Genomic DNA, 288358 nt, shown 5'->3' on the forward strand with positions numbered 1-288358 from the left:
TCCTGAAACAACCGGTTTTAGTAAACTAGGCATTACCACTAGTTTTCTGCTGATTCCTACAGATGACCTGTCTTCAGTCTCTCAATTTCACTTTGCAGTTTCTTCTTTTTTCTTTTTATTTATTTAAATTCAAGTGAATTAACATACAGTGTAGGTTTCAAGAGTAGAACCTAAATCCAGTGATTCATGATGTACATATCATACCCAGTGCTCATTCTACCAAGTGTGCTTCTTAATGCCCATCACCCTCTTAGCCCCTCCCTCCAGCAACCATCAGTTTGTTCTCTGTATTTAAGAGTCTCTTAGGGTTTGCCTCCCTCTCTGTTTCATCTTATTTTTTCTTCCCTTCCCCTGCGTTCATCGTTGTTTCTTAAATTTCACATATGAGTGAAATCGTATGATATTTGCCTTTGACTGACTTATTTTGCTTACCATAATACACTCTAATTTCATCCATGTTGTTGAAAATGCAAGGTTTCATACATGGAATATTTCTTCTCTTTCCAAGTTAAGTGTTTATGTCAATTACTTGAAGCTTGTAATCATGGAATTGTTTATCTTTCATAGAGTTCCATAATTACACTTTATTTTTCATATTTCCATAGCTTTCTGGGAGACTTCATAAAAGTTTAGGAAATGCATTAGTCAATTGCATTATTTCTGAATGTGAAAGTCATCAAACAGCCTTATTCACATATAGTCTAGTTTTCCAAGTGTTGTGTTTGGAACTTAAGTTGGTTATAAAGTTACCAGTCTTTTCTCATCACACTGTAGATATTCAACAATGAATATTTATCAGCTGTTACCTAAAACCTTTCAAAGACCTCACAAAAGATAAGGAGGCTATATTTAAGAAAAATGGATATGCTTAAAATTTTAAAAACTATTATTTTCAGTGTTTTTTTGATGAAAAGGAATATCTGTTCAGATAAGTACTAAAGAAATCTCAATAAATAAAATTCAACTACTATTTTCTTTTGACAATTTCTTATTGATTTATGTGTGAGTATATGTGTATATCATATAGCAATGATACTAGCTCTAAGGTATTTTATCTCGAAATCCTTTCCTGTTACTTATGATAAGATCTGGTGCATATTATCAACATTTTCCCATCTGGCTGTTCTTATGATGAGCACTTTCCAGCTAGTTGTTCATATTTAAAGTTGGAGTTCATATTTTGGTAGAGATTGCATTAAATGTGCAGATTGCTTTGGATAGTACAGACGTTTTAACAATATTTGTTCTCCCTATCCATGAGCATGAAATGTGTTTCTATTTCTTTCTGTCATCTTCAATTTCTTTCATCAATGTTTTATGTATAGATCTTTCACCTTTTCAGTTAGGTTTATTCATATGTATCTTGTTTTTGGTTCAATTGTAAACAGAATTTTTTTCTTAATTTCTCTTTCTGCTGTTTTATTATTAGTGTATAAAAATGCAACAGATTTCAACACATTGATTTTGTATTTTGTATCCTGTGACTTTATTGACTTCATTTATCAGTCCAAGTGTTTTTTGATGGTATCTTTCAGGTTTTCTATATATAGCATCGTGTCATCTACAAATAGTGAAATATAGTATCATGCCATCTACAGATAATTCTTCCTTACCAATTTACATGCCTTTTATTTCTTTTGTTTTCTGACTATTGTGGCTAGACTTCTAGTACTATGATGAATAAGAGTGGTAAGGGTGGACATCCTTGTCTTGTTCATGACTTTAGGGAAAAGCTCTCAGTTTTTTCCCATTAAGGATGCTGTTAGCTGTGGGGTTTCCCACATGGCCTTTATTATGTTGAAGTATATTCCCTCTAAATTTACCTTGTTAAGGGATTTTATGATGAAAAATACTAAGAAAGAGTACAGACAGTAATGTCTCTGACATTGGCCATGGCAACATTTTTCTAGACATGTCTCCTGAGGCAAGAGAAATAAAAGCAAAAATGAACTATTGAGACTACATCAAAATAAAAAGCTTCTGCTCAGTGAAGGAAACAATCAAAAAAACTAAAAGATGACCTACTGAATGGGAGAAGATATTTGCAAATAGTATTTCCAGTAAAGGATTAATATCCAAAATATATAAAGAATTTATACAATTCAACACATACACAGGAAAAAAACAAATAATCCAATTAAAATGGGCAGAAGACATGAGCAGATACTTCCCTAAAGAAGATATCCAGATGACCAACAGACATGAAAAAATGCTCAATATCACTCATTGTCAGGGAAATGCATATCAAAATCACACCTCTCAGCATGGCTAACTAAAATCAAGAATCATCTCCGTGATAAGGGTTTGGAGGAGGAGGAACCTTTCTGCACTATTGGTGGGAACGCAAATTGTCCAGTCATTGTGGAAAACAGTATGAAATTTCCTTAAAAAGTTAAAAATAGAGCTATCCAGGGGCGCCTGGGTGGCTTAGTCGGTTAAGCGTCCGACTTTCGCTTAGGTCATGATCTGACGGATCGTGGGTTCGAGCCCCGCGTCGGGCTCTGTGCTGACTGCCAGCTCAGAGCCTGGAGCCTGTTTCAGTCTGTGACTCCCTCTCTCTCTGACCCTCCCCTGCTCACGCTGTCTCTCTCTCTCCTAAAAATAAATAAAACATTAAAAAAAATAAAATAAAATAAAAATAGAGCTTTCCTACTATCCATACTACTGGGTATTTCCCCCAAATACAAAAACACTAAATCAAAGGAATAAATGCACTCCAATGTTTATAGCAGCTTTATTTATAATAACCAAACTATAGAAGCAAATAAGCACATGAAAAATATACATCAGGGAAATGCGAATTAATACCACAATAAGATTATAATATACACCTATTAGAATAGCTAAAATTAAGGAGATTGTCTGTATCAAGTGTTGGCAAGAGAAATTGGAACTCCCATATACTTCTGGTGGGAATTTAAAATAGTAGAAGTACTTTGGAGTATTGTTTGGCAGTTTCCCAAAACATTAACCATATACTTTCTGTGTGGTCCTGTAATTCCACTCCAACATAAAATCCCGGAGAAAGAAAAGCAGACAAAAATGCACACTGTATGATTCAACTTATATAAAAGTCTAGAAAATAAGATTATCTAGAGTAACACAGAGTAGATCAGTAGTTGCTTGGAGACTGTTCTCAGCAGAAATCTCTATAAAGCAAAATTTCTCAAAGTTAGGGCTTTGGACCTTACACATCAGAATGAATTAGGAAACCTTATTTGGAACTGAGGACTCAAGTTCAATGTGCTCAAAGCTAAATGCTACTTATGCAGAGGACAGTTAGAAAAAGCTGAAATCAGGTAGTACAGAATCAGCACAGTTGGGAAAACAAATTTGTTTCCTATGCCCAAGTATGGACATGTGGCAAGTTGATTGTGATGGCCTGATCTAAGAGTAAAAGGTAAAAAAAGTTACAGAAACTAGTTGAGTCTCACTTTTTCATATAAAACTGGAGATGATGATAAAACTTCAGAATTTTTATTTATTTAAAAAATTTTTAACATTTATTTTTGAGAGATGGAGACAGAGTGTGAGTGGAGGAGGGGCAGTGGAGGGTCCAGAGAATCTGAACCAGGCTCCAAGCTTTGACCTGTCAGCACAGAGAATGATCTGGGTCACAAACTCAGGAACCATGAGATCATAACCTGAGCTGAAGTTAGATGCTTCACTGAGTGAGCCACCCAGGTGCCCCAAACTCCAGAATTTTTAAAGGATTAAATACTGTGTGAAAGTACATACTACTCTGCCTTTTCAGTTTACAGAAAGTGTTTGGATAGGATTAATATTTATATTATTTGTTTATGATTAAATCCTTATGTTGGAGTTTAACATTTTTTATTTTCATATATTTTAAATCTTATTTTTATTTGTATTGTTGTTTTAATTTATATTTTATTAATAATTCTTTACATTTTATCTTTAAATATATTTGCATGTGTCATTTGAAAGACTCTGTACTTTACCAGAGAGATATGCTAGACTTTTTGTGTATACTAACCAAAACTAATTTATTTTCTCTCCTTTGGTTCAATAATAATAATGAAAAAAGGGCAGAGTTTTTAAGTTAGCAGTCTTTAAAAAGACCTTTAGCTCATTCCTATTGTCATGGATTACCATGTTCAAAGTCCAGGTGTGGAACACCTGGTGCATCATCAGATGAAAACCCTGAAGGGGACTAAATGAATGAGCCGACCTACTATTTATTCTATGCAATGTCTTGTGATCTTCTAGAGGATCGTGAACAACATGTTGTCTGTTTGGAACAGTCATCTTTGTTGATGATAGTTTAGTATACTCTACCAGTACTACCTTAAATATCCACTTCCTCTGAATCATTTTGGGACCATCATGGCCACACTCTGTCCAGTTGAGTTTGTAGTCCCAAGATTCTCTACATGAATACGGAGTTGGTAGGGCATTTTGATTCCTGGCAAGGGCTCTAAATGCTATACACAAATCTTACCACTATCCTGGCCTAGAAAGCATTCTGGAAAACCAAGGCTATTGAACACTTCCTCAGTGTCACTACCATATTTTTATATTTTACTTCCTCATCCCAATTGCTTCCCAAAGAACCAATGCTTTCACCTACTCGACAAAATTTTTAGATCCTTTAGCGGTATGATTAGTAGTGAGCCTCCAATCCAAGCTGGATGTCTGTGATCAAGACTGGTATCTTGAGTTTGACCTTCCTCAGTTCTACATGTATGATACAGTTTTATTACATAATCACCACTTACTTTCTCATGAGTATGGATTCTGTTCCCTGATTGCTCGCATTCACAAGGATGACACTTGTTGAGTCTAAGTAGATCAACTGATATCTTCTCCGAAAACAATATTTTCTTCTTTTTTACCATACAATGGATTCCTCTGTTACTTCAGTCTCAGTTAAGGGAATCTTTGTGACTTTTCCTATATCTAGCAAAATCCTAGGAAAAATTGATTGCTGTATTTGTGTCTGTGCAGTACTGTTTATTCTTCTACTACAGCTCATGGTGCATTGTGAATTATTGGTGATTTGCCTCTTTACTTGTTGAAGACAGTAACTGATTCACAACCTAGCATGCCTCTGGGGTTGTATTAGGTATTCAGTTGATGCTGAATGATTGCTTCATTGTGTAATGATTCTTTATATAATTTAATAGTATAAAAATTCAAGAAACACGAAATTCATTCAATTTCCTTTATTGAGTATTTGTTATAAAAAAAAAAGAGGTATAAAGTCTTGTTCCCAAGTCCAAACCACTTATTAATTTAAACCTTGAGTTTTCTGAATTTGACGTAATTCTTTTTATAACTGAAAAAAATGGTTTAGTTGAAATGTTTGAGATAAAAATATGTATTGAAAAAAAGCACATGACAAACATTTCAAAAGTACAAAATTAGTTGTAGAAATAACGTAATTTACTGGTAATTCCACATTGTATTAGAAATGTATGAAGTTTTTTGACATAAAAGTTTTGTTTGTCTGTTTAACACTGAGCACCCAGTTTTATAACTTAGCTTCCCATGGAGAGGTACCTGCTTGCATACATTTTATCTGTCTTTTAGATTCAAGGCTTAATCTTCTCAATGGAATGTGAGATTTGGATTTTAATAAATCCAATGACAAGTCTTTTCTTTGATGGATTCCAAAGTTAGCCAGAATTTTTAATGTCAAGATGTAAAAGCCTGTATGTAAGGTGTTCTATGTCTGTCAGTTCCTATCCCACAGGAGGCTAACCCCCACAATTTCCATTATGTTTCTCACTCAGAGGGAAAAAAGATGAAATTTGTATTCAGAATTGTTCTGTGATTGCTTTTTCTGTGATGGTGGTTCATTTCCTGAAGTCAATGTGTATCTCATAAATTTCCCTTAACATCAGGTTATTGATTTAGGATGGTATAAACTTTGTTGTCTGGTTGCTGGATTTTCACTGAGAACGACCTTCTCTTGATCGTCTTCTAGATCCTAATAGGAAGAAGGGAGAATGCATAGATTGTAAATGTGATGCAACTTTAGAATTTAACGATATGATATTCCATGCATAACTATATCTATAAAGACCATAACTTCTTACTGTCTTAAACATTAGATTATGTTTTATTAATAATATCTTCTATTCAAGGTGATGGAATCAAGGTTATCTTTTGATTAAAAGTATATGAAAATGATAATTCGAAGTTTGATTTTAATTCTTTAGAAAATTTGGATGAATTAGTATGTTTAGAAGAAATCTCTGATAGAACCTTCAGTTAAAACGTATTTGTATAATTGATTCTTTAATTTCAAATGTCTATATTGGATTGATTTCAAATCAGATATACCTATAATGCATATAGGTATTATACAAGCCTTGAAATTTCTTTTGACTATCAATATGTAAGTATTTTAGAAAGTCCAATCTTGTCATTTATTCTAAGTTCCACATGAAAAATCTTTGGTTGTTTAATGTATCAGAATGCAAGGGAACCTAGGTGAAAGATTAGAAAATGCACATAAGTGTAGTTATGAAGAAATTATAGTGCATGGGTGATTTATACACATGTATAATCTATACATTACATCAACATTTTGTACAAGGTTATATTAATAACTTTCTATATGTGTATAGTATTATTTTTTAGTGTTTATTTTTGAGAGAGAGACAGAGACAGGGTGTGAGTGGGGGAGGGGCAGAGAGCGAGGGAGACACAGAATCCAAAGCAGGCTCCAGGCTCTGAGTTGTCTGCACGGAGCCCAACGTGGGGCTTAAACCCACAAACCCTAAGATCATGACCTGAGCCTAAGTCAGCTGCTTAATGGACTGAGTCACCCAGACACCCCTATATGTTTATAGTTTTTAATATACTAATGTTTCAAAATTTGGCCAGATTTCTAACATTTTTAGAAGGTTTAGGTTCACCAGCAACCAACTTTTGCTTGGCTTATTTTTAAGGATTCCTTTTCAACTTAACTCTACTTGAATCTACTTCAGTGGTTTCAAAAATCTAGCACTTTATATGAATATAATTATCTTTCCTTTAACATTTGTTATCCTTACATCTTACTAACACTGCGGAAATGATAATTTATTTTCTGATATTTATAAGCAAAATACTTGGCCTCAAGTTTTGCTACCTGGTCTTCCTGAAAGACAACAAGATCCAATAAAAATATTAAAACATTATCCTGTGGCTTCTTTTAACATAATAAAACATGCATCTCCTATGCACAGTTCTATGAATACATTTACCTTGAACTCTTTTGTTGGCTTGTACCTTCTTCACAGGTGTGTCTAAAATTAAATAGTTGTAGTTAGAAATACTTTCACATTATGGCTAACACAGACAGAAGACCATAATTAAAGAAAAGTATAAAGTTTAAAATAAGCATCACTTAAATGTGTAGATTTTCTTTTGGAATGGTGAGACTTTTTCATTGGCTACAGACAGGAGATTGTTTTCCAGCGATCAGAATGAATGTTCACTATTTGCAAAACATTGTTTCATTATGTCATTTGAAGCCCCTACAAATGTGTCATTTTTGCATAGGGTAAGTGACTTACATGATTTTTTCACCTTTTTTATAAAAAAGCATTGCTTTATTATGAAGGAATATTTAACATTATGTACAGTTTAACAGATGTGTCTTCCCAGAGATACCGAGTCATTTTTTCCAGTCATTCCTATTTGTGATGTATCAGACTTCTGCCTCTGCAATTCTCATTGTAAATCAATTCGTGATCACCTTATTGAACATGAAGATAACAAGATAGCATTGCCAAATAACTCTAGAAATATAATATTAAGCAACTTAGGAAATGCGTGCCAACATTTAATTTTTAATTTAATTTAATTTAATTTAATCCCAAATTTAATTCAAATCCTAGAAGACTTAAAATTAACTAGTTAAGAATAATAAAAGCTTTCATATTTATGATTTTTAAAGCACTTCATAACTCTGCAGTTTTTTGTTGTTATAGTTGCATAATATTTCCCAATTCTTTGTTTTTCTTCAACTCATCAACAAGAACATATTCACTCTGTTTTTGGATGCTTAAGATCAAGATTAAATGTGGTTCCTACAGTGACTTCATTTTTCTGCTTACTTTGTAAACATTTTTTTCCATACACTTCTTGCTTTTATATATTATTTAGACCCAACAATCAGGTCAACATCTTTCTATTATATGTATTTTTTCAATTCTATGAAATTCCATTAAAAAGTAAAGCAAGAAATTATCACCACCAGTTATCTTGGTGGCATGACACGAAGTAAAAAAGACACATTTTAAAAATGTTTGAATAATTTTCTTTCTTGTGGCACATTTCCAACATGGTCCTCCCCCCCAGAATATAAGATATATAACCACTTATGATACCATATTAATAGAATAATAATAGAATACAGAACTGTAGAAAACCTCATTAGATTGGATACTAAGGCAAAGTTTATTTGAGATAGGAAAGTCTGAATTATGGAATATGTTCCAGTTGATATATTTCCATTAACTTCATGTTTATTTGGTAACAAAATAAGGGCTTATAAAATATAGTCAAGAAAAGATTGATCCAGTGTTTAATTAGTGAATAAGACCATTGTTTACAATGGACTTGTTAAACTCCAAATAACAGTTACTGTATAATTTAAAACAAGATCACAGAAGTATTCACAACATTACATTTCAAACCAAGCACTTACACTCAGATTTTCTTTCATACACTTGGCAGCACCCAATTAAGTAATTCATTAATTTATTACTATTTTGCCATGATAATATTAAAATAAGAAGTATTGATTGTGGCAAAAATATCTTTAGAAGAATGTCTAATGAAGTGTAGAAAACCAGATTTGTTCCCAGTGGCTCTCTGCTATCACAATATGAATAAGAGTTGAATAAAGTCATGCTTAGAGAAGAAAATGTGGGAAGATAAACCAATTATATGAACAATCCCACATAAAGGCCTCTCTATCATGTTTCATGAAACACACAAAGTGCTTCAGCCAAATTATTTACAAGATTTTTGCATACTTACATGGGTATGGCTCTCAGAAATTTAAATTAGGTGTAAAATATTACTTCATATTTATATGAATATACTTTATATTATATAATTTATTGTGTTAATATAATTAGCCATGATACTGAATATAGCTAGCATTACTGGGAGCTTGTGTTTGCTGAGTATTATTCCAAGTGCTTTTCATACTTTAACTCATTTAGATGTAAGTAACATTACTATCCTCATTTTCAGATGAAGAATTAACTTACTTAAGTTAGTGTGAGTTTGAGCCCAGATCAAAAGCCTGACCTAGAAGCTGACCCCTATTCTCTACACAGGCTTTATGAGTTATATTGGCAGATTTGTCAAAACCATCCAAAATGACTTCTTTTTTGTTCCTTCTTCTATAGCTTGATATTCTCCCTTCATTACTTTAGTAGTTTTAGTACATGTAATTTCACCTGAGATAAGTGTGAAACTTCTATGCATTTCATGAGGACATTTTTTAGTTGAGGGCTCAGAAATACTTCAATGATAAATCACAATATTGGTACCAAAAGAACCACTGAGCCATGTTACTAGTCATGACTAACATAATTGAGGAATATACTCAATTCATCAAAATGTACTACATGTACCACTATAAGCAGTCTAGATAGAAAACCCCAAGCTTTAATATGAAGACTACAGTTTGGATAGAGATCAGTTACCTATACTATGAAAGAACAAAAGCAAGCCTTGAATGATGTAATCGTTATTCACAGCAGCATCTTTGGATATAATAGTTATCTCAGGATCTGGACACTTAGAACTCAGTGATGACCCATTAGTTTTACAGGGCTAGAAAAAAAATACTAGCATGTCCAATTAGTGTCCAGATACTAGTAACTATATAGCTTATATTGTCTTTCTTATGAGAAGAAAAGCCTTAGAAATGTTTTTAAAAATTTATGATGTGGCATTGTGGAAACTAATGCTTTATAGATATGTAGAGAAACTAAATATTGAGAACTAAAAGAATCAACCTCTGGGATAAAAGAAAGAGGAGTTAAAGATTCCCTTAACTAAAATTAGAATATCATATTCTTGTAGCAGGTATATTTTCTTTTGCCTGAAGTTATTGTTATGTACTTAGTTCATTGTTCATAATTGACTTGTTAACTGGGGCTTATTAAAAGAGAAGAAAACACACTTACCTGAAGTTTAAGTCTAAATAAAGTAAAAACAATGTACATATAGGTGCAGCTACTAATTGATTCATTCTCTAAAAAGCACTGCCATTCTACAAAGCTGGTCACTATGGCAAGGACTAAAAAAAAGAATTCAATTTACCCTTCATTATCTTCACCAGTTCCCTCAAATCCTTGATTTCCTAGCAGACAGTTAAACATTTGTGGGTAGATGAGTGAATTCTGTACTAGATCATACAGAAAACTTTGATCCTATTATGACTCTGGCTGTGTCACACTCTCCCTGAAGTCTGAAAGGAAATCTTGGAGTTTTCAGACACGTATTTTTCTATTGAGGGGAAATTTAATCATTGGTTGAATAAAAATTATTTATTTTTACTATCGTTGAAGAGTGTTAACACTATATAAGAGATTTTACCTATATAAAATAAAGAAACGATTGCTTAAAATATGTATGGTCTCAAGAGAATTTACGTCTTCTTGGACATGGTGATAACAATTTAAGCAGAAAAACCATCTTGAACAATATTTTGGAGAAATACCAAGTTTCAGCTGTGTTTCTCAATTCATAGTATATTTTGAGAAGTATGTTTGATTTTTGTAAATACTTCAAATACTTCTTTCTCTAAAACAATTTGTCATCTAAATACTTTTGTTTTTAATAAAATGAACTAGAAATTCATTTGTTCAAATGCCAATTACCCAAATTATATTTCATTAGCATTTACTATTTCTTTGAATAATTACCACTTAGAGTTTATGTAAGATTTTGAATTCTTTTTTTTCTCCTTTGATTTTTAAAGTAGGTTTTTTAATGCCATAGACAGAGAACATTCCATACTTTAAAGATTAATTTCATATGCAAAATAATTTACAGCTCCAGGTAGATAGATTATAACTTAAACTGTTAGAAGAAACAGATATTCATTCTCAAGAATGTAGTTTGGAAAAGAAAATTGCTAAATGCACTGTTTTTGTTTTTTTGGGTTTTTTTGCTATATCTATGCACTTAAAAAATCTGTAAACATGCTTTTTATTATTGTTGTGGGAGCAGTGAATACATTGTTTTAAATATAAAAAGTATGTCAATTTGGCCTTCTTTAAACAACTACCAATTTAAAAAGCATTGTTTCAGATACTTAAAATATCCTTACAATTATCTGTATCAAAGAAAAAAATATTCATTGCTCCCCAACTTTTTTACCATAGAACTTTTTAAAGACTGTTTAAACTAGTAATCATTTCTTCATTATTATTACTTAAACTACTATTGAACCAATCAATCTCTTAAGACAACTCATGATGTTGTCTTTTTCAACCTTGTTAAAAGAAAAACCTGAATGCTCAGTCTTTAAAAAGTTCTTTAAAAAATAACTCAGCCACCAGAACCTGTTAGGCGGGTTAGTTGATTCCCTTTTACTAACCTCCCTGAAGCAGTCTTTTAATTTCTTCATCTTCAAATAAATGACCATCACCACCTTCAATGAATTTGGTGACCTTGGTGACCTCTGAGAGGATACATGTTTATAGCAGAAGTTGGTTTATGTAATAGAAACACAGGAGCCTTGATGTGATACATGATAGCATCTGGCTAACAATGAATTCCAGACCAACACTTGGTTCTTTTTCTATCTTTAAGTGCTGTTTTTGATAAGCCAATTTTCTTATAAAGCTATTGAACGTATATCGCAGAACAATCAATATGACTGTCATTTAGGTTTCATTCTTTATCTTTGGGCTTTTTTCCATATGTTGGCATGGAACTTGAACAAAAGAATGAGTTAGAGTGAAAACCTGTAAAAGCCCTCAAAGATTGTTTTAGACTTGGAAACAGCTAGCTTAGGTAAAGTCACATTTTAATTTTTCTAGGCATGCTGACCTTCTTGCAATAATTTCTTCAGTGTTTCTTCCGTTTCTCCACCACCAGTAGAAATCCTAGTGTATTTTATTTCAGGACCTAAAAGAAAGGCGATTTATTATTTTTTTAATTAAAAAAAATTTTTTTAATGTTTTTATTTCTTTCTGAGAGAAAGAAACAGTGTGAATAGGGGAGGGTCAGAGAGAGAGGGAGACACAGAATCCAAAACAGGCTCCAGGCTCTGAGCTGGCTGTCAGCACAGAGCCCGACAGGGGCTCAAAACCACAAACCGTGAGATCGTGACCTGAGCCGACGTCGGACGCCTAACCGACTAAGCCACCCAGGTGCCCCTGATTTATTTAGTTTTTAAACAGGTCTAAAACAGCGGTAGGCAAACTTCCTACAGAAAGGGCCAGATAGGAAGTATTTTAGACTTTGTAGGCCACATGACTTGTGTTGCAGTTATTCACATTGTCATTGTAGTGTGAAAACAGTTATACACATTGTATGAAGGGCTGATCACACCTGTTCAAAACGGAACTTTACATAAGTAGGTGCGCAAGCCATAGCTGCTGACTGCTCATTTAAACAATACTTACAAAATAGCTGAATTCAGAATTTTAGGATAACTCATTGGTGGGAGACTGACATAGAGGTTTGCTAAACTGACCAGTTGTCTTATGCAAACTTGTGTATATTTCAGCATGTAGATATGTAGTAGACCTGAAGCTAAATGGAAAATCAAAGGAGGGAATGGCTTTTCTTCTAAAATGTATTAACTCATTAACAAATAGCAAGGGGAAATATTCTATAACATGAATGAATCTGTATAATAAAAACATGCTTATAGACTTGTCCACAAATTCCAATTCAGAGAAAAACATAGATTAAATATTTAGGATAGTATTATTGCTGTCCAAAAATGATGTATCTTCAGTAACCACCATGAAAATGACTTAGTCAATTTCTCTAGTGATTCTTATAGAGACAGATTTTTAAGATTTACTATGGTTTTATCTTTATAATTCAAGCATAGTTCCATGTATGGAATCAAAGTTTACCTGTAATGATTCGTTCTTCCCTTGTCTCTTTTTCGGTTATTTCCACAGGCACTCCATCAATGATTTTGGTGTATTTTTTAATAATTGGCTCTAAAAGTAGGGGAAGAAAAATGCAAATGGTGTATCCCCTTATGATGCCTACACTTCCAAACATAGACATTTTCATTATTAAGTATATTTCTCAAAGCCATACCATTTAAAATTCAATCATAATCATTTGGGGGGCATATCTCAAATAGATAGAGATCAACAAATGTCTACAAAGCACAGTAGTTATATATTGAATCTTGGGTGAGGGAGAGAGCCAACCAGCAAGCTAACTCTCCCTGCCGTACTTATTTTCTGACTGTGGAATGAGTATTAAGTAAGGACTCAGGGAATTACACATCGTTAGAGTGGGAACCCTGCTGAAGAGTCTCAGCAGTGACTTATGAGTCCACCTTTTACAATGGTCATATTTTCTTCTAAGTCCAATAGATCACTTTGTATTGACATTATTGTTATCATTATATATCATAATCATCACTTGCATATTCATGATATGCATATGCTGGACCTGGTGACTTAGTGGTTAAATTAATTCCAATATGTTACATCAGTTTAATTCCATTAAAGGTAAATTGTATTTTATTTGTAAGTGAGAAAAATATTCCCACAATTTAAATAAAACAAAAGCCAAGAGAAAATGTCAGATGTTCAATACATTTAACCAACACTGTTTCAAAATAATCCCAGTGATCCTAACTAGGCTTTAGGAAATACACATAACGCACCTCCATGGATCACTTCAGTTACTGTTTCACCTTCTTTAATCAGCCTGAGCTCAGGTTCACCTTCAATTTTGACCTTTGTTATTGTGGGTCCTGAGGCATTGTTTTAGGAGACAAATTATCATGTTAAGGCAGTTCTTTAACTTTGACAGAACAGGAAATTTGTTTTAACATTGGTGTTATTCAAACATCAAAGTGGTTTCAGGTTCTATGAAATCAATTTTAAACATTTCCCATTGTCTTCAAATTAGGCAGTATGTATGAGAACAAATGACTGAGTCTATTGGTGTGCTATTAAAATTACTTTCATGATTCATGTTTTAGCATTTAGCATAAGTTCACTCATTCAGTCGTAGTTGAAAAGTAGAATCACACAAGGTTTTATATGTGGCTATACTTTGTGAATCATACAGTATGTACAAATTTGAGTTGCTCTAATGATAAGTAATTTAGATCTTACTTTAGTATACTGATATCATTTATAAGTTTAAATTTTTAAATGTAATTTTTAATTATACAGTACTGTACGGTCTTTGTGAAATGGGCATAAGACTGAACATTAAAAAAATCTCAACTTTGGTGCATACATTTAAGGCTTTCAGATCTTATGGGAACATGGATTTGAGTACTTACCTTATATATTAAAATGATTATTAATAATTACTAATTAATTTACTAATTAGTAATTAATTTACTATTTATTAATTAAACAGTCCTTCAAATGCAAAAGTTAAACAAATGCTGCATTTGACTTACAAAATGATTTTGCTCCCAGAGAAAATCATTTTGAATGTTAGAAAGCTGATTACTACTACATTAGTTAACCAAGACTATTTGATAGAGAAGAAAAGTAAAGTTCAGTACATTTAACTCATACTGTAACACCCTTCAACAGTTGAATGTCACTATATTTGCTTATTTTTGAGAGGATTTATTTGTCCAGAAATTGTCAATGTTACACCATTACCCAGAATTAGTCTAGTACAATCTAAGAAAATGAAGATAATTATTAATTCAAATAATAAATGACAGATATCATAATATTTGACCTATGGGACCAAGGTATATTAAGTCCAGGTTTTTAAGGTGTAGACATTTCAAAAGGAAAATACATCTATGGAGTTTAAGAACAGGAAATGAGTTAATAAAACATCCAAGTCAACATTTCTTTTGGAAGACCCTAAACTAAAATTTCAGAAACACCCTGTATCATGATGCTCTATAAAGGTAGGGATTTTTATCAAATCTTTTTTCACATTTACTGCCAGCACTTAGGAGAATGCCTAGCACAATAGTAAGATGCTCAATAAGTGTTTGTTGAAATGAATTTCAGTTGATTTATTCTTAATTCCATAATTTGGTTAAGTACTCTTTATAAGAAACACTTTAAAATTGTATTTTGGTGTCTAGTATAGTTAATAAGAATTCAAGATTCATCAACGAACCAGCAATTGTTCAGTGATAATGTAATTCCAGTAGCAATTTTAGAGCTGGGCAACTGTGAATGGCTGTCAAGATAATTATATGTTTCCTTCAGTGTATTACACAGAAGTAAAACTTCTGAATCTATGAACTTAAGAATTTTTAATACATTAGTGATATGACCCCATTTTCATCCTTGTTCCCTTTCTAGGAAAAACTCAGGTAGAATTGATGCTCCACTGTGTTCCTAATGCAAGAAAGATTAATATAATAAAATCCCACTGACAAAAATTGGGAAGATAAATGGGTTGAATGAAGAAGCTTGAAAGAAAAGATAGGAATCTTTGGAAATAAGAAAAACACATATGAATGATGTTGATTATAGGAGCTGTGTATAAGTGATCATACAAATTTTTAGACAATCTAAATTTAAAAACAGTAAAAGAATGCTAAAATCAAATGTATTACCAAGGATTATTTGATCATTTTTCATTAAAATGATCAAGAAACATTTTGTCACAAAAATTTCTGTGATTTATTTTCTTAAGACAGCAAATTCCCAACAAAATTTAAAAGAAATCAAATGACCATAGGTATAGTATTTTTTAAAATAAGCACAGATTTCAAAGACTACATTAATTATCAATTTTAGGTGTCAAGAATAAACATATAGATAACTAGCTAGGAAATAAACTTCTATATATATGTTTCCAATATCTAGGTAAATCATGGCTTACCTTTAAAGGAATAGACAAACATATTCATGAAATTGCCATCTCAATTCACAGAATGAGAGGAAATATCAAAATCAAAGATAATTGAAGTCATAGGTTTTTTTTTTTAACATTCATTGACAACATGATTTACTCTTTGATTTTGCAAGATTGTTTCTATCCTTCTTACAGAAAAAAGGAGAAAATCTGGTCTTTTCACTGTGGTAAATCACCACATTAAGATGCTTAGACATAAAAAGAAGACATTCTTATGGTCTGGCCCTTGGTAATAATTAAAATACATGAAATAAAGGTGGCATCAAAGATGCTGGAGTTGGCTATCATAGACAGTGAGGGTAGAAAGATAATGATTTAATGTTCTAGTCTGAAATACCAGGAGGAAAATATATATACCTATTTGATATACATTATATATGTGTATATAAGGATATGTGTATTCTCATATACAGTAAGTTCAGGACTGCAATTAAGAATACTAAGGCTTGACTTACTGCACCAGCTGCTTATTCCTTAATTTGTTTCTGGTGGTCTGATTTAAAAATATATCATATGTGGTTATAATTTTAAAAGCTTTCGTCAATGTACAGCCTCAGTACTCTCTTAGGTTGTTGAATGAAAAATGCCTGTATTTTTACATAACAAGGCATCCATGCGGGGAAATTGGAGATAAAGCTACAAAAAAAGTACTCTGAAGGTGTCTAATTATAGTATAAAAAAAAAGCTTAGGATTAATTTGTTTATTTGTTTGTTTACCTATGTATTTATCTGGGTACTAGTGCTAATGCAATGGCCAATTAGGTTCAAATGAAATCAAGTACAAGCAAATGTACTGAAAGTATTAGGAATGCACCATCTACTCTGCTAAATAATTTGCATTCCACATTCTGCAATTACATGAGCATGCCATTGATATAGAAATATTTAGCATGTTAGTTTCAAAAAGAATGTAGATACATTCATAGAAATCAGTCTATTATTTGGATTTTTTTTTTCACGATAGAAGGAACCATGTATAACATTGATTTTACCTTCAGTTTTGATAATAGGCTGAAGACTGCCTTCAATCACTTTAATTTTTGGTTCCACAACTTTGGTTATAATTTTAGTTGCTGAAAGTATAGAAAGTGGAACATAAATGATGTTTATAAAAAAGCAACCTGAATGAACTTGTCCTCTCTTTCTCTTTTTTTAAAATCTTTGCTGGGTACTGAGGTATAAGTTGTAGTAATATGTTCAGGCAGTCAGATACAGTAAATATTCATGGTACATTATCTATTATCTTCTCATGTCCAGATGGTGTACTCTGAAGTCCAGTGACTTGGGTTTGTTCCAGTGAAATATATACACACTAAGTGAGGAATTCTATCTAGAGATCTGTAATTTTGAACTGCACCACTAAAGCTCTTTACCTTCTTTAGTACTTCTTGAAAATACTGGCTGCATAGCAACAGAAGACAAATAAACATGATTAATTTCATGCAATTCATAATATATTAAATTGCATTGTTGTTTTTTTACAAGAAAAAATTGAAAGACAAAGACAAAATATTTTTCATGCATTTGATAACAGTGATATAGAAAGGAAAATATGAAAAATAGTTCAGAATCATTAAAAGTAAAAATAAGTCTCAACCAGTCATATATGAGCTCTATGCAACAAATATGATATGATCACTATTTAAATTATAGGCTAAAATATCTTCAATTTTCAGCCTTAATATCATCATCATTTTTTTTAGATTTAAAAGTGTGTATTTTAAATGTGTCATCTCCCCAACTCAGAAAATAATATGCAAAATATATTTAAAATACCAGCAAACTATTTGGTTGGCTTTTTTTTTTTTTTTTTTTGGTACAGATTAACTGGAAATGTGCTTCTGGAGCCATACAACCAGAGTTACTGGCTTTTTGTCTTTTCTAATTAGAAACCTTAAAAGTTAGCTCCATTAGGGGCCCCTGGGTGACTCAGTCAATTAAGTGTCAGACTTCTGCTCAGGTCATGGTCTCACAGCTTGGGGGTTCAAGCCATGCGCTGGGCTCTGTGCTGACAGCTAGCTCAGAGCCTGGAGTCTGCTTAGGATTCTGTGTCTCCTTCTCTCTCTGCCCCTCCTCACTCATGGTCTCTCAAAAATAAATAAACATTAATTTTTTTTAATGATAGCTCCATTAAATAGTGGGCCACACTAAAGCTAACTGTGCAATGCTAACAGATTGTGTTGACATATTAGAGATGAGATATTAGCACAATTTGGGTTTCTGCCACATTCTCACCTTTGGTTTCTGAAATATTTAGCTGTGTCAACTTTTTAAAATTCATATGAATTCTAGACCTTGATTGTGACTATGTTTAAGTCATGTAAAATTTATATCTTGAAATCTTAAATTATGAAGCTCTAAAATATATCAAATCTATGTATCTAATTGCTGACCCCACAAGTGACCTTGCCACAGAGAAATCTTTCCATGAAGGCCAAATCCACAGAGGTCTCTGCTGCTACTATCAAAATGGGTTAATTACTTATAGCATAAATTTTCACTTGGAACTTGAAGTAGGGGATGTTGGTATAGCTTGGTAACTTTGTCTCAATCTTGCTTGACTGAAGACTTAAATAGTTTTGACAGGTCCTGGGCTGGGAATCAAATACTAATTTTATTCTACTATACCTCAAATGTTATACGTTTGGCAACATATACTAAAGAGAACTTTATCCCCATACAATTGAAAACTATGATATTTTGGGGATGACAATAATATATAGCAAGGAAATTCAAGAAATTTTAAAGACAAGTCAATGAAGGAACATAAAAATGGAATCTTTGTTTTAATTACTCTCTACCTCTATTTGAGGAACACTTCTAAATAGCAGCAAACCAATCTAAGGAGGAGTTAAAGAAAAACATCTGGAATCAGAATGTAAATCTCTGAGCAGTTTCAAGAGCTTTGAGTGGGTGGACAAGGTTTATTAGACTTACATATTTGCATAAATTGTAAAGTATTTTCTGTGAGTGAAGATCCAATTTTAATAGAGGAAAATAAAGGGATTATACAATTTTGGCTAATTATTAAGCAAAATATTACATTGGCATATGTAGAAAGCAGTGGTCCTTTATAGATAAAGTAGGAAAAGTAAAGAAATGTGGTAGTTATACATCTTTAGTGAGAAAGATGACATAACATTTCTGATGAATAGAGCCCATAATGATTCGTTAATTTGTTATAAAATATATTCAAGATTGTATACTTCCATACTGGAATTTATACCATGTTGAATCATAGCTATTCCCACTAAATCTTTAAAACAGTGCTGAGCTGGCCTGATACTGGATTTGCATATGTCATTATTACATAACTGAAATCAGCAGACATTTTGTTTTGCTCCTTACATTTTTAAAATTCTCTTTCCATATCTAGTGTAAATCATAAGGAAAAATTTTAAATTAAATAACAGAATGCTCATAGTATAAAATGGAATTATTTTCTAGCCAGGATAATTGTGGGAATTGAAGTAACGCTTTAGCTACTGGTGTATTTGGAGTGTTTAATTGTAGAGTCAAAACAAAATGAAAAGAATTTCTGCTTTGAAAGCTACAACAAAAGAAAGAAAAAAGACAAAGGAAGAAAAAACCACATTGATAAAGGAACACGACAAGTTACATTTATTTGAAGGAAATGCCCTTTACCGTTGTTAAGTAGTAGAGGTTTAATTTTGATAATCTGGTAAAGTCAGGGATAAAAGAACCTTGGAATCTAGAAACTTCAGCTTTATTGCCTGGCAAAGTCCAATTTGGGGATTTGGATTTCTCCCCATCCACTTTTGGATGGGGAGAGTTTTTGAACTGCCAATTCATAAACATTAGGATTCTTTGGCACACCACCTCCCACCGTGCCATTAGAAAGCTGATGGCTTGAGGGTAGAATGAGCCACAAATCCTTCAGCAGTGTTATTTCTGGGTCCATACATCTGAATTTTCAGATAGCTCTGGAATGCCTTTTAGCTGTCTCTCCTCTTTATATGTTTGTATGTCATTTTTTCCATCTTAGCAATTATATTTTACTGCTATTCTCATATCTTATCATTCTTCTTTCTCAGATGAATGAGAAAGTGGTCCATAGGAGCCTAACAGCAATGGCCCTGGTGGAGAGGTCTCATCCAGACCTTAAACCTGTGTCAGGTGGGATGAAATTTGACATTGTTTGGAATTCTAAATACCAGATTATCAATAATTTCCATTCCCAAGTACAAAGTATATTATTGTGTTTTCTTTTTTTTACATCTTGCCACTTGTATGTGACAAATACTCATTATGTACTTACTGTAGACAGTCATGGGGATTTCTTTGAATGTGCTACCACGAACAAACTGAAAATAAATACTTGTATTTAGTAACATGAAATTACTAGTTTTTTTTAAATGAAATTACATTTCATTGCATTTAATAGAAATGAAGTCTTCATACGAATTATTTTTCAGTCTCCTGCTATGGGCCAGGTGGCAGAAAAATTATTGAAGGTGTTACTCAAGAGTCTTAAAATTATAGAATAGTTAATTCAAAGTAAATGTTTATTACATAAGATTTCATATGCTTTTTGATACTTTGATGTTATAAAGATAAAGGAGGAAAATACTTTTTTGGCTTTAACTACAGTGATTAGTGTAAAATTTTTTTTAAAGGCATACTTTATCTTTCCCTTATATTCTGTAGCAAAGGCATTTGGTGATAGAAAGATTATAGTTTTTATTTATCTGCATTTCTTTTCTTTCCAGTTGGACTGTAACTTTTTAAATAAAGGACATCTCTGATTCCACTTAATGTTTCCCATTAGACTTAATACAGTCCTTGAGCCCAAGTGGGTTTTAATAGATATTTGTTGAATAAACCATAAAGAAATTATCTCATTTATTCACAGGTAAGCCAGTGGTACATAATCAACAAAGAGCAGTCCAAGTCCAGTGTACATCTAAGCTACTAAGGTATACATTTCTAGTCTTTTAGGTAAAACTTGCAATATCTGTTGAGGAACAAATCCAGTAATGTTTCTGTACCTTAATTTGGATGTATTTGATCAGTTTATTAAGTATTTCCAGCAGCTGATCATTTCCAACAGGTGTGTCTATGAAGAGGAATATTAAATGAATATTGATGAGAGCATTTGAAATAAAAATATAAGCTTCTATTGAAAAAGATTTAGTCCATTAATGAGTTCAATAATTACCAACCTGCTGGGTAGAGGAGTTTATCTACAACGTGAATCACACCATTTGTTGTCATGATGTCAGATTCTTTTGATTTCACTTCATTCACCAGAAGTGTATCATTCACCTATCAAAGCAGGGGATAATATCAATGAGAAATTTAATGAAAAATGAACATCAAGAGAATTGAACAGTGGATGAATGCTATCATAAATCCATTCTAGAGAACTCACTCCTTTCAGATAGATTTTGCTTCCTTGTGTGGTCTTCAGAATGTTAGTAACACCAGGTTCGAATCCCTTTCCAATGAAAACGCCTGGCGTCAGGTGGTAAAGAATGATATTTTGAAGGGCATTTTTGTCTCCTGGAGGGAAAAATATATATTTATTTATAAGATGTTATTTTTTTGATACTTTGATACTAGAAAAACTAAGGATAAAAATATTTCTTTGTCTTTAGTTTTTCCACACTGTGGTTTCTCATCATATCATTGTCCCAAGCTTCTATCAACGAATCCAATGTCAAAACAGTCACTTCAGTCTGTTCAATCAAAATATTAGCCAACTTACTGGGAAGAAAAAAAATCAAATTAGTTTTGGAATTGTAATTGTTTCTTTCCTTGTCGCCTAATTGTGTGGACTTTAATAGAAATAGCATAAGTGAACATCTAGGTCAACAACATGACAGCAAGCAACTAATTAAGAACATTAAGAGTGACTCTCCACATATTCCACGTGGAATTAAAGGAAACTAAGGCTGGGCATGTATATCAAAAAGGGGATATTTTTAAGGCTGATTTCCAGGCAGGAATGCTTGAGGAAGAAATGAGATCCCAGATGCAAAAGACAAATATCTGGTATTCATTTTTACTCACGAATCAAAATGTCCTTTTCTTCATTTGTCATTCCCTTAAAGGCATCATTGGTTGGGACAAATAAGGTCCAGTCTCCAGGTTGTGTCAGGAGTTCTTTCAAGTCTGCGGCTTCAAGTAGGCTGAGGAAGATGCTAAGCAGGAAAGATATATGTTTATTCTGTTAGATTTAGATTTAGGTAGGCTCACCTACAATGCATGGAACAAAATAGAATCCACATATGGTGGAAAGCATGAGAAAGTGTTCATACCATGGTTCAAATGCAGTTTACCTGTTAAGAAAATTTTATCAGATGAAAATTATTTAAGTATACATATGGTTTTTACAATTTCCTAGACTTGTGGAGTGCCTGGGTGGCTCAGTCAGTTATATGTTCAACTTCAGCTCAGGTCGTGATCTCACAGTTCGTTGGTTTGAGCCCCATGTTGGGCTCTATGATGACAGCATGAAGCCTGGAGTCTGCTTCGAGTTCTGTGTCTCCCTCTCTCTCTGGCCCTCCCCTCCTCACTCTCTATCTCTCAAAAATGAATACACATTAAAAAAATTATTTTTAATTTCCTAAACTCGGTTTTTATCCTATAAAACTTGAAAGGTCACACTTTATAACATTGAAGCGTGTAGTTTTCATTTAAAAGTCTACAAAATAGTCTTTAATAGTATATACTATCATTTAAATTTTTTAAATATTTAAATTATTTTAATTATTAATAATTATTAATGATTTTAATATTTAAAAACTTAAATAGAAAAATTTTGCAGGGAGTAAGACAATCTATTAGATTGTTTCACTCACCAAATCATATTATGGTGAACTAGGAAGCAAAATAGTGTTATCATATTTTAGTTTTGAAAAACATTTGCATGGACTTCTTATTATAAAATCTATGTTCAGTATTATTGAATACCGAAAGCCTTTTGGAATACTATGAAACAAAACTATGTCAATAGTTCTTGCACTCTCTCTCTCTCTCGTGTATATGTGTGTGAGTATGTGTGTGCCTGCGTGGAAATGATACGAATAGGCTTACCTAAAGCGTTTATCTTGTTTTAGTTTTTCATGGAGAGATTTCTCTGCTGGTTTTATGATCTCTCGGAATATGTGAATGGCACCATTTCTTCCTTGTTTGCTTCCTCTTACCATGCATGAATTTTCAATGCAGACAGCCTAACAAAGAAAAGAAAAGACACAGCTGTACATTTCCTTAATTGAAATGTCCTAAGTGGAAGTAGTTGCATAGTTGAGTTTCTGGAATGACTCTTTTAAGAGGTTTCCTGACCTCTCTTGCTGGAGGAAATAACATCTCAGTTCTGTTTTTAAGGTTTGGCACAATCTGACCTCACACTTCTTATTCAGTTAGTTACTAGTTAGGCTATTCTATGTATCAGGTAGATAGTTTCAACAGGGAATGACAAAAATTTCATAGAATTCCATGTCTACATTTTTCATCATTCTTCTCCAGGTTCTAACCATTCTTCCATATCCCCTTTGAGAAACGTTCACCCTTTAACCCTTTAACTCTTTAGGACCCTCTTTAACCATAAAGTTACCTGACTTCAGTGCCTGTTGTGATCTTCACAAATATTTATTATATTTATCTGACTGTAAGTCCCTATCAATTTCTTTTGCAGTGTTTTTGAACACACACACACACATATATACATATATTTATATTTTTTGAACACACACATATATATATATATATATATATATATATATATATATATATATGCAGCCCATTTTCTGCAGCCTGTAAAATGGGTGTCTCGGAATTGTGGAGCCATAGTGAGGAGCTGCTGTGTGTCCTTTTAGGTAATACTTGACTTCCTGTGAAATCTTTGAGCTGTAGATGCATTTGTTACCTGTGCAGAAATTGAACAGCACCACTAGGTGAATTGTAATTTCATAAGCAATACTTTCTAGAAATTTTCTCTCAGAAAAAATATGTCAGAGCCATTTCATAGAGGTCAGAGATCTTTATGTGTCTATAAAAAATTGCCTTGTAAACTGCACAGGACTTCATAAGTCAAAAGCTTATTTTAGAATAGAAGGCTTTCAGTGATTTCTCAAATGAAATAATCAGTGCTTTAGCACATAAAGTTATTTATAATAAAACAAACTCAAATTATCTGAATTATTAATACATTGCACTTTTTGTGTCCTTTCCTCATGGTCTTTTCATACATTACTAGTTCCTTGATCTTCTTCTGAATATTTACTATTATTAAAACCACATTAATAGAATTCTGGAAACATTTATTATAACAACATTCTCAGACAAGGACATGCCATTTGACATTTAGGCCACTGTGGATATTTTATCTTTTCCTGATTCACTTACTGTACGATAGACGAAGACTCTGAGCTGTTTGCCTCCAATGGTCTCAAGTTTCTGTCCATTGTAAAGCTCATTAAGGCCAACTTTTACTTTCAATATGTGATTTTGCAGAATTAATTTAAGAAGCCGCTGATCCATGCTCAGAGTATCATCTATAATAAATTCATAAGGACAAAAGATTAATTAGAAAGCATTAAAATTCCTCCTGGTAAGAGAAAATCATGAAAATGGATAATCCCTAAAACAATGGATATCGTGGATTCTGCACTCAAAAAGTATATGAGTCAATGATATGCTCAAGGCTATAAATTCTAGGCACCAGTTAGAAACTCTGTGAGATATTCCATTAAATGAGTATAACATAATTTGAAGGAGTCCAAACAATGGATTCCATCTCTTTAAAAGCTACATAATGTTATGTGGTCATTGGCAAAAGTTAAACTCTAATATTGGCCAAGATTTTTTCTGAAAATTTGATATATTAATCAGATGAAAGACTATTGATGAATCATTTATAAATTTATCTTTACCTCTGAAGAGAAAATCAAAACACACACACTCTCTTAAAGGTGGGTTAATGTCAACACATATGGACATAGTTATTACGAAGAGGAATAATAGCATGTCTAGATATTTGAATTTTTATTAATAACTTTATGTGCCACAATTTAGCATTTTGAATGCTTATTTTTTAATTACTCAATAATGCTTATTTTTTAATTACTCAATTTTGGCTTATAATTTTTTTTTAAATGTTTTATTTATTTCTAGGGGAGAGAGAGAAAGGCAGCGTGAGGAGGGGAGGGTCAGAGAGAGAGGGAGTCACAGACTGAAACAGGCTCCAGGCTCTGAGCTGGCAGTCAGCACAGAGCCCGACGCGGGGCTCGAACCCACGAACCGCGAGATCATGACCTAAGCGAAAGTCGGACGCTTCACCGACTCAGCCACCCAGGCGCCCCGATTTTGGCTTATAATTTAAATACATGTTTATGAAATCACTTTTCTGGAAAAAGTGGCAGGTTGCATTAATCTAAACACCACCCTTGATTAGCAGCTTCTAGATAAAATACTTATAATAATAGTTTACATCATAATATGAAAGTGATAATAGTCTCTTGTTTTTACTTATTTATAATGTGACACCTTACATCAAATTTTGAAATGAAAAATAATTGTTTTTAAATATTACGTTGGTGTTAAATGAATCAGATTTATTTTTCTTATGATCTATTAATACATCCCTTATGTGTGCTGGAAACATGACTCGAGTCATAGAATAACTGAATACCCTTTATTACAAAATTTCACTCCCTGTAGGCTGTTATCTATTATAATGATATGTTTTGACATGAAGGACATTTTAATAGAGACAACATAGTGCTAATGATGTTTAGCCAGTAAAGTAATAATCAGCACCTTGTAAAATGTCTGTTATTCCTTAATACAGACAATCATGGTGAAGAAAAAAAGGTGTGTGAGGGTTGCTTGGGGGAAGGAGAGTAGGAATGACAGTATCCAGGACCTACCTGAAAATGCATTATTCACAGGTGCCAACAAAGTGTATTCTCCATCTGGCCGCAGAGCGGATGCCAAGCCTAGTTGGGCCACGAGGTCTGTGAAAGTGGTTTGCTGATTTCCAGCCAACTCGATAACTTGTTTAGCTGTAAAGTAAACCATCGCCATCCCAGCAATGTCATCATTGTTATCATCATTCTGAAATCAGTAAATCAAGTCTTGGCTGTTTTCTATAAGCTATTTACTGCAACGACAATGTGATAAGATAGCCTGCCCTTCCCTAGTAAGAGTTCCAGATTCCCTTTTTGGGGGTTGATAACCACAGAAATTTTTAAAAAGAAAATATCTTTCTGGCTTCTTATTTTTCATTGTCTTTAATTCTCTATCCCTCAACTTCCTCCTCTCTCTGCTATCATGAGTGCAGTAGCTCTTTCATTTATCCAAAGCTGACCATTTTGTTATATCTTTCCCTCTGTTTTCAAGAAAAACCATGGCACTTTGAGAACCTTTATAAAATATTGTGTTAGAAAGCCTGTAAAACCAAAGCTCCATGCGTGGAATGCCTGTGATTAACAAGCTACTTATTTTAGTACTCAGTTCACTACTTTGTATCTCTGCTTCACATACCATTCCTTATACTACACATTCATTTTTCATAGACTTACTCTTGAGGCATTATAATTGGTAATCAGTAGTAGGTAGAAGAAAATGAAACTGTTGCTCACCAGAATCAGGAATTAAGACCTGATCAATCAAATGGATAACACCATTATTTGTCACAATATCTTTCTTGTTCACCATTTTGATTCCATTTACTGTAATGCTGTCACCGTCACATCCTATCTCAATGGTGTTCCCTTCCATAGTCTCAAAGACTGCTCCTCCCATAATCGCCTCCGAACACTGGAGGGTGTTCAAAAGGTGGTACTTCATGAGAGCTGAAGAATAGATTAAAAACAGCAAGTTTTTACATCAAGGGACACTGCACTTAACCCTTAAAAGATGTGTTTCACCATAGAACTAAATATCTCTAAGAAATAAAATACATATAAGACCCAAGTATTGACTGAAGGTTTTTGAATTCTGTTTATGTTCTAGGAAAGCTTTTCGCATTAGTTATACAATAGAAATAGCTCGGCTTAGAAGGAAGTAAGAAGAGAAGATCAGTTGCACGAAATGAATTGTGTAGTGCTGGAAAATGTGTTAGAGCAAGTTTTCGGTATCATAAGAAAGCAATTTCTGATGTGAAAACAAGAAGAGTTGCTCCTTTTAAAAGGCCTGTACTTATTTGTGATACCTGTTCCTAAGTGTCCAAGCAACATCTTGCATTAGCCACTCATAACAAAATGGCTACATATAATTTGTAAAGAGATTAGTAGCGTAAGATTAGGATAAGACAAATCATTCCCTAAAGAAAACATCTGGAGAGTAGATAAAATGAAGATGATTTCTTGGAAGATATCTGAAGGAATCTTAATGTCTCAACTATACCATATCCATATCTGCATCATCCCATTTTAAATCCGTTAAAATATATATTGAGAGAAGCTGAGTAAGTTAAATGTACTACTCACAATGTAAAATCTTTTTGAAAATAGAAAGGGAGACTAGAAAGAAGCCAAATTCTGTGTATCAAATAAGTAATGGCCCAAGAGAACCATGCAGTTTTCTCAACTCAATAATATCTTTTAAATTTAAAATGATAAATTTAAAATGAAAAGCATTGCATAATACATATGTGATATTAAAATTTGATGATCTAATATTTCTTTTCAACAATGGCTAAAAACTTTTTGATGCCTGCCACTTATTTACTTGAAAGCAGTAAAAAAGGAATGTGAACTTTAGAATATTCTTCTTTTAAATTAATTAATAATTATTAAATTACTCTGCCTACTCTTTTAAGGGCTTTGTTTTCTTTTAAGATTTTTAGAGTCCACCTTAAGAACAAAAGTTTTTCTTTGCCTTTGCTTATAAAAGCTGATAATCTTGCCAAGACTTAATCTTTTTTTTTTTAATTTTCTTTTCTTCTTGAAATTCTGGGAGGCTTCTCATAGAGGAGGACATTTTTAGTACCTTCAGAAGCCACTTTGTCTCCCATGATCCTTTCTAGGACACCTCGTGGAAGTTTCTCAAAAGCCTCATTGGTGGGAGCAAAGAGTGTGAAGTGACCATCTCTTCCAAGGGCCTCCAGTATATCAGATGTGATAGCAGCTGCCTGAAACACAAATGTGCATTTTAGCGGCTTGCACACTGCAAAGCCAAAAGCAAATGACAACACACTTCACCTAGGCTGATGCAAGAGAGTTGATTCTATAGAAAACTATAAAAGTTTGTTCCTGTTAGACCTTTAAAACATTTTTTGGCACAACCAACTATGTCCTTTCCAGCTTGTTTTAAGAATGGGAATTCTGCCCATATTTGTGTGACTGTAGCAATATTCAGCAGTACATGTAACTGAGATGGACACACACTAAATACACCAAATACACAATGGGCACATAACTAACCATGCTTTATCTGTCATGTCCTCATAAATATGATTATGTCATAGGACATGATTTCTTCTGTGTAAAATAGAAGTCTTTTCATTTCAAGAAACATATTTGTTGCATTTATGCCAGAGTTTGTAAATAACATTTTATTGTTAGATTCTGAGAGAAAAAGGAAAAATTTCAATGATCCAAGGCAATCTGCTGTTATTTCTTGTACTTACTCTAAAAGATGAGAGTTCATCTTCTGCTTCAATGAAGTCTTGAATGGAAGTACCAATTTGTGTAAGGACACGATCAATGACATGTACAACACCATTTGTTGCAATCTGGTTCCCATGGATGATTCGAGCGCAGTTAACAGTGACAACCTATAATTATTTGGGAAAATCCAAGAGCAGAAATCAGAGCCATCCATTGACCACTGAGACTACAAGGCCATTATTTTTCATTTCTGTTAGTAAATGTAACTTGAAGGAGCCAACATTCTAAACGTAAATATTGAGGATGAAGACATATATTGCTCTGTCTAAAAAAGAAACTAAGAGGAAACAGGACCAGTTGAAAACCCAATTCAGCTACACTCAACAGATCTAGAAACTAAGACAAAATAGCATTTTTTCATTTGAGTTATTGCTGTTTTTCCTTCTCTTCCCTTTATAGAGATAGTCATAAACTATTTCAAATGCAGGTCAATGAATTACATTAAAAAAGTCCTTCAGTCCTAAAATAAGTTCTGAGAGGGAGAAATAATTACTGCACAATATCATCAGTTCTATTGCAGTGATTTCCTAATTATTGCCTCATTACTGACCCTCTTCATCCCTGGATATTTGTTGAAAGAACCGTTTGACCCTGTTGGAAGTTTCCCACAAAGACTCTTATCTAAACACAAAAGAACATAAGTCAGTGTAGAGGATGAATAAAGGAATACTCATTGTGTGATTATTCTTTGATAAATTCTTATTTACTATTTTTTATTTGGTCATCATTTTTAAAACACATCAACTACTAGAATTTCCTTTATTAAGAATATCTAAGTCTACTGTAAGTCAACTGTGAATTTAATTTCTTCCTCACAATCACTCTCTAATAGAAATTGGCTGCAGAATTAGATATTTACATGCTATAAATATGGGGAAAAGGCATAATATCATATTTACATTCACTAACATTGTACTATTTCTGTGAACATTATATAAAGGGTATAGAAAAATTAAGGACACTATTACTTAGAAATGTACTTTTTATTAATGAAACTTACCCCATTAGGATAATGGTTAATGAAGAGCCCCAAATTGTTATACATTGAAGGGATAATCATGCCATTTTTTAAGTCCTTGGTCAACATTCTGTTATTAACCATATGGCTATGTAAAGCATTCAATAATTCAACATTTACATTGCTCTCCAGACCTCTACGGATATCCTAGAAAAAATTGAAATGATAGAAGTTTATTTTATATAGGTTCATCATTAAAATACTTGTAATAACACTATTTCTTACTCTCTTGTTACTTCCTTATTGCATTTCCCGGGGGGGGGGGGTCAAACCAAATTAATATAATTAAAATTATATTATTTCAATTGATTAAAGAATTTTAAATTCAAGTACTGATTTAAGGCTCCTGAATCTGATAGAGTGCTTGGATATTCATAGTGACAATTTTTTTTAAGTAAAGACATTGATGAAGAGATAAACTTGATGTAAATTAAAGGCTTAGGGAAATATAAAATTATCATATACTTAAAATACTTTGAAAGGTAAACAAAACAAAACAGAAATGGCATTATATTTATATATAACATTTGAAGATTTTGATTATTTTGTAGCAAATTCAAGAATTCAATCATACTGTACCTTTTTATTTTCCTATACATATCCTATATACATATATATTAAATATATATAATGTGTTATATATATATTACATGATACTATATATGGTGCTATGGGAAATACAATAAGTAAGGCAAAGTCTCTATCTTTAATGCACTTATCATATAGGAACAGCTAAAAACAAACATAATAATATAAATAACAGAAGGAGAAAAATGGCTTCTAGGGTCAAATGAGGAAGGGCAGCTATTCAAGGCTTGTAATAGGCCTTGAAAGGTAGATAGGGTAGGAATGGTAGTGATTATTCAAACTCCAATTGCTGACACAGGGTGAATGTTGGGATAGCAGAGGTTGTCCTGTTTGGTTAGCACATACTTTTACCTTCCTTAGTTAATATTAAGAAAGAATTTTAGAAAAGCATGTGGGACAATAATGTGGAAGACTTTAATGCCTGAGTAAAGCATAAACTAAACTGGCAACAAGGAGCCACTGAAGATTTTGTGGCTTTGGAATATAATGTTTAAACTGGGATTTAGGAAGGTTAATATAGTGATTAACATATAATGACTAACAATTTTCAAGTCTGAATATTAAGATTGGTACTGCCAATTATGGGGGGGAGGGAGGCAGCAGAAAAGCAATTGTTTATGTGGAGAAAGAAAATGGCAAATGTCTTAGATAACTTGTTGTTTAAAGATGCTATAGTGTTTCTAAGGGGAAATATTAAAATGAACATTAAAAATACTCTCCTGGGTTTCCAAGGAGAACAACTATGGAAACAGATTTAATGGTTATGTGCACTAAAGTCATGGTTGAAGTCATCAGAAGTCTATATAAAAAGCAAAGTCTAATTCCTAGTAGAGACTTAAGACCCATTCTTAAGTGAAGGAAGAGGAGTCAGCAAAAAGAACCAGACGGTGGTTGAGAGATGAGGTCAAAGACAACCAGAAGAGAGAGTTCCATACTGCAAGCAATTAAACATACAGTTAATGTAGCAAGATAATATCTAGAGGAATTGCCTAAGTTTTACTAAATATTTGACTCTAGTAGTAAATATCAATTTGTCTTCATATCAAGTAGAAAGTAGAAATATATTTCTATACCAATTTTACGTTTTGGAAATTTAGTGTGTTATAAGGCATATTATGCACAAAAAGTGTGAAAATCAAATGCATTTATAATATTTCGTTTAAATATTCCTACACATTTATACATATGTTAGTATCCAAGCAACCATATTTACATATAATTAAAAGTAATTAATTACATCTCTATAATATGCCTTTATATTAATTTTAAATTCCACTAGGCTTCTTAACTTACCTTTCTACTAGATATGTCATCTAAAACTCAGTAAAGTTCTTCCCAATCAAAAAAGAAAGAGGATAGGAGTAAAATAAAATAATGACAAACACCATTTCAGTCCACTCTTGGTTTCCTTTCTTAACTGGTCTATGAACGTGCCGGGGAAGTTATTCCACTTATGGATGTATTCAACTACTTTACTCCTTACATTTAATAACTCATCCATTTATGTATCCTCATATATGTATAATAAAGAGATATAAAATTTCTATTAATTTCTAAGTTAATAAGTCAATTCAAGTGGAATAACAACAATAAAAGCAATTGTATTAATAAAAATAATGAATTACAGAATCCAAGTTGTCCCAAGCCTCGTTGCTCGGTGCAAAGTAAGTAAACGATCCCTTTCCTTCAATCTCTTCCCTCAGTCTTGAGACATCAGAGTAGCGCTGTGTTGTGGTGGCTCCCACAATGCCCAGAGTGCCGTAAACATGGTCAATAGGCATAACTGCAATAATCAAGAAATAAAGGTCTTAGAAGAATATTTCAAAAACATTATTTCACAGTAATTTTAACTTTATACTAAGTTCCTCAATACATTTAACTGAAAGTTGTAGCAATAAAATTCTATGTATGAATTATTAGTTTGATACAAAGGTTGTCACTTGGGTGCTAGATAATAAAATACCACTGAAAGCTATTATTTCATATATCTTGTGTGTTGAGGGAAAATGAGTGTTAAATTATCATCTTGGTATAACATTTACTCTGTGTAGGTTTGACTCCTGCTATGTCAATAATAGTGCAATTATAAGTATCAGTAAATATTTCTGGTTCACTGAATAAAAGAATATGCTCTTCACTTCTTCTCACTGAGAATGGCAAAAGGTAATATTTTCTTTCATGTTGGTTTAAAGCTCTTAAATGGTATAATATTGTTAGGTATTGGATATTAATTTTTATAGATTTGGGTTTTAAAAGAAATATGTAGACCAGCTTCTTTTCAATTTAATTTCAGGAAGGAAATAGATTGAAGTATCTAACACTTCCAGAATATTTTTTCTGAACTTCAGAAGAAATATTAATATATGAATATCAACCTGAAAGTTGGTACAGCCAATTTATTCATTTTTTGACCCTATCTTATAAATTACTATGATTTGGATAATACCATCGGAGAAATGGCTGTTACGTTTGTGAATATATCAAGATTGGGTGACACAATTAATAAATTTAAAAAGTCAGAATTTTAAAAACCCCAAAAGGATGAGGAAAATGCATCAAAATTAACAAGTTAAATGTAACAGAGTTCCATGTATTGTCCTTATGCTCAAGCTGAAAAAATAAATCCTAGAAAAAGACCTGACTCGATAGAATTCATAGTCAGATAGGCCAGACTTGAAGTTGAAAAAAAATCCTAGATAAACACCTGACTTGTCAGAAAGAAATGTGATCATTTTTAACCGATCATAAATTCATCATGAGGTAATGATAGGATATGGTTACCAATGACAGTAACCATAGTTCAAAGTTCAGGGGCCCCCAAAAGTGAAGTATTTGTCTTGATTTTATTCCGACAGATGCTGGGACCCACATAGATTGCAGACACCAGTCTAGGATCACATTCAGAAAAAAGATAACTGGAATAGAGGCTTTTTATGTGTTGGTGTCCATGATGGTGACATGATGGTAACTCTAAAGTTTACGTTATATTAGAAGTTTACGTTATATTAGATTAGCCCAGAGAAGAGAAGAGTCTGTCGGAGAAATGAGGGTAGTGGAGGAAGTATGTGATGATTGGTGTTAAATATCTGAATGGTTTTTCAAAGTTATTTCAAAGAGGAAATAAACTTTTTCTCTCTAGCTTGCAGTTTTAGGAAACCAGTGTTCAGCATGAGGGATGTTATAAGATCAGAGCTGTTCAATTAGAGATTATGCCTTTCCGACTAGTCCACTCCATGTTTGTAGACAAATTCAAAGATGGGGATTTTGTAGAGGGGATTTTCATTCTTGAAGGAAAGTTGAAGTAATTTAAAGTTATGACCAAGCTCCTGTTGTCTGCTCCAACATTCAGTGCATGAACAGTATGCTTTTTTTTAAATGTTTATTTATTATTGAGACAAAACACAGCATGAGTGGGAGAGAGGCAGAGAAAGAGGGAGACACAGAATCTGAAGTAGGCTTCAGGCTCTGAGCTGTCAGCACAGACCCTGATGCGGGGCTCAAACCCATGAGCCGTGATATCGTGACCTGAGCCCAAGTCAGATGCTCATCTGACTGAGCCACCCAGGCGCCCCATGAGCAGTATGTTTTAATACTTTATCACCATGACAAATTCATGATTAACACAAAGATATTGGTGATATATCTTGGATTTATCATGGTGCTAAACACACACACACACACACACACATAGACACACAGACACACACATGCACGCACACATACACTCACACAAAATTGGCTTCTCTACAAGCTGAGCTACCTCAAATCTTTTTCTTCACACAAGACAAGCACCTCACTTATTTCAGCAAAGGAAATTATACCTGCTGGGCAGCCTTTCATTCCTTCCATCCTCATGTAACCAGGGCAACATTCATATAACACAGTCCTGTATGTTAAAAGAAAATTAATATTAAAATGGGGAACTACATAGAATTCATTTTGTTATAATCTCAGCAGAAACATACCACTTATTGTGATGATTTATGAGACTCTAGAATTTTTTTTTTCATGATATCAAGTTATTTACACTACTTTGATTTCTCAATAGTGTCATGGCATTGTAGAAAAGTTCCAGGATCTTGAGGCAGAAGAATGGGGTTCATGGTTCCCAGTTCTATACTAAGTGGATGTGTGACTTTGAGCAAGTAATTTAACAAATTTGAATCTCAGTGTCTCCAACTATTGAACGTGGGTATAGTAGCCCTGACACCTACCCACAAGCTAGTTGTGAGTCTCAAAAAAAAAAAAAATGATGCTTTGGGAACAATTTTGTAAACTATAAATAGAAATATTTATTAGTATAAGGTTATTAGAAACTAGAAACATCAGGAAATACATTAACCCATTTCAATCAATAAAAACTATTCTACTGCTAACTAAAATAATGCTATTTTAGGTTTGAATTGCTAGTAATTAGTTTGATCATATTAAATGCAATCTTTAATGTATTTAATCCAATATACTGTATTATGTTCATATAAATACAAATTTCAAGAAAATGCTATTCTGTTCATAGTTAACAAAGTCAATTAAGTTATGTAAGGCATAATTAAAGCAATAAACCAGAATATTCAGTAAACATGTATCCAAACCACCTTTTCTAAATTACTGTATTTTATGGGAAAACAATAACCTGAAATCATCTACATAACTGTTTATATTTTTTTACTTTATTAAAAATATAATCCTGATCTTCATTTTATCAAATTCCATTTGACATTTTCTGGACTTCTTCAGTTTCTAGCATAGGTAATAAATTTTTTAATGTTTTTATTTATTTTTATTTTTGGAAGAGAGAGAAACAGAGTGGGTGGAGGAGGGGCAGAGAGAGAGAAGACAGAATCTGAAGCAGGCTCCAGACTCTCTGAGCTGTGAGCACAGAACCGACATTGAGCTTGAACTCATGAACTGCGAGATCATGACCTGAGCCGAAGTCGGACGCTCCACCGACTGAGCCACCCAGGCGCCCAATAATATTTTTAATTAAAATTTTACATAATGCTCTGTTTCCTCTCAATAGATATATGAAGGTGAATGCACAAAACAAAAATTGGAAATGGGGGAATATTATCACTAAAGAGGAAATATAGACCATTTTGTAATTTTTAATTGATAAATTCCATGTCATGCAATTTAAGATAATTACTTATAAGCTGATTATCTGCAATTTAGTAATTATGCATTCGTTAACTAGTTCAGGTATTTATTTCTGGCTTTTTTTTCTAGTTGTGATAATTGTACTCAAAAAGTATGAATTAATGAAAGAACATATTTAAGAGTAAAATCACTATAAGAATAAAAAAACTTTTCTTAGTATGATAAAAATTACAATAAAAGCAAGTTTTAAAAAAGTAGAATATTAGTGATGTGAGAAATTATTGTATGGATGCCTAGGTGGCTCAGTCGGTTAAGCATCACTTCAGCTCAGGTCATGATCGCATGGTTCATGGGTTCCAGCCCCGTGTTGGTCTCTGTGCTGACAGTTCAGAGCCTGAGGCCTGTTTTGGATTCTGTGTCTCCCTCTCTGTCTGTCCCTCACCCCCTCACACTCTGTCTCTCTCTGTCAAAAATAAAAAAAAAACATAAAAAAAAGTTTAAAAAAAAGAAATTATCTTATAATGCTTAAAAAGTAAATAAGTTTTTCAAATTGAAGTCAGGTCCATTAAGTAATTATCTATGATTTGTGGTCCTGTTTGTGATCTTAGAATCCTATTTCTCTATTTTCTTGATGTCAGTTTAAAAAGTACAATGTAACATTATTTATGCATACACAAATTGCAGTAAAATATGAAACATGAATGAGAAAAAAGTTCCTGGCATGAATATTGACTTGAAGATAGTTGATAGATAAGAAGGCATGGACAAATTTAAGTGGGAAATGCCAATTTCATATTGTCTTCAATTTTAAAATAATTTCAAGAACAGTTGGTATTAGGAACAAATGGAAACTATATGGGAGCCTTAGGCAAATCCCCGTATGGCCTCTGAAATAATTTATTCACTTACATCCCCATATAAATAAATTTGAATATTTGGATGTCTAAGGATTGATTCAGAATGCTTACCCACCTGCTTTAGCATATATTTTAAATGGTTAATAAAATGAGACACATATTTATTGGCCCAATATTGATAGTACTGACTTGAAGTAAAATAGTGACTAGAAGAAGAAATTGTTATTGTAACAAAATCTCCTTAACACTTGCTAATATGAACCAAAGATTGGCCTTAACATAGACAATTAGTATACCGGATGGAATAAAATTGCAAAATAATCAGTTGCAGTTTCAGCTGATAGCTGAACAATATGGTTATGGGAGTTGATATTTTAAGTTTAAAGCATACGTGAGTTGATATTTTAAAAACAAAAAAGTAGGTTTTTTCAGGAGAACATTTATTTGACACAAAACTTAAATTTCTCACAAGGTTGGTAGAAACAAGAGTAAAAAAATCATAACTGTGCACATCTCTGAACGTGGAAAATTTGTTCTCATTTTCTGAATACTATCTAAAATCTCAGGAAAATGGAAGCTGAAAGGAAGTCTACAAAACAGTGTATTATTCAGCCAACATATATTGTGGAAAATATCTTAAACTTGGGAAATTCATGTTTATCATTAAACCCACCCAATTACTTCCTTCAAATCTGCAAAGCAACTGTTCAACGAGAAGACAAGCATTTCTGTCAACAGATACAAAGAGTCCTAAAGATGTCTCTGGAAATTTTAGCAGTTGCAAGCATATGGCAAAACAGACATTCCTCTTGTCAATGTTATTGATTTATTTGATTATTTGAAACTAGCAGCTTGCATTTACATTTATTTCAGAGCACAAATGTAAATGTGGTTGTGAAAATGAAGTTACTTGGGGGAAATAAGCTAATACAACTTAACAAAGGAGATACTGTTATGTTTCTGCTGAAAAGTCAGGCTTCAAAGCAGGATTTTTTTTTTTTTTAATGGAGAGCAAGAAAGAATGTTGGCATTATCTTTGCAAAAGCCTTGGCATCTCTCATATGTTTAGATGGTTAAAGTGAGATTATATCTTGCTTTCTTAACTTTCAGGAAGAATATAATAAAGATATCCCATGAATATCTCGGACAGCAAGTCCTTTCTTATGTAGTTGGTGTACGTTCCAAATATGCTTCATGGTAACCAAGAATATGAACAAAGGGAGGAGAATCCAGAGTTTTGGGCTCTCAACTAGGGCCCAGCCTGCATTATAGTCAAGATCATTGCAATCACTGACTTACATTGTAATTGTGTGAATGACTCACAAATCTAGCAGATGTCTGCAGACTAGTAGGAAGTAGATCCAGGTCAAAAAGTAACTCTTTCAAATCATTTGAAACTCTATTAAGCAAAAGAATAAGAAGAGGGAGCAAACCCCTGTGGTGTCCTAGACTTAGTTACCGTGGGGAAGTAGAGTCCAGATGAGGTTATATATATTGAATATGTGATTTTTATCTGGAAATAAAGATAATCTTATGCATTTTAGGTAGGCATCTGATCACAACCCCTTTTCCCACCCAGGTATATCCATTTGTTAAAGTACTTTACACTTCAGGACAATTGATATTGTGAGTTACTTAGCAATTTCACAACCATCAAATCATTCTATCCCTCACCCCTAGAAACTCTGTAAATATAAAGTTGACATTTCATAGGCAAAGAAACAAAGGCTCCAAGAAGTTAAATGATGCCATATTTAGTATTTGTACCTATATTATTAAGTTAGGAAGAAGTTTTTAACAATCCCCAATCCTTCCACCTAAAGTTTAATGATGATGTACTAATTAGGCTCTCATTCAGATACTTAATTCTCAAGGCATCTTTCATCAAGAGTGGAGTCCAAATGAATAGGAAGCACTGTTCTCTTAATCAGGAATGGTATCACTCATCTTTTTGATATAGTAACTTATTCTTTCTATGACTCAGCTCCTTCATTTTAAAATGAAGAATTAGACCGCACGAGTAATTCTCAACTTGTATATGCTCAGGATTGTATTTTCCTAGCAAGGTTTATTGATAGATTAAACCACTATGCATGTCTATCAAGTAATAAAATATATTTTCTGCTAAGTAAAGAGTGATTGTCTTGTTGGTTATTGAAATAATAAATACAGTGATGGGCTTTGTATTGAAATACTAAATACAATGATGGGTCCACCTTTGTGGGCTTCTCAGGACCCCGCAGTTTGGGATGGAATATCTGGATTAAATGAAGGGTTGAAACTTAAGTTCTTTCCAATTTCAAGCATTGATGAAAACTTTGAGGTAAACGGGGGTACTTCAGATAATTTCCAAGTGATTGTAGGGAAACATTAATCAGTGCTTCAAAAACCCTGATATTTTAGATCAATTTGTTTTTCTGTCCCATTTTTTATTTTGTAAAATGAGAAATCTGTTTTTATAAAGTGAGGCATAGAGGTAGGTGTCTTGCCTAAAAAAGAGGTCCAAACCAGGGATAGAAATGTCATACATAGTGTTACACCGATTGCATATGAAATCACATGACACTGGATTGCCATGGACCTCCTTTGGACCTCTGTGACACATAGATTCAAGGCTTATAAGTGGTGCGCTAGCCGAGAGAGAAATGCAGGGAGAATTCCTTTATTCATGTTTATGATCCTTTCCTATTTTTAAAGCTTGCAATTGGGGAGAATATTTTCAAGAAAAATGGTGCATGTGTCCAAGGAAAGGCATAGCGTCGCTTTGGGGACTGGGACATTAAGAAAAAGATGAGACTTACGTTTTCTTTCCACAGATGGCACCTTGGTACCAGTTCCTACAAGTGCTGAAGTATTTCTTTTTGGTGCCTAAAATCTGTTGAAGGGCGCAGACATTTGGGCTGGAAGACACGGAAAGAAAAGACAGTTAGAGTCCTAATGAAAAAAAAGTGTTTCCTATCTTCAGGTCAGACGATTACGTCAGCATGTGGACCGAATTTTCAGAGATGTGATTCCAGTCTTGCACAAATCTACTTCTTGATCCAATCATACTGAATCGTTAGAAAAACTAAAGTCTAAGGGAGAGAAAAGAGAGAGGCAGTTTTACATCCTTGAAAGGAAAACACCAGCGTTTCTAAAGTTAATCCGGTAGGAATATTCAAGCAGCATTAAGTTCAACTTAGTTTTGTTGTCATGTGTGTCTTATTACTTCTAATAGGAAGATAATCTACTGACCCTTCATAAATCAAACGTGCTCATTTGGGACTCCACTCACTGAACAGTGAGGAATCAGAGAACAAAAGAGACAAGTTTTCCTATGTCAAAAAACACTACATGCTGTCATTTTCTAGGTAAGTAATCACAGATGTAAATAGTGCTAAGATTAACTTGAATAATATGGCTGCACAAAGGACAATCTATTTCCTCGAGTGGAAATAGTGGATCAGAACATCCTGCGCCAGAATTTTAGGTGTTTTTCTCTCTTAAAGAGATGAAAGTCTTATTTACACTGTAAAGCAAAGGAACATTTGAGCATGATGAAAATCTCTCTGAGACATTAGAAGAAGTGCCAAGATCCATTTCAAAATAAAATTATAAATGGTTGGTTAAGTTACTAAATTATGCCTGGTAACTTCAAAAATGCTAAGTTGCAGTTGGATTTATTCCAAGAAATATGTTACTTTTGCAAATGTTACAGAATGCAGAATTTAAAGTTTCTTAGAGGCTTTAAAATATTCAAAGAACTAGCTATATTATTCATTATTTTATTTTCAAGCATAATTTAAATGAAAATTTCCCTGACATTATGTAAGGTATTTCAAAGCCAACTTACTTACTGAGAGCCCTAACCATATAGTTTTAATTTTGAAAACCTCGTTTCAGGTTTTTGGAAGGAAATAAAAACACAAATAAATGGAATAATAAAGAAATGCCCCATTAAATGTTGTCAATGAGATTAAAATTATATAATGCTTCAGAAAAAGCAATTACATGAAAATTACTTTGACAGAAATTTTTTAAGTTGGAAACACGTTTATAAATCACAGAATAGTCATTTTTTCTTATTACTTTTTAATAAGTAGAAAAAACCCTGAGGCGTATATAAGGAACTTTATGTATACTTATACAGAAAACAAGCTAAGGAAAAAAAAATTATAAAACCAAACTACTGACTTACCCCTGATCCCGGCCCCTGATTCGGCTATGAGCCAAGATCTTGTCATAATGGCCATTGGCATTTGCAGGGTTAATAGCAACCAGCAAGACTAGAGAAAATATGGGTAAGAAAGGAATCATCTTTAGTCTCTCCGTTACAGTTAGTCACGAAGAGAACTGGCAGTGGGCTTTGGAGAGCTCAGAGTTTATATACATGTCAGAGTCGTGGGAGGGAGCACTGTATAACCTGGGAATCTGAGCTCTTTCCAAAAAACATCAGCAACTTCAATTTGGCAGCTAAAATCCACTTTTGTTGTGTTTACTTGAATGCATCAAGCCTCTTTTACTTCTCATTCTGAAGAAGAGAACTTATTTTTACTTTTAAATTATTTATATTTCCCTTTAATAGCTGACTCCTGGCAGGTTCATATTTCAGTTTTATTCTTTTGCAATTTGGAGGGGTTTATGGAAAATGTTTTTGTTTGGGTTTTAAGGAATATTCTGCCATCCATTCCTTTCAGAGTATATGTCCCTGTGTTCAATGAAATCATTGTTTGATAATATCACATCTTATCACATTTGGTTCACATCAGAACTGAAAGGTTATTATTTTTCACCAGAAGCAAATGTAGATGTAAGTTTGATAATCATAAGGCAGTAATGGCTGTTGATCAAAACCAGATATTGGATAGATTTCAAACTTGTACAAAATATGAAATGAGAATTCTAATTGCTGACGAAACATGGAGGAGAGACCACCTTTTCCTTGCAATCCTACTAAACTGGGAGATACCTTCCACTTCACTTCTTTTTTCAAATATCAAGGAATAGATAGAGTTAACATAAATCTACTTCTGGCAAGGTTTCCTAACTCTTGAAACGAAGTGGAAAAGAAAAACATGTGTGCTTTATTGTTTCTTCGTTACATGCTTCACACGGTGATGAATTTGTCTAGGTGGAACATCTGATAGACACTGGACGAAAGCAGCCCCTATTGGAAACAAGTATTACTAATCTAGCTGCAATAGATTAAAGACATATTAAGAAACAAGAGTATTGCCAGAATTCTTCTTCTGATTTTACCAAGAGTAACTAAAGTCTCTTAATGTTACACTAGGCGATTCCTATCCAAGAGAATATGCGTTCTTATCCCTCCAAACATGATATATCAATGTTCAGAACACCCATAAAAGAAACCTGAATGTCAGATGTTAGCAATAAGCTGAAATGGTAACCTACAATGAGTCTTCTTAAATAAGCAGGTTGCACACTTTCCTAGCTTCTCCCAATGCGTCGTGTTGAAAATGCTCACTGTGGAATGGCACATCAGTATTGTTTCCCCACAGGCAATATGGAGAAATTTTGTACTGACTCACCATGTTTTCCAATTGGAAGGGCTTTTAGGGGAGGTTGGATGGGTCTGAGATGATTCCAGGTATCAAGAGAGTTGCATTAAGCTTGCTGTAGAGTTTTGCTTTGAGGCACTAAAATAATTCTGTAACTGGCTGCTAGTTTACTAAGAAAGCACGCGATTAGATAATACATTCTGAAATATGATGAGACATATTGTCAACTTGAAAATTTTAGGATTAAGGTATAATAAATGAAAGAGCAATTCAAAAGGAGAACTGGAGAGAAGAGGGCATCAAAAGGTAAATTAAGTTCTGTCCCTGGTCGGGGCGCCTGGGTGGCTCATTCGGTTAAGTATCCGACTTCGGCTCAGGTCATGATCTCACGGTTCATGGGTTTGAGCCCCATGTCAGGCTCTGTGCTGACAGCTAGCTCAGACCCTGGAGCCTGTTTCGGTCTCTGTGTCTCCCTCTCTCTCTGACCCTCCCCTGCGCATGCTGTCTCTCTCTCCCTCTCTCTGTCTCTCAGAGCTCAGAAATAAAAATATTTTTCAAAAAAATTCTGTCCCTGGTCTCTCATAGGAAGAAAATTAATCTAACATTTATGTTTCACTGAATGGAATTATCCTAACTTCATCTGTATGTTATTGGTTTGCTTTACGTAATAGATTTCTATTATTCTCACGTTGTGTAAATTGGTAGGTGGTCAGTAATTTTTTATTAAGTAAGACAGGAAGACTGTTTTATGGAAATAAGTTCTTCTTAATGCTAGTAAATTAGCTGTTAAAATATTCTTGGTAACATAGTTATATAAAAATCTTCAATTCTAGACTGGCTAGACATAATGTAGATTACTCATCTTCTAAAGCATAGTAATGGAATGTGGGATTATAGAGGGATAAGTCTAACTTAAAAACAGAAATCTCTCCAACATCGCCATGATAAGTTGTCATTCATTCTGTACTGGGATGCTCACTTCTGTTAATGCAACCCTTTTCCTCTTAGATAGCTGCAGTGATTTATAAGCTTTTGGGTAATGAAGCTGAAATCTGCTTAAATCCAACGGCGGTCGATTGGAGAGGAAAGAATGAGGTCGTGAGAGAAAGAGCTATAGACTTGGATAATATGTATCAGGGCTAAAAGAGCTCTTTACACACAGTCCAGAATGACAACAAACAGATTTGATTATGAGAATGGGGTGAAGGCAGAAGAAAAGTTTCCTGTCATGTTACCTCCTTTCTTTGTAGTGCCTGCGATACAATGAAAAAATATTGATCATTTTTAAGAACGGTTTTGACCTAGTTCTTCCTTGTTACCACAATTTATCAGTTGGAATCAATGACTTCCATTCACCTGGATTCCTTCTGTGGTCTAAATGGACCAAGAATTGCATTCATATTTCAAAAGAAGACTGTACCTTTCTGACTGGAGATTTACTTTTTATAAAACACATGATATACGCTCATATGCTAAAAAGGTTCTTAAATCTTTCTTTTCAGAGTTTCAAGTAATATACTCTTGAACCGACCCATCCTGGGCATCATACTGGCACTTGTATAAGTTCCATGGAAGTCAACAGTGCTACCCCTCAGCAAATATTTACACTCAGTATGAGTAATGCCATCAAGGAGGATCTTGAAAATGTGGGCCAGATTGCACATAAACTACATGTAAATTTAGAGGCTAGAGAGCATTCAAGAGAAGGAAAACCTTAGTGTAAATATAAAAACATGAGAGTACTGCAACCAAAAACTCCAAGCTTAGCTCTGAAGTGTGATTCTATACGATATTATGGCACAGGAGGAAGCCCAAGCAACGGTTTTCGCCAGGATGCTGGCTTCTGGGAGACTAACTGAACCACAGTCCATATCTGACAGTACTGGGTAGGAAAACAGTTTCAGAGAATGGGAGACAAGACAGTCTAAGGTGTGGAAAAGAGAGAAAAATCTCTTTTCTGAGTGCGAGGAGGGGTCAATCTCTCATTCTTTCTCTTCACACAAGGCCCTTATTCTTCTGTTGCATGAAAGGATCCTGCCCCTGGGGCGGCTACGTAATGTTATTAGCCGTTTGGAGGATGACCGAGGTCTTGGCAATTGAATCTAATTTTCAGGGTTGTAAAGTCTGACCTGGAAATGTAAGTCATTAATGGAAAGGAAGTGGCTTATTATGCAACCGAAGAAAAATAATGTGTCTGAAAGACGGAGACGTTTGTTTCTAGCTATCAAGATGCTAATTTATGGGCAGTTTGCAAATTATCCAGTGGATCTTTGTAGCAAGGCTTGTAGCCTCTGGAGACTGTGAAGTCACTGTGGTAGCATGCTTACCCTCGCTAGCGTGTAAGCAATATGACCGACACACTGTAGAATTGGAGATTGCCTATGGATTCAACAAACCTGATTACCAAGCCAAGAGTAGATTTTTTAGAAGACATTTCCATGGTTTAGAATGATCCAGAGTAGTTCTTTGCCTCAAATTATGTATAAACTCCTGCTGTTTACCGTATGTCCTGGGGGATATTGAAAACATTTCTTGAGTACCACGTTGCTTTCTCTCTGGCCTAGTCATAAACTACAGATAATAGAACTTAATTATGAAACATGAGAATGCCTTGACATTAATGCCACACATTCTTGGGGGCACCATGACTCAGTATCCAAGTGCTTGGTTAGTGGTCTTAGCCTTTTTTGGTACCTGGGTTTGCAGCCCTGTAAACTGAAGTTCTGACAAAGACCCAGTGATCTTTGTTTCCTTTGAGTGGGGGACAGTCACCAGTAAAAGGAATTCAAATTAAGCAAACGTTAAATTTTGTGAGTTTTTTAACTCTTTAAAATATTAGCTAAAATATAGCTAAAATAAAATTGAATGTCAATGCCTGACTTAAAGAACTCAAAAAAGCAATGTATAGGCTCAAATACACACTATGTAAAGCCTGTAAGAACTGGAACTTCCCAAGCCAATGGATTTCTTCCTCTACTTCCATAGATCTCCCAGGCATGGTCAGGCCTAACATAACTAACGTAATGAAATCATATTCAGAGAAAACGGTGATGAATTTGGCCCCAAAGTAAATGATGTTCTCTCTAATGTTCATTCTTTCGGAAACATACAGAAGGTTTTCTGTGATAAATGTGAGTAGTATGCATCTTTCTTATTTAAATTTAGACACTCTTTTCCTTTAAAAGCTTGTCAAGTAACAGATCTCATCTTAATACTTCGTAATTAACATAACCGTTGTCCCTAATTGAACTGAGCACTTCTGAAATTTTTAAACTGGGTGCTTATTAGCAGTATTTCTTATTAACAGTGTTTACTCGTATTTCTCTGGAGACATCTAGTGGAGAAAGTATGGTATATGTTTCTAGAAGCACAGATAGTATTACATTTTGATTTAGATAAGAATTTATGTGAAATTAATACGAAAAAATCTTAAACATGTTATGTACATTTCAAAATGTTGTTACTGAATATTAATAATAATCTCTTAAATAAAGTATTTTAGAGCTGATTTAGATTAACCATATGAATGATGCCAAATCTAGATTTTAAAAAAGTGAAAAATCTAGAGGGACAAAACATAAGAAAACAAACTAAGGGTTGCTGGAGGGATTTTGGGTGGGGGTGTGAGCTAAATGGGCAAGGGGCATTAAGGTGGACACTTTCTGGGATGAGCACTGGGTGTCATATGTAGGGGATAAATCACTGGATTCTACTCCTGTAAACATTGCACTATATGCTAACTAACTTGGATATAAATTAAAAAAAAGAAAAGAAAGAAAATCTAGGGGCATCTGGGTGGCTCAGTTGGTTAAGTGTCTGACTTCAGCCAGGTCATGATTTCATGGTTCGTGGGTTCTGGCCTCACATTGGGCTCTGTGCTGACAGCTCAGAACCTGGAGCCTGTTTTGGATTCTGTGTCTCCTTCTCTCTCTGCCCTTCCACACTCAGGCTCTGTCTCTCAAAAATAAATAATCTTAAAAAAATTTTTTAAGTGAAAAATCTAGGGGCGCCTGAGTGACTCAGTCGGTTAAGTGTCCGACTTCAGCTCAGGTCATGATCTTGCGGACTGTGAGTTCGAGCCCGGTGTCAGGCTCTGTGCTGACAGCTCGGAACCTGGAGCCTGCTTTGGATTCTGTGTCTCCCTCTCTCTATTTGCTCCTCTCCTGCTCATATAGTCTCTCTCTTTCTCAAAAATAAACATTAAAAACATTTTTTTAAGAGTGAAAAATCTAGTCTTATTTTTTTAAATGTTGCTGAACAATGAATTGCTTTACTTTTTATCTGAGATTTTTGTTGTTGTTCTACACTGACATTGACTATTGACAAGAATAAGAAGTTGTGACAGATTTTTCAACTTCATATAAATGATTGAAAATAATCATTTTCATAGTCTGATTTTACTCACTGGTTCCCTTCACATTTACAAACCCTTTCTTTCTCATCCTGGGTACTGTTGACATTGTGTCTTTCATCTTTTGTCTCATTTAGATCTGGACTACTTTGTTTCAGAGACCATTAAGACCCTAGTCATCATCTGTCTCCCACTCACAAATAACTTCTAGTATTCTTTCATATCAGACTGTAAGATGAAGGGGTGCATAATTACTGTAATTAGGAGAAATCTGTAGATGGCCAGAGCTTATAGGAGGAGAATTTCATCATCCTACCTGGCATATTTAGTCTGATGAAAGAATGATTTGAATTATGATAACTTTATAATTGATAATCACTCATTTATCACCTTTTTGGGCCTCTCCTCTCTGAAATAGAAATATTCTCAGGTCCCATACTTAGATCACCATCTGCTGATATCCCCTCTGTTTCTTTGTCCATGTCAACATTGACCTCAAATTCTCTTCATCTTCTATTTCCAGTGTTTGTAATACATGGTGTATGTTATCTCTCTCCCTCCACTTCTGAAAAGCTTCTTGTACTTCTTTTGGGTAAAAAAAACAAAAAAACCCAAAACAACAGAAATAATACTTCTCGTTTCTAACCATAATGTATCTGGTATTCCCAAAGACATTGAATATATTCCGTTTGAAAATAAACTGTCTGCTTTTCCAGATACTAATCTTACATGATTGATTTCCAATTGCAGTGACTCAGTATTGTTACTGATAGAGATGGTTTCTTCTTACTCTACCCATAAATCACGAAGTTTCCTGCTTTCTTATGCAAATTTCCTAAAAAATGCCAATTCTCTAAATATGTGGATCTGGTAAAGGATTTTATTCACTATAATTTTCTTATATGCAAACCAATCTGGGATGCTGTGGGGGAACAAAAATGGGGAAACAAACCCATGATTTGTTTCATGCTAACAAATGTGCAACATTCTTTACATTTTTATTCTTTTTCCCAGTGATATCCATACTTGTGGAAAAAGTGGAATTAGACAAATTGCAGGACCTCAAGTTATGTGCAGATGCCTGACCTGTACAGAGGTTTGGACATCTCAGTTTCGCAAGAAGAAAGGTGACATTTTTAGAAACAGTTCTGGGGAGGAAAATTATTCAAGTAGATGTAAAGATTAATTCTATGGTTCTTATTCAGAAAAAAAAAATAAGCCTATAATAGTGAAAGTTTTGGCCTTTACAGGAGGAAAAAAATCTTTGATTTTTTTTTTTTTTAATGTTTTATTTATTTCTAGGAGAGAGAGACAGAGACAGCACGAGCAGGGGAGGGTCAGAGAGAGAGGGAGTCACAGATTGAAACAGGCTCCAGGCTCTGAGCCGGCAGTCAGCACAGAGCCCGACGCGGGGCTCAAACCCACGAACCGCGAGATCATGACCTAAGCGAAAGTCGGACACTCAACCGACTAAGCCACCCAGGCGCCCCAAAAAAATCTTTGATTTTTTAAGACTGCCTTTAAGTTCCATAGACAGAAACACAGACAGTTGTACATTTTTGGCCTTTAGCAAATCATTTTCAGTTAAATAGAATAAACTCTCAAATATGCAGAGATAGGTTAAAATAATACCAATGACAGATACTGATTACAATGGATATCATCATATGCATTTGCACTGTTGGGAGTTCAAAGACAAAGTAAATGTGGCAGGAAAACCATTGTTTTGGGTGGAAGCTGGTAGTGCTGATACAACAAGAAATTTTAATAGCCAAACACTGTAAAGCCATAGAGCTTGAAAATTAATAATTATTTGGTCTGAAAGACTATTTTGGGAACTTCAGTTTTGGAACATATTATGTCCAATTTTCAGATATATTTAAACATTTATCAGCACATATTTTTACAAGCAACAGCCTTCTCCCCAATTTTTTTCCTCGGTCCCTACTCTTACAAGATTAATAGCCAGGGGGTGGTTGAGAAGAGCAACCAAATCATTTGCCCATGTTGACCCCTGTGTTGGATAATTCTGCTTTGACAAAAGCCCAGTTGAAGGGGGGGAGCTCAGTTAATTTCTCTGGGTGTTGTAGTTATCTATTTCTGCCTAACACATCACTCCAGACTTAGTGGCATAAAGTAGCAATCAACTTCTTGCACTTAGGTTTCAGGGGGTCAGGGATTCTAACAGCGTGCAAAGGGGCTTGCTTATAAGCCAACTTGTTCCGTGATATCTGTGGCTTCGGCTGCAAAGACAAGAAAGGCCAGGGTGGTTCCAGTGACTGCTCGCTGTGGCTGGAACACCCTGGATTGGAGGCTCCACTTCCAAGACTGTGTCTTCACTCACACGTCCTGCACATTGGCAAGGGTGGCTGGAAGACCTAGCTCAGAGGGGACTGTCAGGGGACTGTCATCTCCATGTGGTCTTTCCAACATGGTGGCCTCAGAGTAGTTGGACTTCATACCTGTCAGCTCAACTATCCGCTTAAAAAGCAGAATATGCATAGTCTTTTTTAAAAAGGTTTATTTATTTTTGAAAGAGAGAGAGGTGCACGCACACGCACATGTGCACTAGCAGGGCAGAGGCAGAGAGAGGGAGACCGAGGATCCAAAGCAGGCTCTATGCTGACAGCAGAGCAGAGAGCCTGACCCAGAGCTTGAATTCATGAACTGCAAGATCATGACCTGAGCTGAAGTCAGACACTTAACCGAAGGAGCCACCCGGCTGCCCCTGCATGGTCTTTTCTGAGCTGGCCATGGAGATCTTCTGCCAAGTTTGCTAATGGTTGAAGGTGTTACAAGTCAGCCCAAATATAAAAGGAGAGCATATAGACTCCACCCCTCAAATGCAGGAGGATCCAAATATTTGTAGCCACAAGAGAGTGGCATTTAGGCTCTTGGGACTCCTCATAGACCCAGAAATGCCTACAGCCTTCTAACTTATGGTTAAATCGGATAAGGTATATGGAAGTAATATATATCTAGTAGTTACTTTCTTTTCATAAGTCATCACAGAATCACTGTGTTGTTAGTGCATCATCTTTCTGTGTTTCTGAATTACATTCCTCTTGGGATTTTGTACCCTGTCTAAAATACAGTATAAAACACCTGTCCATCAGGCAGGGAATGCATTGGGCTTTTTGAAAGGAAAGGGCTTTAAATAATGGAAGAAAGTTTAGCAAATAGTTTGAAAACCAGGTACAGAATTCTGAACTAGATGACTTTAGTATCTGAGCATTATACTGCAAATTTAAATATCTGGCCTTTCCTCGTTGCAACTAATTTTTGCAACTGTAAATCGGTATGCATTTTTTTTTTTTTGAGACGAGTCTTCACAAAGTACTTTATGTTGTTTGATGCTATTACAAACGATAGATTTTTTTTCCCTTTAATTTTTCAATTGTCTATAGTTAGTGTTTTTTCCTGCTATGTTGTCTTCTGGGAATTTTACCTGTCTGTTTTTATGTTTAAGTGTTTTAATCCATTTTGAGTTAATTTTTGTGAATTAATTTTTTCAAGTTAATTTTTGTAATATAGGGATCCTTTTTCATTTTATTTTGTAGGTGAGTATCAGTTTTCCCTGATGATCTTCAATCATTTATTGAAGAAACTATCCTTTACCCATTTAGTAGTCTTGACTTCCTTATCAGATATTAGTTGACTATATATGTGTGGGTTTATTTCTGGACTTTCAACTCATGTGAGTCTGTGTGTCTGTTTTTATGCCAATACCATACTGTTTTATAATATACTTTGAAATTTGAAAATGTGATCCCTACAGCTTTGTTCGTTCACAAGGTAATTTTGGCTACTCAGGATCTTTCGTGGTTTCATAGAAATTTTAAGATTGTTTTTTCTATTTCTGTAAAAAATGCCCTTGGAATCTTGATCAGGATTGCATTAAATCTATAAATGGCTTTGGGTATTGTTGATATTTATCCTGAGCTTTACAAAAGATAAGTCTTAATATTCTGGATACTTGTCTGATTGCACTCAGACTTGCTCTTACAGAGATGACAGTCTTTAACACAACATGGCATTTTCTCCAAGGGCTCTCAAAATTTCGATCTGCTGAAAAATTTTATACCAGACTTAGGGCTTTTTTGCTAAAATGAATTCTTGGACAACTCAACCCATATTTACACTAATTAAAAAGCTAATATTTTCTGATTACCACATTTCCAACTAAGTTCCTTGTTGCTAACTTTATGCTAGTGGTCAGGAACATACTCGGAACACTTATATTTTATTTAAGTAGTGTATACATGATCATGTAGCTTAAAATTCTGATACATTCAAAAATAAAAATATCCTTGTTTCTATTTTGCTTTTAGCAGCAGTTCTTGATTTCAACTCATCCAAATTATTAATTTCATTCTAATAGCTCTTCATCAATGTGTTAATAAAGCAAAAATGAGTGATTTATTTTTCTTTCAAAACTTCAAGAAGTATTTTCTTTATAGCTTACTCAGATATAACTAACCTAAGTCCTTTGAAATTTTATTGGTAAAGTAACAAATCCAGGATGCAGCAGATGAAAATATTTTTGATAAACTGTCAGTAACTAAAGCCTTTAAAAATATTTTTAACATTTTTATTCATTTTCTGAGAGACAGAGGGAAACAGGGTGTGAGCTGGGCAGAGGCAGAGAAAGAGGGAGACACAGAATCTGAAGCAGGCTCCAAGCTTGAGCTGTCAGTGCAGAGTCTGATACAGGGCTCAAACCCATGAACCATGAAATCATGATCTGAGCCAAAGTCAAATGCTCAACCAACTGAGCCACCCAGGCACCTTAGTAACTATGGGCTTAAAAGCTGACTTTTAACTTATCTATATATCTAGTTTTAAATCTTTAAAAAAATGTCAGGCTTTATAGTTATGTAGGGAAGAAAATATTTTGACTATCAAACAGCTAATTTGAACTCTAAGGCACTATTATATAAAATGTTGAAATCAGTGTTGGTTGACCCTTACTTACATATTAGAATGACCTGAAGAACTTTCAGAAAATACAGATAACCAGACATCACCCCAGAAAACAATAAATCAGTACTTCCCTGAGAAACAAAAAGAAGCAGCCAGGACTGGGAACCACTAAATATATCAGATGGATTTTGTTGTTCCTTTTAAGTTTTTCAAACAAATGCTTTAAGCTTCTAATAAATTAAGCATGTAAAAATCACTGAACAAATAAAATATTCAGAACTCAATATAAAGATTGTGGGTTTTGATGAGCTCAAAATAAAGCAAGTAGATTAGTTGAGTCTTAGGGTCACTTTTGATTCAAATAGTGTTCTGTAACTTCACACAGTTGAAGATGTGAAGATGAGATGGATGGTGTTTGGAGTTAGCCCAGAGGCTGTAGTGACCCTAACCGTCCAATCTTAAGGCTGAGCAGTAAACCTCTTACTGGGTATGGTCTTGGAGATCAGCAGAGGCATTCTTTATTCCCTTCCAAATTCTTCATCCTTTTAAGGTTCTCCACCATTTGAGGTAGCCTGAAATTCTACTGTATGGAATTCTTTATTTTTAAAAAAATTTGATCTGTTAAGGTACTCCTCTGAGAAGCAGGAGTAAAACTTTAATCTGTTCTCAGTTACTTATTTTTTAAGGTAAAAATGAGTTTATGATCTTTCTGTTTGAACTCAGATTCTGAGAAGAAAAATTTGAAAAAACTCTAAGTTTTTTGAAACCGGTATATGTCTATCATTTAACAAAGGTTATCTTTTTTTTATTTCTCTTCTTTCCTTCCAATTTGTATTGGATCATTCTTTCCCAGAAACTTCTGTATTACTGTTAAAATTCAAAAAGATATTTGAATATCAATAAAAATAAAAAGACTTAGAGTAAAGAAATTAAAACTTAATGACTTGAGGCAAAGACAGAGGCCATGCTGTAGATTTTGGGAGGTCAGATGGCCTGGGTTGAACCCTTGATCACATCAGCTGAGAACACTGGGAAAATCTCGTACATCCCTATTCCTCGATCTCCTTAGCTGAGTAATCAACTAACAATATCTGTCCTTTGAAACCCTCAGAAATGTTTTAGTAGTCATTTCTAAAGAAGGAGGAAGATTTTAAGTAAATGTCCAAATTGAGTAAGTTCAAAAGTGCCTTTTGAAGCTTAAGAAGTGTGTATCACTCAAAATTGCCAATACTATATTTATGTCAGGAGCGGCACTCAGGATGCCTACTGTTTAGCCTTGACAGGCATGGTGATGGACCTCAAGAAACTATTGAACAATAGCACCAGAAACAGCAGTGAAAATACCCAGAGTTATCTTTTGTTGAAGATAGAGTGAACTGGGTGTAAAAGTGCTTTTTAAAATGTAAAGTGGGTGAAGGAAGATTTGGAGTTTTAGGATTAAGACACCTCTGGGGAAGGAACATATGTAGAGGTACCTACTCAAACCTATTCAGGAAATCAATGCTGGGGAGACACAGAGAGAGCCCAGCTCTCTTCTAGTAGGAGAGAAAAGACAGGCTGAATGAACAAAGACAAAGTACTTGCAGAATAATTTTTACTGTGAGGGTTGTATGGTTAGGTCACAGTGACACTGAGATGCTAAACTGAGAAGTTCTCAAATTAGAACGCATCCAAATTAAAGAGAAAAAAAATATATATATACACACATAAGAATATTATTCAAATGTAATAACTCTCCACATTTGTTTGTAAATAAATGTAAATTGACCTTTAAAAATCCCTTTTGAGCATTTTGTCTAGAAAGGTTTAAGGTATTTCGTTGTTGTGTTGTTTGGTTTTTGATTTTGGTCTGCCAGAAGACAGGATGGTTGCCAGTGCTTTAGTAAGGAGTATCTGCCCCCTGACTGATGTGCGCTAAAAAAACAACTATGCATTGTGTCTCTTAACATGTGAAATACACAATCTAAAAAGGGGTTTCTGATGATTTTGCATGGTGACTTTGAGGGTAAAGCTTTATATAACCTCCCCATAAGGTTACACTAAATCGTAGCTTAGGTGTTCAGCTGGCGGTCTTCGCAAGGCCTCCCCTCTCTGCCATGTGGTGTATCAGGAGAAGACTAATCCCATTAACCTGTCAAGATCAGTGTTGCTATATCTGTTGGGGATCACATTACCATAGTATTATCTTCCCTGTGGCTTTTATAAGACTTTTATAGTCTTCTAAAACGACTTTTATAAAGACTTTTTTTTAAAAAAAATAAGTCTTTCATAAAGACTTATTTTAAGTGCTCTTTTTATTTTATTCAGAATGACATAGAGATAAAATTATATATATTTTGCTTCAGCCTAAATAGTAATTTCAGGTAGAAGAACAAAGGTAGTCCATACCTATCTCTTTTTTGCAACTTTCTTTTACTTACTGTGTGCTGGCTCCTCAGGCCAACACCTCATATGAATGACTATGCGAATGAGTTAGTACCGGTGTATATTTTATTTTCCTTTTAGATTTGTGGCTGCCCTGAGCGCAAGGACAGGATTGATTCCACAACTCATATTTGGTCTGGATGTCAGGCCTAGTGATGCCACACACCCACACGGAGGGTATAAAGAAATGTATTACTTATGTAAGAAGGCTTTCTCTGGGAAGCAGGGTAGACTCTGGAGAAGGTTCAAAAGTGGTTTGGGAGATTTGGAAGGAAGACCTGCCTTTAACTTTTATTGGAGTTAAGCTGCGAGGCCAGAACGAGTGGTCTCTTCCAGACACTGGGTTTGCTTGGCTCAATTTCCTACCAGCATCAAGGGAGAGAGTGTTGTGGGCTCTCTCATTGGCTTGTCTGGATGCGAGTCAAGAGGAGAAAAAGGAGGGGTGGGGCTTGAAGCTGTTAGTCATCAAACATCAAAAATGGAGTCAGACATGTATAGTCTCTTCAGTATATCTTTATTCTCTAAGCAGACAGTAAAGACATGAGTGGAAATTGTGTGTCTGAATATCATTATCAATAAACGAAAATGACAGTTTGCACTTCTTAAAGATTACACGTGTTTCTGGGATTGTTGCTGTGGAACTATCATAGGGACACTTTTCTGTACCAGCAGTGAAGACAGGTGAGGCTCAGCCTAATGAGCCTAATATTAAGTGGTGCTCCCTATTTTCCTAACTCCTCTTCATCTTCCTGATCCCCCTTTCTTATTCTTCATGGCATTGGTGGATTGAAGATAATGATTTTCATGAAACATTACCAGAGTAGGGAAGTTTAAGCCTCCTTCCTTGTTCTGTTTTATTATTTTCTTTTTTCAAAACTCTCCCCACATGGCATTCCTCTTATTCCCATAGAAACTCAGTGATTGTAAATATATGTTTGTGGCAGGAAAAAATGTACAATGTTTTATTTTGTGTGCACATTATAAATTTATACCATCGTATTTTGCTATATATATGCATATTTTTTACTCAGTACTATGTTTTAAACATCATTCCATGTAGTTATATGTAGATTTCGTTTGTTACTTCTCACTGTTGTGTAATATGTAATATTACACTTATGAAACATTGTAGATATCCATTCCCTTGGTGATAGACATCTAGAAATCACTTCATTAACCTATGCTTTTTAAATAATGCCCTAGGCTAACATTCTGTCTCCAGTAACATGAAAACATATTTTCTTCTCTGGGGATGTGTGTGTGTATGTGTGTGTGTGTGTGTGTGTGTTAGATTTTGGCATCTTTCAACCTGACTCTTGCTTTTGTGGCATCTATAAGTTGAGTTCAGGCAAGATAGCTAGCTATCAGCCTATGTTTGTTTACTACTTTCTTGTACCTCAAAGAACTTTCAAACACTTCACTTCATTTGGTTCTTACTAGTAGTAAGTCAAATGCTATGATTAACTCCATTGTATTGCTAAGGAAACTAGCTTTTGGTGAAGACAAGTTGGAATAAGACCTAAATGATGGATTCTGGTGTAATTTTAAGTCTTTTGATTTTTTACACTGCTTTAGATTAGTCAGAATAAGCTACTATCAACCAAATTGTGATAAATAGACCCCAGACTGTGGTAAACTTTTTAGTGCTGGTGCTTAGCATTACCCAGGAGGAAAAATTCTACAGGGAGATAAAATACTATAAATTATTACAGGATAAAAATTCATTCATAAACTTCTTGAATTTGACTTGGTAGAGATGCCATGCCTATCATACATACTACAACCTAGTCTCTAAGCATAGTTTAATTCTAGCTATGAGATATTAGCCTGCTATAAGTTCATGAAGGCTCTGAGCAACCCCAATCAGATTTCATACAGTGTGAGAGATTTATATAGGAAGCTCTAAAAATACAGCACTTAATCAGTGTTATATGCCACTCAGTATAAGATTCAAGATGCTGGCTTAGGAATCTGGGAACTTGGATTTCAGTGTTGCTTCCTTCTCTAACTTGCTGTGTGAACTTGGAAGTATAATTTCACTTCATAAGACCTCAGTTAAAATTAGAGTGTTAGAGTAGATGATTTTAAAGAGTTCCTCCAACTTGAAATTCTGTAGCTATAGTATATTGTTAATTTAAATGAGATAACAACTCTTAAATATTCCTCTGAATAATGAATTTAAAAAATCTGTAGCTTCATACCTTTTGGCGCAAGATATAAGTGTCAATGATTCTCTACTGTTTTGACAAATAATTTTTATAAAATTTGCACATTTTATAAAAGAATATATAAATTAGAATACTACTGTACAACAATGTGTTATGTGAGATAGTCGATTAGTATAGAAGAATTTTTAGAGGCACCCAGGTGGCTCGGTTGGTTAAATGCCCAACTCTTGGTTTTGGCCTAGGTCATGATCTCATGGTTAGTGGGTTGGAGCCCCACGTCAGGCTCAGTGCTGATTGTGTGGAGCCTGCTTAGGATTCTCTCCTTCTCTCTGCCCCTCCCCTGCTGGCTCTCTCCCTCCCTCTCTCTCTCTCCCTCTCAAAATAAATAAATAAACTGATTTTTTTTAAAAAAAAGGATGATAGAAGTTTTAGAAATAGTATGTTACTCTTATACTGGTCAAAGCAACAATTTCTGATATTCAGAGAATGGTATACAAACTATGCACTCAAGGATAGTTTTATCATAACAGGAAACAAACAGAAAGTTAACAGCTATACAGTTTCACAAAAGTCTCCATCCTGGAAAAGAAAAAAAAAGAGTGATATGATTCACTACTTATTAGGTAAGATTCCTCGTGAACTAGTTTTATGACTCAGACTGGCGCGTCTCTACTGCAGCTACACAGGAAGAAAGATCATCTGCAGCTTCATACATTTCTGAGATTCTTTTTACTAGCAGCGCTCTCAGTTTTAGACTCTGGATTCCCATTAGCAAGCCCAGACAGAGGAAAGCAAGACCAAGAAGCTCAAAGCATGCAGTGTGTAAAGGGAAAGTGGGAGAGAGTTTATTTCTAACAGCACACAGTGGGTGATGTGTTTTCTATAATACTCAAGCAACTAGTACACGAGACAGAAAGAATTTGAATTCTGGCACAGTTCTACTGGTTTTGGGGGGTGTTGGCAACTTTTTAAACATTATGACCCTCAGTTTCATCATATTTACAATGGGAATAACAGCACATATTATTTGGAAAGATTTAGAGTAAATATTTTTAAACGATCTGCAGTGCCTGCATCGTGTTTTGTAGGTTTTTCTAATTATATTTAATATTAATATCTCACAGGGAATTTCATGGTACTAATAAACAGAGAGAATGGAAAACTCTCCTAAGTTCACAATGGTAAGCTTATACAGCACTTGAGATTGTTGCCACTGCCTACGCTTTCTCTGGTAGGAAGAACTACCTTCCACAGTTTCCTCTGAACCGGGAACCAGGCTGTGTGGTAACTCCCTGCCTATGACACAGACACACATGTGCCAGTGTACAAACTCACACTCAAACATACATCCAAAGGTCCAACCCAGCTTGCAGTCACCTTGTACCACTCTCTCTCTGACTGGAGTTTGCAATTCTCCCTGCCATACCCACAAGCAAACGATTTGAGACCTGGAACACATCCCATTGTGTGCCTTTTGCAAAAGGATTCCCTCAGAGATGTCACCTGCTCCTTTACAGCGAGTAAAAGGTTGAAAATAAAGAGATTGCTATTACCATAACCTGTGTCAGAAAAGTTAAAACTGAGGAGTGCATGGGTGGCTCAGCGGGTTAAGCATCCAACTTCAGCGGCTCCGATCATGACCTCACGGTTTGTCCTGCATAGGGCTCTCTGCTGTCAGAGCCTGTCCCCTGCCCCCCTCTCTCTGCCCCTCCCCTGTTCATGCTCTCTTTCTCTCTCTCAAACATAAACAACAATTAATTTAGAAAATAATTAAAACTGAAACATTTGTCATTATTTCTCTGCTTGAGTCAAGTCAGGAGAGTATTCTGATATGAGCAAAAAGCCATCACTGATCTTGAGAACTAGTCATCCAGCAGATGACAGGATGAAGGACAAACACAGAGAGAAATAGATACAGAGCATTTGTGTTCCCATCCGTTCTCTTCCAACCAGTCAATAGTCAACTCTGTTCAATAGCTGAAGTTATCCCACGCAGGGGATGGGAAGCATATGATATTTATTTTATTTTAGGGTCAGACAAAGACTGGGTATCAAAAATTTTACAGCAGAGATCTTAAAAATATGGTAAAAACTACAAACAAAAGCAGCATTTGTTACCTTCGATCTCATGTCAAACGTATTTAGTAAACCTTCGTTAAACATCGTGTTACGACAATAGAATCTGTCTTGACTGTATGTTGATGCGATTGTTTCTCTTTTTCTCTGCACATAACACTGATTTTGACTTTGGTAGCTTGTGATTTTTCATCTCCTGTTATTATATGCTTCACTTACTCAATAATCAGCTCAGAGAAGCTTTTAACAGAGTCTACAATGACTATTGTTGGTGATAACATGAGTCAATGAAATGGCATGGAAGCCCAGAAAAGGGAACAGATGTGAAAAGTTAGAGTTGGCACAGCCCATTAAAATTGCTCTGCCTTTATTAACTGAAAATACAGTAATTCAAATGCATCTGAAGTGAAAAATGCACTTAATGTCACACCACACTCTATTTTTCATTGCGTAGTTCACTCCTGGGGCTAATTTCAGATTGTGTTTGAGACTCACATGGGGACTCCAGATGCATATGTTCTATAGAGGTAGAAAGAAAGGGGGAAAAGTCTTTTTCTGTTTGTACAGTGGTTCTCTGACAGGCTTTCTGATGTCATAGAAAACAATTACCCATGTTGGTAATTATATGTGTAAGGGACAGTAGCTTGTCCCTTAATTAATAATGATTAATATTATTCCTTCGTATTTTAATTTTTGGTGTGTAAATGTTATACACTAAAGAGTAAATATTAATGTGTAAATGTAAACAATGTAACTCCAGCTAACTGAAACATGGGGATTTGTGAAAAAGAAGGAATACCATATCTCTCAATTTACTGTGACTGTAAGAACCAGCCCAAATACAACTTTCTGAAAATCAATATGAGTTCTAAAATAAACTGAATATACTCTGCCTTTATTTTCTCTTCATGTCAAAGACAGTGATATAATCAGAAGAGCCTTTAAAATACCCTAGTTCAAATCCTGGCTCCGCAACCTTTTAGCTATGAATCACTTAAAAAACATCACAAAACCTCTAGATCATCAATATTGAGTGATATGGGAATGGAGTTTATGACATCTAATTCTTGTGAAAGTCTGAGGTAAAATGCTTATCCCAAGAAATGCTAATTTTTCTTCTATCTTCTTTCTCTTCCTTCCCTATCTCCTCCCCTTGTACCTGCTCTTCCTCCTTCTTGCTTTGTTTTCCTCTTTGAAGTGAGGTGTATATGTAAAATCCATCTTATTCCACAAACATGTCATTTGACACAGGGAAAAGTACTAAGCTTTTCTCACTCTCTTTTTCTTTCAGCTATGAAGCTTTTATTTACAACCTTTATGAGCTAAATCAAATAAAATACATGTGAAAGTTCCTCGTATAAGTAAATATTAAAAAAATAGATTTCTTTCTTTCATTTGTTAAATTTTCTATAAACACTGTGATTTTAGAAAACCATTGAGTTTATATACATTTTACTATTCCTACTTCTTTGACTTATTGACAGAGAAATCTGGGATGGTACAGGAACTTGGTAATATAAGGGAACATTTCAAAACTTTATTAAAAAATACTTATTAGGTATGCCTTAAGACCCAAGCACTGTTCTCGAAACTAGAAACATAAGAGTGAGCAACATGGGCAAAACCACTTCATTATGGAGAGCATTTTAGAGAGGAAGAGATAGAAAAAAAAGAAAAAACACAAGAGACACAATGAATAAACAAGTTTCTGGCTAAGAACTAATTTAGGTAGCCTAGTGATTTTTGAAAACCATCATAAAAATTGAGAGCTAGAAATTAAGTTATTTAACCTCCTATAAAAATCGCACTGGATTTATTAATCTCTTTTGAAGAATTCTATGTCACCATCTTAAGCAATCTCTTTTTTCTTTCCTGATTTTCAGCAACAATTCTCAAGGTTTGGAAAATGTTGATTTCAGTTAATGCCTTCATTCAACAAATAAATAAATCCACCTCTATTTAGGACTTCTGGTTAGACTCTTAATGTCTAACTGAACCCATTACACACCTCCTAACCTGGGCTAAGTTTCTCTCAAAAACACAATTAATCAAAGATGAGGCTGATTTATCCTAGAAAGGTTAGTAAAGTAAGTAAGGCTTTCACTTTTTTTCCAGCTCCACCAGGAACTTGGGAAATCAGTTGTTTTAGGAAATCTTGCAACACAGTACAGCCACCCTGGTTTATATCTTTGTTATATTGTTAACTATCCTTAATGTTATTCTCCCTAGTCATCTATTCTCTTCCATGATTTCTTTTTGAAACTCTTTTATTTTAAACCCTGGGACAATTATTTTCTTTACTTATTTTTTGTTGAATAAATGAGTTTTAAATAATCTCCCACTACTTTTGAAAATAATTTTCATCCATTTTCCCTTTGTGAATCCTTGATGTTCATCCGAAGGGGCCACCTCCCAGGTTGCCCATCTGATGGATGTGATTAATTCTTCACTCCCATCTAATTTGAGAGCAGAAAGTTGCAAGTCCAAATCTTTTTTTTTAATTTTTAATGCATCATACGTCTACCAAGTGAACCTCATGTGAACTTGCTATAATCCACTCTGTTCTCCATTCTTATTCCCAGAGAAATTCCATCTTTATGATTTGGCTTCTTGAAGCTCTTGACATTGTAAACCACTTTTTCCTAAAAATGCTTCCCTTTCTTACATCTCCCAATTTTCTGTCATCTTTTTTGGTGATGGCTGTTTAGGTTGTTTGGTCATTTCCTTTGATTCTGTCCATCCTTTGCACTGTTCATTGGTCCAGGCCAGAGATGTAAGCATGCTTCTTGACTTCTCCATCTTTGTGGTCTTGAGTTAAGTTGGTCTTTTTTTTTTTTTTTTTTAATTTTTTTAATATTTTATTTATTTCTAGGAGAGAGAGAGAGAGAGACAGCGTGAGCAGGGGAGGGTCAGAGAGAGAGGGAGATACAGACTCTGAAACAGGCTCCAGGCTCTGAGCTGGCAATCAGCACAGAGCCCGACGCGGGGCTCGAACCCACGAACCGCGAGATCATGACCTAAGCGAAAGTCGGACGCTTAACCGACTAAGCCACCCAGGCGCCCCAAGTTAAGTTGGTCTTTAAAGTCAGATCTTAGGGTGTGCATAGATTGTGTTTGCATATAAATTATGTTTTATTTATTTCTTTTTTAAAGCTTATTTATTTATTCTGGAGGAGAGAGTGTGTGTGCCAGCATGCACATGAGTGGGGGAAGGAGAAAGGGAGAGAGAGAATCCCTAGCAGGCTCTGCACTGTCAGCACAGAGTCCAAAATGGGGCTTGCACTTAGAAACCATGAGATCATGACCTGAGCCAATTTCAAGAGTTGGACACTTAGCTGACTGAGCCATCCAGGTGCCCTGCATTATGTTTTATTTCTGTAAATTTCAGAATTTGATCTAAGCCAAAGTAGATAGCATCTGTGATCCTTTTACTTTTTTGTTGTTTAGTCAGTATGCCTAGGGATGTACACGTGTGTGCACCTTGGGAAAGACAATCTGGTTGTCCCCTAGGAGATCTCACAAGCTGGCCTCACTTTAATTAATAGGCTTTAAGTCCATGTCTGGTTTTTTGCCTGCAGGCTCTGACAACTTTGTAACATGCTCTCATCTCTCACAGACTCAAGTTACTTAAGTTGAACTTAAGTTCAAGACTTGCTTTCTGGAAACAAGATGCCTCTTCCCTGTTCCATGGTTGTGGCTGTCACAAAAACTGGAACACATGATTTGACAGTAGCAGTGCATTTGCTCTGTGACTAAATCTATAATGTGGGATCTCATGAGAATTAGAAAGTCAAATTTTAGGCATAGTGTCAGAGGCATGAGCTAACATACCTTCATTCACTTCTCTTCCCACTGGGTCAGCTTTATCCATGGAAACTGAGTGATCCAAATCCATGGATTCCTTCTTTTCCGGGACACTATGTAACTGAAAATGCCCAAATTGGCTGCTCTGACACTTCTTTATCTTTTGTCTATAGCATTTCTCTAGTTGATGGCTGTCACCCCCGTTCTGACAGACTTCTCTGTTTAGCCACATTAATATATTAGATTGGCCTGCGGCTCATTCTGCTTTCTAAGGTGATCTCCATGGGTTTTCTTTGATCCAAGTTAGATGAGAGGAATTTACATACCTTTTAATCCTAAATTCTTTGGAATTCCTTAGTGTTATTCTCACGTAATACAAAGAAAATCATGCACATATAGTTCCTTACCTTTGACAAAGTGATTTTCATTTCTTTTTCGATTTTATTTTATCATAATGATAACTGAGCTCCTTGGTCTAGAGTGGTAGGTTGCTACTTTCTTATTTTACAAATGAGCCAATAAAGACGTTAGGATAAAACTGAAATGTGAACTTCTTGTTACCAAGTCCAATAGCTAAAGCAGAGGATTCTGGCCAACAAATTTGGATTGGGTAGCTTTGGCTATTTTCATTCACTAAACATGATTATAAACAAATTCCCACTGAGTTTAATGCCACATAGACATATATTTATATCTCTATCTATCTATCTATCTATCTATATCTATAGGTCTATCTATAGGTATAAACTATCCATAAATATAAACTAGATATATAACTACCTATGGGTAGATATAGAGATAATTATATATGTCAGAATATTTATATCCATGAAAATTGGCTTATTTTATTTTCTCAAAACATTTTTTCATCTTTAAATTGCCTTTGATAGAGACAGAAAGAGCAGATGAAGGCCAATGAGTGGAGCGTTGTTACTGTCAGGAGCATCGATTCTAATCCTTCTACTAAGGGTTCTGGATGTAGCTGTACTTGTTGCCATCATTCTTCTTTTTTTCCCATCCATAGTGGAATCTTAATCTTCAGATCTTATGGATCTGGTTTTCTTTTTTTTTTTTTTTATACGAACCAAAACAAGTAAGGTATAATTTTTACACCCAAAAGTAAACATGCAAAAAGCATAAAATGTGCAAGAAACATGAAAGCACATAATAGATGCAATATATAAAAAACTCACACATTTGAACAATGTCAAGACTGGACATGAGATATGGACATAAGATACGAGAATGGGCAATTCTGATGGAAAATAACACACCATCTCTCCACAGTCCATGGATAGCACAGGGAGAAGCTAGCCGCACATAAGACATTAAACATGTCAAAGGCACACAGATTCAGTGTAGAAAACATGGCCCCCCACAAAGCATCTGTGTGTCAGTAGAATCTAGCCCAATGTGGATGCCCACTGAGAAAGGTCCTGTGCCTAGATGGAAACAGAGGTGTCTGAGAGGGCATTCCTAGGAAGCAAATTCTGCTGGGGGAAGGAGGGCAATAAACCGCCTTCTCCCGGCCACAACCCCTCGAGAGTCATGTGGGGCCAAGATCTGGTTTTCTGATAGCCACCTCTCTCTTTCTTTTCCTCTCACTTTTCCGACTAACATAACCAATGAGTCTGGTTATGACTAGAGTGGATAGCTATATTCTTCTTTTTGTCCTCTACATAAGATTAATGGAATATCTTTATACTATACACTGATAACATTGTGCACATACTTTCTGTATTTGTCAGAAACACATTACTAAACACAGCAAAATTGCACATATGTATTTATATATAAGTATATAAAAGTGTATATTTTATATATAAATATATAACTTTTATTGATCAATACATTATAATTACATATTAATTCATAAATGAGGTCTCCAATAATGCTTAGTGTATATTAGCATCAACAAATTACAGTGTATGCATACATAAAATTCAATTCAGTTTATTTTTTAAAATGTTTTAATTTATTTAATTTATTAATTGTTTGTTTGTCTGTTTATTTATGTATTTAGAGAAAGTGAGCAGGGGAGGGTCAGAGAAAGGGAGACACAGAATCTGAAGACAGGCTCCAGGCTCCGAGCCAGCTGTCAACACAAACCCCCACAAGGGGCCCAAACCCATGAACCGTGAGAGCATGACCTGAGCCGAAGTCGGGTGCCCAATCGACTGAGCCACCCAGGCATCCCTCAATTCAGTTTAAAAGTTCCTTCTTAAAAAGGAACGATGGGAGGTTTGTGTTCACATTATTGTATGCTGAGATGGATAATAATGCTAGTTTTAGGTGTAAGTACAAACACGTTATTAACACATATAACCATAATGCAATTTACACTGACAAAAGTCATATAGATGCTACATAAGATAATTAAAATGAGACCGTTAAGTAGAAATCAGAACAAAAATGGAAAATTCTATGCTTATATAGATAATTGTTCTTGAGTTTTATATGTACCACCTTCAAAACAATTGAGAAGTTCAGTGGCTTTATCAACAGAGAAGATTGGATCCTCAGAGATTACATCATTATTTAGCAAAAGTTTCTATGGCAACGAGAGAAATTTTACTTTATCCAGTTTTTTTATTGATGTAATTATAGCATTGACAAATTTCTTTTTATGTATTTGTGTATCAATTTCCAGCTTTTGAGAATCTTAAAAGATAATTACATTTTCATTAATAATAGCATCAGAAAAGAATAAAACACTTGAGGATAAATTTAACAAATGAAATGCAAAACGTATACTCTGGAGATTGTTAAACGGTGTTGAAAGAAATTAAAGAAGATTTAAATAAATGGGAGGGGCACCTGGGTGGCTTAGTTGGTTAAGCCTCCTATTTAAGCTCAGGTTATGATCTCACAGCTTGTAGGTCCAAGCCCCACATAGGACTCAGAGCCTGGAGGCTGATTCAGATTCTGTGTCTCTAGGTCTCTCTCTACCCCTCCCTGCTCACAATCTCTCTCTCTCTGTTTTTCTCTAAAAAATAAATAAACATTTAAAAAATTTAATAAATAAATGGGAAGGCATCCCATGTTCATGAAATCAGAAGATATCACATTCTTAAAATGGCAATACTCTCTGACTGACCTATAGATTTGATGAAATTGGTATCAGAAGCCTAGCTAATTCCTTTTTGAAACTGAAAAGTTGATTCTAAAATTCATATGCCTCTGCAAGGGACCCAGAGTAACCAAAACAATGTTGAAAAAAAAGAATAAAGTAAGAAGAGTCATACTCTTTGATTCCAAAACTACTACAAAGCAATAATAATCAAGATAGTGTGGTAATAGTAAAAAGATAAACATATGTCTCAATGAAAAGGAACTGAGAGTCAAGAAATAAATCCATAAACACATCTGTGGTCAACTGACATTTGACAAGGGTGTCAAGACCTTCCAATGAGGAAAGAATTGTCTTTTCAACAAACCATGTACAGGCAAGTGGATTGTCACTTGCAAAAGAATGAAGTTGAACCTACTTCATTGCATATCCAAAATGAAAATGGATCAAAGACCTAAATATGAAAGTTAACTTATAAAACTTTCACAAAAAAACATTTGGCTAAATATTCATGACATTGACAAAGCATTCTTAGATATGACAGTAAAAGCATAAGTAACAAAAGAAGAATAGATTAAATTGGACTTCATCAAAATTAAAAGCTTTTGTGCCTCACGAAAGATCATGAAGAATCCACAGGGAGACAAATTGCAACTATATATGTGATAAAGGATTTGCATCAATGATACATAAAGAACTCTTAAAATATAATGATAAAATATAAATAACCCAATTAAGAATGGACAAAGATCCGAATAGATATTTCTCTAAGGAAATTATACAAGTAGCCAATAAGCACATGAAAAGATGCTCAACACCATTAGTTATCAGGGAAATGCAAATCAAAACCACATGAGATACCGCTTCACACCTGCTAAGATGGCTAGAATAAAAAACTCAAAAAAAAAAGTGTTAGTGAGGATGTGGAAAAATTGGGATTCTCATACACTGCTAATGGGAATGTAAAATGGGGCAGCAGTCATGGAAAACAGTCTGGCAGTTCCTCAAAAGATTAAACACAGATTCACCATACGACCAGTAATTCCACCTCTAGGTATTTACTCAAGAGAAATGAAAATGTATGTCCACAGAAAACCTTGAATCTGAAAGTTTATGGCAGCATTATTCATAATAGCTGAAAGGTGGAAACAAACCAAATGTCAATCAACAGACAAATGGACACAGTAAATATGTTATTTACATGCTGTGGATTTTAACTTGGCCATACAAAGAAATGAAGTTCTGATACACATTACAACATGGATGAACCTTGAAAATACACCAACTGAAAAAAGTCACAAAATACCACATAGATGATCCAATTCATATGAAAATCCAGACTAGGAAATCGTTAGTCATAGAAAGGAAATTAGTGGGGGCGCCTGGGTGGCTTAGTCGGTTAAGCGTCCGACTTTCGCTTAAGTCATGATCTCGCGGTTCGTGGGTTCGAGCCCCGTGTCGGGGTCTGTGCTGACTGCCAGCTCAGAGCCTGGAGCCTATTTCGGAGTCTGTGTCTCCCTCTCTCTCTGACCCTCCCCTGTTCACGCTGTCTCTCTCTCTCCTAGAAATAAATAAATAAATAAATAAATAAATAAATAAATAAAAAGGAAATTAGTGGTCAGGTGGGAAGATCGGATGGTGATGGCTAAAGGTTACGGGGTTTCTTAGGGGATGAAAACATTCTAAAATTGCCATGATTTTTGCACTTATCTGTGAACGTACTAAAAACCTTTGGACTTTACACTTTAAATGAGTGAATTTAAATGGAGTATATTTCAATGAACTATTAAAAAATATAATTACTTTTCAGATGACTAAAAATGGCTAGAAGATTCATTATGCTTGAACATAAAACATATTCACCTTTTTAAAAGACAAAATATAAAATGAATTATAATTATATTGACTTGTTTGCTTTAGAAAGATTTACTACCCATTTATCATCTGCAGATTAAAGGTTAGTCTATTTAAAACCATTGAGCAAAATCCTAAAAAGCTTCATTTTCAAAATTGAAAGGACTCACTTTTCTCATTTTAGTACAAATGTGATGATTTCCACATCGGTTTCTATCTCTACTGGAAGAGAACTTTGTTATGACAAACTCCTACATGAAATTCCTTAATGACTCTTAGTTGTGCTCAGGATAAAGATCAACTTCTGAACAACTATTGCTCATCTTCAGGAATTGACAGACATCTCTTGTTCTCTGTACACAGCTGGGTTAAGAGCATCTCCTAGATGCTCCCACAGGGACATCATGCTTATCACACTGTATTATTTTCCAAAAATCTACCTTTTTTACATTCAGTGATTTTTTGTTTTATTATTTTATTCTCAGCATGTATCACAATGCCTATCACAAAGTATGTGCTTAATCAATGCTTGTGAACAAAGGAATAATTGTTGCAAAAAGCAACTTATCAGGTAGCTGGATAAAAATATGAAGATGCTAATTGATCAATGTATTACCAATTAAATTTATTCTAGGCATGACATTAAAAACTGTGTCTTTTCTTGATTTCTTATTACATTTCTATCTCAAAGAAAATGGAAACACATGCTTCATTTAACAAAATAGTCTTTTGTCAATGGTTTGATGGATGACGAAGAAAAAGAAATCCAGTCTATAAACCCTGACTGCCAACCACCAACTGAATGGAGAACGATACTATTTCTAATCTCTCACAATGCAAAACATAAGTGCAATTTTCCAGTCTTGACTTTGTGAACCCCTCTCAAATGCATACTTCATGTTTTTATCCCTGTGTTTACTGTAAGGCCCGATCTCTAATGGGTATGGTTGGTGGTGGGAGAGAATGATAGAAAGTGAATGCAAAATTTAAGATCTAGATCATCTTATGAATTCACTTACACTTTCCAGTTTGGTGCTTTGTAAAATAGTAACTTTGAATTTTATTGGGGAAGAATTCCAATTGTATCTATTGATTAAGCAATTCACTTAACTGCCATAATTGCATTAGAGAATCAAAAGATTGTGATTATCATGATAAGTTGGCCAAAAGTTAGTCCCTAGTTTCTGTAGATATTGGTGATAATTTTCCTTTCTAATGTAAACCTCAAAAGTGATTTTAATTAACACGGGAATTTTATTCAACTCTCTTTATCATTTGGTCAATTTTTTCTGTGAACCATAAATTACTTTGTGGTTCATATATATTCTCGTATAGTTAGAATTTCATTATTTTAGCTTTACTGTTCACATCAATGAATTACATTACTTTTATACCCCAATTATATTTATTATTATTATGTTATTATTATTATGCTGTTATTTTGCACAGGTAAAGCCAAAAGGAAGCATTTAAACAATTGGTCATTTTAATGGTACCAACATACTAGCTTCAAATGTAGTGATTACTCTTCAGGAAATGGAAGGTGAGATTATATTCAGCAATCTTAGGCTTTTTAAAATAGCAATTGGATTTCATGAAGAAGGGTGCATTTGACATTTTTTTTTTTTTTTTGTATTTCTGTCTTTTAGTCTCATCATAGCAGGTTTTCTCATTTTTTGTTGCTTCTCCATCTGACTCAGGAAGTTGGGAGAAATGTATGGAATTGAAATATTATTTGAGCTTTTTTTCCCCCAAGAGTCAAAAGATCCTAGCTATAGTTTCCGAGTGACTAAGTCAGCATAATCTCCTAAAAAAGATTTATCTTCCTTGTCACCCAGTTTCACCACTACCTGCATGTTTGCTCGTCAACAATCCTCCTCCTCATCTCTCTCAAGATGACTTTTCCCCTGTAGATCCGTATATATGCTAAAGGACTTGGAAGGAAAGATCGGAAAAATAATACAGTTAAATATAAAACATAATATAAAACAGTATTGCACAAAGCTTTTAGAAGGGAAAAAGGGGAAAATCTTTATGATCTATGCCTAGATAAAGAATTCTTAGAATTACAGTAAAACATAAACTTGAAAACATTGGACTTAATCAACATTTAAAAGTTTTGCTCTGCAAAAAGGCCGAAGTATTAAGAGAATGAAAAGATGGGAGAAATTATTTGCAGAGCATATCTGATGAAAGACTAGTGTCTGGATAATAATAATTTAAAAAAAAAACCCTCTCAAACTCAACATTAAAAAAACATAAGAATAATCTAGAAAATGTACAAAAGACACAAACAGAAATTTCATCAAGATATACAGATGGCAAATAAGCACAAAAAAAAAGTTCAATAGCATTAGCCATCAAGGAAATGCAAATTAAAACCACAGTGAGGTATTACATGTTGGATCAAATAAAAATTGGTGACAACACCAAATGCTAGCAAAAATACAGAGAAACTGACTCATTTGTACATTGCTGGTGAGGATATGAAGTGGTACAGATTGGCTGTTATGTTTATAAAATATGGCATGCACCTACCATACTGCTCAACAATTACAGTCCTGGTCACAGAAAAACCCGTATATGAATGTTCACCGCAGCTTTATTTGTAATGACCAAAGAACGAAGCAACAAAAATACCCTTCTGTGGGCCTAAATTTAACTTATGCTACATTTGTATCATGGCATAGGATAGACATAACAACTTGGATCAATCTTCAGAGAGTTATATTGAGTGAAAAACACTAATCCCCAAATGTTACATACCGAATGATTCTACTTACATAGCAATCTTAAAATGACGCAATTATAAAAATTTAGAACAAACTAATGTTTTTCAGGAATTTGCGATGGGAGTATTATGAGATGTATGTGCTTTAAAGAGAGGGCAATATCAGGAATATTTGTAGCAATAGAAATATTCTGTATCTTGACTATGATTGTAGATACACAAATGTATACATGTGATAAAATTGTATAGAACTCAATATGCCCACAAGCCCACCCACACAAGTATAGGGAAAACTGCAGAAATCTGAATAAGATACGTGGATTCTACATCAATATTCTGTAATGTTGTACTGTGGTTTCGGAAGATGTTTCCATTGGGGGAAAATGGGTAAATGGTATGTGAGAAAGCCCTGTTATTTCTTACCTCTGTATGTGAACCTCTAATGATCTAAAAACTAAAAAATAACTCAATTACAAAAAACAGAATAACCATTCACTTAATATTTTATGGTGCCTTTATTTGTCCTACGTTTCTACTTTCCTGTTTGTTTGATGCTTCTGACTTTAGAAAGGTGATATAACATAGGTCTGTATTTTAGAGATAGATAAGACATTTCCATAAAGAAGGGTCAAATATCAGCAGATGAGGTCTAAAAAACTGAAATGCCCAGTTTGCAGTCACTCCACAGCACGTGTGAAAAGATACGTTTCCTGCCTTCCCTCAGACCGCCAGCACATTTTGCATTCTGAATGCTGAAGCAACACATTGAGCTATTTCCTGGGAATAAATTAAACCTCTAAGTATATTGATGCCCTGAAAGGAAGTCAATGCAGATAACCTCTTATTCCCAGAGTGGGAAAACCTGGCTTGTTATCTGCAGGCTCAGGAAAAGAAAATCTTAAAGGAAGAAAGCTATTGGGTAAAACAATTAGACCTAAGGAGAACCATAAAAACAGATCAATTAGAATTAATTAAAAGTCTGGATTAAAAACAATTCTTTAAAGTAATAACGTTTTGGTCTAGTTATGGTCCAAGCCTAGAGGAATTTGCTAATGTTGGGAAAGAGAAATATTAAGTCTTAAAGAGCTAAAGAAATCCAGAATGGCTGAGGTCGTGTGTGTATGAGATAATGATGTTGGCCCCTTGAGTGGGGGGGCACATTATGAAGGTCATACTATGGAATCTTTACTTAATCACGAGAAAAAGAGCTCTGCAAGATAGTGAACAGAGGAGAGAAATGAGCATATTTGCCTTTCAGAAACACCTTGTTTTCTCTCCACAAAACCTCATGTTTGATCCAATAGATAGCTCTTTCACAGCTGTCTTAACAATACTGTATGAATGTATTTCGATAGGTAAAAGCAATTAATGAAGATTTTTTGAATAGGTTCAAACAGCTCTGCTATTTTAAATAGCTCTAGAAAAGTCTTCCGTGATGCCCCGATAGATAAAAAACAAACAAGTCATTAAATTATAGGTATAGTATAAATTCCATTTTTGATAAAAACAATAAAAACCATAAGCTATACATATATTTACATATTTATTTATATTATAAATTTATATTAATGTATTATTATATGTATATATTTTAATATATATTAATATATTTGCAAAGGCAAGTAAAAACATGTAAAACAACAAATTAATAGCAATGATTCCATTAGAGATTGGGAATCAAGGAGAGACAGCAAATTTTAGTTGAACAAAACCAGTACTTTTTCAGTGGTTGAATACGTAAAGTTTTCCGTCAGTGAAATGCAAATGGTGGATATACATGAATTGAATGAAACAAATAGGGATGCTTCAGAGCATCACTGCCCAACAGAAATGTACTACAAGTTACAAATGCGAATCACAAATGTATTTTTAAAATTTTCTAGCAGGTATATTAAAAAGTAACAAGAAGCGTGGAGCTTTTTTAATTCATATATTTTAGCCCAATGCATCCAAAATACTATCATTTCAACATGTAACCAATGTAAACATTAATCAGATATTTTACATTGTTCTCATAGTAATTCGTTTAAATCTTATGTGTGTTTTACCCTTCTAGACACATTCCAGGTTCTTAGTAGCCATACATCAATAGTAGCTACCATATTGGACAGTGCAGCTCTAGAGGAAACTGATGGTTTTGATACTGGAAAGTTTCACTGGCAGAGCTAACTTCACTCTTTGTCAACCCACTGGAAGCATGGCCATATTTGGCCCAGGTCTCATGGTATCAATCTTGGGTCAGCTTTATATTTTCCAGCTCTATCATTTTTCAGTAGGGAAGGTTTAATTTTATTGTATATATTTTATTGTTGCTAGTGTGTATGTAGCATTATCACAAAATCTATAGTAGAACTGAAAATGATGAAGTGTATTTTTTAGAAAATGGTAAGAAATCAGTTTTTTAAAAAAAATCTGTGGACATAATTTTGTTGGGAGAAAAAAGTAATATTCCAAATTTTGGATGTGTAAAGGTTGGACAACTATAAAAATTTTCTACTGAAGGAAAGGGCAAATTCATTAGTCAAGCCATTTAGAACCTGATATCTCATCTAAATACCGAGATGAAGAATTTTTCTTTAAGCTCCAACTCAACCACTCAATGGGTAAATCTGAATAATTGCCATAAATGCCCTTAACCTTTGTTTCTCCAGTTACTTACGGCGAACTTATTTAATATGTTCCATTTTTTAAAAAGTCATGTGATAACACTATATAAACAAAGTTTGTTGTAATATATTGTGAAATAATTAGAATAATATATTTGAAGTTGAATTGAAAGAGACTTCCAGAGATTAACCTTTAAATGTGAATTACTGGGAAATATAAGGCAAGGAAAAAATGTAATAAAGCTAAACGGAAGAAATAATTTTCAAAATGGTGAAATATATTCATAAATTGGGCTTTTTAAAAACTTGCATCATTGTAAACATATTGATAGAGACACACAGGTGGTTTTTGCTCAGTTGATTTTTAGGGATTCAGTCTGAACTGTATCAACTGCTCTGCTACAAACACAATGCACAAAAACTAATAATGGGCAAAAGTCATGGAACTGAACAGTCATTCACTCAACTAAATCCCAAAATTAGGTAAGATTATTGAATATTAGAAAAGTGACTTTTTAAATCACTGGCTACCCATATTCCTTCTACATTGGCTGGAAAATTGACTGCTTCTCGGAGAATAATATGCTAAGTTTCTTTCTTTAAATCCTAACAGTTATCCAAGATATTTGTTTGGATTTGTGTGTTCAATTACTAAGGTATGTCAGTATTACTAACGTTGCTATCTAGGTCAAGGCAAGAAAGTGGGTATGCTTTTGCAGTAGTTTAATTGCCAGCCAATAAATAAAATATCTAATTTAAGAAAGCTTGATATACAAATATTCAGCTTATGAAACAGTTACACTAGAGCGTGATTATCACTTTGAAAAATTATTCATCATTTTACAAAATATTTCACTACCATGTTTTCCTTTTTTTACATAGCCAGTTTCCCTACTGAAGTTAATACAGAATTATTAACACTGATATTTTCAGGAATACACCTATAACAAACAATGAGGTCCATCTTCATAGCATTTTTTCTGGTAAATGGGTTTTCCAAAATATATGATAAATGAAGTGCTGTGAATATGACCTAATTCTATTAACGTTAACTGAATTTTCTAGACACTATTCCACCTAACCCTGCAATAAATAAGTGAAGGTAAGCAACAAATACCAAGGTCAACAGGACACAAAACATAAGAAACATTATTTATACAAAGGTGTGATATGAAACCTCTCTTTGGTGTTTAGGAGTTTACATTCATAGAAATATGAATGGAAATGAAAAGAAACCCCAAATTACTCATTTAAAGACTTCAAAAACATATTTGCAATCCTGCTGTTTTATGTTTTCTTATTCTTTCCCTACTGTTCATCTCCATTAATGCTACTTAACATCATGACATATTCAGAATAATGTTCACTTCTAGGACATATTATACTAACAGTATTCAATATTTTGTTTAAGCCCATAAATGCATCATCTGTCAGTGACATCTGACAGAGGGTTGTTAAAAGCCATCATTTTTGGAACCCTCGAAAGCATGGAGTTACTGGCTCCAAGTGAATCCCTCTGCTGTCACCATGTTTATCTGTAAAATATCAGCACCCTAGCCCTTGATATAAACAAACTCCTGGGAATTTTTCTTGTTTTGTTTTGCTCTTATCGTTGTTGGGGTCATTTGAAGAAACAGAGGACATTTGAGATTAAATTCTGGTTAAGTATGTATAATGGTGATGTATACGATTTTTACTTTGGAAAAAAACATTAACAACAGAAGCAGCATACCCCAAATACTGAGAATAGGCCTATGTTTCTCTACATGTCTGTCTGACTTAGAACAATTTGGGTGTTTCTCTATCCCCACTGCTTATGGTGAGTTCTATCATCCTTGTTCTGACATAAAGGTGTGCTTGAGGCAATGAGAACATTCATTAGCCTTTTTGTGCTTCTCCAAACCTATTCCTATATCCTTCGGACAAAACTAGATTTAGGAAAGAGCAGAATGTCAGTGCCTCCAGATTGTGGCTTATTTCGAAACTAAAATCTAATATTTCAAGTTGAATTCTGATATCCCATACCTAATATGTTTCTAAACCTACTAACTTCTGTACTATAATTCAGTCTTTAATTTGGTGCATTCCTCTTGCTTTACAAGAAGGAACACATTTATGGAGTTTACCACACTCATTCTCTCACAAGATGCACCATTTCAGAAGTAGCAATCAATAGTAGCCCCGATAGGTGTACTTTTTTTGCTTGGTGTGTTTATGTTCTGAGAGGCAGTACGTATAGTGGTTAAGGGGCACGGCCTTGAAGGACCCATCATAGCTCCATCACCAGCTGTGAACTTTAGCCTGGTTAGTGCTTGTCTCAGTTCCTTCACATATAAAGTAGGGTAAGAACAGTAACTACTTCCCACCATTTTTGTGAGTAGTACTTACACATTAATACACGGATCGCACATAGAACAGTGGCTGGCATGGTTACTGGTGTTATTCTTTATTTTTGATGTGTGGTAATCAGAAACTGGGTTTTGTAATACTATGTAATTTTGGGTCAATGCTAAATCATGTACAATTTGTCTAGTCCATGGAGGCAATTTCTGAAGTAAAATGAACTCATCATTTTTCTATTGATTTGAAATAAATGCTTATTGCATGTGGTGAAGTTCTTTCTATGGCGGTTTAGAAAGACACAAATTACATAATTTAAACTTTAAGAAGTTGCCAGTGCCCTTTTGCATCAGGTGAAAACATTTTCTTTTTAGTGGTTCAGTGAATGAGTATAATATAAGATAAATTACTTTGAAAACAACAGAAGAAACAAGTAATTAAGAATGTTGTTCCTATGGGGAAAGCTTTATATCTATATCCACTGCTAAAATTAATAATGATTTTGGGAAATTTTAATTTTGAAGAAATATATACCAGTCACTGGAGGAAAGAAGAGGAAACCGTTGGGTTTTTGTACTTCTCTTGAATTGGCAATAATATTGCACTGATTAAGAGTAGAATTCAACTTTGCTTAGATGTAGAGTTTAGAATGTATTTATGGATATTATGAGTATGTAACATCTTGCTTTGTTTAAGGAGCATTACGTACTCTAATTTATTGTTATTCTTTTTCTAGCCCTGAGAACTTTTGCCACATTTTAAAATTGTCTTATTCATAAAGCCTCATATTTATACTGTCTAGCAACTGAACCTGAAAAGGGTCATATAAAAAAAAAACACTGTAGTAAAACTTTCTCCTTGACAAAAATCTCATTAAAAATCATCAATCATCAATATTTATTAGGACAAACATTTATTTTACTTACTGAAAGGAAAACTGGGCATCCCACAACTCCCAAGTACACCTGCTTCTCAATTTAAGAGGGGGTTTGATCATGACTCCATGAAAAGAAGGCTTGCTTGCTTTAATTTGTGCTCTATTTACATGTTCAGAAATAATTTGATAATATTTGTGTTTTAAAGCCAAACTGTAGGGCAGACTGAAAAGTCCTTGATGAGTAATCATCTCTCGAGATCCTAAAAAATTATGAAAAGCTCTAATATTTCAGCTACAGTTTTTTGCATATAAAAATATCTATTATAGGAGTCAACTACCACATGAAATAAGTTGATTTTGTTTTAGTTGAAAAAGAGAGCTAAAAATTTCCTGTGGGTTATTGCAACAGTACAAGAATACAAGGTGCGTTTATTTATTAACAAAAAAAAAAAAAGGTAGAACAAATTGTGAAAGCAAAAGCTGGCTACAAAACCAGGGTTTTTGATAGCCTTTGCCTTATTTAAACAGGTTACACGTTAATATGCGACAGTTGATAAATGCTATAAAGTGTAAGTTAGCATTTGCTAATTTAAACATCTCCCCTTACCCAGGGCACTATGGAAAATATGTATATGTGTGACCAACGCTCTCTCAAGTATCACAATCTTGTGGTCACATAATCTTCGTGGGTGACTGTGTCCGTGAGGTTCACATCATAGTCTATACAGGAGTCCTCTTCCTTCGCATGCTTCTCCTTTGGTATTATTGGAACGGTGTCCTCCACCACCACTTTCTCCGACTTGAAGGAACACACTCTCTTGCTCACCTGTAAACCCAGGGTGTCCGTATTCCTTTCTCGATGATCTACTAATATACATTGTTCACTGAGACCAGGGATGTTCAAGTCACCCCGCGAAGCTAACCCTCGAGATTCCAGTTGAATATTTCTCTCCAGTGGTCTTTCTGCCTGTTGACGAGCAACTTCTTCTGAAACAGAGAAGATTGGGTTTGCATTTTGCTCAGCAGCATTTTGTTTTGACCGTCTGTGAAACAGCCCAAAGTTTTTGATATCGGTCACAAAATTCACTTTTCTCTGCTTCTCTCTTGGGGGCTCTTGCACCACTAAGGCAGAGCCATTACTGATATTGTGTCTTTCGCAGGCAATCGCTGCTGATCGCGGGTGAATCAGAGTGGTTAGATCGAAGAGGCTGAAGTTCTTTTTCTTGTCCTTGCTACTGCCTTCGTTGTCACTCTTTTCATCTGAGTCCGCTGAGTTGGAGGATTCCTTTGTGGCCTGAGCCGACTGCACCGTAGACAGTTTGCTTCCTCTTAGTAACCCCAGGACTTCAAAGCGGAAACTAGAAATGTCTTGCTTTAGTTCCTAAGTGATATGTAAAATGAAGACATTAGTTTGTGACTTTTAAACAAATAAACAGGAGGGCACATCGTGAGTGCATTTCATATATGGCTCTGATGTGTTTTCACTCATTTTTTTAAAAGTTTGCTTATTTATTTTTTGTGGGGGGAAGGAGGGAGAGAGAATGAGTGGGAAAAGGATAGAAACAGAGCGGGAGACCGAGAACCCCAAGCAGGCGCTGTGGTGTCAGCGCAGAGCCCAGCAAGGGGCTCAATCTCATGAACCATGAGATCATGACCTGAGCTGAAATCGAGAGTCTCAGGCTAAACCAACTGAATCACCCCGGCGCTCTGACTCATTTTTAAGAGCCAGGATTCCATTCTGCAGCGGTTCTGTTGAGAACTGCCCATTCAGTCCCTGGCACTGGAGTCATTTTGATGCCTGCTAATTTCCCTGTTGGGGTTATGTAGTAACAAGGAGACTTCCTGGGGTCGATGCAAAAAAGGAAACAAGAGTATATCGGATTCCTATGGGACTACAGTTTCAAATGCTTCCTCTCCAAAACATTCATCTGCTTTCAAGTCCCCTCTCCTTCTCTCAGGGATGCATTTTGAAAAGAGTTTTAATGTTAGCACAATTTGCCGTCCAAAGGGATATCTCAAACAAAATAATTAATGTGGCGTCTACGGTTCCAATAGTTGGCAGTTCCTCTCAATTGTTTACTACCTTGAGGTTGGATTTACCTCAGCATCTGGGGCAGCTACTAAATCTCAAGAATTGCTTGGGATCAGACAACATTTCTCAGATGCATCCTTTACTCTTATCTTTTTGGACAACTGAATTCTCCATCCTAATATTTTTGGACAGCTGAGTTCACAGTCCTAACCTGATGGTGGCCTTCCTGGTGGCCTCCTCCCTCCAACCCATCTCCTAGAGCACCAGGACTCTTTAGCTACAAAAATTGGATGTGTGGCTGTGAAGAACATTTGGGATCCCTCCCAACTTTCAATCTGTGCTTTGCATTTTGGAATTCATCTGTCTTCTTACCTAACCAGCTGCTTATCTTTACTCTTTTGTCAAATCTGCTGTTCTCTGTTAAAGAGTCTTCTTTAGGGTTTTTTAATTTGTTTGTTTTTGTCTATAAGATCTTGTTGACTTTACTCATTCTGTCAAAACCTCTAAGAACTCAGGCAGAATAACAAAGGCATTTTATACACATGATATGAGCATATATATTTCATGTATTCTGCCTATCTCCTCTGATGGAATAAAAAAACTCAGGGAGAAAGACTAAGTTTGTAAGTTACAATTAAGCACAAACTTTCAATTCCCTGCTACGAAAGCTGTGCAGAGCACAGCTCTGTTGTTGTTTTTAACATGTTGGTTACTACATGTTTCAGGCTTAGAAATCAGACTGGAATTTCAAAAACTAAAGCTCACCTATTCAAATGTTGCTACGATCAGCAAGTTAAAATGCCACAGGGCACTAGGATTTTCTTTCTCTAAGTCCTCTCCACATTTCAGATTTAATGTGCTTTAAAATAATGCAGTTTGAAAGGAGATTTCACCACTTTTAAAAAAATAATTAAATAAACCTTGGATTTTTCAAAGTAAGAAGGCAGACAGGCTTGCTGAAACACATGGCTGAGTTGCCGGCTCTGATTACAAATGTGCTGTATCTGGTTCCCTGCTCCTCGGAATCTGCCTCCTGGTGATGAGGATGGAAACGGTTACCTTAAAGTTCTCTTCAGTCAGACCTTCTTCAGTTTTGGCATCTCTGATCATTGCAGCAACATACCGCTTCACCAGGTTCCGCATGACATCCTGAGGCACGTCGAAAACAACGGAATTGGTATTCAGCGCATAAATATGATTTCTCTCCTGAGTCAGTTCTAAAGAGGGACTGCACTTCATTTTAATGCAAATTTCAAGACAGAATGGAATAACTTACTTGATATTGGTGATGTCTTCTCAAATTATCGGCCGCTCGCCTCTAAAAAGGAAAAAGGCATTTACTTTTCAGTTACAGTGATATATTACCATTTTGGAAAATAATTCATTGTTCTTTTTTTTTTAAATTAACTTGTTAATTTTGAGAGAAAGAGAGAGAGTGGTGGAGGGGCAGAGAGTGACGGAGAGAGAGAATCCCAAGAAGCTCCATGTTGTCAGCACACAATCCGATGTAGGGCTCCATCTCACAAACCATGAGACCATGACCTGAGCCAAAAATCAAGAGTCAGACGCTTAGCTGACTGAGCCACCCAGGTGCCCAATTCATTGTTCTTTTAATCGAGAATATATTTTTCCTCACTTCACCTGAGTAAAAATTTTACTAGACAATGAACAATAGCTAGAGAGTGCTTCACATGAATCAAAATAATGAATGAACCAAAATAACATCGTGCAAGGTTATAATCCCTATGACATTAACATATGGATCAAGTCAACAATGTTGGGAATGTTGTTCTTTTAAATGTTTTTTAATATGTATTTATTAATTTTTGAGAGACAGAGAGACAGAGAGAGAGACAGACAGACAGACAGAAACTGAAGCAGGCTCCAGGCTCTCTGAACTGTGAGCACAGAGCCCAACATGGGTTCAAACCCACGAACCATCAGATACTTAACCGACTGAGCCAACCAGGCGTCCCAGGAAGGTTGTTCTTTTAATAAGAGGTGATAGAAAATTAGATAATCATAGCTAATACTACCCCAAATCACTTACAATAATTCTAAGAGACCCAGATGGGACATATCAACTACAAACTAAAAGAAATATCAAATAAAAATAAAAATTCAAAAGAATAAAAAGCTTACATTATAATAATATATAGAGGTCTCCATAAATATCAACATAGCAACTCTGAGAATTTAGCTATCACATGCAATGTGTAATCAGAAACAATGTTAGACCACTAAACCTCCAACACTAATTTCAATCCCATGTACATTATGAAGGGATTGCTGCTTTAATTAGATAGTTAATGAAAAACTGGAAGATTTTGTTCAGACACAGGGTTCATAAATTCATCATTTTAAAAAATAATGTGAGTCCTAGCTATCATTATAAAAATATCAAAATGGTTTGGGGGTACAGCTGGGCTTAGCACAGAGCAGTGACTCGAGTGCAGAATAGAGATGATGTCCAAAGACTAAAAATAAAGTCCATTATAAATTGAATAAAATAATAAATGACACTAAAATGATGTATTTGCAGATTTCACAAATATTTTAAAGATACTAGGAAAAAGCTATCATAACTTTTATTTAACACATGTTGAATAAATATCAATATTGACTATTAAGGAAACTGAACACACTTATCTAAAATAAAAATATTTCTGTCATAAAGGAATGAATCTGGTAGACTGTAAGAAAGCAAAGACATAATGTATCTAGGATTTGAACAAATCTTTTGGTCTTGTTCCTTACTAAATACTTAATCATAGGCTGATAAAATGGAATTTTAAAAAGAGTTATGAATACATCACTGTGAAATGATATTAGGAAAAAAATCAAACAATGGAAAAGAAACTCTCTTTTTCTCTTTAGGGGAATAAGAAGAAATGGCATTTTCGCTGGCCAGGAGAATAGATTTGCTTTTCATGATTTTCAGTGACTTTCAGGAACAGTTAAGACAGAGCTTAACTTCCTAAAAGCCACTAATTTATTTAAATACCATTCATTTTCAAATGACTCTTAAACAGGTTTTCAGTATGATTATGGTATTCATTAAAGACTGGGAAGCTTGAAATTTACTACAAAATTAGAATATCTTGGAAAAAAAACACAGCATGAGAAGGAAATTTATGACTGGGCCACAAGATGGAGGTATATGACTCCTAATGTGACATAGTCTAACAGAAATCCAAGACAGAAAGCACTTGTATAAGGAAACAAGCCTTCCAGATCTCCTTAAGTTTGCTTCAAGTGGACACAAATACTAAAGCTAGCTATATGTCAACGTCTTTAAAACTCTCACTATAAATATTGTATAAGAGATCGGCATTCCATGATTTTAATAGACAGAAACTCTGAATTTAGTATAGAATTTAGTCAACTCAATTCTGATTATTTTGGGTTTCTATTGTATTTTTCTATTCTGTTTTGAGAAAAAAAAATCAATAAAAAGTCAGCAGAAAGCAATTTGAAGCCATGATCTAACTTTAAATTTCCTTAATGAAAAATCAAAACTAAGTACTGTGACAGAATCATAAAATTGTGGGTAATAAGTAATAAAATTAAAGAATAATACTATAATGCATTGTAGTATTCAAAAGAGTACAAACTATCTTTCCTTCAACAGAACCTAATTCATAAACAGGTTTAAAAATTTTAATATAAATGTAAGAAGATCAAATATTACACTTTATTTATTTATTTACTTATTTATTTGTTGGTTTGTTTATTTTTTGAGAGAGTGAGCTCACTTGCACAGTGGGGAAGAGGGGCAGAGGGAGGAGAGAATCTTAAGCTCAGAGCAAAGCCCAATGCAAGACTCGATCCCATGACCCTGGGATCAAAGATTACACTTTAAAAACTAATTCCAGATTTATTTTTTTAAGGAAAAGCTTTTTAAAAGCAAAATAGTCTGGCAGAAAGAGAGTACATAGAAAAAGTTTTCAATGATGAATTTTAGGAGCTATTCAATATCCATAGACCATATCCGTATAAATCAATACAGTTAATTATTTTTGCCAACCACTTTTCTTTGTCCTACAACCACCTACACTGTCGTACAAGTCAATTGAACTTCAGTATCCTAGGAAACTAAGAATGGATGAAGCTACACATCTTCTGAATATGGAAAACAAATAAATGTGGTTCACCAATGATGACCACTACATAATGCAGCTCAGATCTCTCTCATGTCTATTTATTTATTTACTTTCAAACGTTTTTATTGAATCTTTTTTTTTTTTTTTTTTTGAGAGAGAGAGCGTGCGTAAGTAGGGAGAGGCAGAGAGAGAGGAGACAGAGAATCCCAAGAAGGCTCTGTCCTGTTAGCACAGAGCCCAATGCGGGGCTCAAACTCACGAACTGTGAGATTATGACCTGAGCAGAAATCAAGAGTTGGATGCTTAATGGACTGAGCCACACAGGCACGCCTCTCATGTCTATTTAATCTCTCCTTTTCTGGCTAGCACCACAGACATTGATTCTTATAGACTATCACTATTATACCTCTCTATTTCTACTTTCATTTTTTCTGGGAAGTGGTGGGGTATCACTTTAAGAACATGTGCTCAGGGGTCACACCTGGGTTTGAAGTTGACTGAGCCTAGACAACGAATTTATCTCTGAGGTCTTTTCCCATCCCCATATTTTTTATTCTGTGAGGTAAAGATAAACTCACTGGATGTTTTTGAAGATTAAAGTAGATAAGAGATTTATTTATTTATTTTTTTTAAAGTAGATAAGAGATTTAAAACATCTGTCACTGACTAATGCTAACTAATTCCCACCCTTTTCCCATTTTTCACCTTTCAGATTAATAACATGATTTATTGCAGTTTAAAAAAATATTATTGGTTCACAAAACTTATGGATGATTTGACACATAGCAGGATTACCCCAGAGGAAGTAAAAGAAGATGTAATTGTCTCTCTTTGTGTGATTTGCATCGCATTTCATGCTTGAGGACAGCATTTTATTTGGGTAAAGAGTTGAATGCTTTTAACCTAGGCAATAGAGGTTTGAAAGGAAGAAATCTGCATTTAAGTAAGAGGGTGAGGAGATAGTTTTAGTAAATATGGATAGATGTGACACAAATTCTGTAGGCAGTAATTTTTGTTTTATTAAGACTCTTTTTTAGAGCAATTTAAGCTTCACAGAAAAATTGAGAGGAAGGAACAGAGATTTCCCGTCCACCCTCCTGTCCTCATATGCATAGCCTTCTCCAATATCAACATCCCCAAAGAGAGTGGTACATTGTTACTGTTGATTAACCCACATGGATACATCACCACGATCACTTAGAGTCCATGGTTTGCATTACTGTTTACTCTGGGTATTGTACATTTTACAGGTTTGGACAAATGTTTAACGACATGTATCCATCATTATAATTTCACAGAGAGTATTTTAACTACCCTAAAAATCTTCTGTTCTTTGCCTCTTTATCCCTCCCTCCCTGACCCCACCCCCTCAGCTTTGGCAACCACTAATTTTTTGCTGTCTCCATAATTTTGCTTCTTCCAGAATATCATATAGTTGGAATCAGACTGTAGATAGCCTTTTAAGATTGGCTGTTTCATTTGGTAATATTTAAGGTTTCTCTAACTCCTTGCCTCTAATGCCTTGATAGCCCATTTCTATTATCACTGAATAAATAGTATTCAAATGTCTAGATGTACCATAACTTATTTATCCATTCACTTACTGAGGGACAGCTGAATTAGGGAAATTATGAATAAAGTTGCTATAAATATTTTTGTGTGGGATTTGGTATGGACATAAGTTTTCTTTTTTTTTTTAAATAAAAAAAAATTAATGTTTGTTGTTGAGAGACAGAGAGAGAGTGACAGAGCCTGAGAGGGGAGGGGCAGAGAGAGAGGGACACCCAGAATCCAAAGCAGCCTCCAGGCTCTGAGCTGTCAGCATAGGGCCTGATGAGGGGCTTGAACCATGAACCATGAGATCATGACCTAAGTGGAAGTGAGCGCTTAACTGACTGAGCCACTCAGGTGCCCTTGGACATGAATTTTCAACTCCTTGGTATAAAAGTCAAGGAGTGAGATTGCTGGATTGTATGGTAAGAATATGTTGAGTTTTGTAAGAAACCATCAAACTGTCTTCCACAGTAACCTACCCTTTTGCATTCTTACCAGCAACGGATGAGCTTTCCTGTTGCTTCACATTCTTACTAGCATTTGCTGCTGTCAGTGTTCTAGTTTTTAGACAATCTAATAGGTGTGTAGTGAGTCATCTTTTTCGAGGTTCCGAAAGTCTTATGAACATCTCTGCATGATGTTGGATTTTTGGCGTGGCTTCTGTGAATTTTCCTTTGTGGGTTTCTATTTCATGAATCTTAGCTTCTAGGGCCAATATAAGATATATTTATTAAGTGGTTGCACGAATGTGCAGAGGCTGTAGAAACCAGGGATGAATAAAACACACTTTTTGCCCTTAAGTGGCTTATCATCTACTAGGTGGAATGCCAAGAACGTCTAGAGATGAAGGCAAAATATAAGCAACAACAAGGGGAGTGTCTTAAGAAGGTTATTTGAGTACAGGGAAGGAAAAAGTAATATTGGGCGAAGGAAAGAACGAGTAGCACCCTTCAAACAGGGAAGGGGATTTCAGACTGGATGAGAAAGAATCATGGGACTTTAACAGTCAGATGCACAGACCTTCAGGTGTGCAGAAGATTGGAATACGGTGAGCAAATATGCTGGCACTGGACGGTGAGAGACACGTCAAGATGACTTCCACCAGCCCAGCTGCAATGTGCTCTGATAATAGGAATATATGAATTAGATCATGTTGGAAAGCTAGCATGGGGTTTTTATGCAGACTCTTAGACGGCACAGCAAATTCAGTGGTTGGCAGGCACCTGGGATATTGACTAGTTGAGTTACATGTGATGAAAGTTGAACTTCTATGCTAATTACCTGGCAGCAGTATATATTTTTTTAATTTTTAAATGTTTGTTTACTTTTGAGAGTGAGACAGACAGATAGACAGAGACAGGGTGTGAGCAGGTGAGGGTAAGAGAGAGGAGACACAGAATCTGAGTTGTCAGCACAGAGCCCCACTAGGGGCTTGAACCCACCAACTGTGAGATCACGACCTGAGCCACAGCTGGAGGCTTAACCTACTGAGCCACCCAGGTGCCCCTTGGCAGCAGTATGAAGTAGGAAAGATGAGTATAAGAGAATCAGTAGATGAGATATTAATGGGGATGCTATTACTAGAATGTAAGTGAAGAGTAACTGGGTGTGAGCTAAAATGGTTAGCAGTGTGAATGGAAAGAAAGGGGTAGCAAGGGTCACAGGGGACAGAGAAAGTTGAGAGCGAACGGAAGTGGAGGTGGGGGGTGGGAGCATGATGACAAAGATTTTTAGCCTAGTTTCTGAGATGTTGGTGCTATTAAAAAATAACAGTGGAGTAACCTGGGTGGCTTAGTTGGTTAAGCATAGACTCTTGGATTCAGCTCAGGTCCTGATCTCATGATCTCATGATTTGTGAGTTTGAGCCCTGCATTGGACTCCGTGCTGACATTATGGAGCCTTCTTGGGATTCTCTCTCTCTCTCTCTCTCTCTCTCTCTCCCCTCCCCTGCTTATGTTCTCTCATTCTCTTAAAATAAATAAACTTAAAAAAATAAATTTCAATACATGACAATTAACACATAGGTATTAGGAACAGACACACTGTTTCTTAGAACCCAAATGTTGCTCTAGTTTCATGGCCTTATTTATAAGGAAGGAGACCAAGGCCCATAGAGTTGAGTGAGTGACTAAATACCACAGTGTTCTCCTGGTGGAGCCAGTTCTAGAATCCTGAGGGAGAACTCGTTCTCCACACTCTGCTCTCTATCAACTAGACACAAAGAGACACTTGAACACATCTGCTATGTATTTTATGATTTTGCCTCCCTCTTCCAAAACATCTTAATTTGAGGGCCAGCACCATTAACACACTGGATCCATATTTACTTGAATAAAACTTAATAACCACAGAATGTATGGTATGTGTTGTATGAACTTCTTAGGGCCGCCATACAAAGTGGCTTAAACCAACAGAAATCTATGGTTTTGCCATTCTGGAGACAAGATGTCACAAGTCAGGATGTTGGCAGGGAAATGTTCCCTCTGAGGCAGAGCAGAAGAAAGGAAGTTTCTTCTTCCTAGCTTTTCCTGGTGACTATCAATCCTTGGTGCTCCTTGGTTTGCAGCTGAATAATCCCAATCTCTGCCTCTGTCTTCACAAGGTGTTCTGCCTGTGTCTCTGTCTTCACACGGTCATGCTCTTATAAGGACTCTACTCCAATATGACATCATCTTAATCTGACTAATTACGTCAGCAATGGCACTATTTCCAAATAAAGTCACATTCTGAGGGAGCGGAGTTTAGGACTTCAACGTACCTGTTTTGGGGGGACACAATTCAACCCATAGTATATGAATATATGCACTCTTTGCAATAAACATAATGATAATTTGGGCAACTGGTGATATTATTAAGTATGATACAGTAGAACTACCATCAACAACACCTAGCACGTTTGTTAGGTTTCTGTTGGGTGAAGATCAGCTGAGTTTCAAAGGAATTTACTCTCACAGGGGAAGGCATCATATCTTTTTTTTTTTTTAAACTGGATTTTTAAAAAATTTATTTATAGGAGAGAGAGAGAGAGAGAGAGCGTGAGCAGGGGAGGGTCAGAGAGAGAGAGTCACAGACTCTGAAACAGGCTCCAGGCTCTGAGCTGGCAGTCAGCACAGAGCCCGACGCGGGGCTCGAACCCACGAACCGCGAGATCGTGACCTAAGCGAAAGTCAGACGCTTAACCAACTAAGCCACCCAGGCGCCCCTGAAGGCGTCACATCTTATAATTATCACTGGAAATGACCCAGGACAGAACTGACCAATTTGTGTTCATCAAAACAATGTAACCTGTTGGAGGAAGATGTGCACTTTAAGTGAGCAGCTTTCTCTGCCAATTATGTCAGGAATCTACTGCCACGTACGGAATGTTCCTTGGCGGGGTGGGGTGGCTTTCCACGCGGGTGCCCAAGGCACACCTGTGCGCCTCATCAGCATAACTCACAGTCTGCAGGTTCCCCTTGATTTGTTAGGACAAGAGAAAGGCAGGGTGTGGATAGCAGAGCTAATGATAAAGGAAAAGACCACAGAAACCGCTGCTGCTGGGAGAGCAACCCTCGTGTGTGTGAACAAGTGTCAGGCTGCCTCCGAGCAGGAAGGGTTTGCAGGGCTCTGGGGAATCGGCTGTGGCACTTTCTCACTCTCTGTCCCTCGTCGTCTCCACGTCCACCGTGTGGAGTGCCAGGCTCACTTCGTGTTGCTGCTTCCCTGCAGTCAATTGTCACTGCCGGTCTCGCATTTCCAGCCTGGTTTTGGTCTAGCACTGATTTCGAGCCCATGAATTATGCCTTTTATTCTTTGCTTTGCTTCGTGACTCCCTCAGGGGACGCAGCCCGCTGTGCTCTTATCCTTTTAAAACTGAGTGAAGGGGCGCCTGGGTGGCTTAGTCGGTGAAGCGTCCGACTTTCGCTTAGGTCGTGATCTCGCGGTTCGTGGGTTCGGGCCCCGCGTCGGGCTCTGTGCTGACGGCCAGCTCAGAGCCTGGAGGCTATTTCAGAGTCTGCGTCTCCCTCTCTCTCTGACCCTCCCCTGTTCACGCTGTCTCTCTCTATCCTAGAAATAAAATAAAAATATTAAAAATAAAAAAACTGAGTGAAAAGGCAAGGGGCCATTCCGAGATGTGATCCCTTTTTTAAAAATTGCAGTTTGGCTCATTTACGGGGGGAGCTACGTATTATTCTCCCTAAGCACCCTTTCTGAGCATATAATAATAAACAATACAACGTGCTTGAATGTCACCTTGTGAAGCCGAACAGTCAGAGTTTTACTCTTCAAATATCAAGAATATCAAGCAATTCATTCTTCTACATCCCTGCCTGGGAAAGAAAACGTAATTAAAGGGTCCTAACAGCAGATTTTACCACAGTGAATTAGGGGTTGAGAGGGACTCACGGATGATACTATCTGATCTGTAAGATTTGTAGTTAGGCCTACGAAAAATCATGAAGATGAAAAGACAATACCTTCTGACAAATCACCACTAGAAATACAGTCTGAAAAGCATGCACTCTTAGCATTTGTCTTTTTGTGGTGAGAACTGCTGCTATTCCATTCACTGTTTCTAATTCTTCTTGTAGCCACATGACTGAGTGTATTTCTGTGGCTACTGGTCAAGCGTGAGTATTCCATCTGTGGTTCTGGAGCTGAGTGATGCTAACTGACCATACCAGACATGGTGTCTCATCTTTTCCTCACTATGTCGTGCTCAAGAGAAAACCAGAAAGTGGAAAACATAAATCAAAGCAAGTTAAAATCACTCTTTCTAATTTTGTCAAAAGGCTTCACATGTCTTAGTCCGGCATCTTGACCTATTAACGTAAGCATTCCATTTTAGAAACATGGTCTATGGCATTGAAATGTTTTGTATTAATTAAACCCTTTGGCGCTAACATCTTTTCAGTTAAAATTTTTTAAAAATGTTTATTTATTTTGAGAGAGAGAGAGAGAGAGAGAGAGAGAGAGAGTGGGGGAGGGGTAGAGAGAAAGGGAAACAACCCAAAGCAGGCTCCAGGCTCTGAGCTGTCAGCACAGAGCCCGATGTGGGGCTCAAACCCATGAACCGGGAGAACCTGAGCTGAAGTTGGATGCTTAACCGAAGGAGCCACCCAGGCGCCCCAACATTTTTTTACCTTAGTTAAATGATCTGGACCTCTTTAGCAATGAGTACAAAAGTTGATTCTGGTTTTGTTTACGGAGCTGTGATAGATACCAATCCTTTCTGTAACAGGAGTTTCTATTTAAAGTTACAAGGAAATGCTTGTTAAAACAGAGATTCTTGATGATTCTAGCACTCACTAAAGTCTAAGAACTGGCGTTTTAATATGGAGAAGGGCATTTGCTGATAGAATGGAGTTAAGCTAAAACTTAGATAAGTGGTAATATCAAAAACCAAAAGCTACAGCATGTTTCATATTTTATTGACTCCTGAATAGGCTGCCCCTTTGATAAGATTTCATAATTTCCCAGAGACAAGCCATTTTCAATAATGGGTTTTCTTCCTACAATGAAGGTTTTACTCAATGAAGTATATCTGCTTCATTTATGTTTCCCCCATAAAGCATTCCAAATGAAAGGTTAATTTATCTGGAACTCCTAATCACCCATAAAAGGAAGTCCAAAGTTAAAAAAAAAAAGTTAATGAGTTTTCAGTGCTACTCTATCAGTATTACCCAGAAGCCATAAATAGCAAGATAAGATCATCAGTGATGAGCTCCTGGAGAGTGGCCAGTGCAGCCAGCCTGCAGAGTGCTGGCTTCAGGCTCTGCCTCAACATGTGAAAGGAATGAATACCGGTGTGACATTCAGGCAGCTGCTGGGTGACAAGAGTAGGTAAATGAATCACAAGTTGGGAAGTTTCGAGAACGTGCCTCAAAGAATGTATAAACTCTACCTCCAGTTTAGCTTCAAATTGCTGTCCCAAAAATGTGGCCTAAATATAAGCAAGTTGAGATGCAAACAGAAGGTAAGCCAGCCTGTGAAACAAGGACTTTGAGATACAGGAATCTTAGGGGCAGCCAGAAACAATGACATGATTGTAAAAGCTGTTGAGAAAAATGAAAATGAAAAGATGAATACACAACATGGAAGGTGTCATTGTATTATCATTAGATTCTTCAGGGAATCAAGAGAGTGAGTGAAAGCACATTGCTTTGCGAAACAAAAGACCCAGGTCTCCCCCCAGCTTTAACCAAGGGGCCCTAAAACACCTGGCAAGGTAATAAGTTCTATTTGAAAGGAAATGGCTGAGCTGAATGATTTCTAAGGTCCCTTTGAAGTGTAATTGATATTCTAACCCGTGTCTTAATTATACAGACTGACTGTTATTGATACATCAATTTAATTAATTTTACTTAATGGAAATATGTATATCTTCTTGTCTTCATTTGTCTGTACTAATGAATGGTCAGGGGGATTAACCAAACTGAAACAAATTCACAGCAAAATCAATTACTTTTTGACATTATTTTGTCATTTAACTCTCTATTAATGTTGCCCAACCTTCTTAGTTTACTTTTTCTTTATCTTATATTTTTCTTCATAAATGATACATTTTTATTTCCAGCTAAAATCTAAATGTATAAAATTCAACTAGAAGTATGCAGACCAAAATATTATGTCCTTCCCGTTCTGGAAATGCAGTCTAGATAAAGAATAAATTTATAGCATTGAGTTTGATTAGGCTGATGCTTGCCCAAAGCCATAGCTTGGTGAAGAAGAGGCAGGATTGAGAGTGGGATGAAGGTGGAAAAGAGAGATATGACTCACAATATTTATTTAGTTTGTCATAAATTCCCAAAGCATAGAAATGTCTATTACCAAAGGTTTGTAAGATCTATATGGTAAAGGAAACAGGTATGGCTTGAGGTCACACAATTACTTGTGAATTCTCTTTCTGTGCATCAACTTGGATCAAAATAGTCAAATTTATAGAGACATAAAAAGAAATTTCTGTTTTTTTTGAAACCACCAATGTATAGAAAGGAACGCATTTTAACTTACGCCATTTGCCCTCTCCCTCTGAAAGGTGTGAATCACTGCTTTATTAGGAAATCCCAAATGAATGTTAAGCTCCCCTTTGCATCTAAGAAATGATGGTAACATATTCCAAACAATGCGTCAACAGACGGAGGATTCTAGAGAGTTGGGGGAGGGGGGGCGGTTTGGAAGTCAAGTTCTTAAGGCGGTTTTCTATTATTTTGGTTGCAGCACAGCTGGATCTCTCTGTTAAAATATTAGAGCAGGGCCCCATATCTTGTTACAAGTTTTGTGGCATCTTAAAACCCAAGACTCTCTCTGTAATTGCCTAAAATTGAACTATTAAAAACAAATTTCTCTTGTGTGTGAACTTTATTTTGGGGCCCAGAAACTCTTTCTAAATGTACATACTCCTGCTACAGACAATATAAGGCAATATTAATCATTCATATAATTCAAGGGATTGATTAAATAAACTCCTGAAGAATATGATGTGAAGAAAGAACAAGTATATTTTGTGTGGAAAAGAGTAAGCTGGACTTTGGCTTCCCTGAAACCTTTTTCTGTTTATCTCAAGGAAAACGTTATTTCTTACAATGTTGTCACAGCATCTTGCATGTGACATATTGTAATGTTAAATATATAACACACACGATAGTAATACGTTTTCATAGTTGTACCTCCCATATTAGAAATGATGGACTCAAGGACGGAATGTGTGCTTTTGAACCTACCCCTCTCCCCCAATCTCTAGCTCAGTTAATGGCTGGCACATGAAATGTGTGCAATAATTGCTTATTAAACCTCAGGCATTATGTTTATTTTACAACCATTTTTAAATAATGTAAACCTATTTTTTAACATAAGTCAAGCATTTGGAGTAAAATAACTTCAGTCTTTCTAAGGTCAGTGGTAAAATTTATCAGTATGAGTATTGCAGTCTCAGACTTCATCATAATTGGACTTTTAAGATCAGATTTGGTTTCTAAGATCAGATATATGTTCAAACTTTAGTTCTCCAAGTTTATGGGGTAGGAATTTATATAAAAAAAAAAAAAGAATATGACTACTTCCCCAAACCACGTTTCTGCTATACGCTCTTGCCAGTCAATTTTATCCTTAGAATTAGAAATGTGACTGGCGCACCTGGGTGGCTCAGTTGGTTTAGCGTCCGACTTCACCTCGGTCATGATCTCGTGGATGGTGGTTCGAGCCCTTCATCTGGCTCTGTACTCACGGCTCAGAGCCTGGAGTCTGCTTCGGATTCTGTGCCTCCCTCTCTATGCCCCTCCCTCCCTCATGCTCTGTCTCTCCAAAAATGAATAAATGTTAAAAATTTTAAAGAAAAAAAGAAATGTGACTGACATGGCAGCAAAATCAATGCCACTGTCAGTAGAGGAAGCCCCATTTGATGCTGAGAACAATGCTTATTAGGCAATGAAGTTAATGAGTGAGAAGGATCACTTAGGGCATAACTAGCAGTCATAAACCACTTGAAATAAAATTATAGGCAAACTTAAAAATGTTAGTAACTAGGATTACTTGGTGATTCTAATATAAAGACACATTAAAATACTTCCAAAACAATTTCTCTGAGCAAGTCAAAATAACTAATGAACATTAGAGTAGGAATTCTCAAAACAACACTATGAGAACTTTGAAAATTGGGAAATTAAGTGAGAAAGAAATGAAGAATCACTTGTCCCATGTCAGTGGTTTGGCTGGGACCAAGTCCTAAGTCCCCATCTCTTCTGATGGAATCACTTGAGCTCTTACTTTCCAGCACAAAAGGAACTTTAATCCTACACTGTACCAGGAGTATGGCTCTGAGGAGTCCTAACAGTTTTAAGCAGCACAACGTCTTGGTATTTAAAAAGATTGGGAGTAGAAGCAAAACGTTGAGCAATTCAACGTATTCTGAAGTCCCTGTGCTGGCACATGGCACAGCATTTTCAAGTTTATAATGTCCGTCTCATCATTTAGTTGAGACATTTTTGTCAAGCATTAAACGCTGTGTGCCAGAGCCCATGTTTGGCGCTAGGAACACGAGATGACCAAAATACCCCCCGCCCTTGTAATCCAGAGACAGTAGACCACGAGAAGTAAGGCCACAAATAACCAACGAATGCAGTTCTGAAAAGAGCCGAAATTAGGGTAGCAAGAGACGGCGTGTTAGTTCCCCAAACCTCGGCTGGTGGGTCCAGGAGAGGTGTGTGTGGGTGCGGCTCTTACTAAAGTGATGAGGACGCCCTCACTGGAGGAAAAGCTCTTAGTTACTCAAACAGCGTCTTAGACATGATGCAGCAAAAGGACACCAAATGCAACCAGCAAGAACAAAAGGCTAAAAATGCAAAAATATCCAACAAGAAATACAAATATATTCAAATACACAGTTTAAAAAAAGGACTAATACTAACATGCTGTGTTCTTACCCCTATCGTTCCAAAACTTTCAGGCTTTCTTCTCATCTTTTTCTTGCACAGGTGCGTCCATATCCATTTGATCAGGTACCAGAGGGACTTGGGGCTCGGGATGACATTGAAGGGAGTGGGCAGAGTGCCTCCTTCTTCGAAATAACTCATCCAAAGCTTTGTGCGTGCGAATTTCCATTCTATATCTGCATGGTCCTGAACGGGAGAATATGACAACTGCTGATGGGCTTCTTAATTACTAAGGTGAGCTAAACCTCCCAGAGAACCTATAACCTGGCTTGCAGCTGTTCTTGTAATACTAAATTGCTTATGAAAACAAGACTGACTCCTGGAGGTAGCCATCTAAACATTTCAGATGATGGCTTACCATGGTAAAGAGTCACAGCAATCTTGTCAGTTTTTATCCTTCCTTCTTCAGTGAAACAGACGCCCAAAGTAACTCCATGTTAAAGAGCCTGCAATGATCAGTTACGACTTCATGATTTTCATTTCCTGCACTGTAGGCTTACATTAGCCCAAGTGCACTTGATTCTGGCCCCAAACAGGCCTTTATGTCTTCCCCGAGGCCTTGAATCCCTGTCTAGGTGAGTGACACCTTCATGGATGCTCATTGCTTAGGCTTCTGGTGTTTCCAGGAAAAGTCTTAGCTGGTATGTTTCTATGTGAATAATTCTTGTCTGCCTTTAGGCCACAGGCACAAATTCAGAGAGAAGCTCCTGTAACAAATGTAGAATGGGGCCTCTCACAGCACCGAACACTAACATAACCTTGTCCAAATGGCACCAGACAGGAGTATGGTCAGTGGCTGCCTGCAACCCTTCATAATTTATTAATCACTCCACTTTATTAATCTCCTAGAAAAAAATTAAGAACATGTGTGGCAATTAGAGATAGGGCAGCCAGTCCCCTCTTAAATTAGCCACAAATCTGATTGAAGCAGAAAATCTGGGAAGTAGGAGGTGGTAGAAACTAGGCATATCAAAATAGTTTATTTTAACACATTGATATTATAAGGAAGCACTCAGATTTTAGAGTAAGAGTCACATTAGACCATGCTTCATTCTAATATTCCTAAATGGCTGTGTGCTAATGAATGTATGCATTGCATATACATTCTACCCTGAGAAGTGGAGAGTTTCGTCTAGACACTGGACAGCCTGTGCTTTCAACAGGAATCGGCGTATCTAAAAAATGTGTGGCGTTCACTGTGTGCTTTGCAAATGTCTGACTGGATGGACTGATCAATAGACAGAAGCCCAGAAGCTCCGGTTTCACCCCCCAATCCTCTCCCCTTCCTCTCCTCGAGTTCTCTCTTCTTCTGTTTCTTTCTAAACAAGCGTATAGATCCTGCATTAATGAAGACAAGTATAAATGTTTGCTGTAGTCATGGAGGCTGGGCGTCAGTAGAATTAGCTTAAGCTAATAAAAAGGCAGTCACTTTGATAAAGAGTTGGCCTGTGAGTAGATTCTGCTCTTCCTGATTCTTAAGGAGTCACAAATTAAGGATGATCCTGACCTCATTATGTTCTCTTCTTGGTATTACAAAGCAGACTCTTCCTGGGGCGACTGTGTGGCTCAGTCAGTTAAGTGCAATTCTTGGTTTTGGCTCAGGTCATGATCTCACGGTTCGTGAGTTCAGGCCCCGAATCTGGCTCCATGCTGACAGTGCAGAGCCTGCTTGGGATTCTGTCTCCCTCTTTCCCTGCCTCTCCCCTGCTCACTCTCTATCTCACTCTCAAAAATAAGTAAATAAACTTAAAAAGAAAAGCAAACTCTTTCTTTGTTCTTGATTTGGGATTCTGAGAGTCTCCAACAAAATCTACAGGAGAAAACCTGGCAGTGAGATGTTCTATGTTGGTGATGACCAAAACCATCTCTGTTATCCTGGTGAAAATTAAATAGTTGGCATATTCATGCACCAAGAAGGCTCCCACCAAGATGTGAGCTACACTTCTCTCAGGTTCTCAAAGCCTCCTCTCTTCTCAAGTAGTTTTAGAGTTTAAGCTGAACAAAACCAGAGCTTTGAAGATCATTCTCACTTCTTTAAGAAATCATCTAGAAAGGTAAACCCTAAAAGAAGTAAAAGAAAAAAGTCATACTATCCTTAAGTAATGCTCTCTTCTTGATGAAATCAATACATTTGATATTTTAGAGAATACAGATTGTATATACAGCTTCTCTGTATGTAGTTCGATAATTGGAGTCTTTCTAATTTTTTTTGGAAGGATGGTCAGGAAAATAGAATCCGTGTTTCGCAAATGCACTGACCAGAAGATTACAGAACTTCTAAGCAAATACACAGAGACTATCTTAAAAAAAAAAACACACTTGCAAGATGCTTAAACGAAGCCCCATAAATCGGATATTCACCTGTAAATCCTGGGACTCTAGGTATACTCAGCACGAATACTTTGTGAATCAGAAAATAAAAATCATCTATTCTTATGTTTTATGTAGTTTTCCATCTGTGACAGGTATCTTGTCTTACAGAAACAGTTTAAGTAAAATTCAGAATGCTGTTTCTTAAAATAACAATAACAACACTCCAGCAGTGTAGCAACAGATTCAAAGATGCAATATAATTGTAGTTATTTAAGGAGAAAATTATGGTTATAAATTATGCTTATAAAATGCTACTTGCCTCAGGTATAAATATGAAAAACTTAAGTGTATTTCATTCTAGTATGGGTTTGTTTAGCTGCTATTGCTAGTGGCCACTGGTATGTATGTAAGTTTGAGGGGATAAAGAACTTTGTCTTTCTCATTCATTGCTGTATTTCTAGTTTCTAGAATAGTACTTGGTGATAGAATAAGTTCTCAATAACAGTTTGTTGAATGGATGAATGAATGAGTGAATGAATAAGTAAAGTAACTGGTTTACATTCTAGAGTTTCAAATAAACATATGGCATTGTGTACTCTACTGTAGAATTCAGGGTTACTCTTACCTTGCTTTTTCTGGATTTAAGAAACTGAAAATACTGTGGCGTTTCCCCTCAGACTCCCCTCTAGGCTAGCTTTTGTATCTTGTCAGGCTGGCATAAGTTTGTTTATACCAAGATTGGAGGTTAAATGGACAGAGACAATGCAAAATCCAAAGGGCGCTACATAAAGATGAGCCACTTGTATGTAATTCATACTTCCTCTACTGCTTCCATAGCCACTGACTGCCTGGCAAGACAGATTTATTTTACTTTATAATCATCCATAATATGACAAAAATAGATTAGTATGTAGCCAAATATGGTATAATACTGTTTAGAAACTTGCAATTAACCATTTATATTATAATTCTCTTCTGTCCCATCAACAGCCAATTACAGGCTGTATTTCCTATGGTAAATAAGATAGAGTATGGCCAGGAACAACACATTCTAGGGGGAAATATTGAATTAAAACAATGTTATTCAACTTACAGCAATGAGTTGGTAAGAATTATTCATCATAGCTATTAACATGTTGAGTAGGACCACCAGAGAGATGACATTGTACGTTCCAAACATCGTGGCACCAACAAACTCAGTGAATTCATGCTGTGCTTTGACATTGGTCACATATAAATTGATGAGCCCAAATATTGACCAAAATAGGGACTGGAGTGTCTCAAATAATCTGTAATAAAGATAAAATGACACTAAGAGCTATATTAATAGAACTATTATACAATAAGATAGAACAATAGAACTTGATTACTGTTATGTATATTTGCTTAATTTAAAAAAAAACAAACTTAATAAAAAGTATTTAAGAATCACAAAACTAAACTTAATAAAAGTTAAAGAAAACTGCCTCCATCATACAGCACAAATAGTATACTTAATTTTCTTAGTTGTACGTAATTTTCCCAAGATCTTTGAAAGCTGTTTAGTTTCCTAGAGCGAGGACAACACATCTGACCCTCAGACTGTTTCTGTATGGCTCAGGAGTTAAGAATGGCTTTTGCTTTATCAAGTGGCGGGGGAAAAGAAATTCAAAAGAGCTACTTTGTGACGTGAAAATTTTATAAATTCACATTTCAATGTCCAATGATCGTTAAAGTTTTATTGATATACAGCCATACTCATTTACTGATGGATTGTCTATGGTTTCTTTTGTGTTGAAATGACAGAGGTGAGTAGTTGCAACAGAGAACATATGGCCCACATAGTCTAAAATATTTGCTATCTTTTTCATAGAAAGCTTGCTAACCAGGATCCTAGGGCATTAAGTGAGGTTAATAAATGATATATATTCAAGCTGAGTCTTTGAAAAATGTCAATTCTGATTTTGCTTCTGGGTTGTAGAAGGATTGAAAGTAAAGTTATTCCTGGATTTCCACAATTACAATTGTTGTGGAAATATATATTTATTGTGAAAATAAAGATAGTGAATCCTGTAAGATGTCAAATATCAGCATGCTCAGATAATGAAATTTGCTAATTTTTGTTCAATTTCAGGGAACATTTAATTCATCCCTGCCAATTAATGAGCTCTGATGTCTTACTGAAAGTACAGTTTCCTTGACTTAGTCCAAGGAGCAGAGTAAGATGAAAGGTGTCTGAACCCAGATGAGGAACTGTTGGTTTCAGTAGGATGGTGGTAACATCTTAGTATAGTGTAATGAAAGGTAACAGAACTATTAAACTCTTTGACACATGGCTAAAATAAGACTCTAGTCACATTATGTTGTAAAAATAAAAACAAAAACTATTCTCATATCTGGCCTGGTGACTAAAAAGGTAGGATGTCAGGGGTCAAGTGACCCAAGGAAAGCCAGAGGTTAATGGCCCAGACTGACATGAAAAATCTGGCCCAGATTTTCTCTCTATGAAAATTTATCTTAGAAATATCAAGAGAATGAGGTAGTTGCCAAAAGGGGCCCAAATGACAGAACTTATGATGGAGAGTCAGGGTCATTGGAATGATGAGAAGCCAAAGGTGGAGACAGCACAAACTAAGGAACAAAGAGCTGAAGATAAATAAATAAGCCATGTAATAATTAAACACTGAAGAAAATATGCACGGAATAGATGACTCACGTTAATATTGGTTCTCGGAGTCAATGAACTCGTGGTCCAGTGCTATGTCATCTCCTGCCCTTCCTGAAGCCAGGGCTTGCTCTACGTTTTGCCCTTTCTAAGATCAATCCTTGTTCAGAGGATCAAAGGGCTCTAATCCTGTACAGGGTTCTTGGACCAAATTCCCGTACTTGCAACAATCCATGAGTTTCTGGTCTGTATAACTAGGAGAAGCTAAGGATATCTCAAGTGACATTCAGGGTTTCTTTTCTCAAATTTATTTTCTGGTGTTTTTTTTTTTTTTAAAGGAAACAATTTCACATTTTTAATTGTATACAATTAAATTTTAATTATAGGATATGTAATTATATATTGATTTGTTTTGCTGTAGCTATTCAACAATGGAGCAAATTATCATAAAATGAGAAGGGGGCTGATCTGATCTGCCTGTCAGACTTTGTCTTTCTAGCAGGGATGGGCACGTGAGGAGTTGGCCATGTATTCTTAAAGGGCAAGCCAGAATATGTCAGGTCCTAACACTATCAGGACAAGTTTCATCTAATTCATTGGCCCTAGGCAAAAGCTCTTCTTAAGTTATTCTTTGAAAACTATCTTAGGAAATAAGTACATTTGACCCAAGGCCATACTTTTCTTATTTTTAGTAGCTTTAAGGACACTTTCTAAAATTAATGACTGTGTCATTAGGGTTCAATGTGAAATAACTTTGTCCTTTCTTTCTAAATGGTGTATATTTTCACTGTGAATATACAAATGTAATTCAGATGGCTTTCCTCTGACATCAGCAGCAGTTCGGAGACAGAACTAGAAATTACATAATGTCAGTGCTATAATCAATTATATAAAATGTCACATAAATCCCATAACAGTTGCTTTTTTAAATGTTCAAGAAGAAACAGTGATGTAGAATAAATGGATTGTTATTATTGTATAATACTGATTTGCTTCTGTCTAAATAAAAACTGATTATTAGAGAATATTAGCAAACCCTTTGGCAAAACATTTATTGAGATTTTTAATTAGACTTTGAAAAGGAAGAAGATTCAAAATAAGATGACATTTTGAGATTAATTCTGGATTTTGTTCCTATTTTTAATTTTCTTTTCCTTTCTTCAGTGAAATGAATCAGAAGTGAGATTTACAGTATAGTTCCACTTATCCAAAACATATACACATTGATCAATTAAGACCGTAGTATATTTAGAAAAACTAAAAAAAAAAAAATATAAAGGGGGACCTGGGTGGCTTAGTCAGTTAAGCATCCGACTTCAGCTCAGGTCATATTTCACAGTTCATGGGTTCGACCCCCGCGTCAGGCTTTGTGCTGACAGCTAGCTCAGAGCCTGGAGCCTGTTTCAGATTCTGTGTCTCCCTTTCTCTCTGAAACAAATGCTGTCTCTCTCTCTCTCTCTCAGAAACAAATAAAACATTAAAAAAAATTTTTAAAAACCCATAGTATCAAGAACTTGGTGTTTCTTATTTATATTATTATGTTAATTATTCTTTTGTTATATACATTAAAAAAATCTGTTAACATTTAAAGCCACTGCTTCTAGAAATGTTTCCACAATTAGTTATTCCCAAGACTATTGACAGCAAGATTGCCCATTGAATGAAAAAGTCATTCGCTGCATTACATCTCAGACTGCTTTTATATAGCAACTATTTTCCTAATTCTTTGGTGAGAAAAGAGCAGAGTGCAATGCCACACTTAATAAAATAATACTTAGCCTAAAATCATAGTTGACTAAAGCCTGGAAATTTCTATGGTTGATGCTATAGCACTGCTTTCCTAAAGATAACATTTTTGTCTCTTGCTCTTTAAAGATACTTCTCAATTGCTACTTTAAAGAAGTAGCTTGTTCCCCAGTTAAACACTTACAACTAGAGAAAAAGAACAAGTAAAAAGGTAATGTACTCCACAGTTGAGGTTTCCTTCTATCCTTTGAAATAAAAACAATGAGGAAACATAAATTATCATAAGACACATCTGCATATTTTAGTCTTAGTTTATAAGGAATAACGTAATACTTAAACAAATAAATGAGCTCAGTTGGCCAGTTCCAATTTTGAAGAATTTACCTCCAATAAAGGTAAAAGGGTTTTTCTTAATGAGACAGTATCTGTCACAAAGCCCATGCCCCTCTCCTCATGTCCCTCTTCCCTTAGCCAGAAACTATTAATTTAAAAATGTATGTAGAATAATTTCAGTGACTAAATGTTTTATTTTCTTTGGATCATGCAGGTCTTACCATGTTAAAGAGAAAACAGCCAGGAAGCATGGAAAGAGCAGAAAAAAGTGTCTATTTGCTGGTGGGGAAATGAACAGAGAGACATAGAAGACACAGAGTAGTCTGTCCAAAGGGCAGTTGGACTTACAGATCTTGAGAAGAGAGATCTCTGCTGATGATAGGAATATAGGAGTCATCCCTCTGAGATATAGGGCTGCATCCATAAGCACAGATGAGTTTTCACAAAGATACTGTAATATGGCCTGAGGACAGTCACTAAAGCAAGAATACTATTTATTTATTTATTTATTCATTCATTCATTTAAATTTCTTTTTAATGTTTATTCATTTTTGAAAAACAGAGAGAGACAGAGCATAAGCTGGGGGGGGGAGGGGCAGGGGGTGCAGCACAGAGAGAAAGGGAAAAACAGAATCTGAACCAGGCTCCAGGCTCTGAGCTGTCAGTGCAGAGCCCAACTCAGATCTCGAACTCATGGACTGGGAGATCATGACCTGGGCCAAAGTCAGACTCTTAACTGACTGAGCCATCCAAGCTTTATGGCAAGTGACTATTTAAAAGCAGTAACTGCAATATAATTATCAGAGAACAGTGAGAAAAATCAGAGGAGTAAAAGATGAAGTATAAAGACAGAGCAGTGTTGACATTGAAGGAGGGCAAGATTTCAAAAGCAAAAGTGTTACCAGGGTATAGGATGCAGAAACATTAAATAACCTTTAAGGAGATAAGTATCCCTTGACAGTGGGGATAAGGAGGCTCTAGACATTTTCTAGAGTAGTGTTAGTGGACTGATGGAGGGAGCAGCCAAATTGCAATTGGATGAAGAATGAATAAGAAGAAAACAAGGTGTCTTTTTCAGGCTTCTTTGAAGGGTTGTTTGGATAAAGGGAAGGAGAGAGACAGGGCTGGGAACTAATGGGAAACAAGGCTCAGAGTCTCAGCATACAGTTGTACCCTGAATGGAAGGAGATGTGGAGAGGAGCCCTGTGACCTATAGGTGGGAGATCATGCCCCACCACTCCTGATAATGACAAACAGATGTAACACAGCTAGCATTTTAAAAATTGGATTCTACAGAGGGCACTGTATTACGTACTTTACATGAGGTATTATATTTTTTAATCCTCAAATGGAATAAGATCTCTGAGATAGTGGACAGTAAAAAAAAAAAACACGTTGAAATTTATGGAGTATTATAAATTATAGACATAAATTTATAGAAAGAAATTATAAAAATAAAATTGAAGACCAACAAAAGCAAAGAAATAAGATACAGAACAGGAGCCCCAGGGCATCACTAGACATCCTCTCACAGTGACTGACACCCTTTTTGGGTGTCAAAACCAAAACGGGAGGCATCACCATCCCAGACTTTAGCCTCTCCTATAAAGCTGTCATCATCAAGACAATATGGTATTGGCACAAAAACAGGCACATAGACCAATGGAATAGAATAGAGAACTCAGAATTGGACCCACAAATGTATGGCCAACTAATCTTTGACAAAGCGGGAAAGAATATCTAATGGAAAAAGATAGCCTCTTTAACAGATGGACAGCAACATGCAGAAGAATTAAACTAGATCATTTGCTCACACCATACACCAAAATAAACTGAAAATGGATAAAGGACCTGAATGTGAGACAGGAAACCATCAAAACCCTAGAAGAGAGAAAGCAGGAAACAACCTCCTTGACCATAACCGCAGCAATTTCTTTCTTGACACATCTCCAAAGGCAAGGGAATCAAGAGAAAAAATGAATTACTGGAACCTCATCAAAATAAAGAGCTTCTGCATGGCAAAGGAAACAATCAATAAAACTAATAGACAACTGACGGAATTGGAAAAGATGGTTGCAAATGACATATCAGATAAAGGGCTAGTATCCAAAATCCATAAGGAACTCACCAAACTCCACACCAAAAAACAAACAATCCAGTGAAGAAATGGGCAGAAGACATGAACAGACACTTCTCCAAAGAGGACATCCAGATGGCCAGTAGACACATGAAACGATGCTCAGCATCCCTCCTCATCAGGGAAATACAAATCAAAACCACACTGAGATTCCACAGTGATCACGCCGGTCAGAGTGGCTAAAATGAACCAATCAGGAGACTCTAGATGCTGGTGAGGATGTGGAGAAATGGGCACCCTCCTACACTATTGGTGGGAATGTAAGCTGGTGCAACCTTTCTAGAAAACAGCGTGGAGGTTCCTCAAAAAATTAACACTAGAAGTCCCCTATGACCCAGCAGTAGCACTGCTAGGAATTTACCCAAGGGATACAGAAATGCTGATGCATAGGAGCACATGTACCCCAATGTTCATAGCAGCACTCTCAACAATAGCCAAAACATGGAAAGAGCCTAAGTGTCCATGAACTGATGAATGGATCAAGAAGATGTGGTTTGTCTATACGATGGAATACTACATGGCAAAGAGAAAGAATGAAATCTGGCCACGTGTAGCAACATGGATGGAACTAGAGGGTGTTATGCTGAGCGAAATAAGTCAGGCAGAGAAGGACAGATACCATATGTTTGCACATATAGGTGGATTAGGAGGAAGCTAATGGAAGACCATGAAGGAGAAGAAGGGGAAAAATAGTTGGGGAGAGGGAGGGAGGCAAACCATGAGAGAGAGAGACTCTTGAATGCTGGAAACAAACTGAGGGCTGGTGGGGGTGGGAGAGAGGGGAAGGGGGGGTGATCGGCATGGGGAGGGCACTTGTTGGGATGAACACTGGGTATTATATGTAAACCAACTTGACAATAAACTATTAAGAAAAAATAAAAATAAAAAAAATACTAAGTTATTGCTGTATTTTTTAGTTTTTGAATAATTTGTTGCCTGTAGGTTTTCATTCCATTATCTGGAAAAAAATCAGGTAGAATACCTGATTTGCTTGGGCTGAATGATTAGGGCCTATAATGTGCAATTATCTATTGTTTTTCATGATAATAGAGGACACGATTGTTATGGGCACACTAAAATAATACACAATCCAAGTAATTCAATACATTTGCTTCTAGAATACAATTTATACTAGATACTTTCGATGGACCTGCTTTGACAGATCTTAAAATTCGTTTATGATATGTAAAATCATTTAGCATGAAACCAGTAACGGGGCAGTGTGATTCTTAGGAATTTAGGGATCAGAAATTAGGATGGGGCTAACTTCAGATTAATCAGATGTCTGAAAAGGAGCTGGATCTTGGAATAAAAGCTGTTCCCTGAAGTAGACACAACCCGCGAGGTAACTCAGTTCTAAGTGCTGTGTGGAAGTTCTTCCTGGAAGACAAAGCTTGGAATCAAAGGATATGGCAACCCAGGGAGATGGGTGGTCTTGGCAAGTGATGCATATACTGGCTTGTACCAGGGCACACAGTACAAAATAACAATGGACTTGTGAAAGCCAAGGTGAGCAGAAGAGCTCTTCATCAGAAATCCAGAGACAGACAGCAGACAGTATCTAGGACATTTGTTAGAGGCTGAATTCTAGTCTTTGAAGGGGGAGGTTGGTGCAATCTGATCCTTGTAAATACCTATTCTGTTGCCCGGAGCAAACTACCAAGTCAAGGGGCACAAAGGAGTGGGGAAAGATCTCAGAAAAATTGAGACACAATTCAGGGCCATGCTAGTCACAGACATTGCTACAAGGGGTTTCATCAAATTCCTCCCATCCAGGGTCAGAAAAGGGCCTGAGGAAGATGACAAGGCTGAATTAGCTGGCCAGGCTGGACTGCTGCTGTCAAAGAACAAAAGAATCAAGGCTGAGAGCAAGGGAAGCTGGGATGACCTTTTGTTTTCTCTGTGACTCACGGTTTGTATCAAATCTATTTCGGAAAGGATCTGAGGAAGTTAACGCTGAGATTAAACTTTTATGTGCAAAGAAGCAGATGTTGATTAATTAAAATGGAGCTTTAAATATTGGGATCAAAGAGAAAACAGATACAGAATTGAATCGACACGAATATTTTAGCCATCAGGGACTTAGTTTATATGGAAGTTGTTGAGTTCTTTTCCTACTTGAGAAATGACTGTACTCTCTTATTTTACATAAGATGCTATAATGGCCCGAGAATAGGGTATGATTTTTAGTCCCCTACAAAATAACCATGTATTCACTTGCCATTCCTGTGTAGAGGGAAAGGACCTAGACCTCTTCATTCCTCTGCTAATGAACTCTTTATCACAGTTGTGTGGTGATCACGGTGGGAAGGAAATGGACACAGGCATGGAGAGGGGTATTTTGTGAGGACTGTGTGAGTCTCAGACATGGGGACATGGGTCTCTGCTGTCAGCAAACCTGCGTGGGATCAACAAGAGACTGACACTGAACGAGCCTGTGGCTCATCAGGTGTAAGGGCACAGAGAATTTTGTGTGCCTAAGTATAGCGGCTCAGGCTAGCCTGGGTTCGTAGTTTGGATCATTTCTATAAGCTTACATTTTTTATGTAGGAAAATAAAGAATGAAAGAACAAGCAAAGGGACTTTCACATCTGGAAAACACAGAGGAATCCCCAAAAAGTAGTTGGATCTTCTCACATGATTGGTTTACATATATTCTGTCTTGTAATGTGCTTGTAAGCTGCCAATAGGGCAGAGGTTCCCTCTTTATTATACATTTTATTTTAATTTTTTAAAATTTATTTCTAGGAGAGAGAGAGAGAGACAGCACGAGCAGGGGAGGGTCAGAGAGAGGGGGAGACACAGACTCTGAAATAGGCTCCAGGCTCCGAGCTGGCAGTCAGCACAGAGCCCGACGCGGGGCTCGAACCCACGAACCGCGAGATCATGACCTAAGCGAAAGTCGGCCGCCCAACCGACTAAGCCACCCAGGCGCCCCATATTATACATTTTAAAACCCAATATATAGCTTTCCTTTATATGAGGTCACTTAAAAAGCCATTTTACTAAGACTTAAAATAAATCTACGGGATATATATATTTTTTAATGCCAGAGGGATCCATTTGTATAGAAAGCCATGTTAATTCTGTTTTCTGCATTAAGCACAATTTCCTTTGCAACGACTTGTCATGGTTCAAATTCATAATGTGATACACTCTAAATTCCGCACAGCATTGCCAATAAAAGTGTCTGTCCGACTTACGTTGAAAATGCATTGTTCTGCTTTTCACATCGTATGCCTTTACAGCTTAACCCTTTTGTTTCTTCATAATAGAAATACAATTGATTTAGGCCATTTGCAAATGCTAGCAACACAAGGCAGTATATGAACAGGAACTTCAAAATGTCCAGGAGCATTCTTCCCAGAGATATTTGCAGAGGCCCCAGATGAGAATTTGCAGTAAACAATGAGATCAGGCGCAGGGAACTGAAGATGTTTGCGATGGCAAATAAAGCTTCAGCCACCAGAGTGGGATGCCACATGTCCCAAGATTCTCGTGGATTAAGAGCACTGTACTGGAGAGAAAAGAGAAAATAATACAAACACATACGTATATGACTATGTCAAGTTCAGGCCAGAACGCTTTTTCAGGTAGATCTAGCATCGTGGCCTACTGCCCTTCACAGTGCCTCACACCCTCCTCGATGGCGGCAGCAATACTCACCTACACAAAAATAAGAGATTATTAAAGCAATTTATAATTTACAAGCTTTAATCAAAGTGACCTTCCTGGCCTGTCCTTGTCATTTGTAGTATTTGTTACTATGTGAATTACATCTGACCTTGACTTTTCTGATGGAACTTTAAAAAAAGGAAAATGTTACATAGAAAAAAAATCTGATTTTATATGAGGAAAAGCAGCAGCACAATAACAAAGAAAGCTACATTATAAAGGAAAACTACAAAATTTTGAACAAAATTACCAGTGGCTTTACTTACTGTATTGGACACATTTGCTAAGTCTAGATATACATGCCTGTAGTATACAAATTACATATAAAAGAGTGGAAGTACTGGTCCAATTTCATTGGAAATAGGAAAGACCAATATGGGTATAAATGTTGGTGTTTTGTATCTGTTATATCCTAAATGCAGATAAAACCCAACTTGGAAGTCATCCTGGAAGTCAATGAATTGTTAATTTTTTTATATTTAATATGTAGGACATGTGATATTTACTTGAAGATTCCTTAATTAGATACGGTATGTGATTTGAGAAAAAATATTTGCTACATTAAACTGTGGCCAGTGATAATTTAAAAAGTAAGACTTAGTCAATTGAAATGTCAGCTTTAAATTATCTTGACATTGCGCTGCATACAACGCAAGATGAAATTTATCCCTTGTATTATTGAGGTAAATTTATAGCCTTTTTATTTTATTTATTTTATTTTATTTATTTTATTTTTTTTACAAATAGTTTATTGTCAAATTAGTTTCCACATAACACCCAGTGCTCATCCCCACAAGTGTCCTCCTCCATGCCCATCCCCCCCCCCATCCATCAGTCCTCAGTTTTTGTCAGCATTCAAGAGTCTCTCATGGTTTGCCTCTCTCCCTTTCCCCCATTTCCCCCCTTCTTCTCCCCCTTGTTCCTCAGTTAAGTTCCTCCTAATCTTCCTATACGTGCAAACATATGATATTTGTCCTTCTCTGCCTGACTTATTTCGCTCAGCATAACACCCTCAAGGTCCATCCATGTTGCTACGCATGGCCAGATTTCATTGTTTCTCATTGCCATGTAGTATTCCATGGTATAGATAAACCACATCTTCTTGATCCATTCGTCAGTTGATGGACACTTAGGCTCTTTCCATGTTTTAGCTATTGTTGAGAGTGCTGCTATGAACAATTTATATACTTTTTAAACAAGGGGGTCAAATATGCTCTTTGAAATGCTGTGTCACAAAAATCTATAATTAAACTTGTGTAGGAATAAAACAATAAGTTGATTTCTCTTCTTCATACACACCCCTAAAAAATATGTCTAAACAACAGGTCTTTTTCTGAATAATCATGTTAGCCAAAACAGTTCTACTTCTGTTCCATCAGAATATCAGAATACTTCTATTCTTTTTTATTGCATTTTCTACCAAAGACCTTTACAAATGTTAATTAATTCTATTGAAACCAATAGATAGTATTCTTTTAATCGCCCTGGGGACAAAATACATCACAAGCTCCTGATTTTGTTCAACATTCAGACTCTTGCTTGAATGACAGTTTAAAACAATACAATTTGAGCTCAAGGGAAAGTATTTTCTATTTTTAAATGCTGATAACTGCTCTTGAACATTCTTAACTTCAGCATAAAATAGCTAATCACTGAAGATTCATAAAGAATTAAAAACTTCATATTTTTTATTCATTATAACAAGTATCAGAGTGAGGGTTTATGGTATCAACCACTACCAATTTCTTTTTTTGTCCCATATATGATGTCACCTCTTCCTTCAAAGACTAAAATCACCTTCACATTCTTTTTTTTTTAACTTCTCCCGAAAGACACAGGACCCCCACTGATGGTGAATTCTATATTCCTCTTTCTCTCTCTTTAAGCTAATATGGCTCAGGACCATATCTCAAAATGTACAAACTATGACACAGTAAGCATTCTTAAGGATGTGATCTTTTCACTTGAAATTCCTCATAACATTTAACACAATGTCCTGCACATAACGGGCTCAAAAATTTTCTCCCATCGGGTACTTATTATCCAGTGAGGTTGAGAGGGAAGCCTAATGATAAAAATGCTCTAAGAGATTAAGACAGAGTGCTGTGGTAATAGAGAAGAGAAAGTGATAAATTCTGTTTGGGGCTGTTGGGATCAGCCATGAGTAGAGCCTATATGTTGTTCAAGCAGTAAGGGTCCTTAGATGTTATGGAATCTACTGGAGATGCTATTCCTTGGTCTAGATTTCACAGGCAGTTGGAGGCAGTTGGAGGCAGAATCCATCATCACATGGTGAGATGATACTTCAGATCCCTTCTTAGCAAATTGTCTCAGCTGGGACTTGCAAAATCATGAGGAAGGTTTTCATTTTACAAATCATGAGATGCTAGATTCTGCCCCAGTATAAATACCCAAGTCTGCTTCAAAGTCTAGCACTTCTGGTGATTGTTGGGAAACAATGCTATGTGAATCTGTTCACATTTATGCCTGGTCAGGGCTTCCTGAGCAAAACATTGCATGGCTGTTAAAAGATGTCTGAATGGCAAATAAGCCTTGGAAGTTAAATATAGTGACTTTCTGAGAGATTTGGAAACATCTCCCCTGGAGCCATCTGCTTAGATTCTAAGGATAATAAAACTAGGGACCTTTGCCTCCCTTGAGAGAATTTGTTTACTTTAGAAAGCTAAGGTCTTTCTCTCTCTTTCTCAAGGGGGAAGATGGGCAGCTGGTCCAGCTGCACTCTATAGCTCTGAGATTCACAATTTCCCTGTTCCCTCCTGTGGTACCAACTCCTGCATGCGAAGGGTACATCTGGCTCTCATCTGTCGCCCTGTGGGGAACTGGAGCATAGGGGACCAATGTGAAGATTGTTATGTAAGTAAATAATTTGTCTGTTCTCTGATCCAGAAAGCTTGTTTCCTGTCAGGATTAAATAGAGATATAAACATTTAGTAATTAGCTCTTGATTTCATTCTTTTAAGTTCTGCTTTTTAATTTCTCTCCTGTCATTCATGCATACATTTAACTTTGGTTTTCTTTTGATCCTTCTTTCTCACTTGCTCCTTAAATAACTGAGTTTGCTTTACAAGCCTCTTCTCATTCTATCTACTGTCCCTGGTTGTTTTCAATGATCTCAACTATCAGTTATGTGCTGATGACTCCCAGTCCTACATCTCCAGCCTGGATGTCTCCTCTCACAGTCATATTTTATATTCCACTGCCTCGTTGACTTTTCCACATGGTTATCTCACAGGCATCTCAGGTGCACAGGTCAGAATTGGAATTCATGCTCTGTTGCTCCTCAAGCTCTCTCTCCATTTATATTCTCTGATCTTTTTTTAAAAAAAAATTTTTTTTTAATGTTTTTTATTTATTTCTAGGAGAGAGAGAGAGAGACAGCGTGAGCAGGGGAGGGTCAGAGAGAGAGGGAGTCACAGACTGAAACAGGCTCCAGGCTCTGAGCTGGCAGTCAGCACAGAGCCCGACGCGGGGCTCGAACCCACGAACCGCGAGATCATGACCTAAGCGAAAGTTGGACGCTTAACCGACTAAGCCACCCAAGCGCCCCTATATTCTCTGATCTTAATGAGTGGCAGCAAATCACTCACAGCAGAATTGGAGGTTGATCCTAGATTCTTCCTCTCCCAACCTGCAGGCTCTAAACTGAAATCTCATAGATACCACTTACTCCTCTTCATTGGTATCCTCACTGTCTTAAAAGGGTTCCTCTATTTCCCACAGAAGTTATTAAAATAGCCTCCAAACATCTCTCCCTGCCTTGTTCCTTATTTCCACGATGGCCTATTTCCTCCAGAATTGTGTTTTAAAAGGGCCAGTCAGACCACCTCATATCTTTCTTAATGGTCTTTCTTCAATGATTCTGCAATGTCTTTGAGATGAAATTCCAGTTTTTCAACGTGTCATTCAAAGCCTCTGGAATCTAGGTCTTGACTCTCTTCTGAGATTGACCCATTTGTATTCAGTTTGGTACTTGATGCTCTGATTCAAGCCTTTGGTACTGGTCATTCCACAGATTGCCCTCACCTACTCACCAAAATATCAGGCCTTATGTCCAGAGTGGATTTAAATTTTAATTTTTCTGATTCTTCAGCTGTTATGTATTCATTAAATATGTTTTGAGTGCCTACTCTGCACCAGACACCATCACAGCGGTGAGCAAATGAAATGCAGTTTATGTCATATGAGCTTACAATACAGTGAAGAAAACAGACATTAAATAAGAAAAGCTAATCTTTTCCTTGACAGATGAATGGACGCTAGGATCCTGCTGACCTGAGCTGGTAGTTCCATGTGATAGAATGATCCTTGAAAGAGAAAGATCAAGCCTGTTAATTATACTTGAATTTAAAAAATAATTAATTGATTTAAAAAAAAGGAAAAAGAAAGACCAAGAGCTACTCTACACATTGAAGCTCTTCTAGGGCCATCGATTCCTGATTTCCTCTTTCTCTCAAGTATTTGATTTTTAGTATAAATGTACGGTAGTTTGGCTTTGTTTGAAGCCTTCGTTTTTACTCAGATTCTTTTTAAGAGACTGGCTCCTTTGCAGACCTATATAATAGTATACTCAACCTTGGATTACCTGTCAGTTTTCCATGTAGGGAGCTTTGTCTAATGCATTTTCAGAACTGAACATCTAATAGAGTGCTTTATATATGATGGGAGGTCAAAAAGTATTCTAGGGTGAAGAATCATAGACACATTCATGGTTGTTAGAAAAGATGAATCATTTGTAGAAATGTGAGTCTCTTAATAGCTGGAATATGGAGAATTTGGAGATAGTGATGGATCTAAGAGGAAGTTGGATCCAGGTCATGAACATCTTAGCAGAGCATTAGGAGAGGAAGATGAGCTGAATCATAATACTGGGATATATATATGTATGCATATATATATATATATGTATGTATAGTCTTTGATGCATACTTTAAAAACTCAAGTAATCTATAAAAAAGTGAATAAAAAATTAAATTGATACAAAATGTAACTATTTGTCCTATGAGAGTAAACAGAAAATGTATACTGGTTTTAATGTTTGATTTATAATGTGAAAATCTTTCCCTTTCCACAAATTGGTTAGATGATGGGGTAGTGAAAGACAATAAGAAGGCATATGATTTTCTCCTGTAACAGATAATACTAGATTAAACAATTAGGATTTAAATCTCTACAGAACTCTGTGCCATAAAACTAAAGAATATCTAGAAAATTCCATAATTTGGAGAGTATACTGTAGTTATAGCATTTGTGAAATAGAAACGTTTGCCTCTTTTCTAGCTGATAAGAACAGGAGAGACAATGAGCTATATGCTTACAACTATTTAAAAGAATGGTGATGAAAAATTCCATCATGACTGTTAAAGTAAATGCTCTTATCCATAATAAATTGAATTTTTGAAAGTATTACTTCTATTACACAGTGTAATAGGCATAGGAATTTAGTCATTTCTACCACATGACTGAAGATAAATATGGGACAAATTGTTCATATAGAAAAGGACTGGGTAATATTTAAGAGAAAACCAATCCTAATGAAGATAAAGTAATATTTTTGAAGACTGCCCAGGCATCAACAAGCTCTGGATTAACTAATATTTCAAACAGAGTGAGACAAGGAAATGGTTGACAAACCTTCTCCTTCGATTAACTCAAGAATTAAGAGCAAATGAAAAAAAAAAAAACTAAAAGCTTATAATCCATCAACTGTGAAATGTGCAAGAATCAAGGTATTTAAGGAACCACCACAAAGCCTTGCATGTGAGGAGAAGACTGAAGTCATACACTTTTGTACTGTCTATGTCTGTACGATATAATGCCATTGCACTGTACATAAAAATGAAAGACAACTACTGAGTGCTCATATTAAGCTCTGTTCTATGACATTAAATGTGTTTATTAATGTAATCCTCACAAACATTCTATAGGATTTGATTATTAGTGTCATTTTATACATAAGAAAATTGGGGTATATATTAAGTTTCCTGCCCCAAATCACACAGGTCGGAAGTGGTATCAGTGATATTCAGATCAAGTATGGATCAGAGCTCAAACCACGACCTTACATAGCGGGACCCTTTGGGGTGTGTGTGTGTGTGTGTGTGTGTGCGTGTGTTAAAATCCCCTCTAGATGAATGAATTACAAAATGATAAGTCAATTAAGCAAGTGTGGCCCTAAAAGTTTCTCCTTCTTGATAGACCAGTTACAGACAGGTTTCCATTTTTGTAGACTAACAGCTGTTTTGTCTGGATCCATGGCTTGGCCAAAAAGACCTAGCGTTGAATACTTTCTCCCATTTATGACCTTCAGCCTGGATGTAGACCTTGTACAATCCTGCAGGTATCCTAGCTTGGTAATCTTGCCTGCCCATAATAGGCAAACTATTTACCAGAAAACAGCATCAGGCAAGTCCATCTGCCTTGTAGTTCATAATTAATAAATCACCTATTTTGTGGCTTTTCTCTATTTTTTTTTTTTTTTTGAAATCTAGCTCTCTATCAGCTTCCCCTATGTTCCTTTCTCTACCTCAGGCATTCATTATCATTTGACTCATTCTCTGCTTAAATCTCATTAATGGCTACTCTTTATTAACAGAGTACAACCCAAATTCTATAGCAGGATGTGAAAAGTCCTTCCTATCCTAGCCCTGTCCCCATTTATTGGATCATTTCTCTTAGATATTGACCTCCTTTATACACTCAGACTTTTTTGCACATTGTGTCTTTTCTCTCTGGAATGCTTACGCACGTTCATGAACCCAGTGGATGCCTCCTGGCTCTGCTTTCCAGGACACTTCCAGTAGAGTTTAGTTCCTTCCTTGATGCGACCATAGCCCCTGCTGGAGACCTTATCATATGAGAAGTTCTTATTTACATGCATTTTCTTTCCGTCACCTGATTGTGGACTGCTTGAAGGCAGGGGATGTACCCCAAGCATCTTTGCATTCTCAGCAAACAGGTGAAAACATGGTCTCTTAGTGTGCTCATGGAAATTCTTATTGGTTGATTCACATATTGGCTGTTTGCATTATATCTAGCAGAGTCCATTTTTGTACACAAATACGGCACCTTTTCCTAAAATAGTAACTTACAAATTATTTAAAAATTAGCATGAAAAATTGAACGATAAAATAAAAGAAAGGAAAAGTAAATCAACAAGCCAGCATCACAAAGTAAGTGCTCTTTTGATTACTATCATCATTCAACAGGTAATAATATTGAGACCTACATTAAAACTTGCCCCAAATCATGCAGTTTTCATGTGGTAAAGGCGAGTGTGAATCCAGAGCTCAAACTTTTTTTCAACTAGCATAGAGTAAATGAAGAGGCATAATAAAGACATTTAAAAAGATAAGTCCAATGGACTCATAATATATGAAGAAGAGGGAGGACACAGGAGTAAAAGAGAAAGAAGAAAAATTAACAATGCATGCGTATTCTATAACAGGCACTTAGATTATATCAACTCATTTACTTCTCATACCAACAGCAAAAAACAAAACTTGCTAGTCTCCTTATTTTATAGATGAGGCATAGAGAGGTGAATAGGTCCAAGTTCACATAACTAGTAAGTGTTGGAGGAAGTGAGCCCAGAAAGCATTACCCATCAAACTCTACCCATGCAATTCAAGTCTTAGTCACACAAACTAACCATTCAGAAGGAGCATTTCGTACTTTACTTTTGCAATCACAGCTGGACTCCTGTGACCATAGTGTGTAAACAAATTATATTTCTCGAAGATTCCATGTTATTTACATCATTGTCATCTGAGGTAATTTCTGTGCACTTTTCCATCTCCTTTTTACTCCTTTTCTCCTTCTTCATCATATGGGCTGAGTGAGTTGAATTTTAACCATAATTTTTTCTTTGGTGTAGTATAAGGAACAATGTTTATATTTTAATATTAAGATAGAGATGTTGCATGTATATGTACTATAAATAAACACTATACAATGTAATATATAGAATGTATTCTGTATCTTAGTATAGATTGTATATGTACTATATATAATGTATAGGTACTATATATAAACACTATACAAATGTAATATATAAAAGTACTCTGTATCTTAGTACAAATATTGCATATAAGAAATAACTGAAAGAAGTTCTTTTTGGAATCAGTCTCATACCTCTCTTAGCTGTTGAACTGAATTATATAGTTCAGCGGCATTCTATCTTCCTTAGACCAGTTACCTCAGCATCATCTGATGAATTTGCTACAAATGCAAATTTAGACCCTCTCTAATACTCTTAATTTAGAATCTCTGGGGATGGAGAAAAGGAATCTGTGTTTTAGAAAGCTTTCCAGGTGATTTTTCTGTACCTGAAAGGTTGAGAAGAATTGCTATAGTTCTATCTACCAGAGTTTTATATCTGTATTGGGCCACACACACACACACACACAAAATCCCAGATATATTATTTTCTAGTAGAGAGATGGCCAAAACAACTTTATAGGCATACTTCAGGATCATTACAAAGAAAATAGAAATTGGACAGATATTCACTGAACAATAGACTGCCCATCTCCTACATAGATGCATAACCTCCTTGGTTAAGATAGTACTTTCTGCCTCTTAAGGACTTCAAGAGCATTAACCCAATGCAGATAGGAAAACTTACCAAATTATGATTCTATTCTTAAAATATAGCTTGGTTTCCACGAAACTGGTAGGCATGAAATTTGGTGAGTGGCAACATTTTAATTGAACAAATTCTGGAAACTAAAGCCTTTCCAACTATGGGCATGTTTGGCCTTGACAGAGCTGAGCACTGTACAAAGGGGACTCAGGCCTCTATTTTAGGAACTAGACTAAATGAATATGAATTCACCTACACGTTAGCATTTTCTAGGTCAGATCACTAAATTGCATGAATTATTCATGTAAAGCCCAATTAGACACTCTTTATTTTTTACTAATACACAATCATTTTGAAATAAATTTTTTATTATTTAATTATTTTTTTTAATGTTTTATTTATTTCTAGGAGAGAGAGAGAGACAGCGTGAGCAGGGGAGGGTCAGAGAGAGGGAGTCACAGACTGAAACAGGCTCCAGGCTCTGAGCTGGCAGTCAGCACAGAGCCCGACGCTGGGCTCGAACCCATGAACCGCGAGATCATGACCTAAGCGAAAGTCGGACGCTTAACCGACTAAGCCACCCAGGCGCCCCTTGAAATAAATTTTTTAAAAAGAAGAGAGACAAAAGAAAGAGAGTAAAAGAAAGGCAGGAAGGAGATAAGACTTTGATTTGAGAAATATCCCCAAAGTACAAAATAATCCCAATTGTCATTGCGGAACAAAATCTTTTACAGAAATTATGTGGTTTGGAGAAGACTGATATTGTACAAAATCTGGGGGAGTGACTGGTGTATTCCCAGATTTCAGGCACTGTCATGCTGAATGGAATGAGGAGAAGGAAATTATATTCTGCTCTAATTATATCAAACTATATTAGTTTGAACTGAAATAATAATTTCAATGCTTTGAAAGAGTAATATTTTGATCAGTCTAGGTAATGTTATTGGTTAGTTATAACTGGTAAAAATAGATTTTGGTTGCCAAAATTTAAACAGTGTTTGAAGTAGAATTTTATGAGAAATGGAAAGGATTCAAAACTTGAGCAAACTCTTGTAATTTTGAGGTATCATTCAAATTAGATGGAACAAAATTAGGTGATGACTTCAAATTGTGAAATTTCTTTCAGGACTATTATTGGGTATTAAGAATGTATTCGAGACCTATCTATTATCATAAAAAGATAATGCTCTAGGTAACATTATTAGTAAAATTAATAGCAATCAAAGGTATATAAGTATTTATCAGAACTTAATGCTTTACCAAAAATATAAATGATAGTTACCTTTACAAACGCAACAATTTTCAAAGAGATCGTTGCCAGATATAAGGAATTCATCACAAAATCCATTAGATTCCACCAATCATGGATGTAATCTTGAAGTCCACCATCCCACATTTGTTTAATTTCTCCCCATATAAAACCTGCAATTACAGAGAAATTCATTGTAAGTGTGATTTTCAATCAACTTACTAACAACAGAGACAACTTAAAAATTATTGAATCTTGGAGCAGCAAGAGACTGTATTGTTCCACTACATGAGGCATCTATTTTTAACCACAGTGATATTCAGTCTCAGCCAGACTGTAAAATTTTGAGGACACTGAGCTAATTGTAGAGAATGCTTTTAGGGTAGGTTCACTTTCTTTTATTCATCTGATACATTCATAAGAGTGTCCAATATTTTAATCAACTGCAATTTCTCTGTAACTATACATTTTTCTCATGGATAATATCATAGCATTTACTTGTAAACAAATACTAAAAGCAATGTTTCTTCTCAAGTTGAGATGACTCAGAGTCATGAAAAAGTGTCGCTGGTGAACATAACTCTCTTAATCCCACTAAGCAGGATACTTTGTTTTGCTTTCCTAAGCAATTAGTACCTTCGGAGATCTGATTTCAATTCTGGACAAAGATGGTTATAACATGCATGACATTTCATTATCAAGCCTTATATCTAGCAATAGCTTTGAAACTACCTCCAGAGAAAATAAAAAATCCCTTTCCTTTATAATGGTCATATTTTTAATAGGAAATGTTTTATTTTTAAATTCTAGGAAGTACACGTAAAATATCACTATGTATCATTTTACTTCAATCTCTTGTTAAAACTTTATGAATCTAGTTTTAGGGCCCAATGATGAAAGACAGAGATATCAAAGGGTGTAGAATCAGCAAATATAAAAGGATAACTACGATGTCATAACTACATTAATACGAGAAAACAGGACAACTCGATTAAGATGACAGTCTGTATTGTCAAACGTGTAGCCCAATATTTCACATCTGTCTTGCACTAAAAGCCAGAAAAAGTCAGATTAACTATAAAAGCATGGCTTTTCATGAACCTATCAGAGAGATGAGAAACCAGAGAGAGCCCCAGTATGAACATCAACTCACCCATGGCAGAGTGCAGAGGCCAGAAACAAAATCATCATATCTGAGAGTACAACGATTTCAGAAAAACTTTCAAATGAACTTCTGAAGACTGAGTCTGAACCCAAGAGGTTAGAACCCCTGGGACACAGACACAAGGGCGTCTCCACCTACTTGCTTGCTCTTTTGCATAGAGCAGGCTCCTCTCCCCTAAGGAACAAAACACATAAGCCCTATGGGAGAAGCAGGAAACAGAGCTTCCTAGGGTTTACACCAGTATCATTAGAGGTTTCCTACCACAGGACAAAGGTCAGGAAAGTCTTCTGCACATGACCTGCAAAGTGTCACTGCCATAGGTAGTAAGTATGGATCATTGAGAACCTTCACCGCCAATTCCCAGGCATAGCCCTACCTAAGTCTTCCATAGCCCAGGACAACAGAGAATCTGCCTGTTTCACATCACCAGGTAACGATCAGAAGCTAATAACCACTGGAGGCATGGTGATAGCATGAACAGAGAGCTCTGGGAGCCACAGGTGCATGGAGGGGGGGGGGGGCTGGCAGGGGGCAAACGGTGCGGGTGGAGCCGGAATCCTGAGAATAATCCTCCTTAGTCGTCAAAGACATGATAACAAAGTATCACAGACTGGCTGTCTTATAACCACAAAAATTTATTTCTCATATTTTTGGAGGCTTCGAGTTTATGATCAAGGTATCAGCATGGTCAAGCTTGGGTGAGAACCCTCTTCCATGTTCTAGACGCTAACACCTCTTTCTGTCCTTACATGGCAGCAAGGGAGCAAGCTAGCTCTCTGACCTCTATTCTTTTTAAAAATTTTATTTATTTATTTATTTATTTATTTATTTATTTATTTATTCATTCATTCTGGTGGGGAGATGCAGAGAGAGGAGGAGGAGGAGAGAGAATCCCAAGCACACTCCATGCTGTCAGCACCAAGCTGATTGGGGCTCGAACTCACAAACCTGTGAGATCATGACCTGAGCTAAAACTGAGAATAGGATGTTTAATGGATGGAGCCGCCCAGGAGCCTTTTTGGCCTCTTTCTTTGAGTGCATTTATCTCATTCATGAGGATCTTCATGATGTAATTGCATTCCAAAGGCCCCACCTCCAAATGCAACCAATGAGGGTTAGGATTTCAATATATGAATTTGGAGGGGACACAGACATGTAGTCCATAATATGAACCAAAGCAGAGTGAATGGTGCTCTGAAACTGACTGTGGCAACGAAAGCAAAACCCACCTCAGCTCCTGACTATAATGCCTCAAATTCCTGCATTACGTTCTAGCAGAAAAAAATAACATGTCCATTTTCTGGCATCAATGCTATGTATCTTTGCCTAGCCTCTACACAGGCAGAATAAATCCCCTCACCAAATACACACATGCATGCCCTTATATGATGTATAAGAGACCTTTATTCATTAAAAAAAATTTTTTTAAATGTTTTATTTATTTCTGAGAGAGAGATACAGGGTGAGCAGAGGAGGGTCAGAGAGAGAGGGAGACACAGAATCCGAAGCAGGCTCCAGGCTCTGAGCTGGCTGTCAGCACAGAGCCCGATGCGGGGCTCGAACCCATGAACCGTGAGATCGTGACCTGAGCTGAAGTCAGACGCTTAACCGACTGAGCCACTCAGGCGCCCCAAGAGACCTTTATTCATTTTTAATAAAGCCTTTAAACCTATAAATTCCACTCTATGTACTTTATAAGCTGCAACACATATTTTTAGATGTATTTTTATTTTCAATCATTTCAAAATATTTTCTAATTATTCTGCAAATTCCTTTTAAAAGTCCTTTTAGAAAAAATAAAAAATACTGAAGGCATCAGGAGTGTGGGTGCAGTGGAAATAAAAGACATATTACATTCAAAGGAAGAAACAGAAAACTGATTATCAAACTTGTTGTCTGAAACCATGTAAGACAGAGTGACATTATTATAGTGCTGAAAGAATTAAAGTATCCAGAACTCTCCATATGGCACAAATAGAAGGCGTCTGAAAGACCTTTATTCAGACAACCAAAAACTCAGACACTTTATTGCCATGAGACCCATGCTACAAGAAATGCTGACGGGATATATGTTAGGCAGAAGGTTTATGATACTGACCAAAAATTAGTTTATAGAAGGAAATGAAAAAAGATATCCAGGAATGGTTAAAAAAATAAACATAAAAGATACTTTTTCTGGGGCCCCTGGGTGGCTTAGTTGATTAAGTTCTGACTCTTGGTTTGGGCTCAGGTCATGATCTCATGATTTGTGAGTTTGAGCCCTGCATCGGAGCCTGCTTGGGATTCTCTCTTCCCCTCTCTCTCCTTCTCTCTCCCTCTCTTTTTCCGGCCCTCCCCCCAAAATGAATAAATAAACTTAAAAAAAAAAGATATTTTCTTTTTGAATTGCTCTAACAGATCATTGATGGCCTAAAGGAAAAAGAGTAGCAATGTATTATGGTTTATCACACATATAACATACGTAAAAGTAAAATGTATGATGACATTAGCACAGAAAATGAGAGGAATTAGAAATAACATTATCATAAGATTCTTACACATTTAAAACAGAATAAATATTATTTGAAGTTAGACTATGATAGATTAAAATTTTATATTGTAAATTCTAGGGCATTCTCTTAAGATATTTTTATTTATTTATTAAAATTTTTAAAAATTTTATTTTTAAGTAATCTTTACACCCTGTGTAGGGCTCGGACTCACAGTCCTGAGATCAAGATCTCGCACTCCACTAACTGAGCCAGCCAGATGCCCCAAAATATTTTTAAATGTATAAATGAAGAGCCAGAAAAGGAAATAAACATAAAATTATTAAAGACACTGAATTTGGCAACAGGCAGAAAAAAAGGGAAAAATGCAACAAAGAATAGATAGAGTCAATAGGAAAAAAATGGGGTGGATTTCAAATCCATCAATATTAATAATTACATTGAATGAAGTGTATGGTCTAAACACACCAATTAAAAGACAAAGATTGTCATATATAAAAATGCAAAACACATCTGTATTACAATTTATCAACAGGTTAAAAGTAAAAGATAATAAAGACACCATGAAATACTAATGAAAAGAAAACTAAGAAAAAAGGAAGCTCAGTTGTCTATATTAATATGGCTAGATATATTTCAGAAGAAAGAATGTTACCAGGTACGTAGTAGGATATAACTAACATAAGGATGAAAAGGTGAACTCACTGAGAAGACACAACAATCCTAAAATAACCTTATAATGCAAGATGCCCTAATCAGAATTGTAACAAAAAAGAGAGAAAGGTACAAATATAGCTAGATAGAGACCTTAGTATTCCTCTGTGTAGAACCGGTAGGCAGAAGTTTGGTAGGAATATAGAAATTCTGAACAACACTATCAACAACCTGAAAGCAGCAAATACATGTTTTTTTCAAGTGCATGTGTAATGTTTATCAAGAGAGACTATCTCATGGGCTATATTAACATGAAGCATATATATTTATAAAGGCTAAAATCACACAAAATGTGTTCTATGCAATATAATAAACAACAAATCAATAACGAAGTGTATTTTGAAAATCTCCAAATATTTTGCAATTCAACAACGTCATTCTAGGAACTCTTGATCAAAGAGGAATTTACAGAATAATTAGAGAATATTTTGAAATGACTGAAATTAAAAATACATCTAAAAATATCTGTGATGCAGCTTATAAAGTACATAGAGTGGAATTTATAGGTTTAAAGTCTTTATTAAAAAAGAATGAATGTCTCAGTGATTTCAGCTTCCATTATGACACAATGAAAAGAAAAGTCCATCAAGCCCCAAAGAAGCAGAAGAAAATAAACAAGATAAGGGCAGAAGTCAGATTTTAAAACATAAACCCTGAGAAAAATCCATGAAGATGGAAGATAGTTCTCTGAAATGGTCAGTACAATTGATAAAGCTCTAGCCAGACTGTTCAAGAAAAAAAAAAATGGAGAAGATATAAATAATCAATGTCAGAAATAGAAGTGGCATCACTACGGATCTTATGACATTATAAGGATAAGTGAATGAAAGGAACAACTTGATACCCATAAATGTCACAACACAAAATGAATTGGATATTTTCCCTGAAAGACACAAACTTCTAATCTCACTCAAGAACAAACAAAGTAAAACAAAAACAAAAACAAAAAATTAGTACACTGAGTAACCTGTACTGTCCTATACTTACTGTTAAAGTATGAATTCATAGTTAAAAACCTTCCAACAAAGAAAAATTCAGGTCCAGTTTCTTTACGGTGAATTCTACCAAACGTTGAAAGAAGAAATAATAAAAGTGCTAAAAACACGGGTAATAAACACGTAAAATACAAGAGGAAGAAACATTTAAGAGGTTAGCATTATCCTGATAAAAAGTCTGGCAAAAAGAATGCAATCCAAGAACTACACACTAATAACCTATATGAAAATGCACAAAAATCCTCAAGAAATATTAGTAAATTAGAGCAATATGTACAATTGATAATAAATCATGCAGTTTTTCCCAGAATGCAAGACTATTTCAACATTTAAGGGCCAATAAGTGCAATTTATGCCATCAACAATTATTGGGGAAAAGGAGATCCCATTAGATGTAGGAAATGCATTTGACCAAATTCAGGATAGAACTTTCAGTATGAATAGAAGGGTAATTTCTTGATTTGATAAAGAACATCTGTAGAAGTGTACAACTACAGCCATGATTATTTTGTAGAGGGCCAGAGAATAAACAAGTTAGGCTTTGCAGTAAATGAATGGGTGTGGTTGTGTTATAAAAAAAAAAAAAAAAAACAACTATAAAAACTGTCACAGGGTTATATTTGTCTTCCAGTGCTTGTTCAGTATTCTGATTGTGACGTTCTTACGTGATTGTGTCCTTTATATCTCTGTGCCCTGAAATCACAAACAAACGAACAAACATACAAAAAAATGTGCTACAACTTGAAAGTAGCAAAAATGATGAGAGCCCGATGTTGACGAGTGGAATAGATAAAAATTAAAGAAATATAATCAATATATACCATATAGTATATAGTAATTATAAATAAACATAATAAAATATCAGTGATATGTTTGCTGATAGGTATGTTTGAAAATTCTCATAATAAAACTTCAGAAGAAATGAAAATGAATTAGACATAATGGTCTATCGTCACTTAGTGAAAACTAGCAAGGGCTATTTAATATTATTTTAGAAGTTTTATTTTAAATTTTAAGGTACATTTAAATTAATAACCTAAGTAAGGACTAATATCAGTCAAAATGATTATAGGGTGGAGTTTTAGAGTTTTTACTAAAATTCAGTTAGTTAACATACAGTGTAATATTAGTTTCAGGGGCACAATATAGTGATTCAACACTTACATCACCCTGTGCTCATCATAACAAGTGCATTCTTTGTCTCACCACCCATTTCACCTATGCTGCTACCCACCTCCCCTCCGATAACCATCATGTTCTCAATGGTTAAAAGGCTGTTCTAACTATAGATTCTTAACTATAATGTGCATTTTATGTATGTATGTATGTATGTATGTTTGTATGGATGTGTTTATTGTTTGAGGGAGAGAGGGTGCAAGTGAGCAAAGGGCAGAGAGAGACCCAATCCCAGGAGGAGTAGAGAGATTGGGAGAGAGAAGTGGGCCTCGCTCACCAGATGCAGGGTTCATGCTCACCAGATGCGGGGTTTGAGCTCATCCTCCGCGGGGCTGGAACTCATGAACCATGAGATCATGACCTGAGCTGAAGTCAGATGCTTAAAGACTGAGCCACCCGGGTGCGCTCTATACTGTAGACCACTGCTTTGTTCTAGATTTTACATCTTATATTAGCCTTTTAGATTTCTTTCAGATTAAAACGTCTCTTGAGAGCTCAGATAAGATTGGGGCATAATTACAGAGATGATAATGTTCATTCCTCCACATTGAAGAAAGAAACATATCAGACCTGAGTAAGGTATGACACATGCTCTAATGTTGTGGGAAACTTACAGTCTGTATTATCCAATGAGGAAAAATGCCAGGTACTCTGGAAACAACCCTCTCTCCCCTTTCCCCGTCTCCCCCCACCCCACTGCCGCCGTCTTCCACATCTATGGTGCTTTTTCCTACTGAGCCTAGGGACAGTCTCAGAATCAACCACAACTTCCATTAAGAAAGGTAAGGCCAAAACAGGCAACATAAGTAGTGCTTCACTACCAGTTCCTAAAGAAAACAGAACTCAATCTCCGTAGTCAGTGCTCTTAGACCACGTTTTCTCATTTTTGAAATTTCACAATGTGACTCATTTCTTATGTTTTATTTGAAACTTTGCCAATATCCAGACATGAGAATATGTGTACACTGTAGTTATTAATCGAACAAACGCATTTCAAGTTAACTTTCATCAGAAGGCCCAGAGATAAGACTTTGATTACACCGGGTAAGTGAAGTGCCAGGCTCAGTCGAACTGGTAATCAGCGTTGTAATCTTAGATAATAGTCTCATCTCTCTAGGTGTCTGTTGCCTCATTTCAATAAAAAGAGACTTGGATTATACGCAGAATTCTATATACAGAATCATACAAGAAGTATAATTCTACCCCAGTGGTGTAAATAGCCAGACATTACTTTTTCCTGTCTGGATCATTAAATTTTACTAAAATCAGTCATTACAATAGCTGCCATGAAGATTAAAAACTGTCTTGTACCAGAGGACACAGACTTGCTTTGGTTTGCCCCAAAATGAACAAACTAAATCTTTGATATGAAAATTATAGAAAGAAACTGTCTTGCCCAATATTAGGGAGAATTCTCCAGCAATCAGAGTTGTTCCAAAACTGGAGTGAATCACCCTGTGCAGTCAAGGTTCCTATCCAGAGCCTGGAATGTCTCGCATCACTCAGGCTCCAGAGAAATGCTAGAAGTAAGTGCAAACCTGTTCTATCTGATTTCTAAAGGGCGTTCCAATTCTATGTGATCGTGAATCTGTTGTTTTCAAATTTGTATATATTTTAGGGTCAAATATAGTTTTCAAATTTGTATGTATTATAAAACAAAATGTATTTTAAATACCTGCTAACCAACCAGTGTGTTTATATCTTATGTCCATTTAGTGATAAATTGTTAGCTCTCTCCTTGCTTCTACCAAACTGAAAAGCCCAATATGATTATCAACAGCCACCAAAACAGCTAACTTCAAATATTTTGTGGGTAATCACACAGGGGAATACTAGGGTTAATGGCATCAGAGGAAGATGGGGAAGTAGTTATAAAGAACTAGTTATGGGGTGCCTGGGTGGCTTAGTAGGTTAAGCGTCCGACTTTCGCTTAGGTCATGATCTCGCGGTTCGTGGGTTCGAGCCCCGCGTCGGGCTCTGTGCTGACTGCCAGCTCGGAGCCTGGAGCCTATTTCAGAGTCTGTGTCTCCCTCTCTCTCTGCCCCTCCCCTGCTCACGCTGTCTCTCTCTCTCTCTCCCCTAGAAATAAATAAAAATATTAAAAAAAAAAAAGAGAGAACTAGTTATGAGCTCAGTACAAACCAATATTTTAACTCGGAGCTTCTTAATACCTAAGCAGACTCTGTTCCTGTTAGATGCGTTCAAGGAGATGGCACTTTCACTGGAAGCTTGGACTAAGTGACCTCTAAGATTTTCTAAGAAGGGTAAGAGCAAACACAATTTGGAGATATTACAGTTCCTTTGGAGTTCAAAGAGCATACATTTAATCTGACTTTCTGGATCACACACACACACACACACACACACACACACACACACACAATTCTTTCACTTCTGACCTTTGCGAGTCACAGTTCAATAGAGAAAGCTGAGATCCTGATGAAATTGAGGGCTCACACCATCATATTTTATCGTGAGCTGCAAATGAGACTGTCAGTCAAAGCTTGTTGGCTAATGGGGTTTGGGATCTTGTGTTTTTAGAGCACCAGAATGGAGTATCACTTCATATAGCTCTAGTCACCACATATCTGTTTGATAACTCTCTATTTCTATTTCTATGAGCACCATGGTGAAAATACCAAGTTTCCTTTTTTTCTGGTAATGGTTCACTGAAATTTTTGCAGGAAACAGCCTTTAGAGAAGCTAGAGGGTGCTATTAACTGGCTGATACATGCATCCAGATAAACTATTCGTGATAACTAGTCCGAAGAGAACAAAGCTTCAGGGAGCTTCTGTCACAAAATGTTTGTCCTGTTCCCACAATGGGAACATTTCAAAATTGCTCTCTGCTGTTTATAAACAGATGACATGATTTCTCAGAGTCACGGTGGAGGTCTGATTACAAGCATGGATGTCAAGACTGTGGGGACCAGCAGAGGAAAGATCATAGTGCAAATGAGTCAGAGAACTTCCTTTGAAAGATATTTATGGATGCCTGGAATTTTTTTCCCATTTTTTTTCTACCTTTCCCATAACAGTTTTCATCAGGGGCTCCTCGAATGTCCGATGATATCCTATCGTGCGAAGCCGGCTGTGGGGACGAGACGAGGTCGGCAGACCTCAGACACCACAGTTAATGGCCCTGATCTCAGGTGAGAAATATGTAATTCTGTGAACAGGCCTCTCGTCTCACCTTCTCTTGCTGTCAGTATTTACACCGAGACTAAATAACCTCAAACAAAGAGCAAGTTGCCTTTTCACCGATGGCCACCTAACAGGGCTTGTTAGGGCAGCCCAGGAGCTAGTTGAGGGATCTGACCTTGGAAGTCTCTTAACAGAACACTGACTTCTACATTGTGGCACCAAATCAATGTAGATAAAAGGAACAAAAAGAATTCTTCCCTGCTGGATATATTTTTTTCCCCAAACCAGGGAACAAAAAAGTAGTCTCTAGTCAAAATTTTGCTTTTGCTTGGAGAAATCTAAATGTAGTTATTTTGCTCTGTGGAGGATCATGTTATGCTGGACCCAAAAAGGCAATGAGTTAGGAGGCAGCTTCTATTGTCTCAGTGTTATATTTAAAACCCAAACAAAGATGAAGACAAGAGTTCCCACCACCCACTTTCTGAAGAGAGCTTACAGAAAATTATAGCAACCCCTGCCTTCTAGGACTTACTAAGAGGTATTAGGACCATATCTGTTACCAACCACTTGGGGCTCTAACCCCATGGCCTATACAGAAAGAACATTAGGAATAGGTGGTGAAAAAGCCATGAAGTCAGGGCAGTACAGTTTTTGTGCTAATTAGGAATACCAGAGGGAGAGATGAAGGATTGCTTACCAGCACTACCACCTCCCTAAGTCAAGTGAAGGAGATGCTGAGAAAATCCCTTGTAAAATGGGTGGTGGGGGGGGGGGCGGTTCTACAAGGAAAAACTGGCATCTCAATCTCTCCTGGAGTGTCTACTCAGGCAATGGCTTGCTCGTCTCTCCCTGGGTCTAGCTCGCCGGGGGAAATAGAAAGCCAGTGTGTTTCGGCAGTAGCACAGCTGGCCGCAGCCTGACCTCCTGCCATTAGTTGTGGTAAGGTTTTGTGGTGCCCTTGGGGAGTGAGTGCTTATCACAGGAAGAAGCTGCGCCCTCCTGTCCTTGCCAGGGTCCCAGGACCCCAGAAGGAGCCAACTACAGATTATAAGGAGTTGAGAGACTGGAAGATATCAGGCAGGGCTGAGTCAGGGATCCAGAGGACGATGCAATGTGGAGGCGCACCAGACCCTTTATAGGACAGCCACACACACATCATGAGAGTCATCAGTCAAGGACTGTCATATAGGCTTCATGGTATTAGCCAGAGATGCACAAAACCAACAGGAAAGATCTGTGACCAGGGGCCCAGTGAGGTAATGAAGACTGGTAACTTTTCATGTCCTTCCTCTCCCCTACAGCCACCAAGAAGGAGAACACAGACCGTTTATGCCCTTCTTTCCACTCTAGTGTTGGGGATGAAGGATGAACAAAAGATGGGCAATTCTGGCCTCTAAGCCCTGACTCAGGCCTTTGTAAAGAAGAGGAAAGGTTAAAACTGGTAAGATTCAAGTTTTAAGCTGACCTGGGACTACTTTTTAATAATTCAAGGCTTCAGGAACTTGATATCTACTAGACATATCATTAAGGTACAGGAAAAGGATATTTGGTATATGGTGGTTGGGGAGAGGGATCAGAAAAAGGAAAAACCATTTCATGTTTAGATTCTAGGGAGTGGAGACTCCTTAATAAAGCTTTTACATGAATACAGAATTTGTATGAAACTGTGCTTCCAGAATTGTTTCTCAATCTTTAATATTCAAAGACCTCTGGATTTTCTTATTTTTAATTAAAAAAAATTTTTTTAAACTTTTATTTATTATTGAGAGACAGAGAGACAGCATGACCAGGGGAGGGGCAGAGAAGAAATGACAGAGAATCTCAAGCAGGCTCCAGGCTCTGAGCTGTCAGCACAAAGTCTGACACGGGGCTCAGACTCACAGACTGTGAGATCAAGACCTGAACTGAAGTCAGAAGCTTAACCAACTAAGCCACCCAGGTGCCCCTCTTTTTTTAAATTAAAAATAATTAATGTTTATTATTTATTTTTGAGAGAGAGAGAGAGGGTGTCACTGGGGGAGGGACAGAGAGAGAGAGAGACAAAGACAGAATCCAAACCAAGCTCCAGGCTCTGAACTGTCAGCACAGAGCCCGACAGAAGACTCAAACTCAGGAACAATGAGATAATGACCTGAGCTAAAGTCAGATGCTTAACTGAATGAGCCACCCAGGTGCCCCAAGACCTCTGGAATTTATGAATTACTCAACCAAGGAGAGAATTCAAAATATAATGTTTTGTAGAAATTCACAATTCTTATGATTTTAGTCAGTAGTCCATGCTTCAAGAAACACTGACTTAAAGGAACAGTAAAACATATAAAAGAATGAAACTGGGCGACTTTCTTTGACCACAGACAAAAATGAACTCAGAATGGAATAAGGCCCTAAATGTGAGACCTAAAACCATAAAAATCCTAGAAAAGAGCACAGGTAGTAATTTCCCTGACATCGGCCATAACATTTTTTCTACATATGTCTCCTGAGGCAAGGGAAACAAAAGCAAAAATAAACTATTGAGACTACACCAAAATAAAAAGCTTCTGCACAGCAGAGGAAATCGTTAAAAAAACTAAAAAAACAAACTACTGAATGGGAGAAGATATTTGCAAGTGACATATATAATAAAGGGTTAGTATCAAAAATATATAAAGAACTTATACAGCTCAACACCCAAAAAACAAATAACCCAGCTAAAAAACGGGCAGAAGATATGAACAGCTATTTCTCCAAAAAAACATCCAGATGGCGAACAGACATGAGAAGATGCTCAACATCACTCATCATCAGAGAAACCACAATGAGATTATCGCCTCACACCTGTCAGAATGGCTAAAATAAAAAACAAAAAACAACAACAAAAAGGAATAATAGGTGTTGGCAAAAATGTGGAGAGAACGAAAGCCTTGTGCGCTCTTAGCGGGAATGCAAACTGGTGAAGCCACTGTGGAAAACAGTATGGAGGTTCCTCAAAAAATTAAATATAGAATTATGATATGATCCATATATGATCATATGATATATGATCCAGAATTATGATGTGATCATATAATATGATCCTTTACTGAGTATTTACTCAAAGAATATGGAGACACTAAATTGAAAGGATATATCCCCTATGTTTATTGCATCCCCTATGTTTATTGCAGCACTATTTACAGTCGCTGAATTACGGAAGCAGCCCATGTCCATTGATAGACGAATGGATAAAGCAGATGTGGTGTGTGTGTGTGTGTGTGTGTGTGTGTGTGTGATGGAATATTACTCAGCCATAATAAGAATGAAATCTTGCCATTTGCAACAACGTGGATGGATTTAGAGGGTATAATTCTAAGTGAAAAATTCAGTCAGAGAAAGACTGAAAGACCTTATGATTTCATTCATATGTGGGCTTTAAGAAACAAAGCAAATGAGCAAAGAAGTTTTGAATTCTTGGGCTGCTTTTGCCTCCTTGAATTCTACTCCTCACAGTTTGAGGGCAGTATTTACAGTGGATAAAGGTTTTAGCTCTGGAATGACACCAACTGGAATTTGAATCAAGTGTCTGCTGTTTGTTAGCTCCTGATCCTGGACAAGTGACCTAACTTCTCTCAGCCTACTTCCTGTCTATGAAATGAGATACTAACAAGATTTATTATTAAATGAAGTGGTACTACTACGAAGTTCAAATGAGAATACACATTTCAATCATTTAGCACATGGCCTATCTTCTTAGTTTCCACTACTATCATTGCTATCAGTACTACTGCTATTGTTATTCTGAACTAACGAAAACCACTTTATTTCATTTTTTTTTTACAAATTTATTTCTGAGAGAGAGAGAGACAGCGTGAGCAGGGGAAGGTCAGAGAGACAGAGAGACACAGAATCTGAAACAGCCTCCAGGCTCTGAGCTGGCTGTCAGCACAGAGCCCGATGCGGGACTCGAACCCACGAACCATGAGATCATGACCCGAACCGAAGTCGGACGCTTAACCAACTGAGCCACCCAGGCGCCCCTAACAAAAACCGCTTTAGCGTCTCCCCAGTGTCTTATTCTGACCCTCCCTCATTTGGTATCTACTCCTGTTTCCCTATCTTTTGCCCTCTTTCCTTGAACTATCTGAATCATGTTGCCAAATATTTTCATGAACAGTGTTGATTTCCTTGGGCTACAAGCTATGTATTGCATTGTCAGTACCTAAAATACTTAATCTTCTCTCTGATACAGAAGTCATCTGGCCAGCAGCAGTGTGTGCACAACAATTTAAATCTACATAAATATTTCATTGTTTGAAAATTTATCGTGTTGGCCTTGATAAATCTTGGTAAGTCTTGGTAAAGGTGACCTTCAACATTTTCCCCCACAGATAAAAAGGAAAATGATGATTATATGTCATATCGTAATGATTATTTGGCTTTCTTGAAAATTAAAATGTCTCTTTAAATTAATAGGTGGATGTTTTGCAGCTGTCTTTGGGTGTCTATGTGTGTCTGCAGCCAGTTTGCTGAGGTGGTTGGAGCATCCTGCCGAAGGAGAAAGTCAGGAGAAACTGTAGACTTGTTTCTTTTAAGTGCAGGAATATCTTTGGGGGCTGTTTGAGAAGATGGGTAATTCGGGGGTAAGGGTATGAGTACCTGAAACCGTACGGTCTTGATGCCTATTAGACAAAGATGTAGAAATGGTCCCAAGAAAAGAAGAATATACATATATAGAATTGTTTGTCTCTCTGAGTCTTTATCTAGAGGAGAATGTGATCACAAGTTTTCTTTTTACATTTGCAATTTGGCAGCACTTATTGAAATGTTCAGATTTGTTAATATCAACCCTTTAAAGGATAAAAATATAAAATAAATCATGGAAATGAGAGGCCAATTTTGTTAGAGAAAGATTGTCAAATAAGTATGTGTTATAGGCAAGATGTATAATCCGGATATTATGAGCAATTCTTAGTTTATGCCTAGGAATCCACTAGAAGCTATTTTTAACAGAGCTCAGATTTTTCCTATGATACATCTTTTCCTCAGTTCACCCTTCTCCTTATCATGCTCAGCGTGCATAGATTTATATACTACATAATTATGGCATATTCTTAGGCACACGCATAATATCAAGTCACTTCGGTATCCGTTTTTTCTTTTCTCATTGAGAACAAAGGATTTCCTGCTATATTAATGTGATAGCCTCCATTAACAGCCTACTTTTATGAAAAATGTTACCCACTTCATAATTTATTTTTGCTTAGCTTATAACATAAGCCTACATCTTGATATTTCACATATATTTATAAATGTGCACACAATTTTTTGCAGGGAATAAGCTACGACACAAATTTGATTGTTACAATTGAATTGTGATGATTCCATAGAAAAATCAAAACTGGTTCTTGGGAAGGCCTCAAAAAGTTGGGTTTTCCCCCATGTCTTACTTAATATCACCTTCAGAAAAAAGTGACATCCATTTGGGAAAAAACTGCTGCTATAATTTAAATAAATTCTCATTATATATAAACATAACATGCTATATTTAGTATGCATGTAAATTTTATGTAAAAGGAAACTTCTGATATGAATATTCATTTTCATATCCCTGGTATTCTATGTTAAAAACAAAACCCTGAGTAAATTAAGAGTGTCAAGGTCATGGTACCTCAGAATGTCGATGCAACCAGGTCTCTAATCTGGCCCCTGGCTCCTTTTAATCCATCATTCATTCTTTCCAGTAACACTTTCTCTCAGACACTTGAAAAGCATAGGTCTGTCATCAGGTCCATATACAGTTTGACAGAACTATCATTTCACTTTTTACCGTAGTTTAAATGGGTAATGGACAGTCTGAGTGTATTGGTGTCTATGTGTCTAGAATCTACCTATCTACTAAGGTAGTTCTAACTGTATTACCTGTGATTAGCTTTCTCTTTTGTTAGGATTGTATCTCAAGATGACTAATTCCTAAGTTTGATCCCTGCATGAGGCTTTTAGATGTTTTTGCTAAAGTTTATCCTGACAGCCGACATCTGCAAGAAGACCTCTTGAAGATGTTTGATGGGACAAAGAAGGGTCAATAACTTTCCATACAAGAAAGTCAGAAGGAAAAATCATCAAAGGTACAGCTTATCAAAGATACCACAGTGGAAGAATACAAGAGTTACTGCAGACTGTTTTCTAAAGATATAAAACTCAATGGACTTCAATTTAAATAGTCAACAGGATGTTGAACTTCCACAGGAAAGATATTGAAAATAACAGGGAAACATTATTCTGCTACTGGACGATATCACAAGATATCTGGATCTGTCAGACCAAATAAGTTTGTACTGTTGAAACACAGCAAAGTAAATGAAAGAACAGAAATTCCAAAGCAAAAGCATAATTCTTAAGGAGATAAAGGGATCAGTACTTGACAGTCAGAAAACTTTTCTACTCAGGAAAAGTCAGAATTCATGTTATGAATATATAAAACAAATAAATCAAAAGTTTTTTTGTCAGGATTCAAAAACAGGAGGCATAAAAGTAATCATTTCTTATAAATTATGATATAGGTCTGAGAAACAGCCCCTGAAAACGGAAGGAAAGGAAAGTAAGGAGGAAGGAAAAAGCCTTTCTTTACACAACAAGTAGCCCATGGAGTGACATGGGTTGAAAATCTAAGTTGGTTCAAGAAGAGTTGAGAAAAACCCATGCATAGACCCTCAGTCTACCACGGGGAAAATTAACATGATGAGAAACATGTTGGTAAGCCACACTCTTCTCTGTAAGTCATTCAGTCTTGTTATTATAAATCTAGAACCTCCCAGAGGAGGGACTGTGAAATGTTTGGCCACTGACTTTTTACCAGACAACAGTATTAAGGAAGACAAGATAGAAGGCTCATTAATATAGTTATCAAATCAGACCAGGCCTTTTTGTCTATATCCCACCTTTGGTCAAAGGTACATTCCTACACTGTTGTCTTTAGTCTCTTCCCCACCTACCGTGGCTTAAAAAGAGACAAAAGAAAACAAAACAAAACAAAACAAAACAAACATTATTTTCTGCCCTAATAATGATAGCTCCCTAGCATAGGACAATAGGACTCATTGGGACTTTGAATCTTTTTTGTTTTCTTTTTCTTTTCTTTTCTTTTTTTTGATGAAGATACTGGAAATCCTGAGAGGTTGTGACCACTCATAATTTAATAGTCTCTTAGTAATAGAACCTGGGCATGTATTCAAATACAGTTCTTTTTCTACAAGAGCTTAATAACATAGTGAGTACAGCCTTATAATCATGGATTCTAACAAAACACTTAGAACTCAGTCTGAGATATAAAGCACTTAGAATTCACTAGCATTGACAAATCTATTTGATATAGAAAATTCTTTCTCCATGGCCAGTTATTTAAGCAAGAGGGTCATTCATATATATTTTTTATTCTAGAAAAATCTCTTTTTATTTAAAAAAATCCCGAATATATTAACTGCCTGAAGTCAGGATAGCTTAGGAAAATGTTGCCTTTAGAAGATATTTCTCCAGGCTGGAATTTTAATTATCATAATGAAATCTGTACCTTATTTAACCATTCAGCTGAGGTTTGGGTACGATTTCTAGCCAGCTTTCATGGGAAATTCTATTACAAGTTTTGTAAATAGGAGGCAGCCAGTGACTCTTCTAACTGTACAAGTTACTAAAGGCTTAACGCTTCTATTATTTAATATTATTTACCATTTTCTGACATGTAACATATTTCATTGTTTATAATATATTTCCTCTAGTAAAATTTAAGCTTCATAAGGGCAAGGAGTTCCTTCTTCTTTTTTGTTTTATTTATTTAGTTTTTTACTTTTGTATCACCATTACCCTGCAATGCACTTACTATACAGAAAGTAGTCTACATATTTTCATTAAGTGCATAAAGGAAAGTCTAGAAATATCTGTTTTATACTACATTGTTGCTATCACATTTTTCAAAATTAAATATTCTATATTCCATTTGGAATACCTATTTTTAGACATTCTATATAAGTTACCCATAACAAGAAATTTAACCTCCAAAACGTTTCTTTAAGAATTGTTTTCAAAAAATTGTCTATGAAGAAAACTTCATAAAGAACATATTCCTAATGTGAGATATTTAATTTAAATGGGAACAAGCAGGGTAATTTTATATTGAATATCAACTGCAATGTCATAATTATTTTATGCAAAAAAGACACAGGTTATCTAAACCTTCCTCCTAACTTAAGCAAGATCACACTTTACGCGTGTCAGATTAATGAGAATGTGCTCTGTTTTAAACTTCACTTAACAAGGTGCTTTTTCCAACATTTGTAAAACAAACCGAATCTTGTTCCTATGAACCTTTTTTTTTTATTGTCAGTACTTAGAGTATTTATAATGTTTAAAATCAAAGAGTACATATATTTCAGATTCAGATATAGTTCTGTTTTTTTCCTGCCTCATCCACATTTTACAATCTCTCCAGTAGTTTTGACAGTTAAACCAAACTGATCTTCTGAGACTGTGAATCATGAAATTTTCACATATTTCTAATTACTAAATGATGAGACAGATATGATACCAGGGAGGTTTAAAATGATGAGCTAAATTGAGAAAATGTGATTTTTCAGCAAACCACAGTAGGATAGAGGAAAGAGTAATTAAAATGTGAATTTTAACTATGGCTACAATAACAAAAAGAGAGTAAAAAAAGTTTTTTACCAGCACTTTAAGCTTTCCTACCTAATCATTATTTGCTACAGATCCCAAAACATTTTTATTTCTATGGAAAGAACAGAGAGAGACTGGACTTTAATTTCCTAGAGTTTAATTTCCTATTATTTTCGTCGAATATATAGTTTCAAAGACAAACTTAAATGGATTGATTTTAAAGAAAGGTTATAGTTACTTTAGGTACAGAATTACTAACTCTGCAGCATGATTTATAATTTATCTTCTGGAAAGTGTATCTATTAAGGAAACTAGAATGATCGGTTATATATGGCCAATGAGATACATCGAAAGTCTTTAAAAGACAAGCAAACAAACAAAAAACCCAGAAGGCCGTTCCCAGGGCATGAAGTCATTAAAACCTGAAATCTTAAAACCTATGGCTACATTTCATAGGCTTCACCTGGAGGCAAGTCCCCCAAAACTTGCTAAAGTGTTAATTTAGTTTGGGGATTAGGCCTTGGAGCTAACAGGCTCAAATCTGCTTTAAACATTCCTGTGTCCCAAACTTTAATGAATATTCTTTTCTGGGCAACAAAATTCCACGGCAGCAACACGTTTTTATTATATTTTCTATAGTAACACATTTACCCAGGACCCACGGTAATATCATCCACTCGACGATGGTTGGTGGTGGACCTTGCCTGTTCAAGTCTGACCTGTCGATGTGCTGAGAGGCAAGCAGCAGCAGGAACAAAAAAGTCAAATAGGACGCTGTATGGCAGATGAACTTGATAAATGGCTTTCTGATGAACAGTCCCAGTGGGCTTTTAGGAGCTATAAGATAGCACACAGAGAAGACGGGAAAAAGAAGTCCTATTATGAAACACGTCACCATCTTCACTGCCCAGTGTCGTCTCCTCCAGCCCGGGAACTCATCATACCAGCGAGATGCAAGCAGTTGCTGACAGTTGGGCTGAGCAACAAACTAAAGGGAAAGGAAAGGAAAAGGAAGAGTCAGTGTTACATGTGGTGGCTTCGGTTCATCGGTATGACCACACATTTATCTTTAAAGGCAGAAATTCTGCTTTAAACAATATTATGCTGGGTGCCTGGCTGGTTCAGTTGGTAGAGCATGTGATTCTTGATCGTGGGGCTGTGAGTTTGAGCCCAGCATTGGGTGTAGGGATCATTTAAAAACTAAAACTTATTAAAAATTAATAATTTTATATTTAAATGATCATAAAGCCCTTTAAATCATTCTGTGAACAAAGCCTATTTGCTTAATATTTTACACCCCAGGTATAGAGCTGTGTGCTTAGCCAGATGTGACAGAAATCATGGTTGTACAGGAGTAAAAATATAGCTGGAGAACAAGAATAGTCATGGGACACACTGATGAGTGAGCAAAGTGTGTACAAAGGCATAAACATACGTATATAAGAATTATGATATATACGGCACAAGAAAATATGTCAATAGTGGTTATTTCTTGGTTTACTGGTTGTTTTCTGGTTATGACATTATACTAGATTTCATTTTTATATTTGGGTACACTTTTAACATTTTTTATGATAAACACTACTTTATCATCAGAAAAAGTAATTATATTTTAATTCGTTGAGACAATAAGAAAAACATACATGGAAGCATACTGGGATTACCAGAATGTAAATCATCGTAGCTGAATTTGGTGGAAATAAAACCAACACTTGTCCAAGTAGAATCAATTACCATATACCAAACATTTCACAAACATAACACGGTCTTATCTTGCCAACATTTTGGGGATATAGCATAGACCTTACTCTCTTTTAAGGATGAGGATGCAAGGTATTATAAGAGGTCGGTAAATTTATTTAAGGTTATGTAGCTAGTAAATGATGTAATATTTGAGTAACTGGCCAGGATTATTTTTTCCTGCACACTACCTTTCTCATTGGGACTCACAGTTAGGCATTAATATAAATTCAGAGGGAATTATTTCTTCCAGATGGAATAGTCCAAGAATGTTTCCCAGAGGATTTGGCTCTGAAGGTGCAGATTTGTATAAGCAGAGAGGAGAGGGGGAAGGCAATTAAAGGCAAGGAATGGGGACAGAGAGAGCACGCTCTGGCCTCAAGTGTTTAAGGGATGCCCTATGGACACTGTCGACTTAAGGAGAAGCTTCATTTCTTGTAAGGGACTTGGAGAGGTTCTTTTGGCATTATTTTTCTTCTTCAGTCTCAGCCTGTATAGATCTCCTCTAGACAAGGCTTTGCCCTTACTCTTTTTTGATGGTAAGCAAGCCCAAACTCCCTGGGTTCACATAAAGAGCCATGATTATCACAAACTAAAAGCTCTTTGAGAGTGAAAGGAGAGAAAGGATGATTGACTAAAAGAGCAATTCAATAGTTGAGATGTGCAAACATATCAACCAGACATGAAATGATTTCTCATGCAACTGTTTCTCATCAATCCTTGTTATGAGAAACTCATCGAAGGACATAGAGGGCAAAGAAACAGGTAATAGATTGAGTTAAATTTATTAGAATGTGTTAAGTAAATATAGATAAAATAAAAATGCATTTTGTCATGACTTGGATCATAAGGGCTATCTTCATTTCTCTGAAAGTAATTAGTAAAATCAAATTGTATAACCCAAAGAATAGCTTTTCTTAACACAGTCCTTGCCTCTTATTCTGGTCAAAGTCAGTCATTTGGAAGTCAAAATAGAGTTCTTCCTGATATATCTGCAGAGTGATGGCAAAGAATGGTAAATCATTAACAAGCCCTGTTCTTTTTAAGAGTTGCCCCTTCAACACATACACGATCCTTCCCACCAGGATTCTATAAACCAATCAGTCTTTCATCTTTCTATTTTTGTTCATATAAAACATTCCTCACACTATTAGAATTTGGCACAGCTGAAAAGCCTTAATAAAAGGGAGTTAAACTTCTGGAAAATGCAAGATTTAACAAGCAGATGCTAGAGTATCTCATTAATCCTCACACGCTGAAGAAACACTATAAGGAACTAAGTATGAATAACATATTTAATATATGCGGAAAAAGTGAAAGGAAGGTATGTACTTCGTTCAACATGATCTGGGTGAATTCTAGGACTTAAAACCTCTGCCCTTCTTAGCCAAAATCTCATGACAGCATGGGACACCGCAGGGCAATTGAGCAAATAACTTTATTAGGAACATTTAAGGCTTGCTCGGAAAAACATTTCTGTTGCCTAAGTCACATGTATAGACTATGTTAAATTACCTAGAAGAAGAAAATTATGTAGTCCTTCTAGAACACCTGCATTGCCAAGCAGTAGGTTAGCCTTAGTTTTTACTAATACTATTTTCCTTAAAAGGTCTTTATCTTTAATTATGGGAAAGTATACATCTGTGCTTAGTTAATGAACAGTGTACAAAATTTTCTGCTAGACACAGACACAATGAAACTTACGCAGACCTAAGGAATAGAAATAGGATTATAAGAAGTGCAGGGGTGAGTGTACATAATATACTAGTTTCCCCAAATTTTGGTATTATTTGATTACAAATTTGTTCTAAGCATTGGATTAAAATAACCCAAAAAGTATTCCTAAGAATCACTATAAATCTAAATGCCCTCACAATGGTTTTACATCCTTTTTCTATTAGACTTGTTCACTACATTTCCACACCAGCGTTTTCCATGAAAAAAAAAAATGGGTTTCATGGTTAAATTAGTTACCAAAATAAGAATTAAAAGAATTAAGCTTCTATATTACAGGCTTTTTTAGAGTCTTTAATTGCTAAATTAATTGCTTAATTGGATTAAAACATTTCATTGTTTCATGTGTCCCTTCTTACCATTTTTTTGCTTTTGTTCTTTCCTTCATGCTCTACTCTGTACTTCACCTCTTCTTTGTCTCCTCCTTCCTTCCTTTCTCTCTTCCCCAATCCCCAGCTTCTTGGTTTATTTGGATTATTTAGAGGAACACTCTGATTTACCCCAAGTCCCTCTGAAAGATACCCTCAGAGAGGGGCAATCCTATCTCTGACACCTGGCTCTGGTCTACTCCAGCAAAGCCCTTTCCAGACGGGCCTTCACGTTCTCTGAAGCATGCCGGGAGTCCAGAGCAGCTGCCTTTCCTGCCTCATCTTTCTACTGCACAGTGAGCCACAGGGAGGCCCCTTCCAGGACTGGGGGAAGTGGGGTATCTCTTCAGGCATCACTGAGTTACAGCTTCTTTTCTTCCTACAGCTGTTGGCCATTCTAGCACGACCTCTGTCATCACATTAAAATTCATATTAAAACATTAGAAACATTCAAATTCACATTGGTGCCATGCATTTATAAAAGCTGCTAAAAAAAAAGGAAAAACTTCCTATTCCTCACTTTCAACAACCTTTAAAAGAGTTTCAGAGCCTGATTTCATGATTATTTATCGAATCACCGAGTCATGGGATTTGGTATATTAAAGAAACTGCAAAGATTACTGAAATCTAATTTTTACAAATAAAGAGAGATCTGGTGTGAATGATTTTAAAACAATTACTCAAAACACCAAAGCAATCAACAAATCAACACCATAAAGGAAACAAACAAAAACGATGAAAGAAGATAAAGCTACAAAGTAAAAACAAAACAAAACAAAAACCCCCCAAAACTCAAAACCGAACAAACAAGAAACCTCACTACTACATGGGCAGGTTTAAATATTAATTGGATATAAATGGAATAAACAGATGAGAGTTCCAAAATTAATGGAGCCCTAGTAATTAAAATGACTATAGATTTACTTGGTATTTGTCTTGGTGTTTGTATTTCATCTTTTCTGTTAAGTACTTTTTCTAGTTTAAAAATTTGTATCCAAAGTTCAGACTGCAGCCATATTCTCTATAAGAGCAAAATCTAGATTCTGGGAACAACCAACCTGGCTACTTTATGCATCCTGAGTAAGTGGTATAGTTACATGAGAGTTGAGAATTGACTTGCGTCCCAGGAGAATCGAAACATTTGGGTTGAATGTATTAGAGTGATTTACATACGGGCAATCTGATTTCTTTGCTTAAAAAGGGCCACAGTTTCCTCTGGGTCTTATTGTTTATTTCTGAGCAATTAAAAAATAATCTATATCCTTTGGGGTTTTATTTCCTCTGCTTTTCAACAGCTCATTTTGTAACGTTGATAGCAAGGTTTAAGGATTATTTGCAGGCAGAGGAGCTTTAGGGAATTATTTTGTCCATAACTAAAAACCCTTTCTTCAACTTCAATCCCAAATTTCCATAATAGCTCCCAATGTCCTTTATCCACCTGAGTCTCTCCCTGTTTCTTAGAGATAGCTTTAGTTGTGTTCCTAATTAAAACAACCCTGGTCTCCCGGAGCACAGTCATACTACATAACTGATCAGATGCTGCTGCTTTATTAATCAAACATCATTTTCACCTGGTCCTCCCTAATTTGATTAAGCAAATAGTATCTTCTATGAGTTGGACATTGGCTAGATAAGTGGAGAGAGGACCCAGATCTGTTAAGAACCAGATAAATCTGTCTTCTGGGAACTCAACCTATGTGGGGACTGATCATGTGACCAGTCTTCCAGTTTTTCTAATATTTTCTATTTTTTGCTTTTCTCATTTATGGTCAGTCTTCTTACTGAGGTTATGAACAGGCAAATTTAGTTAGGTGAAGATGTCTTAGCTGTCAGATGCATAGAAGTCACATATCTGGCACATATTCTATGGTACAGATTAGTGTAACTTAACAGAACATTATATGACGTGCTAAAAAAGAGGTAGAGAGTATAGGAGGGATTGTGCCCAACATGAAGGAATCTAGGAAAACTGAAGACAGGAAACAGGATTTGCTAGTTAAGTCTGAAGTAACAGATAGGATTTTGATAGGCACAGCAGGAGGTGGATATGTTTTAATTTAGATTTAGAGAGTATCATGTTAAAAACTTGAGGGTGGAGGCAGATATGTTCAGATGAGCTATCCCTTGGGCTACAAGGTCATCATCAATGGTGAATATACCAGTGATAGTGTATAAAGGGAAACTGCAGTCGTATTTTGAGATGTAGGTGAAAATGTTTATTGAGGCAATGCTTGAGTCTAGATCCTTGCCACTCAGGGTGGGCTGAGGCCAGCAGCACTGGCATCCACTGGAAGCTCAACAGCAATGCAAAATACTAGGTGCCACTTAGGACTTGTGAGTAAGATCGACATTTGACAGTGTGATTCCTATGAATGTTAACATTTGATAAACAGTGGCTTAAAGCATTTGATGTCTAATGAACTTTTATTTAGCTCTGTTGTATCTGACAAATGCTCCCAAAGTAGTTTTAATTCGATGTAAACAACACTTACGAATCCTAGGGGCAAGTCTGTGAGGGAGTGAGGGTACTTGGGTGTGTGGTGTGTACTTGTGTGCAGGAGTTTGTTTTCAGCTAAATCCAGCTGTCAATGGTATGAGAACCTGGGTGAGAGGAGCTAGCCACAGAGTGGGGTATTGTCAAAATCGAGCAAGCAACAGGGTTGCCTGAACGCTTGTTAAAACCCATGCTCCTGAGCACCATCTCAGTATTTCTTTCCTTCTTCTTTTTTTTTTTTTTTTTTTTTTTTTTTTTTTTACAAATAGTTTATTGTCAACTTGGTTTCCATATGACACCCAGTGCTCATCCCCACAAGTGCCATCTCAGTTTTTCTGATTCAGTAGGTTCAAGTTGAGGCCCTTAGCTTCATATTTCTACCAAGTTGCCATGTGAGGCTGATGCTGCAGGTGCAGAGATGAATGATAAAAACCACTGTTTTGCAGAAAAACACTTTTTGAATAATATAGGATTGTCTTCCAATTTTTCTAATTTTTTCTCTTTTTCTAACGTTTGCTTTCCTTACCTAAGCTCAGCCCACTTACTGAGGTTACGAACAGGCAAATTTAGCTCAGGAACAAGCCTTTGCTGTCAGATGCATAGAAGTCACACACCTAGCACAAATTCTATGGTACAGATTAGTGTAATATCTAATTACAGGCATAAACACAAAAATATTAAGAGTAATCCCTGTCAAGTCACTGAACTGTAGTGCAGATAGAAAAGCTAAACACAGTGCAATGGTAGCCAGAGGATAGGACTGACTGACTAATTCACCATATAAGTGTTTGGAAAGACCTAGAGCAGCATGAAACAGACTGGGATGCAATGAATAGGAGAGACCTGAGTAGATTATAAAGAACCTGGATCCAAAAAGGAGAAAAAAAGTCTTGTACCTAGTTTCTGACAGATCTTTACCCTATGCATCACCATCATGACCTTAAAGTAAAATGAAAAATCATATTATCTTAATATATTTGGATGCTGTAGAGATTAAGAGGATACAGCCTTGGAACAGCCCACTGGGATCTGAATCCTGGATCTGCTGTTTCCTGATTGTGCAAATGTTAATAAATTATTAAATTTTCAGTGGGCTTTTTTCCTGATCTGTAAAATGGGGATAATAGAAACACTCACCATATAAAGTTATTATAAAATTAATTGAATTAGTACATGAAAAATACAGCAGTTTCTTTTTTTATTTGTTTTTTTTATTTTAATGTTTTTGTTTTTGTTTTTGTTTTTTTTATATTTCTAGGAGAGGGAGAGAGACAGTGTGAGCAGGGGAGGGTCAGAGAGAGAGGGAGTCACAGACTGAAACAGGCTCCAGGCTCTGAGCTGGCAGTCAGCACAGAGCCCGACGCGGGGCTCGAACCCACGAACCGTGAGATCATGACCTAAGCGAAAGTCGGACGCTTAACCGACTGAGCCACCCAGGCGCCCCAAAATACAGCAGTTTCTAAATGATACCTATGTTCAATAAATGCTAGGCATTACTATTATTGCACATACACACATATATTTACATGCATGAGGATATGTGTATACACATATATGTCCACATACATACACAATTACAGTATTTTTTTTTAAATGTGTATTTATTTTAAAAATATAATTTATTGTCAAATTGGCTAACATACAGTGTGTAAAGTGTGCTCTTGGTTTTAGGGGTAGATTCCCAAAGTTCATTGCTTACATACAACCCCCAATTCTCATCCCAACAAGTGCCCTCCTCAGTGCCCATCACTCATTTTCCCCTTTTCCCAACCCATCATCCACCCTCCGTTTCTTCTCTGTACTTAACAGCCTCCCTTCCTCTCTGTTTGTACCTATTTTTTCCCCTACTCTTCCTTCCTCCATGGTCTTCTGTAAAGTTCTCGAGATTCACATATGAGTGAAATAAGTCAGTCAGAGAAGGACAGATATCATATGTTATCACTCATATTTATTTATCTTGTGAGAGAGAGAATTAAGAGTGAGCAGGGAAGGGGCAGAAAGGGAGGAAGAGATAGAATCCCAAGCAGGCTCCACATTGTCAGCGCAGAGCCCGACATGGAGCTTGAGCTCACGGACTGTGAACCTGAATTGTTCACGATCTGTGAACCTGACCTGAAACTGAGTTGCACACTCAACTGACTGAGCCACCCAGGCACCCCACAGTTATTGTTGGTTTTATGCAAAAATATATATTTATTCACTTTCTAAATTTTACAGAGTATTGCCCTTATGTGAATTGATATATATTTACGTATTATATAACCTCATTTTAGTTAACGGAATGTCACGAAATAGGGGATTAGTTTTAAAAGATTCTATAAGGAACTTACTTTAGGGAGATAGTAATACTTATTCAAGCATAAGGTAATACCAATAAGGAAAAAAGTTGACTAACTGAGTTTTTATTAGACTCATTAAAAGGTAAAAAATTAGTGAAGATTTAATCATATCTGAGATGGCATTGGCATAAAAGCTTGAGATCAGTCAAGAAGACTGATAAACTTGAGAGTCTATTCTCAGCAAACTATTGCCCAACAAACCCCTTGGCTCTGTCAAGTTCAAAGAATCTCCTATCTAGTCATCAAATCACTTGATTCCTCTCCTTGGATGTAAATGTCAAACTCACATTTGCATATTGGGATTCAAGAAGTAGCTCAAAGCATATTTCTAGGGCACCAGTTCTGATGTCTCCACATCCAGAAGGGAAGATGACAACTGAACTTCATCTGATCATGTTGGCGAGGGAGGGGCAGGATTTAACTTCTTACATCATTTCTGGGCCTAAATTCAAAATTGGTTTGGCAGCTGAGCTGGGATATGAGTGGGCAGTAATGGGAAGTTGAAAATGCAGAGGCAAATGGAATAAGGTAGGAGGTGATAAAACCAATGTTGAATACATTAAATTATTGAACATGGCAAATAAACAATATCCAATATAGGTAATGGGAAGGAAGAATCAATAGATATTGTTAGTTCTCCAAAAATCGCAATGGGCAGCAGTTGGTAGAAATTCCCTATCTATTCATCAATACTTCTCTTCAGGGTATATAGGAAAGATTGTCTTAAACTGTCATGGAAGGTAGATGAAAAACTTCTAGTTATTTCTAGGTGGCTGCCTACAAGTTTTCTTACGAGATGTGGAGGTAGACAATTATCCAGTTTTGAAGAAACCAAATGACTGGCAATCATGTAGGGGCATAGGAGGTGAGAACGGTCAATGAAAAATGGAAGCCAGTTTGGTCCTGATCCTCAATGGGCCAGTTCCCATCTCTGATGACCACCAGCAGTTTCTGCAGTGAGGAGCAGCATGTTCACAGGGTGCCCCACTTTTACTTAGAATCTCTGGGGAGACTTTTACTGAGGACCAAAATCGGTTCCACTCTCTTCCATTAGAACAAGAATCCAGAAGGGGAAAAAGAGACACAATGGGTATGAATACTAGTTATCCTTATGAGATGAAATGGTATGGTCCTTTTTTCCCTTCTTTCCTTCCCTTCCCTTTTAACGTAACATCAAGCATATATTTCTCATAAAATTAAATTGTACAAGACCCTGAACATTAGGCTGTTCTTTAAACCGTCTTTTCAGAAACAGCAGTTGATACCATAGAACACAGTCTCTCCTCTCCTCTGCCAATTTATACCCATAAATGATATAAATGAAGAGTTATATTTGTTTCAAATGTGTTAGATCCTATAAACAGACAAATTTTTCACTCTAGTCTCAAGGTCAAGAATAAAGTCATTTCCTTGATGCTCACTAATCTCTTTTCCTGCCACTGAACTCCTTTCTGCCTCCCTGACAACAGCTCTCAGACTATCTTGGCTAACACATTTCCTGGGCTAAAAATAACACTCAGTTGTTAATTATCTGTTTATTGAGGTTGGAATGAATTTAACTAGTCTACAATGGGGAGAGGAAGGCTATGTGTTTTGGAAACAGCAGAGCCCACACAGTGACCAGCCGGCACTTTCTACTCCAACGTGTAGGACAACAGAGGGGACAGCTGAACATAAACAGCACCTACAAAAGCCAGAGAAGAAAACAGTTTCATGTGCCCCAGCCAGTCTTTGACATGACTTTCTAAAGCAGAGAAGAACGCCGATAAAATGTTTGTTCAAAAGGAATTATTCCTTGGTGTCCTTTTTCATTCTTTTTCCTTCTCTCTCCTCCCTCATCTCATTGTCACCCACCCGTGTTTGTCTGCAAGGTTCCCTTCATGCTACCTTCCTCTCCCTTCCCTTGGCCCTATCTCTAACCTAGGTCTCTATTTCTCTGAGTGATTATTAACTAATGGACTCCCCCCGCTCTCTCTTTTGAAACGACCGAAATTATATTCTTAAAAGTGAGAGATGTATCATGCCCTCTCCCTCATTATCATGTTCAGGATTTCCATTTCCCATGAGTACAAGCGTCGTTTTGTTCACATCCTGGACTGTGTAGCCTTGTGGTAATTTCCCGAGTTAATGTGCGTCTCAGTCAGTACGGGCAGATCATGAAACATGTGTGAAGAATGACCTGAAAACAAGGAATAAGCTATTACACAAGAGGAAAGTAGTTACTGAAAACTTAGACCTGAAACCATCATTAGGAGTTCTTCAAAGGAACCCAACCTGTGACTCAAAGGAAATGAAGGCAAGTAAGAATGTGACTGATTTTTCTCACCCAAGGTACTGCTAGCCTTGTGAATATTAAAAGGTTTTGTATATAAACCATATCTTCATGTGATTCTTAAGGCTCTATTAAAATAGATTTACTCATTGTATTAGTTTCCTATGACTGCCATAACCAAGTACCACAAACTGGGTGGCTTAAAGCAATAGAACTTATCAGCTCACAGTCTAGAGGCTTAAAGTCCAAAATCAGGATGTTGAGAGAGCTGTGCTCCCTCTAGGACACTGGGTAGAAGAATCCTTCTTGTCTTTTTCTATCTCCTGGTGGTGGCTGGCAATCCTCGCACTCCTTGCCTTGCAGCTGGATGATTCCAATCTCCGTTTCTTTCGTCACATGGCTGTGTGCCTCACTTCACATCCTCTTCTGTTCTTATAAAGACATGAGCCATATTGGATTAAAGGCCTATCCTACTCCAATATGACCTCATAGTAACTAATTTCATCTGCTATAACTCTTTTCCCAAATATGATCAAATTCTTAGGTGCTTGGGGTTAGGACCCTAAAACATCTTTTGTGTGGGAAACATAATTTATACACTATAACATTCCCAGTTTCTCTTTTTCTATGAGTTGCCCAGCATATGGCTTTTGGTTCTATAGTTTATATAAAAATTGCTCTTTTAAGTGCTTCAAATCCATAAATAATATTTCAAAACTCTGCCTTCTACTCTATGTTCAATTTGTCTCCCTCTCCTGACTCTGGTTTTCCATTTCCGTATTTTCTCACCATGATTGACAATAAATGACGATGACTAAGAAGGAATAAAGAAGAGTAAATTATCAATAACATTATGATGTGAGGGAATTCTACATGCAGGCCGCCAGCTATCCTTATAATGCAAGTTTAAGATTGTCTGTAAACAAAAAGATAAAACCATCTCCTATAACAGTCTGCGATTATAATTAAATTTTCTTCCTAAGGGCTTTCTGGCGATGTGCATATTTTAACTGGAATTAATTATGACATTGCTTAGGCAAGCAAGGCATTAAGCTTATACGCCAGTGTTACCTGGTTGAGATAGGGCTTTCACACAATGTGATGAAAAAAACCAAAACCCCAAAACCAGAGCTTTGGTGGCTGGAAAAGTGAGAGACATGAAATGTTGATCTGGATCAGTACTGTACCCCTACTGAAGAACTCTAAGGACTCAGGGAGAAACATATAAATGCTGATTATGTGAGCGAAGACATCTGAGATTAAGTATGAAATAGAAATCTCCAACATAAGAAAAACTTTACCTAGAGTTTTGCCTGGTTTGATCATATGCCTACCGTCAAATTACCATCAGATTTTTTCTTCTATTGGAAAATTGCCATTTGAAGGGGACAGAGGTATGTGTAACTCAATGAATTCGTAATTAATTATTTAGGGCCATCACATTTCTTATTCACCCACATGCCTATATTGTGGAGTGCACAGCATTGATGAAGCCCTCTCTGTCTGCTCATGGCCCAAGTTAAGATTTAGGGAGTTCCTGGCATCAAAAATCTATGTTGTTGAACTCCAATTCCCTCTGAGGAAACATACGTAATTCAACTATCCAGGCACAATAACAAGAAAACAAACGACCTAAATTAAAAAAATAAAAAAGGGGGCCTGAGATTTGAACACCATCAAAAGTTATGCTGATGGCAAATAAGGACATGAAAGATGCTTAACACCTCTGTAATCAGGGGAATGCAAATTAAAACCACAGCGAAATATCACCACACACTTATTAGATGGCTAAAATAAAAAAAAGATAGACCATGATATGGGTTGGGAGAGATTTGGAGAAACTGGAACTCTCATGTGTTAACCATCAAAATCGTAATGACTTTGGAAAACAATCTGCAACTAAAAAAAACCAAAACCAAAACCAAAACAAAACCCTGAATCTATGTTTACCATACGATGAACTCATTCCAATCTCGGGTATTTATCCAAAAGAAAAGAAGGCATCTGTGCAAACAATCGTCATAGTCGTTTCATTTGTAAAAGCCAAAAACAAGAATGATTCCAATTTCCTGGACTACTGGATGGATAAACAAAATGTGGCATGACCATACTATGCGAGAATGCTCAGCAATAAAAAGGAAGTAGCTACTGATGTACACACACAGTTGAACCTCGAAATAAGTATGTGGAATGAAAAGCTGGAAAGAACAACAGCACATATGGTATAATTGCACGTATATAAACTACAAAATGCAAACTAATCTACAGTGACAGACAGTTGATCAGCAGCTGCCTGAGAAGGGGCGGAAGTGCGCGGAGAAAAATTATAAAAGGGCAAAAGGCAACTTGTGGAGGTAACAGATACGTTCACTATTGTAATGTGGGGCTGTTTTCACGCTCTATGTACACATATTATAAAAATTTGTCAAAGTATTCACTTTACGCACGTGCAGTTTCTCGTATGTCAATTTTACTTCAGTGAAGTTGTTTAAAAATGTCTGTCCCTATTTTCCTGATGCCACAAGCACATTCAGAATGATCCACCTCCCATCTTCTACCGGGCCTATTAAGCCAGCTTCCTTCTCTTGTAATCATCTCCTTGGTTCATTTCAATTCCGCTCCTTCATTCAGATTATTATGATATATTACCATAACATCAGATGTCATTATTTCAGGCTTAAACTAGAAAGTTAGTCTGTTTTCTGCACATGGCCCATAGCCTCTGAGTTCTCCTTCTATCCTATGCACCAGACCGCTGAGAAAATCCTCACAAATAGCAAAAGTAACCGTGTCTCCTTCTCCTTTAAAAGTCTGCGCTGCTATTTCAGTCTCCAGGAAAAAAGTCCTAGGTTTATACAAAGCCTACTAGGCCCTTAGCAACTTTACCATGACCCCCATGCTCTCTCCGTCAGCTTGCATAGTTATAATTCAGACATACAAACCATTCACGCTCCAACCAGATCTGGAGCTTTCTGATGATTGCGGACTTGCATATGCTGTTGCTTTTGTCTGGGACTGTGAATCTCCCATTTCCTCATAGTGAATTCCTGTTGATCCTTCCGCCTAGCTGCTAATTCTCCTGGCCACTCCTATAGTCAATTGCTCTTTCTTCACTCAGTGCTGATATTGTACCTTGAACAGTCATTTACAGTTGCACTTTTTCCCTTCATCTCCTGCATTTTACTTATGGGTTGTAGTGAGCTATTTGAAAAGGGTCTGTCATTTTTCATCACATAATCCCTAGCTCCAGTACCTGCCTGGGAGAGGTTAATGAGTGTTTATTCAATCGGATTAAATGCTGAACACGGTTCAAGGCTTAGGGGTCCATCTAACCAGGCACTAACCACTCCTGTAAGTTCCAAAGAAAGGCCTGGCTGAAGTCATTAACCTCAACATTAAGGAGAAGGATGCTTTATACTCTTGTGCTTTTTTTCCAGGGGTTACAAAACTAGCAGCTACTCCTTCCTCGTGCAATATAAATTCGTTCAGGCAGCGTCTTAGGGGGTTCACTGTGATGCTTGATTGTAGGGTGAGAAGATTGCTTTAGTTCAGATTAAATGTCAAGCTGAGGAGCTACTGAAGATTTTCCTTGGAAAATTCATTCTTACAAAGAACACAGAGGCAGAGGATTTCAAATAGACGATTTCAAATTCATGTCAAAGAAATGGAGGAGGGCACTAGTTGGGATAAGCACTGGGTGTTGTATGGAAACCAACTTGACAGTAAACTATATTAAACACACACACGCACACACACACACACACACACACACACACACACACACACAGAATGTGGCTCAATTCCAAGAGAATCAATGAAAGAGGAGCAAGGTATAGAAATGACAACCGTAGTAATTCAGCACTTTTTAATGCTCTTGAGACTGTTTTAAAAGAGGATAATGATAACCTCCTTTCCTTACCTTGCTCTTCTGTGTAACTGGAGACATGTATATCTGATGTAGAATGTTAAAATAAAAAAGATAAACCAATCTCAAGAAAGCATTTCCTTGAATATAAAACTATTGATGATGTACAAACATTGGGAAGAAAATACCAATTTTGGACTCTTGTGCAAGAAAAAATTAAAGTTAAAAATGCAAGCAAATGAACTATAAATCTTTTAAAAATCACTTTTAGTTTCTATGCAGTGGATAGGTATTGTTCACTACTCAGAAAATTGAAACACTCTAAAAGTAGTTCCAAAGGTTTGTTCTCTTATGCGATTATGAACTTACATGAGAGCACATATATTGATAGGTTCAAGCAAATTGCATTTTGAATTCTCAATACTCAGTATCACTCAGTTCCAAAAGGCAAATACATCCACCAATTCCATTTAAGCCAGTTATAAGCTCTTGTAATACAATCTGTATATTAAGGACTGTCTCTAAAAGATTTTCAGTACTTATCTTTATTTATTTATTTTCATTAACTGTATTCCCTATGCTATACATTGTATCCCCATGTCTTACTTCCTTATAACCAGAAGTCTGTATTTTTTCACCCTTTTTTTTCTGTTTTGCCCATTCCCTCACTCCTTCCCCTCTGGCAACCACCAGGTTGTTCTCTGTATTTATAAGTCCATTTCTGTTTTGTTTGTTCATTTGTTTTGTTTTACAGATCCCACGTATAAGTGAAATCATATGGTATTTGTCTTTCTCTGCCTGACATTTCGCAAGTAGTAATCGTTAAAGATCACAAGATGTGAACATAGTGTTTAGGAGTTAGTTATGCATATATAATCGGATTATAAAATCCAAGGCTAATTCTATAAGAAGCCTAGCATGTAGGAGGAAATCAACGTCCATCAAGTTTCCTATGTGAGCACCAGTATCTATTCCAACCTTCCCTCCACCAAGACAGTATGGTTCAGGCAGTCCCATGGACAGTAATGCAAAGACTCCCGAAATCCTGCTCTCCTAGGATGTCCCTAATTGCATATCTGCTTTCCCAGCAGTGGAACCAGGCTGCCCCTCTAGAGCTGCTTATGTCAAACCAGGAATGGGCTGATTATGAGGTGAAAAGAATTCATACAAAATTACAGCTAATTGGATTCACCTTAATGTTTCATTTGCATTTAGGAAACGATAAAAGATAACGAATGGCGGCAATTTAGGCAATGTAGGCTGAAAGAACTGTGCCTTTCTACCCTGGCTTCTTCCCACTGCTCCTGTGTCTGGTCTGAGACTCCTGATCTCTACTGACTCAGGGAGGAGACAGGGCAAGCAGTCATCATGTCCTCAGCGTTTAATTCCGGCGCCCTCTCAATCCTAAAATAGGGATGTGATTTCTTAATTCAGACAGACAAGAGGCTTCCACACTTGGTAGTAAATAGAGTTACAATCTTAGCAACAATAAAGATAATGATAATCACACACAATGGCTATCTAGACTTTCAGTAGCAATAAATGAAAGCTATGAGGAGGTTTGCTCAAGAACTTCTTGCTAAATTCTTCTCTAGTGGTAGAAAGTCCATTTGATAACAAGCAGAACCTATCTGTTTCACATCATCTGGACATATTATTGCCAACTGTGAGTAACTATTTAACCACTTCCAAACATTTATGATGCAATTTTGGTGCATAATACATATAAGAAATGTAGTCAAAATATTTACTTATATTTCTGTCACGGTAATTTTACTTTGCCCAAAACATTGTTGAAAGCTGAAGACAGTCTGAACTTTTTTCCTTTACTAAATTCAGTTAAGAACGTGATACATCTTCTGGACACTTCCATAGGTACCTCATTCTCTAATCACAGAGGAATTCAAAAGTCACCACTGGAATTCAAAAAGGGAATATTTTCATACCTACTCCCAGAATTTCAGAGCAGTAAGGTAATATAAAGCATATGATATTTAACTTGAAAGTCCTAATTTTCAGGACAACATTGATTTACTTAGTTGAAAGGAAAAAGCTGAGTCCAAAGGGTGGCAAAGAAACTTTTTTCTTTCTCCTTGTAAATAGATGCCATCCAAGTGATATCTACCATCTCAGCTTGTTGAAGAAAGGATTCTCATGTAGCAAAGGGTTAGAGAAGCCTTTAGGACGTAAGTTCTTGAAGGTGATATATTTTCACAAATTCATTTTTCCTGCAATGGTCTTCTGTCGTGTCTGCACAAGTTACAAGTCTGCCCAGAGAAGGAAATGTCTTCCGACTAGAACTAAGTTCAAGACAAAATTTTCCATCCCGGGATATTGTGCAGGCAGGAATCCCTGGGCAGAGAAACATGGGGGGTCCCTTTTGGGGTAGTTTTTCACACTGTCACTGCAATATTGACCTCAAAAGGTAGCTACTATTTTAAAGACTGACAATATGATTTGGGTGGGGGATTTAGAACATTCACTCATTATCTAAAAGACAATAATACTTTCTGGTACTAAATGTCAGCATTCAGATACTGCCCAATACTCAGATTTGAAGAGAATCCAAAGCATCATAAGCATCAGTCAATTCCACTGAAGAGATGTCAACGATACAAAGTACACATCAACTTGTCCTTGTGAATGTAAAGAATTTATGTACAAGAACATTATCGATAATCAGTAATCACTGTGGAATTACTAGTTAAGTGAGGAAGACAAAACTTTGTATGTGAAGCAACTAGAGAATGAGAAATTATATCTTCTTTCACCATTCACCTTTCTTTCCTTCATGTAGATATTTTCATCTCCATAGTCCTCTGTCTCAAACAGGCCACCTAGTCATTTGGCCTCTCCAATAACCACACCATCTTTATCTGCTTTGGCCAGCCTTCTTTCTCTCTCTCTCTCCATATATATATATATATAAACAAACACATGTATGTATATATATATATATATATATATGTATATCTCAGCATCAATTATAATACATAATATAGTGAACTTTTTAAAAAAATATTTATTTATTTTGGGGGCAGTGCAAGCAGGGGAGGGTTACAGAGAGGAGGACAGAGGATCCTAAGTGGCTCTGTGCTGACAAGCTGACAGCAGCAAGCAAGCCCAATGCAGGGCTCGAACTCACAAACTGCGAGATCATGATCTAAGCCAAAGTCGGATATTCAACCAACTGAGCCACCCAGGTGCCCCTATAGTTAACTCTTTACTGATATATTACCTCTGTATATCCCCTTACCTATCTGACATTATCTATCTCAGTACCTATAATGCTTTGCAGAGTTTCTGGGACAAAGCAGATTCTTGAGAAATACTTTTAGAATGAATGAGTAAATATATAAATAGCCACAGTAGAAAGACAAAATTTATCTACTGCTTTCAAAATAGTGCCTAGGTTATTTTATGGCTTTAATACTGCTCTTTAGCATGGAAGAAAAGGCTGAGTCTAAACATATGGCCAAGGGCTAAAAGAAAGAAGAACAGACAATAAGATATCCTTTCTAAAAGAAGTCAAGATATATAGCACACCATATAACTGGCTTTATTACTCTGTCCGAAGAACTTGGAAGGAAATTATGTTCTCAGTAAATCAACTTGAAGGTGATATAAGAAACAAGAACTATTTGCTTTAATTTTCTTGCAAATTTAAATACTGATTTCTGACTCTTGCTGGATTATTAGACATCTACTTTCCTGGTTTATGTAAACATTGAAATAAAACACTGATCCCCAGTTTATGTATAAGACTTGAAGTAGCAACAAAGTAGGTATTGACTGACTGTGTTTTAATAGGCAGTGCTTGAAGAATAAAGTAACCGAAAAATTCATAAAACTTTTTTGGGGGGAGTGGGCTGTTTAAATTTTAGAAGTAGTTTCTTAAAATTTATGTTTTTCAGATATTTGAGAGGGTGAGTTACTAACTCCATCCCCAAGAAAGAGTAGTTCATACAATTTTTCTCATTCCTACTTTTCAACTATGGTAGAATTAATTTATAGCTTTGATATGGAAATTATTTTTTCACATCAAAGAAAAAGAACATGCTTAGAAATATAAATATCAGATGAATGCTTCCTGGCTTAATATTCTATTAAATGTATAGAGGGACGTCTGGGTGGCTGAGTTGGTTGAATTTCCAACTCTTGATTTCGGCTCAAGTCATGATCTCATAGTCATGGGATCGAGCCTGGAGTTGGGGCTTCATGCTGGGCATGGAGCCTACTTAAGATTCTCTGTCTCTCTTTCACTCTCTCACATGCTCCCTCTGCCTCCTCCCACTCATTAATGAGTTCGCTCTCTGTAAAAAAAAAACTCCCTCTTTTACACACACACACACACACACACACACACACACACACACACACTTTCTATTACCAATCGTATTATTTATCCCTTCTCCTATTAGAAAAATCTCAGCAGATGACTAATCTTCTTCATGGTCTTGAATGGCTCTTATCTCTAAGGTATAAGAACCGTGAGACTGAAAGTATCTGGCCATGGGTTTTATTAGTTATAAATTTTCAACTAACTAGGGAACTATCTTAGCACATTCAGACTGCTGTAACAGAATATCATAGACAGGGGGGCTTATAAACAACAAATATTTATTGCTCACAGTTCTGGAAGCTGAAAAGCCACTTCTGGGCTCATGACAGTCTTTTGACTGTAAGCTAACATGGTAGGAAGAATGAAGGATTTCTTTGGGGCCTTTTTCATCAGGGCACTAATCCCATTCATGAAGATTCCACCCTTGACCTAATCACCTGGGAAAGACCTCACCTCCAAACATCATCAGTTTGGGGATTAGGTTTCAACATATGAATTGAGGGGGTGGAGTGGAGTACAAAAATTTAGCCTATAGCAGGAACAAAGTAAACGAAGACAAAGAATTTTTAAAGAGAAAGATAGACCATGACTTAAAAAAATTTTTTTTAATGTTCATTTATTTTTGAGAGAGAAGGAGAGAGAGAGCATGAGCTACGGAGGGGCAGAGAGGAAGACACAGAATCTGAAGCAGGCTCCAGGCTCTGAGCTGTCAGGGCAGAGCCCAATCCAAATTTAAACCCACGACCTATGAGATCATGACCCGAGCCGAAGTTGGACACTTAACCAACTGAGCCACCCAGGTGCTCCTAGACCATGACTTTTATATCAAGATAATATATTGAGAAGTAAAGTTATTGGGTCTATACAATGCTGTAAAATATGTGATTAGCTATTCTCCCTTAGAACAGGAAAGATTGAACTATGTTTTAAGATGAGATTTTATTTAAAAATCCTCTTCACCCAATAACCACAAAACAAAGTCTACTGTGAATATATAAATGTTCAAGTCAATGTCACATTGAATCAGCTTAGATAAAATAACACTATAATTCTTTTGTTAAATGATATGTGTTTTTATACAAGAGGTCCATTATTACTGCCCATTTTGCAAAGCTGCTTTTGTTTGCATTGTGCAAACCCACAACTAAAGATAATTTTAATGTCTTTTTAATAATTTTTAAAAATTCATTTCAGAGAGAGAGAGAGAGAGAGAGAGAGGGAGAGAATCCCAAGCATGCTCAGCACAGAACCTGACTCAGGGCTCCATCCATGATTCTGGGATTATGACCTGAGCAGAAATCAAGAGTTGGATGCTCAACCAATGAAGCCACCCAGTTGCCCCTTAATATCTTTTTAAACGAATGGTCATAGTAATAGTTATTTCCAAAGGAGAACCCTCTTTGCAGCACATTCGAACTGTCCAGGCAATCGTACCTTGAAAATGTTAGGTGTGATAAAAATGTGGCTGTGACAATCTAATTAAAACTTCATTCCATTTGAAGTAATGGGTTAATTGGGTATGGAATAAACAAATCTCTGATTGTAGCTTCTAAAGTCCCAACTTCTATAACCTTTAAGTTCTCCCCCCACCCACGGCTTAAGTTCCTAGAATTAATGGATCGCCCAAATGTCGACAAATTCGGAGTCCACATTGATTATTTTTCCTACCATTCAAGACATGAGTCTCACTGTATGATGCAGCTGACATATTTAAGAAAGAAATTGGTAGTTTATGAAGATGTTTAAACTTCTTTAATACAGTAGCGTCTTTAATACAGTAGCATTCTGGATTTTGCATATGTTTCACATTAAATGTTCGGCTTATTTACCTTACTCAGAGAGTGTAGACATCAACTCTCCTCAGTGTAATGTGGTGCTGTCCAAACAAATATAATGGAAACATATGTACAATTTAAAATTTTCTAATAGACATATTTTTAAAAAGGGAAAAAGAACCATGTGAAATTAATTTTAATAATAGATATAATTTAATAAAACATGTCTGAAATTTTGAGATAAAACCAATATAAAATCAATAATTTTTTTCATTCTTTTTTCTTTTCCTTTTTTTGGCACCAAGACTTTTTTTTTAAGTTTATTTATTTATTCTGAGAGAAAAAGAAGAGAGACAGGAAGAGAAAGCAGGAGAGACAGCATCCTAAGCAGGGGTTTAAATTCATGAACTGTGAGATCATGACCTGCTCCCAAATCGAGAATTGGACGCTTAACCAACTGAGCCACCCAGGTGCCCCTGCACCAAGATTTTTAAATCTAGTATGTATTTGACATTTAGGCAATATTTGAAATCTAAAAAGAAATCTCTAAGAATGTTACTGAGTACTGACTGCAAAGAATAGTAATTTTGTTGTTTCGGTGGCTCTTCATAAAAAATCTATTCTTGAGGAGAGTGAATGTGCTTATTTCCCTGGCTGCTCTTCTCTCCAAAGGGCGACAAGCAGGCAGTCACTCAATGATTCTTGCACATCTTCCTTCCCCCATCCCTAATGCCACATGGTGTAGAAGATTTGCATCTCTCTCTCTTCTTATGGTGTCCCTTCCTTATAGTGCCAAAACAACATTAAATAATAGAAATCTGTAAGCTTTGTTCTTAGGATGTAGTTTGGAAGCAGACAGTGTTGCCCAGGCAATGGAGGCAGTGACCTGCTTCCGCACATTTCTCATCCTACCTGATCAATAAGCAACCCGCTGGTATTAATAGTTCCTATTTTATTAATATTTTAACGTTTATTCATTTTTGGGAGACAGAGAGAAACAGAATGTGAGTGGGGGAAGGGAAGAGAGAGAGGACACAGAGAATTTAAAATAGGCTTCAGGCTCTGAGCTGTCAGCACAGAGCCCGATGTGGGGCTCGAACTCAGGGACCACGAGATCATGACCCAGGTTGAAGTCAACCTGGCTCAACTGACTGAGCCACCCAGGCGCCCCAATAGTTTCTATTTTAAATGTAAATAACACTGCAATAATTCAGTCTCTCTGTCAATGACAACTTTATAAGTAATAATTTTGAATAAGAAGTCAGATTACTTTCCTCCTTGCTAAGATTTTCTTTAAGAACATGAGAAAATTTCTGCCAAAGGAGAAATTCATGACCCTGGAGGAGGCATGTCTAAATTTGGGTGAGAGACCAAAATGGATGAGAAGGTGTGGAGAGACGTGGCCTGCATATTAGCAAACACCTCAATGCCAGGAGTCTTAAAATTATAAATGGTTGGCTTATTATTTATCTGCTTTTATTCCTCAAAGGAAAGAGAAATAGATGATATTTCCTTCTAACTTTAAGATGCACATGATTGAACAGCTGAATTATCAAAACATAGGCTCACACATGATTCATCTGTCAGACATACACAGATTTGTCTTTCTTAGAATGTTCAAAGTGGAAAATACTTCAAAAATCATCAAAGCTCACCTTTTCATTTACAACTACGAAATTGAGGTCCATGGAGGTCAGATGAATTTTCCAGAGCCACAAAACTAGTTAGCGGCTGAGGCAGACTTAGCTCCCTATCAGATTTGATGCTGACTGGGACCGCGGGGTGAGGGGCCGGAGCTCAGGACTGAAGTCAGCCGCATAATGAAGTCAAAGTTGCATGGCTATAATCCCAACTCAGTAATTACAGTTTTGGGGAATGGTGGCACCACTACCATCACCCTGTACCATTTTGCATTCTTTTATGTAGACCATGAAAAGACATGAAATCAATAATAGTCGCGTAATCAAGCTCTAAAAATTGGATGAAATAAAAGCTAAATATTCAGTTCCAAAGGGCTTAGTGGTCAAGAGGGCTTTTCTTTCTCCTGATTTTATGAGTGCCTGAGATTGTTACAGACTCTGTATATCATGATCTAGATAACAAATAACCGTGAAGGAAATAGTCCCCTCCAAAGAGAAATGAGTATTTCTGCTGCCTCTCCTCTAAGTGTTACTTAGTGCTTTCTAAAGGCAATTACAAGAACATCTCAAGCTTAAAAGATTGAGGGAGAAGAGTAATTTTACTCAGGAAGAGAGACAGTGGCTTGGACATATATGGGGGGAAAGAAAGAGACGCCAAATAGGAAAAGAAAGAAAGAAGGAAAGAAGAGAAAGAAAGAAAGAAAGAAAGAAAGAAAGAAAGAAAGAAAGAAAGAAAGAAAGAGGGGAAGGAGGGAAGGAAGGAAGGAAGGAAGGAAGGAAGGAAGGAAGGAAGGAAGGAAGGAACCTTTGGGTTGTTTGGTTTGCAGTTTAGTTTAGCTTTACTCGAACCTTCCAGACAAGGCAGAAATTCTAGAGGGTCGAGGAATCCCCTACTGATCTTAAGAGCTGTGGAGCAATTTTCCCCTGTGAAAGAGACCAGAGCTCAGGCAGATGAGTGCAGGGACCATATTCAGTGAGAGTCTGCGCACGCCTCAGTGCCACGTCACCTCTTCCGTAGGATGCGTCCGGGGCCCAACCTTCTGTGCCCCATTCCCTCCCTTCACATCTGCAAGCAAGCGCTGAGAGAGGGCTTTCCCCACTTCTGTTTCTTCCTCTGCTCCCATGGCTCTGACCCAAGCTGCTGTCATTTCCTGTGTGAAGTAATTTAGTTTTTTGTCCCCGTCTATTCTAAACACAGCACCCAAAGTGATCTCTCCAAAATGCAACTCGCATCACGACACTTCCTCTGCTTAAAGCCTTTTAAAAGCTTCTTGCAGTTTTTAGGAGGAAAACTGAGCTTTTTAATGAGGATGTGTCTGCCCGGTTCCTGCTCACCACTTTCCAGGGCGTCTTGTACTTCTAGCCTTGGGTTCTCCATGCTCTGGCCAAGCTCCCCCCTCCCCCCCCACAGAATCATCCCGCAGGGTGGCCCCTTTTGTCTGCAATATTATGCGTACCTCTCTCTCCCTCCGGACATTCACACTCCTTTCCTCTTCCTCTCCCATTCCTCAGTCAGCCTGGAACATGCAGACTAGTTTAGATTGCCTGTGGGCATTGTTATATCGCTTCTGATATTCTCTTCTCCTTCCCTAAACTTTACAAAGATCGCCCTAAAACACTTTTTAGATAATTATTTTTTTTCTAATTTATTCTCTCCTACTACCCTACTAGTTACATAAAGGCAGAAACTATACTTGTCATATTCTCCTCTGCGTCCCCCATGCCTACCAAGGCTCAGTACGTGGAGGTGCACAAATAACGTATGTTTAATGGATGAGAAAGAACTGTATATTTGGATACATCAATAAATGGATGAAAGCAATGTGATTCTTTTCTCTTTTCCTCTAAAATGGTTTTCAGTGTCCCACTGAATTTGCAGGAGTCTCATGGTCTGGACTTGTCTATGCCTCACTTCCAGACTTGTCCATGATTTCCCGGGATCTTCACCTGTGTATGCCTGGACAGTATAATATAAGCCACCCGATCTTGCCAAAGCTGACGCATACCATTTGCAGGCTAGACATGCATATCGCCTGTGCCAGTAAGTAGACCTATAAGGAAACCAACAAGGTACTCCTTTTAGCTGCGGTTAAATAGTAACCAATGAACACCAGAATCTTCTGGTTCCCAGAGAGAGCAATCTCGTGTTCTATAAAGGGCCTAGGCTCCAGAGCCAGGGAGACCTGTCTGTAAGATGAAGATTATAAAAAGAGCTGCCCTCTTTTCAAAAGAATAAAATGAAACAAAATATGAAGGTAATTATCACAGTACCAGACACAAAAAAAATGTTACTGTTTCTTACTTCCCACCTTCCTCCTCAATGGAGGCATCACACAGCTCAAGGCAATTTACAAATATTTCTCCATTCACTTGCAACTTGATAGTGAAAACGGGCTCCCTAGGTTCAATCATGCGTTAGTTGCTCTGGGCATTGCATCTAACCTTATACGAAATTATTATTCATTGGATCATAACATCCTAGGCACTTCTGTCACATAGGACACCTGGGAAATCTGCCAGTTGAAATGTGATCTTGGTCATCATCCAGAATTGGCACTATGGAAACCTGTCTCTCTCTCTCTTCCCTTGTTAACTGTGTGTGGAGGTTTGACAGTGGCCGGAAGTATTCCTGGCCAGGAACTATCCCTGTCAACCTAGGAGAGATACAGGAAGATAACTCTGAAAAGCCATGGGAATGGGCCTCAGTTTCCCACTCCTCAGGAGCCAAAGGCATGCCCAAGGTCTCCTGTTAATTTTGTACCTACAGGCTTTTGGCATGTCCTTAAGAGCCTCTTGATGTGATAAATCTTGGCTAGAATTAAATATGCCGTTTTAAGAGTCACATGTATTTTAAAGACTAAGAGGAACATGTAAACTTTTCTTTTTCTCTTTCAGCTGCAAATCAAAGGCAGAGAACAAATGTTGTTAAACATACTTTAATTTTTTTTTTTTTTTTTTTTCCAGGAGAAAGTACGTTCTGTGGTTGTTTGACTTCCTGTACAGTGTTTCAGATGGGGTCATGCTTGGGCTATCACTTTATCCTCATACTTCAAGGAGATATTAAAGAAATAGAAGCATTACAAGTCAGAAGATGAACAAGTTCATTAAAGAAAGGGCTTCCTAGCATAAGAGAAAAAGAACTAAAAAAAGGTTTAAACTGGTGAATGCATTTGGTTAAATAGTGATCTTCCTAAGGAATGTTGATACATCTCTATCTTACCGCTAAAAATTCCCCGTGAAGCCTCTACTTACTAAATTTAAATTAAGTTTTAAACTTTGAGTCATACAGTTACAAATCAATAGACTTTAAAACTGTTCATTTAAATTTACACTTCTATTTCATACCAATATTTTACAAACAAGAATTTCTTTACCACACATTTGCCAATAAGGGCTATTTCATGAAAAGAACAGTGGCTCGGGTCTCTAGCCAGGTTTTGTATAGGAAAATTTGTAAATAGAATTGTTCTTTTTCAAAATAAAGCTGCACTCTGAGCCTACATAGCATACTAAGAAAGCGGCTAATGCTAACTCGGAATCTCAAAGCATGCTGAGGAAGTGGTTAATATTGTGTACATGTGGTAGGCATGGGGGCAGAGGGGACAGTTTACTCTGAGGACTTATAAGACCTTAGTGGTGAAATATGAATGCTGATTCTTAAATATTTTTGACATAAAATCTCAAATAAACAGATCTTAAAAAAACACAATCTTTCTACTTAAGGGCTATTTTTAATCACTGCAAGTCTCAACAAGCATGATATTTTTAAACTAGGAAGCTGGAAAAAAATTTTATTTTTAAATTGTCCTCTGTGAGTTTATTTTCCTCACAGCAGCTTCTCTTGGGTACATCTAAGTTTTGGGTTTTTTTTTTTTTTTCTAGGTTCATATAGAGGATTATGGTGAGACAGAAGTTTGGTGTGGGGAGTGGTAAAATATCACAGGCTGACTATGTATTTATACGCAAATGCCCAGTAGTTTAACTCTTTGCTGTGGAGACTTATGCTACGGTATCTTAACATACATGGGTAGAAAACAAAAACATCAGAACTGAGGCTGCCTAGGAGACAGTAGCTCATTCCCATGACATTTCACATGCCCAGTGTTTTACAGGAAGCTATGAGAGAGAGAGACAGGTTCAAGATCAATTTTCAAAACTGATAACAGAACTTACTTGAAATGAATTTAGAGATTTAAGATGGTTTATTCTGGAGTCTTTCACAAAAAATGAGCAGCTGCTATCTGATAAAGATATCAGAAGATAGTTTTAGATCAGAATACTACTTTTCCTTTAAAAACTAAAGACATTTAAATGTACATTTTAACTACCATTGGTTCCTGAATATTATATTGAAAGATGGTAAAATAGTTTGGATTTAAGACATTGTCCATAATAATGAAATATATTATAGTGACACTAATATAGAGATTCACAAATGCTTAAAGGAGGGGTTTCTAAACATATGATTAATGTTTTTTAGAAAGTGGTTAACATCCTATATTTTGTTGGCACTGTTCTTCTGGTTGGTGTTTTCGAATAACACCATTTCAGTGAGAGAATTACGATGGGAAAGCTAAAGAATGTCCTTATATTAATTAATTCAACAGATATGTTCAGCCATCAATCAAGATCTAGGTTGTATTGTATATTCTCATATTTTGCAATGAATAAAAAAGAAAACCTGCCATAGTGTAGTTTACTCCCTGTCTGGGGAGATAGGTAACAAAACAAAACAAAACGTGATACCTAAGTATGTGAAACAGTTAATGAAATAGTGAGAATGGTTCACAAATTTGGAGAGCATCTGGAAGATGTTGGCTGTAATCAGAGTGAAATTGAGACCCACTGGGAAGTTTAGACAGGGCACCTGAACAATGACATCATAGGTCTTATGCTTCAGTTCAGAAGCAGGGACAAACCCACAAGATATTATGAACATAAGTTTAACGAAAGTTGGTCACTGAACATGAGGCATAATGGAGAGAAAATGCTCATGTTTGTGATATTGATATTGACTAAGTTGGGACAGACTGCTTTTAGGAAGCAACATAGATTTAATTTTAGAAATTAACATTGTAGTTGACTTTGCAGATATTGCTGGTATGTAGGAACAGGGATGGAAACTATGCTTTATCTTTCATGCCAACACAAGTTATTAGTAATAGGGGTGTGGATCACATACAGGGTACGGGTATGAGGCTAAATTAGAATTCAGAGAAAAAACTTGTCTTGTGTAATATCTCTGATTTCTATAGTTGAGTTTCAATTCTGGTGCAGCTGAACATTTTCCATATAGACTGTTATGAGCTGAATGTTATTGTCTCAAGATCAATATGCTGACCCCTAGTTCCTCAAAATGTGATTGTACTTGGAGATAGGGTTTTAAAGAGGTAATGAAGTTAAAATGACAGATACACAAACGTGTCGGTAAAGCTAATTCTTTGCACTTGCAATGTTATGCAACTTTTAATCAAGAGTGGATTGATCTTTCCATTTTTCACTTGAACAGATATTTCCCATATTGCTAATGAGAGTTTTACTTGCGTACATTATACTTCATTTTCAATTCTTTTGATATATATTTAATATACAGACACACAGCTCAGGAAATTTATGCAACCAACAATGGGTGGAGTCTAATCCTTAAACACATGGATTTGTCAATGATTTGCACAGTGAACACATGGGCTCATGTAAAAATATTTGCCACTGTCTGGGAATGCAGATATTTCTTCCAGATACTGAGTTCATTTCTTTTGAATATATGTCCCAATTGAGTTAACAGGGTCACATGATAATTCTATTTTTATTTTTTGAAGGACTTTCATACTGTTTTCCATAATAGCTGTAAAACCAGACACAGAAAGAACAAAAATGTATGATCTGACTTATATATGGAATCTAATAGACTTGAACTCGCAGAAGCAAAGAGCAGAATGGTGACTGCCAGGGGCTGTGGGGGTGGGGAAATGGAAGAATTTAAGGCAAAGGGTACAATAATAATACTGTAGGCATACTTGAAATTTTCTAAGAGAGTACATTTTGTTTCCAACACATATACACAAAAAAGTAATTATGTGTGATGAGAAATGTATTAATAGCTTGATAGTGATAATTATTTCACAAAATATCACATTGTATAACTGAAATATATACAATTTTAATTTCTCAGTTATATGTCAATAAAGCTGGATGTATAATCCTAATGTAATAATACTTGATAAGATTTGTGATACCTTAGTACTATATGAATTCCATAAAAAAGGTTGACAAGATCTCTCTCTCTACACATATACAAAGATAATATAGGAGAACATCTTTATAATCTTGTATTTGGGGAAATCTTTCTAAACAAGACAGATATTTGAAAATACATAAAGTATATGATTGATAGATTTGAGTGCAGCAAACTTTAAAATGTTGTACACCAAAACAGCAAACACAAGAATATCTGTAACATATAAGCAAAAGATTGATATTCATAATATATAAAGTATATTTACAAGTCAATAAGAAGAAACATCCAATCCGATAGAAAAATGGATAAAGAATATGATTGTGTGGAATATTATTCAGCCATCAAAAAGAATTAAATCTTGCCATTTGGAATGACATAGATGGAGCTAGACATGTATTATGCTAAGCAAAACGAGTCAGTCAGAGAAGAACATATACCATACAATTTTATTCATATGTGGAATTTAAGAAACAAAACAGATGAACAGAAGGGAAGTGGGGGGAGAGAGGGAAGCAAACCATAAAAGACTCTTAACTATAGAGAACAAACTGAGGGCCAGTGGAGGGGAGGTGGGTGGGTGATGGGCTGAGTGGTGATGGGGATTAAGGAGAACACTTGTGATGAGCTCTGGGTGTTATACGTAAGTGATGAATCACTCAACTCTACTCCTAAAACCAATATTACACTATATTAACTACCTAGAACTTAAATAAACAGTTGAAACAACAGAAAAGAATATGATCATGCATGGCAAGCCCAAAATACACAAGGCTAATGAATATATGACTATTATCAACTATGCTAATATATTGAGGGTAAATTAAAACAATAAAACAATATTTCCTCTTATTAGATTTATAAAATTCAAAAAGGATAATACTATCTAGGGTTGGCAGATATGAAAGGAAATGGATACTCTCACCCACTATTGGTGGGAGTATAAATCATTGTCTTTTTAACAGGAAACAATTGATCTATCAAATTTCATAAAACATCTATTTTGATGGTACTATTCCTTTTCTTAAAATCTATCCTACAAACATATCCGGATCATAGTACAAAGACATTTTTACAAAAAAGCTCTCTGAAGCCTATATTTGTAGTAAAGAAAGATTTGGAAAACTGAAATGTCTGCCAATCAAGGATTAAATGCAAAACTTTATGCAGATGCAAAAAGATTTATGTCTTATTTATTAATTTCATACAAAACTTGAAAATAATGAAGGAAATCTGTAATGTAATATTTTAAATGCCTTCAAGACATATTAACAAAAGGGAAAAATAATCATAAAGAAATACATACAGAATATATCCATTTGTATACATTTAAAAATAAAAATCTGACCATTTAAAACTGAATATATGTACCTGTGTGTGTTTAGGTGTGCGTGGTTTGTATGCATGTGGGTGGGGCTGTGGAGTGTGAGGGCAAACATCTGGGAGCATTTCGTGTAATATATTCAGCAATCCTTCCTCTGGGGAAGGAATTTGGAATAGTAAAAGGAGACTAGTTATTACCGCTCTGCTTTAAACTATTTGAATTTTGTACACTGAGTACATACTTAGGTATTTTTTTTGTAAATTGTATATATATATATATATATATTCATATATATATTCGTATATATATTCGTATATATATTCGTATATATATTCATATATATATACAATTTATACAATTATACAACTTATACAGTTATATTCATATATATATATGATGGAGATGCTTTTCTCTTCTTACATTAAACTCTAGTAAAGAAGGAACAGCAAACATTCCTTAAAACTGGGAAAACCTAAATTAACTCTTAAAAAGAAGTGAAATTAAATAATGAAAAAATAGGGGAGCAGGATAATTTCTGGTTACAAAAGTAAAGATTTTAATTTTGGAAAGAAAAGGAGATACCAAGAGAAAGACAGAAAGCAAAATTTTCAAAAAAAAAGAATAATTAAAAAGATTTTTACATTTTTTCTTCATTCTTTCTTCTTTTGAACATAGACTAGGTATCGCTTAAATAGGCATGAATAAGTTAGTAAGGGAATGGGGAAAGGGATTCCTAACAAAGGATTCATGTAGAAATTTGCAGTTGAGCATCTTAGAGGAATAGGCAATTTTATGGTCATATGCCAGATGGATTTTAGAGAATTTTATATACCACATGTAAGGTGGTATATATAAGACAATATCTACTCCATTAAACTTAATCACTGGTTTTATTAACCATACATACATATGGTAGTGCTGCCATTAAAAAATAAAGTGCCATAGGCTGAGTTTCTTAAACAACAGAAAATTATTTTCTCACAGTTCTGGAGGCTAAAAGTCCAAAATCAAGGTGTGGGCACATTTGTTTTCTTCTATGACCATTCTCCTAGGCTTTCAGATGGCTACCTCCTCACTCTGCCTCACCTGTTTTTTCCTCTGTATTTGCGCATATGGTATCTTTCTCTGTATGTCCAAATTCCCTCTTCTTATAAGGATAGCAGTCAGATTGGATTAGTGTCTATTTTAATGGCCTCATTTTAACATTACCTCTTGAAGGCCAGATGTCACATTTTGAGGTACTGGAAGTTAGGGCTTCAACATAGGAATTTTGGGAGAGGGGGCATAAATCATCCCATAAAAACGTTCCACCTAATTGCTGTAACATTATTGAAATTGCCTTCCAAATAACATTAAAGTGATAGGATTTTGGTGATGGACTGGCTCTCCTGTACCTTCTATAGATGACAAACCTGGGATTGACATAACACGGTAAAGGTAACATGTTAAAAGTAAAATAACTTACTGATATCACCAGAGATAGTGTTTTTACAGATTTATTATTGTTACTTCCCTGATGGAAAGTTTCTCACCAGTTGAATGAAAAAAAAAAATAAATAAATAAAGACAGAAAAAGGTTCAAATTCTTTAGGAAAGCCGGGAACTGCAAATACCACAAGTATTATATCATATGCTGAATATTGCTGTCTACAGCTGCCCCTGTCCACTACTTCTCTCCAAGTGCCTCAAAATTATTCACTTATGAAGACCTTTCTAACAATTTTTGGTTGCCTATTGTGAAAGTGGTTCAAACCACAGCAATTTCAATGTATTTTGCATGAAACTTTAGTGAAGCATTTCATGAGATATTAGAGCAAAAATAAGCATCATCAATGTTCTTTCATGCTTACCTAGGTAATTTGGTTCAGCGCAAGTAATGAAGTGTATTTAATATAATTAGTTAAAAAATTCTTGCTGTATTTCTCTTATAATTAAATAATTCTCTAAATGGTAGCAGCATTTCTTCCGTTTGTTCCTATGTTGATAATTTCTAATATATTAAATGCCTGGTTAAATTAATTTCAATGTCAATATTTCCTACGAAGTCTATAGAAATTGCTCTATCTCATTTAGATTATTAGACTTTAATTTTCAAAAGTCTTAAACATTTCCATAACATGGTATCTTATCTACTTGTATACACACACACACACACACACACACACACACACACTCATTTGAAATACAAGTAATTTGTTAGGCAACCTTGATCCATCTGAAGCCTAAGAAAGAAAAAAGATCTCAGAGAAGTTGATAAATGTCACAGTATTCAGGCATTAAATCTTTTACATGATATTTATAAAGGGGTCCTCAGGCCTTTTCTCAGGTAATTTTGCCTTTATTTTCTCACACTTCTACCTAGAGTAGTTACTGGACTGATTGATCCAAAATTAAGTGTGACAGATAAATATAAAAGTACAGCTGCATTAACTCTAATAAGAACTGATGACTGAAAGCTTAAGAGTGAGGAGAAAGACTTCAAAACTATGAAAAGGATAGATATCTTTTATTGTTTCATAGGCACTGAAAAAGCTATGAATATCAGTGTTTAAAAAATCTTAAACTTGAAACTAGACCACAGAGTATAATAACTGAGGTTCTTTCCAGAGCTCTGAATTAGAGAGAAAAGGTTATGTATTTTAGATTTTGAGCCAATGGCTTTCATGCAGATTGATTACATTATAAGCAAAAAAGTGTTGCTGCTTAAAATTCAACTCTTTGGAACATTATTTCCATAACTTTTAGATCTCTTCATTCTCCAATATTCTTGGATAACAGATTTTCTTGACTATTCATTCACTGTCCTTTTCAAAATGGTATGCCATTCACTCAATCCACACAGTCACCACACAGAAGCTAGATTACTGGCCTTATCAAAAAGGCCAATGCTGTTTATATGGTCCTGGGATATTGATCATTTTCCCTTAACAGAAAAAGCTGCAAAACTCAAATCTCTACCTGTAGAGCCAGAGTCCCAGCCAGAACTGTGTCAGCAACCAGTGGCCCATGAAGAATGATAAAACAGTAAGTAAAACCAGAACGGAAAAAGATGAGAAAGTACATAGGAAGGACAAAACATAAAATGGTTCGATACAATAATATCTCAGTTATATTTTAATAGCCATTACAGCTTCCTGGTACCTAAGCTGTAATCACATGATCAATGCTATGTAAATAATATTTATAGCCATTTGGAGAAACAGATATGAGTCAAACTGTATAAGAGATAGAGATGGATATTAACCAATGTTGTTAAAAGTACTTTATTTTATGTTAAATATTTAGTCAAAATAATTAAAAGCAAAGCATACAAAATAATTGTACTTTTGATATGTTTGTCTAAATATTATTTAATAGTATCTCCCTTCCGCCTCAAGGGAGCTATTTACTATTTCTTTTATCCTTCTCTATGGCATTTACCAGTGCCATAAACACAAGGGATAGAAAACAAAAATTACACACAAGGCTTTGTTGCTTTCTGCTCAACAATGATCAAGTTATTCTGTAGCACAGACTGGATGGCTTAAATAAGAAATATTTATTTCTCATAGTTCTGAAAGATGAGAAGTCTAATGTACCACAGATAAGGTGTCTGGTAAGACCTCATCTTCTTGCTGTATTCTCTCACAGTGGAAAGAGGACTAGGGAGTTCTCTGGAGCTACTTTTATAAAGGCACTGATCCCATTCCTGTGGGGTCTCCCTTCATGCCTAATCACCTGCCAAAGTCCCCCCCACCCAATACCATCACATTGGAGTTGGGTTTTAACACATGAAATTTTTTGAGGGGACGCAAACATACAATCCATAACAGTAGACTGGGAATTTGCACAGGGCTGAGTTGGTTGATTCTTCTCTTCCACATGGTATCAACAGAAGTTACTCAGCAGGACTTAGCTAGAAAATGGTCTGGTGTGCATGTGGGTATGGCGGGGGGCGGGGGGGGGGGTGTCAAAGTTGACTTTTCTTACAAGTCTTGTCATTGCAGTGAAGGGTTGGAAGGCTGGGCTCCAGTATGACTATCAATAAGCATGACTACATGACTACTCATTGCCTCTTCAGAGTGGTAGCCTTAGGACTGACTTCTTACATAGCATCTCAGGTTTCCCACAGAGCCTACGTAGAAGCTGCAAGGCCTATGACAATTGAGCCTTGGGAGTTATAAAAAGTCACTTCTGTTGCATTCTGTTGGTCAGACAAATAGCCAAGGCAGGCTCTGAACTGAGAGAAGGATAATTAGAAGGCACCTCAATTTGCAGCCATCTTTCATCTACCACATCAAGCTTTGGAGATAATGGATATAAAATAATCAAGGACGACTCGGATTTTTAACATGACTAACTGGGAGTGCCTCCTACTTAACAGAGATGACATAAGAAGGACTAGGCTTGGGGCGCCTGGGTGGCTTAGTCGGTTGAGCGTCCGACTTTCGCTTGGGTCATGATCTCGCGGTTTGTGGGTTCGAGCCCCACGTCGGGCTCTGTGCTGACTGCCAGCTCACAGCCTGGAGCCTATTTCGGAGTCTGTGTCTCCCTCTCTCTCTGACCCTCCCCTGCTCACGCTGTCTCTCTCTCTCTCCTAGAAATAAATAAAAATATTAAAAAAAAAAAAAGGACTAGGCTTAAAGAGAAAGATAATGGGTTCATCTTTGGATAATAAGAGTTTGAGAAAGTAATAAAGGTAATATTGATTTATATAGTTAAATTACAATTAAATAGCCAAGATTTTATAAAATCCATGTGCCTTTGGGATCCAATGTTTGTTTTTTTCCCTCTCATCTCCACTTCTATTACACCCCTGACTTGGGATCCTTTTACTCAGCACTCCTCTGTTCCAAGCACTGGGCTTCCAGTGATAATCAAGTCAGAAATGATACGTAGACAGGGGAGGGAGGCAGATAAAAAATAATTAAATAGACAAATAAACAAAATGATTTCAGATTTTGTTACCAAGAAGGTAATAGCATTGTGATATGAAAGGAAACAACTAAGGGTGTGTGGGGGGTGGGGTGGGGGAGGAGTAATTAGATTGCATGTTCTGGAAGTCTTCCCTGAGAAGGTGATGATAAGAGCTGAGACATGATAAAAGAAGCCACCCACACACACCAGGCAGACGGAAAGGCTGGAGAGAGGCCATGGGGTCACAATGAGGACAGAGGACAAGGGAGACACTCTCTTTGCTCTGGTCTCTTTCTTGCCTCCAAGATCTGCAATGCTTTTGCAGATCTGCAATGCTTTTTTTCTTTGCTTGGGTGGCTCCTATCTTTCCACTGAAACTCAGTTAAGGTGCTTCGTTTTCCAGGAAGCATTTGGCAGAGTTAGGACCCAATATCCAGGGCTTTAGGATGGCAGCTCCACCATAGCTTCTGTGACCCACACTGTAACAGTCGTTCATTTGTCTTCCATCCCTACCTAATAATCTGATAGTTATTCTGAGGGGAAGACTTTTGTCTTTGATTTCAGCACCATCAGGGAGTAGCAAATAGTAAGGGCTCTCTTCAATGAGTACGTGATGAGCAAATAAGGAAGGAAGAAAGGGAGGGATGGGTGAAAATGAGGGAAAGAGGTAACATATAAAGTGTTAGTGAGATCTGGCTACAGTGATATTTTTCGTTCATAGTCAGTGTTTGCTGCGTGGTTAAGTACTGCAGTGCATACGCATGGACTTTATTTTATTATCTAAGCAAAAGTAAAATTCCAGGTTTTAGGAAACTTCTAGAAGAACTCTAAACTTGGCCTAGGGCTTGCTGTCACCTTGGTTTTGGCACAGAATAGAAACTCAGTAAGCATTTGTGGAATTAATGGCACCTGGTGGGAGAAAGAACATCACTTGGCCAAAGCCCCTCACCCCCGCCCCACGTGCTTCTTCTTGGGTTTACTGCCAACAAGATTCTAGCCTCCCCCCAGCAGGTAAAGAGGAGAATGTGGTAAAAGAGCTTCCAGGCGGCATGTCCCAGAGCCTCCTGGCAAAAGTTCCTGAGCTTAGAGAATGCCATGGAGAAAAACAGAAGTGTCTATCATTTAAAACTGAAGCAGTACTGTGGTCAAAGGGAAAGCAGGCCTTTTTACAAACAATCAGGAAGCAGACAGCCAGGTAGCATGAGTCAAGATGAAGGTAAAAAGAAAACCATGGAGGAAGAAGGCTTAAATTTTTTGCTGTGGCTGCAGAGGGCAAGCCACTGTGTGCTCCTAAAGCTGAAGGAAGAAAGGAAATGGAAAGTGACAGAAGGCACAAGAACATAATTTTGTGTGATTGTACCAGTTCTATATTACCTAGAAGCAATCTGTAAACTTAACACAGCTTCAGAATCACGAATCACCAAATTACAGTACAGGCATTAGCAATCTCAGAGGGTTTTACTGTAAATTTCTGTTTCCAAGAACTCAAACAAACAAAAATAACCTCCATTTACAAAAATTGTGACTATTCCTCATATGGTCCAAGCAAGGGTAAGGATAAGGTAAAAAGTTTCCTCTCTGATGCATAATATACAAGGAATCTTAAGCAGGAGTTTATATCTCAAAACCATCAGAACAGCGTTTCTTGTGAAGAGTGTTTCTGTTTATAGATTTCCAAGACAATCTACTGGGTTTTTGTAATTTTCTAGGAAATAATGTGGGTTGGAATAAGCCATTAAATGGGTAAATTCAAAAACTGGTAACTCTTAATTTTGCTTAGTGATGGCAGACAGAGAAAATGTGAATAGTAATTATGACCCAGGAAAAATAATCTTCAGATGTAAATGTGAATCTTTTGCAAAAGAAACAAAAGAAATGGATTTCCATTTAACAGATCGCATCTGACTAATGGAAAATAGGTGATCTTATTGCTACCCTTGCTTGTCAATCATCACGGAGACGGAGAGACCAGTTTTGCAGAAGAGTAATTCATTTGAATACTGAGAGAAGGTGTCTGATACACCGTGGACTTTTCAAAGATATTATCATTCAATTTGTGTTTTTAGTTTATATCTGTGGCAAATGAAAGTACATTGGAAAGTGTTGCTAACCTGAGAATAGTTGCATTTTTGTCAGGTGAATAGAAGAATATACCTCTCTGAAAATAAATTGCTTAACCCTTTCCTTTTTGTACTTATTTAAAGCAGTATCAAATAAAAGCTATGCTTTATATCTAACTTAAAGTTAATATTAGCTATTTTATGTTTCATAAGACATTCATCTATCACTTTCTAATGAATGCAGTTAAAAGGATACATTTATACAATGTTTTGGACATACACAATTTTGTATTTAACTGTGGGACAAAACCCAATCATTTTCAGATATGAATTAGGAGAAAGTGCTTTCATATCATTTACTTAGTTGTAAAAAAGAATCAAAACCCATGGGGCTTTGAATTCCAAGCTCTAGAAACCTAGTGTCAAATTAAATGCCTAATGACTTGTCATAGTTCTGTCAGCCAGGCTGACGAGTCCTGAACAGGCATTTGCTTCAGCCAGGACACAGAAGCAGGCCCAAGAATGTTTGATCCCGACTGGGGCGTTGGGCGGAGGCCCCGGGGAGTCTGTGTACCATGTCCTCTCTGCTTAGCAACAGCACGTGACCGCATATACATGGGGAACAGGGAGGTCGGGGCCTAGATCGGTAGGTGAATGTGCTCTGGAGAACAGTGGGAGAGAAAATTAGGCTGGAGGAATCCTGCTTTTTATCACTCATACAAGTCTCATAATTATTTGTAGCACTCACTGTAGCTTTATGCATTCAAATCCTACTGAATGCCTCACTCTTTTAATGAGTGCTGCTCTGATTCGGTTCCTGACTCTGAGGTGCCACAGTATAGTGGTACCAGTGCCTAACATACATGTAAAAATACGAGTCAGAAGAACAAATTCAAATCAAACCCATATACACTATGAGTTACTTTCGAAAGCCTATAATGGAAGCGTTAGAATATGGACAAACTTAAGAGTTTGAAGAAAAATTATACATTATACATTTTTCATGAGAGTGTATGGTTTAATATAAATGGGTCAGTGTACTGACTATACCAATAGACTGTAAAAGGATAAACTTATCTTTGACATGTAAAAGTGTAATGCAAGCCAGGAAGCTTAGATGACTGTTCATTACAGATATTAAAGTGTTTAATGATGAAGCCAACACTTTGTGCTGCATAGTATACAACAGAATCTTCCATAGCATTTTCTTGTATGCGTTTGGTCTTTCATATTGGGGGTCTATGAGGGGATAAACAAAAATAGTGACAAATAATAGTAGTAATAATAATAATAATAATAATAATAATAAGATAGCTACCCTTTCATGGGTATATACCAGGACGTATGCTAAACTCTGGACTGCGTTATGTTGAAAAATAGGAAGAAAAACAAAGTACAAACAAAGCAGAACAAAACACCTTTACTGGTGCTGCAAGCATTGTATTGGAGGAAGTAAGACTAAGGCAAGGAGCTCAATTGGAGAAACAAAATGTGCAAACAAGTAAGAAGCAAGTCAACATGCACAATAAAGCTGCCATAACAAGAGAAAGCAATAATTATTTGTGACTCGAAGATAGATTAAGGGAAGCCTTCCCAGAGAAAGTGGTATTTGAGAAGACACCTGAAGGACACAAATGTTTTCGAAACAGTTCAAAAACAGAGAAGAGGAAAAAGGAGAGGGACAAATAAAATCAAACTGAATTCAAATAAACAAGTATGTGCTAAGTAAGTAAACCAAACTATGGCAAAGGCATTTTCATATTTACTTATATCAATGAGTCTCGAAGTTATTTCAGTAGGAAAATCTCAATTATGAAGAACATCGTATGCAGTGCCTTCTCTCAGTTTTCTCCCTAGCAGGACTCTCGCATTCTTCCGTAATAGTTATTTGATGTCCATGAGACAGTGTCCCTCTAGGATGAGATGTTTTTCCCTCCAAACATCCATACTTTGATGTGGAACTTACAGGCACAAGGAAGTTATGAAAGGAATATTTTAGACACCACACACTCGAACAAGAGTGAAATAGGAGGAAAAACAATAGTTAATAATAATAATTGATGAGCTCCTCTGCCTAGTTTGTAGCTAAAGCAAAGCTTTGCATGGCTGCAAACCAGCCATCAAAGTCTACTGGATCAAAAGGAGACCACCATTGTTTGCCAGCGCCACCCCAGGGTTTTGATACAAAAGCTGGGAAGCAACATTATCATTGATTTTTCTGTGATTTCTTTGATGGAGATGGGTAGTGGTGCATCCTTGAGAGCTGGTAGTTTCCAAATAAGAAGTACATACTTAGAGTGCTATTTTTCCTCAACTGCTACCACAAGCACAAAATGTCATCTGACGATGGATCTCCAGAAAGGGCTTCCCATGTAGAGTTCAGGTAGATAGAGAGCATGAGTAGTATGTTTTATTCATTTTAATATGAAATCCATAGCAAGTCCCAGTTTTAAGCAGTCATTTATTGCTTCTTTTCAAATAAAATTTGAATTAAAACACTTTTGGCATTATAAACTTACTATTAAAGAGTTTATAGAATAACAAAACTTATGATATAAAGTCTGGCTGTAGGTATTTTTAAGAATACAAATTTCCTTTGTTTCTGCTCCATTTATTTTTTTAACTGCTCTTCCCACTGCCCAACCCTCATTTGTTTTTGCTTTTTACATGAATCTCTTTCTTAAACATATATATACACATATATATAACTTGATATATTGACAATAAATTACATATATATAATTATTGTCACGTTAGCTAACATACAGTTTATATAGTGTGCTCTTGGCTTCTGGGGTAGATTCCCATGATTCATCACTTACATACAATACCCAGTATTCATTCCAACAAGTGCTCTCTTCAATGCCCATCACCATTTTCCCCCTTCCCCCGCCCTGCTCCCTCACCCCCATCAACCCTCAGTTTGTTCTCTGTATTTAAGAGTCGCTTGGGGCGCCTGGGTGGCTCAGTCGGTTAAGTGTCCCACTTCGGCTCAGGTCATGATCTCACGGTTTGTGGGTTCGAGCCCCACATCGGGCTCTGTGCTGACAGCTAGCTCAGAGCCTGGAGCCTGCTTCAGATTCTGTGTCTCCCTCTCTNTGTGGGTTCGAGCCCCACATCGGGCTCTGTGCTGACAGCTAGCTCAGAGCCTGGAGCCTGCTTCAGATTCTGTGTCTCCCTCTCTCTGACCCTCCCCTGCTCACGCTGCCTCTCTCTCTCTCTCAGAAATAAATTTAAAAAAATTATACAAAAATTAAAAAAAGAATCGCTTATGTGCCCAACCCTCTTCCGATGCCCTCCCCTCATCCCCTTCTCTCCCACCCAGGGGCTCCCCTGGTTGTGTTAGGGCCCTATCCTCTGTGGTTCCCTTGTCCCCAAATCTACCCCTAGGGTCTCCTTTCTGACAGCAGGTTTGGTTTTTGATTCCACATCAAGGAGTTTTGAATAAATCAAGAAGCATAAAACAATAAGTCTTAAGGGCTTTAAAGAGCTTTGATTCTGGAATCATGAGTTCACCATGCTACAGATGCATCTGGCTGACGTGAATCTCTTCACATTTCTCTCATTGGTCCATGATAAGATAAACAAAAGGTAAGAAGGACCTTTCAAATGTTGATTTTTCTCCTGATTCTTTAACAACTCTATTAGTTAATTTGTAAGACAGAACCCAGGTTAGTACCAGACTTTAAAGTTAATGTTGCAAAGCTGTTGCGTACCTTCACAAAAGGGAAAATTGAATTGAAAACAAAATATGCTGTTGACTACGTAGAGATTATTTTTTTCACTTTAATTTGAAAGAGCTATAAAGAGATTGAATTGTAATGCCTTCACACAAAATAATGTATTTCACTGCTTTCTATTATTATTCATCATCTAGGCTTCTTTAATTTGGACTAGTTACTTCACAATGCGTTCAATCATGTGTAACTGAAACTAGGCAAGGTCTTTGCTGTGAAAATATGTAAGGGATGCATCAAGCTCTCCACACACATACGCCGATCTTATAAATATTAGGCAAGAACAATGACAACATGGAAGTGATTTTAACTGCCATAAATTCTGTATCTGCGAAAATTATACCAGGAACCAAGGGACTAGTTCCCTGTTGAAGACACGTCTTCAATCATGCCTCACCTTTATCTAAAACACAGGAAGAGAATCAGTTCCGTGGGGTGGGTGCTTGGCTCTGGTTTTTTCTAGCTTCGTTTGACACTATTCATTTTGAGAAGTAACACTGAAATGGAGTTCTGGCTTCTAGCCCTCGTGAAGGGGACTTTCCCTGCTTTCTCCTCAGATTGAGACTAAAGAGATTATTATTTGAAGGAAGTAAAAGTGGGTTAAGGAAGATAGGAAAAGGAGTGGTCTGCCCTCTCTGAAGAAACCAAGTGCGTTAATCACAATGCAAAAAACACAGAAAAAACCCCCAAAACCTTAATGTTGAAATGCATGGCTAAATTATGAAGAAACTGAGTCATGAAATAAACTCACGCGCCCCACTGAACTAGGCCAGGGGCTCCGCTTAGATCAGCTGTGCCACACATTCATGAGGATGACATCCAGGTGGAGGCAATGATGTGTGACGGTTAGAGCAGCTTGTATAGTTAAGATCTGGATTTGCATCCGAACCGCAACACTTAACAGTGTTAACATTGCACGTCATTCCCCACTCAGATTCCTTACAGGAAAAAAGTCACACTTTATAGGTTTGTTTTGGAGGTTTAAGTATAATAAACCATGTTAACAACTGTAAAAGGTGAAATGAAATAGAGTCATTTATGTCAATAGGTTTTACAAGGGGCCTGGGAGGCCATTAAAGAGGTAGGCTTTATGCATGGCCTCACCAGGGTAGAACTGTTAACGTTTGAACTGCGCCAAAGCACGAATATCCCAAGGACTCTATAGGAGAAATCTGAAACTCGCTATCGTAATGGACTTCTGCTTACTGATGGCCTTGGCAACCAATTATGTTTAGTCAAGATTAGTTCTCTGCCATCAGCACCTATCAAACAACTTTCACAAGCACTCTTCTTGTCTTTAAAAACCCCTGACTTTTGTTCCTTAGTTCCCTAAGACACAATTTGGGTTGTTACTCAAATCTGTGCTCCCAGATTGCAATTCTGAGACCTCAAATCAATCCTTTTATTTTAGTTCAGTTCTGCTTCTTTTCTCGGCTGACACAACTTAACCCAGTTCTTAACATACATCGATTTTGAATTGCGAGCGACTAGATTATGTTTATTCTACTAGTATATGGTCAATACAACTATAACATCATTACTCCAGTATTAACAGAAACTATAAAACCCTCTCTATGCCTATAAAAATATTCATGATATGCAATTCATGCAGGCCTTTCTTTTTGGCTGCTATTACAGAAATACCGGAATAAGTCTGCAATCAAGTCCCAGCAGCATGAATTGTTTTAATATTTGAATTCATAAGAAGGCTGTTATTAGGTAATTAGGTAACATTGCAATTTAGTCAGACAAAGAAATATGCAGGGAAGCTTGCAGAATTAAGAGATTCTGAAACTTGATTCAGGTGCATTCATATTGAACACTTTCTATCTGTCAGTACAGAAGTATGACTGGTAAATAGGACAGATATGTTCCTGGCACTCACACCTGGAGGAGAAGAGAGAAATGTAACAATACAATGCAAAACAGAATGTGTGGAATGAGGGCCTTACCCCAGAGGCTCTATGGATGGGGACTGCTTAAAGGAATCTCCCTGTGGGAGAGGGGACCTGAAATGAGCTTGAAAAAGTGAGTAGAACTTAGCCATGTGAAGATCAATAAGAAGGCATTCCAAAATCATAAGAGACAGGCCAAGGGCAAACCTCAAACATTTTTAGACTAAAACTAAGAAAATTTGCGGTAAAATGACACAAGGCAAGACACTAATGCCAAAGCAGAGTTTCACCAAAGACACACAATCTTAACAGAAAATCTTACCTTAAATGTTCTGAAGTCAATAATTTCTGGGTAATTAAGGAATATGTTTAATAAAACACAACCTATGATTTCCAAGAGTTTCTATGAAAGTAAAACCTTATTCTTGATTTTAGAATGCTACTAGTCATCCAGTGTTACTTTACTTTGGAAAAACTGTTCAACCCAAGAGAAATGTGCTCTTTGATACTGAAGGGAAGATACTCTAGAACAACTCTGTAAGACTTTTGTTTTGATTTTTTTCCCCATTGTAATTTGGAAAGAGGAAAAGAGAAAATGCAAATGCAGTTTTTTAAAAAATGTATCTTTTAAAAGATATTACTAATTCTTATTTTCTTGTTACATGGTTATGAATTTTTAGCCACCCTTCATCCTGTTGTATCATCAGGGTTGCTCAGCCTCCAATTGCACAACTTCATAGTAGCAAAAGGTACAAGCAACTTGAAAGCAGTCTTAGAAATGATCAAACACTTTCTATAGCTTTGCTTCTGACACCTGTAAGGACTCAATTTGTGGCTTTTTGTTCAATAGGCTTTGAAGTTAAGCATGCGTTGTATATTTCTGAAATATACAAAAGAGCAGAGGCAAAGAAAACATGTTTAGTAGCAATGAATACTTCAGTGGTTCAGAAGCTATACTAAGAACTATATTGAACATTTTACTGTCTCTCTGTAACAGACTAGAAGCTCTAGGCAGAGCCACATCACAATGGAGTCCTAAGTACCCTGAGCATTGCCTGCCACGTGTTCTATAAAATAAATATATGTTCAGGGGCACGTGGGTGGCTCAGTCCATTAAGCGTCCAACTCTTAATTTAGGTTCAGGCCATAGGTTGTGATCTGGTTCATGAGACTGACCCTGCTTCAGGTTCTGTGCTGATAGCATAAAGTAAAGCCTGGTTGGGAATCTCTCTTTCTTCTCTTTGCCTTTCTTCCACTCATGTGCACACATGTGCATACTCTCTCGCTCTCTCAAAATAAATAAATACACTTTTAAAAATATGTCCAAAGAGTTCATGAAGAAATGAATGAATGAATAGAATGCATAAAATGATTTGTGAGTAAAAATATACTTATATGTTAATATGTTAGAAATTCGTATTAAAATTTTGTGTCTCGGACAACCATTTGACAGGAATTTGGCAGCTTCATTTGATGAAATGTCATGTAGTATTTCATTATGAGTCTGGTAAAAGACTCTAAAAGTATTTTATTCTAGGGCTTTCACAAAATCATTGTGGCTAAAGACAAAACTAAATCAGTTATGATATCAGGACCAAAATCAGTGAAGGCAAAAAACAGAGCTAAGATGTTTCACTAATTGCAGAGGGAACAAAAATGCAACAGGTGAGCACAGCCAGCTGCTGCTACTACATTCTTCCTTCATTCCATGGATTTCACATCCTGGGAATTTCATTTCTCCCAGCATCCACAGGATAGCATCAACACTGAACAGATATATCACGGGAGAAGACCTTTGTAATTACTGTGCCAATCCCTTAAATACCCCTACGCAAAGAAAACTAAAGAAAGAAAAGCATAATATTGCGTTAATAATAGCTTTTGAGAAGACCTGGCCTAAATTCCTGAGTCCACCTCAATATCTTGCCTCATTTTATCAGTTCTAATACATGCTGTTACTTATACGTGTCATATTTAGTACCTTCAAATCTTTAAAAGTTCTTCATCAATTTCTTATAGTTGTATATTAAAGCTATTCTAGTTCCTTTAAAATATCAGGTCCCTGAGTCCTAAACATAAGAACCGAAAAACAAAATTATTTGGCTACTGCTGGCTGTCTCAAACTAGGGTTTGTGATTTTGGAATCAGAGGGACGGCACACCAAAGAAGTTATTTCCATCGTTGATAGGGAAAAAGATCATTTTAATTAGTTTCAGGCTCCCATGATAACAAGCCAAAGAACTACAGGAAAAATTCAAGGAAGCAAATTCAGGTAGCTTGAACTCTAAATATTCAGTAAGTAGCAAGAGATAAAGCCGCCAAGAGTAATGTGGGATAATCAGAGTTAACTTCAAAAGAAATTGAAAACATTTTTTATTCAGAAGACTCTTTTTGGTTTTATCTTACATCATATAGTTTTCTCCAACTATTTTTCTAGAATAGATAATTGCTAGAATTCAAGCATGAACAGAGAACCAACATTTTCTAAAGAAAGCAGTAAATAGGTTTTTGAGAACTCATTTAACTCAGTTAGAAACAAAAACAATTATGCTCGGTGATGAGTATAATAGATCTGAGTTTTCTTTACTTAATATTCAAGTCCGTGGAAATTTCATGAGAAATTTATAACTCTTCTGCTATAAACTTCTTTACCTTCTCATCCCTGTCAAATCAAGGAACTAAGCCAGATACGAGAAAACTCTTAACTATTTCATCTGCTGTTGGAATAAGGACTTTTCTTTTATTAATAACTTCTAATAATGTATTTTAATAATATAAGTACTTATAATCTACTAAGAGCCTTCACACACTTCCCCACATTTTATCCTTCCTAAAAACCTTTGAGGAAAATATTTTATGTATAAATAAATATATATAATTAAATATTATAAATTTTAAGTCCATTAAGCAAACGAGAAAACCAAATCTCAAAGAGATCTGAAGGTAAGAAGGCCTTCTAAACTAACAAGACTTATAAATGGCAGAACCAGAACTTTTAGTGAGGAGATTCTAAAATTCATTAGTTTTGCCATGATGCCACAGTAAATGTGTACATTTTAATACATATACCAAATACCATCACCAGTTATTAAGCCGTTTCTTGCCATTCTTCAATGTGTTTCATAAGTATTAACCTGGTGAACAATAAATATCATCCACTTACAGTTAAGTAGGAAGTGCTCTAGGGGCGCCTGGGTGGCTCAGTCGGTTAAGCGTCCGACTTCCACTCAGGTCATGATCTCACGATTCGTGGTTCAAGCCCCGCATCAGGTTCTGTGCAGACAGCCAAAAGCCTGGAGCCTGTTTCAGATTCTGTGTCTCCCTCTCTCTGCCCCTCCCCACTCATGCTCTGTCTCAAAAATAAATAAACTATAAAAAAAAAAAGAAAAAGAAAAAAGAAAGTGCTCTAAAACCCGAACTAAATTTTAGAGCACCCGTTTTACTTCACTGTTACTAAGTCCTACAGCATTTTGATTTAAAAAAAAAAGTCTGGCCAACACTCACCTCTTTTTGACGGTACTTTATAGCCAATTTTAGTCTTGCAAGATCATTTCCACTTTGTTCTTCTATGAGACTACTGTCATCTCTGTAATTCAGAATGATTTCCAGTTCTCTGGAACTTCTTGTCTGATCCAATAGGTCCTTAGCAAACTGTTTGCACTGTCGGGACAGTTCCTCATACTCCGACTTGAATTCGTTTTCCACCTTGCTCAGTTCCTGAAGCTCCCAGCTTAACTGGAAGGCTGTGAGAAAAGGGTCTTCGCTTGACAGTGCGATGAGAGAGGGGCTCGCCAAGGCCTTGTAGATGTTGAGCCTTGAGCGGGAATGGCGGAGGCTGTCCACATCAGAGCTGGAGACGCATTCCACACAGTTACAGCGGACCTCATGGGGTCTGGGCACCGAGACTCCTTTCTGAACTAAAAGCTTTATGATCTCATAATTATTTGTATGGGCCGCCAAAATGATTGGTGTAATGTCTGGAGTGAATTCAGAGAACTGCTTATCAAGGAGTATGGGAGGCACCTAGAAAAAAGAAGAAAGCGGAGGTGATGAATACTTATTCATGTGTTCAGGCCTGTGAATTTCAAATGGGATGCTATAGCAATGCTGAACAAAGTTCATAAATCTTTTGCCAGGCTGCTTTTGCAGGACAGAGGTGGCTTTTTTTTCTGCCAAGAGTCAAGAGAAAATTAGAGAAACAAACAGCTTTTCAATATAATGACACATTATTATTATATTTGTTTAATCTGAATTATGACATTTTATGAAATCTTAAAATAAGTGGCTATGGGAACTCTTTACTTGATAAAAATCTTCCTTGCTTCCAACTTAGTTTCTGACTGACAGTCTTTGCTATTGTCTTCGGGAGGTGTGGACTCCCTAAATAATCAAGAAATACACTGAAAAATAGTCAATGATTTGTTTTAAACCCAAGCTTTTATTCTGTAACAAAAGTCTTTTAGTTCTTCAATCTTTTTTCTTTTTTTCTATATTTGTTTATCTACTGAATTCCTAAAATCAAGCCTCTGATTAAAGGTGGCAATAGAACTTAAGAAGGTTGGCCTCATGCTTTCTGTTTTCACCTATCACTTTATTGTATATTTCATTGTATATTTCCAGATGCCATTAGGTGCTCCATCGCTAACATCACCATTTTATCAGAAATAAACATGTTTCCTAATGAATCAGGTCACCAGTGTGTTTATGCACAATTTCCTTTGGATTTTACTCTAGGAATGGTAGTGACAAAAATAATAGAATAGGCACTATTTAGTCAACATGTTAGGTACATTAACCCTCACTATTTATTATTCACCTTTACAGATGTGATTCCTCAGTGAATAAGTGGAAGACCTAGTATATGAACCCAGGTCCACCTGTATGTATTACACTAAACCACACTGCTTTACAATTTTTGGTTTCATATTTCTTCTTCCGGGCACAAAGTGATAGAGGCATATATGAAAATAGCTATATAAGGACAAGCATGGCAGAAAAAATGATGACACATGTCATATTAAAAAATGCTATAAAATATGAAGGAAAATACAAAAGGATCAAAAGCAAGTCAAAACTCATGTGAAACTTTAATTATACTACTTTTAAATAGAAGTATAATATGTATATGAGAATAATTAAACCTGTATGCTTCTAATTTATCCGGCCATTTAGAAAATCTGTTTGTTTTGGGTTGACTGGGTGGCTCAGTCAGTTAAGCATCTGACTTCAGTTCAGGCCATGATCTCACAGTTCATTAGTTCGAGCCCCATGTGGAGCACTGTGCTGATCTGTGCTGACAGCTGGGAGCCTGGAGCTGCTGCAGATTCTCTGTCTCCCTCTCTCTCTGCCCCTCCCCTGCTCACGTTCTTTCTCTCTCAAAAGTGAATAAACATTAAAAAAGACTTTAGAGGGGCGCCTGGGTGGCTTAGTCGGTTAAGCGTCCGACTTTCGCTTAGGTCATGATCTCGCGGTTCGTGGGTTCGAGCCCCGCGTCGGGCTCTGTGCTGACTGCCAGCTCAGAGCCTGGAGCCTGCTTCAGATTCTGTGTCTCCCTCTCCCTCTGACCCTTCCCTGCTCATGCTGTCTCTCTCTCTCTCTCTCCTAGAAATAAATAAAACATTAAAAAAAATTTTTTTTAAATAAAAAATAAAAAAGACTTTAGAACATCTATTTGTTTTATAAGAAACACTGTATAAAGATTAACGAGATGTAGTTGTCTATTTAAAAGGTTATTTAAAATGTATGCAATCAGCTGATACAGTACATACTAATTTTAAAATGTGATTATAAATGCAAAAAGAGCAACACTACTGAGATAGCATTACATATTCAAGTGGGGTCAATACATACTTCATTACTTTTCACTTTAAATATTACACTAATTAAAAATTTAACTATGTATTTATTACAAAAAGAAAAATTTCATTAATCAAAACTGAATAATCTTTTATTAACTAAAACTTAAGGTTCTTTCTAAGGCAGACATAAGGTAAAACAAAACAAGGTAAGTAAATAAGTTCCTATATTAGCCGTATGTTTAAGTGACAGATGCCATTTCAAGTGGGTTTCGAATTCAATATAATTTCATTCCAGATTTCTTTAGGTTTCAAAAGCTGTCAGTGATTTTAAGTTTATTAACTATAAAATTCAACTTTGAAAAATATTTCGGGAAATTTTATGAAAAAAATAAAAATAATACATCCATACCAAAAAGTATTCATATTTCAAAGTTTATTTATTTTTAGAGAGAGAGAATGTGTGCAAGTGGGGGAGGGGCAGAGAGAGAAGGAGAGAGAGAATCCCAGGCAGGGTCCATGCTATTAGCAGGGGTAGAGCCCGATGTAGGGCTTGAGCCCACCACCGTGAGATCCTGACCTTAGCAGAAACCAAGAGTTGGACGCTTAACCGACTGAGAGACCAGGCACCCCAAATGCATTCATATTTCAGAAGAAGTATCCTAGTATTAGATAGAGAAGGTAAAACAACTGATAAAATATGTGAAAATATTCCAAGAATAAATATTCTGTTTATGAGTTTTAATATTCAGTAAATCATTGTGAATTTTTAGTTTTGCAAATACATGGACATCTTGAATTTTATCTCTTATGAGGAATTCATCTTTGTAAAACAACTTTTAAATGGAACTGTTTTAGAAGGCCACAAATATAATAATAATTTGTTGGTCAATAAATAACTAGTTTTAGAATTATGTCATTTTAATTGTCTTAGAGTTTCCTCTTACTCTAAAATGTATTCTAAATTCAACAATAAATTATATGCTGCCTTTACCATTAACTGCTTGATGCCCAGCTGGTCAGAGACCACTAGACATTGGGGACAGTTTGATCTTAAATGCCCCCAATGTAGAAGTCTGTGGGGCCTCTGAGCAGCCAGCCAGGCAGGTACGTATCGGCATTTATACATGTCCCAGAGGGAAGGCTCCTGACTTCTCCTAATCCGTTAAGAAAAGTAGTAATAAAACAAAAATACTGTTAAAAAATTGCCTGTTACTGAGTGGTAATTACATGCCTGCACCAACAATTTCATGGTGTTTGAAAACTGGGAGCTTTCTTAATCTGTCATCACATTTACTAAGCTGTATTCCTCCGTATGTAAAAATATTTCCCCTTCTCCTTTTTATTATTGCATATCATTATGGGCCCATGGATTCTTCCATTATTTTATTTAATATATTGTGATGCATTGCAATAATTATTCATTTTCAACTTACTGCAGTATAAGATACATTCATTAAAATGCACAAATGTTAATGTGCAGCTTGATATATGTGTAGGCACCTGTGTGATACAACACAGATAAAAATCTGGAAGGGTGACTACACATCAAGAATCTTCCTCTTGTCACCGTGCACCCATTTTATATATATATATATATATATATATATATATATATTCTTAAGTTTAGTTATTTATTTTGGGAGACAGAGTGCAAGTAGGGGAGGGGCAGAGAGAAGGAATCCCAAGCAGGCTCCCCACTGCCAGTGCAGAGCCTGGCGTGGAGCCTGAACCCACAGATGGTGAGATCATCCGTGAGACCATGACCTGAGCTGAAACCAAGAGTCGGATGCTTACCTGCCCGAGCCACTCAGGCAGCCCTAGTCATTATATTTTGTGATCGCAGATCTAAGTGCTATCACTATAGATCACTTGTGCATACTTTTTCACTTTCTATAGATGAATCAGAAAGAATGTACTGTTTACGTCTAGCTTCCTTTGTGCAACATCAGCTCTTTGAAATACATCAATATTGTTAGTAGTAATCACTTTTGCAATTTCAATTCTGCATAATGTTTTCACTTATGAACACAGCACAACTTATTTAACATTTTCTTCTAGATAATAGCATTTGTGTGATTTCCAGTTTCTATTTGTGGCTAAGAATATTGCTCCTATGCACATTTTTGTCCATGTCTGCTAATACATACCTAGGAATGCAATTTCTGGGTCAAATAGTTTTCGTAAGCAGTTAGAGCAATTTTCCTGACTATCACAAATTACACTTGGTATTGCCACTTATGTACCTTTCAGTCTATATATCTACCTATTTGTTTATGCCATACATCATGTCAAGAAGTCATTTTGAATTGTTTTATTTATTATTTACTGTCAAAGATGGGTGTTGAATTTGCCTAAGGCCTTTTCCACTTCTATGGAGATAATTACATAATTGCTCCCCTTACTCTTAAAAATATGGTAAATGAAATTAATGAATTTCTTACTGTTGAAACATTCTGCTTTCCTAAAATAAATCCCATGTGGTCAAACATGTAACATTTTTAGTAAGACTAATATTTTTATTTAGATTTTTTTCTGTCCATGTTCAGAAGTGAGATTGATTTATAACCTTTATTATGCTGTCTTCATCAAATTTTGGTATGAATACTGGGCTTGCTTCATAAAAAAGCATAAGGGTTCTCTCTTCCTTTGGGAGACAGGGAGATGTGCCACTCGGATCTTTCTTCAAGAGAAGACTTACTGCCTACCTGTAGAGAATGTGGTCCGTTAACAGCCCGCAGCTGTCCACCTCCCCCTTCAGGTTCATCCTCAGTTTCGGAGCCCAGGATAATGACTGCACAAGTAGGCTAGACAAGAGTCTAGTTCTTTCCACACAACCTGGGACACCTCGAGTGGATAATTTCCCTGCGAGCCCCCTTTACACCGGCAGGGATTTGTGTCAGTTCTGCATCATGGTCCCATAGCTTCCCTTTCTCAATCCTGCTTGCTTCCTTTTACTTTGAAAATGTCATTTTCCAATAAATCTTTTCCAATCATCTACTTTTATCTGCTTCCTAAAGAATCCGAAATGTGATTGATCCGTTTTCTACACGTGGGGGGAAAAGTAAGTAGCATTGAAATCATTTGATCTTTGAACATTCAAAATTGTCCTGTGGAACCCATCAGCGACTGCTCTTCTTTTATCGGATAGTTATTCAGTAACATTTCCTATTTATTGAGTAAAAATTAGCTTGGTTTTTATATCAATAATGGAGTCAGTTTGTATAAACTGCATTTTCCTGGGAAACTATTCAGTTCATCTGAATTCATTTGGAAAAGGTAGTTACAAAAATGCAAGAAGTTAGGAAAGGCTGTGCTCACAGAGTCCTTCCTCAGGAATCAATCTACTATGGGATAAGATGATGGGGTACAGGGAAAAAGGCAAACAGTGGGCATTAAATGTATGTATCAAAGTTCATCAAAGATCAATACAAAGTTAGGAAAATGTACATTTTTAAATGTTCTTAAAAGGAAAAAAAAATACGAGAGAGGCAGATTGAGAGAAAGGAAGGTGTGGGGCAAAAGGCTTTATGCTTAACCAGCTAATAGAACTGAAGCCTTAGGGGGCGCCTGGGTGGCTCAGTCAGTTGAGCATCCGACTTCAGCTCAGGTCATGATCTCAGTTTGTGGGCTCAAGCCCCGCATCAGGCTTTGTGCTGATGGCTCAGCCTGTTTCAGATTCTGTGTCTCCCTCTCTTTCTGGCCCTTCCTCACTCATTCTCTGTCTCTCAAAACTGAATAAATGCCAAAAACTAAAAAAAAAAAAAAAAAAAGGAACTAAAGCCTTAGTGAAGCAAAAGGGGAACACAAAGGTTTTATAAAAGGTATTAATATAAAATACAAACTATTCTAATAACAAGAAAATACAGGTTTTGATGACCTTCAAGTCTTCCCCTCCACTATGGCGAAGATAAATTTTCCAAAATATTAATCCCTTGGACAATTCCCTTTCTTAAAATAATACCATGGCTTATAACTACTTGGATTCAATAATTCACTCATAACATCAATCAACAAATATTTATTGGCTGCATCGTCTGGTGCTGTATTAGACTCTGAGAAATTAGGAAAATGAAGCTGAAACAGTCCACATCCTCAAAAAGGTGTTTGTCATTCTTGGCACATTCCCATGTCTCTTAACAAACTGAAATATGTTTACTAATTCGTTATAAATCCACCACCATAATAAATAAGATGTGAAATACTCAGAAAAACGAGAAACAAGTGTTTGCAACATCACATCAGATGCTCACCAAGTTTTAATTGTTCTGAAAATCTTCTAAGTACTTGCCAAATCCCAATGGTAGTGTTTCTGCCTCACATTGTCTATGATGGACCAGCAGAGTTAGAATCCACTATTAACTGTAAAAATATACTGTAGAATTGTTTGGTAATTTTCATTAAGTATTAACAAGAATTTACTATTCTGCAACATTTTACATTGCTTAACAAGTAGCAAATATATTGGGAGCTGAAAAGTGTAGAATAAAGAGCTCTTTTAGAAATGTTAGAATGTTTGGGGCTAATATTCTTCTTTTCTAACATGGCGAAATGCCTGACAGATATGGGTGACATCATGGAATCACATTTCTGAGCTTTCCAATGAGGAACTGAATGAAGCACAGATAACAAAGGAACCAGTCACAGAGGGTGAGAAGCAATGAAAGGTATAATAACCCCTCAGTGTTTTGCTCTTGCAGCTCGAACATTATCAGTCAATTCAACTTTGCTATGTATTAAGTACTCAGAAATTTTAAAAAGTCTAAAATATAAGGCATTATATCTCAGAAACCTTTAGAAAATCCAGACAATGCACTTGCCCTCTCTTTTCCATGCTTCATTTTTAAACCGATCTATTTTGTTCCAACCTCTCTCCTTTGCTTTATTCAGTATCTTCAAGATGCAACTCTTCCTCTTCCCTCTTGGGGTTCCAATGTTACAAGTGAACAGCATACTTCCCCACATTAAAAGAAATAAATATAGGGGCGCCTGGGTGGCTTAGTCGGTTAAGCGTCCGACTTTCGCTTAGGTCATGATCTCCCGGTTCGTGGGTTCAAGCCCCGCATCGGGCTCTGTGCTGACTGCCAGCTCAGAGCCTGGAGCCTGTTTCAGAGTCTGTAACTCCCTCTCTCTCTGACCCTCCCCTGCTCACGCTGTCTCTCTCTCCTAGAAATAAATAAAACATTAAAAAAATTAAAAAAAAAGATAAAATAAAAAAATAAATAAATAAATATATTACTGTAGGTACTCAGTAGCTATTACCTAAAAATGGTCTTGATAGAAACATAGATTTAAAATTTTTTTTAATTTGCCATTTGTCATGGTTAAGGCATGTAAATATCATGACCATAATCCTGTAGATGAAAATCACACTATGCTTCACTTATTTGGGTTGAAGCAAAATCTACAGACATAAAAGCCAGACAAACATATATGCATAAAAATTGATCTTCAGATCACTAATAAACAAACAACACATAACATAAAAAACAATACCATAAAAAATTAAAATTTTTTAAATGTTTGATTTTGAGAGAAAGAGAGAGGGAGAGAATAAGCAGAGGAGGAATAGAGAGAGAGGGGTACGGAGGCTTTGTGCTGACAGCAGACAGCCAGCGAGGGTCTCAAACACATGAACCGCGAGATCATGACTGCTGGACGCTTAAACAACTAAGCCACCCAGGTACCCGCCACTTTTTGAAATATAAATTTAAGTGACTTAATGACAAATTTCACCCAGTAATCTACAACTAGGTAGAACAGGCAATTAAAAGAGGCTCCTTCTGGAGCCAGGTAAATGTTTTTTGTATTGCATATCTTGAAGATTGTTCTGGCTTTTTCTTTTGTTTAAGCTTTATGAATGAATATTTGTTCACTGTTTTTTTTTTGTCAACCTTACCGTAACATTAGTTACATTATTAACTGAATCATTTTCGTGTTACATAACATTAAAAGTGACAAGTACATAAGGAACCTATTAACTTGTAAATGGATTGCTTTTCTCAAATTTATCCAAATTCTTCACCTTGAAGTGATTCAGCACCAATCTGAGGCATATAGTTTCAAATCTAGAGGGTAATATTCTACCCAAATATAGATATGTCTCTTTGTCACTAAAATAGATACTTTTGAACTATTAATACTGACATATAAGTATCTAGGAGAGAAATTTATCCTGAAGTAACATTCATTCCACTTTAAGAGTATTCATTACCTTAAATTAAGCATTAAAGTGGGTTGTGTAAATTGAGTAAAAGAAATGTACTTATATAATATTATTTGGTGTATCCTAAATTACTAAGGCTAAATGGATCCACTTTCTAAATTCGATCTATGCTTAATTAGTTAATTATCTTGTGACTGTTTCTTAATATCTCTGTTATATGAAAAAGAATGTAACATGAAATTTCTATGATTCATTCACTTTTTAAGTATCTCAGTTGATGGCACTATAATAGAAAATGTATGAGGCCTTTTTAAAAGTCCTTCAATAAAATTTGTTGAATTCTTTAGTTTCATCTTTCTTTTAGATCAATATTTTTTTATCCAGTGTATCAAAACCTACATGTTTTAAAACTCAAGATTATAAATATTAAATTTATCTCTTTCATATACTCAGTCTAACTCAAATCAACATCAGGGAGTTTCAACTTAGAGTTATGTTTAAAAATTCATTAAATGCCAGTTGTTTAGAATTTGAAATTTTCACACACACACAGACAAACCAAGTAGTTGTCGAATGAATAAATGAATGAATGGACAGATGGATGAACAAATGAATGCTTAGGTTATAATCTTACCTAAACAAAGTCAACTTTATTTTAGACCCATATTGTTGCCTGGAAAGACTAATCAGAATTCAAAATTCTACAGGTTCAGGAAAAAGAATTCCCTTTGCTCCTGGTCTCAACATAGGACGAATGATTTATCAGTATGTTCACAGTGATCTGTAAGAACAAAGACTCTTGTGCTTTCCACTACTTCTGAGTAGCTGAAAATTTAAAGACTCTTAATAGTTTGGTCTGACATCTAAAGAAATCTGAATCCAGAAAATAATTAGCAAAAACAGCTCGAAAGGAATCAGCCGCTATTTTGTGCATATGGTTCTAAATCAAAGTTTCTTAAATTTTCATGTAGCACAGCGTCCTTTGGAAATGTGGAGTATCCTGTGGATCCTTACTCAGAAAGACTATTTCTACACATAAACTCATAGTTTTAAACAGCAAAAGGCATTTAAATATATTTTACATCTATTTAAAGACTAATATGTGAAGCAGTAACACATATTCTTCTCTATTAATGCATTAAATACAAAGACCTATTGGCAGGTAATTAGGCTAATTTTGAAATAATAACGTATATCAAGTATATGTTAAAATGGTAACATGAGAGGAAAATATCTATGATTTATACTATTGACAAAGACACAAGAATTTCTAGCAAAGCTAACTTTTTGGCCTATATTCATAATTGAAGGAAATTATATATTCTACTTGGAAGTTAGTAAAAATATAGATGTATTTTTTTTTCTCTCCTACTTCAGATATCCTTGAATTTTATCTATTGCATATTTAAGTTAAGAAACTCTTCCAAGTCTGACTTAATTGGAAATGGAAAACTCAAATGAGAATTTTAACTGGAAAGCACTAACCAGAGAGCTGTTTTTAAGGAAAGGTAATTAGAGAATTTAAAGGACTTTTTGGAAAGAAAAGAAAGAAAGCATTATTTTTGAAATAAAAAAAATTACACTTTCATCTAAAGTCAAAGATACAATGTTGTATGGTTACACATGTCCTATGCTGTCAAGTGGAACAAATAGATCACGACACACACACACGTGCACACACATACACACACACAAAGATGTTGACTTCATGAAGGAAAATCTTGGGGATTTTAAGGGAAATCCGGAGGACTTAAATGTAAGTAAACGATATTTAAGGGGAAAACGAAGAACAGATGGAGAAACGGTGACCAAAAAATGAGGCATAAATACTAAGGGAAATTGTCCTATTCTAAGGAAATGTTGAGTCTGGACACCAAAAGAGCTCATCAGGTCTTTGGCTGAAACAATGAAAACAGTGACATACAATTAGACACATCCTGCTGATATCTCAGATTTCCAAGGTTTTTTTTTTTTTTTTTTTTTTTTTTAAAGAGAAAGAATATAAAATGATCCATATATAAAATGAGCAGGTGACAATGGAGATTAAACTAATATCAAACTTCTTATCTTCTCTTATTAAAATCTGCAAGGGGCACCTGGATTGCCCAGTTGGTTAAGCCTTCAACTTTGGCTCAGGTCGTGATCTCATAGCTCGGGAGTTCAAGCCCCGCATAGGGCTCTGTGCTGACAGTTCAGAGCCTGGAGCCTGCTTTGGATTCTGTGTCTCTGTATCTCTCTGCCCCTCCCCAACTTGTGCTCACTCTCTCTCAAAAATAAATAAACATTAAAAAGAATAAAATCTGCAAGACATGTCATTGTGTCTATACACAGTTTTTAGTAAAAGATTATGACTCAAGAATAGTGCATCCAACCAAGTTATCATCACTTTCTTGTTAGGATAAAAGACACATGTTGTTATACTAGAATTCAGAAGGTCTATCACTCGTATATCTGATAGAAGCAACTTTTCCAGAAAGAATTGTAACCACATATTAAGTGATTCACCTCCAGGTAGGGAGGAAAAAATAGTTTGAGCAATGAATCTGGCAATACTGGAGTTAATTCAAATGTCTATTTGTATGGTGCCTGGGGTTTGGTAATATAGTTAATAAGTAAAGATATTTGAAACAGAAGAGACAGAAAGAGACTATGTGAAAATAGTGTGGAATTCAGTTTTAAACTAGTTCACTAGGAACTGGTGGGTAGGATTTGAGGTTGGAGAATTAAAAACAAAATAGCACTTTATTTTCCTGAGTCTCCTACAAACAACACAGGTCTTCCTTAATTTAGCTTATACGTATGTGAGCCTCTTTTAATTAGGTGGAACTGGCCTAATATCATATTAATATTATTATCATGAATAATAATAGTATTAGTTTGCCTTCTATATAACTTTATACTTATTGTTTATTTTCTTAGTTTCAGTTCTTACTTTTACTTTTATTTTTTTAAAGAATTCTAATGTTACTTTAATTAATTAATGAATTTAATTAATTTTAATTCATTTTAAGTAGGCCCCACCCCCATCGTGGGGCTTGAACTCACAACTGTGAGATCAAGAGTTGGATGCTCTATCAACTGGGTTAGTCAGGTGCCTTTACTTTTGTAGTTTAAATAAGCAATAAATAACCAAGAATTCAGGTGTTAACAAAGTAAGAAATCCTCTCCCCGCCCCGCAAAAATCCCAAAAGTCAAAAGGAAAATGAAGATCCAGTTAAAAATTCTCTAGAAAGGAGACAATCACAATAATTATTAACAAGTTGAATCCAACTTTCTGTTACTGAAAATTTAAGCTGGGTATCCCCTAAGACAGCATGTGATCCCTAAGACGGCACTGCTACAGATAAATCATAAATAACTAATAAGTATTATTTGCCTCTTAGATAAAAAAAACAAACAAACTGGAAAATCAACTTCAACTCCTGAGGAAACATCAAACAAATAGCAAGTTTAAATTACCACCATCTTGGGCTAGGTTTAATCACTGTAGTAAGTAGGGGGTTATTATTACTAATGTCTTGATCGTTTAGTTCACAAACATCACTTTTAATTGAAAATCTATCTCTCTTTATTATCTGTTGCACTGAAGGGAAACCTATTGAATAATATGTCCATGAAATTTTTATTTCTTGAAAATGTAGTGAATGGGCCAAGTTTATACTTAATTCTCTAAGAATGACACATTAATTCTGACTAGTGATGCTAGTTTTAATCTCATTGACAGTGTTTATCGCCATCTCCTTTTTGAAAGTCACCAATTTTTTTTTTTTTTTTTGGCTTTCCACAACTCTGTTTTCTCTCGATAATAGTGTATGGGTTAAGATTCTGTCCCAATAGTCATTTTTAGGTTTGGAAACATTATTTTACCCCCCTAAACTTCTGTTTTTTCATTGGTAAAATTGGAGATATTTACAGTTTTACCTCACAGCATTCTTTTAAGGATTAAACATGATGATGGATATAGAAGTCTTTTGCACATAATATTTGATACAACATAATCTATTATGATTATTATAATTATCATTAGCACTATCTTCATTATTTTCTAAGGCTACTCTCTCTCAGTCTTACTGATGGTGGTTCTCTTCCCCTATTCAGCCTTTGAACATTCTTCCTTCCCAGGGACCAAACTTAAGCCCTGTGCTCTTCTCATTCCACATATATGTACTCCCTGCACATTAGCTGTTCTCTTCATGTTCATTATAATCTACACGTGCTAATGTTTACTCTTTCAGCCATTTGGTAATACTCTGGAACATCTATTTTATGCCAATCACTCTTCAAACTTTGGGAAATATAACAATGAACAGAACAGACAAAATCCTTATTCAGTTTACATTCTAGAGAGGAAAGAGAAAGACACCCAACATGAATGAACAAGTGGATGAGTAAATCAATGAATGAATGCATGTAAATGGTAGCAGCCACAGAGTAAAATACAGTGGAGTAAGAGGAAATGAAAAGCACCAGGGGTAAGATGAGGTCACTGCCCTACTGAGGTGTGACAGGAAGTCTTATTGGTATAATGACATTTGAGTAGAAGGTTGAAGACAGAGAACATTAAGCTTATATCTAAGAGCAGAGCATTCCTGGAAGAAGGAAGAACAGTAAAGGCAAAAATCCTGACGCTTGAGTGTGATTAGGGTATTTGGCCAATTTGATGGGAGTACAGTTTGCAAGTAGAAAATTAGTAAAAGACAAGGTTTAACAAAAGCACCAGGTGAGGGACTACAGATAAATTTTAATCCATTTTAAGAACTTTGGCTTTTACTTCTAATGAGACGATTAGCAGCTGGAACATTTTAGGAAGAGCAGTGACACTACTATCTGACCCCTATCTGACCACCCCCTGCGTTGAAATGGACTAAGAGTAATAGAGGTGCAAGCAGGAAAAACTAAGAGTAATCAAGTAAAACTTGCAATAATCAAGGCAAGACTCCTAGATGGGTGAAACAAATTGCAATAAAAGGTTTGATAAGTGGACATACTATGAAGGTAAAACCAATGGAATTTGCTAATGGGTTGCATATTGGATGTGAGCAATAATATCACAAAATATCAATGATGACTAAACATCCTGGCTTAGATGGAGCGGAACTTACTGAGAACACTCTGGAAGAGGTTTAGGATGCAATGAAGACTGGGATTTAGTTTTTGCATGTTAAGTATAAAGTATTAGAAAACTAGAGATAAGCATTTGAAAGTCATCAGCATACGAATAGTATTTAAAGCCATAAGCTTGGATGTCACTTAGCAAGTGTGAAGAGAATGTCAGTAGGAAAAAGAAATTAGAAATTTGAACTATCTGCCATTTAAAATTTTGAAGGTTGAGGGGCGCCTGGGTGGCTCAGTCAGTTGGACATCCAACTTTGGCTCAGGTCACAATCTCAGGGTCTGTGAGCTCAAGCCCCGTGTCAGGCTCTGTGCAGACAGCTCAGAACCTGGAGCCTGTTTTGGATTCTGTGTCTCCCTCCCTCTCTGCCCCTCCTGCCCTCTCAAAAATAAATAAACATTAAGGAAATTTACAATTTGAAGGTTAAGAAGATGAAGAAGAGCCAGTAGAGGATACTGAAAAACACAGGGATAGTGTGAAATCCTGGAATAATAAGGTACATATTTAGGCAGCTATTGTGGTAGCTATTGTGGTTGAAGCATATGGAAATTCTCTCATGACTGATTCTATTTTTCTTAGTAAAATAAGAAACAAGGGAATCACCTGAGAAAGAGGACATGTTGTTTGTTGGAGGAAAGGAGAAAGTCATCTAGGAAAGTGGGAGAGCGTGCATAGCCAGGAAATGTAGGAGGATTGCTGGGCAACACAAAGTACTCGCTTGAAGTCAGTGAGCGTACATTTAGATGGAAGGTAGTTTAAATGGTTGTTTTTTTTCTTAATCCCTCTCTGGTCATCTGGGTGCAGATAGGGAATTTTAGCAGATAGTATTACAAAGGGGCTGAAGGAAAACTTGTGTTTTGAGGACAGGCATCAATGACGAACTAGAGAATTTTAATCAAGGAAGTAACATCATGAGGGGCCAGAGCTCAAGGAAAGGTCAATGTGTGGCACTATGTAGAGTGAGCAGAAAATAAATTGTGGCTCTGGAAGTAATATCACTAATGAGGCTAACAATTTTTGGTATGGCCACGGGAATGGGTACTTGAAGTAAGGGAGAATTCTAGATAATTCTTTGGGAAGAAGAAAACTAGGTTAAAAGAAGCCACTGTAATTCTAGGATTACCCATGTGTATAACCAGAGTTTGGGCAAGGCCATTGCTGAGGAGTGTGACCAAAGTCTTAGGCTAAAATATTTAAGCAATGGGTACACTGTATATATAGAACACTATAACTTGGTGGGGGGCAGGGGGTAGAAAACAAGATTGAACAATGGTGGGAAAGAGCCAGTGAGTAACGGATGCTGCAAGAAAGACTCAGATTTCATTTAGAAATGAAGGACTTTCAGCAACATTTTATAATTTTCCCCTTGAACTTCCTGCACATATCATGTTAGATATATCTAGACAATTTGCTTTTTTGTTACTATTGAAATGTTCTCTCTTGGGGCATCTGGGTGGCTCAGTAGGAGACGCGTCTGACTTTGGCTCCGGACATGATCTCAGGGTTCATGAGTTTGAGCCCCGTGTTGGGCACTGTGCTGACAACTCAAAGCCTGGAGTCTGCCTCAGAATCTGTGTCTCCCTCTCTCTCTGCTCCTCCCCGACTCATGCTCTATCTCTCTCTCTCTCAAAAATAAACATTTAAAAAGATGTTCTCTCTTTGTAAGTATATATTTGTATAATTATATCTTTATATACAATTTTAAATTATAATTTGAAGTTAGTGTTAACGATGTGTATACAAATTTAGATTAGTGTCTCAAATGCATTTGGATTTTCTATATTAATATTTCATACCATGGCTTTCATAAACTTTCTAATTAATTACAATAATTTATAGATTATATTTTTTATGTAGACAAATTATCTGAATATACTCTATCTCTTCTAGTCTTTATATCTTTTACTTTTTCTTACTGTCAAAATAAAGCCTCCAAAATATTCTTATTTTGATATTGATATGAATGTTTATAGTATTTTATATTTTATACTATAGTTTATTTTACATTTAATACTATATTTTATAGTATTTCACTATTTAGAATTATATAAAATACAAGCTTTTGGTGGATTTCTCTTAATCATGTTAAGGCAAATCTTTTGTTTGCTCCACTCTGCTTCGCTAAGCTTTGTTTTATAGAGAGGTATACATCTACTAAATGCTTCTGGTTTTTTTTATTTTGCATGTAGTGAGACAGTCACATATTTTCTTCTCCTTTGCTTGTTAAGGCAGTATAGGTCTTTCTAATACATTGCTGAAGATTTTTGCATTTATGTTTTTGATGGGCTGTAGTATTCCTTTCTCATACTGCCTTCTGGTTTTGATGCCAAAGTTATGAGTCTCATAAAATTAAAACTGTTTTTGAAAGACTGGAATAAAATATTCCTTGAATGGTAGGGCTCACCTGTTTTTAAACATCATTCTTTCTTAAATATATTAACCTTTTCTTTGTCTATCATATTAACTTCAAATATATTTCCAAGTTTTAGTTTTTGTGTGAATTTTGAATATAAAAATTATTAAATGTTAGTTTCATATTGCTAATCAAATGTAGAAGTGTTTTCCTCCAAAATTGTTCGGTGTAACCCAAGTACTAACTTATTCAAATAAGTCATCAATCTAGGAGAATACATGCTATGCAATATAGGGTTTTGTAAACGCTACATGTCTGCTTTACATGAAAACTCAGAAAATCTTGTTCACGTGCCAACTCCTATCCCTCATACGAGACTTAATACTTATACTATATTTTAAATTCATTGCAATACTATTTATTTCATCCAGGTGGAATTCAGTTGTTATTTTATGTGTTTATCCCTTGATAGATTTTAAATCTATTAAATATCACTGTGATGACTGTACCAGATTTTAATTAAAAACACACTGTAATTTACTTTATTGCATCCCTTTTGAATACAGGGAAGAATGAGGAATTAAATATTGGTCTTCTTTGGTTCTGCTTTTCGTAAACACTGCTAAGCTGCTTTTCAAACGGATTCAGTTTCAACAAAAATAAAAGTGCTTATCTCACTAGTATCAGTGGAATATAAAATATGAAGAGTGCATAACTGCCTTACTGTTCTTTGTTGATTTATCATTTAGTGTTGAACAAAATTAATTTTATTGATTTTTATCACATTTTATAAAATCCTCTTTTCTATATATTTTTTATTTTATGATTTCATTTTAAATACACCAAGGAATACATACTATTAAATTATTACAGAGATAACTGAAATAAAACAAATCTTTCAGAAATTAGATTTCAGAGCAAGGGTAGTCTTCATTTTCTCTGTTTTATGTGTCTTTTCATGAGTTTTGTTTAAAGTGTGCTGCACATGAATTAATATAGATGTGATTTTAGGTTCCAGTGAAAGCTCTGTGGAGTAAAATATGTCTTAGTTTCTGTTAAATTTAAACAAATATTCTCAAGCTTGCTTGTAATTGTCAAGTGGCCTGAGTCTCTTAGGACTATGGGGAATAAAGCACTAGATTATGCCCTCCAGGTTGGATGGGGCACGATGGCATGAATGTAGGACAGAATGACTTGAATCTTCATATCTGAATCCACTTCGACTGATGAACATTAAATACAGGGAGAGCAAGGGGCACCTGGGTGGCTCAGACAGTTGGGCTTCCGACTACAGCTCAGGTCTGATCTCATCATTCATGGGTTTGAGCCCCATGACTGGCTCTGTGCTGACAGCTCAGAGCCTGGAGCCTGCTTGGGCTTCTGTGTCTCCCTCTCTCTCTGACCCTCCCCAACTCACACTTCTGTGTGTCTCTCTCTCAAAAATAAATAAACATTAAAAAAAATTCACAGACAGGGAAAGTGGAAGTACAGGAGTAAGGTCTCACCAATCTAACGTGGAAATATACCACTGTATGCTGTTAACACTTAAATTTCTTTAAAGAATTTATGCTACAAGCAGAAAATTCACTCTCAGAGCTTTTCTCAGTCACAGCACCTATTTAACAAGGAAGATCATTAAAAATTGCCACATGGGTCCCTTTTTGGCAGCGAGAGATACAGCGGAATTACATCAATCATGTCTCTGAATGAAAAACCATGCTGGTCCAAAATGTCAGAATGGGACCCAAAAGGGTTCCCAGGAATGAGGAGAAGCAAAGTGCACAGAAGGCCAGCAGCTGAAGCTAAGAAGACATGAGTGGCTGTGAGTTAGTGGGGCCTTGCAGGGTCCGAGGTCTGAATGCCTGGCAGTTACGGCTGGTTACAGCTGGGCATGTGGCTGGATGCAGTACCTTAAAAGGGGCAGAGGAGACAAGGCTGAGGAGTCAGGTGACCTCGGCTCCTTCACTGTCAAAGTGACCTCCCAGCACATCACCAGCTTCACTTTTATTATTTTTTTTATTTTTTTATTTTTTTACAAATAGTTTATTGTCAAATTAGTTTCCACATAACACCCAGTGCTCATCCCCAAAGTGCCCTCCTCCATGCCCATCCCCCCCTCCCCCCCACATCCATCAGTCCTCAGTTTTTGTCAGCATTCAAGGGTCTCTCATGGTTTGTCTCTCTCCCTTTCCCCCACCATTTCCGCCCTTGTTCTCCCCCATGGTCCTCCATTAAGTTCCTCCTAATCCTCCTATACATGCAAACATATATCTGTCCTTCTCTGCCTGACTTATTTCGCTCAGCATAACACTCTCAAGGTCCATCCATGTTGCTACCAGCTTCACTTTTAGAGTTAACAGCACTGCCTGTTGACTCACAGGATCAAGTGACCTTATCATGAAAGTGCTTTGACAGAGGTGGCATGACTTGCAATGTAAGGAGGAGAAAAGAAGATTTACTTTTCTAATATTAAAAATTACAATAAAGATAATTACTACGATTGTGGTTTTAATTTTCCAGTTAAAAATGGGAAATTAAATTGAAGAATACTAAATGCAATTTTAGATTTAGTTTACGAATACTAAAAGAACGGGCCTATGAAGTGGGTGTAGGTTTCCAAAATTTTATGTCCCTTTCCTTGATTTTTATAATAACAAAATTAAATACTTCCAAGAAATAACTCTGAATTTATGCCTGACCTGCCCATATATTTAATAATTTCCTTCCATCGACTGCTTTATGTTGTTGTGGTGTACACAAGTATTATGATCTTTGAGACAAGCATTGACTTTTTCCTAATACAATAACTATGTATTCTTATTGCCTCAGATTTTGAAAATGTCAAAAATAGAAAAGAAGAAAGCAAAATGCACCATTAATCACACTGCCCAGAGATATATGTTGTCCATATATATATATATGTATATGCACATACACACACACACAGAGGAAAGAAAAAATATGTATATTGTGGAATATATATATTCTAGAATATATATTATGGATATTGTACATGTATTATGTATATATATATTATGTATATATGTATTATGAAGTATATAATTTCCAGAAAATTGAGAGTTGTCTGTGTGTCTATAAATATATATGTAAGTATTATAAATATAAACATTATTGGATATATATGTTCTAGAATATTATGGAATGTATATATTCTAGAAGTGTGCTTTAAAATCTTTTAACAATTACATGTTTTTATGGAAAATACTGGAATCACTGCAAGTAAATCTGTGTACCTTGCATGGAACTTTGACTTTTTGACTTTTCATGATGCGGTGAGGCTCCTCAGAATGCTATATGTCACTTAAAATCTTACAGAGCATTGTGGTGAAATAGAGGCCAAATTAAAAAAAAAAAATCCTCCCAGAAAAATTTCATAACAAAGATATTAATAATTGTGTTTTTATTCTGAAAATGATCTGAGTATTTTACCCTAACTAAGGCTTGCAGCTCTTTGACATTCCATTTTATCTTGCCAGATTGTTCTCTGATTAGTTATTTTCATGAGGGATGATGGAGACGTTTAATCTGCCATATTCATCCATCTACCATCGATCTGAAAACTGTTACTTAATACCAATGATGTGCATAGTATTATGTAGCCAGTAGAAGAAAATAAGGCGAGGGTTTGATTTGGCTTAGAGAGTAATTTATCCCCAAAAGTGAACTACAAAGATCACCCCCATACAGCAACAAAATGAAAATGACTTTTTTATAAAATACCCAAATGCAACATCAACAGCTAGTAAGGATTTTTATATTTATATAGTAGTAATCACATGATGAAACAAATTAAAAAGAAAATAAAAGCTTCATTAAAAATAATTAGCCAAATGGTAATACAACATGCTCTATCAAAATATCACAAAATGTGTTCATATCACTAAGCATCTAGGGTAGATAAGGCCATAAAACCCTACTCATTCAAGATTAAAAATAAAGCTATAAAACTAAGCAGTGCTACCAAAATAACTTGGTTTTTAGTATATGTGCTGCCGAAGCGAGCACAATAACTTGGTTTTTAAAACTTCTTCTCTGAGACTGCATAAAAATAACTGAAATAACACTTGGAAAAATTCTAGGCACTGACAGTGTGAAGCTAATGAGAAAAGTCATGTCACCCATGTAAGCAGGGATTTCTAGGTAAGAGAAAATGATGGACACCCTTACTCCTCTTAATGGAATGATGGCTTTATTCTGCTCACAACTAAAGAAAATATCACTTAGATTTTTGACTGAATGGGACACATGTAAAGGGAAAGAAACATTTTTTTTTTTCCTCCACTGAGTTCCTTTAGCAGTGAACTTGGATCTTGCGACATAAGAAAGACCTTCAGTAATTTATGAGTTCTGTAGCAACCTAAGAGAATTCTTAACCTCTATTTTAAATGTGTCAAAAAATATATATAATAGGATACGTGGAGGGACAACATTTTACTAGAAGAAGAAAACAGTGGAGATTAATTCTTCATCTCTCGTGCCCCAGGTGAAATACACGAAGGAGCTAAGGTCAAAACAGATTCCCACTGCAGAGCTAGTTATAGTATGAAAAATGAACTTCTGCTCTTTTTGCTTTTGGGTCAGATCTTTTGTAACAAATGGAATGTATTAGCATCATAGTCATCTGAAAATATCATTTTTGTTATTTTGCTATACACTTATGTAAAAAAAAATCCAAAAAAAATATGGATCATGCTGGTTTATAAATTTTTGTTTGCTTTTTTTTTTTTTTTTTTGGTAACTTTTAATCTGAGTTAGGTGACCTTCAAAAGATGCAATTGTACCAGTTTAAAAAAAATCAGGTAAAAATCAACTAATTTCATGGAAACTTGTAATTTTATAATGTCTTTACCAAAGTTCTGCCAATATTGCAGAGAGCAGAAACTGTAATCTACTGAAAAAATAAAAAAAAAAATAAAGTATGTAACTACTTTTTAAGGTTCATGCCAGATGTTTAAAGCTCTTACATGTATTTTTAACGGCCTCCAATATTCACCAGGTGGCAGTCTTTTCCTTATATGTGGCCAAAACAAGTTTGATCTGCTTTATTTCATCTATTAAGATGGTGTGACTTAGGTGAACAGACTTCTTGCATTTATCTGACAATGCTAAATTTCAGTGCCTTCTGAAAACATACTCCCTAAAATATCCCTAAGGGAATCTGTTTATTGTTCTAAGGGATCACCTCTGATCATTTTCCTCTATCATAATTTTTTTCCTTTTCTTTCTCTCTCCTTATTCAGAGTGAAACTACATTTTATTTAATATTTAAAAACATGTTTGTATTCATTTAGACTTAATTGTGGTTTTATAAGTATGGTCCTTTTCCTCTCTCCTGACTTCTAGATCTCTTTGAAATAAGGGTCAAACTCTTTGGCTCCATCCAACCCCTCATGGGTTCACAGCCCTCCTAACCATTATGGGAATATCCAGGAAGACTTTCCCAAGAAATTTCATCACCAGAATTTAACAAATTAGACTCCGGTGATCTACATCAGCATATTTGAAACCTTATCATACTAACTTAGAAGCAGGATACAAATGTGAATCTTTAGATAAAGGTCATGGCACATTTGGTTCTTGTATGGGGATGCTAATTGGGTATGATGACGAGGATAATGATGATACTACATCAAACGTAAAATACATGAGGCACTTCACATGAAGTATTTCCAGTTTCTAATTCTCATAATAATTGCGAGAGGTAGCCATTACCGTTTTCTGTTTCATGTTTAAAAAATCACTCTTGGGTCACACAGCAGGAAGGGATGGAGATAGGGCTTGAATTCTTCTCTGTCCAATTCCAAACCTGAGCTTTTCTCAACATGGAATATTTCCTCTTATGCAAAACAAGCCTTAAAACATTTATTTGTATTTACATGTGCTACCTCATTCCACAAAATATTTAAGGTAGAATTAAAGTGATATTTATGACAAATATTTCTATTTGTTTCTAAACACAAACTGAATTTTAAGCTTGGTTTAAGAATGGGTAAACTCAGTAATCTTTGGCAAGTTTCCTGAACTCTAAGCTTCATATTTCTCATTGCTGTACAAGGTGATGTTTCCAGGAGTTAGTACGTGTATGTGTGTAGAGAGGGTACGGATGAAGATGATAATAAAATTCTCCCTGGTTTCCAAGTTAGACATTGAATCTTTCTTTTTGGTTCAGAGATCAGGCACCCTAGGTCAGGGTTAAGTAGAACATGGTATGTTAAAGAAAAATTCATCCTAAACAGGTGCTTCTAGGACATATGATTTAATGAATACTACCTACAAGTCAGGCATTAAGTGTAGGCTGAAAAGTACTAAATGGAATATACTTAAAGTGTACTTTTCTAAGACTGGTAATGTAAAGTCAAGCCAGAAGGAGAGCTCCTCAGATGATAAAGGATTAATGAGTTCTGATACTCTAGAATAAAGTATACACTAGAGGTATGAATTAACAACATTTAATATACACTTAATTTATCAAATAAAAAATTAAAAACGTTAACCTAATCGTTATATCTGTACAAAGCAAAAATATTTTATATTGATTCCATTCAGAGTGAAGAGTGTTTCATATTATTATATACAAAAAATTCATCTCATATCACAATGTGTATTACACTTTCCTAAATCCACTGAGTACTTATACACTTTACTTTGGAAATAAAATGGTACTAGTTCTTTCTTTCTATTAATGTTAAGTTTCTTCAATATTTGCGTCTTGCAAAACCTAATATGGTCATTTCTTCAACATTGGGGGCACTGTTCCTCTACTCCCACAAAACAGCAGATGAAATGCATTAGAAAATCCATATTGTATAGAAAACAAAATAGATGAGAATGCATATTATATATTATTTATTTTTATTTATACCAAAGTGGCAACTGATTGCTAGATTAGATTCTTTTAAATCAAGGATTTCTTTGTGGCCATATATTTTTTAAAGTTTTTTCACTCTGTGATCATATTTCAATAATATTTTGGTCACCGTAGGCAGCCAAGTAAACCTTGAAAATAATAGCGTGAAAGACTAAATGAGAAAAACATGATTATTTCATTAAAACTTTGCTCACCCAAACTATTCTACTAACTTTACTATGTATTTTCATCTTGAATTGTTCTCCTGCTGCTCTGCTGTGGGAAAATAGGTTCTACTTATATAAATGGGTTAGAAAAAAGCTTAGGGCAAAAAGCCACCACCATGGGTCGAAAGTGCCCAAGGTTTACTAGTGAGATATTGTAATGGGATCACCAATAACTTGTTATATCACCTGCAGGAAATTACTTTCCATCTGACACCAATATACTTTGTACTTTAATCACAAACTCCACTTGCCCCCCAGACCATTTGCTTCTTATACACAAATTAATGATTAATGTCTGATTGTTTTCTCCACGTTCACATATGTGAGATCATTTCCTTCATGTTCACCATGGGGGATAATATCTTGTATTCTTCATGTTCACCATGTGGGTAATAGTTTGTGAGCTCCATAAACATAAATATGGAGATGAAACCCCTATCTGGGGCTCTTGTCTCCTCCTGGACATTAGCCTCTCTCATATTCAATTCTATATCCACTCTCTTTCTGGACAAGAGAAAACTGCAGAATCCCAGTCTATGACACTGTGCTACAGCAGAAATGAAGGAGTAGAAGCCAGTGATTCTATATCCAGAATAATATGGTGATTTCCTAGGTTTCACCATAGGAGTGAACTATACCAGATAACCTTTAGAATCTCTTCCAAACCTAAACAACTGTCTCTGATTTTAAGAAAAACAGTTCCATTTTCCATTAGTTTTATTATGAAGGTGTGTGTGTTTCTGTGTACACAAATGTATGTGTGTGCATATATGTGTGTGTATATACACATGTACACACACTTCTGGGTATTGTGAAGTTCCCCACAAAGGGAAAAGTGATACATACTTTCAACATAATATTCTAAGCAGTATGAATGGAATATATAGGCTATGATGGTAGCAAACGAGGAATATTTCATTTCGTCAGGGTTTCACAATTTGTCTCACACATAAATGGGAAAAAGGATTTGTGTCATCTGCAAAGTAACCTCCTCCAGTCTGGGAGGCGGGGTCCATCTCTGCACATGCCACCATCAGGTTCAGAGACAGCTTGTCTCTGAGCCCTCAACCTCTGTGTCCAGCCACACACAGGGTGAAGCTATAATGGGTGCTATTTGACGCGTCATCTTCTACACTCCTGTGAATATGCTCCTCTCACCTCTTCTCAGAGATTTCTCAGTGTGCTCACACTGCTCCCTCATTACTGCCAATCTTTTTTAAAAAACGTATTTATTTGTGAGAAAGTGGGGGGGGGCAGGAGAAGGGACAGACAGAGAGGAGACAGAGAATCCCCAGCAGGCTCTGCACTGTTAGCACATCGCCCAAGGTGAGGCTGGAACTCGCGAACCTTGAGATCATGACCTGAGCCAAAGTCTGCCACTTAACTGACTGAAACTAACTGACAAAGTAACCAAACACTTTGCCATAGGAAGAGTAAAGACCGTGAAAACAAACAAACAAACAAAAAAAAAACCTACTCTCAGATCTCCCTTGGGAAAATTATTCAACTTCTCTGTGCTTCAATTTCCTAATATACAAGACAACAATGTAAAACAGTCTTGAGAGAATGCCTGGTACATTGAAATGCCCAATTACTGTTAACAATTTTTATGGTTATTCTTTGATCTACAACCACTATAGGAAAATGTCATAGAAATTTACAATGCATCCAAACCTATTTGCTTTCTCAAATTACATATTGTTTTTGAAGAAAATGACCAAATGTATTACTAATTAAGGATTCACTGACATTTTGGGCAGGGGGTAATACACATAACAGAAAGTCTAAATAAATTCAAATTTACACTTCATTCATCATGGTGTTATTGTATTCAAAATTCACATTTATATCTGATGATACTAGAATTGCTTCACAAGTAAGCCTGTAACTCCAAATCAAACAAATCTATCTAATTCTCCTAGGAGAATCCAGAAACCAAGGAGGAATGGCATAATTAGGTTACACATGAGGGATGAGGCTCCTGCATAGTTAAACCCACTCCACTCACTCATGATCTCATTTAAGGGGGAAAAAAAGCTGTGGATTCACTTGGTAAATCTGCAATTATGAATTCCTCTTATCTTGCAGAACCACCCATTCCTTCTGGGTTGGTTTGAGAATTTCTCGGAAGGCTATATTCTATAAATTGGCTCTCATATGCTCCAGGCTCACAGTTTGGAATTATTGTCAAATGTTTCTATTACACAATTCAAACAACAGTGGCTTGGAACTGTTGATATACCTAGAAGTTAATTGATCTAGAAAATTACTGTATAAGGAAAAAACTGTAGTAATGAAAATGAGAGTACTCCTTCTCCCTAACTGCTTGAAAAATCGCTTCTTAAACATATAAAATTCCACACTACTTAAATCCTCATTTTCTTGTGTTTCAGATATTACAGCAATAAAATTTTACGTATCTTGTGTCTAATCAGTGAATAAGTAAATATAGTAGGTTGGAAAAGGAGGCATTTTGAAAACAGTTATGAGACATTCTAATATATTTTTTTTATAATTCACAATTATATTAACACCTTATCTATTTGGCTAGTTATAATTGTTAAATGACTCACTGTTATTCCTTAGTGATTAATTTTTCAAATCACTATAATTAACTAAATTCAATGAATATATGGCCTACTGAGACATCATGATATTATTTTTAGATTTAATCACAACATCTTTAATGGATTGGGGGGGATTTAATAAAAATGACTCCAAAAAAGCTTTTCACCAAAACTCACATTTGAAAGATCAATTACAATCTCTCTTACATTTTTTAAGTAAGTGCTGAATTTTTAAAATTTTATTTTTATTAATTTTTTGAGAAACAGAGACAGAGTGCAAGTGCAGAAGGGGCAGAGAGCAAGGTAGACACAGAATCTGAAGCAGGCTTCAGGCTCTGAACTGTTAGCACAGAGCCCAATGTGAGGCTTGAACCCATGAACCACAAGATCATGACCTGAGCCAAAGTCAGATACTTAACTGACTGAGCCACCTGGGTGCCCCTCAATCTCTCTTATGTTAACATAAATTCACTCTTCATACCAGCACTAACATCTGATAATGCATTTGCTTTGGAGAATAGTTAGCCTCTTCAATGAACATATGTATTTTTAATTAAATTAAATGTAACAAATATAAAATGATCAAATAGTATCAAGGTGGAGGAACTTACTGAGTTCTCTTACTGCTAGGTACTTCAGTGTGTTAACTAACATTTCCAACAACCTGCTGAGTAAGGACTATAACCCCCCTCTTATTTATGAACAAGTCAAGGCCCTAAAGCCTAAATGATTTGCCTGTGATTATAAAACAGGATTTATATTCAAATCTTTCTCTCTCTCGACTCTCTTCACCATATTTCACTCTGTCCAAAAACAGAGAATAAGGGCTCCATTTTGTGTACTTTTATTGTGGAATGGAAATGTCTCAATGCTTGGAGTTTTGTTTAATTGCTGGAGATTTTTTTTTCATTTGAGTTTTAGAAAAGGCTAAATGCCCTTTATTCTTGTGGGCTCCAAGCATATTTAATAATAATTATTATTACTTTGCTTTCATAGTAAATGTGGTATGCTAAAAGGGAAGTGCAAGGGCATGTGTTTCAAAGGGATTATTTATAATTGGCTGGTCTTCAAGGAGAATAAAATGTCAATGTCACCAAGGAGTTAAATGGTGCATTATTTTATGAGTCAGAATGACCAGAAGGCCTATACTACGTTGTCATATTAACAGTACAACAGAGTCTATCTTTTAAAAACTCTTCCATTTGGGACAGAATTATTCATATCTCTCATGATTGCCATTTGCCAGCTACCTAAATACAATCTATGCTCTATGTTAGAATAGCTTTCAAACCCCCTGCTGTGGAATAATAAGAATCAATTCAATTTTTAGACTTTCAAAGTACTTGTTAATTAAAATACTTTATATTGGTTACTACTTTACATCATAAAAACACTTCTCATTAGTTACTACTTTACATAGTAGGGAATAAATGTCAGCTTTTTCAAATTAATGGTGGAATTACACAATATTGTAAGCAACTTTTCTGTTGACAGTTTAAAACAGAATAGAAAGAAAGTATAATTGATGATTTATCTACAGTGTCGCACAATAGGATAAGTATTTTTGAGGGAGAAGGTATTTAATACTTTAGTTTATTTCTTTCTCTTGCCCACTCTAGAGATCTAGAGACTCTTGCTCTCTCTGATTTTGATCATTCCTAAGATCACAGTTTCATATATATTTAGGTTCACTTACTGTCAATATCCAGGCTGTAATAAAAACAAACAGAAGGAGGTAACCTCAACTGGTTAACTACTGAGGAAAGTAAATGTTTTCATTCTGTGAGGGGCAGCTCTAAAGCCTGGGCCGTACAGACTGTCTTAGCGTACAGCTGCCTTTATGAGGCATCATCTGAAGTTCATGGGACCGCAGAAAGCAAACTATTTGTTCTAAAACCCAATGAGAAAAACAAAATTAATGCAAAAGTTCAAAGTAAACTTTTCAGGGTATCTATAGTCCTGAGGAAGAAAGCAAATGGAGAAAGCAAATATCTGGGAATTTTGATTTCTTTTAAGAACAAAGTTCTCTGCCCAGTAGTCAGAGATATATTTATTAGTATCCATATCAACTGGGAAAAATATTCTTTATTTTTCATCAGCAGGACATATTTTGGGTTGGATGTATGTTTGCATTAATATACTAATGCCAATATCCTATTTCAGACCCTGATTTTCAGATCACATAATAGGCACTGTTTCTAAAGCCGTAAGTTGTATTAGCGAATCTACTGAAGTTATTTTTAAAAAGTTCCTTTACATGCACTGAATTGGAAAGACAAAGGGTAAATTGAATCAAATTCTCCTTTACTCCCTCTGAGTAGGGTTTCCAATGGTTACATGTTTCAAATGAAAAAAGAAGGCATGCACTCTAGATGGTAAATTGCCAATGCTTAATTTCAACCTTCTCCACATATGTTGTGTCATTAACATGTGTATATGGTGACAGGAAGACAGATTATGACATAATACACTACAAACAATATACTGTGCTGTTATTATGTATTACCTTACAAAATACTTTTACAAAATTTGACCACCACCGGACTTTAAGGGCCAAGAAAATTAACACTATGAGTCTAATTAACAGCCAAGAAAACCAACGTGTGGAATGATTGAGAGATTTGTCCCGGTGGCAAGTGGTGATGAGCCCGGAAGCTGGCATCTCTATACCTCAATGCCACTCCTTCCCAGCACTTCACAGCTTCTAACGACTTGCTATGCCTTACTACTTGTTGAGGAACCAAATTAGAAATGACATTATAATATTTAAGATAGAGACCCAGCCTGAATATAGAGATCTAGAGACTCTTGTAAATGTATCTAACTCATATCCCAAATTAGGACAATTAACTAATGATGTAAATGATTCCCATTCAAACTGGTGTAATGCCTGTAACTGTGAAGCATATAGTTATCTTTCATGACCCCTGAGTTGCAGCACTGATATTTCCTACTTTTGGGATCTGGAGCATGTCAGTTCTACCTTTTCATTCCTTCATTTCTCCATCTATAAAGGGGGATAACAATAGTATCTACCTTCATTCAAAACTCTTACCACAGTTGCTGGCATAGTGGGCAGGCTTAATGAATATTATCTAGTATTATTACTGTTTTATAATAAAATTATTGGGGCACCTGGGTGGCTCAGTCGGTTAAGCGTCCGACTGCAGCTTAGGTCATGATCTCACGGTTCGTGGGTTCGAGCCCCACGTCGGGCTCTGTGCTGACTGCCGGCTCAGAGCCTGGAGCCTGTTTCAGAGTCTGTGACTCCCTCTCTCTCTGACCCTCCCCTGCTCACGCTGTCTCTCTCTCTCTCTCCTAGAAATAAAACATTAAAAAAAATTTAAAAACTTATTATTTTTATCATCATCATTCAGACTATCTCAAATTTTATTGCTAGCTATTAATTTATAGATCCTGTTAGTCAGGTCAAATCCCAAAATCCAATGAGTCCCTCATTCTCTTTTTGGTAAAATGAAGTGATGGGGTTAAATAATCTCAGAGATCCCTCAAAGTTATAAAATCAGATATTCTTTTTGGTAGAGCTTTAAAATAAATTTCTTCAACTGAAATAATCCCAGCTTAACTGAAATAATCAGTAATGTTTAGGAAAAACTTTTTTTCAAAGAAAGGAAAAATATAATAAATACTTTAGTGAATGTGGGAGACTCGTATATTAAATATCACTTAATCATTAGTATTTAAGGACGTTAATTTAAATCTCCTGAAAGCCAGTTTGGCACAGTATAACTTCAGCACACCGAACATACAATATACAACTGCAGGCATTTTTTTAAAATATTTTTTTAATGTTTTGTTTATTTCTGAGAGAGAGAGAGAGAGAGAGAGAGAGGGAAGGAGAGAGACAGCGTGAGCAGGGGAGGGTCAGAGAGAGAGGGAGACACAGAATCCGAAGACAAGCTCCAGGCTCTGAACTGTCAGCACAGAGCCCGACGCGGGGCTCGAACCCACGAACCGTGAGATCATGACCTAAGCTGCAGCCGGAAGCTTAACCGACTGAGCCACCCAGGCGCCCCAACCGCAGGCATTTTTTAACTTTCCGTGTCTTCTAAGTCAGTGGTTCTCACAGCACGGTCTACCAGCAGCTTTACTCTCACCTGAGTACTTGTCGGAAATAGAAGTCCCAGGGTCTCATTCCAGACCTCCTAGGTCAGAGACTCTTGGGGTAGGATCCAGCAATCTGTGTTTTATTAAACCCTTCCAGTGATTCTAATGACGCTGAAGACAGAGAGCCACTTTCCAAGTGAAGAATGGAAAAGAAAGCTCCGTTTCTGATAAACGTTTACTGAAGCAGTTGAAACTGTAATTGAGTGTGGCCTTGAATCTGGCCTTAGATGACGTCAAAGAGAAAGGTCTGCTGGAAATAATTAAAAGTCAAGTAACCAATCAATTGGCTCAAAATGGGGCTAACAAGTCACTCTCAGTTATTCCCTGCAGAGAAGTAAGGTACTCAGAAGGTTAAAGAAAAGTTCAATAAAATTATCAGAGAGTATCAGAGTAATTGTAGCAAGGGAGCAATCCGCAGGAACACGTAACATTCTATCTTCTTGTTTAGTGTAGAGAACCACACATTCTCTATGCTGTCTACTATGAAAGAAATTAAATATTACTCCTTCTATTTTGTGATAGTAAAATAAAAACAAAACATTAGAACTCAATACCCTGATTAATGTTGGCCTACATTAAATAGGTAAGGAAATATTTAATGATCTGTGTCCATCTATTTAGCTAGCAAAACTGAAATATCTTCATTACATGCTGCATCGAGACAGTCTTTTTAGTAGGCTAATAACCACAAACAGTTAAACAATTTATAAGGGTGGGGAGCCTTGTTGGCTCAGTCGGTTAAACATCCGACTTCGTCTCAGGTCATGATCTCACGGTTCGTGGGTTCGAGCCCCACACTGGGCTCTGTGCTGACAGCTGGCTCAGAGCCTGGAGCCTGCTTCAGATTCTGTGTCTCCCTCTCTCTCTGACCCTCCCCTGCTCTCTCTCTCTCTCTCTCTCTCTCTCTCAGAAATAAATAAAACATTAAAAAAAAACAATTTATAGGGGTAAGAAGAGAACATCAACAGCAGAGCAATAGGAAGACAGGTGACTTCATTTGCTTCAATGTCCTCATTATCATCTATATATCAACTCCAGACCCCTTTCTTAGGTCCAAAATTTTGAATTGCCTCCTAGATGTCAATTTCCATAAGCTAAAAACTGAGTATATCCAATCAGGTTCCACAGACCATGTCCCAGAGTCCCTATCCCAGTGAATGGAGTTAATTTTTCCCAGGAATATACCCTTGAACAACCTTCCTCCTTCTTCTTCAAGCCCTTCTCCTGCCCCCTTACGCCCTCTACCCACCAACAGTTTGTATTTCCCAAATCCAGTCAGTAGAATTCATCATTACCTGAGGATTTATTTCTCCTTCATCTTTTTCCATTGCGATGACCTTTTTTTTTTCCCCCCACATCCCCATGATATTTTCCTGTTTCTTTTCACAACTAGATCTTAAGACTCCAGAGAACAGGAACAATGTCTGCTCCCTAGCGCCCAGGACAACACCACCAGGCAGAGTAGGCGTATGCACACTATAAATTGTTCCCTGGCGAATGTACCCAAGCTAATCTAAAATCTCATAGCCCCTATGACTTCAAGATGCCATCATACACCACATCTCTTTTCAGAGAAATAAATTAATATGTGACAAACTACAAAAGAAGAGTATACTTCCTAATCCCCATCTGTCACATTTTAAATACTTAAGTGTTCTAATAATCAGATTTGTGTAATTTTTACTTTAGATCCTCTTTCTTGACTCATTTTAAGACAAATTATCTTTTTTTTGGTCCCATTGGATATTATTGTTTTCAAGTATTAATATTTGGCTTCAGTGGCCTCAATGGATTAATGGCAATGTGTTCCAGAGTCTTTGAGGGGATAACCGTGAGACTGGAAATTAGGAAAATTATAATGATACACAAAATGGCTTACAACAATCATAAGAATCATCTAAGAAACTACAATTTATAAGAGAAAGGATTTCTGTCAAGAACACGTTTGCTGCATACAACACACTGATTTACGGAAGCTGTTATTCCAGAAGATGCTGGCTGAACCTAAGGGGTGTAGTATCTAAGTAAATCACAGATAAACAGCCAAGCTCTAAAGGGATTTACTATTCCCAACCCCCCAACCTGGAGAATATCTTTTGTGCACTACCCCGTATATATTTTGTGTTCTCACACTCTCACTTTCATTGAACAATGTACCAGAAACTCTTGGGTAAGTTGGATTCCCTCTTTGAAAATTATAAAGTTCAAACAAGAAGATACATTCTTTTTTTTTTTTTTTTCCCTCGGTGCCTTCACCCAAGAGGAATTCTAGAATGTACAAATAGGAAAGGAAAATTCTTGGCCAGCAAATAGATACAAGAGAAATCTTCCAGAAACACATGGCCTGGGATATTTCTGACTCCTGGCACACTACAAACCTTTACTGCCTTTTGTTAATAATCAGGGCTCAGATCAAGTGCCTGGAAGGAGCCAGGACCTACTTGTGAGACTAGTTTAGCTCAGAAGTTGAATATCTTCCAACAAACACTCTCATAATAGCAGATATCTTCTCCAGACACCAAATTACTCTGGCCAGCACAAATGTCATTTGCTAAAGAGACATTGAAATGTATGGCCTGTGTTCTCTAAAAAACAGAGTTAAGGCTATTCACTAATAAATGTAAAGAATATGTTTAAGGGCAATTTTGTTCAATAGATTTGTTGCAATCTAAAATGATTCCAAAAAAAGTTAAACTACTAAAAAAAAAAAAAAAATCCAGACCACGGTTAGGACACCTGTCTTATGGTCGCCTATATAGACAGAAGACAAGAGGTGGAAAGTAAAAGGCCATTGTTATTAAAAACGATAGGGCATGATTGAAGAAGGAATTTCAAAATCACAGGGTGACTGAAGCAGTTGGATCTGAACTTACACAGATGAAAACAGACTTCTACTCATTCCTATCTGTGTCCTGTACTCTCTTAGTGGTAAAAACCTGGGGTATAACATCTATCTTTAGATGTTACCATTACCTGTCCACTCCTGTCTGGGTTTGTACCAGTTTCAAAGGATGGACGAAACAAGTGAATTTTCTACCAGTAAAATGTCAGCAATGTGATGGGAAGAGAACATACAGACAACAGAATATGAAACAGACAACAGAATATGAAACAGACAACAAAAAGCCAGCAACACAACAAGCCAAGAAGCATTGTCCTTATGGAGTGTGGTTTTGGGGAAGCTGAGGTTCAGCCAAGGGAAGTGGTGGACGTGAGTAAAAATGGACCCCTCTTTTTTTTTTTTTTTCAGGAGACGTCCAGCCATGAACTTGTTCTGCAAATAACGGCGAGCATCTTGATAAAAGACCCCAGGACAGCAGAGATAACAGTAGCCACAGCAGAACTAGCTTTAAAAGAATGTAACATCTCCTAACAGTCTATCACTGGCAGAGCTTGCGCAATATCCAATGCAGCCGGAATTGCTAGAGTGTAATAACACACATTTTAAGATTTTACTTTAAAAGACACATTTTGAGCCACTGCAGTTTATGCAATGTCTTTACAATTAGTCAATTAGACTTGCACGGAAGTGAAAAGTTCAGTGTGAGGGGAAAAAGGATCAAATAGACAATTCAGACACAGGGCAGTCGGAAAGGGAAGGATCTAGACAGATAAAAGCAGATTCCTTATTTGTTCCTGTCTATGATTTCTCCACTTCCTCAGTGGTTAAAAAAAAAATCCCAAACAAAAACAACAGGAAGACAGGGGAAAAAAACTCCACAAATTGGATGTAGAATTGTGTGCCTTTTTAGTTTATTTTCTATTGATGACACTAAGATACAGCTATACTTTTAAGACAGTCAAGCCTATAGTCAGAGTTTGGTTATTTTCTAGTAATCCTTTTTTTATAATTTGCTTCAATTTAAAAGAATCCACTGGAGTTTGCTAGTGAACAGTATCAAAATTAGGTGATACAATTCACTTTTGCAGCAAGATGTGGGGTTCCAGATTAAACAGGAAAAGAGCAAAAAGAATGCAGCCTGTCGCTGCAGAATGATGAAAAGTGAAAAAGGACAAACAGCCACACATACACAGAGCGAACCCCAAACAACATTCTAGGCTGGGCATTACAAAGAGATGTTTCCAATGTACGGGAAGCCAACATAGGCCACTTTGTTTTGCTTTAGCTCTCACTCAAGGTCTGATTTGCGAGGCAGGCGGTATAGGTAACGGAGATGGTTGGTGGGTAGTAAGTGTGTATCTACCAGTATTTATCATCATGGCCCTGACTTCTGATTCTTAAAGTGTGAGGAGAACTTGAAGATCCATAGAAACCCTCTCCAAGTAAAATATATTAAAAATGGTGTTTTTGCACCTACCTGTTTTTCTCCACTGGGCTTTTTGTGATTCAGTAACAGCTCAACAGCTCCAACGACTTCTTTCCTAATAGCGTGTAATAGAGCATCTCCAACATAGACATTAAAGCTTAAAAGTAGTTCGATGAGCTCCAAGTTCTCATTTTCAATTGCAATGAGGAGAGCAGTTCTTCCAAGAGGATCAATGCAATTAATATTGATTTTAAAATAAATTTCAGCTTCCTCCAGGGATTTCTTGACACTTGCATAATCTCCCTTTTCCACGGCATTTAAGTAGGCTTTTTCTGATGGTGAGAGTTCCGATTCCGCTCGGACTATCCTTAGAGGGATGCGATCTCTGTAGGGGGCATTGACATTTCTTTTGTAATAGAACTGAGCCATGTTTCATGCCATGCTATTCCCTTGTCTCTGAAAGTGCAAACAGAATCCCAAAAAAACACAAGGATTAGTGCTAATGCCCTTTTTAATCATTATGTGTCACATTTAACAACTAGTATGCCAATAACAGCGATACCATTATTATGTAATGAATCTTTTCTCCTTCAACAGTGGAAATAGGCAGTAATTATTCAGTTATCTAGAAATGTAGGTTACAAAATCCTAGTCTAAGAGGAATAAAAAGTTAGAAAAGTTACTTTAAAAGTGGCATTTGTCAGTGGAGGTACCTGTAATTTTTGGAAATTACAAAACTTATCATAAATATATACAATTTTTAACAGAGAACCCGGAAAATCAAAGGCTGTATCTTTGAGGTCCTAAAACGGGACCAGGGATATTCAAATGTATCATTTACCATTAATTTTTCTAGACATATAGACACTATTGAAATTATGAAATATCACCATCTTAGTAAAATGCTTTTCATTTGTAATGTATCTATTCTTAATGTTATTAAGTACTGACATCAAAGTTAATGTGAATTAATGATATTACTGTCAATGAAATATCATACTGAGCCTGATGAGTGTAATTTTTTCCTCTTTGTAAGTGAATTCACTTGAGGGGGAAAGAAGGTGTACTGATGATATTAATGATCAAGGTGAGTCTAAGCAATTCAATTCCCAAATGAAGAATTTAGAAATGTTCATATAGAGAAAGCTTATTATGAACATGCTATTTTCTTAATTCTATTACCTTGATACTATGAAACAGTAACCCACAAGACGGAAATATTTTCATTATATATATAAAGTATTATTTGGAAGTTATAGTAAAGATACAGTTGAAGTTGAGGGAATTATTTTATTTTATTTTTTAAATAGTTTATTGTCAAGTTGGTTTCCATATAACACCCAGTGCTCATCCCCACAGGTGCCCTCCTCCATCCCCATTACCCCCTTCCCCTCCACCCTCCCCCCACCCCCATCAGCCCTCAGTTTGTTCTCAGCAATAAAAGATCATCTTAAGATAGGTTAATAAGAACAAAGTCACTAGCAACTATATTGATTTAATATCACCCTACTGATACAAATTTACAGAAAAATCTATTCTGTTTTTAAAATAATTTTTATTGCTATTAGTTCCTGATTTCATATTTATGATCTGAACTGTTTTATTATTCTATGTCATTTATATTCAACTTACATGTTTATTTACATACATTTACTATTAAATCAAAATTAATGGGGGAATTCTAGGTGCCTGAACATGCATATTCATCTTAATTGATCTTTTTAGACCTAATCATTTTATGAGTAAATTAACTTGATTCGAATAATACTGTAAAGGTAGATTAAACATGCATTGAATGAACAAACGTGATTATATTTAATGAAATGTTTTCAATTTGGGAAGTTATGCATCATTTACATGCTACCTCAATTTAATAGGAATTTCAGTTATCAAGTAGTTAAGTTTCACTTTTTGAGTTTCAGATTATTAATCACAATTTCTCAAATATTGTGGTTCAGCATATAATACACAAAACTTCTATTTCCTAATTTGCTCTTTTCTGGTATTAGATTTAGTATTTTTATTAAGGCCCCTTCATAGATGAAGCAAGTGTAAGAATCTCATAAACCAGAATATTTTTCTCAAATATTTCACATTTGTTTTAGCCGTGGTGTTTTAAATGTATAATGACCAACTACATAGCATAATATACACTCATTTCTGCAACTGCAAGCAGGGGCTATTGTGAGTTCTTTAAATGGTAATATTAATTTTTTAGAGGGAAATGAAGAGTAATGCTGGTGTTCAAATCTACTAATCTTAGGTGTGCAAATTATAATCAAGCTTGAAGCTTCATTATAATTTCAATATTTGAATATGTTTTAACTCACTAGAATCATGGGATAGAATTTATAAATTTATGCTATGGCATAACAAAGACAACTTAATATTCTAGAACAGAATTCTTTAATTTTTTTAATGTTTTTATTTTTGAGAGAGAGAGACACACACACACACATACACAGAATCCAAAGCAGGCTCCAGGCTCTGAGCTGTCAGCAAAGAGCCCAATGCGGGGCTCCAACCCAGCTGTGAGATAATGACCCAAGCTGAAGTCGAATGCTTAACCAACTGTGCCACCCAGGCTCTTTAATATTCTAGTATAAATAAAACTACAATAAATCAAGATCACTATGATGCTACATATCTCATTCTAATTTTCTGATCCAGAAAGCCAACACTTGTCAGCACCAGTAAGTGTATGTAGAATCAATGTCAATGGTCTTCACATTGTAATGTTACCAGGACTATAATATAACTGCTTCATAATGATAAGAAGTAGCATTTATACTTGATTTCAACTGTATAATGCTCTTCTTTATATGCTCACTTTGTCCTGACTCTTGGAAAAATATATAAATATTCCTTTTTAGAACTGAATTCAAGCTTTGCCACCAATAATTGTTTTGCTTAAGACTAATGTTTTAAAGTAGCTTACCAAAAGTACGGGTTAAAAGAAGGTACACACACACACATACACACCCTGCAGAACTTTGAATTTTTACTCAATCAAGATTAAAAATCAGCCTAGAGAAAAGAAAATTTTTATTTTATTTAATTTAATTTACTCTGTATTATGTGTGATGATATCAAATAAAGAGATAGTGGAGGTGCCTGGGTAACTTAACAACAACTGACTCTTGATTTGGGCTCAGGTCATCTCAAGGTTCGTGGGATTGAGCCCCGCATAGGGCTCCATGTTGACAGCATAGAGCTTGTTTGGGATTCTCTCTCTTGGTCTCCCTCTTTCTCTCTCTCAAAATAAATAAATAAACATTACAAAAAGAATTAGTAAATAGCATCTGACTTCTGGTTTTTAAAGCACAGGGCAGTGTGTGTTGGGGGTACAGTGGTGAGCGCAGCTACTTCCCCAAAGCTGAGAATTCAGTGACACTGAAGAGATTGGTGAACAACAGAGAAGGTACTGGAGAAATTGGGGGAGAGGAGAAGAGATAGAGAGAAATCAGATTTATTAAAATTTACTTCATTTAATCCAGATAATTGCCATATATGTGAACTCCATAAGGATGGGTTAAAACATGATACTGTCCTGAAAGGAAGACATAGTCTAGTCAACATTGTGTTTAAAATGTGAACTCGATATGAGGCACTACATTCGATAACCTGCTTCTCCACCCATAAAGCGAGGCAAACAACACTGTCAAAGGAATAAGTAAGAAGAATCGGTGTTAGTGCTGAAAACGATCTTCTATTAACAGTATTGTCCTCTTTCAGTTTCCTGGATTTGGAACAAATATAAAACCTCACATTGGGAAGGATAGAAGGATTTGAAATACATTAAAAATGTAAACACATTAAATAAATGAAATTTGATTATTTGCAATGAAGTGCAAAACACACACATAAAACAATTCTGATTAAAACTCTAGAGGAATGAGGAAGATTATATAATTTTTCAGTACATAGACTTTAGACAAGTCTCGGATTATCTGAGTGGCAGGGATGCTAATTAAAGGACAAAATCAAGTTTAACTTTTTGAAACCGTGGTAGACAGATGTAGTAGTGAGTGCAAGGTGCTGATAAGGCTGATGGAATTCCTGAATTGACACACTTATCAGCAACTATGGAATTGCTACTGGATAGAAAGTCTGTAGAACAGAAGGCTCAGTACAGCAAAGATCCTGACCTAAAGTGTGTGAATAAAAGCCTGTTCCTGGTCTTGAATTTTCAGAATGAACTTTCTGGAAAGAAAAATATGTTTTCCCCCATGAAATCAAAGAATTGAACAGATCCTTTGATTTCAATGCCCCCTTTAGAACACACAATCCTTAAGCGAAATGAGTGTTTCATCAAGTTACATTTCAAAGACTCAGAAGAGAGATGGAAAGTGATTGGGGAAAAAACCCTCAAATTTTTTCTTGTGATGTGAATTTTTAATTAACTGGGATTTTATTATCTGTAAATTTTCTGTAAATGTGTTGGAAATTAAAGCACTCAAACAGATGGAGAGCTACACCTTGTCATCAATCTCGAGAGAAATGTAAAAAAAAAAAAATGTCACTAGATACTCATGAGAATCACAATTACCGAGGCAACATAATGATATATAGAAAAAGAACAGTTCTACATATTTACATGGATCAGAGAGCATATTCCCTAAAGGATGGACTTGGTTGTTCAGTGGAAAGAACATTGGGTTTCCAAACAACACAAGGCAAAGAAAATATGCAATAGTCAGAAATCTCCACTCTTGAGTAGAAATCACTGAAGTTAAAAGTTCCATCTATATTTATACAAATTTTATTTTTTAATTATATACATATAATATTATGTATACATATAACATATATACATTATATATAATATATACATATATAGATGTATATAGTTTCTTATTCCCTAGGTTACTGTTAAAGCATTCATGTTTACAGGTGTGATTTCATGACCCAGTGAGAAATCTGACTCCCATTTTTTGTTAGGTTACTACTACACATATTTAAGTTGCTTTTGTACTTTTTCTGGGCTCTGATATGAAATAATATTTTCTGAGATACTTTACTCACATTCAATTCTTTTTTATTTTTATTTTTTGGCTATTGGTATAGTACATCATCTCTATAATCTTTGATATAATACATACTCCACATCAAAACCAAATGTTCTGATCTTTGCTACCATTGTGAATTTCAGACCCGTGTCTACTTTCTTCAGGCTAGATATCACATGCAGATTTTAGTAGCTATAAGTGTTGTACCAAAAATGCCACATAATTCACTGAAATGTTTTCTGACTTAGCCTGACCAAAACCCAACGGGCTCTTGTTTTGATGTTGTAAAAGCATGTGAACTACTAAATTTCTCTGAAAGGTTTTAAGGATATTTCTGTGAATTTCAAGAAGTTCATGCTATATAACTTTATGAAAGGAAAAACACTTTACTAACAAAATATTACAACATCCTAAGATTTTAAAGAAGGAAGTTGGGATTATGTTTATGTTTAAAATTGAAGCCCCTTATGATTTAACAAGTAACAAACTTAAAAAAAAACCATAAATATCCCTATTTAAAAACAAAACAAAATAAAACCAATACCTAAGAGAATGCATTTGCAGAGCAAAAAAAAAGTATTTATCTTGATTTTTATCTCATGGGATTTAGAAAACATGTTTTGGAAAATATACATAGCTGTCAGAGTTTGAATTTCCACCCTGAGAGCATTGATCTTTCTCTGATTTTCCTTTCAATTTCAGAGGAAAGGATGCTCTCTCTCTCCTCGTTCAGATTGCTAATCCTACTGCCTGAGGAGTCTCAGTCACTGCCACTTAGCTCTAACTCCTTACATCAGTGTCTTCCTTCTTTCAGACCTTGAACTTTTCTCTGCATACTGAACTCTCCTCACATTTACACACGTACCTAATTTTCAGTTATTTTTTAAAGTAGGTGTAAATGTTTTCTCTGTATTTGTTAATATTTTTTTCATTTTATTTATTTGAGAGAGAGAGAGAGAGAGAGCGAGCACACCGTGGGGGAGAGGGGCAGAGGGAGAGAGAGAGGGAATCCCAAACAGGTTCCACACTCCGCATGGAGCCTAATGTGGGGCTTGATCCCACAACCTTGGGATTATGACCTGAGCCGAAAACAAGGGAGCTCGAATGACTGAGCCACCAGATGCCCCTTTCACATGCTTATTTTAAAATCCTAATTGTCTTTGGCAATTTTCTCTCTCTCATCTCTGATTTTCTTTATTTTATTTTATTTTTAGTTGTTTAATGTTTTTATTTATTTCTGAGAGAGAGAGACAGTGTGAGCAGGGGAGGGTCAGAGAGAGAGGGAGACACAGAATCTGAAACAGGCTCCAGTCTCTGAGCTGGCTGTCAGCACAGAGCCCGACGCAGGGCTCGAACCCACGAACTGTGAGATCATGGCCCGAGCTGAAGTGGGACGCTCAACTGACTGAGCCACCCAGGCGCCCCATGATTTTCTTTATTTTATAAAGTTCAACCTTATCTCCCATTTACTCATTTATTCTCCCTAAAATAGTATTTATTGCCATCATGGAATAAATATTTTCCTTAAAGTCAGTCATGTCCTGCTAGTTGCCAGATTCATTTTGATGCTTTTCAGGCCACATGATACTTGGCTTGCCAGGAGCTCTTCTAAATAAGATCTGCCCCCCCCCCCCCCCCCCCCCCCCCCCCACCCCCCGTCAGTTCTCTGACACTCTTCTGTAGTGTTCTACCTTCTGCCTACACGTGATCACTCTCCCTACTCCCCAAGCTTCTTTCCCTTCCATCGAAAGCCTAAATGTTGTCATTACCAGGGTTCTGCCCATGTCTTTTCTCCATCTGTCACTCTCATTAGCGATTTACATCTATTACTCATTATTCAAAGTGTTCCATAAAACCCATATATGTTTTTAAAATATGCTTTATGTTTTCAGTATGTTCTAAAATCCATGCTCCCAGGCCATACCTCTCTAAAGTTCTAGCCGCGTGCTGTCCAATGTGGTAGCCAGTAGTTACATGTGACTGCTTAAATGTAAATCAACTAACATTAAATCATATTAAGGATCATTTCTTAAATCTTACTGGCCATATTTCAACTGCTTTATAGCATTTCCTGTGTGTAATGCTGACTTTCGTCATTATTATTGGCTACACCAATATTCTTCCAAATCATCTCACTGATAATATTCTTGCATCCTTTCTATTCAGCCTCCACAATGTCAGATACCTAATCATGCTAAAATGTAAATCTGATCAAATCACTCTCTTACTTATAATTCTTAAATGACTGATGGTCATTCACAGGAACACATACCAACTTATCAGAGAATACTGGACTCTCATGATCTGATTTCCAAATGCCTTCTTGGATGTATTTCACAAGATTGTTCCTGGAAAACCGTATTTCACCTTGACAAACTACTTGGCTATTAAAGCTCTAGGCATTTTCTCATACTGTTCTTTACAACAGGAATACCTTTCCTTCCCTTGAGCATCTGGAAGCTCCTGCCAAGTTTTAAAACCTCCTATGAAGTATAATAGCCTTGAGGATTTTTCTTCCCTTCCTCCTAAAGAAAGGTTATATGATATTTTTTATGAGTCTTCATAAACTCTGTGGACCTCTTAGGTTTAGAACTTTTCTTATTTACTGTATAGGTGACATCCACATATCAAACATTGGCAATACCACGGTGAATGAAAGCCAAAATCTTTGTACTCATAGGACTTATGATCTATCAAAGAGGATCCACAAAAATTAAAAAAAAAAAAAAAGCAAAGGTGCAAACTGAATAATTGCAGTTTTGTTAAGGTTGTAATGGAAACAAATGGCGAGAGGTTATGGAGAAGTATGGCACAGGGGAAGAGATGGAGAGTTGCATGAGGTAGGGTGGTCAAGGGTGGCCTCTCTGTGACATGAAAGATGATAAAATGCTAGCTAGGTAAAATGCAAACAGTGCAGAGAAAACCATTATGTTACAAGGATCTGAAAGTGAGACGATGGTGAGGCAAGAAGAACATTCTGGTGTGTGGAAGAGGCCAGCTTGGAGAGAGTGGAGGAGGTGACTCTGTCGCCCAGAACGTGGGGTATGAATTTTGGAGAGCATTCTAGGCATAATAAGAAGTTACTGAAGGGTTTTGAACTGGGGAGTGACTTGATCCAATTTCTGTTTCTAAAGCTCACTCGGGCTGCTAATTGATTTGGAATAGTTCAAGAGTAGAAACTGAGGGGCGCCTGCTTGGCTCAGTCAGTTGAGCAACCAACTTCGGCCCAGGTCATGATCTCACGGTTCGCGGGTTCGAGCCCCACATTGGGCTCTGTGCTGATGGCTAGCTCAGAGCCTGGAGCCTGTTTCAGATTCTGTGTCTCCCTCTCTCTCTGACCCTCCCCCTGCTCATGCTGCCTCTCTCTCTCAGAAATAAATAAAAACAGGGGCGCCTGGGTGGCTTAGTCATTTAAGCGTCTGACTTTCACTTAGGTCATGATCTCACCGTTCGTGGGTTCGGGCCCCGCGTCGGGCTCTGTGCTGACTGCCAGCTCAGAGCCTGGAGCCTGTTTCAGTCTGTGACTCCCTCTCTCTCTGACCCTCCCCTGCTCACGCTGTCTCTCTCTCTCTCTCCTAGAAATAAAATAAAACATTTAAAAAAAAAAAGAAATAAAAACATTAAAAATTTTTGAAAAAAAAAAGAATAGAAACTGAAAGATCATCTGCCAGTAAAGCAAGTGAGTACCATCAAGAGTCTTTATCAGGAAAGAGTAAAAATTAACCTCTGTGATTAAGAATGTGAAACTCTCGGACTCTGATCATGGTATAATGCTGATGGGGATTTAAAGTTAAATAAGCTCATATTTTATTGAGTTTATTAATATTATTATACTATTGAATATGTTTTGAGTAATGTTACTCTAACCATCTTTCCCATATCTGTATTTTTTCTCATAATTTTGTAGACTTTGAAGGTTTTCAGGAATACACATGCCATTTTGTCAAAGGGCTGCATATATACATGTTGCTGTTATTACATCAGAAACATCTGTACTTCTTTCATTGTGTCAAAGATGTTGATTGTTGACAATGAAAGTGTCACATGGTAAAAAAAAAAAAAGGAAACATTAAGAAGAAACATGGGGAGAAACATGCATGTTGCAAATACATAGTTTACAAATTTGAACAAAGAAAGACAAACTAATCTAGTTTCAAAAATGACTTACTCGGGGCACTTGAGTGGCTCAATCAGTTGAGCTCCTGACTTTGGCTCAGGTCATTATCTCACAGTTTGCAGGTTCAAGCCCCACATCAGGCTCTGTGCTGCCTCAGATTCTGTGTCTTTCTCTCTGCCCCTTCCCTTCTCGTTCTCTGTCTCTCTCCCTTTCAAAAATAAATAAACATTAAAAGAAATTTTAAATGACTTATTCAACAGCAAAATGTATTCAAAGTACCCCACCACACGCCGAACCTGCCATCCATAGCTGACCTTCAGTTTCTGAGATTGTGTGTGTGTGTGCGTGTGTGCGCTGTGTGTCTCTGTACTGTCAGGGTGGTAATGGTTAAGTCTTTGGCCCAAGACAAAAAGAAATGTATCTTTTAGTGACAGTAAATATAATATAAAAATGCTTAAATTTGGATGCATATATAGAATTTTTGATAAATATATGACCCCCTTGTTTTAAAATATACCACTTAGATTCCTCCAAGAGGAGAAAGGATACAGTGTGGCTTAGGGGTTGCTGCTGGTGGTGGCTGTGGAGGGAGTGGTGGTGTGAGGTGTGTGTGTGTGTGAGAGAGAGAGAGAGAGAGAGAGAGAGAGAGAGAGGAAGGAAGGAAGGAAGGAAGGAAGGAAGGAAGGAAGGAAGGAAGGAAGGAAGGAAGAATTACCTATGGGTAATTGGTGATTTTTGTTCTGGTTAACATTTTCTAAGTTTTTGATAAAGACGATACAATGATTTTTTTTTCAGCTTTTAGTAAGGGTTTTATTATTGCAATCAATTGCAATGTTGTCAAAACTGACACACTGAACTTCCTAAATAACTGACTCATAACTGGTTCTCCTAAGGCAAGGAGGGTAATGTACTCCTGGCCCTTGATGATTTTCATATACAACTTTGGGGATCATTTACACAAGGGGTAAGTAGGTGAACTGCCACATAAAAAGACCATATATATGGTAAACTCATTTTAAAGCTTAGTCTAACACAGGAGTAGAAATATTTTAAGATACAACAGCACTCTGGTTACAATGATTTTAATTTAAAAAAGTCTTCGGGGTGCCTGGGTGTGTAGTTGCTTACGTGTCCGACTCTTTCTCCTGGGTCAGGTCATGATCTCACGGATCGTGGGTTCAAGCCCTGCATGGGTTCTGCATTGATGGCACAGAGCCTGCCTGGGATTCTGTCTCTCCTTCTCTCTCTGCCCTTCCCTGGCTTGTGTGCTCTCTCTCTCAAAATAAATAAATAAGCTTAAAAATGTTTAAAAAGTCTTTAATCACAAAGTAAGAGTTTATTTTATAAAAAGTAACACTCAGATGTCCTCAATAATTGGCAGGACTTTCATTTTTAAAAGACATTCGATGTTTTTCACAACTCCGAAAGCTAAAATTAAGACAAATAGGTAGAAATTATGAAGAAAAAGCTTTCTTCTCAACAAAAGGGTGGTCATTTAAAGGTAAGGTTTGTTCAAATATTGAATGTTTACCTTACAGGCTGGTACACTCCCTGTTGCTGATAGTATTCAAACACTGAAGAGACAACAAAAGGGAAAGTTGCAGAGAAGATTCAAGAACTAAATACATGGATACATCAGATAATCTTTAATAATTACAATGGTTAGACCCTGTGACTCTTTTAGACTCTGCCTTTGTCATCACCTCTGCCAATAAACCATGTGGCCTTAAACACATTATTAACTCTGTCGCCCTTTATACTTTTTCATTAAAGTTATACTAAATGATCTTTATGGTGCCATGAAGCTCTATAATATTTTACTTAATTTTTATAAATATTAGATGTTTGCATTCTGCTTTGATTACATGATTTTCCTGCTTACGGTCATAGATTGGGTCTCTTTACATACCATTGAGGTTACCAAGGAAACTATTTCCAAAATATATTATTACTTGTTCAGAAAATCACAACTACAAAACAGTTTCAAATCTGTTTCTTTTATGGTAACTGCAAAGAGAAATTAGATTTTTGAATATCATACTGTTTAGAATTTTCCATTGTAATCCTCCCTCTATATATTTATTACATTATGAAGTCAACATAATTATTTTTATTTCTAAAAAGTACTATTTTTTAGGCTAAAATGTATATTTTTGTTTGGATAAGGAAAATACATAGGCTTATACTAGAATTAAAAATTTCTTATTAGGGATACAATTTTACAAATCCACATATGCATCTTTATTTGTTATACCTGGAAAAAAGACAGTCTATATTAGTTTTCCCCCCCTTAATAGGGTAGTTATTATATAACACTCATTTTTCTTATAACCCTTATTTGAAGCATTTGGAGGGAATATAAAAGCAAAATACAATGTTCCTACTTAATGATTTTATAATATGCCAGAGAATATTGTTTTAACATTACCATGAGAGCTCTTAGCATTTTGGTGGATAAACCTAGACGTGCCGGTAATCTCTGGTGTGTGTGTGTGTGTGTGTGTGTGTGTGTGTGTGTGTGTGTGTGTGTATAGAGAGAGAGAGAGAGAGAGGGAGAGAGGGAGTATGTTTGTTTAGAGGCTAAATCCATGAATGTTTACAAATCCACTGGTCTCTATACTCCTCAAACAACCTGTCCTTTGCCTATAAAAAGGAAAAGATAGGCTGTTTTTCCCCCATTTGCAGTTACTGAAGACAACATGGTGAGGCTATTATCAAAGTTCCAAGTTGTAAATCCTGAAGCTAATTTATTTTTATTAGTCTACTGTAGTTGCGGGCAAAGGATCACCTTCAGGAAAGCAGTGTCCTCCCCTCTATCTGAGCGCACGTCTTTAAAGGAAAATACATGAAGCGGGTGGGAGTGACAGAGGACAATCTGATCAAATGTCTCAATCCTAAAGACAAATTAGTTCACGAGGGTGCATCAGTGTCACATCTGCTTGATGACAGGTGGAAATCTCTACTCCTTCATGTGTTGGATCAAGTAGTCAAAGATTTATTAGGGATTCTTCTGTATCCGATCAAGACTATTTTGCAGGCTGAGGATATAACGTGAAATGAAACACAGTCCCCAATGGGTGAATTTTCTGTGGTAGGTAAATTATGGCTCAGTAGAGCATTTTAAACAAGAAGAAAAAATCCCAGACCTCAGGGAAAATGCTGCCAAGTGGAGAAGGCGCATTGTCCATAACTGATAGTAAATACCATGTGGTGATCCATAAATTATAGATTTATATACTGTTTCCTTGGGATTCAAAGAGAAAGCCATTAGTTGTAGGCGTGCCATGGAGGGCGTAAAAATGGTTGCTAGAGGAGACAGACTTTTACCTAAATATGTGAGTAGTTATTTCCCCAGTGACTATACAGAAGCAAAGAATTCTAGGAAGAGTAAGCAAAGTTTTTAAAGGAATGGAGATGAGAAAGAGCTCCTCATTCTATGCCAGTCTCCACTCTTAGAATAAGTGGCCGTACTTTTACACAATGACTTTCCCGCTATGTCATGTAGAGTTTCCGTTATCCCAATTTAGTTCTAAATCACTTAGCGACCCTTATTATTTCCTACCAAACACTGTTCTTTTTAGTGATTGTATAAATTTGGACCTGTGAAAGAACTAAACGAAGTCACAGGAAAAAATAATTAAGTTTCTATCGCTCAGAAAAGTTAAAAAACTTCTGCCAGTTTGCACAGCCACCAAGTACTGCATCTAGAAGATGGAGCAAAGGGATGAGCAATGAAAATACCAATGATTTCAGTGGAAAATTGGAACCAGACATGGTAAACACTCTCATTCTTTTATCCCACAGTCCCAACCAATGTTTGGTCTAGGCAGGTAGGAGCCAGAGTTCTATTAGGGCTGCTTCCGAATGAAGCTGGTCCCTTCATAGCCCTAAGGATTTTTGTTCTTGCCTTAGTGTTTAGATCTCCACAGATTAAGATTTTACCGGAAACCCCAGTCCCTTGAAACAACAAAACAATAAAGCAACAAAAACAACAGCACTTACTGAACACAGTATGTACCAAGCACTGTCCTAAGTGTTGCCCGTATGAACTCAGTTAATTCTTAGGAAAACATTATTATTAGTGCCCCTTGCGATGGATATTGAGATCAAATAACTTGATAAAATCACAAGGGCTTGATACATGTATTCTTGATCCTGTGCTCATTTTTCCTCACCCTGTATTACACATTTTGCTTTTAGTCCGCTACTGAATGACCATTCAGTTTCTCAGCAACTAGGTTTTTATCATGCCCCTCAATTCTCTAGTGATTGTTATTACCTGTGTAGTAAGCGGATCTCGTAATTCGGAACCTCAGTTTCTTCATTACTGTTACTACCAGAGAGTACTTTTGAGTCCCTACCAACACTGCCGGACCTTCTTTAAATGTTAGCCAGTCTCTCAGGTCTGAGGCTTCTTTGCAAATTGAGTCTTGGCTGTGGTATTGACCTGTACTCAAGGTAATGAAATCCTATTTGTCACACCTCCACTGGCTCTTCACCTGCTAAGGAATATTTTCGGGTTCATAGATGCCCATTTGGTTGTATCTAATAAATAAATAAATAAATAAATAAATACCCATGGTAAATTCTAGGCATCTGATCTCTTCCTTCCCACTTTCTAGTCTCAGCCTCTCAGTTAACCTGGCTCAATCCACTGTGGATGCAACCAAGAAAAGGAGCATTATTTAGTCTTTTGCTCGTTAGTTAGATGGTGGAAGATGGTCAGTAACGTATCCTCCATATGGAGAAGGTACTTTAATACAGAAAAACAAAGGAAGCCTCCATACCACTTACACAGAGATTTTATTCAGGGTAACTTACTGACAGGGACAATGGATGAATGGAAGATCCGGGGCCCTATCTATGCAGGTATTCTCTGCCCCTATTCTTCCCCAAATCCAGACCTGAATCTCCAGCTTTTATGGAATGAGAGGCATGATGGTGAGGTCACAAGGTTGTTACCTAAAATGGGGCGCTCTGTGCTCCGTGTGGAGAACAAGATGGAGGGCCGAAGATGCGATCAGTGTTGACAGCATTTCTACACTCATGTCAGACGTAGCAATGGTGAGTAACTGAGGGTTTCACTCTCAATGTTAAATTGAACCCAGAGGGTTAAAGCTCGGTAGGGGTGTATGGCAGGCTAACTCTTACTTCCTTCACTATTTCTGGACAGTAATTCAGATTGAACACTTAACATTCTAAAAGCACTCTACAGTTAACAGAAAAGTAGAAGGCATAAATATTGTAACATGCAATCTCTTCCTTTTGTCTTGAACTTTTAAATCTTTTACTCAATCTTTTCATGTCCTTAGAATTAACCGAGTTTATTTCTACACTGAACTCAAACATCAGTTATGCAAATCAAAGGCAAATTGGGTTTTTTTTAAGCTAGAATGCTTAGAATACTCTCATAAAGGTTCATTATGCACAGGGAATTTAGCATCTCCTAAATACCTCCAACAAGTATAGTAATTACCATAGCAACTTATAAGATTAAATTTATTTGGCAAAGCAGTTTTTCCAGGTTTATTTGGTTATTGTCCAAATTTGTGATAGATTTGCTATCCAGAGAATTTTTGTTATTCTGTGCAGTTATTAGCCCTATGACATTATGATCATTTTAATGATATAAAGCTGTATTATGACTTTTAAATACTCATCCTAGAAGTTAATTTCTTTAGTATATTGGAATACTTAAGACCACACTTAAAACTGCTTTTTTTTTTTTTTTTAACATTTATTTATTTTGGCAGGGAAGGCACAGAGAGAGAGGAAGAGAGAGAATCCCAAGGAGTCTCCGTGTTGTCAGTGCAGAGTCTGACACGGGGCTTGATCCCATGAACTGTGAGATCATGACCTGACCTGCTTAACTGACTGAGCCACCCAGGCACCCCTTAAGCACGCTTTTATTAGCAGCACATTAACAATTTTGTTTAAATCCAATTAGCTCTCTGCTTTGGATACTAAACAGACATGATAGGATTATTTACATAAATGGCACAGCTTATTTTCTATCAAGTCTTCATTTAAGCTTTAACTAAATAAAACAAGTTTTCTTCAAGTCAATTCTCTTGTTATTCCAAAGGTTGGCATAAACTAATTGAAAATATTAATTTCAGAAATGAGAATGAGCTATCAACTATTTCATCAAATACCCCACTCCACTCTGGCTCCATTACAAACAGCTCTTGGGGCACCTGGATGGTTCAGCTGGTTAAGCATCTGACTTCAGCTCAGGTCATAATGTCATGGTTCGGGAGTTCAAGCCAGTATCAGGCTCTGTACTGATGGCTCAGAGCCTGGAACCTGCTTCTGATTGTGTGTCTCCTTCTCTCTCTGCCCCTCCCCTGCTCATACTAAGTCTCTCTCTCTCAAAAATAAATAAAATAATAAAAAACAAAACTAAACAAACAAACAAAACCCCCAAGCAGCTCTTAGATCTCTGCTAATTTTTTCTGCTTCTTAGGAACCCGATTGTATTAAGGAAAATTGAAGCTTTAAACTACCAGGATCTACTCTGATTCTAATAGATATGATCCCACACTCCTTCAGATAAGACAGTGTATTAGTTTTGTAAGCAGTTGCAGATTTACTAAACTTATCATGAAAGTGAAGCTGGAGGTGGATATTTTAGTTGTGAATTTTCCATTTTCCACTCCAAATTAGAATTCAAAAGGGCCACGATATTAAAAACTTTGTAGGCTCTCTGTATTCACTGATGGAACGTTTAGATGAAAAGTGAAAAAATATTTCCATCAATCAAATATTTTTGCCTACATAGTATCAGAAATTGGAATATCTATAAATATTTGCTTTTCTTACTTTGAGCCAGATGTTTGACACATTATAATTACAGCTCTCTGCCACTGAAACGTTCTCACTTAATCTCAGATTAGCCACTTCTCCTCCCAGAGACTTGGTCTCTTTATCAGTCAAGGCAGAGAATGATGCCCACATTCAGGGCTGTTCGTATACAAATGTAGTACGAGGTAAAACAGTGTCTGATGCACAGGTAGTCATTTAATGATGATTATATTTAGTTTCACTGAATTTTTACCTGGAAAATTGCTAGATGTAAACTCATGAAACTCATGAAAAAAATGTCAATTGTGTAAATTGAGCTTCAATTTTCTTAAGTTAAGACAAAGGTAAATGGCACAGTTATTCCGTGATATACACGATAGAAATGTAATGATCTGTATATAGTCTTATGTTTTAATGCAAGAAATATTTATTAATTTTATAAAATTAGTTCTTAGACTATTAGAGAGATATTGATCAGCTAGGTTCAGAGTTTATGATAGAACCAATTTTTAATAATCTACCATCATCCCATGCATTTAATATTTATCTGTCAGCTGCAGTTTTATAAGACTGGGAAAGAATAACTGTTTCCTAAAATTAATGGGGATATGAATGAATTACTTTTACTTGAGGTCTTCTCCAAGATGCAACATATTTAGATAGGAAAATAGGTTTAAGAGCTATTAAGACAAAATACATACATTTTTAAAGAAATGCCTTTTTACCAATTACTCAATTTTTAATTAAAACAGAACAGGACACCAAATAATAATTTTCATAATACAAACCAGCGTAAACGAGAAAAATTATGATACAACATTTGATACTTTAGATTTTGTCACATAAATTAATATGGATTTCATAAATCTATATTTCAAATAGAGTCCTACAAGAAGAGTATTTCTCTTCTATATAATGGCTTGATTTTTTAAGCTAAAACTCAGTCAAAAATTTTAAGGAAAATAAAATTTTCGATATTTCAAATTTATGAAAAGTAACCAATACTAATAAATCATATATACAATAGTAAGCAATTGATTTCACACACTGCAACTGATTAAGCATTTCACCATCTTTCTTTTGACAGGAAATATTTGGAAGGACATTTTTCTAAGCTTAAAGTCATTCGCTTAGCTAATGACAAATAGCTAAATCTTTTTTGTGCCATAAGGAGGCAACATGCTCTAAATGTAAACATATTTGTTGTTACTATGGAATATAACAGAAGTTTTTCTAAAATTATTTTCCCTAGATAGGGAAGATCCTTCCATAATGGCAAATATTTTAAAAATAGGGGGTTTCTCTCCTTACAGAAGACCTATATAAGCTACCTCTGAAAGATAGTATAAAATTGCTCACAAAATAGCCAGAATGAATGAAAAGATCATGGTAGATAGATGTTCTATTATGCCGTCCTTCATCCCGCTCTAGTTGAGTGACAGCTGGGAACCATCACTGCGGTACTGAAGGATCCCTTTACATTGGACTTGTAAGACATTCACTTATTTTTAAAATTAAAGATGGCTTAATTACACCTTCTGGTAAGTTAAGAAAAAAAAGACATGAATCTTTTATTCCAATACCCCATTATTGAATATCATAATACAGTCAGATACTTAGAACAATCAGGTATTTACTCTCTCATTTATTCATCCATGGAAACTTTATTGAACCTCTACTATCTTTGGGCACTAAACTGAGAATTAAAAAACATAAAAACATGACTGAATAGGAGAAGATATTTGCAAATGACATATCTGACAAGAGGCTAGTATCCAAAATACATAAAGAACTTATTCAACTCAACACCAAACACCCCACAAATAATCCAATTAAAAATGAGCAGAAGGGGCAGCTGGGTGGCTTAGTCAGTTAAGCATCGGACTTCGGCTCAGGTTATGATCTCGTACTCTGTGAGTTCGAGCCCCGCGTTGGGTTCTGTGCTGACAGCTCAGAGCCTGGAGCCTGCTTCAGATTCCGTCTCTCCCTCTCTCTCCCCGCCCCAAAGTAAATAAACATCAAAAAAAAAAAATTAAAAACAGGCAGAAGACATGAATAGATATGTTTCCAAGGAAGACATCCATATGGCCAAACACACATATGAAAAATGCTCAACATCACTGATCATCAGGGAGGTGCAAATAACCACAGTGAGATATCACCTCACACCTGCCAGGATGACCAAAATCAAAACCACAAGAAACAAGTGTTGGCAAGGACGTGAAGAAAAAGGAATGCTTGTGCACTGCTGGTGGGAATGCAAAGTGGTGCAGTCACTGTTAAAAACAGAATGGAGGTCCCTAATTAAAAACAGAATTACCATATGATCTAATAAGTCCACTACTGGGTATTTATCCAAAGAATATGAAAACACTAATTCAAAAAGACATACACACCCCTGTGTTTATTGCAGCATTATTTACAAGAGCCAAATTATAAAAGCAGCCCAAGTGTCTTTTGATAGACAAATGGATATAGAATAGGTAATACACACACACACACACACACACGCACACACACACACACACACACACTGGAATATTACTCCTAGTACTCAGCCATCAAAGAACGAAACCTTGCCATTTGCAACAATATTGATGGAGCTAGAGAGTATAAAGCTAAGTAAAATAAGCCAGCCAGAAAAGACAAATACCATACGATTTCACTCATATGTGGATTTCACTCATAATTTAAGAAGCAAAACAAATGAACGAAGATAAAGAGAGAAAAGCCAAAAAAAACAGATACTTAACTATAGAGAACAAACCAATGGTTACCAGGAGGAGATAGGTGGGGGGATGGGGGAAACAGATGAAGGGAAGTAAGAGTGCACTTACCATGAGTAATGTATGGAATTGTTGAATTACTATATTGTACACCTGAAACTAATAGAACGCTGTGTGGTCACTAAGCCAAAATTAAAATTAAAAAATACATATGTACATATGAAAATATGGTTCTTAATTTTAGGAAGCTCATATTTTTAGATGACAAGAAAACTACATAAAGTAGCAGGTATAATACGATGAGTTCAAAAATATATTTAGAAAGACTTACAGCTACTTGGAAAGCATCACAGAAAGGCAATATTTGTGTGTCTTTTTAAGTTTATTTATTTATTTTGAGAGAGAGAGAGAGAGAGAAAGAGAGAGAGAAGCAGAGGGGCAGAGAGAGAAGGAGAAAGAGAGAATCCTGAGCAGGCTCTACGTTGTCAGTGTGGAGCCTGACACAGGGTTCGAACCCATGTACCGTGAAATACTGACTTGAGGCGACTTCAAGAGTTGGACGCTTAACTGACTGAGCCAATCAGGCACCACAGAAAGGTTATATTTGGACTACAACTTGAAGGATAAGAAATGTATCAGGTAGGGGGACAAAAAGCTCATTTTTGAAGATGGAAACAGTGAAAGGATGGAATCATAAAAACCCCATGTATATTTAGAGGAAGCGATTTGGCTAGATGGAGTTCTGCGATTACATATAAATCAAAGAAGGGGCGCCTGGTGGCTTAGTCGGTTAAGCGTCCGACTTTCGCTTAGGTCATGATCCCACGGTTCGTGGGTTCGAGCCCCATGTCGGGCTCTGTGCTGACTGCCAGCTCAGAGCCTGGAGCCTGTTTCAGTCTGTGACTCCCTCTCTCTCTGACCCTCCCCTGCTCATGCTGTCTCTCTCTCTCTCTCCTAGAAATAAATAAAACATTTAAAGAAAAAAAATCAAAGAAGATAATTCTACAACAATGTAATATTTTTATAAAGTATATTAATTCGTTTAAAAAAACTATTGAATGCCTAATCTTTGCTGGAAACTGGGTTTAAAACACTTCCACTATTTTCTTTAACTTTTAACTTTGAAATTATTTTAGATTTACAGGAATTGCAAAGACAGTACAGAGAGTTCCTCTGATGTTAATATCTTACATGAGCATGATCTTTTACCAAAAGTAAGAATTGATGTTAGCAAGATACCATTAACTTGTTGACAGACTTGATCATGATTTCACCTTTGTTTCCCTCTCATATCTCTATTTTCTTCCAAGATCCATCCAGTGCTACCACACTGCACTTAGTCACCATGTCTCCTTAATCCAATCTGTGTCAGTTTCTCCATTTTCCCTTGTTGCTCATGACCTTGACACTTTTGAAGATTACTGGCCAGGGCTTTGTAGAATGACCCTCAACTTGGGTTTGTCTGGTTTTCCTCACAATTAAACTGGTATTACAGAATATGGGGAAAGAATGCCACAGAAGCGATGTGGCCACCTCATGGTGTCACTGCACAATGTGAACATGACTTATTACTGTAAATGTTAACCTTGACCCACTTTTCTACTTGATAGAAGCGAATCAGTAAGTCTGACTTATGTTCAACATAAGGGGAATTAAGCTTCACCTGCCAGGAGGATTATTAAAGAGTTTTTGGATATATGTTAAAACCACTATGACAATAATATCTCGGGAGATACTTTGAGAAATGCAAATATCCCCCCCCATGACATTTTGCCCACTAATGTATTTCAGCATCCATCCGCAGACTCTGCCTGTGGGAATTATGAGTATGGCTCGCTAATGGTGACTTCCTATTTTCTCTCATTCCTTCTAGATTTACTACTTGGAATTCTACCTTAAAGAAAGTTTGTCCTTTCTACCACTATTGATTCATGCATTCCATTCCTTATTTATATTGTCATGGATCTGTGGATATTTATTTTATTTTTGAGTTAGAATGCTATTGCTATTTCTCGCATTGCGCAAACTGTTTTAGCTTGGGCCATAGGAAGCTCTCTCAGGTTGGCATCTATGTTCGCTTGACATGCCTTTCTTCTTTTAACTTATTTGTCTGTTGGACACTTCCTTACTTTCCGACACTACACAGTGCTCCAGGCTCATTTGTATTTTCCCTGTCCCAATCCTGGATTTACCATTTTTCAAAAGTGTCCCAGTCCCTTTGACTGCAGCATGGTATTTAAACATTAATATCTGGGTGCTAGGTGTGCATGTTGTTACTGGCGGTATCCGTGATGTTCAGTCTAGTATTTCTCTTTAATTATTCTAAGTTATTTTTCTGACAGTAAGAAACCCGGCTCTCAGGGCATCTGGGTGGCTCAGTGTGTTAAACGTCACAATTGGCTCAGGCCATGATCTCATCATTCATGGGCTCGAGCCCCGTGAAGGGTTCTGCACTGACAGCAAGGGGCCTGCTAGAGATCTTTCTACCCCCTCTCTCTGCCCGTCCCCAGGTCATGTTCTCTCTCAAAATAAACAATAAATATTTAAAAAAAGAAACCTGGCTCAATTTTTCTACCGCATATTAACCTATTCGTTGGAACTTGGTGCACACATAAAATAGCTCCCGTATTACTAGACCATACCCCTGTGAGAAAAGTATTTACCAACCAGAGCACAGAGTTTTGGCATAGTTCTTTGTGTCTCAGGCTTGCAATAGCTAGACAAAGCATTATTTTCCAATGTTACTTAGATTATCTCCATCCTTCCCCACAACCCTTATTATTTTTTTAATTTTCACAGATTGAGCATTAACAAACTATGGTGTGGGACAAAAGACATAAGGCTCATGCTAGATTCCTTAAAGCAAAGTGAAGAGCCCTTGCTTGTATTAATAGTGCTAAAGAAACATCCCCTAACTCAAATCATAACATGTCAATATTATTGAGTACTCCAGTGTATGAAACCCAATTAATATTTGCCATAAACTAAATATCATTACGTTGACATTGGTAATATAAAATATTTATTCATTCAAAGAGTATTATTGAGACTTTAATATATATTTGATAATGCACTAGTGAAGTTTAATATGGGTATGACATAGTCCTTCCTTAAAAGACATCTCTGTATATGAGTCAGTGCTGTTCTGAGGACACAGATAAAAGGAAGTGGCTGTCGGGTGCCATGCAGTAGCCATGGGGTACTTCATAAATGTGGACACTCATACCCTAAAGAGACCTTTAAGGCTGTGACATAGAAAGGAGCAGTGTCAGCAATTTTCACATTTTGGGGTTCTGTCTTCAGGGTGGACTCTGGAAATCGTTCTCATCCTGTCAAAGATCAGAAACCACTAATATCTTCTCAACAAATGTTAGAGGAAAAGAGTGGTCACGATACTCACACATCAAACAGATAAAGAGGTCAAACATCTGGGAAAAATAGAAGTTCAGTCATTTGTAGAAAATGTACTGGGCGCTCTAACACTATGCACTTCTGTTCACTAACAAAGGCTGTAGGAATACAATTGCTCAACTTGTTTTCACCACCTCAACTTCATCAAGCTGGTTTTCACCACCTGAGTTTCAAGCATCCCCTACTCTTGGAAGAGCTTCCTGACCCTCCTTACTCCCAGCAATGACAGGTTCAGGAACATTCTTCATTTCCATTCCCTGCTGCTAGACTCTCATACTTCTCTGAGCAAATAGATTCTCTGGACATTTAGAAATTCCATTGTATTCACTGATTTTCTATCTTTTTCTCCCAAAATACCGTAATACATTCTCCTTAACAGCAGGATTGCTTTGCTGATCCCTCTATTCCCACTACCTATTCTATAACAATCTGCTTTGTTACATCAAGCAAATGAATGAACACTGTGCACTTGAGCTATATCCAAGAGCAGATGGAGATGAAGAAGTCTTCCAATTTGTGTTAAAAAATCTCTAGACAAAGATGAGAGTATTCTAAAGCAGAATTCTGTGAAACACTAAGGTGGATAACCAAATAATGATAAATAAATTATCAAAAGCAAATCTACACTTCACCAGAAATATTCAATTTGTTGCATGTATTAAAGACTTTCCTAGTTTTTTTGTAAAGGTAAATGAATGATAGAAAAAAGTACATATTTTATATTTTTATAGTTTTAAATATATAAATATGCTTATTATGTACATAATAAGCTCATGCAATTTTTTTTCCAAAATGTGAACGCAGTGATTCTCAACTCATTGTTTAAAAAAACCCAAACAAAAGAATCTCCTTCTTGCTGTAGGTGGTGGACCCTCTTGGAAAATTATCATCATTTGTAGAACCCAACATGGGCCAAGCATGTAAGTATTTTCTCTTTATAAAGTCATATCTGACAAAGGCCTTTGCATCTAAGGGAGTTGCATATTATAGGAGCATATAGGAGGGAGAGATTAATATTTTCCCTTGTGAGCCTTAAAAGAGCTTCACAGGAAAGAGCTAAGTGTGATTTTGACAAATAGAGAAATGTGGGAAAGATATTCTGTACATAAAAATAAAAATACTCTGCAATTTTATTGGCAATTCTTTTTTTTTTTTTTTTCATTTAGTACCTATGTACTCTATAGTTAGTAGGTGAGACTATATAAAATGCTGGGAATACAGGGGCAAGTCAGTTAATCTGGCCACTGCCTTTCTGGGACTTGTTATCTCATGATGGGAGATAGAACTAATTTAACAAGATAATCATGATGCTCATCAGGAAGTGCAAATAAAACTTGTGACATGATACTTGTGTCCCATTACTGTGCTGGAGGAAGTTTACTGGGCTCTGAGTGACGTGAGGGGTGTGCCTTGGAGAAGATCTGAAATGTGTGAAGGCATGAAAAAGGCCACCAAGATAATACATTTTGTTAAGTTGGACTTCAAGATCTTCTAGCTAATTGAGAACTGTGATCTAGAACCACAAAATCAGAGCAGAGACAAAATTGTCTGTAAGGGAAAATCCAGATAGTAAGGTTCTTAATGGTCTGGATGTTTAAGAAACCCTTTATGTTCTAGGAAGTAAGGAGTATACTGAAGCATGGAACTGATTAGAAACTTCCAGAAAAGAACCAGAGGTTAAAAAAAAAACAAAAACAAAACAAACAAACAAAAAAAAAACTGACATTCATTGGATACTGATACTTGGTATGTTCCAGCCATCTGCCATGTGATTAATACCGACTGTGCCATTTAATTCTGACAACCACTCCAAGAGCAAGAAACAGTATTATTGTACTTTATGGAAGCACAAGGAGATTAAGATGGTTCCCTCAGGTCGTATAACTAGTAAGTGGTAGAACCAGGGTATGAACCCAGGTAGTCTGGCTCTAGACCCCTCATACTTTACTCCTGCCTTGTTTAGCTTTTCAATACAAATTAAAAAGAACTGTGAAAAATAGATATCCAATCGTATATATGTATATGTACACACATATATATGATTATGATTGATTTACGAAAGTCATCATCTCTATTAAGAAATATTTTTAATTAAAATAGGTTTATGCCATACTTATAGGTTACAACTCATTTTTAGATTTCTTAAAATTTCACTTTGTGCATCTATGATAACAATGAAATGCCTGAGTACTTTAAAAAGCATGGGACATAATATTTGGTGATTTGAAAATATTCACTTTGTAATAGGCAAAGGAAATAACAAATGCAGACATAATTCTGATATATACATAATGTTTTGTTCTTTCAAAATGCTTTCACATATATGAATTCTCCTAACAATCCCAAGAGAAATGATATCCATTTTTAAGAGGTGAGGAAACAGGTTTGGGAGCTAATGTGTCCAAATGACTTCACACATAAAGACACAAAAAATAATTAAGCTATTTCTACAAGGACATGCCTTAACAACTAAGAACTGTGTCAACAAACTGTAAGTGAAAAATTAATTATATACAATTTTTTAAATTTAAATTTTATTTTTAACTTTATTGTCGAGAGAGACAAAGACAGAGAGAGAGAGAAAGAGAGTGAACTGCGGAGAGGGGCCGAGGGAGAGGGAGAATCTTAAGCAAGTTCCATGCTCAACATGGAGCCTGACATGGGGATCGATCCCACGACCCTGGGATCATGATCTGAGCCAAAATCCGGAGTCAGACACTCAACCAACTGAGCCACTCAAGTCCCCCTATATATGTAATTCCTAATTGTCAAAAATGTCTTGATAGTCTCAAACTGTTGATATTTTATTTTTATAAGGCATAGATTATTTTAAATATATCATAAATGGGTCACAGAGTTTCAGACCTGGAAAGTCATATACCGATCTTCTTATCCAACTCCCTTAGGGAATATTCTTGTGTGAAAGAATGCAGATTGCTAGCACAGTTGCTATTGACAACATTTTATACAATTGTTATTATATGAGCTAATGAATACTGATGACTACCTGTCATATAGGCAGAGAATAATTGTCTTGGGGTTTGTAGATCTTAATATTATAAGCTCTAGCAATGCAAACATGCTATAAGCCATCTATTTCCATCTATGGCAAATTACACATCCACTTACACAATGAATTAAACATTCCTTTACAGCTGCTACCATGTTTTATACACACTTAGTCTCCTTTCAGTAAAACCTCCAGTGGAGAATTCTTGAATTGGTAACCTCAATTTCTTTAAATATAAGACTTTCTTTCCTTCTTCCTTTTTTCTTTCCCCCTCCCCCTCTCTCTGTCTCTCTCTCTCTCTCTCTCTCTTTCTCTTTCTTAGTAGACTTCACACCCAGCATGGAGCCCAATGTGGGGCTTGAATTTGCACTCTGAAATCCAGACCTGAGCTGAGATGAAGAGTCTGTCGCTTAACCAACTGAGCCACTAGGGTGCCACTTTTTCCATTTAATAGGATGCTACGTATAGAACACCACCAGCAGAAACAAGATTCTAGTGACTGGTTGGAAAGAGACTTTTCTCTCAGTAGTATCTGACTCTGAGGTTTTGTTCCTTTGATGGGTATGGTTTGCACTAGTTTGGAGGATTATGGTATTTTAGCTGGGAGTCTGGATAATAGTAAATAGTCTGGATACTACAAAGTAAATCCAAAATTCTGGAACCTATAGCTTAAAATTTGCTGTCAAGAACTTTGTGTTTTATATTTTACAATGAACATGATAACAAGTCAGAAGAGCCAAACTAATGTCAACTCAAATGCCCACAAAATGAATCTTTCAATCAGTCCCTATGTGTAAAGTTCTTCTTGGGTGCCCTTAATTGTGACAAATGCCACCTTTTCATTATTGAGAAATAAAAACATTTTTCTCTTGAGATCAAAGTGAATGTACTTCTATGTAAAACTGGGAAGAATCAGAAATGTCACTGAAACAAGAGTAAAGTAAGAATAATAAAACCAAAGAGCAAATGCAAAGAGTAGAAAAATGAAAGGGAAGTTTTATAGAAAGACTCATGTCTTTCCTGAGTTTGATGAGTGCAGTTATAGGTCTGATGGAAATTTATCTGGACAAAAGTTCTAAATAGAAAATATGGAAGGATTCTGGGGAAGGAACCAGAGGATTCAACCATACACTGCTGGATATCAAAAAATTAAGGATATCGAAACTCAAGAGTTAACAAGTTTGCTTTTTCCTACACCTTCATCTCTACAGTTCTCAGTAGGAGTATTCTACACAATGTGATCTCCATATGTTAACTTCAATTTTAATACGAATCGAAGGATGGCCTCATGATACTACTGTACAGAGCAAGGCATTTATTGCATTTAATTAAAGACAAAAAAATAAAGGCAAAAGAAAAATAAAATAAAATCAGAGGGAAGAGCTGTTGTCATTATGCCTAGAGATCTATTGGTACCTCACCAAACCTGTACTGATACCAAAGAAGCTCAGATATCCATCTGCAAACATACAGTCTGGGCATTAGAGCACACATAATGAATAAATCCCTGAGCGACTGCTATGACATTTGTATATCTGAAATATTCTTCCCCTTGTCTCTATTAACCTCTCAAGTCAGTGCACCTAACACATGAAAGCTTTTGTGTTTGTGAATAAAAAGGGACTGACTTTAGGCTGAGTGGTCTTCAGACTCAAAGTGTGAGGTCGACAAGATTAATTATATTCATTGCTCTCTTCCGATTTTACCTGATTAATGGGAGAGGAGCAGGGTAGTGTATGTTCTCCCACCAGCCTGTGTCTGTCTCTCACACGCTGTGCCAACAGGCTCTGGGCCCGTGGCCCCAGGCCCTTGGACTGCACCCTGCTTGACTCTTCTGGCCCTGGAGCACCAGGTAGAGCCAACGCACTATTCTTACTCTTCAAAAGTACTAAAATTTTAACTTTTTACTCCCAAAGAACTGTCTAATCCAAACTCCAACCTTAATAACATCCATGAAGAAAATTGCAGAAAGTTGTTTAAATCGGTTTATAGAGAAAATGATTTCTGGGGCACCTTATGAATTCAGATGCTCTCGGAGAAAATTACAATGATTACATGTGCCAACTTCTTTCCCTGCCCCTTATCCATATTTGATTAAGACTTCAAACTCAGCCGCATACACTTCTCTCTCCCTCTCCTTCATGCTCTCTATATAAAGAATTTGTTAATATGCTGCAACAAATCCTCTCTGGCTTCAAAACCCTTCCTTCCTGATTCCCATCAATGCTCAGAACTACGTCTATATCTGCACGGCAGTGCCACCGGCTCTTATGCAAATATTCCTTTTGAGCATTTAGACTGGACGTTGATCAAAGTAAACAGTCCCTTAAAGTATAGATCAATAAAAGGGTCGTTTTTAGCAAAATAATAATAATAATAATAGAAGTATTGTGGCTGTAACTAGTTGAATATCAAGAACCACGTAATTATTCTTGTATCACAATTACATTTTAGTATCTTTTAAAAGAAAAACAAATGCAATATAAAACAATGTAAAACATTTCAAATTACCTGAAGACAAGACACCTGGGTCCCTCTCTCTCTGTCACACCCATCTTGCTACGGAAAATGTTCTGTCTAGGCCCACTTTAAGGATAAAGGGAATAAGTCAACTTATGCTAGCCCAAAAGATGTCCGCTGCATTGCCTTATCCAAAGAGAAAGGCACAGAGACTTTAAAGCTTCTCCATCCTTCCATGATGAGTTATAAGCCCATGGCTCTCCTTTGTGTCTATTTTATTTCTGAAATAAATGACCAACTGTTCGAAAGCAGATAAAAAGCACCTAGAGAAGGGGGATTAATGAACGGCTTAAAAAGTCCTTTAAAAACCAGATTTGAGATCTTCAACTAAATGATATAAATTTATGCTTCAAATTGTTTATTTGCACCTGTGCTTTTTACTTATTATCAAAAGAAGGCTCCCACCCTTTTGGTCATGGATGTCACGAATCCCCCTCATTTCTGACCCCTTTCAGGCTGACGGGTGCTAAAAGGCTTTGTTCCTCTCAGTTTATCTCCTTTCTTCTTTTGCCACTTATTTGTAAGAACATTTCAAAGACTCGGCCCTCTTTCTTCAGAACTCCAAGGAAGAAATGAACATAACTAGGAAGGAAATGATGTTCTGTGAATTCAAAGCTGTGCTTCCAAATGACCACCTCGGTGTTGACGCTGAGAAGTTTCAGTGCAACTCCCAAAGTCTACGGCCCTTTAAGAGAGCTTTAATGAAACTGAAATGAAAATAAAAACATGGGGCGACCTGTCTCAGAAAATTACGGTATTGTGAATCTTCGGGAGCGAGGGAAATGGTACCTGGTGCAATGGTTCTTGTAGGGAGAGAAGCATGCCGCACATGAATAATCACATAACTCTAGGGAGCTCGTTCTAATCGTAGGGAAGAGTTTGGTGGCACAGTGATGAACCACCCAGAAGCCTCTTCAGTGAAGTCTTGATTGTCTCAATTGTTAACAATTAAAATGCAGAGGGGCGCCTGGATGGCTCAGCGGGCTTCCGACTCTTGATTTTGGCTCAGGTCATGATCTCACAGACGAGCAAGCTCAGCATGGAACCTGCTTGTAGTCTCTCTCTCTTTCTGTCTGTCTCTCTCTCTGTCTGTCGGTCTCTCTGTCTGTCTGTCTCTCAAATAAATAAACTGAAAAAAAAACAATGCAGAGACTGTAAGTTTAGATACAAAATACCATACTATATGCTGCTTTCAAGAATATGCAATTTAAATATAGACACCAGTTTAATGCAAAAGAATAAAAGGCATCCCCATGCTGGCTCTAGTCACAGCTAGCATGTTATCTGTATCTATTGTTTTCCATTCAAGCTTAAAAGAAACCTTTTGTTGATGATTGTTTTGATTTTAGATATTTTCCCTAGTATGTCCCTTACTGTTTCTTCAACATTGTCTATTCCCGTGCTTTAGAATTTCTCCTCTTTCTTGGTTTCATTTTGTCTTTCATTTCTTAGTCCTGTTGGCTCACAGGTTTTCATTTTTTTTCTTGTCCCATCATATCTTCCCCATGTGCCCTTGTGCTCTTGCTTCATAGGCATTATTTTTAAACTCAGGGTAAAATGTCAGTTGCTTCTGCTCCTTATCAGACATTTCTAGTATGCTTTCCCATCTCTTAATTTTATTTTCTTGCCTCTTCCTCTTTATTTTCCTGCAATAACTTGCATAGCTTCTGTACTGCTTTTTATTATGTTTATCCATTTATCTTGAGAGAGAGAGAGCTCACACGTGTGCTAGTGGGGGAGGGGCAGAGATAGAAGGAGAGAGAATCCCAAGCAGGCCCCACACCGCCACGCAGAGCCCAGCCTGGGGCTGGATCCCACTAACCCAATGGTGAGATCATGACCTGAGCTGAAATCAAAAGTGCCATGCTCCACCAACTAAGCCACCCAGGCGTCCCTGTACTGGTTCACTTTTAACTCCTCAAACATTGTGAGTTTTGCTGGGACAAGCTATTCATACGGCATTTGCCTAACAGAAGTACCACAGCAACCTTCACAACCCTCTGGACATTAGTTGATTTAGTTGTTAATGTCTTTATAGCCAGTGAAGATGAGCAGCTGAGAGATTTTCACAGCGAAAAGGTTCTCTCTTCCTCCTCTGCCCAAGAGACAGACAGTGCTTCCTGTGAGTGGTTCTTTATTCTTTCCTCTGGGTCTAGGGGGTCACATGACACCTTTAGGTGCAATTGTCAACCCATATTCATCATGAGAAATGACGTATTTTTGGCATTTCAAGATTTAGTGCCCCAACTGTAAGAAGAGTGTTTTGGCTGCACCTTTGCAAGATTTGTTGTTATCTTTTCAATGGTGTCCTGCTCGATCCTCATATTTCCCATAATCCTTTACTCCATCAGCTTTCTAGGGTCTTAACTTTTCTAATTTTAACAAAACTTGAGGTTGTAATTTAAAAATTTTTCTTATCAAGGAAGAGTAGGCTGTCATTAAGTAGGAAATCCCCACAAATCACTAAATAGTTATTGTAGATTAGACTTCAGTATAATTTTCTATAACTGAGCTCCTAAATCATAGTATCTTAATATTTTGCATTCAGTAGGACACTATTTATCTTCATGTTATATCTACATCTCCCTCAAAAATTTAGTACATCTAGATAAAATAGATCAACGTCTTTCAATAACTATTTTCAAAAAAATCAGAGTATCAACTTGAACATTTTACAACCCAAAAGGCTCAGGGAAAGAGAAAACTTCAGTTTTTTAACCTTGTATTTGGACTTAAATAATATTTGCAGAAATTCATACTTAGCATAAAATCAATTATTGAACAAACTTTTTTAAAGGCACAATTGCCTAACAGCCATAACTTACAGAGATAATAATTTGATAAAGAGGCTTTAAATGAATAAGATACAAAATTGACATTAGAAAATAAGCATGACTGAGTATTGGAAATCAGAGCTACGCTGGTGGATTAATTGAATGCGACTTAAAGAATTATATTGCCATTTCCCAGCAGGAAAAAGGAGTTCAGCACGACAGAGCTGAGAGATAATTAATGAAAAAGTCAATATATTTCATGCTTCTACCCAAGGTGTTACTGTTCAAAAACCCAGTTACAAGGATTTATAAACTTGAACAGTATTATCACTGATATTATATTAGCCTGTATTACATAAATGTTAGCACGTTTTTCACCTAAAACATAAAAATGACTCATGAAGTTCTACATCGTTACCTGATTTTCAAAGATTCTAAGCACAATATTGACAATATTTAATTTTGTTACTCTTATCCATTTTTTCAAATTCTTTTTTGTTTCCAATCCTAAATTATGTGTTGTTTTCGAATGCTCTAAGTCAGATTTACTCTAACTTGGTTTTGGTTGTTTTAAAAGTTTTTATTTCAGGAAGGTGATTACTTCATATATTCATAAGATAAAAAGTTTACCCACTGAGTTTTTTTAAATAAGAACGACGCTACTGCTACAGCGTCAAAAAGAATCAAGCCATTTCAAGGAAATTATTTTCTACAAACTCTAAACCATAAAAACTGCCACACTGAAATAAGTTAATTAAATTCTAAGACATGCAAGAAGGTGTTCTCGTCACAGTTCTTGTGTTAAGAGTTTTGCATCAGAGCCCTCTCTTTGACATAGTTTCCATAATAGCATCGTTAGATAAATACAAAGTGACTGAGGATACACTTTTGTCTCTACCACGTCTGGATCAATCCTGGATGAATCCAATTTTCTGATTTTTTTCACTTGTATTTCCTATATATTCATTGTTGCTAGAAGAAGAAAACCACACAAAATAAAAACTGCATGCAAATATTTGGCACTATGAAATCCATCTTTTAATGACCATTATCTTCTCAAAGTTGTTAGTCGATAGTACTTTTACTTGTTTTGGTCAGCTGACTTTCCATTCTCTTTGGTGTTTCTTGTGAGTTTTAAATTTTTACTTATGCCGCCTAAGAGTCGCCACTCCCTCCTTCTCAGGACGCCATGGAGCCTTCAGTTTCACTGTAAAACACGATGTATGACTGTCCCATGTCCTGAATCCACAGCCATCCCTCTCCCTAGTACTAGAGGTTCTGAGATGTTTCTTTCTTTAAAGGCAAAACACTTCACCTATACTCTTGTCCAAAACCTTATGACAATACTTATCTTTTCTGGCTCTTACCTCTTCGCGATGGTGTGCAAACACCAGGGGTTTCTTATCTGGCACACTCTGGCAACCTCTTTTCTCCAAGTCTTGCTAGCTATTGACGACCCCCAAGATATTGGCGGGACTTGTACAGAAAGGAAGATGGTTACAGTGATTACAGCACAATTCACCGGACAATTTGATATCACACTAACAAGAAAAGCCGAAAGAAAATGGAAGATAAATGTTCGTACCCTAGCTACTTTCAAACTTACTTTTCAAATCGACACACAAGATGGATGGCATCCCTATGTGTAGCATATTCCTATGCACAAATTCCAAGGGCAATGATTTATATATTAGGAGTGAAACTATTATCAGAATAAATATAAGTATGCTCAGATGTTCAATTATATCTTTTCTGAACTCTGCTACCTTATATTTAATAATACATTACTTGCACCAAACTCAATCACACAGGAATGCTACAACGTCGAGACGGAGAAAAATTGATCCAGAACAGTGGTCCTCAGTGTGTGACCAGAAGCATCGACATCACCTGGGAACTTGTTAGAGATGCAAATTTCCATGCTTTACCCCAGACCCACTGAGCCAGAAACTCTGGGGCATAAAACTAGCAATTTAATGTCCCCTGATCTAGATGCTAGACTAATTCTTTCAAAAGAAAACATTGAATTGTAAAATGTTAAAGCTGCTTGATTATATAGTCTAAATAAAAATTGTCTTGCACTTAATACCCAAATACATGTCAGTTGAATGAACTAATTCAGATGCTTTCTCACATATTTTTTCTATAACAAAAAATTTCGAACTTTCTCTATTTGAAAAGTATCAAAATATCAAAATGATTCAGTTGTATGCAATTTACCTATTCTGTTCCCTGACACAAATTAGTATATAGACAATATCCACTTTTCTTTGTGCCACATATTAAGCATATGTCTTTATTATTCTTATGCAGGGAGAAGCACTGAGGGGAGGTTAGGAACATCTACAACAAGATTTATATTCTAGACTTGCACATACTTGCAAGGCCTTGAGACTTAAAGTCTCAGTGCCCTCACCCACGTATAATGATCAAAAATACTCCCCACTTACAAAAGAAGAGATAGAGGCTTAAACTTAATAAATAACGTACCCGAAATTGACACAGCCTAGTTAGCGACAGAACTGAGGTATCTGGTAGGTCTGATGCCCTCCTCTTAGCCACTGTCAAGATCTTGACAAGAATTTCTTTCATAAAGCTAAAGTGAGAATTAAATTAAGTAATACGCACAAAGGTTTCAATGCATCAAGAACCTAATATGTGCTCAGCGGATATTAACCACTGGCAGTATTGGTATTATTGTTATTACTACTAGGCCAATACCCAGAATTCCCAGGGATTGCCACCAATGGGATGCTTTGGTACCTTAAAGATCTATGTGCTTTCTCCTGGAGCCTTCATGTGCTTTCTTTTCTGTGACTGTCTCCCTTCCGAGGCATCCTTGCTCCACTGCAAAACAGGGGAAGACTTTAGCAGAAGCCATGGGTTCCTGGTTTTCAGAACTGTACTCTGATCACACCTTACTTTCTCTCTTTAAAGCTTGCATGATATGCTTAGGGTCAAGGGCATTACTTGTTTCATAATGCAGGCATATCTAGTGCTAACCTATATAGCTAACCATTAGAAAAAGAACATAAGTTCAATGAAAAAGTTACAGTCACTTGGTTAGAAACAACCTGTGAGCTACAACTCAATATCCACAATTAAGTTTCAGTAATAAATTATTAACTATGATCCTGTACTTGGTGGGAGCAGGGCATTATTATATAGCCAGCACTGTGACAGGTAATTTTATATATATCTTGCCAACTGCACTGTAAGTTGGATATTTTTATCCTCAGTTTATAGATGAGAAACCAGAGGATCAGAGATATTAAGTAATTTACGCAAGGTTATCCAGCTAGCGAATGTAAGGGTCAAGATTCAAACTGGGGTCTATGTAACATCAAATACGAGGCTTTTAATCACTTCCTTCCAACACAGCTTGGGTGGTTTAGCATAGTTTAAATGACAGACATTGTGAAAGTGTGTCGTCATGCTATCATTTTTCTCAAATGCTGTTAACCATAATATTCCATCAACCAGAACATTCCATCTTCCTAGGGTAATTTACTGTAAAATCAATCACATTTGAGTCTGAAATATGATCTTTTTATTAGTTGGATCATTAATAATTCATTTCCAGACAAATTTTACCTTAAGCAGAATTTTTGCAAGCAGAAAATAATATGCATTTTCTTGTGTCTTGATGTTTTTGTTTTACTGTACAACCTTGTTGACAGGTTTTATCAGTGAAAATTCTGGGAAGATAAATCAAATCAAGTTGATTCCAGCAGAAACCACATCAATTATTTAATTCTGCTTTTTCATTGTTACTGTTGTCAGGTATCTGGTACTACAAGAAAACAATATTTCTGGCCGTTTTAGACAATAGACTTAGAAAGTCAGTGCTTCAAATGCAGAGGCTTTCCTAACAATTAGGAATCTTTACGGCAAAAAGATTCAGCTAAGAGGAGGGTATCAGCAGTGTTTACTTAAAAATATTTAGGTTTTTCCTAAAAAAATTAAAACTAAAATTTCCATAGGCTGCAGAAACCCCACTTCTGGGCATATAGCTAAAGGAAATGAAATGAATATATCAAAGAACTACCTGCACCCTTATGTTCATCTCAGCATTATTCACAAGAGCCAAGTTACAGACACTATCTAAGTGTCCGTCAACGGATGAATGGATATAGAAGATGTGTTATATATATATATACACAATGGGCTGTTATTCAGCCATGAGAAAGAAGGAAATTGTGACATTTGAGGAAACATGGATAGATCTTGAGGGTGTTATGCTACGTGAAATAAGCCAGATAGACAAAGACAAACACTGTGTCGTCTCACATATGTGTGGATCTAAAAAAAGAGTCAAACTCATAAAAATCAGGAGTAGAAAAGCAGTTTCCAGGGACTGTGGAGTGGGAGAGGGGGAAACAGAAAGAGACCGGTAAAATGATATATACTTTCAGCTATAAGATGAACAAGTTCTGAGGATCTAATGATTACTATGGTGAATACAGTTGATAAAACTGTACTCAGTAACTGAATTTGCTGAAAGAGTAGAGCCTAAATGTTCTCATCAGAACAAAACAAAACAGAACAAGATAAATATGTGTGGTGGTGGATGAGTTCATTCTACATGGAAGGAATCTTTTCACAATGTATACACACATCAAATCACCACTGTGTACATTTCAAATATCTTACACTTTTGTCAGTTAAATCTCAATTAAGTTGAAAAAATTTAGACTGTTGCAAGTATAAATGTGACTAGTATATGAAAATGAATACAAGGATAAACTTTGTAAGAAAAATATTTTCATGTTGATTCTTTAGACACTTTTATTTTGATGTCCTACTCCTATGAATGATAAAGGCCTAGTTCACTTATACTATCACTTCTCATCCTTTCTACTTCTTTTTTCTAATGATCTAATGATGATAATTATTTTAGTAACTGGTTGAAGCATATGAATTGCTGTGTGAAAAAATAATCAAATGTAGGCGGTTTCATATGGCCCAAACTATTGTATATTTTAGAGTACTTATTCAAATAATATTCATAACTTGATATTTAAATTCTCTTCTCATTTTAACTTCTCTCCTCTGACTTCAGTGATCTATAAATTTACTTATACATTTTCAACTTTATAAGATTCCTAGTAGGCCCCATCACCAAAGATGGCTGTCTTTTGTATAAAGTTTGACTTTACACAAAGAAATACAAATACCATATGATTTTACTCATATGTGGAATTTAAGAAACAAAACAGATGAACATATGGGAAGGGGAAAAAAGAGAGAGAGAGGGAAACCATGAAAGACTCTTAAAGGTAGAGAACAAACTGAGGGTTGATAGAGGGAGGTGGGTGGGGGATGGTGTAGAGGGGGATGGTACTAAGGAGGGCACTTGTGATGAGCACTGGGTGTTGTATATAAGTGATGAATCACTGAATTCTACTCCTGAACCAATATTGCGCTGTGTATTAACTAACTAAAATTTAAATAAAAATTTAAAAAAATAAAGTTTGACTCTAAAGTTAGAAACCAGTTAAGATTCATTTGCAGTATAATGGCCACATGAATACTCACCATTATAGAGTGAAGTATTGGACCACCAGAAATCTCTACAAATCCAGATTCATTCCTAATGAAAAAATTTGGGTGGGGGGGGGAGACTCAAGTAAATAATTCATCTTGAATCTGGAATTCAAGACAGATCCACCTAATATCAATCACCACACAAGCAAAAATTTTGTTATCAGTGGCTTTTGGTAAGGCATTGCAAATAGTTTTTAAGCGATACAGAATAAAATTTAAAAAACACTTGAAACTGTGCTCCCTTGTATATAATACCAGACAAATTTACAGAGGGTCATAATAAGCAAATGTATATTTAACCAAGAATATGCAAGAAAAAAATTATCTTAGGCTAAACCCGTATGTAAACAGAAATACAAATACTCTAGTGGTGAGCAGCTAGATAGGGAAAGGAACACCGAGATATCATCTATGGACCACTATAACTAGAAGCAAGTGATATAGACAATGAACTGTTTTTCTTTGCTATGAGAATTTGGGAAATTTCTGGTCTTCTCTATGTCTTATTTTTGTATTCCTTTTTAGAAATAAATAAATGTGGTAAGAACGAAAAAAAGTGATATGTTGGATTTCATCAAAACTAAAACATTTGCAGCAGGTAATCGATCCCATTTGCAATTGCACCCAAAAACAATTAGATACCTAGGAATAAACCTAGCCAAACAGGTAATCAACACTCTGAAAACTATAGAACACTTATGAAAGAAATTGAAGAGAACACAAAGAAATGGAAAAGCATTCCGTGCTCACGGAGTGGGAAAACAAACATTGTTAACATGTCTATCATACCCAAAGCAATCCACATATTCATTGCAATTCATATCAAAATACCACCAGCAGTTTTTACAGAGCCAGAACAAACAATCCTAAAATTTATATAGAACTACAAAAGACCCCCAACAGCGAAAGCTATCTTCTAAAAGAGAAACAAAACTGGAGGCATCAAAATTCTGGATTTCAAGCTATAGTATAAAGCTGTAGTCATCAAGATAGTATGGTACCGGCATAAAAAGAGACACACAGATCAATGGAATAGAGTAGAAAACCCAGAAATAGTCCCTCAACTATATGGTCAACTAATCTTTGACAAAGCAGGAATGAATATCCAATGGGAAAAAAAGATAGTCTTTTCAACAAATGGTGTTGGGAAAACTGGACAGCAACATGCAGAAGAATGAAAGTGGACCACTTTCTTACACCATAAACAAAAACAACTCAAAATGGATGCAAGACCTAACTGTGAGACAGGAAACCATCAAAATCCTAAAGGAGAACACAGGCAGCAACCTCTTTGACTTCATAGGAGCAACGTCTTACCAGACTTGTCTCCAGAGGCAAGGGAAACAAAAGCAAAAATGAAGTATTAGGACTTTATCAAAATAAAAAGCTCCTACACAGTGAAGGAAACAGCAGTACTAAAAGGCAACCCACAGAATGGGAGAAGATATTTGCGAATGACATTTCAGATAAGGGGTTAGTATGCAAAATCTGTAAAGAACTTATCAAACTCAACACCCAAAAAACAAATAACCCAGTGAAGAAATGGACAGACGATATGAATACACACTTTTCCGAAGAAGACATCAGATGGCCAATAGACACATGAAAAGATGCTCAACATCACTCATTATGAGGGAAAGACAAATCAAAACCGTGAAGAGACATCACCTCACACCTGTCAGAATGGCTAAAATTCACAACACAAGAAACAACAGACGTTGGGAAGTATGTGGAGAAAGGGGAACCTTCTTGCAATGTGGATGGGAATGCAAACTGGTGCAGGCACTCTGGGGAACAGCAGGAGGCTCCTCAAAACGTTAAAAATAGAACTACCCTATAATCCAGCAATTACACTACTAGGTATTTACCTAAGGGATACAAAAATGCTGATTTCAAGGGGCAGACGCATCCCAATGTTTAAAGCAGCACTATCAACAATAGACAGACTAAGGCCCAAATGTTCACACTGATAAATGCATGAAGAGGATGTGGTACATATACACAATGGAATATATCTCGCCATTTGCAACAACATGGATGGGCTAGACTGTATTATGCTAGGCAAAGTCAGTCAGTCAAAGAAAGACAAATACCATATGATTGCACTCAAATGTAGAATTTAAGAAACAAAGTAGATGAACATATGGAAGGGATAAAAAGAGAAAGGGAAACAAACCATGAGAGACTCTTAAAGATAGAGAACAACTGAGGGTTTGTTGAGGTGGGTAGAAGATGGGCTAGAGGGGTGATGGGTACTAAGGAAGGTACTTGTTATGATGAGCACTGGGTTTTCTATGTAAGTGATAAATCACTGAATTCTATACCTGAAACCAATTTTGCACTGTATATTCACTAACTAGAATTTAAACAAAAAGTTGAAATGAAAAAAAAATATTAAGACATTTGCGCTGCAAATGATCCTGTCAAGAAGATGACATGACAAGCTACAGACTTAAAGAAAATCCTGGCAAACCATAGCTGATAAATGACTAGTAAGTAAATATATAGAGAACTCTCAAAGCTGAACACTGAAAACAAAAACAAAAATTAAAAAAAACATTAGGTAATGTGAAAAAGACGTGGAGAGATATTCCACCGAAAACAACATACAAATGCAAGTAAGCACATAAGAAGATGTGTAACATCATTAGCCACTAGAGAAATTCAAATTATTACCACGAGAAGTCACTACTAAAGGAATGACTGAAATAAAAATAGTAATGGCACCAAGGTAAGAATGCTACTTTATCCTATGTTTCCATATCCTTCTCTGGTAATGATATGGAGAAACTCGATCATTCATACCTTGTTGGTAAGACTGTAAAGTGGTACAGTCATTTTAAAAAAACAGTTTAGCAAACATACGATATTTGTCCTTCTCGGCCTGACTTATTTCGCTCAGCATAACACCCTCAAGGTCTATCCAAATATCATATGTTTGCACGTATAGGAGGATTAGGAGGAACTTAATGGAGGACCATGGGGGAGAAGAAGGGGGGAAATGGTGGGAGAAAGGGAGAGAGGCAAACCATGAGAGACTCTTGAATGCTGAGAACAAACTGAGGACTGATGGGTATCGAGGGGGAGGGGGGAGATGGGCATGGAGGAGGGCACTTGTGGGGATGAGCACTGGGTGTTATACTGAAACCAACTTGACAATAAACTATTTGTAAAAAAAAATTTAAAAAAATAGTTTAGCAGTGTTTTAAAAAGACTAAACACGCAACTAACCTATGACTCAACAATTACACTCTGGACCTGTTTCCGAGGTAAATGAACACTTGTGTTCACGCAAAACTGTGTACACAGATATTCCCAGCAGCATCATTGGTAATGACAAAAACCTGGAAACAACCCAGGTGTCTTCTGAGGGGTGGTGAATGGTTAAAATTGTGTGGTTCATCCACACTGTGGAATACTACCCGTCAATAAAAAGTAACAAACCATTGATACACACTACAACTCGTATGAATCTCAAGGTCATTATCTTGAGTGAAAGAAGCCAATCTCAAAAAGCCAAATATTGTATGATTTCAATTATATTACATTCTCAAGAGGCAAATTATAGTGATAGAAAACAGATGAATGGTTTGTAGGGGTTAGAGATGGTGTCTGTAAAAAAAAAAAGTAAAAACATAAATCAAGAGGCAGACCCTATTATAATCATATTTAAATATCCTTGAAAAAGGGAAGAAAGATAAAAATTTGGTGATTCTTCCTGAAACTGACAGAGATAAATAAGGAAAAGAAATGAAAGTGAAGGAATATGGACACTGTGTTCATTTAGGCATTGTGCAACTGGATTTAAAACCAGTCCTTAAAAGTCAGTACCTTAGCAAGTACTATAAAACCTTAAAAGTCTTGAAAACATGGTGTCATGTGTATTAAGAGCAATAAACAAGAAAACTATAAGCTGATTAGCAATTTACAGGGGTATAATGAGAAAATGCCTTAGAGTTCAAACTTGCTTTACAGTGTAATTGTTAAGAGTTGGTTTTGGAATTTGTAGGGTTTGGGCTTAATTCAAGGTTACATTAACTACTAATTATATGACTTGGAAAGGCTATTTTACCCATTCTAGGTCTTGAGTTTCTGTATCTGTGAAATGGAGATCATGATAGTTGTTATGAAGCTAATAAGACAATGTAAGTAACCCAATCAGCCGAGGGTCTGCCATAGACTAATCACTCATTAAATGTTAACCCATGTTAATTTGCCACTATTTTCAGAAGGAAGTTGGAAAACCTCATTCTGGCCACTAGGAGAGCACCTTAAACTTCCCATACTCCTACCTGGCTGAAATCTCAGAATAATTAAAAGCCAGCTAGCCGTTTAGCATGATAATTGTGTATTTTGGAGACTGCATTGTGATGTTAAGCTCCAATGCAGAATCAATAGATGAGAAAATGATGCAAAGAAAAGTTATATGAGGTGTGACATTAGGTAGTTACAAAATTATGTCTTGAAATTGATGTTTGTAAAGAGAAATATGTACAGTATACATTTTTTGGCTCTCAAAAAAACTTAAATGGAAAAATCTTAAATATACAAACTACAAATCTTTAATATATACACAGCAGCATCTATGGGCAATTATGGTATGTAAAGATAGTAGACAGAGAGGGTAGAGGGAAATAGGAATACATGAAGGAGAGAAGGCATTCAGGTTCCCAATTTCTTCCTAGCCCACACCATTCTTGTTGCCTATAGAGCACATGGTCTTAGTAGAGGGCATGTCAAGAGGTAAGTGAGCCTTGAGAGCACCACTAAAAACACAATAAGCCCAGTAGACCCTTCCAATACCATACCGAAACCCCATCATCTGGGGAAAAACATATCCAGTTAAGAGATGACAGAAAGGTTACTGAAGTCCTTTTCCAAGATAGCCTTCAAGTAGATCAAGAAGACTGTGAGGAGGTAGTTAGTCATTAGCACAAATGAGAGAAAAGCGGCATGATGATTTTCTAGCAAATCTATGCAGTTGTGGAGAAGAGGATGTACTCAAGTGAAGAAGAATTAAGAGCTAAAGTATTTGCTTCTTATAGGTGTGTGACATTAAGAACAGATACGATCCTCTGAGTCAGGTTTGTGAGACCCCCCAACATCTGCTCTTTCCTCAAGGACTGTTTGGGATTATAGACTCAAAGTCCTCCAAATAGCACTCCATAACTTTTGAGGGAAGCTTGGTTACTTCCCTCTGGAAGTATCAGGATATTATCTGAAGTCCCATTGCTGTCTGCTGCCTGGATTTCCACAGCTACGTGAAATCTATGGGCTTCCTGGCTAGGAGACGTGTGCAGCTGTGCAGGCTCAGTAGCTCAGTGGAAAAGTGCAGCCAAAAAGTGAGATCCCATATCATTATACCTTCCAGCTTGTCCATGTTGTCATCCCAATGGCACAGGAATTGCGTTTCATTCACACCAGGGAATACAAAGGGATAAAAAGAAATAAGCATTGATACCCATAACAATTTGGATGAATCTGAGGGTTGGTGGCCAAGATGCTCCACTGGAAGATATGACTGGCTTTAAGACGTATCTTTTAGTCAAAGACAGGGTATCTGCTGTTGACCATAAGATGACTTCAAGTCAAGAAGAATTAAGTGGAAGATGTAGTATTGAGGACTATGGCATCAGATTTAGGGTTGAGGGACAAGTTAGAAATGTCAGCCCAAACTACAAATGCAGATCTCCCTTCTGAGACACAAATGACCAGTACTGAGTCTAGAATTCAATCTAACTTTTCACTGCCTTCCAAGCAAACCTTTATGCAGGCCATCCATCAGAGCCTCCTCATTATATTTAAAACTAATATTTAAGTAGAAGAGGCTGTGAAAAAAAGACTTAGATTACCCCCCCAAATTTAGCACTACCAACTTTTTTCAGGCCAGAGCTGACACCATGTTGTGTTGGTATCCAATCACGGTCAAATCTATAATGGGAATTCAGCATTCCCCTCATCCACTCTTGCATCTCTGTGGCACAGATTAAAACTACAATGATATTTTAAAAAGTAGACGAATGATGCATATCTCAGGGTAAGCAAGGTGTGGTTTGGAGCAAATAAAAACGACTAGCAGATATATGAATCATATGTTGCAATGATATTGATGATAAAATCAGAGATAACGTCTCATAAGCAGGTTTGGATGAGGTCAAGTTTTATGATCTGATAGAATATAGTAATGTAGTATATTTGCAGAAATCAGGCAGTAACAGTTAGAACTACCAGACAAATAGCAGTGAGCAATAGCATTTTTATAATGGACTTCAAATGGAAGAAATGAAAATTACTTAAAAAACCACAGGCCTTAAAAAAATCTCACCTCAGTGCCGAAGAGGTCAAATTGCTACTGCATTATAGTGTCTCTACTTTTAGTTCAATTAATAGTGTGTTTACTATTCAGTAAGAAAGAGCTATTAATTGGAACTTGATTATAATCGATATTGTGCCAGATTAACATGGTTTTATTTACAATTTATTATTTTATAAAAAATACGTTAAATGGTTGTTTAGTTTCTAATGTCAAAGACTTGTTAATTCTGTAAGATTAATATTGCTTCTACACTGAAAAATTATAACAAAACAAGGTTAAAAATTCCAGAACTCTTTTGAAATTGCTGATTTAATCCCTTCATGGGTAAAATTATATATCTATACTGTACTACATGAGAATAGTTTCTTTTAAACATTTTGACTAAACTTTTCATTATTAAAGTCAAAATATAAAAGAAGAGGGGTGCCAGGGTGGTTCAGTCGGTTAAGCGTCTGACTTCAGCTCAGGTCATGATCTCACAGTTCGTGGGTTCGAGCCCCACGTCGGGCTCTATGCTGACAGTTATCTCAGAGCCTGGAGCCTGCTTCAGATTCTGTGTCTCCCTCTCTCTCTGACCCTCCCTGCTCACGCTGTCTCTCTCTCTTTCAGAAATAAATAAAACATTAAAAAAAATTTTAAATATAAAAGAACACTGTGTCTCTAACTATGATGGAATGGCAGGTAGTGGATTAGCATTTCTTCTGATAACATTTAGAAAAGCTGGGTAAATATAAACAAATAAACAAGTGTCTGTCTGCAAACCTAACTAGAACTTGGGGAGGCAAGATTCCAGAGGGAGAGAAACCATAGAGAGGTGAACTGACCTTCTACAAACCATATTTCTCCTCAAGGCATTTGCCAACGCAACGAGAATACAAGGTTCCTATGTCCTGGTAAAAAGGGAGACTGATGGAAGTGAGTGTCACATTCAGTAACTCTTTTCAAGGCATTTATTCAAATCTCAAGCTTTGTAAGAAAATAAGTACGACATTGATCAGAAAGCTGCTGAAAATTAGAGCAAAGTATTTGTCAATTTCACAAAAATTCAAAAGCAAAATCCATGATTTTGAACTGCAATGAGTAGTCTTATTAAATAACCAAGGTTCTCAGACCCTGGGACCCTATAACATATTAGTGGAGTTAAACAGGGATTCATAGAGTCTTGCAAAGTCTGAAAATTAGCTTCTAATCAGCTCAGCTTGTGATTCGATTAAGATGTCTATTCTAATCCCAGGTGCCTGCCCAAGATTAGGGTATACCCTCTTTGGGAGAGGATGGCAAAGCTTCTATAATTTTTTTCTACAATTTTTGAAACATGTTGTCCACTTCTAAATAAAAATTGTGAGGCATTCTAATAAAAAATTAAGAGAAACAGACCAACACATAGCCTTGTTATTGGAGTTATTAGCCTCAGACTTTAAACAAATGTGTTATTTAACAATATTCAGAGATGATATGGAAAAATGGAAAGTTTTATGAGATCTAAAATCTGTAAAAAAGAACCAAATTAAAATACTGAAAATGAAAAATGTGATACTTGAAACTAATAATTTAATATTTGAGTTTAATAGCAGAGAGAACATAGTAAAAACAAAACAAAAAAAGAGTATTCATGGATAGGAAAAGCCACGTAAAATATCCATTTTACAGCACAGAAAGCAAAAAATGGATGGAAAGCACATTATAAGAAGAACTAAAAGACTGCTAGCTAGATGACAGAGTAAAAAGGTAAAAAATGTGTAATTGGAGGCCTTGGGGAGAAGAAAGGAAAGTGCAAAACTATATCTGAAGTGATAATGACTAAGAATTTCCCAATACCGATGAAAGATATAAAGCCATTTAAAAGAAATGCTCCAAATGTCAAGCAGTGGAAATCCAAAGAGTTCACGTAAGTACATTATTGCAAAACTACAAAAACAGAAGACTAAGAGAAAACTTAAAAGCAATAAAAAATGAAGAACATGCTGTTCTCAGCAGAACGACAATCAGACTAATGGCTGACTTCTCAACAGAAATGATGGAAGTCAAAAGTCAATTGGGTGGCATATTTAATATACCAAAAGTAAATAATTTCCAATCCAGAATACTCTAACAATTGAAAATAGCTTTAAAACTAAGGTGAAAACAGGGCACCTGGGTGGCTCAGCTGGTTAAGCAGCCAACTTTGCCTCAGGTCATGATCTCTGTCTGTGGGTTCGAGCCCTGCATCGGGGTCTGTGCTGACAGCTCAGAGCCTGGAACCTGCTTCAGATTCTGTGTCTACCTCTCTCTCAGCCCCTTCACCTCTCGCTCTCTGTCTCTGTCTCTCAAAATAAAATAAAGGCATTAAAAATAGTATTTAAAAAAAAAGTGAGGTGAAAATTAAAACATTTTCAACCAAACAAAAACTGAAAAGTTTCACTGCTGCCATATCGATGCTAAACGTGTTAATGAGAACTCTTGGTCATCAGTAGAAGAATGGTATTACAAGAAGGAAGAGAAGGCATCTAAAAGTAGCAGGTGTGGTAAATGCAATTACAAAAATAAAAAAGTAAAACTAAAATATAAAATAAAACAAATTTATAATTGTTCTTGAAAAGAACGGAAAATTAAGTTTATCCAGCTCAGCCTGTCCAGCCCCCAAATGCATGTGCCTAAGCATGCGTAAAATTTAATTTTTTAAAGACAAATACACTATCCCTCAAATTTATTTCAACATGCTCTAGGGTAAGAAATAAAGAGAACACTAGTTCATCAAAAGTCAGATAAATAGTTTGTAGTGCTTGGTCTTACACGTGCATTTCAAATAATTGGCAAACATTTTCAAAGTACTGCTAAAAAGTTTAGGACAATAAACTAAAAGTGTTTGTTACATGAATTAAAATTAAAACGCTAAATTCTTTTTAAAATAAATGATTAGCTACGAGGGCACCTGGGTGGCTCAGTTGGTTAGGTGTTCAAATACTGATTTCCACTCAGGTCATGGTCTCACCATTTGTAAGATCAAGCCCTATGTGGGCTCTGCACTGACAGTGTGGAATCTGCCTGCAATTCTCTCTCACTCTTTCTCTTCCCCTCTCCTGCTGGTGCTCTTTCTCTCTCTTCCTCCAAATAAATAAATAAACCTAAAAAAATAAATAATTAACTATGATTAATAAATCAGTAACATAAGTATTTTGCTGTTTTAGACAAGACATTTGAAAATATTCACATAGTAAATATTTTTAATATTTATCCTATGATTACGTGAGCATTCCTTTTACTGTAGAACACAAAAATGGCTAAAATCTCCCAGCACCACCCATGTAATGATTTTCTCTTTAAAACAGAGCAAAGAATACAATTACTCATTTTTATTAAACACAATAGACTAAATCCCTCCCGTATGTCTCAAGGGAGAAGGTGACACTATGGAATCTCCTTCCTTCAAATCTTTCACCTAAATCCCTCTTGATATTCAATTTTCTTAAATATATTAGGAAGAAACTTATATCTCTAACCTAAATAAAAAGAAAAGAAACTATTAACGGTATTTTTTCTTAAGTCATAATTCAACCATGAACGAGGATCTTACCACAACTTTGTAAATGTTCAGAAAAATAAATGTACATCATACTTGCCAATTACATGCAGAGGCACCCTGGTCTGTTTGAGGCAACAGGGAATGTGAATTTATCCGTAGTAACTCCTGTCATAAGCCTCCTGTCCACCAGGGTGCAGTCTCAAACAAGATGCCCATCTGCGCAGAGAGGACTGACGAAGTGCAAGCAATAAACATGATTGAATGCTGCGCTGGGATTGAACCAAATGATATACGAAACCCTTTGGTGTACTTGTATATCCGTTCCATTTTGACTAAAATGATAAAAACAAATTCTGGCAGACCCTAAAACATTTCTAAACTGCACGGCGTGTATTTTATGAGAAGTTGGAGATTCTCTTGCATTATGTTAAATATTTGACACGTAATTCTTGTATATTTTTATCGACTGAGATTTTACTTTGAGTCTTAACCAGGTCGAGTGTAAGGATGTAGTTCGGCTTTCAAATCACCTCCTTTAAATAAACTGAAACGAATCAAAATTATATGTTTCAAATCTATCTACATTATTCAACGATGGATTATTTCAAACACTCAATTTGTTTACCTCTCCTTAATAAGATTGATCTCTGCCTCTATTTCAACTTCGTACATCTCTATGTTCTAAAAAAATCAGAGGCTAAAAAAATAAAATCAGAAGCTAAAATATTATGGCATGAAACAGGTCTGCATTTTGTTGCCAAAACTTATTACTATTCACTATTAATCTAAGAAGGGGCATTTCCCAATATTTAATTGTACCCAATATTTCAATCACAGCAGCGTAATAACTAGTAAGAAAGTATTTAAGTATATTAGAAAGTTATGCTTTGAATTCTGCTTTTAGTGCTTCACTGCTAAGTATAAAAGAATAGAAATAAGCTTTTATTCTTCCAGTTAAAGTTGTTGATATTTTATATGTTAGAAAAATTTCTTTATCATAAGCACTACTATAATGAAATGTTTTTTCATTAAACCTTCTTTTATTCATGAAAGGGCAAAATCATTTGCTGGTTCACTTTGCCCAAGAACGTGCCGGAGCGCTAAACGAGAATATGCCGTGCAGCTTTCTAAGTAGCTTGCACATTACAAATCAAAATGTTAAGCTGTGAGGTTAAGCTGAACCAGATAAGCAAATAAGTCTTTTCCTTTTGCCAACGTTTTCTTTTTATTCACCACATACGTAGGGGCATATCTTACTTTTTAAGATACGAAGCTATTTAATGTCCTACAGAACAATAATAACCCTGAAATTTGAGTGTTCTTTAGAAATATTCTTTCTCCTTCATTACGGAGGTTCTCAGAGGCTTAAAGGTAGGCATTCTGATTATTTCATATGATGACTCTCAGAAAGCAAAAATTCTGGCAAAGAGTGGGTAGTCCTAGGAATGTAGGTCGCAAGAAAATGTTTTTAAAAAAGATTCATTTAGCTAGTTCACTCCCTTTCTTTGTTCCAAATATTTAAGACCATGAGAAAGATGGTCTATTTCTCCGTCTTTAATACATTTCTCAGCAACAGACAGGGGGGCTTGCTAGGAAACACCGACAGTGGATACTAAGAACTTCTAAATGACTCTTGAATGAATCCACCCTTTCAAGACTATCTTGAGTCAAGATCCTTTATGTCCCAACGTAGGGTTGAGGATCCGACTACCTATATCCCTAGCTCTAAAACAGACTTCCTTTCTTAGGTTTGTTGCATTGATTCCAACGGGTATTGGATAACATGTATGACCATGAATCCATCAAGACTTTGGAGAACAATGAATCTCATAAATTACATAGTTTTTGAATAGTAATTTGGTAATACCTACATATAAAAGGAAAGCACCATCTTAAATAGTGCCAGTCTTTAACATAAATTTATAGTGGGAAATTTAACATAGATTCATAGCTGAAAGACCCAGGTCCCATTCTTAAAGGCAGGAAGGATGCATCTGAATTTCTTCTAATATGACCTGGTGTTGCTTTTTTTTTTTTTTTTTTCCGAGTATAGACTATATTTGTTTCAGCACAATTTGTAGTTCCTCAGTGAGTCCTTTATTTCCACAAGAAAAGATCAGCAGACAATAAAACAGCACAATATCTCTAAGATAATATGGGATACTAAAGTATGATAATGAAGTTCATGAGAATCCTTTGAAATCTTAAAGAAAAAGGAAAATATCTGCTTCTGTATTTTCAGCATCTGAAGAGTGATTTTCATGCATTAAATAAGCCCTCAATAAAACATCCTATGTTTGTGTATATATAATTTTACATATGTATATAGTATATTATAAAAAAACCATTTAGTAAGGTTTGAAAGTCTTGCTTTAAAAAAGACTTCTGAATTAGATGACCTCCCAGGTCATTCATTACATTTCTCACCGTTCTAAAGTGATACTGCTGTTGGCAAATAATTTCTCTTTTTTCTTATGAGCTACTCTATGCTCTGCTAATACTTTATATCTCACTATCTCTGATAATTGCTTTATGGGCATTATCTTAAGAGCTTATCACCCAGAAGCAGTCCCTCACTCTTTTTGTTACTTAGATAGATCTCTCTCTCTCTCTCTTTCCATCTCTGTCTAAATAATTTAAATTTTATAATTTATATTTAATTAATGAATTAAACACAGATTTTTAATGCTGGTATATGTTTAAACGCAGATATAGATATGTTATCGCTCTAGATGAAATTAAACAAGGCCCAATAACTATGCTTGTCATGGTACAACTATCACAGAAGTGAAATCAATTCAATTCAGGCTTCGATGTGGTCTTCAGGATACACAGCTTCATCCCGCCTAGCATGACCGTGATCTCTACAGAAAATGACACTATGCTGTCACAAATGGTGGGGATCCTTAGTATAAAGCACAATGGATTCTCGATTCTTCACTCAATGTAGGCATCATGCTTGCTCTCTCATACCTCCATTGTGGTTTGGGGGATTCATAATGGTGTGTGACTCATTACTAGAAAGGGCACCATATTGAAATATAGAGTTTGAACACAGTAGCTGGAAACAGAGCAATCATCCATGCATTCATTTACTCCATTCACCTAATCAAAAGGCATATACTGAACGCTAATTATACTAATTCAGTGAAAATGAAAATTACAATGCAATGTGCTATGAACTATAATCCTGGTATGCACAGGATTCTAGCTTACATAGTTGCATAGTTTCCCCACTATCATTTAGAGGTAAAATACAAGAAAAATGTAGCAGAGTATCTGAACACTTTTCATAAGCCTTGATTTGCAACAATCTTACTCTCAATGAAGTAGAATGAAAACACACACACACACACACACACACAAAGCAAAAAGCTCATACCACCCACAATTGGACATCATGTACTATCAAGTTTTTGACATGAATTCTCAACTTGATTTGCCTAATGCAATCACTCCAGAGAAGTCTCTGGCTTTCTTTACTTCAGTAGGTACTCCTGAGAAATACTTTCAACTTCCACCATACTTCCTACAGCATCATGAAACAAAAACTCTCCCTTACAATTGCGGCATGGAGCCACTTTAAACTAAAACAGGCTAATATAACTGGTTACATAAATCCTATGAAAAGGAGCATTATGGAGTAAGTAGTTGACTGGAACTTATATCCACTGAATAACTGAATTCATTTTTTCGTAACATCGGCATACTATGGTACTCAACAGGTCATACAAGTGCAACGTCATTATTACAACTGGCATCACTCAATAAATAAACATGCTCAAAATTTAGCCAACTGTGGTATTGTGAAATAAGTTAATTATGCTCGATCACAAAAGCATTATACTTATGACAATCTAATTCAGTGAGAAAGACACATTTTTTGAGCATCTTCTGAGTTTCTTATGGGAGTTTACTGTCTACTTCAGGAGACAGACCTCTACCCACCTGCAAGTCAGAATATAACAAGAGCTATGCTTGTATTTATGCTCCCAGCACCTGGAGACAGGAAGGAACCTTTCAAGAAGACAGTAACAGTGAAGTAGACTGGAGTGCTTCGGAAACATTTTGACAGGAGACAATAAGGGAAGCTTTATTATATACAGAGGAAGTTTTGCCAGAAAATGCAAAGATGAAGAGCTTATTCATCTAATTTTTCAAGTAGTCACTTACTAATATTCAACAACTATCTTCTGAAGGGATACCATTTCAAAGTTAATTTTTGTCATAGTATTATATATATTCAAGAGAGTCCTCTAGACATCATCACATTGGTTCATACTGCAAGTATATCTTAGAAAAAAAAAGTGGCAAATGTCTTAAAATGTGTTACCAGCTGATAGATGTCTTCCGGGATGTATAAATGAGAGCTCCTCTGATTAAATACCAACGGGTGATGAAAACAAGTAAGCAATTAAAATTTCAGATAAAATTAAGACAAAAGCACTTGTCTAGAAATTTTATGCAGCATCGGTAAGATGCAATATAAACCTAACATGGCTTAACGTGATTGCATTTTCTATAAAGAAAGATGTTTTATTAACCAGCCTAGAGATGTTTGAAAGTTTTGAATGAGAATTTTTTTTAGAAATTGTAATCTAAGGACTCTGTAAAGAAAAAAATTATAACTTTAAACTTTATCCACTAAAACAACCCTTTTATTCTTTCCATATGTTATATTTATATTCAGGAATAAGGAAGGAAATAATTTTGAGAAAACCTGCTTGAGGTGAGTGGCTCCTCTCATGCTCTGCTCCAAAACTGGTAGAGCTATTTCATAATCACTCATAATGCAGATGTTTATGTCGCAGTGTTAAAACATTTGAAAAATTAGGCGCGCCTGGGTGGCTTAGTCAGTTGAGCGGCCGACTTTCGCTTAGGTCATGATCTCGCGGTTCGTGGGTTCGAGCCCCGCATCAGGCTCTGTGCTGACTGCCAGCTCAGAGCCTGGAGCCTGTTTCAGTCTGTGACTCCCTCTCTCTCTGACCCTCCCCTGCTCACGCTGTCTCTCTCTCTCTCTCTCTCTCTCTCTCTCCTAAAAATAAATAAAACATTTTAAAAAAAACTTTAAAAAAAATTTAACAAAAAAAATTGAAAAATTAAAGAAATAATTAGCTGTAAGAATACTATGAACTTATGAGTCTTCTTAAGAGATTACTAATTTTATTTTTAAAACCATAGGAATTATAAGAGTGCCATTTTTAGAATCAAGTAGACCAGGATTCAAATCCCGACTCTGCCACGAAGTAGCCCTGTGGTATTTTAGAAATTTAGTCTTCGCAACTTCTTCTCCACATCTTTAAAGTAAATGTGAAGATAAACATGAGAAAAAGTTTTTTTTAAGTTCCTAGACTAGTGCCTGGCATACATTAAGTACCCATAAACATTGGCCCTCTCTCTTTTTCTTCTTACCTTTGTTCATAATAGTTCCCATTTTCTGTCTTAAGTAAGTTTTAACTTTTGATGAAAGGTGTTCAAGGAAATTAGTTATGTTGACTTTTCCAACATATTTAAAAAATATAATAGTAAACTACAGGCAGAATATAATGAATGCATGTCGGATTTATTTCATTGCATTTGCCATTTCTCAAAAACAATGCAGTATACTAAATAAAGCTACCCGGGCATATTTTTAAATTAACATTTTTAATGGTATGTGTAAAACTTTGCCCACGTGTCATTGTTAGCCCCTCAAGAAGCCATTATTCTATGACACTGCTGTATTTTCAAAGGAAACATGTTTTAAAAGGAGACAAAACATACTCTAATATTCATGGGATGTCATCTACAGTTTGGGTACAAGAGCAGATCAAGTACTGAACCAGTTCTCTCTTTTTCGTATCCTATTGAAGTGAAACTGAACTTTCAGAACAATCACTGAGATTCTTAAAAGTTTTAAATAGATCACTTCATTTACCAGAGAGTTTGGAGAACAACGTAGTTCTAAATTGGTACAGTTTCAAAGGATGTGTCTTTAATTTTCATTTTTGCAAACAAATCGCTTCTTTTTCTAAATGTATTTTTTCATCATAAGAGTGGTTTTGGCAATACTAATGTTCACAGAGATCAGGTCTATATTTGTGCTGATTAAAAAGACAGAGCCATGATATTATATCCCTGATCAAAATATTCTCAAATCTCTCAACATATTGAGATCTCATTGCATCTGGAGGATTAGAAGTTGAAAACATAAGGACAGGAAAGAGTTCTGAAGCAAGCTTTCATCACCACCGGATACATGGAACTGGCCAATGGAAACAGAGTTGAATTCACTAGTTTTAAAGCGAATTTGGGGTGGGGAGGTGATGGGCATAAATTAGGTGAAAAGACAGGGTTTTCATTTTGAGGTGTCTCCTCAATCTCATTTTCAAAGACAACCAATATGCTTATGGGAGGTTTTCCATAGATATTAAGAAGGTGAATAGCATTGGCTTCAACTTAGCCTCAACAGTACAGAGTCGAAAATAAAGATGTATATCAGAATCCAATCTCATAAATTGTTTGGCAGTAATGATTTTGGAAAAGAAAAATGTAATCGTTTATTATATTTCTCATCACCTAGCTTGTCTGAGAAAAAGAAAGACTCAGCTTTTCATAAGAAAACATTCAGTTCACAATTTTACTGTCCCAGCTATACTGTTCAGCAATGTTTGCATATCTATCTTTTTTCACAAAATCTTTTATGCCTTTGAGCACTGATATTCATAATTTTAAGTACTAAACAAATGTGTGCATATCTTTTGTTACAATATATGAAATAATTAGAAACGATAGATTATTTCAGGTTCTAGCTGTTTAATGTAATGTTCATAGCCTGAGTTGTCATAAATTACCCTGGCAATTAAACATACAGTTGAGAATATGCCAATATTCTCAACAATATATTCATAAAACTATTTTTTAATTCAATCAGATTAATCAGTATATCCTAAAGGCTATGATCATACTTCAATAGAAATTTACCAAGTTTCTAATAGGCTTTAAATGTAAAAGTTTAAAATGTGTTTCCTGAACAAGATATATACAAGATACTTGGATTTTTCGTAATCAGAAGAATAATAGCAATGTTTTTATTTCCTATTTATGTAAAGTATGAGTCAATTAAGGTTATCCTATATAGAAAATTTTTGGACTCTTACTGTCTCAATAACCAAAGTGGCCATAAAAGTCATATAGAACTTTAATTTTCTCATAGTTTTTTTCCCTGTGCATTTTAATCTGACCTCCTGGGAATAACTTTAACAGAAAAATAACATAAATATTACAATATTTCAAAGCTTATAAATAATGGAAATCTATTTTACCTTTTATAAATCTTTGAGAACAACCATTAAGCAAGTAAATGGAAACTTATCTTTCAAAATCAGAGATTTTTAGAAACACTGTTAACGTTCAAAAGGTTTTACTACAGAGACGTTTCTTCTATCTGTTGAGCTTACTTTTTGCTTTGATGAATGCTCATGTTTCTTTAAGTTTTTAAGACGGACTTTTCTAAATTTGCAATTACAAGTCTTCTCACTCTGCCTTATTTGAACCATTTATTGATGTAATGATCTCTTTGTTGTTTTTATTCACACCAACATTAATTAACTCATATCTATCAGTCTCACCAACCTGTTAGTGTTTCTCTTTGAAGGTAACTTTCTTGGCATAAATCTTGCCAGCTCTTTCACTCTACAACAGCAAATTTGGCAGAACATCTGAGCTCTACTGAAATATTCTCCAGGTCTATGGTTGCTTATTCATAAGCAATGTAGGTGCTTTCTTTCTTTCTACCTGCATTAACCTTTATTAATACAAATCATTCGCATAAAATACTTTGATAAAGTCCATTTAACTGATGTGCCTATTTGCCTTAACTGCATTAATTCGTAAATAGAGCTTTTAAAGTGCTTCTTTAACAATGTCTTTCCTAGATTTTGATTCTAATATCTAAGTACGAGTTATCCCTATATTTTGAATCTTTGTCATAAATGTTTCCTGGCATGCTGTCCAGGTGAATAGAAGTAGGTATTACAATGTCAGTTTAAACAGAGAACCATAACAGATGAGGCTTTCAATGTTTTAACATACCCACCCACCCTTTCTTACTCTCATTGTCTAATTCACAGTTTTGTTTTTTAAAAAACCCTCTAGTTAACCATTTTTCTTAAAGAATTTTAATATATCCTGTTCTGATTACTATGATTGAAAAGCCAGAAATTACCGGAGAGCCGAAAGATTTTTTTTTCAGTTTTACAAGTCTGTTCTAAATTTATTTTTAATGAAACAAGTAAGCCTTGCTTCTGTCGGCTTGATGCTTACTCAGTAAGCAGTAAGCAACCTGCTGCATTTTATAGCTGTGGAATTTAACTGGGAAGGGTCTCCCTAAGAAACCATGTGAACAGGATGCATCATAGTGGATACAACATAGAGAATACAGACAAGAGCTCCCTTTTTTTTTTCAGTCTCTCCCAAATCCTCCATCCCTTGCTAGTATTCTCTAGTTCCTAGTCACAAAAGGCAGCTGAGTTCACAGCTGGAACAAGTTGTGCTATGAATCTCAGTAATTTACCCAAGTAGCAAACAGGGTCATTGGCTTAATTGGAATTTCAGTTGCCAAGCGAAATCGGAATCCCTAGCCTCGGTCCAGCAACACCGGCAAAAGTGTTTCTGTTTCTTGATAGAGGATGAAAATGACGCAGAGTGTAATTGATCGACAGGATATTGATCACTTCCTTTTCTTCATTACCCCAGTTTGGGCGCCAGCGAGTCTAGGGCTCACTTCTATACGCCCAGGGGCCACCAAGATCTCCATTTTCCCCAAACGCATAAAAGGCTAAAAACAGCCTTCCTCCCCAGCACCATGGCGTGGCTGCAGCTGCTTTGTTTACCATATAAGTCACATCAGGGGTTCACTCCTCGCCTTCTCCCCCGCTTTAAAGCTGGGTGCAGTGAGAGGCAGAGAAGCATCCCCAAACTCCCGCTCAGCCCAGGTCAACCACAGAAAGCTTCACAAATCCGGTCTGGAGCCTTAAAGAGAGACCGTGCAGCCGGAGCCTTTTGAACTCATACCTCCCCCCCCCCCCCCACACCAAGGATGTCCGCCTCCCAAGAGGGAGCCGGCTTCCCAGGCAGCTTGAGAAACTTAACTGAGATCCCAGAAAGCAGGAGAGGTGCAGCTCCGGTCACGGAGCTCCGAGGCGACACCCTCTTTACCTGCAAAGTTGGCGATCTTCTGGCTGAAGAGCGATCGATCCAAGGGCATGCGGTGCGGGTGCTCTGCCCGGGGTGAGAGCACGCCCGGCAAAATCCAACGGGATTTCCTTAGTCGCTGCCGAGTTTTGGAGCATTCCAAGGAAAACGCACGAAGCTAGAGCCCACGCAGCTGGCACCGAACTGGGCGGAGTGAGGATGCTCTGAGAGCGGTGCCTCGGGAGGCGGGGGAGGGGCGGCCCCGGAGGGGGAGGTGAGCTCCCGGGGAGGAGAACTTCGCCCACCCCCGCCCCCGCCGGTCCCTCGGGATAAAGTTGGCGTTCCCACGGCTGACAGCGGATGAGCCCCGAGGACGACACCCCGCCCTCCGTCCCGGGCGGCTGCCGGACTCAGGGTCCGCACCGACCCCGCTCGGGAGGGGCAGCCGGTGAAGACGCGCGACCCACGCACCGCTCTGTGTGGCCGCGGAGGGGACCGGCGCGCGGGCCCCCGAAGGACCGCCGCCTGCCTGGCGCAACTCGTCGAGGTCGGCCAGGGCGGGCGGACTCCCCCCGAGCCAGCCGCGATGCAGACGCGTCGGGGGCCAGAACCCACCGCGTGGTCCTGGGCGCCGGCCGGACACACCCCCAGGCTTCGCGCGGGCTCTGCAGAGCTGCGCGGCTCCCGCGCGCGCCGGGACGGCTTCGGAACGCTCGGCTCCCAGGCCCCGTAAACAAGCACCCAGGCGGCAGGTCGCCAGACTTGACAAAAGTAGCCCCCACTCCCACCCCCAGCCGGGAACTCGCAAAGCTTCTCCCACTCCGGCTGCTCTGGGCTCCCGGCACCCCCACTCCCGTCCTCAAGGTGTCAGACTTCCCCTGCTGGAGCAGGAGTGTGCGGCTTGCCACGAGCGTCAACAACGCAGACAGTCGCAATGAATAAGTGATGAGGCGCGGCGTTCCACCCACCCCCACCCAGCTCGCTCCTTCCAACAGGCAGAGGAAATCAGGAAGTTTGCAAATATTAAATAAAACGCCAGACACGTACCAGCCTAGGAGCGCGAGGTTTGGTGGCTTCAGGTGGAGTGTGTGTGTGTGTGTGTGTGTGTGTGTGTGTGTGTGTATGTGTGTGTGATGCTCGCATCAGCGTGCTGAGATTTCAGGCTGAAAGTTCTCTCTTGCCCAATCTTTTGGTGTTCACACACTAAAATAAGACCCAAGCGCTGCGAGGAAATGCCATGTGTTGGCAAAGTTGGCAGTAACTTACTTGCTGTGAATGCGACGCGGTGATTCCCAGCGTGTGACTCACGCAGCCTTGGCTGGTCACGGCCCCAGGACCCGAGGGTCCGTTTGTGAACGCAGATACGGAGCGGCGTCCGCGCGGACTCTGAGCCCAGGATCATCCGCCCGAGACCCTCGGTTTCTACTGCATTTCCTTTCTTTTCCGAAAGCCCTGGGGTGAACTCTTGGTCCCCGACCTCATCTCAGCAGCTGCCTGCTGCAGCCTCGGGCTGTGCAACAGATGAGGGGCAATCCGTCCTTCCTGTCCCAACCACGCGACGTTACACCTTCCAGAAGTCGGAGGAGCACGAGTTTCTTCCCAAGGAATTTCCCCCCCGGGAGTCGGGGTAGGCGGCACGCGGGCACTCACTCACACGCAGACTCCAACGCGCAAAATTACATTTCCCTTATCGGTTATCCTTTTTTTTTTTTCTTTCTTTCTTTCTTTTTTTTTTTTTTTTTCATTTTTTCCTTTGCTGTTTAGTTCACATGAGTTGAGGTTTTTGGAATATTTACATGAGTAAAGAGGATATCGCTGGAGATCAGCCACTGGTGTGATGTTCATGCTGCCTTTTTTTTTTTTTTTCCTTTTAAATCACTTTTCCTATTTCTAAATTTCTTTCTCTTTAGTTTACTACTCTTCTCCGGGGTTGATCTCAAGTTCAGACCTGACACCCATTCTAAATTTTTAGGAGCTGGATATCTAGATCACCCCCCTCTCTGAAAGGCTGAAGTACACTGAGGCAAACCTGTTTTCTTTGGTATCTCTCCAGAAAACAAAGACAAAAACAATAACAACAACAATTCTCTTCCTTCCCTGAATCTCTTTTTAGTCTCTAACACAAAAGATATTAACATCTTTAATTTTTTTTTTTTTTTAGTTTTCTTAATGTTAAATGATGGCTTTTATGAAATGTTCAAGAACACATCTGTCTGTAGACGTGGTAATGAACTTTATACAATAAATACAAGTCTACTTTCTGTTTAACAAGGGAGGGGGCAATATGTATTTAAATCTGTTCTATACAATGCAACTATAGATATTTTTTAGTTTTTCAAGAAATAACTCATCTTCCTATTCATCATCAGTAATTAAAATGTTTTAGTGCCTAAGAAAATAAAAGTGAAGCTAACATTTATTGATGTAATGTTTTATCTTGGCCAGCTAAACAAAATTCTGCATACTCTATTTCAGGGTGTCTTTAAAAATAAACCCCTCAAAGGATTACACATTCGGGGATAAGTATAAACCTTTAAAATATATCTTAAAATATATTTAAAAGAAAGTGGACCAGTGACAATACATAGCTACTGATTAGAAATTAAGAACTTTACTTTGCAATCTTATCATTTGTACTAAATTGTATACCTCCTCCTGCCTCTCTTAAGATATATTTTTTGTAACAAATGCCATCTCTGTCATAATGTTGGTGACATTTTCTCTATTTCCTTAATTTGTTTTTTCCATAAGAAATGTGCCTGTGAGTCTACAATAAATACGAAACAGAAGAGAACAGTGAGGAAGGCCATCCGAATGGGCTGTGTTTCCATGGGAAGAAGAATGTTCTATTGATCCCGGAACCTCAGTTTCAACAGTTTCAGGGGATTATTGATTGCTAACCTCATGCCTCCCACGAAAATGATTAGCAATTACTGGAAAATTATTTGAAATCTATTTAAACAACACAGTGAACTGCATCAGCAGTAAGAGGAAGGCTTGTGTGTGGCCTTTGTTTACATTTTCAGAATACAAATTTGGCATCGTTCCACAAACCTGCAAGTGCAATTCACTTAAAATACAATTCACTGAAGCCAAAGAAATGTACAAGAAAATGTTATGTGCTTATTGGAAGTTTCTTTTTAGTACCTTAGTCAGAAAAAACAAGAAAGCATTCTTGTTTCGAAATTAGCAAGAGACAAGTGACCCAAGAAATGATAACAGCAAAAGAATTCTCTGCAGTGCCAATTCATAGCTTAAATACATCATGGAACTGGAATTCCAAATGGATTAGAAACTCAACTTTCAACTTAATTTCTGAAATCATACTTCCACTTGGAAGCTCATATGTAGCGTGTGAAGCACTTTCTTCCATAGCAACTGTATCTCAGACTCAGAGGCAATCACAGAGGCAGGTATTTGGGAAATGAAGTTCTGCACGTGTATCTCAACCATTATTTTATATGGTGGTAATATGCTGTACATAATGATGCCATCATCAGATACATGAGAATGGCTTTTTCTTATCTTGGGCAAGTTTGGGAAATAGGTGAGCATTGCCTTTGAAGCCCATGGGATCTGTCTTCTGCCTGTATGATCAGGACTTTCCCCTGTTCTGCAAAGGACTTACCCAAAGGTCCTCACTAAAGGGCTTGAGTCCTTCCTCTTGCTTTGTAGATAGTGGTTCCTGCTCCAAGTTTTGGGATCCCTTGTTTGTCGTCAGTTGTAACTAGACTTTGTCCTAATCCACATGGACTGTGCTATCAACACCGCTTTTTAGCTACCTTTAATTTTTTTTCATATTTTCTAAGGCACTACGTTTTCTTTAAAAATATTTTAATAATTCACTATACATTTCCATGAAATACTTTATTCTCAAGTCTTGCAAGTGTGATTTGCTTTAATAGTATTACCCCCTATTGTAAGACTTCGTTGAAAGACTTTGCACACACATTCTTGTCTAAACATCATATTTTGTCTACTCTGAGGAATAGAAATAGAACCACCACATCAAAATGCTGGAATCTTTTACAGCTCATGATACATGTTGCATAAGTTTTACTGAGCCCTCGTTACACAGCATATACATAATCTTCTTTTTCCTCATCTCTTTCTATATTTTTATTAACTTGCAGCTTTGGAAAGTGGCATCTCAGTGTAATGAGTTGTATTACTAGAAAATGTGACTGTTATATGCTTTTTTATGCTTTTGTATTTGTTTCTTTTCTTGTGAGTTTATATACTTTTTCAATACTTGTAGGGGTTTTAGTGCTGTTCTTCCCCATTTTATTTCTAATAGGTCTTAATATAATAAGAACATTAATTACGTATTACATTTACAGTAGATATTGTTTGTTCTTTTATTTATTATTAAAATGTTGGGTAATGCTGTTTGTTTTTAAAAAGGTTTAATTCTTATATACTATAAACTATCACATTTTTCCTGAATAGTTTGTTTTAGTACTTTAATATTTTCAAGCCTTTCCCCCTTTTATGCTCACCAATTTTTTGAGCATTTGTTTTAATAATTTCATTTCTTTTTTTAAAACATTTATTTATTGGGGCGCCTGGGTGGCTTAGTCGGTTAAGCGTCCGACTTTCGCTTAGGTCATGATCTCGCGGTCCGTGGGTTCGAGCCCCGCGTCGGGCTCTGTGCTGACTGCCAGCTCAGAGCCTGGNCTTTGTGAGAGTAGGAGATGTGAATTCCAGAGCCTACAATCCCCATGTTTATTTTGAATGCTAATTACCACAAATATGTTTTTAATTGGTAGCTGTGTATCTTAGACACACTTCATTACATTTAACCTTTGAGATCAGTTTTAATTCACCCTCTTTAAAAAAAGTTTTCTAGGGGCGCCTGGGTGGCTTAGTCGGTTAAGCGTCCGACTTTCGCTTAGGTCATGATCTCGGGGTTCGTGGGTTCGAGCCCCGCGTCGGGTTCTGTGCTGACTGCCAGCTCAGAGCCTGGAGCCTGTTTCAGTCTGTGACTCCCTCTCTCTCTGACCCTCCCCTGCTCACACTGTCTCTCTCTCTCTCTCCCTCTCTCTCCTAGAAATAAATAAGACATTAAAAAAAAAAACATTTATTTATTTTGGGAAGGGCACAGCAGGGGAGGGGCAGAAAGAGGGAGTCAGAGCATCCGAAGCAGGCTCTTTCCAGACAGGCTGACAGAAGCAAACCTGATGTGGGGCTGGAACCCACAAACCCTGAGATCATGACCTGAGCTGAAGTCCATCACTCAACTGACTGAACCACCCAGGTGCCCCTTCATAATTTCCTTTCTTATAGGGCTGCGTGGGTGGCTCTGTCAGGTAAGTGTCCAACTTGGGCTCAGGTCATGATCTCCTGGTTCATGAGTTCGAGCTCTTCGTGGGTCTCTGTGCTGACGGCTCAGAGCCTGAAGCCTGGCTCGGATTCTATGCCTCCCTCTGTCTCTCTGGGCCTCCCCTACTTGCGTTCTGTCTCTTTCTCTAAAATAAATAAACATTAAAAAAACTTAAAAAATCATTTCTTATACAATTGCTTAGTTATTAATTTTAAGGATAATATAGAGTCATGCCACCTATATCTGAAATCCCAATCTTAATATTCATTCAACAAATATTTACAGAGTCTATTTTAAGTGTACTGGGTGCTTAGTATACATCTGTGAACAAAACAGATGAGATCCTGTTCTGTACAAACTTCTACTTTAGGGAAGACAAACCAAAAGTAGTAAGTATATTAAATAAGTAAATTACATACAATATCTGAGAGTGATTCAAAGGACAGGGAATGGGGATTAGAAGAGCCAGTGGGAACGGACATTGATGGTGGGCTGCAAATTTAGACAAGTGTCAGTAATATGGAGACATTAAAGACCTAAAGGTTAGGGACCTAGCTATGAGGATTAATTAGAGGAACAGTTCCAGGTAGAAGTAATCTGACCTGATTCATGCTTTAAATGATTATTCTGGTTGTTTCATTGAGAATAGACTGTGGCAAATCAAAGGCGAAAAGCAGGGATCACTTTGGAGCCTACTGAAACAAACCAGGGAAAATGGTATAGACCAACTTGAATCCAGAGGAAATTTCCAAAATGTTCATTTGCAAGCTGTATGTAAGAAGAATTAAGGGTAGCGTAAGACTTTTGGCTTAAATAGCTAGATGACTCTGAGTAAATAATGCTCTGAGAAGAAGATGATGGAGGATGGGATAAGCTGGGATATGTTTTTAAGGGGAATGTTAGGAATTTGCTTGTGGACATGTTAAGGCTAAGAGGATTGTTGGAACCCTTAAAAGCTGGGTGACCTTGGACAATGTTACTTAACATCTATCTTGTCTTATTTGTGAAAGAGTGAAGTAATCATTCCTACTTCATAGGCTTGTTGTGAGGACCGAAGCACCTTTCTATGTAAAGCACTTACAGCAGTGATCAGCACACAGCATACCGCATACCGTACGTACGCTTTGTCTACTAACGGTATCACATTTAATTCTAACATTCCTGGGAATTATTTTCACGTGTATTATTTAGTGAAGATCTAACTGTTTCTTTTTTGCAAAATAGAGAACCGGAACTATTTATTATAACTAGCAGATCATGAATTGATGCTTTCTCTCTACACCAATTATGTTACCTTTATTATAAAACAAATTATTTTGCCAGTGCCTTTTTCTGAGCTACTATTCGGTTCCATTGACACCTCTATTTTTATGAATTAGTTCCAAATCGCCATTTGTCTCCTCCCCTATCCTTTTGGGAGTTGGTGATTCACTGATTCTCACAGCTGGCCCGCTGGTGTTGGGCAGCACCTCCGTCTGTTCCTAATGTCCAGCTGGATGGACCCAGCGAGAGCCATGATGATAAGGCTGACGGGAACTAGTGCCTGTGCAGGCCTGTGACAGGGACAAGCACATACACACGCTCACTAAATGTGAGCTGCTGTCAGCACTATCAGTGCCCATCACTAAATGAGGCTCAGGAATAACCGTTGACTCTCCTACTCCCAGCCTGACGCCATGTCACGCATGGAACATGGCGGACGGACTCAGAGCCCAAGCACACCTTGCTTTATCCCAGCACTTCTGCACTCTGACCTGGAAACACTTCACAGCACACAGTTCCCCTTTATCAACTACTGTTCCATAAATGCCTTCTTATTTAGGTTCTGGACGTTGCAGTCTCTTCCTAGATCTAGAATGGAAGTAAGTACTACGGAGGGAACCAAGAGATATTTTGGCTGCCTCAGCGAACAAGTGGTGGAATAGCAGAAGACCATTTCCCTAAAGGATACCAAATATATACACTAATGTATAAATGTGCACCAGTTTTGTAAAAGGAAGCAGATGATGAGAAGGGACTAAGGGACCTCCCTACCTTCAGGAGGATAGGTTTGCACAATTCCTTAAGCAGAGCACTAATGGGACATCAATTTTGTTGCATGATGCATGTTCTATTATTTTTTAATTTAGTACAAATCCTTCCACATTATGGTAGTCCGACATAATTTCAACATTGTTATAAAATCTCTGTGCTGAGACATGAACTTGGGGAATGTTAAGAGAAGTTATAAAAGGGCTGCTAGCTAGATGCTGTCTTAAGCTGGACCATTTTACCTAATCTTTAAAATCAGACTATTCTTGAAAAAGGGGGTAAAAAGAATACAAAGTTATTGGTTACAGACAAGTCTCCTTAACAACGGTATGCCTTGATTTATCTGGGTCTTCACTGTTTTTCTATAAGGATCGTAAGTTCCTGAGAAAATAAGTGAATGTTAAATGGAGTGGTTCTTTAATACCTCACAGTATCAAAGGAAATATGTCAGGAAGTAATACTTAGACTATGGCATAAGCCTAACCCATGCAGGAACCAATTACTATTGAGTGATCAGCCTTTCATTTCTAGTCAGTCATTAAGAATACATCTACAGGGGTGCCTGGGTGGCTCAGTTGGTTAAGTATCTGACTCTTGAGTTTGGTTGAGGTCATGATCTCACAGTTTGTGGCTCTGCGCTGAGATTCCGGATCCTGCCTAGGATTCCCTCTCTCTCTGCCCCTTCCCTGCTTGTGATCTCTCTCTTAAAATAAATAAACATTAAAAAAAGAGAGAATCGACCAACAGATCAAATGACTCTTAAAAGTAGGTGAAATAATATGATACAATGGGCAAGGACACATATTCTCCAGCCCAACTGCCAAGGTTGGAATTCAAGCTTCGCCATACTGGTTGGTATGACTTTGGGCACACCACCTGGCCACTCTTCCTCAGTTTATTTCTAAAATGGGAAGAGTACCTTCTCCATCTCTTTAAATAAATGTAAATTATTGAATATGAATTACTTAGGGTACTACCATTATAAGGGTTACATGTTTATTTTTTACTTTCCATAGAAATATGTTCACATTCTGATATTTTTTACAGAGTATGAAGCTGCTTCTTGAAATGTTAATAAAAAAATGTGGCCTATTCAAGAAAGTTAAGGCTTATTTTGATGAAATTCTCACAATGTAGCAGGAGAGAACGAAGTAGAGTAGAGGTTTGCAATTTATCAGAGAGTTTAAGCGGAGAAAAGAGCAAATTCAAGGAACTCAGAAGTGCAAGAGCAATTCAGTCCTGGATTGCTCGATTGTCTGTCCTTCCAAATACACTGGAAAAATGGGCTCCCCACTGTGAAGGAAACAGTCCCAGGCAAATTATGTCGCAGGGTACGCGCTGAGTTCTTAACTTTTAGAAAAATCACTTTGTGGTTTCAGCACACAGATCCACCTTTGTCCTTCGAGGTAAGAAATTTGGGTTTCTAAATATCTTAGCTTTTATGAGTTCTTTGTGATGTAAGGTTTTAAATTATTTCATCTTTTTTTTTTTTCAAGTGCTCGATATTGTATGATGCCTAAATGCATAGGCTTTGGAGTCAGAGTAGCTGGATTCAAATCCTGGCCTTTCCCCTTTTCTAATGGCCTTTCCCCTTTTCTAACAATGTGATCTTGGACCAGAAAAATGTCACCTTTCTGTAACACTGGTTCTTCATTTGGTACATGGACATAGTGATTTCTTTCTACAGTTGTTATGAACATAAACTGTGGTGGTATTTGTAAAGCACGAAGTAAGAGTTCAATAGATGTACTACATTTTATTCCTTCTTTTCAATGCAGGAAACTTACTTTAGGAGCTCTGAAAAGAATGATACATAGCATAATATGTAAGCCCTAAAACTATAGTTTTCTCGTGAATGCAAATTAAGTGAAGAAAACCAGTGAAAAAGTAATCGACTTTACTTATAAAAGGACACAAATATTCCTCTGTAACATGTGATAAATATATGGAGTTTAATTGTTCTCACTGTTTAAAAGCAATTGCCAAAGATTTGTTATTGAAGCCAACTCTGGCTTCCTACCTGGTAAGATGTGCGTGCATCAAACCTACTGCCCATGATGGAATCTGGAATTTGATGGAATTTGATGGAATCCCTCTATTTCCTTAATTCTCTCTCATCCAAAAGCAATGGAATTCCTCTTTGACAAGTATATATGCCATCAAAGAAGCACACCCGTTTCCTAACTGCCCAATCATGGCACACACTTCTCTATTCCTTCATTTTGAAGGAACACAAATTGCTTTTGTTGAGTTACTCATGACCCTGTATAATTTCACTTCTTTGTGGAGAAATCATCCCATTACAGTTTTCCAAGGACATTCTTGGTTTTAGCCCCAGGAAGTCCTGCATCCTTCAAAGTCCTCAGTCCTAAGCAAATCAGGATGGTTGGGCACCTGACTTCTTTGTTGACAACTCCCATCTGAAACAATTTCTTTTCAGGGGTGGCTCAGCCAGTTAACCGTCCGACTTCAGCTCAGGTCATGATCTCACAGTTTGTGAGTTCAAGCCCTGCACTGGGGTCTGTGCTGACAGCTCGGAGGTTGGAGTCTGCCTCAGATTCTGTGTCTCCTCTCACTCTCTCTCTCTCTGCCCCTCCCTGGCTCATGCTCTATCTCTATGTCAAAAATAAATAAACATTGAAAACAATTTTTTTCAGGGCACCTAGATGGCTCAATCAGTTGAGCATTCAACTGTTGATTTCAGCTTAGGTCATGATCCCAAGGTCATGAGATGAAGCCCTGCATCAGGCTCTGGGCCGAGCATGGAGCCTGTTTAAGATTCTCTCTCTCTCTCTCTCTCTCTCGGCACCTGGGTGGCTCAGTCTGCTGAATGTCCAGCTCTTGGTTTCAGCTGGCTCATGATCCTGTGGGCCCAGATTGGGCTCTGAGTTGGTAGCATGGAGCCTACTTGAGATTCTCTCTCCCTCTCTCTCTGCCCATCCCTGATTCACACAGTCTTTGTCTCTCTCAAGATAAATAAATAAACTTAAAAAAAAAGATTCCCTCTCTTCTCCTCCCTCATTTGCACACATTTACTTACTCTCTATTAAAAAAAAATTATTTGCCTCTAAATTTCCATGAAATATGCTTAACATTCATTTGGTACATACAGGGTTCATACTTTGTCATGTATAAAAGGTTTTACCACCTCAACAGATTTAAATTTCTCAAAGATAAATGATATACATACATTTTACATGCAGATTGAAGCCAGTGGGCCTGAATTCAGATACCACTCAATGTATCACCTTGGAAATCTTAACTAATTGTTTTTGAAATGTGATTTTTTTTAATTTAAGAAAGAATAATAGCAACTGTATCAGATATGATTATCAGTCTATACACTCAATTGAGAACAAAGTTTAACAATATTATATATTTTTAAATATATGTCAATCCTAAATACAAGGTAAAACCCTATTTTTCTGCTTAATAAGTTTGAAAAAATTGTTTTGGTCAATTAGAATATAAAACGTAGATAAAGTAGAAAAATGTCTGCTTATATTTAATTTATGAATTCACTGTGCATATATTTAAAATCATATCAGATGAAATAAAAATTTTTAAAATATTACTTTTGTCTGTTCTTGTGTTTCCTGAAACAATTAAATTCTTCATCTGTACTTTCAAAATAGATTTCCTAGTCGTCATTAGAAACATTACTTAAAAATCTAACAGTTTACAGAAAACCTTATTTCCATTTTCATCTAAGTTCTCAGAGGCATATAGTGCCCTTTTGAATACACTCTCTGTGTGAAGCTGGCCCGGAAATGTTTACCTCAAGAATCCACTCATATAACATTCAAAAACTTTTCTTCCATTTTTAAAAAACATCATGTGTACAGCTGTTTTGTACAAAACAAAACAAGTAATGCTTTTTAATAATATAAGCTTAGTTTACAATGCTACTGAACACAAATTATGAACACTTATTGCTAGAAATAATTACTACTATCTGTCCTGTCTTTCTCTGTTTAATCTTTCTTTGCTAATGACTCTAACCGGTGAGTGCTATAACATTCATGATCCACAGGGATTGGGATTGTCTAAGATTAATTTGCATTTCGTTAATATTTTTTATTTCATTAATCAAAATGAGGTCATTAAGAAAACTGCCAATCTCACCAACTGCATAGTACGAAAAGCTACCTGAAGACTCTGAAAGGGGTTATTAATCCTTTTCTTAGTTACATATTGAAGGAAACACATGAAAATAAAACGGATTCAGTTGAATTACATAGTACATGTAGTCGTGCTGAAAATGATATTAAATGCCAAAGTAGCTATTTTCTTGTGTTTTCAGTTTTTCTGATTGCACCAGTCTTCATATTTCATTTGGGAGAAAATACAGTGGTTATTAGTTCCTGCTAAGGGAGAAGGGAGAGAGAGAGAGAGAGAGAGAGAGAAGAGGAGAGGGGAGAGAAAGAAGAGGAGCAGAGAGACTTGAAGGAAAGAGGGGAGAAGGAAGGAACGACCTGGCCTCTAGGCATCTTAGAAATCTTAGAATAAGCACATGATTTTTTTCCTGTACCAACTTTTATTTCAAGGTTATTAACCACATGTAGTAAAACAATCTTCAAGGCTTTTATAATAAAATGTCTATGTATAGGACAAAGCTTGTTTTCTAGAAGTAGTAAATATAGTATACTTTTATATATTTTATACTATTTTTATGGTATTACTTTTATAGTGTTACTTTTTATAGTATTTATATTTTTATAGTATAACTTTTATAGTATTTACGTTAGTATTACTATTTTATAGTACTATAGTAATACTTTTTATATTTATATATAGTACAGTATTTTATAGTATTATATACTTTTATAGTATTACTGTTTCATTCCCATTCATGAAAGAAAGAGGAGGCATACGATTTGTACTCAAGGACTTAGAGTACCGATTCAGAAACATCTGTTTAATGAACTAGGTGATAGAAGAGAACAGGTGATTAAAATAATAATAGCTTATATAAAGATCAAGCCTAGAAAGCTGTGAAATGAAGAGAAGGTAGTATGCACCTCATTTTTGGAGACTTCCTTTCCTCATGTGGAAAACGTGTGCTTCATTAGGTCACAGACCGCAGTTAGAGAAGGTGAGGGTAAAAGCAACATGCCTCAGCAGCTCCAACTAGAACAACGATATGTAAATGTGACATTAGTATCTAGCATAGCAGCTGCGCCCCGTGATCACTCCGTTGTGAATGACTCTGTGCGGCGCATGTAACACACGTACCAAGTTCCGGAATCTCTTTCTTTGGTCTTGATGACTCTCGGTGCCTCCTCCCAGGATGACCTAAAACTTCTTACTTTCTTAGCTCTGAGCTGTCTTCTCCCAAATAAATTAAAAATTCAGAAAGGAACACTCTGAAAATGCATTTGATATTTAAGATTTGTTAAAATGTCATGCATCATACTTTCAATTACCTTTGCCTGCACTAGAATCACAATTTTTGAAGCATTCTTTGGAAATGCGTGTGTGTGTGTGTGTGTGTGTGTGTGTGTGTGCACATCTAGGATTACTGAGTCAGATTATGGAACATAGACATGAAAATATTTTTGTTTTTCACACTAAATGTTAAAATGTTCTTGCCAGTGGAAGCTGGTAAAGAAGAGTGCTGTAAGTGGAAAGTCATACCAAGAAAAGAGATCACGATTGCATCATTTCGTCCAAATTATACCCCAAAAGGCAAGAAAAAAGTGGTCAAGAGCAAATGAATTCAGCTTTAAGAATTAAACTGATTTTGATTCAACATATAAGTAATTTGATTTTCACGTTCCTTGGCATTGTTTATAAAGGGATACTATTTGGGGCAGACACGTATTTGCGGATCTCCCTCTCGCAAAATGGTTCTTGAGTGATGGGTCTCCGTTTTATCGTGTAAGGTCAGTTCATGGCATTGTTATTGAGGCCGATTACTCATTAATTTTCAATGTTGAAAATGAAAAAAAAATGTTAATGGCAGACAGATCATGTTTTTTCAAGTTAGGTAGCACTGAACGCAAACAGTGGAATGGCCTCGTCGGAGAACTGACACAACCGGCCTATAGATGGCGCTGTGGAGAAAACTTAAAAGTCTTCCACCTTTATGTCCAGACACCGCCGTTCCATAGTGGCACAAAGGGGGACAGAAAATTACTGAATGACAAAATTTTGTATCAGCTAGAAAAAGCCCTTAGACATTTAACTCCATCCCTAGGTTTTATAAGGGAGGAACTGTGAAAAAATAAATTTCCTAGGATGATATAATAAAACTAGTTCGCCCAGAAACCAATGCTCTCAAATGGAGAAAAAGCAGCTGGCAAATCATGCGTGGGAGGGCATGTGACCAAAACTAGCAATAACAGGTTATGTTGCTTATCTGCAGGTGTAAAATACAAGGCACCAATCTAATTAATAAAAAAGAAATGTGGAAATTGCTGAGATACAGGGAACATTTTCACCATCCAGGTGGATTCCTTGAACCATATCGACTAGAATTTATTTGAAATAGAAACAAGGAAAATTAAAGAAATAAGTTATGCTCATTGGACATTTTTTACCTTTGGAGGGGAGAGTGCCAACAGGGGAGGGGCAGAGAGAGGGGGCACAGAGGATCTGAAGTGGGCTCTGTGCAGACAGGCTACCAGCAGCAAGCCCAATGTGGGGCTCAAACTCACGAACCACAAGATCACGGCCTGAGCCGGTGTTGGATGCTGAACTGATGAGTCGCACGGGCGCCCCTGCTCGCTCGGACAGTTGTCAGTTGCTCCCTCCATCCCTGCTTCGCCCTCAAATGACTTTAACAAATGTTTTAAGAGAGACACGTGAGTCACATAGAACAATACATGCAACTTAACAAATAATTGATACCAATTTCCTGGTTCCTTTATCTTATTATATAATACTTCTCTTATTATATAATTTTCAAGTTCTCATTTAAGCTAAATAATATATATGATTTTTATATTAGCATGGTGTTTCATAAGTGCATGAGATTATCATAAAAGAAACATGTCTACTGACTTCTGTCCTATTCATTAATAGACCTCTAGCCTTGTTTTTCTCATATGGTTTGCAAACCTTGTTTTCTTTCAATTTATTATGCTCTGTGTTTTTTCCTCCCTTCAAATGAGTCCTTTCCAGAATAGAAGGCATTAGATAATAAAATATAACAAATTAGTATTCTTTCCAGGTTCTTCAACATACATGTTTGCTCCCTCTAAGAAATCAGGTAACTATAAATATTTTTCTTGGGATCTAAAATATTCATTCCAACAAATGTCTACTATGTCATCTATAATGGCATAGACTATCTCTTAATTGGTTCTTTGCAGGTATAAAGCACAGTATAATGCACATGAGATCTTAAAGTGCTTCAGATGTCACAGAAAAAAGAAAATGAGAAATGAACATCTGATAAGCAGAAAAAAATATTCAGAGACAAGGAAAAGGACAGAGGGTACAGTGGGAACAATGGTATGAATGAGATCATGAGAAAGAAAAATGTCAAATACAACCATTACTCAAACCTCTATAAATGGAAAGGCATATCATTCTCCATTCACCCACTTCCACTCTGTCTCTTACTACAATTTACCAAATGTTCCCTTTTTATAGGTGGAATTTCTACTTATGGTAAATAAATTTACATTCCAGACACAAGTTATAGAATATAAAGGAAAAGCTAGAACCCAGTGCTGACAAGATTTTTTTCACTTAGAATGTCTGCAGAAGAGGGGACACCTGGTGGCTCAGTCGGTTGAGGACCTGACTCTTGATTTTGGCTCAGGTCATGATCTCATGGTTCATGAGTTTGAGTCCCACATCAGGCTCTTGCTGACAGTGCAGAGCCTGCTTGGGATTCTCTCTCTATTTCTCTCTCTGATCCTCCTCTCCGCATTCTCTCTCTATCTCAAAACAAATAAATAAAGATTTAAAAAAAAAAAGAATCTCAGTAAAAGAGTTTTGTCTAAGTCAGATGCCGTTCAAGACATTTCTTTACTGTATTTTCTAGACAATTGCTATCAAGTTGATTGTACCAAGTGAAACAAAAAAGGTCTTTTGGGCTTTGTAAGCCATATCTAATAATACTTCTTTAAAAACATGAACTCTGTCTTTAGCTCTGATGATTGGATTAAAATTAAGTGCTGACATTAACAATTGTCGTTTTTCTGTCCTCTCAACTTACCTTTTTTTTTTTTTTGTTTTTTACAGCAAAAGCCACTCTTCCCTCCTCTAACCTCTAGAAACTCATTGAAAACCATCCCCCCCAATGATCAATATAGAAAAGGCCACATATCCCCTGGTCTTAATGATTGGACTGAAAGATGAGACCTTGACAGAGGCTGGACAAATTATTCACTGAGATTTATTTGTAAATAAATAGTGAAGTCCTCTGAAGCTTATGGGATAAGTGAATTTAAGCTTAGTGCTACCTATAGCTCTATTTCCTATTTTGTGGAGAAAGCAATGACTCTTCAGCAGAATAAATGTGCTCCATCATCTCAGCCGAAGAGACTGTGGGACTGCATACAGAAAGGTAGAGACAGATGGAGATGTTGCATATAATGACAGAGATTAAGATGAATATGATGAAAGAGATGTAGAGGCAGCAACTGAGTTTCTGAAACCAGTTGAGCCTGAGAGGAGACATATATCTGCTCATCCCCTTTAGGTGACACAATACATTACCCTTCTGTTGGTTGGTTTCGTGGAGTCATTTTCTTCTGTTAAATTCCAAATATTGAATTGGGGTCCTGTTGCTTAAAAAAGTAAAGTCCTGCTTAACAAAAGGACAAAGGTGTGATAATAGAATGTGAGGACTTGAAAGCTCATTAAGAATACCAGTCTACAACTTTTTGGCTGTGAAACATTAGAGAAGTGATTTATTCTGTTTTAATATCAGTCCATGTACTAGTAAAACATGGATGCTAAGCTTTGTCTCAGAGAATTGAAGGGAAAATCAAATGTGAGTTGAAGAGGGGTTGGAATATCTAATTGTTCTGCATTGAGCTGGAAGTTCTGCCCAGATGGATTATATTAGAAAACTGAGCTAGAAATGGAATACAATGGAGGACAAAGAAAGAGTAGATTGATTTCCAAGATGCTATAGGCCACCTCAGTGAAAATGTTTCATGCTCTCATGTAATTGGTCTCTTCAGAATGGTTACTCCTTGTACCAGGAAGTCTTCTTGACCTTGCCCGGCAAAACTATCTCCACAATCTCCCCCCAACCCAGAAGTGGATCCTTGTCTCCAATAATTAATCCCCAAATTCTTCTTTTTCTTTTTAAATCTTGCCCAGGTTTTTATTTTATTTTATTTGTAAAGTTTATTTATTTTGAGAGGAAAAGAAAGAGAGAGAGAGCATCGGGAAGGGCAGAGAGAGAGGGAGAGAGAGAATCCCAAGCAGGCTCCATGTTGTTTTGCAGAGCCCAATGAGGAACTCGATCTCACATATCCTGAGCCGAGATCATGACCTGAGCCAAAAATGAGTCAGAGTTTTAACCGACTGAGCCACCCAGGCACCCCTTGCCCAGCTTTTTAAACCAACAAGTCTACAGGACCATCTTCTCAATCATTTTATTGTTTTTGGCAAGCATTGCAGCTCTGTATCTTCTTTAGGAAGATGAGTACTTGAGACCCACTTTTATGACTTTTAAGAAGTTTGACTTCTCCTTTATTTATTTTTGTATTCTGATGTTCACTATTTAGTGATTTTTAATGTAGAACATAAAAACTGTCTTCTGTTTGATTTCAATAAGGCTTTTTTGTTGTTGTTGTTGTTGTTACTGTTACTAATGGTTTCTGTGCGTTTCTGGATATGTGCCCCAAACCACATTTTAGTCTGTTTTATGAACCCAGAGAAAACGACACCTGTGACACGTAGGAATGGCATTTTACTTATCGTATTATTTCACTGTTAATGGTTTAATGACGGCAATAAAGCAGAGCTGAGCGATCACACTGTGTCCTCTGAGTAGCCTGTGCTTCAGCCTCACAATTCTTCCTGTTTATCGGCTCTGACGCTTTTAAGAAGAGGCGTTTGCTTTGTTTTGTTTTTTTTTTTATCATTGTGTGAGAATGGCAAGCGTAGTAGGAGAAAATGGCTGGGGCAAGGTTACTAATGGATGTACCTTCCATCAGAGGAGCGCTCCTGGATTGAAATGTTTTCCCTCTTTTCAACATTTGCCTTTCGGCACCCCTGAGTCCCAAAGTACCATACCAATAGATACAGTATAAAACAAAATGTGATTAATAAGGAAGCATGCTAAAAATGAGCTAAGATTCCATTTCTAAAATGAGTCCTTCTGGATGAGTTCTTGACTGAATTATTTCGCATTGCATCTCTTTCTCAAATGCTACTTGTTTGTGAAAACTTTATATTATGAAAACTTATCAGAAAAGCAGAAAGCCTTAAAAAGCTACATAGGTAGAATTCAAATGAATTAGAAAATGCTCACATTGGGGAATAACAAATGAATTTTCTATACTCTAAAGTGATTTACTTTATGAATAGAATGCTGAGTAAGGCAAGGTTTCCATAAACAAAAATGGGGTACTTCAAAAGTACCAATAATATGTTGAAATATGTGATTTGTTGCTTCTAATCAATTTCTAAAACTGGAAATTCATCAACAGCAAGTCACCATGGACTTGTTGGTCATAAGCTTTAAATAACATCTCTGTGCTGTTAATCCTTCTACAGTATATTCTATGATGATATTGATGATGATGATGATGATGATGATTTTCTCTAATGGTGGAACTACATAAATAATCTTAGTGTTAAATTATTTGTTTGCAAAGGTATTATGTCCTATTTTTCTCCTTTAGTACCAAGCACTGAATACAAAGAAAAACTTAAATACAGGTCTAGGTGGGCGAAAAAATGGCTCTTATTAATTTGGATGAGGAAACTATGACATGGAGAAGAGTTAACTATGTCGAAGTCACCCTACTTTTTAGTAATGAAATCCGGGCCTCTGAACATCTAATCATGTGCTCATTACCTGAAATTGTTGGTAAGTAATGCTCCTTTCATTGGTCTTTATACTTAGAGAGAGAGAGAGAGGAACAAAAGATAAAAGGAAACCTCTTTCTCCTAAGACGTGCTGGTGCTGAATAATCCAGGCAGTCAAATTTATGCAAACTCACATTCCAGACTAGAATATTAAGGAAAGTCATTTTTATAAAACAAGATATTTATTTCAGATTTGGAACATGTGAGTTACAGTACTGGAAGTATTCTCAAAGAAACAGCTTTACACCTTCTTAGTAGAAGGCCATGCATGCATCTGGAAAGGCTCTGTAAGATTTATCAGTGCTTACTATTGTGCACATATTGTACACATATTACCCGCTTTAAACCACAAATAGCCCTGCAGTATCAATAGCCTACTCGCGCCCTATAGGCCATTCAGAGAATTGAGGCTCAGAGAATTTAGGAAACAATTTGAAGTCACAGAGCAGCACAGCAGAACCATTCAGTGCCCACGCAGATTATCTGATTCCCAAGCTTCTGCGTGGCCATTCCTCTGTGCTACCTCCATAAGAAGAGTGGGCCTAGCCTTGTCTGCATATTAGAATCATGTGGGGAGCTAAAAGAAAGCATTGTTGTTGTTTTTTTTTTTTAAAGCACTCCCAACAAGACCCCACCTACGATGGATTAAGTTGAGATCTCAGTGGAGCCTGAGGATGCCAGTGTGCACCCAGGTTTGTGGGCTTTTGCTCTGGAAGATGCTCAAGAGGATCACTTGTTCATGAAAGGGAATGAGCCATGAGAGCCATTCCTCATTGCTCTCACAGTCTTAGGGAGCCCATATGATTTGTCATCCAAATCAGGGCACATGAGCGAATGCAAAGAGAGTGGCGTTAATAAAAGACAGGGACAACTAATATAAACCAGGTTGTCTTAAGTGAACAGATCAGTATTTTGACTTTCCTTGTGATCCCAAACTGAGTCCCGGGGTATTGCAAGTCTCACAGCAAGAATTGCTTTATTTAATGCTGCCTATGATGGAGAGTGCTCAAAGGATACACCTGGTATTTGCAAGACAAATACATTTAAGGTTGTTTTCCTCTATTTTACAGAATATCATTTTCTCACTTAAAATAATTGCTGAAATTATATAAAGTAGATTTTTTAAAAAGCCATTGTTTTCTGAAAACAGAAACAAAGAGCTTAAATCCATTATGGAAAAGCTTTCTGGACAAGTACCAACCCACAGCCCAACTCCACTTTGCTCTATTGAATAGAATGTGTCTTCTACTCCGGGAATTGTTAGCATCATACTCCCCCTTCTTTTATATGGATCTGAGTTTTTGGCTGAGATAAATAATCCTATGGATACCTCATGCATTTGGATAGCAGCATAATTACATTTACACTTAAAAAATGAGAAGGGTAGTTTTGTACAAATAACAATCCTGGGCAGAATATATAGGAAAAGAAGAGACAAATTTTGGATGGGTAATGGACTAAACCTTGTTACCCAAAGCAATAGGCCGTATCTAATCTCCCTATCTCTGGATGGCAATTCAAAAGAACACGTGCAGCAGTAGTGTGACGATTATAATGGTCTTGAGATTATTTAAATCACCATAAGTAAGCTTCATAACTTCAGATACAGAGCAAACTATTTATTTTGAATAAAAGCTCAGAACTTTTAAATGGCAAAGGACTTACTGTGCACTAACGTACACATAAAAGAAGCACCAGAGTATGCAATCTTTTGAGCCTTTTTAAATCTTCCTGTTTATAGATTATACTGCTAAATTAACATAGAAGCAAATGAGCTTTTCCTATATGCCACACAGAATAATAGATTATAGAAGACTTCCAG

General features: G+C 36.4%; 2 protein-coding genes and 1 long non-coding RNA gene across 14 annotated transcripts; 1 reads left to right on the forward strand and 2 right to left on the reverse strand.

Moving 5' to 3' along the window:
- Positions 1–5171: 5171 nt before the first annotated feature.
- POSTN (periostin) lies at positions 5172–40586 on the reverse strand. 7 transcript variants are annotated; one of them, XM_039253636.1, is made up of 23 exons: positions 40414–40586; positions 39038–39136; positions 34104–34168; positions 31908–32065; positions 29677–29841; positions 28637–28783; positions 27997–28138; positions 26646–26858; positions 25932–26066; positions 24409–24557; positions 23098–23234; positions 22072–22202; positions 21431–21561; positions 21222–21324; positions 21048–21115; positions 20318–20363; positions 17031–17111; positions 13850–13939; positions 13077–13166; positions 12037–12114; positions 11582–11665; positions 7218–7259; positions 5172–5953 (listed from the first exon to the last, which is right to left on the reverse strand). In XM_039253636.1, the coding sequence occupies exons 1-23, from the start codon at positions 40530–40532 to the stop codon at positions 5916–5918; spliced, it is 2511 nt and encodes an 836-aa protein (XP_039109567.1). In that variant the 5' UTR covers positions 40533–40586; the 3' UTR covers positions 5172–5915. The 7 variants fall into 7 exon arrangements, with proteins under 7 accessions (XP_039109567.1, XP_039109568.1, XP_039109570.1 ...); XM_039253637.1 differs by lacking the exon at positions 17031–17111; XM_039253639.1 differs by lacking the exon at positions 13850–13939.
- Positions 40587–75460: 34874 nt separating this feature from the next.
- TRPC4 (transient receptor potential cation channel subfamily C member 4) lies at positions 75461–213697 on the reverse strand. Of its 6 annotated transcripts, XM_039253646.1 has the most exons (11): positions 213320–213697; positions 179288–179806; positions 133719–134055; positions 114793–114932; positions 104437–104750; positions 95467–95662; positions 92052–92246; positions 78270–78311; positions 78053–78142; positions 76201–76342; positions 75461–75948 (listed from the first exon to the last, which is right to left on the reverse strand). In XM_039253646.1, exons 1-11 carry the CDS (start codon positions 213695–213697, stop codon positions 75620–75622), a joined length of 2682 nt encoding a protein of 893 aa, XP_039109577.1. In that variant the 3' UTR covers positions 75461–75619. The 6 variants fall into 6 exon arrangements, with proteins under 6 accessions (XP_039109577.1, XP_039109579.1, XP_039109578.1 ...); XM_039253648.1 differs by lacking the exon at positions 92052–92246; XM_039253647.1 differs by lacking the exon at positions 76201–76342 and having other exon boundaries at positions 75461–75942; positions 78076–78142.
- LOC120246213 lies at positions 212261–224182 on the forward strand. The gene is made up of 3 exons (XR_005531978.1): positions 212261–212429; positions 214305–214355; positions 223933–224182. It is a non-coding gene; the product is annotated as an uncharacterized LOC120246213 (long non-coding RNA).
- Positions 224183–288358: the final 64176 nt, after the last annotated feature.

Source organism: Hyaena hyaena, unplaced genomic scaffold (genome assembly GCF_003009895.1).
Source record: "Hyaena hyaena isolate Hyena2069 unplaced genomic scaffold, ASM300989v1 scaffold_457, whole genome shotgun sequence".
Classification (NCBI taxonomy): domain Eukaryota; kingdom Metazoa; phylum Chordata; class Mammalia; order Carnivora; family Hyaenidae; genus Hyaena; species Hyaena hyaena.

Bases quoted from the DNA above. Each gene is read 5' to 3' on its own strand.
- TRPC4 (XM_039253645.1), bottom strand. From the start codon at position 213,697: ATGGCTCAGTTCTATTACAAAAGAAATGTCAATGCCCCCTACAGAGAT. The intron at 179,807-213,319 runs GTAGGTGCAAAA...TCTTTTTTCTAG, and splicing joins AGCCCAGTGGAGAAAAACAG to GTGCCTCCCATACTCCTTGA. The intron at 95,663-104,436 runs GTAAGTCGGACA...TCTTTATTACAG, and splicing joins CAGAACAATGCATTTTCAAC to ATTATTTGAGACACTCCAGT.
- POSTN (XM_039253636.1), bottom strand. From the start codon at position 40,532: ATGATTCCTTTCTTACCCATATTTTCTCTAGTCTTGCTGGTTGCTATT. The intron at 28,139-28,636 runs GTAAGTACAAGA...TTTGTGTTTCAG, and splicing joins ATGAACTCTCATCTTTTAGA to GCAGCTGCTATCACATCTGA. The intron at 13,940-17,030 runs GTAAAATCAATG...ACAATGCCTCAG, and splicing joins GCCTATTATCAAAACTGAAG to GACCCACAATAACAAAGGTC.